At 43.1% G+C, this 251975-nt stretch overlaps 4 protein-coding genes across 8 annotated transcripts; all 4 read right to left on the minus strand.

Moving 5' to 3' along the window:
* Positions 1 to 22019: 22019 nt before the first annotated feature.
* On the minus strand, positions 22020 to 26563 carry LOC129695331 (cocaine- and amphetamine-regulated transcript protein). The gene is made up of 3 exons (XM_055632178.1): positions 26363 to 26563; positions 25140 to 25223; positions 22020 to 22509 (listed from the first exon to the last, which is right to left on the minus strand). The coding sequence occupies exons 1-3, from the start codon at positions 26501 to 26503 to the stop codon at positions 22402 to 22404; spliced, it is 333 nt and encodes a 110-aa protein (XP_055488153.1). The 5' UTR covers positions 26504 to 26563; the 3' UTR covers positions 22020 to 22401.
* Positions 26564 to 46667: 20104 nt separating this feature from the next.
* Positions 46668 to 121375, minus strand: mccc2 (methylcrotonyl-CoA carboxylase subunit 2). The gene is made up of 17 exons (XM_055632179.1): positions 121132 to 121375; positions 115725 to 115791; positions 114138 to 114222; positions 102640 to 102741; positions 86137 to 86264; positions 83578 to 83690; positions 82786 to 82899; positions 80728 to 80792; positions 79506 to 79605; positions 75422 to 75517; positions 73411 to 73483; positions 73095 to 73171; positions 59828 to 59894; positions 58916 to 59072; positions 56835 to 56949; positions 53710 to 53795; positions 46668 to 46843 (listed from the first exon to the last, which is right to left on the minus strand). The coding sequence occupies exons 1-17, from the start codon at positions 121276 to 121278 to the stop codon at positions 46726 to 46728; spliced, it is 1710 nt and encodes a 569-aa protein (XP_055488154.1). The 5' UTR covers positions 121279 to 121375; the 3' UTR covers positions 46668 to 46725.
* A 4417-nt stretch (positions 121376 to 125792) lies between these two features.
* On the minus strand, positions 125793 to 215320 carry LOC129695333 (transcription factor TFIIIB component B'' homolog). 4 transcript variants are annotated; one of them, XM_055632180.1, is made up of 31 exons: positions 215037 to 215320; positions 202882 to 203145; positions 199716 to 200310; positions 196449 to 196558; positions 195672 to 195722; positions 193533 to 193667; positions 192164 to 192297; positions 186135 to 186229; positions 183694 to 183748; positions 182499 to 182642; positions 172706 to 173002; positions 170833 to 170995; positions 167781 to 168858; positions 165741 to 165835; positions 164356 to 164698; positions 162639 to 162811; positions 161273 to 161669; positions 153475 to 153633; positions 152966 to 153002; positions 150266 to 150542; positions 149544 to 149731; positions 148089 to 148704; positions 147724 to 147907; positions 147254 to 147320; positions 144175 to 144361; positions 140414 to 140687; positions 139212 to 139254; positions 137002 to 137151; positions 135068 to 135461; positions 132366 to 132618; positions 125793 to 131390 (listed from the first exon to the last, which is right to left on the minus strand). In XM_055632180.1, exons 2-31 carry the CDS (start codon positions 203142 to 203144, stop codon positions 131235 to 131237), a joined length of 7113 nt encoding a protein of 2370 aa, XP_055488155.1. In that variant the 5' UTR covers position 203145; positions 215037 to 215320; the 3' UTR covers positions 125793 to 131234. The 4 variants fall into 4 exon arrangements, with proteins under 4 accessions (XP_055488155.1, XP_055488156.1, XP_055488157.1 ...); XM_055632181.1 differs by lacking the exon at positions 215037 to 215320 and adding an exon at positions 204211 to 204998; XM_055632182.1 differs by lacking the exon at positions 137002 to 137151.
* A 3927-nt stretch (positions 215321 to 219247) lies between these two features.
* On the minus strand, positions 219248 to 241919 carry smn1 (survival of motor neuron 1, telomeric). 2 transcript variants are annotated; one of them, XM_055632185.1, is made up of 9 exons: positions 241760 to 241919; positions 240154 to 240225; positions 236158 to 236280; positions 233660 to 233854; positions 233411 to 233572; positions 231698 to 231769; positions 231186 to 231299; positions 220610 to 220678; positions 219248 to 219403 (listed from the first exon to the last, which is right to left on the minus strand). In XM_055632185.1, the coding sequence occupies exons 1-8, from the start codon at positions 241811 to 241813 to the stop codon at positions 220625 to 220627; spliced, it is 846 nt and encodes a 281-aa protein (XP_055488160.1). In that variant the 5' UTR covers positions 241814 to 241919; the 3' UTR covers positions 219248 to 219403; positions 220610 to 220624. The 2 variants fall into 2 exon arrangements, with proteins under 2 accessions (XP_055488160.1, XP_055488161.1); XM_055632186.1 differs by lacking the exon at positions 240154 to 240225 and having other exon boundaries at positions 241760 to 241894.
* Between the last annotated feature and the right edge of the window lie 10056 nt (positions 241920 to 251975).

The following is a 251975-nucleotide window of genomic DNA, read 5'->3' on the forward strand; positions in this document are numbered from 1 at the left end:
GAGGAGCCAAGCTTAGGTATTTTGCTTGGTTAGTCTACACCCCAGCAGTATCAACATTGACTTCTCTAATTTTAGATAGACCTTGTCTTCTCCCTCCTCCTCCTCCCCCTCCTCTTCCCAGCCCTCCTTCTAGTCCTACTGTCTCCGCCTCTTCCTTTCTTTTTCCCACCCCTCCCCCACATCAGTCTGAAGATGGGTCTCGACCCGAAACGTCGCCTATTCCTTCTCTCCATAGATGCTGCCTCACCTGCTGTGTTTCTCCAGCATTTTTTGTCTACCTTCAAATTTTCCAGCATCTGCAGTTTTTCTTAAATAGCTCTTGGAGAAGGCTGAACCAGCGGGCAGCGGCATGAACGAGTGAATTACCAATGGTGGCGCCCCCGGTTTCACCCCGGTGGTAGAAGTTTTCTTGTAATAACATTAATATCAACATTAACGTGTTAACATAAAAAACGGTACAACTAGAGAAAATAGCACTACCTTTTTGCAAAATGGCAAAAAATCACTACCCCTTTCATGCCTTCTCCCCATATCCCTCGACTTCACTATCTTTAAGAGCTCTATCTATCTCTTGAAAGCATCCAGAGAATTGGCCTCCATTGCCTTCTGAGGCAGAGAATTCCACAGATTCACAACTTTCTGGGTGAAAAAGTTTTTCCTCAACTCCGTTATAAATGGCTTACCCCTTATTCTTAAACTGTGGCCCCTGGTTCTGGACTCCTCCAACATCAGGAGCATGTTTCCTGCCTCTGGCGTGTCCAATCCCTTAATAATCTTATATGTTTCAATAAGATACCCTCTCATCCTTCTAAATTCCAGTGAAAACAAACCCAGTCGCTACATTCTTTCTACATATGACAGTCCCACCATCCTGGGAATTAACCTCGTGAACCTATGCTGCACTCCCTCAATAGCAAGAATGTCCTTCCTCTAATTTGGAGACCAAAACTGCACACAATACTCCAGGTGTGGTCTCATTAGGGCCCTGTACAACTATAGAAGTACCTCTTTGCTCCTATACTCAACTCCTCTTATTATGAAGGCCAACATGCCATTCGCTTTCTTCACTGCCTGCTGTATCTGCATGTTTACTTTCAGTGACTGCTGAACAAGAACACCCAGATCTCGTTGTACTTTCCCTTTTCCTAACTTGACACCGTTTAGATCTGCCTTCCTGTTCTTGCCACCAAAGTGGATAACCTCACATTTATCCACATTAAAAATTAATTAATATGTTTATCGGCCAAGTACATACTCAGGCTCGAAGGGCCGAATGGCCTACTCCTGCACCTATTGTCTATTGTCATACAAAGAATTTGGCTTGGTGCTCCGCTCGCAAGTAACAACATGACATACAGTAAACGATTAAGAATAAAACGTAAAACATGAAAAAATTAAAAATAAAACATTATAGTTTAAACATGTGAATGAAATAAAATATCAGAGCAAAAGGAGGCTACAGACTTTTGGTTATTGAGTAGAGCAACTGCTTGTGGAAAAAAAGCTGTTTTTATGTCTGGCTGTGGCAGCTTTGACAGTCCGGAGTCGCCTTCCAAAGGGAAGTGATTCAAAGAGTTTGTGGCCAGGGTGAGAGGGGTCAGAGATGATCTTACCCGCTCGCTTCCTGGCCCTTGCAGTGTACAGCTCGTCAATGGAGGGAAAGTTGCAGCCAATAATCTTCTCCTCTGATTGAACGTACTTTACTTTATGATTGAATAGTACTTTACTTTCAGATATACCTAGATACAGTGAAATGCTTTGTTTTCTGCCATCCACTGACATCATACTGCACGTAAGCACAATCATACATGTTAATGATAGTAGTGTAAAATAATCGATTTCTGGAGCAGTACACAGAAAGATGCTGGTTTACTAGCTCTATCTTTGTCATGGCGAATGTTGATAACTCTCTCTGCTGGAGTACCGTGAATCCCGTTTGTCTTGAGATGGATTGTATTTCTATACTTTGTGCTGGCAGCCATTGAAGTATCCAGTAGTGGTGGTAATGAGGCTTGAACCGCAGTCAGAAATGCCTGGGGTCAGGAACCTGGTGACATGTGTACATCCGGAGACAGGCCCCCTGTGCGTGGGTGAGTTATTTGTATAAACAGCAAATGACAGGGTGAAACTTATATAGAAGTTGTTGTCATCATCCATGGACCCCTGTACGTCATGGTGACGTCAGTGTTGTTGCTGGACACAAGGAACTGCAGATGTTGGTTTACAAAAAAATACACAAAGTGCAGGAGTAACTCAGCAGGTCAGGCAGCATCTCTGGAGAACGTGGATAGGTGACCTTTCTTCTGAAGAAGGGTCCCGTCCCGAAACATCATCTATCCATAAGATAGGCACAAAGTGCTGGAGTAAGTCAGACAGCATCTCTGAGAAAAAGGATGGGTGACATTTTGGGTTGAGACCCTTCTTCTGTCCCGAACCAAAACGTCACCCATTCTTATTCTCCATAGATGCTGCCTGGCCCACTGACTTACTCCTGTACTTTGTGTCTATCCTCGGTATAAACCAACATCTGCAGATCATTTCTCAACATCACCTATCCATGTTCTTCAGAGATGCTCTCCGGCCCGCTGAGTTGCTCCAGCACTTTGCGTCATTAATCACTGATATTGTTGAGGATCGGCATGTTTTGTTATCCATGGGAAGTCTGTGCACCTCTCCCTCATGAATAGCGGAGACTTAGTCTGGAAACTGGTCTGTGAAGTGGAGATAGGAATTCTGATCCCTTAATGCCCCTGTATTATCCAAAATAAATGGACATTTGGTTTCCACTTGGATCCTTCTATTTTCGTAGGATCCTTGCTGAGTTTCTTACCCATCATGCTGGAGATGAACTGGGCACCAAACAATTGAATTTCACGGCCACGATGTTATGTTACTGAGTTATAATTGAAGGAAAGATATATATTTGCAACCTTCACGTGGTCCGACCTGTTTCGACGAATGCAATCAACGAAGAAGAAGAAGAAGAAGAAGAAGAAGAAGAAGAAGAAGAAGAAGAAGAAGAAGAAGAAGAAGAAGAAGAAGAAGAAGAAGAAAAAGAAAGATAGATATCATTATCAATGTACTAAATGATTAAGCTTGAAATCGTCTACTCCATGAAGAAGCGGTGTAATTTAATAATAAAGCTTCTATAATAAGCCCACCAAAAGGGATCTGCAAAATCGTAGGCTGCGGAACTGAACGGCAATACATCCCGTCAAAGCATAAAGTTTTAGCATTTTTCCATTCTATCATTAAGCATCGTGGGACAGGTAAAATGCTTAGGGAATTCAAAGGCGGAAATTGCTGTGCGTCTAACACAAGTTCTGACGCAATAGACAATGAAGGAAATAATTTAGTTAAAGATGGTTGTCAATCAAGTGAGAATACAAAATACATCTGGCAATTATTTTTCAGCCCTGATTTCAATATGACAATCACGGCAGTTCAGTGTAGACACCAATCTGCATCTCAAGCACCTTGTATGCGCACTGACAAACCTCTTCTATTATGCATGTATAATGTTGGAAACTATGAAATCATTATTTACTCCATCTGGAAAAAACAGCATTGCATTTGACTATAGCCTTCCTCAGTCCAAGGATATTCCACTTTACAATGAACAAAGTGGTTTTGCAGTGGAGCCTCTGTTTTACTGCAGGGAATGCTCGGTTGTACACAGCAAAGTCAATTAAATAAATAGAGGATAAAGTGAAACAAGATCATCTGCTGAGTGAATGATTAACATGAGGTGGAACTCTATCTTCTTGGAACAGTGGACTCAGATTTTTACAACAGCCTCAGAGCGGCCTTGGGCAGTATCTCGGGCTCTTTGAGCAAAAGACCGAGTGCCAGAGGACAGCAGCTGGTCCAACAGCATTAGCGGAGGGAACAACAGGCGAGGTTTGGGGTCGGGTCCCTTCTTCAGACCTGAAGGGTCGCCCGCCAGCCCATTGCCTCCACAGATGCTGCCTGACCCACTGAGTTTTCCCAGCACTTTGTGCTTTGCTCAAACATCCAGTATCCGCAGTTCCTCGTGTCCCCATCAAGGATTTTATGTTCTTTTCTGTTGTGAATGCTCATCTGGATAAGCCGGGAAGCAATGTGAGAGTCATGTTTTTTGACTTCTCCAGTGCCTTTAACACCAAGCGGCCTGCACTACTAGGGAGCAAACTGAGGAAGATGCGGGTGGATGCTCCATTGGTGTCCTGGATCACCAACTACCTGACTGGACGACCACAATATGTCAGGCTACAGAACTGTGTCTCGGGCATGGTGCTGAGCAACACAGGGGCCACACAGGGGACGGTCCTCTCTCCCTTCCTGTTTACCATCTACACCTCGGACTTCAGGTATAACTCGGACTCCTGCCACCTGCAGACGTTTTCAGATGATGGTCAAAAGTGATTTCCGCTTCTTCCATGTTCCGGCGATTATTTAAAAAAATTCAAAACCGGCCGCGACTAAAAATATGTCATCATTTTAAATATCGGTAATTTTTTAGTCGAAGCCGGTTGCGATGCTAGTTGAAGGTGGTTGCCAGAGGTTGCAGGTGGTTGCCGGAGGTTGCAGGTAGTGGAAGATCTTACAAAAACCTCCGGGATCCGCACGGAAACCTTGGGTGGGACACAAAGTCTCCAGAGGTTTCCGCTCGGGTTTCCTAAGTGGGACAGGGGCATAAGGAGCTGGTGGTCGTCTTCAGGAGGAGAAGACCATCCCTGTCCCCTGCCTCCATCAATGGTGTGGATTTGCAGTTTACCAGGGAGTACAAATACCTTGGAGAGTACCTAGGCAATAAACTGGTCCAGGAAAGTTGTGGCCCTGTGACAAGGCTCTGCTTCTTCAATGTCTGTAGCAAGATGCTGTAGATGTTCTACCAATCGGTGGTAGCCAGTGCCATCTTCTTCGCTACTGTGTGCCGGGACAGCAGGGCCAAGGTCCAATATCTGCTGGACACAGCGATCATCATAGACGTCAGGCAGCATTATACCGAGCAGGCACGGGCTAATTTCACATCACAAACTTCCCCCCCATTTTCAAGTGTTATCCAATTGAGCCCCGCAGTTTGTCATCGTATTTCCCGGACATCTGCTGGAATTCTAATGGAAAATCAAGAGTTCAAGCGTTCAAGAGAACATGACTATTGTCATGTGTCCCTGATAGGACAATGAAATTCTTGCTTGGCTTCAGCACAACATAACATAGTAGGCATTGACTACAAAACACATGAATAAATAAACTGATAAAGTGCAAATAACAGATAATGGGTTATTAATGTTCAGAGTTTTGTCCGAGACAGGATTTAATAGCCTGATGGCTGTGGGGAAGTAGCTATTCCTGAACCTGGTCATTGCAGACTTCAGGCTCCTGTACCTTCTACCTGAAGGTAAGCAGGGAGATGAGTGTGTGGCCAGGATGGTGTGGGTCTTTGATGATACTGCCAGCCTTTTTGAGGCAGCGACTGCAATAAATCCCCTCGATGGAAGGAAGGTCAGAGCCGATGATGGACTGGGCAGTGTTTACTACTTTTTGTAGTCTCTTCCTCTCCAGGGCGCTCAAGTTGCCGAACCAAGCCACGATGCAACTGGTCAGCATGCTCTCGACTGTGCACCTGTAGAAGTTAGAGAGAGTCCTCCTTGACAAACATACTCTCCGTAATCTTCTCAGGAAGTAGAGGCGCTGATGAGCTTTCTTGATGATTGTATCAGTGTTCTCGGACAATCAGCTCCATCCATGCAGAAATTTACCACCAAGTACCACAAACTATAAATAGAGTTAGACATAACATGACAGATAGCTTTCTCTCGTAAATCCTGATTTATTTTCAGGGTTTAGAGAAATCACTTCGGTCTGCCTCATAAAGCCTGCACTTTGGATGCAGATATAATCTGTTTCAGTGATACATAATGCCCCTGTCCCACTTAGGAAACCTGAACGGAAACCTCTGGAGACTTTGCGCCCCACCCAAGGTTTCCGTGCAGTTCCCGGAGGTTGCAGGTTGTTGTCAGAAGTTGCAGGTAGTGGACGTAGGTAGGGAGACTGACAAAAACCTCCGGGAACCGCGCGAAAACATTGGGTGGGGCGCAAAGTCTCCAGAGGTTTCCGTTCAGGTTTCCTAAGTGGTACAGGGGCATAACTTTTAATATTTTCACCCATTTCAAATTTGCAGTTAAAAGCCACCTTGCCTACGTAGGGATTTAGAATCATTCAATTAGACTTCAGCAGTCTCGGTCAAATCACAGGCCAGGTTGCCGAGATTTACCCCCTTTGGAAATGCATAATTCCTAGGCTATTGTTAGAGTTCTGGTCTAGAAACAAAATCAATGCCGCAGTCGAAGCTGAATAACCTAAAAATGCTACAATCAATCGAGTTTCATTCCACTGGTGTCAGATATAAATATAATTGCCTCACTCTTGAATGGTGAAGATATTTTATATCTTTCAAGATGCATAATTATACCATCTTCTGTCTAGCCATCCAGCCTCTGCATTCATAAATAGGAGCGATCGCAATGTCTGGCCATGTTTAACGAGAATGAAATTTACATATGATTGTAGTTAACAAATCCTCATTATATTGCCTTTAGAAAAGACACAAATCTCAATATTTTTGGGAATATGTCTCTGATGCTGCTTTGTTAAATGCGAATAGTGCTGGTAATGCAGAGTTAAAGTAGACGTGAAAGAGGCAGAGACTTAGAGAAACATAGAAACATAGAAATTAGGTGCAGGAGTAGGCCATTCGGCCCTTCGAGCCTGCACCGCCATTCAATATGATCATGGCTGATCATCCAACTCAGTATCCCGTACGTGCCTTCTCTCCATACCCTCTGATCCCTTTAGCCACAAGGGCCACATCTAACTCCCTCTTAAATATAGCCAATGAACTGGCCTCAACTACCCTCTGTGGCAGAAAGATCCAGAGATTCATCACTCTCTGTGTGAAAAAAGTTCTTCTCATCTCGGTTTTAAAGGATTTCCCCCTTATCCTTAAGCTGTGACCCCTTGTCCTGGACTTCCCCAACATCAGGAACAATCTTCCTGCATCTAGCCTGTCCAACCCCTTAAGAATTTTGTAAGTTTCTATAAGATCCCCTCTCAATCTCCTAAATTATAGAGAGTATAAACCAAGTCTATCCAGTCTTTCTTCATAAGACAGTCCTGACATCCCAGGAATCAGTCTGGTGAACCTTCTCTGCACTCCCTCTATGGCAATAATGTCCTTCCTCAGATTTGGAGACCAAAACTGTACGCAATACTCCAGGTGTTGTCTCACCAAGACCCTGTACAACTGCAGTAGAACCTCCCTGCTCCTATACTCAAATCCTTTTGCTTATACTCAAATCCTTATGAAACATATTATCCATGAGAGAGATGTTCTGGAGGGAGAGGGATATTATTCCCAGAGGAAGTTAAGTAAACAGTATAACAGCCCCATTAGCAGTTGGGGGAGGAGGAACAAATCATTCAGGCCCTGAAGCTGGCAATATTAGTTTTCCAGAAGAGTGACCACTTGCTCCGGGGAGGCTGACACTGTGGGTAACTCTGAGAATCAGGGCTGATGAAACACAAGTTCCACCAAGTCATGGAATGTTAAACACGCCGACAGTGATATAAATTGGCATTTTACTGTACTTGATTCCTGCAGTTACAGAACATAGAATAGCACACCACAGGAACAGGCCCTTCAGGACACATAGTTGATAATAGACAATAGACAACAGGTGCAGGAGTAGGCAATTTGGCCCTTTGAGCCAGCACTGCCATTCAATGGGATCATGGCTGATCATCCTCAATCAGTACCCCGTTCCTTCCTGCCTTCTCCCCATATCCCCTGACTCCACTATCTTTAAGAGCCCTATCTAGCTCTCTCTTTAAAGTATCCAGAGAACCGGCCTCCGCCGCCCTCTGAAGCAGAGAATTCCAGTTTGAGTTTGAGTTTAGGTTAGTTTGAGTTGAGTTTATTGTCACGTGTACCGAGGTGCAGTGTAAAGCTTTTGTTTTATGCTAACCAGTCAGCGGAAAGACAATACATGATTACAACCGAGCCATCCACAGTGTACAGGCACATGATAAGTTCAGAGGGATGTGGGCCAAGCGCAGCTAAGTGGGCCAATGTAGATGAACATGTTGGTCGGTGTTGACAAGTTGGAATGAAGGGCCAGTTTCTAGGCTGTGTGACTCTGTGACTGCACCAAAGATTATGTCAAATAAACTTGTAAAGACGAGTCAAAACGCACTATGTCTTCACTACTGTTTTATTGTTAATCACACTACTCATACACATTCCTGCCCTAGCTGTCCGTGGTCTGTCACCGGAGCTAGAGAGCGATCTAGAGGTGGGGAGGTTACAATTATACTGGTGATATGGGGAGTGGTTAGTAGTGGTGAGGTCACTATGTTAAAGGAACATGCACTAGTCTACATCCTTTCCCTTAGAAACAAAGCAGGACGGCAGTGACAGGGCGACCACGACTCATACGCAACAAGCAGTTAACCGCACACACAGTCAGGCAACAGTTAAACAAATTCCCCGTAACGTACAGGCGGCTTGACCAACCGCCCGGAGCGAGTGCGCAACTCGCCCTCCCCCTAACCCTAATGCAGGAACAACAGGAACAGGAGCAGGAGCAGGAGCGGGAGCGGGACTGGGCGAATGGGCCGGAGATCGGGTAGGAGAGGAATAGAGTGGAGCCCGGAGAGGGGAAACCGGGTACCCTCATGGTCGACGAGGTAAGAGCGCGGCGAGCCGGCAGAGCCGACGACTACCGCCAGTCGGTAGTGTCCGGGGGGGGACTGCATCCGGACGACCTGACGCGACGGAAGGGGACGGCAGGACTTGTCGTGGGAGCGTTTCTGTATTTCTTGCTTTTGGGCAATGCGTTCCTGGACGGCAGCAGGGCGGAGGACAGAAGGCACCAAGGACCGCTGGGACACAGGGATAGGTGGGCGCGTGGTGCGGGACATGAGTCGCTGTGCAGACGAGCCCAGGGCAGGGTCTCGGGAAATGTTGCGGAGGTTGAGGAGGGCCAGGTGAAAATCCGACCGGGAAAGTCTGCAGTGCTCCAGCAGTTCCTTGGCACTGCGGACAGCGCGCTCCGCAAGGCCGTTGCTCTGCGGGTACTCGGGGCTGCTGGTGAAGTGACGAAAGTTCCAGGTGGCAGCGAAATTGCGGAACTCTGCACTTGAAAACTGGCTACCGTTGTCCGACTGCAAACTCGCAGGGGAGCCAAAGGTTGCGAAGTGGCGGCGTAGCTTCCCAATGACAGCAGCAGATGTGAGGGAGGTCAGCTGGTCCACCTCGAACCAGCTGGAGTAGGAATCCACAAGGACCAGGAAGTGTTTGCCACGCCACTCGAAGATGTCAGTGGCGACTGCCATCCATGGCAGATCGGGGGCAGGCTGTTGTAGAAGCGGCTGCCATTGCTGGTGGGGAGAGAGACTATTGCAGGTGGAGCAGGCGGAGACCCTCTCCCGGATGACCGGGGACATGCCGGGCCAATAGAACTGGCTCTGTGCCTGGGACAGAGTGGCCTCGGCCCCGGAGTGGCCGCTGTGGGTGGTTTGAAAGTAGTGGTCCCGCAGCGCGGCAGGCACCACAACCTTGTGGCCCTTCACCACCACTCCGTCATGCAGCACAAGCTCATCCCGGACCAGGAAGTAGGGCACGGCACCGGCCGGCAAGGATGAGCGACGGTCAGGACAACCACGCCAGATGACGTCGGCAAGCTGCTGCAAGGCAGGATCTTTGGCAGTGTGTTGGACCAGGGACTGCATCTGCTGTAAAGGCACAATATTAACGTTTAACACCATCAGGTCAGACGATTCGTACGGGTGACGGGTTGTGGACGTCAGCGGTGTGCGGGACAGCGTGTCGGCCATGAACACGTCTTTGCCCTTGCGGTACACGACCCGAAACGTGAAGCGCTGGAGCTGCAGCATCATGCGCTGCAAGCGGGATGAGGCGGCGTGGATCGGTTTGTTCAGGATCGTGACCAGCGGCTGGTGGTCGGTTTCGATAGTGACGGTGTTGCCCAGGATGTAATCCTTAAACTTCGAGCAGGCAAACACCACGGCGAGGAGCTCTTTCTCGATCTGGGCATAACGCTACTCAGCGGGGGTCATGGTGCGAGAAGCGTAGGAGACAGGCAGCTGCAGGCTGTCGTAGAGCTGCAGGCAGGCGGCACCAAACTTCGAGGCATCGCAGGTGAGGACAATAGGACGCTGCAAGTCGAAGAACTTGAGAGTGGGGGTACTAACCAGCCTGGACTTCAGGATGTCAAACACCTTCTGGTGCTTCGGGAACCAAGCCCCGGCAGTGTCCTTTTTGATCAGCTCCCTCAGGGGTGCACTCAGCTCACTGAGGTCGGGAATGAACTTCCCCAGGTAGTTCACCATGCCCAGAAAGCGCTGTAGGCTGGGCACGTCGGTGGGTGCAGACATCCCAGAGACCGCAGCCGTCTTCTGCGGGTCGGGCATCAGCCCCTCAGCTGTGAAGACGTGGCCCACGTACGTGACCTCTGGGACGCGGAAACGGCACTTCTTAGGGTTAAGCTTAAGGTTGATCTCACGAGCCCTTTCCAGGACTTGGCGGAGGTGGAGGTCGTGCTCAGCGACGTCCTTCCGTATACCAGGATGTCGTCGACTATGATAGCACACGGCAGACCAGCAAACAGCTGCTCCATGGTGCGCTGGAAGACCTCACTGGCAGAATTGATCCCGAATGGCATGCGAAGGAAACGGAACCTGCCGAAGGGTGTGCTGAAGGTAGTCAGGTATGAGGAACATTCATCCAACGGTATCTGCCAGAAAGAGCTCTTGGCATCGAGGACCGAGAAGACAGTGGCCAGGCCAACCTGTGCAGCGACGTCCTCCATCGTCCGCATGGGGTAGTGCGGGCGCTTGATGGCAACGTTCAGGTCCTTGGGGTTTATACAAATGCGAAGCTCACTCTTATCCTTCTTTGCAGCAACAACCATGGTGGAGACCCACCGGGTGGGATCACTCACCTCCTTAAGGACGCCCACAGCCACCATGTGGCGCAGAGTCAACTCTACCTTGTCCTTCATAGCATTGCAGTTGGGGCAACGACGCGGGCTTCCCCTCGAGGGGGCAGGGGAACCACGCTGGCGCGGCGGGCCATCGATCCTCCGGTGGCCAGCAACAATGGCAACGTTAAGGTCCTGAGCAGCAGGCGAAACCACGGAGGTGACAGCCGCTGCCATGCGAGAGGCGTGCAGAGCCTCTGTCAAAGTCAGATCGGGCTTCCTTAGAAGTTCAGCCCGCAGTTTCTCGTCCTGGAGGCCGAACACCAGGACAACCTGGGTCATTTGATCGGGGGTCAGCGCGTCCAGGCGGCAACGCCGTGCCAGATGCCGTAGCGCGGCAATGTAGGTGTCAATGTGCTCACCGGGGTTCTGGCGCCTGGTGAAAAACTTAAATCGCTCTAGAATGCAGTTGGTGGGAATGTCGCACAGACCGGTGAACTTAGCCAAAAGACATACCGGGTCCCGAGCATCCTCACCATCAACGTATTCAAACGACTCCGATCGTTCCAGGGCCTCCGGGCCAGCCAAGTTTAGGAGCAGGTGCGACTGCGTTGCAGGGGTGGCATTAGGATGGGCAATAGCAATGTAGTGCTCAAAATCGCGTCGGAAGACAGCCCACTGATGGGCAATGTCGGAGTCGAAGACCAGCATATCAGGCTTGCGACAAGAGTTGGCCATGGTAGGGGCACGGGAGAGAAACACTCAAGGGTAGGGAACTGGGTGAAAAAGAAATAAAAATCCGATAAACAGGAGGCGCAAGGTACTACTATGACACCATGTAAAGACGAGTCAAAACGCACTATGTCTTTACTACTGTTTTATTGCTAATCACACTACTCATACACATTACTGCCCTAGCTGTCCGTGGTCTGTCACCGGAGCTAGAGAGCGATCTAGAGGTGGGGAGGTTACAATTATACTGGTGATATGGGGAGTGGTTAGTAGTGGTGAGGTCACTATGTTAAAGGAACATGCACTAGTCTACAAAACTGATCTCATCTGCCTGCAAATACTCTAAACACCAAGCAAAGTCCTATAAGTGCATAATGAGGTCATGACTCTTATATTTAATGTTCCCACCTATGAAGGCAAACATACCATATGTCTTCTTTAGCAACTATCTACTTGTGTTGCCACTATCAGGAGTTATGGACTTGGACCACAAGAGCCATGTGTACATCAATGCTGCTAAGGGTCATGCCATTAAGTGTATATTTCCTCCTTACGTTCCACCTCCCAAAGTGCCGCACCTCACATTTGCTCGGATTAAACTCTATTTGCCAATTTCTACGCCCATTTCTGTAGCTGATCTACATCCCCCTGTCTTCCTCACAGTCCATGACCCCAGCAATCTTGGTGCCATCTGCAATTGTACTAACCCTTCTACATTTACATCCCAGTTATTTATATGAGATCTCAGCACAGATCCCTGTGGAATTCCACAGGTCATCACAACCCTTGTTTTCAACCATTGAGCAGGTTCTGAACCCATACAACTAAGTCACTGTTAATCTCATGCATCTTAATCCTCTGGATCAATTTACCACAGGTGACTTTATCAAATGTCTTACAAAAACCCATGTAGACAACATCCACCACTCTACTCTCATCGATCACCTTTGGCACATCCTCAAAAGTTAGTAATACATGACCTGCTGCGTACAAAGCTGAGCATATTCGGGGCATAGATTGATACTTTTTTCTGTAATTAAGACGTTTGAAGTATATTAAAAGTTTAGTTTATTGTCGTGTGTACCAAGGTACAGTGAAAAGCTCTTTGTAGCGTGCTATCTAGTCAGCGGAAAGACAATACATGATTATTTCATTGTTAGATCATTGTGGATGGCTCGATTGTAATCATGCATTGTCTTTCCGCTGACTGGTTAGCACGCAACAAAAGCTTTTCACTGTACATAGGTATATGTAGCTAAACTAAACTCAAACTCAAACTCAAACAATCAAGGCATCCACAGTGTACAGGCAAAGTAAGAGAAGCTGCTGTTGGAGTAGAGGTTTAAAAGAGTGCCGCGATTGTAATGTGTGTTTGCAAATCCACTTCTGGGGTCAGCACACAGAGAGTCTCCTGGCTTAGGCTCCATCTTGGTTGTTGAGAATAAAGAGGATTGTTTTCTCTGGGATGTCAGAGGCTGAGGGCAGACCTGATAGATGTATACAAAGTCATGAGAGACATAGACAGGGTGGACAGTCTGTTTCCCAGGGTGGAAACGATAAGGATTAGAGGGCTCAGATTTAAGGTGAGACGGGGAAAGTTTAAAGGAATTCTTTCGAACATTGGAAGTTGAGGGGAGACTTGATAGAAGTACAGGTATATAAAATTACGAGTGGCACAGACAAGGTCAACAGTCATAACCTTATCCCAGGATGGAAATGTCCAACACTAGGGGGGCATAGCTATAAGGTGAGAGGGGGAAATTCAGTGGTGATGTGGGGTTTATGTTTTTTACACACAGAGTGGTGGGGATCTGAAACGCGTTGCCTTGGGTGGGGGCGGAGGCAGGTACGATAGTGGCATTTAATAGGCATTTAGATAGGCACATGGAAGTGTAGGGAACAGAGAGATATGGATCATGTACAGGCAGATGAGATTAGTTTATCTTGGCATCATGTTCGGCACAGGCATCGTGGAACCGAATTGCTGTGTTCCTGTGCTGCATAGTTCTATGTTTTATTTAAGCGATGTGGAGTTAGTGTAAGAAATGCTGGACATGATCTTATCGAACGGTGAAGCAAGCAGCAGGAAGTGAATGACTCACTCTTGCGTCTCTTCATTAAGTTCCCGTGTCCTGCATGCTCAACTCGTTAACACTCTACATTGCTGACACTTGGGTCACTCCAATTAGTAGACTACATTTCTACAGAGGTCCAAGGAACATGCTAATGGAGCAGAGGCCAGGAATTTTTATCTCGTCACTCCTAGCTTTGAAGCTCAATACCCCAGTGAAATAGAATCAGTGCTAGAATGAGAAGATAGTTTTTATCAGCCCCTTTAGAGACAGTGACCGAGGGAACTGTACATGGTCTTGGTGAGACCACACCTGGAGTATTGCGTATAGTTTTGGTCTCCTAATCTGTGAAAAGACATTCTTGCCATAGAGGGAGTACAGAGAAGGTTCACCAGACTGATTCCTGGGATGTCAGGTCTTTCATATGAAGAAAGACTGGATAGACTCGGCTTGTACTCGCTAGAATTTAGAAGATTGAGGGGGGATCTTATAGATACTTACAAAATTCTTAAGGGTTTGGACAGCCTAGATGCAGGAAGATTGTTCCCGATGTTGGGGAAGTCCAGAACAAGGGGTCACAGTTTAAGGATAAGGGGGAAATCTTTTAGGACCGAGATGAGAAAAACATTTTTCACACAGAGAGTGGTGAATCTGTGGAATTCTCTGCCACGGAAGGTAGTTGAAGCCAGTTCATTGGCTATATTTAAGAGGGAGTTGGATGTGGCCCTTGTGGCTAAAGGGATCAGGGGGTATAGAGAGAAGGCAGGTACAGGATACTGAGTTGGATGATCAGCCATGATCATATTGAATGGCGGTGCAGGCTCGAAGGGCCGAATGGCCTACTCCTGCACCTGTTTTCTATGTTTCTATGAAGGTGTGCAGGAGGGAAATGTAGGAGAATGGAAACCCAATGTAAATCACTAACGAGAGTATATCCTAACCATTGCATGTGCTGGAATCTGACCAGCCTACTCTTGATTCCATTGTTCATTTAGCAAATAGATGAAAATGTCCACTAATCTTCACTCCCGATTATTCCAGACAAACTCCACTGGTTGCCTTTGTCAAAGACAGATAATTCCCTTTATCTTGTATCTGTATGCTGTGGACGGCTCGAGTGTAATCATGTATTGTCTTTCTGCTGACTGGATAGCACGCAACAAAAGCTTTTCACTGTACCTCGGTACACGTGACAATAAATTAAACTACACTAAACCACACTTGTGCCAGCACAATCTGATCTATTTTCACAACTCTGTTTCACACCATTTCAACAAAAGAAAACACAGGCCCTGGGACTTGCTGAGGGAAAAAAATAACAGTTTTGAAATATAGAAATGACAAATAGGAAAATCAAAATCATATTTGGAAAGTAATGTCACTATTGCTGCAAAAATGCAAGTCTATTTTTCATGTTTTAACCAACGTGCCGAGATAACTTTTCTCATCTAATTCCAAATGAAAGAAGGAATGAAGAGCACATTTTGCAGAACTGTGCGATGGGGTATGGTAATATATTTTATGCCAAATTTTGCAGACTACTGAAACTGATGGTGTAATGAGCAAGTTACCCTCAATATATAGAATATAAAATAATACCATTGCATTTAAAATCACTTTCATACCTCTACTTTAATTAGTTCTGTCCAGTCAGAAATTACATCTATAAATATTCAATGGCAAAATTTGTATTATTATTGGAATATATTCCGTTACCATGGCAACTCTGAGATCCACACACTCATCAATAAAACTAACCTGTGCAGAATACTCTGTGCTATATAGTGAAAGAGAAGCCATTCGTGTTCTGTGTTTAATATATTTTCTGCATCTTATTTACCGTCAGTGACTTAATATTTTTTTAATATAAATTATTTTCTATTTTGCTTATGGGAAATGGCAAATTCCAATTTAGCCTGAATTTTATATCTGTTTTCCCTTTTGAAATGCCAGACTTATTTAGACTTTAGAGATACAGAGTGGAAACAGGCCCTTCGGACCACTGAGTCCGCACCAACTAGCGATCTCCCCGTACACTAGCATTATTCAACACACTAGGGACAATTTACAATTTGCAGAAGCCAATTAACATACAAGCCTATACCTTTTCGGAGTGTGGGAGGAAACCGGAGCACCCGGAGAAAACCCACACGGCCGCAGGGAGAATGTACAAACTCCGTACAGACAGCACCCGAGTTCAGAATCAAACGTGGGTCTCTGGCGCTTTAAAGCAGCATTTCTACCGCTGCACCACTGTACCACCCACATGAAAGAAAATTGGTCACACCCATCAATATCAATATCAATATCAATTTTATTTGTCACATTGCACATAATGTGCAAGTGAAATGAATTTGCCAGCAACGGTACAATGAAAAAGAACACACAAACACACAATAAAAATTTAACACAAACATCCACCACAGCATTCACTGCGGTGGAAGGCACAAATTTGGCCAGTCCTCCTCCATTTTCCCCCATGGTCGGGACCTCAACCCTCCGCAGCCGCCGCTGCGGGCATCCAGAAGTTCAGACAAGGCAAAGTCCAGATAAAGTCCAGATAAGTCCTGATTCGGTGCTTCCCCACCGGAGACCGCGGCTAAGGTTGGTGTAGGCCGCAGGCCGGCGGTCGAAGATTTAAAGTTCCCGCCGCGCCGCAGCCAGAAGCACCGCATTGAAGGGAGTATTCCATCTCGGTGATTTAAAAAACTGCCTGCCTTCTTTTAAATAAATGTAACCAAAACAGCATAGAAGTCTGGATGCCTTACGTAATTCAGTTATGAGTTCAGTAGAACCTCCTTTACACAGAAACATGCGTGTATAATTACTGAATGTTTTCCATCTATTTATTCATGTTTATGTGTCCTTCTTCAGTAATTGGAATAAAGACGTCTCCTATTTTCCAATTCCCATGCTTTAAAGGAACTTTGGCAGATTCAAGGCTATGATCTGATTTTCTCCAGCCATTTTCGTCCAGCCATATGAACTTCTGTCTTATGAAGTGACACAGTGAATGTCATAGAGTCATAGAGTGATACATCATGGAAATAGGCCCTTCGGCCCAACTTGCCCACCCCGACCAACATGTCCCCACTACACTAGTCCCACCTGCCCACATTTGGTCCATATCCCTCCAAACCTGTCCTATCCATGTACCTGCCTAACTGTTTGTTAAACGTTGGGATAGTCCCAGCCTCAACCACCTCCTCTGGCAGCTTGTTCCATACACCCACCACCCTTTGTGTGAAAAAGTTACCCCTCAGATTCCTATTAAATCTTTTCCCCTTCACCTTAAACCTATGTCCTCTGGTCTGTGATTCACATACTCTGGGCAAGAGACTCTGTGTATCTACCTAATTTATTCTTTTCATGATTTTGTACACCTCTATAAGATCACCCTTCATCCTCATGGGCTCCAAGTAATAGAGTCCCAGCCTTCTCAACCTCTCCCTATAGATCAGATCCTCTAGTCCTGGCAACATAGAAACATAGAAACATAGAAAATAGGTGCAGGAGTAGGCCATTCGGCCTACACCGCCATTCAATATAATCATGGCTGATCATCCAACTCTGTATCCTGTACCTGCTTTCTCTCCATACCCCCTGATCCCTTTAGCCACAAGGGACACATCTAACTCCCTCTTAAATATAGCCAATGAACTGGCCTCAACTACAATCTGTGGCAGAGAATCCCAGAGATTCACCACTGTGTATAAAATGTTTTTCTCATCTCAGTCCTAAAAGATTCCCCCTTTATCCTTAAACTGTGACCCCTTGTTCTGGACTTCCCCAACATCCTCGTAAATCTTCTCAGTACCCTTTCCAGCTTGACAACTTCTTTTCTATTACATGGTGCTTAGAACTGAACACAATACTCTAAATGTGGCCTCACCAACGTCTTATACAACTGCAACATGACCTTCCATCTTCTATACTCAATACTCTGATTGATGAAGGCCAATGTGCCAAAAGCCTTTTTGACCACCTTGTCTACCTGTGACTCGACCTTCAAGGAACTATGCACCTCCACTCCTAGATCCCTCTGCTCTACAACACTCCCCAGAGCCCTACCATTCACTGTGTAGGCACGTAGTAGATGTACATTCACGTTTTATTTCTAGTTGGGGTCTGTATGATTCATGCTTTTCATTCTTTTCTCATGTTTGGGGGAGCGAGAACATAGAACAGTATAGCAAAAGAACATTGTGTCGAACATGATGCCACCACCAACTCCTACTTGCCTGCACATAATGTATATGCCTCCATTCCCAGCAAAGCCACATGCCTATCCAATGGTCCCTTAAACTCCCCAATAGTGTGGTGCAACAGTATCGTAAAAATTAAAGGTTTCAGGTATGGGTGAAAGATGATCAAGAATATAAAAAATCATCTCCTTGCGGCGATTTAATAATCTCCCTCCTGCTTTCTTTTCTTGCTTATTTCTTTTCCTCACTATCTCTTTTTCCTCCTTTTTATTCACACACACTAGACTTTCCTCTATTATTTACTATATCTTTCTTTCTTATTTCTCTCTTTAAAAAAAAATGAAGTTGTACAGAGAATGTATTATGTTAACATAATTTTTGGAACTTGCATAAAGGTACCACTGTATTGTACTTACTTCTAATAAAATAAAAAAATAAATAAAACATTCCACAATAGTACCTGCCTCAACCACCACCCCTGGCATTTCAGGCACTCACCATCCTCCATGTAAACCTGCCCTGCACATCTCCTTTAAACGTTGCCCCTCTCACCTCTTATCTGTGCCCTCTAGTATTTGACATTTCCATCCTGGGAAAAAAGGGTCTGACTGTCTACCCTATCTATGCCTCTCACAATTTTACATACTTCTATCCGGCCTTCCCTCAACCAGAGAAAACAATCCAGGTCTGTCCTACGTCTGCCTGTCGTTAATACTCCTTAATCCTGGCGTAATTCTGGCAAACCTCCTCTGTACCCTTTCCTAAGCCTCCACATCCTTCCAGTAATGTATCTTTCCGGTCGAGGCCAGTGGTATTGCAACCCTGGTTTTGGAGACCAGGGGCTACTCATGAAACATAGAAACATAGAAAATAGGTGCAGGAGGAGGCCATTCTGCCCTTCGAGCCTGCACCACCATTCAATATGACCATGGCTAATCGTCCCCTATCAATAACCCGTGCCTGCCTTCTCCCCTTATCCCTTGATTCCACTAACCCCTAGAGCTCTATCTAACTCTCTCTTAAGTCCATCCAGTGACTTGGCCCCCACTGCCCTCTGTGGCAGTGAATTCCATAAATTCACAACTCTCTGGGTGAAAAAGTTTTTTCTCACCTCCCCTAAATGACCTCCCCTTTATTCTAAGATTTATTGAAGTATAACAACTGAGCCAGACTTCAAAGCCATAAACCGCATCTGTGATTCACGAAGCAACTTCCACTAAGACTCACAGAACGTTTCACTCAATGAAGCTTTCAAATGTTTCCTAATAACTAACAGATTTCTTAATCTTTATTGGAATGAGTTCCAGCTTCATTAGCCTTTCCACAGAAGTAAATCTTCTTTTCTGCTATTAACTCAGCAAATATTTTTTCCACTATCGGATATTTCGACATTTTTCTTAAAGTTTGATGAGGTAATTGCACTGCAGCTTAATTAGTCTGGAAGCTTAAAAGAGAAAATGCCCAGGAGGTTATATATTTGGATTATGAGCATTCATCAAAGCAGAACTTGGCAGTATCATAAATTTATACCAAGATTTCAACAGCAACTGATACTTTCCATTGTGATTTTCTTTCAGGCGAGCAACCCTTCACTTCTTAAAGCCGAGCAAGATAAACTCATTTTGGAATTTAAAAAATGCTAGATATGGTAGGTGAATGAATCTGTGGAATTCATTGCCACAGGCAGCTGTGGAGGCCATGTCTTATGCCCCTGTCCCACTTAGGAAAACTGAACGGAAACCTCTGGAGACTTTGCGCCCCACCCAAGGTTTCCGTGCGGTTCCCGGAAATTCTCGGAAGTTTTTGTCTGTCTCCCTACCTGCTTCCACTACCAGCAAACTCCGACAACCACCTGCAACCTCCGGGAACCGCACGGAAACCTTGGGTGGGGAGTAAATTCTCCAGAGGTTTCCGTTCAGGTTTCCTAAGTGGGACAGGGGCATAAGGATATTTTTAAGGCCAAGATTTATTAATAAGGGTGTCAAGGGTTATGAGGCGAAGGCAGGAGAATGGGGTTAAGAGGGAAAATTAGATCCGCCATGATTGAATGGTGGAGTAGATAGATGGGCCGAATGGCCTAATTCTACTCCTATAACTTATGAACTTATGAAATACCCAGCTAGTCAGCCAGCATCTGTCAGGAAAGAAATAGAGTTGTCTTTTCAGATGGATGACTTTCATCAGGTCATATAAAGTAACCTTCAGTTAAATTTAAACAAATGTACAATCAAAACAAAACCCAATAAAATAAGTGTCTAAAGTTGAAATGCTATTTTATTTTATTCAATATTCCATGAAGGATGAGTGAGATTAGGTCATTAAATATTATTAAAATATTTGGTTGTCTATAGCTGAGGTAAATATGCTGTTTTGAGTAGACATTTTTTGTTCTCTATTAAAAATTAATGTCAAAGCGGCAACAGGATTCTAATATACAGGAGCTGCGGAGCTGCGGACTACTCACCATCGTGGGGCTGGCCGGCCTCGGAGTGTGGGGAGCGGTGGCGACTCGCTGCTGTGACTCGACTCCTGGGGCTTGGAGGCTCCAGCAATGCAGCCGCAGGTCCGGTGGACCGGGACATCGGGAGCTCGCGGGTCCGGGGGGAGAGACCGCTTCCCGGAGCTCCCGCAACGCGACTTCTCCAGCCCGTGTCACGGGGTTGGAACGACCCGGAGCGGGGTCGTACATCGCCCGGCGCGGCTTCATGGCCGTGGGACATTCCAGCACCCGCCGGGGGCTCCAACTTCGAGACTTTTAGACCGGGAGCAGGGTCGTAAATCGCCCCGCGCAGCCTAAAATGGCCGTGGGACTTATCATCGCCCACCTGGGGCTTGGACATCGGGAGAGACATGGAGAACAGGGGAGAGAAAAGACTTTGCCTTCCATCACAGTGGGTCCACTGTGATCGATGTTTGTGTGAATTAAATTGTGTGTATGTCTAGGAATTGTCTTTGTTTGTATGGCTGTGGAAACAGAATTTCGTTTGAGCCTCACTGAGGCTCAGATGACAATAAAGGGTATTGTATTGTATTGTATTGTATCTTCTCTGGATTATGCGAATCCTACTTCACTGAAAAGACACGTAACATGTATTAAGAGTGGATGGAGCCAGAACAATATTTGATACTGGTTAGTTTCATGCGTTCATTGATGATTAATTTCCAATGTAACCTTACAACTGATATTTAGGCCATAGCAATGCAAATGTTCTACTTCAAACTGTGATGTTTACTTTATTACAGCTGAAAGATGAATTTTATCCAAACGTGAAATAATGCATGATTCAACATAGAAATGCGTGATTCAATGTATTTGTTGCTGGATCTTGCCACCATTAGGCCAGGATTGAAAGGCGAGGCAGTATTTACTCCGACCAAAAATGTACTTTATCATTCCGAGTAAATATTTTAGCCATAATATGAACATAAAGCTGTTCACTTTATGAAATACTGTATAACTAGTGTAGAGATACAGCTAGGAAACAGGCCCTTTGACCAATTATTGATCATCTTTTCAAGCTAGTTCTCTGTATCACACTTTTCCATTGACTCTCTATATATTAGAGGCAATTTTACAGAGGTTAAATTATCCTACAAGCTTGCACATTTTAGAATTGGAGAGGAAACCGCAGCATCCAGTGGCCACAGGGATAACGTGCAAAATCCACACAGATAATACCCGAGGTTAGGATCGAACTTGGGTCTCCGGTGCTGTGACCACTATGCCACTCCCATATAGAAAAATGCAATGTAATTATGATTCATTAAAAGGTAATAATTTTTGGGGTACGGATGATTACAAACTGACATTATTACAATTTTTTATCTAGTGTTTCCATTTGGAATTATTATTTATTAAAGAAAAAATAAAAATGGTCTTTACCTTCCCAATGTATTAATCACTTGCATCATTTAGACTCAAACATGTATAAAGAGGTTATGAAAATCAATGAGCTTTCTTTAAGCTTAGATTTTGTATTATACTGAAACAAAAAATATCTGACAGGTCAAACGATGCCTAGAACTGATTTTATTAGTAGGTTTAATGCATTTTAAATACAAAAATACAGTATTATAAATGCGTCACGCCATTCTGTGACTGAAAGTTAAACATTTAGCATTTTGTGAAATATCTGGAACTCATTAACCGGCACAGGCAGAAACAACTTTTTTTAACCATAAGTAAAAAGACACAATTGTACACAACAGTGCCATAGCAACAGTGGAAACATGATTTACTATCCCCCACACTAGATCTACAAGACTGTAGAATTGCATGTCAATGCATTTCACTATTCTTTGTTTTTTGGTAAATAGATTATGTTTTATAGGCCAGATTAATTTCAAGTAATTATATACTGTCGTAACAAGGATGTGTTGCAAATGCGCAGATTTGGCCTTTGCTCTCTACAAACACTTCAAGAGGAATGAGTTGCAGAAGGTTCCTCTGGGACAGTCACAGAGTTTTCCAATTCTGGCCCCTTTCCTCACGGCACATTGTTCCCCAGCATCACACTAATAAAAAAGAAGAAAAAAAACATTAATAACTTTTTTTCCCATTCTGGTATAATAAGAGGCACATTGAAAATGGAATGCAACAAACTAAATTGATACAATTCAATTAAATATCCACGCAAGCAGTATTCAAGTTCCATGCAGTCAATTATAACATTTATCATGTGTAGGAAGGAACCGCAGATGCTGGTTTATACCAAAGATCGACACAAAGTGCTGGAGTAACTCAGGCAGCATCTCTGGAGAAAAAGAATGGGTGATGTTTTGGATCAGAACCCTTCTTCAGACAGGGATAAAACGAATATATCATGTTGATTAGCACAGGCAGAAAAATTATTTAATTCCAGAACAAGGAGTCACAGTTTAAGGATAAGGGGGAAATCTTTTAGGACCGAGATGAGAAAAATATTTTTCACACAGAGAGTGGTGAATCTCTGGAATTCTCTGCCACAGAAGATAGTTGAGGCCAGTTCATTGGTTATATTTAAGAGGGAGTTAAATGTGGCCCTTGTGATTAAAGGTATCAGGGGGTATGGAGATAAGGCAGGCACAGGATACTGAGTTGGATGATCAGCCATGATCATATTGAATGACGATGCAGGCTCGAAGGGCCGAATGGCCTACTCCTGCACCTAATTTGTATGTTTCTATGTTTCTATGTTACAGTATGTTTCTAAAATATTTTGTACAATGCAAGGGGAAAAATATTATTGTTAGCTGTTTTGACTCAATCTTAGGGTTTGTTGTTGAAACAAGTGAATTACACTTTTTGGAGATTTGCCATATCCTATTCTGTTATCTAAATCTGTCTTTGAGAGAAACATTGAAAGCAGTTATCAATGGTGTTCTCTCATCTATATTGTACTGCTCCCTCAAAAAATCACTCACGCTATGTTCCACCTCGCATTTCCAAGGGGCTCCTGGAACAATTGTCATCTTCCTAACACCAATTTGTCTACTCCTCCAGCATCATCAATTAATTGAAGCAGATTGTGGGTGGTCTTTGATAATTGTGTTCTTTCACAGTTTTAAATAGGGCTATATGTAGGAAGGAAATGCAGATGCTGGTTTTGCTTCTGAACTGCTGAAGTAACTCAGCGGCTCAGGCAGCATTTCTGGAGAAAAAGAATAGGTGATGACACAAAATACTGCTACGTACATAGAGTCATAGAGTGATACAGTGTCGAAGCAGGCCCTTCAGCCCATCTTGCCCACACCGGCCAGCGGTCACGGTGGCACAGCGGTAGAGTTGCTGCCTTACAGCAAAATGCAGCGCCAGAGACCCGGGTTCGATCCCAACTATGGGTGCTGTCTGTATGGAGTTTGTACGTTCTCCCCGTGATCTGCGTGGGTTTTCTCCGAGATCTTTGGTTTCCTCCCACATTCCAAAGACGTACAGGTTTGTAGGTTAATTGGCTTGGTAAATGTAAAATTGTCCTAGTTGGTGATATGCAGAGTACTGCCCTGCCAACTACAAAATTCAGAATATTCAGAAGAAGAAAATGTCCCAGCTACACTCATCCCACCAGCCCACGTTTGGTCCATATCCCTACAAACCTGTCCTATCCATGTTGGGACAGTCCTTGCCTCAACCACCTCCTCTGGCTGCTTGTTCCACACACCCACCATCATTTGTGTGAAAAGTTACCCCTCAGATTTCTAATAAAAATTTGGCCCTTCATCTTAAACCTCTGTCCTCTGGTCCTCGATTCACCTACTCTGGGCAAGAGATTGGGCATCTACCCGATACATCAATGCATACAATACTACAACATACACGTTAAGTGGAGCTACATCTCTCCCCCTAGGTGTTTCAAGCACTTAGCTGGAACTCCTTAGTTGAACATTGACAATATTTCAAGAATATCAACTTGTTCTGCAATTGACGTTCCTAATTTCACCTGCTATTAACAACTTTGTTAATTTACATGCTACAATCTGCAATTTTGCGATTTAAACCAAAAATATTGATTACTTTGCTTCAAACTAACTGGGTAATATATTTCATATACGTGTAAGACTTATTTCCATCCTGTAATTTGTGCCTTTTAACTGGATATTTAGTTGAAAGAGACATTGTCTTGAGACAGTGCGCGCTAATTACACAGCCAATGAATTTGCTATGGATATCGTCCATTCAGTATTGGTTATCCGATAACATTATAGTGCTGTGTGTAGGAAGGAACTGCAGATGCTGGTTTAAACCGAAGATAGACACAAAAAGCTGGAGTAACTCAGCGGGACAGGCAGCATCTCTGGAGAGAAGGAATGGGTGACGTTTCGGGTCGAGACGTGTGAAGAAGGGTCTCGACCCGAAACGTCACCCATTCCCTCTCTCCAGAGACGCTGCCTGTCCCGCTGAGTTACTCCAGCTTTTTGTGTCTATCTTCTGTTACACCGGGCAGATTGTCGAATATATTTACCTGTTACACCGGAACACGAGATTGTTGCCGATACAGTGTATGTGTGTAAGTGAGTGGGTGTTCGCGGTGTGTGTGTGTGTGTTTGTGGAGTTAGGGTGATGGGGAGGGGGCAGCATCAGTGATTCTTAAAGGCAGAAGACAGAGCAACGCTTTGGCGTAAACAAGGAGGAGGAATCTTCTCAATTACACTTGCACTGAAATTCTTACCATCGGGACCATTCCGAACTTTTTCTCGTAGGTTGGCATCCGTTTGCTCTTCAATTTTTCCAGGACTTCCTGCAAGGCTTCAATCTGCACACAAGCAAAGATTTTTATCACGTTGTGACATGTATAGGGGAAGAGCGGGCGGAATGGTAAAGTATCCTTGCAGAGAATGGCTTGAGCGGCTTTTAACTGACAATACATCCCACTCGCTCTTCTCTCCATACCTGCCACCTTCCTTTTCAACTCTAGTCTTTGTCACCCGCATCATCCAGCTCGCAATAGAAACCCCCTTCACCTGTATCCACCCATCACTTGCCAGCCTGCGTCCCGCCCCCACCTCTCTTTCCCATGTTTCACCCCCTCCTCGATTAGTCTGAAGAAGGGTCCCAACCCGAACTCTTGCCTGTCATTTCCTTCCACAGACGGTGCCTGGCCCGCTGAGTTCCTCCAACATTAAATGTCTTGCTCCAGATTTCATCATCTCTTGAGCCTTCTCTTGTGCAATAAACCAGAGAGACCGTTAGAAAATGTGATTTTCAACTTACAACATATATCTGTTGATCCTTACCTCTTTCCGTCTCTCCGTTCTCAAGCTAATCTATGACTGACACTTTGAACAATTCGGTTTAGTTTGGAGATACAGCGCGGAAACAGACCCCCTTTAGCCCCACGCAGGTCACTGGGCGAACGTACAAACTCCGTACAGACAGTGCCCATGGTCAGGGTCAAACCCGGGTCTCTGGCGCTGTAAGGAAGCAACTCTACCGCTGTGCTGCCTCACTGATACCCATGCAACTAGCATGTCATCGGAAATAAAGGAATCCTGTGCTAAGTTGAATGTTTTGGCGTAAAATCAAATGGCTTAGAGTCATGGAAAGGACTCCAATAGAACCATAGCAAGGAAACAGGTCCTTCAGAGCAACTAGTCCACACAGGCCAAGTTGAATTTCTGACCTAATCAAATTGCCTGTATTTGACCCATATCTTTCAGACCTCTCCAACACCACCCAAGCCTCTATCACCACCATCATCCTCACAAATAAATAGTCAATAGGCCCTTCGTCCCAACTTGCCCATGGCGACCAACATGCCCCATCTACGCTGATTCCACTAGCCCGCGTTTGGCCCATATACCTCTAAACCTTTCCTATCCATGTACCTGTCCAAGCGTCTTTTAAATTTAAAAACAGTTTTGTTTAGGTAGATAAAGTATCACGATACCATACCAGTTCCTTTTCTTGAGAGGAGTCGTCTTTACCCGAGTAGTGGTCCAGGGACCTGGCTTGCAGCTCGGATTCTTGGCAGTTGGAAGAGATGAGCAGAGCGGCGCTCATGAGAGTGAGAAGACAGAGCCGGCTACTCTCCATGGTGCTGAAGCTGTGGCCGCCTCCAAGAAGTATCCAGGCTTGAACTCTGCCGCCCTTTTTATAGCGAAATGAACTTTTGAGATAAAGTAAACAACCCCACCTTTAAAAAAAATCAATCGGCTGCTTGCAACATTGACGTCAGAATCAACGCAAATCCGAGCGATGTAGAAGTGCGAAAGAGAGCGGTCCTTTTGTTTAAAAAAAAAGTCATGGATCATTCTTCATTGAAGAAAGCAACCCTCCTGGGAGAGCAGGCGAAACGACTGTTGACTTATTACTGTTCAATATCAGGGCAATTTATCGCCCGCGTATGCAAGGCCAGATAAAAGTGACAAATGCAAAGTGGGGGTGAGAGAAATTAGGGTTTTGTTTTTTGCAAGGACTATTAATGATGGTGAAAAGTGTTTGCATATTAAATGCAACAAGGTATGTGATATACTTTTGAAAACAAGACGCTTGCGAAAATACAGGAACGGTATGAAGTCTGCTTGTTGCAATCTTAGGTTCGAGGTTCGTTCGCGTATACATCGCATGATTCTTATACGTTTGAGCAGAAAATAATCTAACCCACCAATAATTAAACACAACTCTCTATTTCATGTAACAGTGTTGTTCTTTTTTTTTAATTCGATACGATGTGAGAATTATATTCATGCCAAGGACTGTTATAGGTGCAAGAATGAAATAATTACATGTAATATTGCAATCAAAAGAATATTCTCTAAATCGATTAACCAGATGCTCGCACTTCACTGAAATGCTTGGTGTCTTTTCGACTCGAGCGGTAAGTTATATAGAACGCAGCGTAATACCTAGCTATCGGAGTTTAATAATGCTTAAAAATAGAAGGTAGACAGAACACAACGGTACCTTAAAGACCAATTCATCTTTTTTATAACAGATACTGAACCGAACAAATGTCTCTGCTTTATTGACCCTAAAATGTGGCCTCGACTACATCGGTAAATTTGGTTATTTAAATGTAATCATTGGTGGGTTATTGAGCCTCAGGTCTGCTTCCACCGAACCATCACCTTCCCCGCAAAATCTAGAAACCTCCGCGCGTTTATATGCAGCCAAATGTTCACGGAATTCACGTCGAATAAAATGTAAAAGCTCGAATTATTTCACACAATCAGCCCGCACAAAACTGGCGTCTCGGGTAGAATCTGCAGAGAAGGGGGTCTCTGAGAATTCTTTCCAACTGGTATTAATATCGTGAGTACAGATACTGAACAGCAGAGTCCACGCCTGCTAAAAACGTCTGATGGACAATAAATCGTTGAAGGGAGAAGCTCGCATTTACACCCAGTTTTGGTCAGTTTATTTCACTTGGCGGTTCACATTTAATAGGTTTTGACTAATTCCGAAGAGAAAGGCTTATGTTTGCCAAACCCCAATAACAATCTGAAGAAGGGTCTCGGCCAGAAACACCACCCATTCCTTCTCTCCAGAGATGCTGACTGACCCGCTGAGTTACTCCAGCATCTTGTATCCATCTCCCAATAATAGACTCGTTTTCCTTTTCGATATTTGAAGAGTTAAGTTAGAATGGGTAGCTGGCCGAAGTTTGATGCGGTTTTCAATTCAAACAACGCTGGAGTAAACATTGTATTTCCGCATCATCCCCCCCTTGGTGCAGACGCAGTTTTCAAGAATATATATTGTGTCCCGGGAAAGTTTCAACTAAAGCACTTCCAGGCGCCTTGGTGCATATTTATTTGATGTCTACATCCCACGCCAATGGATGTACCTCAATGAACCGATGCAAAGCAAGTTCATAGTGAACCATGCACATTGCCAATATCTAATGGGGTAATCAGAAGGGATAGTCATAGAGTGATACAGTGTGGAAACAGGCCCTTCGGCCCAACTTGCCCACACCGGCCAACATGTCCCAGCTACACTAGTCCCACCTGCCCCCGTTTGGTCCATATCCCTCCAAACCGGTCTTATACACTGGATTCAGTGGATATATTCACTGGAATGTAGATGAGAGGGTATCTCATAGAAACATATAAAATTCTTAAGGGATTGGACAGGCTAGATGCAGGAAAAATATTCAAGATGTTAGAGAAGTCCAGAACCAGAGGTCACCGTTTCAGAATAAGGGGCAGGCCATTTATCACTGAGATGAGGAAAAGCTTTTCACCCAGAGAGTTGTGAATCTGTTGGAATTCTCTGCCACAGAAGGCAGTGGAGGCCAATTCACTGGATGTATTTAAGAGAGAGTTGGATATAGCTCTTAGGGCTAACTGACTCAAGGGATATGGGGAGAAAGCAGGAACGGGGTAATGATTCTGGATGATCAGTCATGATCATATTGAATGTCTGTGCTGGCTCAAACGGCCGAATGGCCTACTCCTGCACCTATTTTCTATGTCTCGATGTTGAATTGAATTGAATCCTTTATTTGTCATTCAGACCTTTCGGTCTGAGCGAAATGTCGTTGCCTGCATCCATACATGTAATAATAAACAACACACAATAAACACAAATTAACATCCACCACAGTGAGTTCACCAAGCACCTCCTCACTGTGATGGAGGCAAAAGTCTTAGGGTTGCTGTCTCTTCCCTCCTCTTCTCCCTCTGCGCTGAGGCGATACCCCACCGGGCGATGGTAAGTCAGTCCCGCGGTTCAAGCTCCGCGGCCCGGGGGTGGTCGAAGCTGCCGCCCTCCAGTCCAGTGGACGCAGTTATTGCCACGGGAGCTCCGGAAAACAAGCATCAACCTGTGACCCGCGATCTCCTGAAGATATCATCCACTGGACCGCGGCCGAGCCCCGGATTCAGGTCGCCGCCGCCTCAGCCACCGGAGCACCATCTCCACCCCGCACCGGGCCGCCCTCACGGGAGCGCCTCAGCCCCGCACTGGGCCGTCCTCACGGGAGCACCTTCCAGCCGGGAGCCAGGCCGCCCACCGGGACGGGAGCGCCTTCGAGCCCCGCAGCGGGCCACACACACGGGAGCGCCTTCCAGTCCCGCACCGGGCCGCCCACACGGGAGCGCCGTCCCAGCCTTCGAGTCGTTCCGCTGCCACTGGAGCGTTTCAGCCCACCCTCACCGGAGCGCCGAGTCGTGCCGCTGCCCAAACGCCGCCGCAGCTCGAAGACGGCCAGCCTCACGTTGGTAAGTCCTGGCTGGCTCTACCTCCGGATCCTCGAGGTCGGTCGCAGGTTGGAGGCCGCCAGCTCCGCCATTAGGCCTCAGCTCAGACGGGGGAAGAGAAGGGGGATACGACAAGAAAGTCACATAGATAGATAGATATAGATATGCCATTTATTGTCACTATACATGTACAATGAAATTAAAAGCTGCTCGTACTCAGTGCATACATATAATTTAGTACAAAAAACAAGAAACAGAAAACAAAAACAGAAGGGAGAAGGGGGGGGGGGGGGGGATAGGTACACAATTCTGCGGCGCTATATACATATATACAGATGGAAGTCCGGGTGTTGGGCTGTGAAGTCAGTGCATGTGTGAATTTGAATTAAGAGTAGTTATAATTTTCGGAAAACAACTGTTCCTGAGTCTATTTGTCCTGCATTTGATGCACCTATAGCGCCTTCCAGAGGGCAGCAGGTCGAACATTCCCCTGAAGGGAGAGGCAGAAAGCTCTGTTTCACCCCCCCCCCCCCACACACACACACTTATAACACAACCTAATAACCAAAAGTTTAACTGAACAAGACAAAAAAAACAACACAAAAAAGTAAAAACAGACAGACTGCAGGCGAGCCGCAGCCGTTTCACAGCGCCGCCACTTCGGGATGTCTATGTCTCTATCCATGTACCTGTCTAACTGTTTCTTAAACGTTGGGATAGTCCCAGCCTCAACTACCTCCACTGGCAGCTTGTTCCACACACCCACCACCCTTTGTGTGAAAAAGTTACCCCTCGGATACTTATTACATTTTATTAAATTAGATGCTAACCATTTGTCAGCCATTTCATGGATTCTATTATGGCACCAAACATAATCGAATTTAAAGAAACTCTCCCTGCCACATTTGCAAAAATAAGTTTACATAGCAACCTTTTATCTGATATTTTAGTACAGATGTTGGCCTAATTAAATCTGTGTGAATTTTGTCCATCTGATAAAAGCTTAAGTGAGCACCTTGTTTTTCTCAAGTAAGATTAGCCTGGTCACATTGAAGATGTGACCTTAAATCACTAACCATTTATGAACAATGAATAAGGGTAAACCAATCCATGTACCAAAAACTCTTAATTTTTATTTACTTCAGTGAGATCCATTGATACTTCATTATCCCATGTGACATGTCACAGTGAAATGGATTTACATACCATACACAAGATATGCAAAGAGTCGCCACGTATAGGACATTGACAACGTTATAAATATTCAATGTAGTCCCCAACATTCCCTCGTTGTTCTCAGCAAAATAATGCATCTCTTAACATATGGTTTCTCCTCCCATGTATATGGATGTATGTAATGTTGAACATTAATGTACAACTGCGCTTACACACTGAGCAACATGTCATCCGTGATCGTCTGTGAATAAGGATTATAATCTTTTTGGACACAGATTGCTGTCTAGTCATGTGATCAAGGGTGTGCCCAAACAGTATATCCTGTTCAGTTTGTCATTGTGGAGAAGCTTGTGTGTGTCTACCATCCTGTGAGCTAAACCATCTGAGACTATTGTGTGGCAGGCAGATGAAGAGAGAGGATCCTGACACACACAGAACACACACAGGAAGACCTCAATGGTGAAACTGACAAGGGATAGTAGTTGGCCTGCCATGGATTTTCACAATGACTAAGAAGTCAGAAGCAGGGGGACACGTCCAACCGTCAAGGAGTCCATGCCGTCAAGCCGGGGTTTGTCTCAATCAAGGATGGTGCGGTGGATGTCTGTGCAACAGTCGCCCCACGTTAAAAGGCGTTACCCGCAGGTGCCCACATGGACGGATGTACCATCTGCACATCCCACACTACAACTAAATCCATGGCTCAAGGATTGGCCTCTTCAGCCATCTCCAGCCCCACAGAAGGGACCACTGAGAGGACAATCATATTCAACTTTGAGTAATGATGGCCCAAAAAATCTGATAAAAAATAACCAAAGTATCTGTCTGAGTTGCATATATGGTCGATTTGCAATAATTGGATTTTAAAAGGCGCATAGTTAAATCAAGGACGCAATTCTCAAGGGAACAAAGGGGGGAGGTCTAGGGGCTGGGGGAAGGGGTCTGACTAGATTAGCCTTTTGACACCAGCAATCTCATTACCTTTCATGTGTTCTCTCAAGATACCTATTTAACTGCTCCTGTGTCTCTAGCTGTACCAAATATAAATTAGTATTAACCTAACTTAAAGTCGTCATAAGTTCATATGTTCTAGGAGCAGAATTAGGCCGTTTGGCCCATCACGTTTACTCCACCATTCAACCATGCTGATCTATCTTTCCCTCTCAATTCCATTATTCTCCCCATAACCCCTGACACCCGTACTAATCAATAATCTGTCAATCTCTTTAAATTTCCATTGACGGTCTCGGCAGCCTTCTGTGGCAAAGAATTCCACAGAATCACTATCCTCTGACTAAAGAAATTCCTTCTTTCTAAATTTCACGAATAAGAAGTCACATTTATTGTCAAACGCACAAGTATTGTGAGGTATAATGAATATCTGAGAAACAAGGAACTGCAAATGCTGGTTTACCATAAGAGACACAAAGTCTTTTTTCCCATTGGCTTAGGTCTGAACAGTGTCCCAACCAGAAATGTCACCATCCATGTTCTCCAGAGATGCTGCCTGACCCGCTGACTTACTCTGGCACTCTGTCTTTGTGCGATGAAAATATTGCTTGCAACATCATGACAGGCACATCGACTCAGACAAACACACAAAACATATATTATAGAGACATTATTAATGTTAAAATTGTACAAGGCATTGGTGAGGCCAATTCTGGAGTATAGTGTACAATTTTGGTCGCCAAATTATAGGAAAGATGTCAACAAAATAGAGAGAATACAGAGGAGATTTACTAGAATGTTGCCTGGGTTTCAGCAACGAAGTTACAGAGAAAGGTTGAACAAGTTAGGTCTTTATTCTTTGGAGTGCAGAAGGTTAAGGGGGGATTTGATAGAGGTCTTTAAAATGATGAGAGGGATAGATAGAGTTGACGTGGATAAGCTTTTCCCATTGAGAGTAGGGAAGATTCAAGCAAGAGGACATGATATGAGAATTAAGGGACAAGTTTAGGGGCAACATGAGGGGGAACTTCTTTACTCAGAGAGTGGTAGCTGTGTGGAATGAGCTTCCAGTGGAAGTGGTGGAGGCAGGTTCGATTTTATCATTTAAAAATAAATTGGACAGGTATATGGACGGGAAAGGAATGGAGGGTTATGGTCTGACTGCAGGTAGATGGGACTAGGGGAAAATAAGTGTTTGGCACGGACTAGAAGGGCCGAGATGGCCTGTTTCCGTGCTGTAATTGTTATATGGTTATTATATATAAGTTATACAGGGGTGTGAAAATTAATGAGACTGTGCATTAGACATTAATGCAAAACACAACTTGCTGTATAAGGTAGTGCAAGAGAAGGTTCCTGGTATTGAAAGAGATGGTGTGCAGAGTTCCATTGCAGAGGTAGCATTAGCATTATGCAGATTAGTTCAAGAACCTGATGGTTGCAAGAAAGAAGCTGTCCCTGACCCTGCAGGTGTGCGACTTCAGGCTTCTGTAGCTCCTGCCCAATTGTAGCAGCAGAAAGAGGGCATGACCTGGATGGTGGGGATCCTTGCTGATAAATAACCTTCTCTATGTACTGGGCCCAGCACAGGTCATCCAAGATGTTAACTCCCAGCAATTTGAAGGCCCACCACCAATGAAAATGACCAAGTTGTCTGCAGCTTTCACCTTTCTGAAGCGGGCAGCACAGTACCGCAGCGGTAGAATTGTTGCCTTACAACACCAGAGACTATGGGTGTTGTCTGTACGGAGTTTGCACGTTCTCCCTGTGACCTTGTTGGTTTTCTCTGGGTGCTCCGATTTCCTCCCACATTCCAAAGACAAGCAGGTCTGCAGGTTAATTAGCCTCTGTAAATTGTCCCTAAAGTGTCGGATAATGCTAGTGTACGGGATGATCGCTGGTCGGCATGGACTCGGTATACCAACGGGTCTGTTTCCATGCTGTATCTCTAAAATATCTAAAGCAGTGGATTGAGAATAACTGCATTGCTCTTACAGAATAAGTATGAAAGTGCACTCCACCAGACTCAGGAACAGCTTCATCCCTTCTGTAATGATGCATCTGAGCAGTCCTTCCGTAAGCTAGGCTACTGTATGATTCACCTCTACCCATTGAAGACATGTGGAACCACAAGTGCAGAGACCTGTATTCTGCCCCCTGTATCTTCTCCTTTGATCAATCTATTGTACCCGAGTTTGACGGAATTATATTATTGAATGGAGTATCTGATCTGCTTGGATAACATGCACAACCAAGCTTTTCACTGTACAGGTCAAATGGCTGTAAGAATATCTGAGGAGATTTATGTCAGAGTGGCTCTGTGTATGTCAGTAATCTCACATCTGGTTTCATGTGCAATGCAGCTCAGAACATAAGTGCACTGTTACCTTTCCCTCTTCCAAGGAGGGGTGGTTAGATCTGCCAAAACTGTAAGTTAAATTCCTTCTTCTCAGTGAAATTGCAATGTTTGGTGGTTTATAACCAATGCCACAACCCCGTGAATTATTTCTCCAATACTTTCTGAAACAGACAAAATTATGTTTTAGGGCGGGAAAGAGTACATATTGTGACAGTTTTATTATTTAATATTTCAGAACTAATTGCTAACTGTCCACCATAACAATGCGGTGGACAATGCAGAAGGCCCAGCTATAAAAGGGAGATAGCTCTAGATTGCATTTCTCTGCTCCATCAAGTTCTTTAAACGCCTCCTTCCTACTTCCACAATTCTCATTTCAAATAAGGGGGAGAAGCTCATGGGTTTTAAAAGTACAGAAATGAATATCATCTATTCAGTTAACTGTCTTCCAGATACAACCCCCTCCTGACCACCCTCCTACCGACACAGTGCACATATTATCTCGCAAGCATAATGCTTATCCCTGACTTAATCCCAAATACTCTTCAATTTGCAGTCTCATCTCATAGAAACATAGAAATTAGGTGCAGGAGTAGGCCATTCGGCCCTTCGAGCCTGCACCGCCATTCAATATGACCATGGCTGATCATCCAAACTCAGTATCCCGTACCTGCCTTCTCTCCATACCCCCTGATCACCTTAGCCACAAGGGCCACATCTAACTCCCTCTTAAATATAGCCAATTAACTGGCCTCAACTACCCTCTGTGGCAGAGAGTTCCAGAGATTCACCACTCTCTGTGTGAAAAAAGTTCTTCTCATCTCGGTTTTAAAGGATTTCCCCCTTATCCTTAAGCTGTGACCCCTTGTCCTGGACTTCCCTAACATCGGGAACAATCTTCCTGCATCTAGCCTGTCCAACCCCTTAAGAATTTTGTAAGTTTCTATAAGATCCCCTCTCAATCTCCTAAATTCTAGAGAGTATAAACCAAGTCTATCCAGTCTTTCTTCATAAGACAGTCCTGACATCCCAGGAATCAGTCTGGTGAACCGTCTCTGCACTCCCTCTATGGCAATAATGTCCTTCCTCAGATTTGGAGACCAAAACTGTACGCAATACTTCAGGTGTGGTCTCACCAAGACCCTGTACAACTGCAGTAGAACCTCCCTGCTCCTATACTCAAATCCTTTTGCAATGAAAGCTAACATACCATTCGCTTTCTTTACTGCCTGCTGCACCTGCATGGCTACCTTCAATGACTGGTGTACCATGACACCCAGGTCTCGCTGCATCTCACCCTTTCCCAATCAGCCACCATTTAGATAATAGTCTGCTTTCCCGTTTTTGCCCACCAAAATGGATAACCTCACATTTATCCACATTATACTGCATCTGCCAAACATTTGCCCACTCACCCAGCCTATCCAAGTCACCTTGCAGTCTCCTAGCATCCTCCTCACAGCTAACACTGCCCCCCAGCTTAGTGTCATCCGCAAACTTGGAGATATTGCCTTCAATTCCCTCATCCAGATCATTAATATATATTGTAAATAGCTGGGGTCCCAGCACTGAGCCTTGCGGTACCCCACTAGTCACTGCCTGCCATTGTGAAAAGGACCCGTTTACTCCTACTGTTTGTTTCCTGTTTGCCAGCCAGTTCTCTATCCACATCAATACTGAACCCCCAATGCCTTGTGCTTTAAGTTTGTATACTAATCTCCATTTCCATCACTTCCACTCTCACCTATCCGTCTCCCACAAAATTGCTGACCATTAATGTCCTGTACCATGTGTTAGCGAGTGCATGCACACATAGGTTTGGCATATTATTGTCAAGGGTTCATTCTACCAATAACAATTCTCAGCCTCGCTGTTCCTTTCAAAGTGCCATGTCATTTGCAAACTTCCTTTCCTCTTGAGAATGTATTTTCCACAACCCAGTGGTTAAATCCTTCCTAAAATGTTCCCAATCAAAGTTCTGTGACTGTGACCATGTTTTATTTACCCCGTAGATCCTTCTATCGCCTCTTGACTTGGCCTACCACACTGGACTCTTCTACCTCTTCTCCACAAATCACCTGTGGATTCACCCCTCCCTGCTTCCACCATTGTCCATCGAATTGGAGGCCTTCTCCTATGGCCATCGCCTTGTTATCAATAGCATCCCACAAAAATCTATCCTTGTTCTTCTGTGCATATGCCATGTCTTAGCGATTTCAGGTAGTACCAGGTTTTACATCAGCATAGAGGCACCAACTCTTTCCATTTCACCTTTCACATGTTAGAATCCTAATCTTTGACTTTGAGCTAAACCTCATCCTACACAGTCCACCTCCATTATAATTACCTTCATCAATTGATTGCTTCTTCTTCATTCGTGTCCATCTTCCATGTTTCAAATGTTGACATCGCTGTCATCGTCCGTCCGGAAAAGGACGCTAGCTTCCGGCGACAATCAGTGGGAGCCATCACTTGTTGCAATAGATGATGGTGGTGGCAGAATTAGCTTGGGATACTTCCAGTTTCCAGCCCCGTGACGGGGACGCTTCTGCTATGGGGCAAATTTATAGCTGAAAATATAATGTAAGCATAGAGTATTATTGCTGTAACTGAGTATTATCCTGACATTCATCTGTCAGAGACAAAAACAGCCGCACCAATGGGGTTTTCTGATCAGCAGGAAAGTTTAATGTCCTATCCTTGCAGATACAATAGAATTAGCATTACAATATTTACTTGATAATAATAATAATAATAATAATAATTACTTTATTGATCCCCTCATGGAAATTCAGATGTCCAGAAGCCCCCAAACAACAAACCCACACATTCAAAACAAATGCAGACAGAAAACACATAAAATACAATGTGGACACTACCTGAGAGCAATAAATACATAAAAAGTCCAATAATTAACAATTAAAAATTAAAAAATGCAAAGCATCCCCATACAGCCAGTATTATAAAATCTAATGGCTGCAGGGGTGAAGGATCTCCTGAACCGCGCAGGGAGTGGAGCCGGTTGTTGTTCCAAGTGCTCTTTTGACCCTCCAGAATTTCATGGAGGGGATGCCCAGAGTTGTCGAGGATGACCTGCACCTTGCGCCTCATACGCCTCTCAAGTACATCCATCCCAGAGTCCACTCTCCCCTCCAGCACTGAGCTAGCTCGTTTAACCAGTTTGTCCAACTTCTTGCTGTTTTTTGCACTGATGTTGTTGCCCCAGCAGACAACAGCGTAGAAAATGACACTTGCGACCACAGTGCTGTAAAACATGTACAGCATATCACTACGCACATTGAAGGATTTGAGCCTTCTGAGGAAAAAGAGTCTGCTCTGGCCTTTTTTGTAGAGGACATCGGTGTTGACTGACCAGTCCAGTTTGTTATCCAGGTGCACTCCAAGGTATTTATATGTCTGCACCACCTCAATGTCCACCCCTGCATCGTTGCCCGGCTGAAGGGGGAGCTTGGAGCTGCCAAAGTTAACAACCATCTCTTTGGTCTTGGTCGTATTCAGGATGAGACAATTCTCTTTACTCCAGACACAGAAAGCACACTGGCCAAGTCCCTGTATTCCTCCTCATGCCCGTGCCTTATACATGCCACAATCGCTGTGTCATCTGAATATTTCTGTACGTGGCATGTGCCAAACCTATATTTGAAGTCTGTAGTATACAGGGTGAAGAGGAACGGGGCCAGAACTGTTCCCTGTGGGGCTCCAACATTGCACCCCACTGTGCCAGAGACACAGTCCCCCAGCTTAACAAACTGTGGTCGACCCGTCTGGTAGTTGTATATCCAGGAGATAAAGGTGGAATCCACCCCCATCTTCTCAAGCTTGATACTAACTATAAACCATTCAACATAAGACAAGAGAGGAGCAATAAACATTGGCACTTTGGGATCCAGATGGCTCCAAAAAGAACTATCTGGAGCTACTGTATGGAACCAAGTTAACTCCCTGCCTGATAACTGAACCAGGCAAGTTCATAATCCTCCAGGGCATTGCTTCTTCTTCTTGCGTATGGCGTGCACAGCCTAAAGTTGCAGGTCAACTTGTTCTATTTGATCTATTTGTTTGTGCACGTCGGGTTGATTGCATTAGTCGAAACAAGGTGGACCACGTGAAGGTTGTAATCTCCCACCCCAGGGCATTGCTAATATCCAGATAGCCTCAGTAATGTGATACAGACATATTACATCAATCTGTAATCAGCTGCCGCCAGAATACTACAGTAGCTTTGCTCAAACACCACTTTGTATGATATTGCACAGATGCAAGCTGCCACAGCAGTGCAGCAGTTAGTACTGCTGCCACATAGCTCCAGGGATCTGAGTTCACTCTTGGCCTTGATGCTGTCTGTAGGGGTTTTTTTTGACTGCGTAGGTTTTCTTCAGGTGTTTTGGTTTTCTCCAACATCACACTCATAGGTCACTTGGCTTCAGTAAATGAGTGCATCATACAGGTTCATGTACAATATTGTACCACTAATGTCAAGTGGAAACAGCTGGCTACGAGTGAAAGAGAATAAGTTGCAAATGTCCCCAACAACTCTCACCAACTTCTACAGATGCACCATAGAAAGCATTTCATCAGGATGAATTACAGCTTGGTTTGGAATCCTCTCCAACCAAGACCGCAAGAAATTGCAGCGAATTGTGTATGAAGCCCTGACCAACCTCCCATCCATTGACTCCATTTATACCTCACGCTGCCTCGGCAAGGCCAGCAGCAGAATCAAGAACGAGTCGCACACTCCTCCTCTCTCGGGCAAAAGGTATAGAAGTGCGAAAACGCACACCTCCAGATTCAGCGAGTTTCATCCCGTCATCAGGCAACTGAACCATCCTAGAAAGCAATGCTGGTAGATAATAATCTACACATACCTCAATCTACCTCATTGGTGACCCTCAGACTATCTTTGATCGGACTTTGCTGGCTTCATCTTGCACGTTATTCCCTTATCATGTATCTGTACACTGTGAATGGCTCAATTGTAATCATGTATTGTCCTTCCATTGACTGGTTAGCACGCAACAAAAGCCTTTCACTGTACCTCCTTACACATGACAATAAACCAACTTGAATTAATAAACTGAAATAAGGAAAAGGGGAATGGGATCAATAGGATTGTTTTCTGGAAGCCAGTGTTGCTAAAATGACCAGAATGGCTTCCTTCTCTCGCTTTATAATGAATGAGATGTCACTTCAAAAAAGGTTTTGCTGGGATTTCGAACTGATTAATTGCAGAATTAGAACAAAGCCACCAATGGAAAGTGTAAGACAGGATGGATAAAATAAAATGTGCCCTTCGAAAAATCTGGCAATTCGTGACACATGGTACAACCATTTCTTCAATAATATTGACCAAGTAATTTGTCGTCTGTGACTCAGTGATATAATTCTTGACTGAAAATCAGGTGGTTCACATTTCAACCCAGACACAAGCACAGAATTTAGGCTGACAATTTGATGTTATATTTAAGGAGTGGTGTGTTGAGAGAAAGCATCTTTTGAATGAAACATTAAACACATCCCATGTTCTCTTCTCATAAATTCATTATTTCTAGCAGCAGGAGTAGGCCATTCCGTCCATCAAAAGTCTACTCCACCGTTCAATCATAGCTGATATATCTTTCCCTCTAAAGCCCATTCTCCTGCCTTCTCCCCATAATCCCTGACACCTATAGTAATCACCTTCTCAGGTGAATGCAAAACATCCCTTGGCAATTTTTTGTTGAGCGGTGTTCTTTCGCTACCAAATTGATATTTGTGAGATGTTCCTGTACATGTATGATTCTTGTTGGAATCTGATTTCTAACCAAACTCAAATTGTATTGATTACTTAAATTGTCATAATGCCAAGTTGCACATACATTTTGATAACCCTAACTGCACTATGTTAGTTTAAAAACATTGCCACTAATAAGTACAAGACACTAATAAATAAACTGAACTCTAATTTATGTAGCCGGTTTCACAACAAATGTTAAAGTTAGAAACATAGAAAATAGGTGCAGGAGGCCATTCGGCCCTTTGAGCCAGCACCGCCATTCATTGTGATCATGGCTGATCGTCCCCTGTCAATAACCCGTGTCTGCCTTCTCCCCATATCCCTTGACTCCAAGGGATATGACAATGTTCTGACAAAGGGTGCTGTAACATTCTGGCCCCTAAACTAGTGACTAGACCTCAGAAGAAATGTTGTGATGAATGTTCAAAGGTCGTAAACAGTGTTATATGAATGCAGGTTTCTAATTGAACGTCATAATATTATTTCATAAATCCCTTGGGGTTTTTTTAAATAGATTTCATCTCACAATCAATTTCTTGGTTTATTCCAATTCAGCTTTCAAATATATGTAACAGAATTATCTTTAAACAAATGTCTTTTGCAAAAAAATCCTGCAAAATAAAACTATTCTAAACAGCCACCAAAGTATTATCAAAACACATTCAAGTAGAATCTAAGAAATGAAAGAAGTGGTGCATTCATTTTATTATGAACTCATCGAGTAGCATTAGTAACAAAGGATTTCTTAAACATCAATAAATACAATAAAAATGTGGTTTTAAGAAACATTTATGATTTATTTACATCCAAACTTTCTCAAATTGGCAAAGCAGAATATGCATAATATCTGAATATCAAAGTAAACGTGAAGGCATCTAAACCATCTGCCATTCATGGATGAAGAATTGCACGAATTGTAAAAATAGTTTATTTCATATATAAGTTAATTTGTTTCAATTGTTTGCAGAAAGGCCAGCTAGGTCCTAACCTTATCATCATCAGACATTTCTTGACAAAAGAATAGGGAATCTCTGCTCGCGAAAACATTCGGAAGAAGATGACCAAACATATGAAAACTTACATGCTTTGTTTGATTTTATTCAAGTGCTGTAATCATTAACAACTATTTTGATTAGTTATACAATTATTTAACAGCTTTTATCCGGGTTTTAGTGCTGCTTTTCTAAAACTAGGACTGTTAAGAATCGGAGACATTCACAAACCTTCCTTCACTGATAGTTTTGAAAGTTAGCAGGCCTGGAGCTTTGGTTTCAGGACATAGTCCAGACCATCACATAACCCAACCTCCCTTCCATCGACTCCATCTACATTTCACATCAACTGAAGATATGTGGAAGATCAATTGCTCTTGCCTAATTTCCTAAGGAAAATCCATTGTTAACTTTGAGCACATTTAAAAAAAATCAGTGGCAAGTTTACCTGAACAATATCAGTATTTATACGGAAAATTTGCTATCATTTTATTTTTCATTTTATCCATTTTGTTCCCACAAAATATGCTGCCTATAACTTTGTAGATTTATAATTTCTTCTATAACCTGTCAAATATGCAAGCGTTTTTGGAGCAGGTCCCTCATTATGCATTTTTACTTCTGGAAAGGAACAGTCATTTGAACCCTGAAAAAATGCCTTTATAAATATTGTTATGTGTATGTTCACATAGAAACATGTCGAAAAAATTAACATAACTTCACAACGTTTTCCTCTTTCACCCAAATGTCAACAGGTTTTATCCTTGCAACGTGGACTGTAAGATGACATCATTTAGAGTGCGGTGGAATCATGATTCAATATTTTTGATGGCAAATATATTTCTAATGAGGAGTTTTTAATTCAGTTATCTGAAGTGAGATGCAATTCATCATCTGCTAGAATTTCCTTTTAAATGTGGTTAACCGTTGAGTACAAAAATGGTACGTGTTGGTGAAATACAAGAATTACCAGCAGCTTTACTGAAGAGAAGCCATTGTCAGAACATTGTCATATCCCTTGGAGTCAAGGGATACGGGGAGAAGGCAGGCACGGGTTATTGATAGGGGACGATCAGCCATGATCACAATGAATGGCGGTGCTGGCTCGAAGGGCCGAATGGCCTCCTCCTGCACCTATTTTCTATGTTTCTAACTTTGACATTTGTTGTGAAAACGGCTACATAAATTAGAGTTCAGTTTATTTATTAGTGTCTTGTACTTATTAGTGGCAATGTTTTTAAACCAACATAGTTCAGTTAGGGTTATTAAAATATATGTGCAACTTGGCATTATGACAATTTTGGTAATCAATTCAATTTGAGTTTGGTTGGAAATCAGATTCTTACCAAAACTGGTCAGAAAATACACTCTGTAAATTACCTCAGCTCAACATTGCAATAGCAAACATAGAAAATAGGTGCAGGAGGAGGCCATTCGGCCCTTCGAGCCAGCACCGCCATTCATTGCGATCATGGCTGATCATCCTCAATCAATAACCTGTGCCTGCCTTCTCCCCATATCCCTTGACTCCACTAGCCCCTAGAGCTCTATCTCTCTCTCTGAAATCCATCCAGTGATTTGCCCTCCACTGCCCTCTGTGGCAGGGAATTCCACAAATTCAAAACTCTCTGGGTGAAAATGTTTTTTCTCACCTCAGTCTTAAATGGCCTCCTCTTTATTCTAAGACTGTGGCACCTGGTTCTGGACTCGCCCAACATTGGGGAAATTTTCCTGCATCTAGCTTGTATGGTCCTTTTATAATTTGATATGTTTCTATAAAAAATCCCCCTCATCCTTCTAAGCTCCAGTGAATACAAGCCTAGTCTTTTCAACCTTTCCTCATATGACAGACCCGCCATCCCAGGGATCAATCTCGTGAACCTACGCTGCACTGCCTCAATCACAAGGATGTCCTTCCTCAAATTAGGAGACCAAAACTGTATGCAATACTCCAGATGTGGTCTCACCAGAGCCCTATATAACTGCAGAAGAACCTCTTTACTCCTATACTGAAATCGTCTTGTTATGAAGGCCAACATTCCATTAGCTTTCTTCACTGCCTGCTGTACACTTTCAGTGACGTTCATACAATGCACATATGTTGGAAGTTAGTCTTTAATGGAAAGGGAAACATTTACGTAGTGGAAGGAAAATATTTAGGCTGGAGATTTGTGACCAGTGGAGTTTTAGTGTTAGCTTTGGTTCAGAGATACAGCATGGAAACAGGTCTATCGCCCAACTGACACCGCGCCGACCAGCGATCACCCTGTACACTAGATCTATCCTACACACCAAGGACAATTTAAAGAAGTAAATTAACCTAAAAACCTGCACTTCGTTGGAATGTGGGAGGAAGCCAGAGCAGCCGGCGAAAACCCATGTGGTCACGAGGAGAATGCACAAACACCAGACAGGTAGCCCCCGTAGTCACAATCGAACCTGGGTCTCTGGCACGGCAAGGCAGCAATTCTACTGTTGTGGCACTGTGCTGCCCAGTTTCACTTGAATATGTGCCGGGACTGCTGCTGTCTGTGATGTACACTGTGTGGGATGGAGAAAGAGGGAAAGGGAGGGGAATACACTTTCAATTTTACACTTCAAATAGCCCTTGCTTTTCCTCTCTCTCCATCCCCTCCCCCTTACAAATTCTCCCACTAGTCTAAAGGGGCTGTCCCACTGCGGCAAACTAATCCGCGAGTTCAGAAGAGTGTCTTCGACCTTGAAGCTCGAGGAGACTCACCTGGAAAACCTCGAGCTGGATCGACCGTCAGCGATGAAACCGCGAGCTGGATCGACCGACCGCACACACGCACATCGCAAAGGCGGAGGCCAGGGAAAGCGGGGGAGCACTGTCTGAAATTCACACCCGCGATGGAGGAAGGTAAACGACGGATTCCACAGTGTACGGTAAGTCCTTTAGAGAGCGGGGGAGGGGGGGGAGATGAGAGAAGCGGAGAGAGAAGCGGAGAGGGGGGGGGGGATGGGGGGGGGGGGGGGGGGGGAGAAGGAGCGGAGATACTTTTAAGAAGCCAGACAACTTATAATAAAGTTTAGCGGGCATTTTACCCACCGGTCGGGTTTCCTTGGTCCTGAAAACTCCAATGAGCCAATTAAAATGCCCGGTCAGTGAAGGAAATTGCCTACGGCTGCCCTCGACTGCCTGTAACTACATAGCGACCCCACTCCACTGCACTGAGTTAAAAAAAATCATGCCGACCAATTTTAACTTGCAGGAATTTTTTTAACATGCTGAAAATGTCCCACGACCTAGCTGAGGCGGCGAGTATGTGGGAACTTCTATCGAGCATGAAGGAGAGTTCCAGTGACCTCATAGGACCTCCTAGGACCAAATGTCAACCATGCTGTGAGTTTGAGTCAAGGGCAAACTCTTCTAAACTCGCAGATTTCGCCGCAGTGGGACAGGCCCTTTACTGTCTCCGACTACATTCTATCTCTGTCCCGCCCACTCCCCTGACATTAGATTGAAGAAGAATCTCGACCCGAAACGTCACCCATTCCTTCTCTCCAGAGATGCTGCCTGTCCCGCTGAGTTACTCCAGCATTTTGTGTCTACCTTCTATACCTTATATATATATATATATATATATATATATATGACCTCGATGTAAATGTAGATGGGCTGGTTAGTATGTTTGCAGATGACACAATGATTGCTGGGGTCGTGGAGTGTGAGGATGGCTATCAAAGTTAACAGCAGAATGTAGATTAGATGCTTAGTTTCATAGGTCAGGGCTTTGAGAGTAAAGGGCCTGTCCCACTTGGGCGCCATTTGCGCGTCATTTACGTGACAGGCCGGTAGTGACTGACTCGCGACTGTCGCGGGGAAAATCGTCTAGCAGTACGGCAGTCGTGCCCCAAGTGCTCTTGAGGGCCCTACTTCTTATGGGAGCCATTTGCGATGTCGTTCGTACTTAGTCCTATCTCCGTGGCAAGGATTTTCCCAGTGTAAATCAAAGATACTATGGTGAAAAATGTTCAAAACTGCGCGTGCTTTATACACGGGTGGTCATGTGGTGCGGCGTTCAATGTCGCGTAAATGGTGCGCCGACACGTATGGGCGGTGCATGGTTACGGACGTTGACGCACGGTGACGGATAATAAATTAGCATAGGCAAAGTTCATGTGTCACCGTGCGTAACCATGCGTCACCACACGCTACACCTATGCCATCAGTACGTAAGCGTGCACAAGGATAAGTCACGCGGGTTCTGTTCAATTAGGCAACTTATTAAAGTGAAACTGCATGGTTCTCATCAGGAAAAGATAATATTGAGATATTAAGATAGTAAATCCTATACAAAACAGCATTTAAAATATTTTTTCAGACTCACTTAGGTTTCCATGTGATTTTACCTGCAACAGCGATGGTGTTCAAATAGCTTTTGTTTGCAGGGGAACAGTATGTATTTTAATCTTTGTCCCACCCCCTCTCCTGAACATTCTAGCTTTGTCCCGCCCCCTCCCCTGAACATTCTAGCTTTGTCCCTTCCCCTGAACATTCTAGCTTTGTCCCTCCCCTCCCCTGAACATTCCAGCTTTGTCCCGCCCCCTCCCCTGAACATTCTAGCTTTGTCCTGTCCCTTCCCCTGAACCCCTTTGTCCCGCCCCCTCCCGTGAACATTCTAGCTTTGTCCCTCCCCTCCCCTGAACATTCTAGCTATGTCCCGCCCCCTCCCCTGAACATTCTAGTTTTGTCCCGCCCCCTCCGAACATCAGTCTGAAGAAGGGTCTCGACCCGAAACGTCACCCATTCCTTCCCTCCAGAGATGCTGCCTATCCCGCTGAGTTACTCCAGCATTTTGTGTCTACCTTTGATTTAAACCAACATCTGCAGTTCTTTCTTACACAGTATGGATTTTAATCTAGCCTGTGATAAAGAGATACAGTCTCCATTGAACTTTTTGTAATGTGAACATGATAATCATTAAAAATTCTTCCTATAATCAAATTGCTATTATGTTGTAAAATCAGCAAAGGCCAAAATCACACAGGTTGACAGCCCAAATATTACTCAGTGGGAGTGGGCGATTAATAAACTACACTGATCATGCCAATCTCATAAATCATGAGGACAGATAAACTGAGTAGTTAGGAGTTAGTGCGTGCTTATTTTCTTGCCATTAGCTGATTGACAAACGTATAGTAGATATCATAAATCAGATGAATAAACTTTTATAAATGGCAGTTAAATGTCAGAATACCACAGACTCCATCTAGACTGAGATCGATGAGTACATAGATGCCTATCATTGTTATGTCCATATCTGAATGATCTTAGCTTGGCATAGTTATTGGCCAAAATAATACACCACATATTACATAGAAGCATAGAAAATAGGTGCAGGAGTAGGCCATTCGGCCCTTCGAGCCTGCACCGCCATTCAATATGATCATAGCTGATCATCCAACTCAGTATCCTGTACCTGCCTTCACTCCATACCCCCTGATCCCTTTAGCCACAAGGGCCACATCTGACTCCCTCTTAAATATAGCCAATGAACTGGCCTCGACTACCTTCTGTGGCAGAGAATTCCAGAGATTTACCACTCTCTGTGTGAAAAATGTTTTTCTCATCTCGGTCCTAAAGGATTTCCCCTTTATCCTTAAACTGTGACCCTTTGTCCTGGACTTCCCCAACATCAGGAACAATCCTCATATTGATGCATTTAAAAGCAATTCTCAAGTTCTAAACAAGTCAAACAATATTGGAAGTGTAACTTTTATTACGCAAAAAGTGACAGCATTTTTTTATTGTTACTACTCCTGCCACGGTTGAAATTTGGGTAATGTTCTATCTCATAAATAAATGCCAGTCTTCACATCCTGAAGATTCCAAACTTTGTTTGCTTTGTGGGTGCATTGAGGGCAGCACTAAGGCTTAGACCCAACACCATCCTTGTGTCAGCAGGGTCAATTATGCCGTCGTCCCACAGTCTAAAACACAAATAACATAATTTCAGTCGGTAAGAATTAAAGTACAATTAAATAGTAAATTAAATACAATTAAATAAAGTACAGTTACAAGTCTGAAGAAAGGTCTCGACACGAAACGTCACCCATTCCTTCTTTCTGCAGATGCTGCCTGTCCTGCTGAGTGTGGCCAGAGTGGTGTATGTCTCGATTATAACCTACCCATCACTGCCTCCAGTACATCGTCCAGATCAATGGAACTGCTGTACCTCGATTCATTTATTTACGCAGCCATAGTCTGAGAAGCTCCAAAAATGGCGGTTCTCACCTAGCTGTTTGCTTGGTGAGAACGGGAACTTGGGTGGGGGAGGGATGGAGAGGGAGTGCAGGGGTTACTTGAATTTAGAGAAATCAATATTCATACCAAAGATAGACACAAAATGCTCGAGTAACTCAGCGGGACAGGCAGCATCTCTGGAGAGAAGGAATGGGTGACATTTCAGGTCAAGATACCCAAGCTGCCCAAGCGAAATATGCGATGTTGTTCCTCCAATTTGCAATTAGCCCCACTTGTCAATGGAAGAGGCATAGTTCAGAAAGGACAGTGTGGGAATGGGATGGGGAATTAAAGTGCTTGCCAACCGGGAGATCAGGTAAGTCCAGGCGGACTGAACGAAGGTGATCAGCGAAATGTTCGACCATTCCACCCTCGTTAGACCTCATTTGGACTACGCAGTTGCAGCATGGGACCCATACACAAATAAGAACATTTCTTCCATCGAACGTGTCCAAAGACAGGCAGCTCGATTTGTTACTAACATCTATGAGAGAGAAGCGACTGTCACCAAACTTCTGAATTCTCTGGGGTGGAACCCACTCCAAGACAGACGTGAAGCTCACCATTTGACCTGTTTTTACAAAATGTTAAATGGTCAGCTCGACATAGATTACAAGACCTACACCAAACCCAAACCAATTAGGAGCAGACGAGGGCATTCGATCCAATTTGTGATCCCAGCTACAAAGACAGATGTATACAGCAATTTGTTCTTCCCCCGCACAATTAAAGCATGGAATAATCTCCACCCAACTATAGTTACCCAACCAGATGCAACTACATTTAAAGTAGCTCTTTCTTCCCAATAACCCTTTCAGGCTTAAGTCCTCCCTCCACCAGCTCCAGTTTAAATTCCATTTGGAATATTTTGCAGGACCAAGAAACCAAGAAACCAAAAAATGGATACAGTAGATGCGATTGGAGAAGGAGCGTGTGAACCTCTGTCTAACTTGAAAGGACTAGAGTCGAGGGAGGAGGTACAGGGACAAATATTTAGAACCTCAAGCCAATCTGTAGATGCTATCACCAAGCTGTGTAAAGCTATCAAAGAGAGGGGCAAGGAAAGATTACTCCAGCACATTGGGCCATTTATTTGTAAACCAGCATCTGCAGTTCCTAGTTTCTACGTTAATTTAGATAAGTAGCATTGAGCATGACCCATACTGGCCCATTTTACAAATGCACACATTCCATTATTACTCCATATAGCCTTTACAGCTGCCAAATATATCAAAATCCATCATGAATAGAGTTAACACCACTATTGCGTAAGTAATGAGTCACACAAATGTCATTTGAAAATCTATTCCCAATTGTAACTAAGTAAATGACCGCAGGTGGTGAAAATAAATTAGTCTGGCATTTTGCAAAATAATTAAGGGGAAAACTGCACAAATACACAAAGTAATGTTTTAAGGATTAAATAATGATTCAATACAAATCATATACTATGAAAGCAACTGGATCCTGAAACTCTGCTAGATTTCTATCCACTCTCTTTAAATGCAGGAACCCTCGTATTATGACCAATCTGACACAGAAATTCACCTTTACGGAATTCACATATCACTACCCAAAAATTTGCTTTACAGAATAGTTTATGTGAATGAAGTAAATAATTAAACACAACTTTTTTTTCCCAGATTGCAGTTCTGGACTCGTGCGCATTTAAAACAGCATCAGATTATGGAAAATCACGACACTTATCATTTTTTACCTTCACTGTTTTTACATAGCAATATAAAAATGTCAGAAATAAATGGTCATTAACATCACTTGATTCATGTATTCTTTCCAAGGCATATTACATTGTAGTTAAAAGTGTGTTTAGACAATAGACCATAGACAATAGGTGCAGGGGTAGGCCATTCAGCACTTTGAGCCAGCACCGCCATTCACTGCGATCATGGCTGATCATCCTTTCTTCCTCTTCGCATTCTCTATCATTGGGTATATTTAATGCGGAGGTTGATAGGTTCTTGATTAGTAAGGACAGCAAAGGTTATGGGGAGAAGACAGGAGAATGGGGCTGAGAGGGAAAAATAGATCAAATGGCGGAGCAGACTCGATGGGCTGAATAGCCTAATTTTGCTCCGACATCTTATGAATTTTGTAACCTCAAGTAACCTCAGCTGCTCCTTGAGGTACCAAGTTCTAAGCGGAAGCTCAGAGGGGATAGAGCCTTTTCTGTTGCTGCCCCGGCACTCTGGAACACCTTGCCGCTGCAGTTCAGACAGGCCCCTTCACTGTCCATCTTTAAATCCTCCCTAAAAACTCACTTTTATTCACTGGCTTTCGACACTGGCTGAGACATTGTTCCTGTTTTTAGTGCTTTTAATGTCTTTTAATTTTTACTGTTTTTATAGTCCTGTCGTCTTAATGGTTTTAGTAGTTTGTAATAACTTTTTGTTGACTTCCCATGTACAGCACTTTGTGGTAACTGATGTTGTCTAAAAGCGCTTTATAAATAAAGTTATTATTATTATTATTATTATTATTAAGAGATATTTTGACGTATCTCTGCCCTCAGAGCCAGTGTGGCTGCAGACTTCCTCTAGTTCTGCATCTGCTTATCGTCACCATTCCTATTCTTCCTATTCCTCCGGTTCCTATTCCTCTGCATTCATGCAGCAATGTATTTCTTCATCTGAACCTTCCCGTTACCCAAACCACACTCCAATACAATGAACATAGAATATAGAACCCTGCTGTTGCTCCAACTAATTGTTTCAATTCCTCTACTTCATAATCCGCACATTTCATTTTGACAGGCAAACATTTATTGGCTATCCTAAAGGGTACAGTTTAATTTAGTTTAGAGATACAACACAGAAACAGGGCCTTAGGCCCAGCAAGCGACCCCCACACATTAACACTATCCTACACACAATGGGGACAATTACACCAAGCCAATGAACCTACAAACCTGTATGTCTTTGGAGTGTGGGTGGAAACCGAAGATCTCAGAGAAAATCCACGCAGTCAAGGGGAAACCATACAAACTTCGTACAGACAGCACCCATAGTCGGGATCAAACCCAGGTCTTCGGTGCTGCAAGCGCTGTAAGGCAGCAACTCTACCACTGCGCCACCGTGCCGCCCCATTGGGTTCGCCAAGCCATTTCAGAGGGTATGCATTGCTGTCGATCTGGAGTCTCATCCAGACCAAGATTATATCTTAATCTTGGTCTGAAGAAGGGTCTCGACCCAAAACTTCACCCTTTCCTTCTAACCAGAGATGAGTCAAGAGTGTTTTATTGTCATATGTCCCAGATAGGACAATGAAATTCTTGTTTGGGGGCTACAGCACAACAGAATATGTAAACATAGTACATAACGGAAGAAAAAAGCTGCCTGTCCCGCTGAGTTACTCCCGCTGAAATTAAATTCACGTCAGGAGTTATAGTAATAGTAAAGTAAATATTTAAACTGCAAACTGGATGTAATGTAATATGATATTACATGGAAACTATTTCCAATCTGACTCAGTTCCGTCACAGAGATGTTTCAGGATAAACATCGAGGGTTGATAGACCATTGAAAGAAGGAAATACATCAGTGACCCTTGAGTACTCGGTTGGAGAAAAATGCAATAATAATTAATGGCAACTTTGGGTTTTAGAAGCCTAAACATTATGGATGAAGGGAAACCTCTTAGAAGTAAGATGCAGCAATTTTTCTGAGGTTCGAAATTTATAATAGAATAATTCAATTTTAAGTGTGATAAATTAAATAATTTGTAAAATTTGACCTATTATATTATTAATTGTGCACTGCATGTTTAAAAATCCTCTTTTATTCTTGTTCTTCCCATCACATATTCAACTTGAATCCCACCAAAGATAGAAGAGGGTCCCAACCCGAAACATCACCTAACTACGTTCTCCCGAGTTGTTTGTTTGACCTGCACAGTGATTTGATTATTTTTCCATGTTAGGAAGGATAAATGGTAGGATAAATAAAAGGATAAAGAGAGGGTGGGGACATCCGGGGGGAGAGGGGGAAGAAAGTGGGGGGGGGAGAGAGGGGGAGGGGCAGAGCAGAGAGGAGGGGGGGGCAGAGAGAGAGAAGGCGGACTTGAACTTGTCGAGCGGGGCGGACTCTGAGCGAGCGGGGCGGACGGCGAACGGGCTGGGCGGATGGCAGGCGGGTGGCGACCAAAGGATTGCGAGTTGGGGGGGGGGGTAACGTCACTCGCAGCGAGTGAAACACAGCGCAGGCCGCGTGCAGCAGACCCATTGTGACGCATCAGCGAGACCATCTCGTTTAGATTCAAAGTTATTTCAGATTTGTGAACATTTTGATTAATAACTCGAGAACAAATGCATGAAATTTTCAGAAAAGATGAGTCCACGAGATAAATCTCTACTGCATTGTGCAAAAATTTAGATTTGTCCTATGAGGCAAATCAGACCAATTCTTAAGGATTTGATCTCCCTTTATCGACTTACAAGCATATGGTGCAACATAACCTTTGAAACTAACTGTCAGAACCGGGTGAGGGGTGGGTAAAGATACATAGAAACAGAAAATAGGTGCAGGAGTAGGCCATTCAGCCCTTCGAGCCTGCTCCGCCATTCGATATGATCATGGCTGATCATATGAAGCAGGTATATTCCTTTCAATCTCTTTTATTTATTTTTTTCTTCTCTTCTTTTTCTTCTCTATTCTTTTCTTTGCTTACTTCATTTCACCTTCTTGCTTTCTTGTTTCCTCTCTCGGGCGTTACAGCTCTTTCTTTCAGGGTTCTTTCTTTTTTCACTATTTCACGAAATAACAAATCAATACTTCATATGATAGTCTCTCTCTCTCTCTGGCTTTTCTCACTTTTTATTTACTATTTAAATTTAAAATAAGAAGTTGTACATGAAATGTAATATGTTATTCATGTATTGTATTATCGTACTTTAATTTTAAAAAAAGGAATGTGTAAAAACGGTACCGTTAACGCGTCGTTTTTTTGAGATGTGATTATACACACACACACACACACACACACACACACACACACACACACACACACACACACACACACACACACACACACACACACACACACATCCAAGATCAGAGTTTTATAATTATAGAGATATGGATAATGTTAAATGGTACGAGAGCTAGGAATTCCACGCTATCTATTAGCAAGTCAAAGGACATGTACAAAATCTAACATTGTTATCTGTAGATTATTGTACAAAAGGAAAGGGACGCAGAAGGAGCATATTGGAAAGTATAGCTGAAGTATGCATGAGCAAGACTTAGTAAGAAATGGGTTTTATAGAGTCAGTCATTTTAGGACAATCACTTTTTAATTGAAGTTTCCAAATAAATTGGTGAACAGAACAATGTTTATTGTGCGAGGTTTTGTTTTCATGCAGACCTGTCTCACTGCAGATTTAATTAAAAACACCATTAGTGCCAGGAGTATAGAACTCCGGATCAATTACTCACAGTGGTATATTGGGTAACTGTCAACTAAAATCAAATTCCTCCTACAGGAAATAAACCTTTAGCAATAACTTTGGACAGAATGAATTATTCAGTCTAAATCGTGGGGATGTAACAAATTATTTTCTTTGCAGAAAAGAAACTGTCAAAGCACTTTGGTCTGCTGTCACTGTTACATGGGATCCTATCCTTTTTCTTATTTACATGTTACGCCTTAGCAACGTCATCCTGAAACATATTGTCAATTTGTACAAATACACTGTGCAGGGATCGCTAGTCGGTGCGGACTCGGTAAGCCAAAGGGCCTATTTCCTCACTGTATCTCTAAACTAAACACAAATTCTGGCTGACCAACATCTTCTTCCACAAATCTAGTGTCCAAATGCTATTTTAACATCCATGAGTATTAATTAATTGTAACTAAATACTGAAAAGAACAAAGCTATTGCCTGCAAACCCTGCCACTGCTGTGTTCCTTGGTCACCTACACCACATGTGTGAGGTTTAACCAGAGTGTAAAAAAATATATAGAATACTGCAAGTGTCATCTTTCGGTTTGGGCCAAATGATGCAAAACTTCACATTTGTCCAAAGGCTTACTGTTGTGTACTAAGAATTATTGTTCCCTAATCAATCAAACATAATTGAAACATGGGCCCTTATGGTTGTGTCATCATTTAATAATATCAAGACCTCTCCTGTATCTCATCCATTTTCCTGCCCAGTCCTCAAATCCCTCAGTTCCTGTCATGCCAAAAAATTGAATCAATCTCAATCTTGTACATACCCAAAGATGAAGCATTCACAGTGCTGTGTTGTAGAAAATACTAAAGATTTACAAACTTTGCAGTAGAGTAATTTCTCCAACCTCTGCTCCAGATAGTCTTCACCTTACACCCTTTGCTGGGAGCCATAAGATCAGTTTTATACAGAGCCCTCATGTGAGAGTAATTAGACATCAATGACAATTCTGATGTATAGTAACTATCAACCGCAAGAAGAAGAAATAACAGCAGATTATCATGAGGAATAGTTGATGGGGAGCTCTCATTTTATCAGGTACCTTTAAAGCGCAGAATCCTGGAACTCATTTATTTTTATTTTACCTGGCACTGGAGTAGTAAGGGTTGCCTTCTTCTTCAAACCTCCTAATGATTGGTTCCTTTAGAGCTGCCTCGTCTTCTGCAGAGAACTACAAAAACAATACATATTGAAACAACCTGCATTTTATGAGATTTCCGACCTTTGCAAATTTTTGATTTACATTTTATGCAGTAACGTTTCTGCCTCGATGAAACAATATGGACAGAACTGGCAATGCCAGCATTTTTGCCCAGTTCAGTGTAGTTTATTATTGTCACGTGTACTGAGGTACAGTGAAAAGCTTTTGTTGCATGCTATCCAGTCAGCGGAAAGACAATACACGATTACAATCTAACCATTCACAGTGTACTGATACATGATAAGGGAATAACATTTAGTGCAAGATAAAGCAAGTAAAGTCCGATGAAAGATAGTCCGAGGGTCGCCAATAAGGTAGATAGTTTTTCAGGACTGCTCTCTGGTTGTGGTAGTTGCCTGATAACAGCTGAGAAGAAACGGTCTCTGAATCTGGAGGTGTGCATTTTCACACTTCTATACCTATTGCCCGATGGGAGAGGGGAGAAGAGCAAGTGGCCAGGGTGCGACTCGTCCTTGATTATGCTGCTGCCCTTGCTGAGGCAGCGTGAGGTATAAATGGAGTCAATAGAAGGGAGGTTGGTTTGTGTGATGATCTGGGCTGTGTCCACAATTCGCTACAATTTATTGCCGTCTTGGATGGAGGTCTTCCCAAACCAAGCTGCGATGCATCCTGTTAAAATGTTTTCTACCCATGCCTAACTGGGGTACTAATAGACTGCTGACAGTTTTCCTTGCCCTTGAAGGGATGAAGTCCCAGCATCAATGAAAAAATGGCGTGTCTGAAGAAGGGTCCCGACCCGAAACGACTCCCACACTATTTCTCCAGAGATGCTGCTTAATTCGCTGAGTTACTCCAACACTTATGTCTATCAATGAAAAAATGGCAATGTATTTCCAAATGTGAATAATTTGCATTTTGGTGGCAGAAGTAATAGTTTGGGAAACATTGACAGAGTAGCCTACACATGTAACTTTGTTTGTGGTAGACATTTCAAATATACTGCATCAGAGTTTACTTTAGTTTAGGAATACAGTGCAGAAACAGGGCCTCAGCGCAGAAACTGGCCCTTCAGCCCACTGAGTCCATGCCTACCAGCAATTCCCACACACCAACGCAATCCTACACACACTAAGGACAATTTACAGTTGTACCAAGCCAGTTAACCTAAAAATCTGTACGTCTTTGGAGTGTAGGAGGAAACCAGAGAAAACCCATGCAGGTCAAGGGGAGAACGTACAAACTTCGTACAGACAAGCATCCGTAGTCAGGGTCGAGCCCGGGTCTCTGGCGCTGTAAGGCAGCAACTCTACCACTGCGCCATGGTGACGCCCCAGTTGGAAGAAAAAAAATCTATAGTAAGTTTGATCAGGTGCCAATCAACTAGGTTGCTTAGTAAAAATGAGTGCTGAGTGGCACACACCCAGGCAGCGTTCAATCACAATCCTGACTTGTGTCTCGCAGAGGTTGGAAAGGCTTTGGGGTGTCACCAGGTGAATCACTTATGGCCTTAGAATCATATAGCACAGAAACAGGCCTTTTGGCTCAACTCCTCCATGCTGATCAAGATGCCCCATTCAAGCTAGTACCATTTGCCCGCTCTTGGCCCATATCCTTTAAAAATTTCCTTGCTGCAAAGATGCCGAGTCTATGATTTGATCTCATAGCCACGTTATTAATGTAGATAGTGCGGGTAAACTTTGGTCAATGATAATCCCCAAGGCTTTGATAACCGAAACTTGGCTACGCTAATCCCACTGAATGTCAAGACGAGGGGAATTGAAAGGTCGTGTTCTGATGTTCTGCAAGAATTAAGGTCATTGATGAAGCAGTGGAAGTGTTAAGGACTAGAAGCTCCAGGGAATTCCTGCAATCATGTTCTGTGGTTAAGAGGACACAACTTCCTTCCTTTAAACAATATAGGACTTTTATAGGACAAAAAAAATACTAGGTCAATAAGATTGGGGATTTTAATTGGTCAAGAGTCATCAAGAGTATTTCATTGTCATATGTCCCGAAACAGAACAATTAAATTCTTAAATGAAGCAGTACACCAGCTATATAAACATACTCTGTAAACACAAGCAAGCTCTGTCAACTCTGAAAAAAAAATCAGTGTATATACGGATACAGTATATTCATATATACACACCTGCACACACATATTTGTGTGTGTGTGCGCGCATTATATATTAAAAAAACAGACATTATTAATGCAGAGACAAAAAATAGTACTCCCAAGTTTATGTAATTCACAGCTTATTTGGAGGCTATAATGTTTCATAGCCTGGTGGTTGTAGGGAAGAAGCTGCTCTTGAACCTGGACATTAGTTTTCAGGCACCTAAACCTTCTTCCTGATGGCAGGAGTGAAATATAGGGCAGTCAGGGTGATGTGGTTGTCTGATGATGCTTGCTGCCTTTTTTGAGGCAGCAACTCTTGTAGATCCCTTTGATGGTGGGGAGGTCAGTACCTGTGATGGACTGGGCAGTGTTCACCACTTTTCGCAATATTCTTTGTTCCTGTGTGCTTGAGTTGCCGAACCAGTCCGTGATGTTTAAGAAGCAATTAGATGGGTACATGGGTAGAACAGGTTTAGAGGGATATATGGGCCAAACACAGGCAGGTCGGACTAGTAAAAATGAGGCATGTTGTTAGGTGTGGGCAAGTTGGGCATAAGGGCCTGTTTCCACGCTGTATGACTCAATGATATGGGAAAAGAGCAACTGGTTACAAACTATATTAAAATCCGATAACTATAGATTTTTCATTTTGGGCAAAATATGCAAACAACTTTGGAGAAATTACAGCCAATTAATATGTAAAACCAGACACATATCTAGAAACCAGCATATCTCTGTATGCAATGATTTTTTACAATTGCAGGTTTGGTTACCTAATATAATATTCTGTTGTTGTTGTGGATACAGTGTGGATTCGCCACATGTAAAAGTACAGCAAAGGATATGATGTTTTCTAGATCCATTACATGACATTTATGCCTCAACTATCCCAGTCGAATTATGTAAAATTATACCATATTCATACCCACCTCTTTTCCATCCCTTGCTTTTTGGTCTTTTGTAATTGTAGCTAAAACAGTAGCTGCTTGCTCACCCCCCATCACGGAGATGCGTGCATTGGGCCACATGTACAGGAACCTTGGGCTGACGGAAAAACAGAAAATTAAGCCATGTTGCCCTTTGAATCTGCCCCGCCATTCAATGTGATCATGGCTTACCATCCACATTCAGTGCCATTTCCAGCTTTCTCCCCATGTCCCTTGACTCCTCTAGCCTTTTCATTTTCAATAAAAGTTGATAAATAAATTCAGAGAAATACAACTTTCTCTCAAAAAGATAACCTCATGTTTCAAAAGGAATGATTCTTCCCAGAAGATATTCCACTGGAAGATGCAGAAATATACCCAAGCTGCCAGAGCTTCATTTGACGGGAGAAGGAATGAGTGACGTTTCGGGTCGAGACCTTCTTTGTCTCGGCCCGAAACGTCACTCATTCCTTCTCTCCAGAGATGCTGCCTGTCCCGTTGAGTTACTCCAGCATTTTGTGTCTACCTTCGATTTAAACCAGATTCTGCAGTTCTTTCCTACACAGACCTTCATTTGAGTTGGTTTAACTTGATCTTAGAAACTTAAAATATTTAAGACAAGCAAATATCAAATGGCCTTGTGTGCCCATTGACTACGACAGCCTAGTTTTTATTGATTTCATACATTGAATTCTAAAACGGACTTTTAAACTCTGAAACTGATAATTAGTTGCGTCATTTAGAATTTTGCATTTTCTTCTGAAACAGTGCCTGAGGAGGATGTATTTCCTCTTCAGTCTTGTGGATTCTGAGGTTAACTTAACCGCTGAAAGAAGAAAATCTCTTTTTGGTTACCATGCAGAATCCAATCACAGCTAAGTCTTAAATCTTTCCCCCCATCCTCCCCCCAAGTATTCTATTCATTGTTAGTCAATACTAACTGGAGGCTGGACCAATTTAATCCTTATGTAAAATGAAATAAATCTGCAGTTTTTGTGGTCAGTGTAACGTTTTGGATTTTATTGACGTGTTTTTTTAGGATCTCCAATATAACATTTCATAGCTATATCAATAAATACAATTTACTGATATGGCTAACCATGATTTAATTTACTTTTTAAGTTATCATAACAGTTCTAAGATTCTGCAATAAATGAATGAGATTACCATGAAGTCCCTAATGATAGATAAACCATTTAAAAAATATATTCAGCTTATCCTGAAACAGCCACCCATATTACTATCACTAAGTCCTATCACCGGTATTACTACACTAGCAATAACCTACACACTAGGGACAAGTAACAATTTTCACAAGTTCACAAGTTATAGGAGTAGAATTAGGCCATTCGGCCTATCGGGTTTACTCCGCCATTTAATCATGGTTGATATCTGCCTCCTAATCCCAGCTTTCTGCCTTTTCCTTTGACACCCACTCTAATCAAGAATTTGTCCATCTCTGCCTTAAAAAATATTCACTGACTTGGCCTCCACAGCCCTCTGTGGCAATGAGTTTCATAGATTAACTACCCTCTTCACCTCCTTTCTAATAGAGCGCCCTTTAATTCTGAGGTTATGACCTCTGGTCCTAGACTCTCCCACCATTTATTTTCTTTCATTGTTTCATTATTCTGCAAGTTTCTATGAGGTTCCCCCTCAACCTTCTAAACTCGAGCGAGTAGAGGCCAATGCTAACCCATTCATTCCTGGACACATAATGGTTCATCCGTGTGATAGCCACTCAAGGCATAAAACTTTCCCTCACAACCTCTCTCTTCATAACTTGATTTGTTCAGTCACGCTATATTTTTCACCATCTCCCTTTCTCACTTGCCCAATCCCCTTTCATTGTTGTTTTCATGGAGTTCATTGGTGTGTTTTAATATTCCTTTGATGGCCTTAATAGAGAGAGTAAACCTTTCAGACAATGTATAATAATTTGCCATTATATCTACAGTGGGTGCGGGCAAAACCTCCCCAGAAAGACCTACCTTGTCTTCCTTTGCCCGTCTTAACGTTCAACTAAAACAAACAGAATTCCACCCGGCAAATATGTTAGAGGTTCATGTAGTCCAACTACTTGCCTATATGCTCGACCACACATTCCGTAGTTTCCCGCCCCGTAGGAACCGCCGACAATGACAGTGATTTTGGGAACATTTGCACATGCGACGGCAGTCACCATTTTAGCCCCATCTTTAGCTATTCCGCCAGCTTCGTATTCTCTCCCGACCATGAAACCTTAAAAGACGAACAGCAATGATCAATTACATCACACTTAAGCTTCTACTTTCAGCCAATCTAACACACATTCTAAAGTAATCAAAGGAGAGAGTTACATAGGACAAAGGGCAGGTAATAAGATGTCTGCCAATACAATTCCTGGCCAGCATCTAATTATTTTGTTTTGCAGTCTGTCCTCTATAGTTTTCTTCACTTAAAAAGGTTCGTTCATTGAGCCTCAGTCAACGTGCATTTTATTTCACAGTGAGTGGAATCCAATTAAACCATGAAAAGGAAGCAAAAATATTTTTTGACCTATTGTGCGGGTACATAGTGCAAGCAATTAACGTTTCGTTTAGGTTAGATACAGTGCGGAAACAGGGCCTTCAGCCCACTGAGTCCACACCGGCCAGCTATCCCCGCACATTAACACTATCCAACACACAAGGGACAATTTTACATTTATGCTAAGTCAATTAGCCTACAAACCTGTACGTTTTTGGAGTGTGGGAGGAATCCAAAGATGTCGGAGAAAACCCACACAGATCACGGGGAGAACGTACAAAACAAGCACCCGGATCGAACCTGGTTCTCTGGTGCTGTAAGGCAGTAGCTCTACCCGTTTTTGTTAGTGTTGCACAGCTTTGCAATGTTGATGGGTGCTACCAACGTATCCAAAAGATGACAAATGAAAAGAATTTGGAGACATTTTCAATATATAGCTAAGCAATGAAAGAACGGATTAAATATGGACCTGTCCTTATTTTTCTCACCTGTAATGTTCTGTAGAAAAATGAGGGGGATATTCCTCTGACAGCAAAGTTCAATAAAATGGGTTCCCTGCAATTAAAAAGAACTTTGGCTCAGAATGTTATGTGCAAGATATTGTTTTTTTTATATTATAGGTCGTTTAAAAAAAATACAGATTGCAATAAATCAATCCTGATATCAGTCAACTTCCCATTTTATGTTATAATTGCTTGGGCAAAATAGCCTACAAAATCCTATTAGAGCAGAGGTTCAGTCTAACTAATTGATCCTCTCCAGTACTCTCAACGCAGGGCTTATAACCATATAACCATACAACAATTACAGCACAGAAACAGGCCATCTCGGTCCTTCCTAGGCTTGTTGCAACTCTGAAATCATACTAAAAACTACAAGTTTATTAAGCTGTTATTTCTCCCTGACATTTATCACTTTATTAAAGGCAAATAATAGACCATTGTCATATAGCTTCATATCACAAGGTACATTTTTCTAAGCTGTGGAGAACAATTGCAGAAAGTCAAAATATTGGTATTTGTGTCATAGCAGTAATTTTTTTATCCTACAGCTGGTTTTATGCTTCACAGAAGCTGCCTCACTCTCCTTCATCCCACCCTATTAAAATATAGTGCCATCTCTCTCTCCCTATGGTGGTTCTCTAATAACTCTTTGAATTAGTCTGTGGTACCAGCCTCTACTACTCCCTGGGATACAAATTTCTAACCTTGTAAAAAAGTTTCTTCTGAGTTCCAATCTGAATTTATTAGTGACAATTTTATAGGGCGTCTAGTTCGGGTATTCTTGCATGTGTAAATATAGTCTCTCTATCTGTCCATTCAACTCCTTTTGGCATTCAGTCAAGTTACACGTCAGTCTTCTCTTATTGGACCCTTCAATCTCCCCTGACTGATGTAGTTACTTGATTCTGAAAACATTTTCTGGACCTTCTCCATTACCATCATAACACTCACAAAATCCTTTGTGGAGGAAACTATTTCAAGATTTAATGAATCAAAGGTCTGTTGTAACATAGAATTAGTGTGAAGTAGTAGATTACTAATATAATTACTGTCTATAACATAGAAGAGATGAAACCAGGGTCCAGAACCAGGGGCCACAGTTTAAGAATAAGGAGTAAGCCATTTAGAACGGAGACGAGGAAACACTTTTTCTCACAGAGAGTGGTCAGTCTGTGGAATTCTCTGCCTCAGAGGGCGGCGGAGGCAGGTTCTCTGGATGCTTTCAAGAGAGAGCTAGATAGGGCTCTTAAAAATAACAGTCAGGGGATATGGGGAGAAGGCAGGAACAGGGTACTGATTGGGGATGATAAGCCATGATCACATTGAATGGCGGCGTTGGCTCGAAGGGCCGAATGTCTATTGTCTATTGAAACATTTTTTGTAAACCAGCTTCTGCAGTTCCTTGTTTCCACTCTGAATGGAAGATAATTCTTTACACACTAAACTGTTAATTCTATCTTGTATATTTTATTATTATTGCGGTTCCTTCAACCTCAAGGCACAAAAGATTGCAGATGCAACAATCTGGAGGAAAATCCAAACTGCTGGAGGAACTCAGAGTACCAGGCACTATCTGCGGGGCACAGGGGTGGTCGACCATTCATCAGGGTCTCAACCCTGCAGCGAATTGTGGACGCAGCCCAGATCATCACACAAACCAACCTCCCTTCTATTGACTCCATTTATACCTCACGCTGCCTCAGAAAGGCCAGCAGCAAAATCAAGGACGAGTCGCACCCTGGCCACTCCTTCTTCTCCCCTCTCCCATCAGGCAAAAGGTATAGAAGTGTGAAAACGCACACCACCAGACTCAAGGACAAGCTCTTCCCAGCTTCTTAAGCAACTGAATCATCCTACTACAACCAGAGAGCAGTTCTGAACTACTATCTATCTCTTTGATGACCCTCGGACTATCCTTGATCAGACTTTGGGTTCAAGAAGGAACTGCAGATGCTGGAAAATCGAAGGTACACAAAAATGATGGAGAAACTCGGGTTTTGGTTTTCGGCTCGAAACGTCACCTATTTCCTTCGCTCCATAAATGCTGCTGCACCCGCTGAGTTTCTCCAGCATTTTGGTGTACCTTGATCAGACTTTGTTGGCTTACCCTTGCACTAAACATTATTTCCTTGTCACGTATCTATACACTATAAATGGATCGATTGTAATCATGCATTGTCTTTCTGCTGACCGGATAGCACGCAACAAAAGCTTTTCACTGTACCTCGGTACACGTGACAATAAACTAAACTCCGGGTATCGACCATGGCTCTGTCTCCAGGGATGCTGCCTGGTCCGCTGAGTTTTTCCAGCAGATTCTCGTTTGTTCTTTCAAGTTATTCCGTTTAAAAAAAAAACTTTCAATGAAATGCCACGATTATGTGAACCAATGACGCCTGGTGACTAATACAGAATAAACGACAAAAGATGTATTGTAGCTGTTGAGTTTGTGAGCACTTACAGGCATAAGTAGCAAAAGGCTTTTATGAAAAATGAAGTTAGTTTACGTTGAATTGCTTCATGTCTGGCTCTATATTCCCTTGAGGTTGTCAACAATCCTGTCTCTTCAATATCTTCCCAAAAAGGCAATTCAAAGATGAACGAGTGAACGTTTGAAAGTGACTGTTGCCGTTTTAATACATTATAACCTCCTCTGCCTTGCTGAGCAGGAGAGATTTAATCCATTGTTTGTTTCAACAATATGGGAGAATAATAACATCGACATTTCCTAAACTCTTCATGGAGGCAGATTCTAAAGTAATTTCCAAGAAGAACTGAAAAAAAAAACTTGAATGGAAACGTGTAGGAAGGAACTGCACATGCTGTAGACATAAAATGCTGGAGTCACTCAGCAGCGCAGTCTGAAGAAGGGTCTCGGCCCAAAACGTCACCCATTCCTTCTCTCCTGAGATGCTGCCTGTCCCGCTGAGTTACTCCAGCTTTTTGTGTCTATCTTGAATGGAAAGATCTTCTGGACTTGGAAACAAAAACAGAATGCAGGTATGAAATGTCAGAAACATTCATTTATAATGCACAAATATTTATAGAGTAGATAGATCTAAATTGGAAACATTTCTTGTTACTTTCTTTGGGAAGTGGAAAGTACAATGCACAAGATACATTTTGGTCCAGTTTTTGTGGAATCATGCAGTAGGAGCTTCATCAGAATGTTCTGCATAAGCATCATCAATGTCTGGTCTCCTGCATTTTTAATTGAATTGAAAGATATAACATGGGAACAAGTCCTTTGGCCCACCGAGTCCACGGCAACCATCAATCACTCATTCACTCATTCTATGTTATTCCCTGGACATTATGCCCTTGTACCACTTAGGAAACCTGAACGGAAACCTCTGGAGACTTTGCTCCCCACCCAAAGTTTCCGTGCGGTTCCCGGAGGTTTTTGTCAGTCTCCCTACCTGCTTCCACTACCTACAACCTCCGGCAACCACCTGCAACCTCTGGGAACCGCACGGAAACCTTGGGTGGGGCGCAAAGTCTCCAGAGGTTTCCGTTCAGGTTTCCTGTGTGGGACAGGCCAATTATCCTGCAAACCCACACATTTCTGGGATGTGAAAGGAAACAAGAGCACCCGGAGAAAACCCACGCAGTTCCTGGATGAATACGCAGGCCCCACACAGACAGCACCCGAGGTCAGGATTGAGCCTGGATCTCTGGCTCTGTGAGGCAGCAGCTCTACCAGCTGCACCACCGTGCCACAGCTTGTTTTCCCAACTGTGCTCCAATATTGGATTCCACATGGAACTTGCAGTGGAGCGAGTAAGTGCTGCAGATCCTCAGCAATTTTTATACTGGACAATCTGCCTGAACAACATACGCTAGATTTGGTCTGATACAGGAACAACATATCCATGAACATGAACGTAGAAGAATGAGTGCAAAGGACTAAGACAAGTTCAAATGTTAATAATTTTTATTTAATAGGTAGATTTTAGTTTAGTTTAGAGATACAGCATGGAAACAGGCCCTTCAGTCCACGCCGACCAGCGATCACCCGTTCACACTCATTCTTTCTTACACACTAGAGACAATTCACAGAACCCAATTAACCCGCACGTCTTTGAATGTGGGCGGAAACCAGAGCAACCTGAGAAAACCCACACGGTCACAGGGAGAATGTACAAATTCCATACAGACAGTGCTCATAATCAGGATTGAACCTGGGTCTCTGGCACTGTCAGGCAGCAACTCTACTGCTGCGCCACCGTGACACCAAAATTTCTTGTTAACTGTTTTAGGGTATTTCTTAATATTGGAACATTTTGACAGCCTACTAAGCTGGAAGTCGAGGATTTGCAGCTGCCAAATCTTTTTCAACACCCATTATCATTGTTTATCCTGATGTCTCCACCTGCCACATCATGGGGAATTGTGCCATTGAACATGAATCCAGTGCTGATCAGAATGTTGGGCTTTGGAGATAGACACCAAATGCTGAAGTAACTCAGCAGGACAGGACAAGAAGAAATGGGTGATGTTTCAGGTCGAAACCCTTCTTCAGCCGTTGGAGATCAGCACCACATACGCATTGAGATTATTTTGGTAGCTTAGTGATCACAGGCAGCTCAGTGATGTCCAGGTAATTAGCTCTTGCTGAGAAATAACAAACACTGATTAATGTTAAATTCATCAGAGAAGATGTGGAATTGTCTGCCACACAAGGCAGTGGAGGCCAATTCACTGGATGTTTTCAAGAGGGAGTTAGATTTAGCTCTTAGGGCTAACGGAATCAAGGGGTATGGGGAGAAAGCAGGAAGGGCCTAGATTATCAGCCATGATCACATTGAATGGCGGTGCTTGCTCGAAAGGCCAAATGGCCTACACCTGCACCTATTTTTCTATGTTTCTAAATTGTCAAGATATAAAAGTAATTGATACATCACTTCTACAACACCAAAGTTGTAGACCAAGTCTGGATTTAAAAATGAGAATTAAAAACAAATGTATACTCACTTAATAGCTGCCATTGATATAACTAGGACATCGGACATCTATCAATACAATTTGATAGAGGAATAATTTTATCACGTGTAAAAAATAGATAATATTCAATTAAAAGCCCTCCCATAAATATCAATTCAATAATATTCCAGACTAATTTAAAGTGTTATGACTCCAATTCTTTGGGGAAATAATGCAGTAAATAGATCATGTACATACTCTAAAAATAAAAGATGTCTTGTAAGTACAGAAAAGGCCAACCGTATAAATTTTAAACAGGTGGCCATATATTTCCACTCTTCTACCGTCTGACAGACAAGGTTGAATGTTAATTGCTCTCTGGTGTGGTGAACCAAACTGCTATCTTGAGGCTGTTAAAAATGTGGCTCTCTGGCAACTTTCCACAATTGCTCAATTAGGGATGAGCAATAAATGATAGTCTTGTAATGCACATCCTATTAATGAGTAAATAAAGAGAACTGTTCAATGAGAGATCAAAAGCTTTCTGGCTCAGTGATTTAAATATTCCAAAGTGATTCAGCAGGAATTCACATTGGGATATTTGTCTAATGTGATATTATGCTTTATATACAAATTAAATTTGTATACGCTGATTAACTTTATGGGTGGCACAGCTTACAGCGCCAGATACCAGTTTTCGATCCCAACTACGGGGGTTGTCTGTACGGAGTTTGTACGATCCCCCCTGTGACTGCGTGTGTTTTGTCCGAGATCTTCGGTTTTCTCCCATACTCCAAAGACGTACAGGTTTGTAGGTTGAGTTGTAGGTTAAATTTGGCTTGGTATAAGTGTAAATCGTGTGTGTAGGATGGTGTTAGTGTGCGGTTATCGCTGGTTGGTGAAGACTTAGTGGGCCAAAGGGTCTGTTCCGTGCTGTATCTCTAAGCTAAACTAAACGTATGAAAGAATGCAGTGGACGAAAACCCGATTTTATCTATCGTTTTGGGAAACTAACAAACATCTTCCCATCCTAGGTCAGAAAGGGAGATGTTGAAATAGGAAAAAATATCTTCAATTGCTTTCTCAAAACTCTCTTGAAAAATGGAGACATGTAGACATAGAAATCATAATCAATTGAAATGTTTCTCGCATATGAATATTAAACAGTTGTAGAAGTTGGAAATCTGAAATGTAAAAAAAAAATACTAGAAAGACTCAGTAAGTTAGGCAACACCTGTGGAAAGAATTACCATTTCAGCTCAGAAATTTCTCCCTATCTGAAACATGAATTTTAATGAGGCATTCAATAAAGTCCCCCATGGCAGGCTGATCCAAAAGATTAAGATGTACAGATCATGTGATAGGAGTAAAATAGGCTATTTGGCCCATCAAGTCTACTCTGCCATTCAATTGTAGCTGATCTATCTCTCCCTCCTAACCACATTCTCCTGCCTTCTCCCCATAACCTCTGACACTACAGGATGAACAAGACTTGGTCGATTGATTCAGAACTGTTTTACCGATAGAAGACCGAGGGTTTTGGTGGAAGGGCAATATTTAGTTTAGAGATCAGTGACCAGTGGAGTTCCGCAGGGATCTGTGCTGGGACCTCTGCTGTTTTGTGATATATACAAATGGCCTGGACGTAAACGCAGATGGGTTGGTTAGTACGGTGATAGATGTCACCAAGGTTGCCACAGTTATAGAAACATAGAAAATAGGTGCAGGAGTAGGCTATTCGGCCCTTCAAGCCTGCACCGCCATTCAATATGATCATGGCTCATCATCCAACTCAGTATCCTGTACCTGCCTTCGCTCCATACCCCCTGATCCCTTTAGCCACAAGGGCCACATCTAACTCCCTCTTAAATATAGCTAATGAACTAGCCTCAACTACCTTCAGTGGCAGAGAATTCCACAGATTCACCATTCTCTGTGTGAAAAATGTTTTTCTCATCTCGGTCCTAAAAGACTTCCCCCTTATCCTTAAACTGTGACCCCTTGTTCTGGACTTCCCCAACATCGGGAACAATATTCCTGCATCTAGCCTGTCCAACCCCTTAAGAATTTTGTAAGTTTCTATAAGATCCCCCCTCAATCTTCTAAATTCTAGCGAGTACAAGCCGAGTCTATCCACTTCCTTCATATGAAAGTCCTGCCATCCCAGAAATCAGTCTGGTGAACCTTATCTGTACTCCCTCTATGGCAAGAATGTCTTTCCTCAGATTAGGAGTCCAAAACTGTACACAATAATCCAGGTGTGGTCTCACCAAGGCCCTGTACAACTGCAGTAGAACCTCCCTGCTCCTATACTCAAATCCTTTTGCTATGAATGCCAACATACCATTCGCTTTCTTCACTGCCTGCTGCACCTGCATGCCTACTTTCAATGACTGGTGTACCATGACACCCAGGTCTCGTTGCATCTCCCCTTTTCCTAATCGGCCACCATTCAGATAATAGTCTACTTTCCTGTTCTTGACACCAAAATGGTGGTCGTGAAGAAGGCTATATACCGCGGTACGTAGAACAGCTACTGAAGTAGTCAGAGAAATGACAGGTGGAGTTTAATACGAACAAGTGTGAGGTGCTGCATTTTCGGTGGTCAAATGCAAGGGGAAAATTTACAATTAAATAATGACATGACTCTTAACAGCATTAATGCACACAAAAGGATCTTGGGATTCAAGTTCATAACTCCCTGAAAGTGGCAACAAAATTAGATAGAGTGGTAAAGAAAACATGTGGTGCACTTGCTTTCCTAGGTCCAGGCATTAAGTACAAGTGTCAGGAAATTGTGGCAACTTTATAGGACCTTGGTTAGGCCGCATTCGAATATTGAGTACAGTTCTGGTCGCCCATTAGAAGAAGGATGTGGGGACTTTGGACAAGGTGCAGAGGAGGTTTATCAGAATGACTCCTGAGTTAGAGAGTATTAGCTACAGGGAGAGTTCGGACAGGCTTGGATTGTTCCCCCTGGAACCCTAAGAGGTTACGGAGAGACCTGGTAGAAGTATATAAAATTATGGCAGGTATAGATAAGGTATTCAGTACCTTTAACCCAGGATTATAACAAAATAAATACTAGAGGGCCTAACTTAAAGACGAGAGGGGCAAAGTTTAAAGGAGGTGTGCTGAACAAGTTTTTTTTTTATACACAGAGGGTGGTGAGTGCCTGGAACGTGCTACCTCAACCACCGTCCCTGATAGATACGAGAGTAGCATTTAAGAAACTTATGGATAGATATATTGGCATGCAGGGAATGGAGAGATATGGATTATGTGGAGGCAGAAAAGAGCTGGTCTTGGCATCATGTTTGGCATGAACATTGTGGACTGAATGGCCTGTTCTTGTGTTGCTAACCCATCCATGTAAGCACAATAAGGATAAATGTAATGAAGGCATCTATCAGAAGCAGCAGAAGTCCTTAAACTGATGTAATTATTCGAAGGATGAATTATATTGACTTTGTGGCTTGATCGAATCGTCTCATCAGAGACAGCTAATGTCACATGTTGAATCAGCGATGATACTTGCAGTCACTGAGCATTTTGACATTTCAATTTGAGGTGGACTAGTACAAGTAAACATTTCAGAAAGCTGCTAGTTTGCATTTTGTCTTGAAATAGCTCAAGTACACTTTGAACAATTAAAATTTGCTGCAAATAATTTTACAATTGTACAGTTGGTTAAAAAGGAAGGACTAATCAAAGATGTGTCTGTTTTTAATCTTCAGTCTTCGAATGGGATGTTGTGCCAAAACGAGAGCACTGCTGTTGTCATTTCACTATGTGGAAATGCAATCGTCTCAGTCAAATGTAAAACGTCAAAAAGGAACAGCTATAATGCAAATAGATTAATAATTTCACCTCTTCCTGTTGTCAAATGCTTAAATGGATCCTCTTTATGGTTGTGTATATTTATCTTTCGGCTGGCATTATGAGGATTTCATATCAGTGATCCTTACATTTATTTTTATAAACTGACTGCCAACTGAAATGTTCTGATTTTCAGATATTTGTAGAATGGTAAAAATGGATCTATCTCAGTACTGCAATCAATTGGCAAAATTACACCACGCAAGTTACTGAGTCACTGCCTTTAGAGTCATTGAGCCTTAAAGTCGTACTTACAACATCGTACAAACAGGTCCTTTGGCCCGACTCGTCTGTCCCAACCAAGTTTTCTAATTGAGCAAGTCCCATTTGTTTGCAATTGACCTACGTTCTTCTAAACATTTCCTATCCATGTATCTCTTTAAATGTCTTTCTGTGGCCAGCAATTTATTCCCCAACTTCCCATAATGTCTGAGGATACACTTGCTCGGGGGGATTTATTCACCTTATCATTGAAACATATAAGATGGTTAAGGGCTTGGACACACTAGAGGCAGGAAACATGTTCCCGATGTAGGGGGAGTCCAGAACCAGGGGCCACAGTTTAAGAATAAGGAGTAAGCCATTTATAACAGAGACGAGGAAACACTTTTTCTCACAGAGAGTGGTGAGTCTGTGAATTCTCTGCCTCAGAGGGCAATGGAGGCAGGTTCTCTGGATGCTTTCAAGAGATAGCTAGATAGGGCTCTTAAAAATAGCGGACTCAGGGGATATGGGGAGAAGGCAGGAATGGGGTACTGATTGGGGATGATCAGCCATTATCACAATGAATGGTGGTGCTGGCTCGTAGGGTTAAATGGCCTACTCCTGCACCTATTGTCTATTGTCTATTTTGTCTTAATATTCTTTAACACTTTTGTAATTTGGATTTGATCCAACACACAACACAACTCAATGCCCAAACCTTCTTTGCTTTCATTACCTTCTCCAATGTCTTGAAACTAATGGGACCCGATACATGGCTTCAGTTTTCCATCTAACAGATGGGGAGTTTGACTGAGATTGCAGCTGGGCAGTTTACGTGTGGGTTGTGGGCCCAGAAGCGGCACGGTCAAAAGAAGAATGGTGACCCAGATAAGGCAGCATTTAGTTCCACCATTATAATGATTTAATGTACATTATATTCAATTAATAATGACTACGATAGATGCAATCGAAGGGATGATTGAATTATTGAATTTCTGTCGGGTTACTATTGTAGCTTTAATGGTGGAAACCAGGATAGAGTTAAAAGAAAAAAACATCCGATATTCCAGCGTCTGACTTGAAGTTCAGCGATTTGTAATGAAAAGGAAGTTTGCACAAGGCCACAATTGTACAATTAGCCTTCACTGTAATGGTACTCCCAAAGGTTAAACAATATCAACATCACTATCCCACAGCAAATGTTTACATTTAGTAAAGTTTGTAGATGCTCGACGATGGTATTCACAAATAAATGAAGTTAAATAAATACAAGTGTAGGAATTAATTACCCTTGCCTCCTACAAGGAATATTAATCTGTCACTGCACAGCCCTCAAAGACCATTTGGTTTAGTTTTGAGATACGGCGTGGAAACAGCCTCTTTGGCCCACCGAGTCCTCGACGACCAGCGATCCCCGCACAGTAACACTAGCCTACACACACACGGGACAATTTACAATTATACCCGGCTAAAATAACCCACAAACCTGTAGGTCTTCAGAATGTGGGAGGGGCTCCCAGAGAAAACCTACGCAGGCCATGGGGAGAACGTACAAACTCCATCCAGACGGGCACCCGTAGTCAGGATTGAACCTGGGTCTCTGGCGCTGTAAGGCAGCAACTATACCCCTGTGCCATCTTATAAGTGGTGGCCATGGGCCTGCCACTTTTCAAATTTAGCAACTGATCAAACCAGGGTCTCTGTTGCTGTGAAGCAGCAGTTTTGCCGTGGTGCCGCCCCAATACACAACAGCAGCTATACAAGGGGAAGGGGAGGGGAAATGATGTGTAAGCTGGTGATGATAAATGGATTCAGGCAGGGTTAAGGTCTTGGGAAGAAGGAACTGGGAGGTGGTGGGGGGGACAGAAGCTGGTAGGTTTTTGGTGGAACCAGATGGGGAGGGGGAAATTGGCAGATTAGAGGAGGTGGGGAATAGGACAGGTGAACGAAGGATGAAGAAAATTAGGACAGGTGAGTGTGCCTGTGGGAAATAACCAGGAATTGAAATTGCAAAGTGTAATGTTCATACCATTAGGTTGAAGCTATGCAAGCAGAACATTGGATGTTGTTCTTCCAATCTGCGCTTGGCCTCTCCATAGCAAAGTGTGGGAAGGAGACTTAATATGATGTGCAACTGGAATTTCTGAGTATAGAAGTTGGGATGTAATGTTAAATTGTACAAGGCATTGCTGAGGCCAATTCTGGAGTATGGTGTACAATTTTGGCCGCCTAATTATAGGAAGGATGTCAACAAAATAGAGAGAGTACAGAGGAGATTTACTAGAATGTTGCCTGGGTTTCAGCAACTAAGTTACAGAGAAAGGTTGAACAAGTTAGGTCTTTATTCTTTGGAGCGCAGAAGGTTAAGGGGGGACTTGATAGAGGTCTTTAAAACGATGAGAGGGATAGACAGAGATGACGTGGATAAGCTTTTCCCACTGAGAGTAGGGACGATTCACACAAGAGGACATGACTTAAGAATTAAGGGACAGAAATTTAGGGGTAACATGAGGGGGAACTTCTTTACTCAGAGTGGTAGCTGAGTGGAATGAGCTTCCAGTGGAAGTGGTGGAGGCAGGTTCGATTTTATCATTTAAAAATAAATTGGATAGGTATATGGACGGGAAAGGAATGGAGGGTTATGGTCTGAATGCAGGTAGATGAGACTAGGGGAGAATAAGTGTTCGGCACGGACTTGGAGGGCCGAGATGGCCTGTTTTCCGTGCTGTAATTGTTATATGGTTATAATTTCAAGATGGCCAATTTAAACAGAGCACAGGTGCTCCAAAAACCAGTCGCCTAGTCTACACTTAGTTTCACTAACATGAGCACCAGTACACTAGGTTGGAAGAGATGCAGATGCAGTGCTAGAAACAATGTTGTCCTCCTTATTTAAGGAAAGAAACAGCTGCCCTGAAGCCAGTACAGCAATGATTCATTGGGTGTGGAAAATCCAAATATTGCAGTTGCCAAAAACCTAAAATAAAAACAGGAAATGTTGGCAACACTCCATAGATTCTGGTAAAAGATTTTTTTGTCCTGTAACAAAAATTCTGTTTCTCCTCCACAGCCAATTTCAAGATCAAGATCCATCTAATTGCCACATGTGCCAGTTGGCACAGTGAAATGTGTGTTCACCCATACAGCCATACAATTAAAATAAAGTATACAACACACGATAGAGTCCAACATAAAACATCCCCACACAGCAGAATCAAAGTTTCCCACTGTGAGGGAAGGCACCAAAGTCAGTCATCTTCCTCTGTTGTTCTTAATGTTCACCCGTTGTCGGGGCCTCCCGAGCCCTCCGCAGTCGCCGCTACTGGCGGCCCGATACTCAGGCCCGCTCGTCGAGATGGAACTCCGACGTCGGACCGGGAGAACAACCTCCGCGACTTGGACCTCCGAATCGGCCGCTTCCTACCAGAGTCCGTGGCTCCCGGAGTCCACAGGCCACGCCGGGTGGTGACACACGCTGGCAGCCCTCGGCAAAGGGTCTCATGGACTCCGCGATGTTGAGGTCAGCGCTGCCCGCGTTGGGAACTTTTCAAACCTCAGCTCCACGATGTTGGAACAGCGGGCCCAGCACTCCGGAGCTTCAAACGGCGATCCAGGTAGGCATCGCTCCGCTCCGCGGTGAATCCAACGCTGCGACTCCGCTGCTGAAGCTTTGGTTTGGGTCCACGGCAGGAAAGGCTGCTCCAATCCAGTTGGTATGCCACGAAGAGGGGGGCGAGGACGCTACTCGGATAATAGTCGCGTCCTCACCAGGAAGCGACTGAGAAGCGGTTTACCCCTTACCCTACCCCGCTCCCCCACATAAAAAAAGTAAAGAAACTTCAAACATTCACTTTTAAGACAAATTAAAATAAAAAAGATAGAAAAAAACGGACAGACTGTTGGCAGAGGCTGCCTTCAATGCGGCGCCCCTAGTGGTAACAATTTGTAAATTGTTTGCAGAATTTAGTGTTCTTATTTTGTTAAACGAGGTAAATATCTTTTGAGGACAGACTGCTAAGAGTGGGCCTTTGATCATGTTCTGCATGAGTCTGAAGGGGGTTGGCAGAATAGATGATGTGAGGAAGTGTCACCTGTTGAGGGAGTTTAGAATCAGGTAAACGGATCACTACTTAAGGCTAAGGTCAGTTACAATTTCTTCTCTCAGAGGATTAATAGTGATTTGCTGTTTGTCTCATAAAGAATGGAGTTTATTGTAATTGTTGTGACACAGGTGCTGTGAACCAACCTTCTTGGCAGATTCTGAGAAAAGAACTCCATTGTTTCCAATAATGCCAACTGGATATCCGAAGATTCTTGCAAATCCTAAAATATGCCAGAGGAGAAAGAAACAAAAGGTTATTTATTTTTAACAACACTGGAATGTTTTGTTGCTTTAAAGTGCTCTAAAGACTCTTAAATAAAGATATTTTTGTTTATAAGTTGCATGTGAATTATATTTGCAATAGAACAATAATTTACACTTTAATCAAACTTTGAAAGAAAAAGGTATGTTTAACAATTACATCAAAAAATGGCAGTTGTGTATAATTATAAAATTATACCTGTAACTAAGGTGTCCCCATAAAAGGCTTTGAATTCATTAAATCTGCTTCCGTCCACTATTCTGGCAATAACCTGGAAATATAATAATGTTATAACATTTAAGGTTTGCTCAGATATATTAAAACCTGATCCAATCCAGACCCATACACAGCCAATCTAAGCCCAGGGTCTCTATTTTTTTTTTTTACTCAACCCCAACCCGACACCCGAGGTCAGATCTCATCGCACTTGGGTCGAGAGCCACACGATGGTGCAGCTATACAATATAAACAGAAACTAACTTCCTTTGGCATCTTACGTTCCAGCTATTAGCTGGTAGTCAGCCCTCTCACGTCCACAGAACCGAGTCCGATTTTATTAGTTCGTAAAGTGCCAACCTAAACTACACTGACCCGAGCCGCGCCATAGAGGGAGTACAGAGAAGGTTCACCAGACTGATTCCTGGGATGTCAGAACTTTCATATGAAGAAAAACTGGATAGATTCAGCTTGTACTCGCTAGAACTTAGAAGATTGATGGGGGATCTTATAGAAACTTACAAAATTCTTAAGGGGTTGGACAGGCTAGATGCAGGAAGATTGTTTCCGATGTTGGGGGAGTCCAGAACAAAGGGTCACAGTTTAAGAATAAAGGGGAAATCCTTTAGGACCGAGATGATAAAAACATTTTTCACACAGAGAGTGGTGAATCTCTGGAATTCTCTGCCACTGAAGGTAGTTGAGGCCAGTTCATTGGCTATATTTAAGAGGGAGTTAGATGTGGCCCTTGTGGCTAAAGGGATCAGGGGGTATGGAGAGAAGGCAGGTACAGGATACTGAGTTGGATGATCAGCCATGATCATATTGAATGGCGGTGTAGGCTCGAAGGGCCGAATGGCCTACTCCTGCACCTATTTTCTATGTTTCTAAGTTCTAGTTTTGTGACAATTGATCCTTCCCATATGTAGTTGTGTCCCAATGGGCTTATATGATACGATAGAACTTTATTTATCCCAGGAGGGAAATTGATCTGCCGACAGTGATAAAAACAAGATACATGAAACATGAAATTAAAGTGACATGGAAAGGATCGGGGATGTGCAATTGGCGGGGAGGGGGTGAATCAGTCTACCCCATGACAGAAGGGGGAGGAGTTGTACAGTTTGATAGCCACAGGGAAGAAGGATCTCCTGTGGCGTTCTGTATTGCATCTTGGTGGAACCCGTCTGTTGCTGAAGGTACTCCTCAGGTTGACCAGTGTGTCATGGAGGGGATGAGCTGTATTGTCCAGGATGGTCAACAGTTTGAGGAGCATCCTCCCCTCCAAGACCACCTCCCATGGATCCAACTCCATTGCCAGGATAGAGCCAGCCTTCCTGATGAGTTTGTTATGTCAATAGCCAGACATTAATTTACCAGCCATCTAGCTCAATCACTATTTTTAGATCTTTGTGATGTTTTATTTCAGATCCATCCATTTTGCAATCATAAATTTAAACATTTTAGATCGTAAATATTTGAACAACAACCCTAAAATCCTCAAACTCTTCCTGGTGTATTTAGCGGCTTTGTTAGTATCCACTGCAGTTTAGTTTATTTACCAGCACAAAAACGCACACATTAATGGTGCGCACGATGGCGTAGCGGTAGTTGTTGCCTTACAGAGCCAGGGACCCGGGTTCCATCCTGACTATGGGTGCTTGTGTGTACGGAGTTTGTACGTTCTCCCCGCAACCTGTGTGGGTTTTCTCCGGGTCCGGTTTCAGCCCACACTCCAAAGACGTACAGGTTTGTTGGTTAATTAGTTTCATAAAATTGTAAATTGTCCTTAGTGTAAATTGTAAATTGTCCTTAATAATGGCCTAACTCCTCATTTACTGTTGGCCCTCCCCTAACTCCCGGGTCTCTGTCGCTGTAAGGCAGCAACTCTAGCACTGTGCCACCGTGCCACCCTAAAGGTTGGACAGTTGAATTGAAAAGTGGCTTGGTCATGGAAGACAGAGTGTAATGGTGGAGAGGAAGTCTTCCATACCTCATTGACATCAACACTTTTTTTTAGATTATCACCAACTATTCCATATAACTCCTCTGCAGGGAAAAGTGGTTCTTCTGGGGATTCTATTGTTACCTAAAAAGGAAAAAAACGTATTATTTATTGTCTTTCAAAGGAGAATTTGGAACTATTTTGTTAATTAATTAAATTAACGTAAATTAATAACTGAACGTATGAAATACATATTGCAACACTAAAATATCAAAAATGCCTAAGAGCACGAATCATTAAGCTATGTGAATTTTTTTCCAATAATGGAAGATACTGAAAATAACAAGAAATTGCTTGAATATATTTCATACAACATTGCCCGAAGACAATTAAAATAAATGTGGATACTACTTTGTCTACCAAGTCTGTTCCTGCCATCAATTCATAAAGTTACACTTGTATAAACCACCATTTATAAACATCATTTCATTCCTAAATTTCAAGTTAATTCTGATAGTCATTAAACTTCTGGTATATGAATTTAAAATTATAATGAACATTATTCAAAATATCTCGTTATATTGCCAGACATGCATTACGTGGAATGTTAAATGGAGTTAATGGAATATATCCATCTTTGTGCAAATTCTCAAATTAAATTATCACCTTCAAGTTCACATACAACTGTATCAATCAAGAAATTTGAAAGCATTAAGACAGCCACAAGCAATTTTTAAGATTAATAGCTGTGCAATTGTGAGCTTTGTTAAATTGATGTCGCAAAAGTGCATGCAGGGCCAATCAAGAAGAAATGCTGCCCTTACATTTGATCAACATTATAATTTTAGAATCCTGAATATAACTTGACTACAGGTGTCAGGATATAAAAGATGAATTGTGAATCACAGACTCAAATACATATTATTCAGATGAGTATGAGTATTAGTACCACTGAAGTTTACCGCCTAGCAGGTTGTCTAATCAATTGTTTATTAGAGTAGTCCACAACTATTACCAAACCATATATCTCTCTTAGCTAAATATTTGTTTTACTTCGACTTTGTCCAATTTACCCGAAAAGTAAAAACCAAGCCTTTCAGGATTACCATGGCAAATCTGTAGTTCAACTGTGCCACCTTTTCTAATTTTGTTATCAGTTCAGTTCTCTGCACAGCCATGTTTCAGTTCTTCCTACTACAGAATCCACTCTGGCAATTTTTTCATCCACTGTGTTACGAATACAATGTTCATATGTATTTATTAATATTCTTTCATTTCCTTTGTGCTTCACCAATCACTACCCACTTGTCATCCTTATTATTTATTTGTGTTTGTCTTTAATGAAAGAATGAAAAAATGTTTGTTTCCAATAGTACCCATTACCCTGTTCCCCTCCATGTTATTTTAATATTTTGAATACTTATTGCCTATTCTTTTGGGTTTGAGACCTAGAATTGGTTTAGTATCAGCCCATCCTGACTGAACATACATGTGTCGTAAGGAACTGCAGATGCAGGTTTACACTGAAGAGAGGCACAAAATCACCCCATACACTGGCACTATCCTACACACTTTACAATGAAAGGAGACTTTGAAGGTATGAGACGGGACTTTGAAGGTATGATACTATAGACTGGCAAATTAAAGGGTTGACGGTGGAGATGCAATGGCAAAGATGCATTGGCAAAGATTTAAAGACCGCATGGATGAACTCCAAAAATTGGTCATCCCTGTCTGGCGAAAAAATAAAACGGGAAGGCGGCTCAACCGTGGCTAACGAGGGAAATCAAGGATAGTGTTAAATCCAATGAAAAGGCATATGAATTGAGGAAGCAGGAGGGAGAAATTTAGAACTGAGGAGGATAAAGGGGTTAATTAAGAGGGGTTAAAAAGAGCATGAAAGAAAGCTTGTGGGGAATATAAAAACTGACTCTTAAAGCTTCTTTAGATACATAAAAAGGAAAAGATTAGTGAAGACAAATGTAGACAGGTAAATTTACAATCAGGGTCCGGTGAATTATAATGGGAAACAAAGAAATGGCAGAACAGTTAAATGAGTAATTTGGTTCTGTCTTCACGAAGGAAGAGACAAACAAACTCCCAGAAATACTAGGCGACCGAGGATCTGTGGGAGGGTGGGACTGAAAGAAATCCACATTAGCCAGGAAATGGTGTTAGGTAAACTGTCGGGACTGAAGGCAGATAAATTCCCATGGCCTGATGGTCTGCATCCCAGAGTACTCAAGGAGTTGGCCCGAGAAATCATGCATGCATTGGTGATCATTTTCCAATGTTCTCTTGACTCTGGATCAGTTCCTGTGAACTGGAGGGTAGCCAATGTAACACCACTTTTTAAGAAAAGAGGGAGAGAGAAAACAGGGAATTATAGACCAGCTAGCCTTACATCGGTAGAGGGGAATATGCTTGAGTCGATTGCTAAATCAGTGTAGTTGGAAAGCAGTGACAGGATCGGTCAAAGTCAGCATGGATTTATGAAGGAGAAATCATGATTGACTAATTTTCTGAAATGTTTTGAGCATGTAACAAGTAGAATGGATAAGGGAGAGCCAGTGGATGTGGTGTATCTGGTATTGACATGGTTAGAGAACTGGTTGGCAGACAGGAAGCAAAGACTAGAAATTAACAGGTCATTTTCAGGATGGCAGGCAGTAACTAGTGGGGTGCCGCAAGGCTCGGTGCTGGGATCCCAGTTATTTACAATATATATTAACTATTTAGATGGGGAAATTAAATGTTACATCTCCAAGTTTGAGGATGACACCAAGCTGGGTGCCAGTGTGAGCTGTGATGAGAATGCTATAAGGCTGTAGGGTAACTTGGATAGATTGGGTGAGTGGACAGCTGCATGGCAAAAGCAGTATAATGTGGATAAATGTGAGGTTGTCCATTTTGGTGGCAGATTATTATCTGAATGGTAGACACAAAATGCTGGAGTAACTCAGCGGAACAGGCAGCATCTCTGGAGAGAAGGAATGGGTGACGTTTCAGGTCGAGACCCTTCTACAGACATTATCTGAATGGTGTCGGATTAGGAAATTGGGAGGTGCAACGAGATCTGGGTGTGCTTGTACATCAGTCACTGAAAGTAAGCATGCAGGTACAGCAGGCAATAAAGAAAGCTAACAGCATGTTGGCCTTCATTGAGAGAGGATTTGAGTTTAGGAGCAAGGAGGTCCTACTGCAGTTGTACAGGGCCCTGGTGAGACCGCACCTGGAGTATTGTGTGTAATTTTGGTCTCCTAATTTGGGGAAGGACATTCATGCTATTGAGGGAGTGCAGAGTAGGTGCACAAGGTTAATTCCAGATATGGCGGGACAGTCATATGATGAAAGAATGGAACGACCGGGGTTGTATTCACTGGAATTTAGAAGGCTGAGAGGGTCTCATATAGAAACATATACAATTGTCCAGATCCAGGGGTCACAGTTTAAGAATAAGTGGTAGGCTATTTAGAACAGAAATGAGGAAAAACCTTTTCACCCAGAGTTGTGAATTTGTGGAATTCTCTCCCTCAGAAGGCAGTGGAGGCCGATTCACTGGATGCATTCAAAATGGAGTTAGATAGAGCTCTTTGGGCTAGCGGAGTCAAGGGATATGGGGAGAAGGCAGGATGGGGTACTGACTGTGGATGATCAGCCATGATCACATTGAATGGCAGTGCTGGCTCGGAGGGCCGAATGGCCTACTCTTGCGCCTATTTTCTATGTATCTATGTATGAAGGCCAAGTCAATAGATATTTTTAAGGCAGAGATAGATATATTCGTGATTAGTACAGGTGTCAGGGAGATGGCAGGGGAATGAGGTTAGGAGGGAGAGATAGATCAGCCATGATTGAATGGCGGAATAAACTTGATGCCTAATGGTTTAATTCTGCTAACACTTCTGATCTATGACTGTGCCATTTTACTGTATATGATTATGAGAATTCTACAAACTTCCTGTCACATGCAAATGAAGATGAAGGAGTCATATTCCGTTGCTTTGTACCAAGATGTGAGCCCTAAATAACCTCTGAAACAACAAATTTTATGTGAAAAATGTTGTATCATAAGTGTAGTGTCATACAAGCTCAGTCTAAAATTCTGCTGGTTTGGTGGTTACGTACTTACATCAAGTTTCTTCTGATAGTTGAGACTTCGTACCACCTTTCGTGCCAAGTGAAGTGCATGAGAATCATCCAAAGCATAGTGATCGGTGACACCAGACTTTCTGCAGAATACACATGCAAATTGTTAACTTCAAGTTGCAGTAAATCTTATGTTCAATTGCACTAATATCTTTATGCTTTATGAGTTTTTAATAATGCCAAAAATAACAATTGCTTCTTTGGCGAGCTAGTTGTATTCCTGAGAAATCAGTGCTTCTTTCTTTACTGGTGACGAAATGAGGCTAAGATCTGCCTATAAATAATACCTTTCTTAAAATGAACGGCATCTAATATTCAACGAAACACTACACATTGACACATTTTTTTAAATGGTTAATATGGACTAAACCAAATTCGGCATTGGTAATCATAACTTTTTCATAGCTTTTCACTTTGGTATCTGAAAAGAGTATCAGTTCTCTAATATATTCACGAAACACTACAAATTTATAATTAGAAAAAAAATGTTTAACATGGACTAAATTAAATGCAGCATTGGTTTCATAGCAGAAGATCTGATAACACACATATATGATGCGCGGAATGCTTTTGTTTTATCCTTATTAAACCACATAAGCCTATATATTGAAAGCATACTTTCTAAAGGGCCTGTCCCACTTAGGCGTTACTTGCGCATCATTTACGCGACATCATTTACGCGTCACAATGCACAATTTACGCATGGCGCGTGGTGAGACGTGGTGGCGTAGGCAGTGACGCGCGGTAGCGCGCAGTGGCCCCAGGATTTTGGGATTCTCAAAATCCTCGTGCGCCACCTGCGTGACGCGCAAATGACGCCCAAGTGGGACAGGCCCTTAACAGTTCAGCTACAAATCACTCAACAGTCCAATCTGTCAGTAATATATTCAAATTATCTGTCCACCATTGCTCCCACCACCCCACAATGGACAAATAATATACTAATCCACATTTATGTTAGGAAGTTAAAATAAAACAATAAAACTATTGTCATTCTTCAGTGAAATGTGCACTTTTCACAGATGACATATCAGCAATTGCACTGCGGCTCTTAAATAAAAAATGTGACAAGGCTAGAAACCAAACAGGTTTAATGGTCTTTTAAAAAGTACATTTTGAAGCCTGATGCGATTATAAACACATTTTGTTCCATTAAATACAACAAAAGGAAAGATTTTCAACAAATGTTATTTGAGATAGTGTACCTGCAGTGGAGATCAGCACCTCCAAGGTCTTCAGCTGAAACCTCCTCACCTGTTGCAGCTTTCACCTGTGGAAGTGCAACAATCAGCCAATGTCACAAATATTTCTGTTTAACAACATGAAAGGAGGCAATATATGTTCTTTGCAGGATTCTGATGAAGGATTATTTCCTTCAATGCTCTCTATGCTTTGCTTTCAAATCACTATCACCTTTTCCAGTATCCACTATGTAAATTTCAACTTTATGAGTCTACTTTTCTGTTTCTAATAATATGAATGCATCCTGCATTAAGGAAATAACTTGCATATTAAATATTACCAGTATTAATCTATATTTATAATTTTAGATGATTAACTGGGAAATTAAAGTTATAGCCATTTCTGAACATATGGGAGAATTTTTGAGATCTTAATAATGGCAATAACGATTTTCAGTCTCATTATAAATGAAGTGTCCTAACAACCAGATGCACAACTCACTGGATTACTCAACGACAGAAGATAGCAAAATGACTGTTAGGACATGAACACGGCTTATCATTACGTGTCCACACAAGTGAATTGCCATGCCAAAGTGCGTCAAGAAAACAACTACTGTGAGTATTCGAATAGTTATATGCAATCTGGGAGATATGGCTGTTGCTATTTACTGCTGCCCAAAAGCAGATAAAACCCATTAAAACTCATGCTTGAGAATCAGTAGGACGGTACGTTTCCCTAATTCAGTGGTGTTGTTAAGTATCCATGATCAGAGATTATAATTAAATTAAGTTACTTAGAGAAATTATTTCTGAAATTTATAATTAGCAGATTCAGAATCGTTAGCTATCTGATATTTTCCAAGGCGAAATTAAGGGCAAATTAAGGACAAGATCTTAAAATAAATGTCAAGATTTTGTTAATTTCAGAAGATGGAAATCTCTGGGAAGCATTGATTGTCCTTCCCTAATCACCCTTGAAAAGGTGGTAAATCATCTTTCTCAATCTGTAATCCTTTTAGTTAAGATATTCCCAACACTGAATTTGGATAAAGTTCTAGAGGCACAGCAAAGATGAAGGAACAGTAATACAGTTCCCATTCATAACAGTGGGCATCCTGGAGAGAAACATGCAGTGACGTTCCTGCCCTCCTTGCTAATAGGGGTTGCAGTTCTGAGAGATGCAGCTACTGAGTTACTGAGGTCCATTTTGTACATGGTACTTGTTACGGCACAATGAGCCAGCGGTGAAGGGAATGAAGGTTTCGGCTGGAAACTCAGTTGCAAACAAGTGGACTGCTTTGTTCTGGATGATATGGAGCTTCTTGAACGTCAAGTCTTCTCTCCAGAGATGCTGCCTGTCCCTGCTGAGTTACTCCAGCATTTTGTGTCTATTCTTGAATGCTGTTGGTACTGCAGTTACCAAGACGTGGAGGGTATCCCATTGCATTCCTGATATACCATGTGGATGTGGAAAAGTTTCAGGTGTCTAGAAATGAATCACTAGTTGCAGGAAAGTTAGCTTCTTACCTGCTTTTTTAATCAAATGTGTGTGTGTGTGTGTGGCTGGTCCAGTTGAGTTTCACAAGTTCACAAGTTATAGGAGTAGCATTAGGCCATTTGCCCATCGAGTTTACTCCGCCATTTAAACATGGCTGATTTCTGCCTCCTAATCCCATTTTCCTTCCTTCTCCCCATAACCTCGGTTCTAATCAAGAATTTGTCTATCTCTGCCTTAAAAATATCCACTGACTTTCTAGTTCGTGGTGATTCCCTCACATTAACCCCTCCCCAACCTCGACCCCTGTCAAGTACAGATTGACTCTCCTTTTTAATCAGGATGCTGGTAAATATTGCCTTTTTAAATTTTGTTTTTGCGTAGTTGTCGAGAATATTAGAAATACAATCAGAAACTATGATACACAGGAGCATAAGCTACACCGGAGCATAAGCTGCACAAGACTGATCCTGGAACATGACAAGGCTATGGCATTCATAAGAAACTGTTATGAAATGTGGAACTTCATCGAATTTTTCAGCCAACACCACACACAATTCTTAACATTTAGATGTTATACATACCAGAGGCGGGCCTCCTAAGAAAATTGTTCCTTGATTCTTCACAATAATACTTTCATCAGCCATGGCAGGTACATATGCACCTCCTGCCGTACATGAACCCATGACCACAGCAATCTAGAAACAGAAATAATCATATAATTTCTAACCTCTTAATATTTATAACTGTTTTATGACATTATTAACTATTCTCATCCAATATTATCACTTATCTCTAATGCGTTTTATTGGCTCCAAAAATGTTATAATTTGGTTGGCATTTTCCATTTCCAATTTTCCTCATTCATATGAAAATAGATTAATATTTTAATGCAAGGACACCAGCTGACAACCTAGATAACTGTGATTCAAGCTCACAAACTTTGTTGTAACAGAAGGCTATTTCTATTTGTTTTATTCCCCTTTTTACACTGAAGGAGATTCTGGCTACTTAGCATATTTCAATCCTTCAACATTAGTTAATAGTGCACATGAAAATGTATTGACCTCATCCAATTAAAATATCATGTAACCAAACAATAAATTATCATAGAATTATTATTAGTGGAATAAACAAATCTCCCTCATAAAGCTAGTGATTTTTTTTTTCTTATTTCAAAATGTTTAAATTCTTGTCAAGAGGTTTTAGATACTAAGGAATTCAAGGGATGTGCAGTTAGTACAGGAAAGGTGAACTGAAGTAGGAAATCAATCACAATCTTGAGTGGCTATAATGTGACAAATGGCCTATTTCGTACGTCAGGTAGTTTAAGATACCAACTAAATAGAAACAACATTTTATATTATTCATTTTACCTGAGCAATTCCCATTGAAGACATAATGGCCTGATTATAAAAGATACGTCCAAAATGTTCCCGATCTGGAAATACATCTGCTTGTCGCGGGAGGTTTGCACCACCAGAGTCAACTGAATTGAAGCCATATAAATAGACAAAAGATTTTAAACAACTCTGAACATAGTACATTCCTCCCCTATTATACTCAGCTTTAAATACATTTACTGTAATGCAGAATATTCGACTATGTAATGAAAGGTTCATTATCAGTTACAATTTTTACAAATGCATCAGATATTTGGCAGAAATAATAGTCATAGTCATACAGCATGGAAACAGGCCCTTCGGCCCAACTTGCCCACACCGGCCAACATGTCCCATCTACACTAGTCCCACGTGCCTGCGTTTGGGCCATATCCCTCCAAACCAGTCCTAGCCATGTACCTGTTCAAATGACTTTAGATTGATAAAGACAGAGTAGAAGTTGAAAATAATTTTTCAACAAATGTACATATAATCTGCATAAATTAAGAAACAACTATGTATGTTTGACAAAGGACCTTGGACACAAAATATTACCTCATTTTTTTCTTTCCACGTATGCTGCCAGACCTGTTGAATGTTTCAAGCACATTTTTATTTCAAATTTGCAGCATCTGGACTAATTTTGCTTTTCATTTAATGTAAGACGATAAATGTGGCCAGTAATTTCAAAGATTATATAGGATTAATAAAGGATTTACAGCGCATAGGTTATATTTGTAGTTCCTCAAATTCCTTCCCATGTTTCTCTCATTTAAATCTATCTGCAGAGCCTCTTATTGCTCATAGGGTTGTCCTGGATCTCTCCAAATGTATCTCCACTCTCCACCATTTTTTTAGAAGGGGCATGTTGGTCGGCATGTTTCCATGCTGTATGACTCTATTACTCTATAAAGAAAGTTCTTCTGAATTCCACCTTGGATTTTGTATTGATCCTTCGAGTTTAATGGCTGCAATGGGATCTTCCCTGCAAATGGAAACATTTTCTCTGCAACTACTCTGTCAAAACATTTCAAACGTTTAAAGACCTCTAATAATAGGTCACCCCTCAGCTTCAAGAGAAGAATCACCCTCGTTCATCCATAAATCATCAAATCTATGGCATCATCCCGTGATCCTCTGTCATTATAATTTGGCAACTAAAATTGTATCTCACATCTTCAGCGTTGCCTGACCAAAGTTTAATTCAAGCTTTGTATGATATTTTCAGTCTTCAGTTCCTCCATTTAAGAACTAAACCCATGTGTTTGTTTTAGAAGAGCTTTGCTGACCTGCAGTACAATATTTAGCGGTTGGTCTATTTATACTACAAAGTGTTAAGATTCCTCAGCACTTCCCTCATAATTTCTAAGTAATTGTGAGCTTCCTGATCTTCCTATCAAAGTGGACAGGACCCGGGTATCTGGCACTGTGAAGCAGCCACTCTACCGTCCAAAATCATGAAGATAACTGGTGAACAGCAGTGATCCCAACACTGACCCTACTGGAACACCATCACTCATTTCCTTCCATTGCAAATGGTTCCATTACACTCTATGCTTTCTGTCCTCAGGCCACTTCGCAATCCATTCATTTATTTTAGCCTAGACTCTGTATTCTCTGATATTATTCTTTACTCTACTATGCGATCATAAGGTCGTAAGGAATAAGGGTAGAATTAGGCCATTCGGCCCATCAAGTCTACTCCGTCATTCAATCGCAGTTGATCTATCTCTCACTCCTAATCCCATTCTCCTGCCTTCTCCCCATAACCTCTGACACCCGCACTAATCAAATAATCTATCTATCTCTGCCTTAAAAATATCCACTGATGGCCTACACAGCCTTCTGTGACAAAGAATTACACAGATTCACCACCCTCTGACTAATTAAATTTATCCTCATCTCCTTCATTAAAGAACATCATTTAATTCTGAGGCTGTGGCCTCTAATTCTAGACTCTCCCACTAATGGAAATATCCTCTCCACATCCACTCTAGCCAAGCTTTTCATTATTCTGTATGTTTCCATGGAGTACCCCTCGTTCTTCTAAACTCCAGTGAGTACAGGCCCAGTGCTGACAAATGCTCATCATAGGTTACTCATTACTGGGATCATTCTTCTAAACCTCCTCTGGACCCTCTCCAGAGCCAGCACATCCTTCCTCAGATGTGGTGCCCAAAATTGCTCACAATATTCCAAATGCGGCCTGACCAGCGCCTTATTGAGATTCAACATTATATCACTGTTTTTTGTATACAAGTCCTCTTGAAATAAATGCTAGCTTTGAGTTTGCTTTCTTTACTACCGATTCGACTTACAGATTAACTTTTTGGGAATCTTTTGGGCCTCTCTTAATGAAGGCACTTTGAAAATTAAAATTACATCTGTTGCATTCCCATTATCTACTCTCTTTGTTATGTCCTCAGTGTATTGTTGATCACACAAAATTTCATCTCTCAAATGTAAAATTATAAAATATTCAAATTGATATTAACCATGCAACATGTAGTTCAAAATAAATAATAAATAAATGTATATGGACTGAAATGTTACCTAAGTAAATACAGGGTAGATGATTCTGTTTTGCAATCTCTTGTGCTCGAACGTGTTTCTTCACTGTGATCGGATAATATGATCCCCCTTTCACTGTTGCATCATTGGCAACAATCAAACATTCAACCCTATAAAAACAATGTGACCGTATAAGTGGTTCAGAATCAAGAATTAAAAACTGCACAAAGATGAATTAAGTACAATCTATTCAATCAACGGTAAAAAAAGAACATGAACTTCTCTTGACAAAGCTGGGCAAGAATGATTGAACAACATTGAGAAACAATAGAAAAAACAATTATTTGTATTAAAAAAAAACTTGAATCTCCTTTCGAAGATAGACACAGGAAGCTGGAGTTTGAGTCTGAAGAAGAGTCTCGACCCGAAATGTCACCTAGTCCGTTTCTCCTGAGACACTGCCTGTCCCGCTGAGTTACTCCTACTTTTTGTGTCTATCTTCGGTTTAAACCAGCATGTGCAGTTCCTTCCTACACATAAAAGTTCCTTTCAATGGCTGCTGGATAAAAGGGTATATGCCAGTCACATCCCTGTTATGGAAGATTACAACATCATGCTTTTGTTGGACATTACACATGGGCATGAATTCCTTTCCCTTCACTGACTTTCCCACATTGCTAAGCAATTCACCATATGCCCCAGACAACCTAATGTTCCTAACAGTACAAATCCTCTCACTAAATCATCCCCAATTCTCTCATATTTTCTCCCCTTTCATTCCACTTGTATCTTCTTGACAATATCTATTCTTTAAATAAGTCTAGTGTCTTAAGCAGAATAAGATGTCCCACTATGCTTCCTGTCTCTGCAAGCCACATCTCAAGTTGCTTACTGAGATCTGCATTCTCACCTCACGCCCTAAATGACTCCCACATGACTCCTTATTCTTATTGGTCATCTTCAATCTTCATCAGGGTTCTAATTACTTCCTCAATTCTCATTTGGCTGTACTCATCATTCCGAAACATGGCCAACTATATAAACTCACTCACCACACTTAGTAAAATTTCCTTGACCAAGCCTTCTGTGGCCTCCAACTTCCCAGTCCCTCAACGTCTTCTCCATTCATTTCTCCCTATTTTCCCACAGTCACCTCAGTCCACTAACCAAACCTCTGAAACATTCCTCTCTTGCACTTGACTGCCAAAAACAACTCTCCTCTGAGGCATCCATCATTATTTAGCTCTGTAGCTCCATCTTCACTGGCTTCTTTCCTATATCTCCAAACCTCCACTCACATTTTATCCATGGGCTCAACCTCCTATTCCTTCGATCCTATCCAACCAAACTACTCCCCAACCTCCATTCTTACAGTATCGTGACTTTCTAAGTGTTTCAAAAAGTAAAAACATACAGCTGCTGTAAACTTGATATAAAAACATCAAAATACAAAAAGCACTGGCGCTGTACATGGCAGCCGTGCCAACAGCCTGTCTCGTCTTTTTTTCTTCTTCTGCTGTTTTGATCTGTCTTTACTTGTATGTTTTTAGTGTACCTTTAGTTTTCGTATTATGTGGGAGTGGGGGGGATTTGGGGGAAACCTTTTTTATCACTTTCCTCGACGGAGATGCGACTTTTTAATCGTATCTCCGTCTTTAACATCGTGGGGCTGGTGGTCCCTTTGTTAGGGATCGACCACGGGAGCCCCAACCGCAGGACCTTCGACCGCCCCGATCGCAGGAGTTTCGATCACCAACTGCGGCAGCTTCGATTGCCGACCGCGGGAGCTTCAATCGCCCCGACTGCAGGAGCTTCGATCGCCCCGACTGTAGAAGTTTTAATTGCCCCGACCACGGGAGTAAAGGAGGAAAGAAGGTATATGTTATTTGCCTTCCATCACAGTGGGGAGTGTGAAGTTGCCGAAAAAACAAGACGGACATGCTGCCTGCACTGGTGTGGACTCGGAGGGAGTGCCATGAGTACAGTGATCTCGGTGTTTGCGGGTACACGACTCCATGAGGACATCCTGGAGTCTAGTGCAAGTGTGGATGGCTTTCTAACTGTTCGGGTAGACAAGGACTGCAGAGAGAGTGTCAGCGAATCGGTACAACTCTGGTCACATCACGGTGAAGGAGCGTGTGTATGGCCCGGACATTGAACTGATGGCTGTGGGTCTCCGCTTATGCTGTGTGCCCTGGGGATTCTCACACATAGCTGCGGTGACTGTTTAAGTCTCCCCGTGACCTGCATGGGTTTTCTTCGAGATCATCGGTTTCCTCCCACACTCCAAAGACATAGAGGTTTGTAGGTTAATTGGCTTGGTATAAATATAAATTGCCCCTAGTGTGTTAGTGTGCGGGGATACCTGGTTGGTTCAAACTCGGTGGGCGGAAGGCCCTATTTCCACGCTGTATCTCTAAACTAAACAAAAAAGTTAATTACCATTTTCCGCTATTATTTCAAATAGCTGCTTTAGCTAAAATTGGTAGTGATGTAAATCTGAAGCAAAAACTGGTAATATTGCAAACGCAATAGGTCAGTCATCAGCTGTGGACATTGCTAAGTAACCCCTCATCAGTTCTGGTGAAGTGTTTGCACTGTAAATTGTTAACTTCTCTTGCTTTGTGCTGTCTTTACAAAAGCTGAGTGCTTTCACCATTCTCCATTTTTGTTTTTTTCCCCCATTAAAGAAACAATGATCCATGCCAAAATTACAAATGTGTGTGGAACTAAATATAGACAGATGACACTTGAATGTTCCAGTGATAAAAGACCTGGTAGTCTGTACGCCAGTAGACTACTTAGAAACATAGAAACATAGTAATTAGGTGCAGGATTAGGCCATTCGGCCCTTCGAGCCTGCACCGCCATTCAATATGATCATGGCTGATCATCCAACTCAGTATCCCGTACCTGCCTTCTCTCCATACCCCCTGATCCCCTTAGCCACAAGGGCCACATCTAACTCCCTCTTAAATATAGCCAATGAACTGGCCTCAACTACCCTCTGTTGCAGAGAGTTCCAGAGATTCACCACTCTTTGTGTGAAAAAAGTTCTTCTCATCTCGGTTTTAAAGGATTTCCCCCTTATCCTTAAGCTGTGACCCCTTGTCCTGGACTTCCCCAACATCGGGAACAATCTTCCTGCATCTAGCCTGTCCAACCCCTTAAGAATTTTGTAAGTTTCTATAAGATCCCCTCTCAATCTTCTAAATTCTAGAGAGTATAAACCAAGTCTATCCAGTCTTTCTTCATAAGACAGTCCTGACATCCCAGGAATCAGTCTGGTGAACCGTCTCTGCACTCCCTCTATGGCAATAATGTCCTTCCTCAGATTTGGAGACCAAAACTGTACGCAATACTCCAGGTGTGGTCTCACCAAGACCCTGTACAACTGCAGTAGAACCTCCCTGCTCCTATACTTAAAATGATAGTCTCACATTTGGTCTTGACTAGCGTTCAAATCTGCCAACTGTCAATGGACATTTTTAGCAAGTTGTCAAAGAGGATGAAAGGGTACTATTCAGCAGAGATGCTGTTTTTATGGATATAATTTTATGGATATAAAAACTGTCAGAACTGTAGCTTGGGAAAAGATAACAGTCTTTTAGCTCTTCAAAATCCAATGAGACTATTCAATTTTTAGTATCGGTTGGGTGATTGATTGTTATTGTCAGGCTTTGCAGATTTGCAGGCTTATGTACAGCAATGGAGTCTAAGCTTGCCCTTACGCAAGCACATACTCCTGAGCATAATTTATCAAATTGTCACAAAAAGCATCTTTTACGTCAGTTCAGCGGCTGATGACAGCTAAAGTGCACAGATCTCAGCCCCGTTGAGAGGATACGTGACAATGGAAGTTGTTCAACAACGACAAATCAAATCTTTAACAGGGGAGTTATCAAATATCTTGACTAAGTCAAGAGAGAAAATTAGAAATTCTGGAGAATAAAAACAATCAAACTAATGAAAGTGCTAAGACATAAACTGTGACCCCTTGTTTTGGACCTGTTCCCGATGTTGGGGAAGTCCAGAACAAGGGGTCACAGTTTAAGGATAAGGGGGAAGTATTTTAGGACCGAGATGAGAAAAACATTTTTCACAATGAGAGTGGTGAATCTCTGGAATTCTCTGCCACAGAAAGTAGTTGAGGCCAGTTCATTGGCTATATTTAAGATGGAGTTAGATGTGGCCCTTGTGGCTAAGGGGATCAGGGGGTATGGAGAGAAGGCAGATACGGGATACTGAGTTGGATGATCAGCCATGATCATATTGAATGGCGGTGCAGGCTCGAAGGGCCGATTGGCCTACTTCTGCACCTATTTTCTATTTTTCTATGTGTATGTTTCTGTATATCAAATGATAATAATAGAGCAGGACAAAGTGCGAGTGGAAATATGGAGTTCAGCTAGATGGATGCTCGACTTCACAAAATATTAATACCTCTGACAAGGCAAGTTCGGTGAGGATGGATTGGGGCCCTGCATAATTAACTCAATCGGGCTGGTCCTCCTGACAGATGATGCTAGAAGCATTGTCCATTCATAATCATCAATCTGCTTTGTCAGAAAGGAGACTCCCAATCAAGACACTGCTCTGATCATTATCGCAGTAAGAGATCACTATACCAACAGAGGAAAGGAATCAAGAGTGTTCCCAAAACCTCAAAATGAATAAAAGGGAACTCCTGGTCCACGGTCATTCTACTGACTACCTTGAGAAACATGCATTGTGGGCACACAGAAGCCCAATATAAAAGGCAGAACTAGCAGAGCATCTCACAAACCAGTCAACCATCACACACTCCTGACCCGTCTATGGTAGGGTCTGCGGACCCCACATCAGCCTCAGCAATCATCTCCCAACATATCTTTCTTGACCATTGAGCTTGTCTAAGAGAACGATAATGATACACATTCAGTGACAAATCTGGAGAATAAAATAATCAAACTATTGAAAGAGCCAAGGTATATACAAATGCTAATAATAGAGTAGGACAAAGTGTGAGTGGAATTCTTTGCCACAGATGGCTGTGGAGGCCGTCAGTGGATATATTTAAGGCAGAGATAGATTCTTGATTAGTACGGGTGTCAGAGGTTATGGGGAGAAGGCATGAGAATGCGGTTAGGAGGGAGAGATAGATCAGCCATGATTGATTGAAAGAGTGGACTTGATGGGCTCAATTACTAATTCTGATCCTATCACATGATCTTATGAGTAAAAATTGTTCAGCCAAATTGACCATAGAATATTGACACCTACTTATGCAATTGGTACAAATGAAACAGAGTAGGAGTGAACCATTTAATCTCTTGAGTTTACTCTGCCATTAAATAAAATCAGTTATCCTTTTACCTTAGCATCACTTTCCTGCTGCACTAACTTCATTTCTCTTTTTAACTCTCTGACCAAAAACCACTTCATCCGAGTTTGGCTTTTGAAGAGCCTGTTAGACGTAAAGCACTGAGCATAACACAATCAATGAAATCTACCCACCAATAGTTAGATGTTCTACCTATTCCCACTTTCAGCTGTTCTGTGTAGCCACAGAAAACAAAGAAATATCAGACCAAAGGCAATGGCTGTCAGATCTGCCCAATGAGCATTGGCAAAAATGATTACTGTCCCCTCCAAGGTAAATATCAAGTCAGAAGGGATTGCAGGCACTAGGACCCCGGCATGTCATAAAAGAGCATGGAAAATATACCTGGTGACCTGGTGTTCTTAGAATAAAGGGAAGGTCATTTAAGACTGAGGTGAGGAAAAACTTTTTTACCCAGAGAGTTGTGAATTTATGGAATTCCCTGCCACAGAGGGCAGTGGAGGCCAAGTCACTGGATGGATTTAAGAGAGAGTTAGATAGAGCTCTAGGAGCTAGTGGAGTCAAGGGATATGGGGAGAAGGCAGGCACAGGTTATTGATAGGGGACGATCAGCCATGATCACAATGAATGGTGGTGCTGGCTCGAAGGGCAGAATGGCCTCCTCCTGCACCTATTTTCTATGTTTCTATGTCCCAGATGCAAAACTACCAGCATTTCCAAATGGTCAGATAATAGACTACTAGTACATATTTAGTACAAAATGGACCTATCAGAACACCCAGATACAGAAACTATGGTTTCGGCCCGAAACGTTGCCTATTTCCTTCGCTCCATAGATGCTGCTGCACCCACTGAGTTTCTCCAGCTTTTTTGTGTACCTTCGATTTTCCAGCATCTGCAGTTCCTTCTTAAACAAATACAGAAACTATGTGTAGTTTTTAATGATGTGTAGCCATAACTATGTAAATTTTGTCTTTAAAACAATTTTTGAGTCCCACTCCATTTTGCAAAATGGTCAGGTATGCATGCAGAGTGTCAGTTACCTTCATTCATAAACATACTTACAGGATGCCCAGACTGTCACATAAACCAACCTCCACGCCATTGATTTCATCTACACTTCACACTGCCTTGGCAAGGCCACCAGCACAATCAACGACCAGTCTCTCCTCTCTCCCACCAGGCAAGAGGTACAGACGTTTCAAAACTCATACCTCCAAATTCAGGGACAGTTTCTTCCCAGCTGTCATTAAGCAACTGAAAAGTCTTCTCATCAGCTAGACTGCAGTCCTGACCTTCTAGCTACCCCAATGAACTACCTTTGATCAGACTTTACTTTGCACTAAATGTTATACCCTTTATCCTTTATCTGTACACTATGGACAGCTTGATTGTAATCATGTATAGTCTTCTTTGACTGGATAGCACGCAAATGTTTTTCACTGCCGCGGTATACATGATAATAATAAAGTAAACTAAACAGTAAATCTATTCCAACACTTCTTTGTTTTAACCAGGGGTGGAAATCCCGGGGGGGGGGGGGGGGGGGGCAGGTGGGACACGTACCCCCTTGATTTGAGAGTTGGGGGACAGTCCCCCTCATGATTTGAGATTTTAAAACCCGGTGAAATCTCCGCTTTCCTCGAGACAGTGGGGGTGGGACTGCTGATCAAGGGCGCCGATTGGATGAGAGGGACGTCGGTCAGCAAGCAATGCAGGCGGGACATGAGAATTCAGCGCGATGATTGGAGGAGGAAGACGTGCCAAAACACTCTTGGTACAGACCTGCGCCTCATCCGCAGCCAGGATCGATCCCAGTCTCCGGTGCTGTCCTGTCCCCACCCGAGTGCCCCCCCTCACGCCCAGGGGTGGCCAGAGACGTCGGGAGTCACACGGGCGCGGTGCCCCCAGCCAGCGCAGAGAAGCAGCGCAAAACCCAGCTCAACTCTGCCTGTCCCGCCGGATTAACTTGCAGCCCTGCCTGGATTTAAGGGAAATATGGCCCAGGTTTACAGCAAGCGGGAAGAAACAGCGCTGGTGTCCCGTCAGTCCAGGCAGGGCTGTAGATTAACCCGGCGAGACAGGCAGAGTTGAGCTGCATTTAGCGCTGGATTGAGCCTCCGAAGCAAAGATACTACCTCGCGTGTGTGTGTGTGTGTGTGTGCGCATGCTTGCGCGGCCGCCAAGAAATTGTGTCCCCCCTGTCTCCCGGTCCCCTCCATATTTTGATAGTGATTTCCATGCCTGGTTTAACGTTTACTATAGAACAAAAGATAGAGAGAAAATATATCTTAATGATGTCTCTTTCTCTGCATGTCATTTGATTTGAAAATGCAAGATCCACGAAACAGATTAAACATTTAGTCTTATTAGTTACTGTACTGTAAACAAAGCTTGCAGAAGGCCAAAAACAATATGCATTGAAATCATCCAACAATTCTGCCTAAGCTAAACATACAATCAACATATTATTAAACCACATATAATAGATCAAATGTGTGTCATACCATATGAATGGAAGCAGGTTGACTTCAATGGGTCGACTGGGCTTATATAAAGGGTCGACTGGGCAAATTCACTGGAATTTAGAAGGATGATAGGATATCTTATAGAAACATATAAAGTACTTAAGGGGTCTGACAGGCTAGATGTAGGAAAAATGTTCCCCATGTTGGGAGAATCCAGAACCAGAGGTCACAGTTTAAGAATAAGGGGTAGGCCATTTAGGACTGATATGAGGAAAAAACTTTTCAGCCAGAAATTGAAAGGCAATGCTGCCCAAAGGGGCGAATGGCTACTCCTGCACCTATTTTCTATGTTTCTATAAAATGTAGCTGATGCAGAGATGTTGTCACTCCAGAATTTGTACAGTCCTCTGAGATCAGATAGCGTTCCCTGAGAAAGTAATGGTCAGGGGACCAGGTTGTATTATTTCCTTACAATTAATGCAAATGGAAAATCAAATCTGTTTCATTGCAAAAACACTTGTCTGCGAATTATGTGGAGTATCTGCTGCCATACTAACAACTCTTTGCTACGGTAATCATTGCTAGGAAATCAGCTACCAAATAGCAATTGAGCATTGCACTGGTGCCCTCTGGTGGGACCTACATGTCAAGTTCTACTAATGTTAAAATCCAGCAGCAAATGGTGTTGAATTTAAAAACTGAGAAATTTAAGCTGTTCCTAAACTTTATATTCAAGGAGTAGCTGTTGCCATTTACGTAACAACAGCCAGGTTCAATGAAACATATTTTATCAAAAATAAAACAATAAAAAAATCGTAGATGCCGAGATATCTGCCTGTTTTATGTTTTCATGTTTTTATTTTTTGTTTCAAATGAGCATATGCACACAATGCTTTAGAAACATAGATAGGTGGGGTAGCGTTACTGATTTGAGAGGGGATTAATGCAATGGAAAGGAAGGACATTAGTTTGGAGGATGTGGAATCGGTATGGGTAGAGCTGCAAAACACTAAGGGGCAGAAAACGCTGGTGGGTGTTGTGTACAGGCCACCTAACAGTAGTAGTGAAGATGGAGATGGTATCAAACAGGAAATTAGAAATGCGTGCGACAAAGGCAAAACGGTTATAATGGGTGACTTCAATCTACATATAGATTGGGTGAATCAATAGAATAGAATAACCTTTAATAATCCTTTACAGGAAATTACAGTGCCACAACAGCTTCAAGACAGACATAACACCACACATTTCAACAGATATCTTCAATACATAATAAGTTAAAATTTTTGTGCATTATAAAACCTTATAGCAGCTGGTATACAAGACTTCCTATGTCTCTCCGTTTTGCACATTGGTGCAATCAGTCTCTGACTGAAGATGCTGCACTTGATCACCTTCAGGGCGTGGAGTGGGTGAGTGGGGTTGGTCATTATTGAGCCTAGTTTTTTCAGAGTTCTGGCCTCTGCCACCTGCTTGACCGTTAGTTGCTCTGCCCCAACCACTGAGCCGGCCTTCCTGATCAGCTTATCCAGTCTGTTTTTGTCCGCTATTCGGGCGCCTTCTCCCCAACAGGCCACAGCAAAAAACAGAGCACTGGCCACCACTGAATGGTAGACACTGCACAGTAGGGGTTGACAGATATTAAATGACTTTAGCCTCCTTAAAAAATACAGTCTACTTTGTCCCTTCCTGTACACCGCCTCCATATGACTCTTCCAGTCCAGCTCACTGTCAAGCTGCACACCAAGGTACCTGTGGTTGGCGACCACCTCCACCTCAGTGCCCCTGATGGTGATTGGTGTTGGTTGAATCCTCCTCCTCCCCCTCCTGAAATCCACAACTATCTCCTTCGTTTTTTTGGTGTTGAGATGGAGATTATTGTGTGCACTCCACTCCACAAAGTTGTTAATTGTGTCTCTATACTCCTCCTCATTGCCCCCTTTGATGAGGCCTACAACAGCTGTGTCATCTGAAAATTTCTGCAAAAAGCAGCTGTTGGTGTTATATTGACAATCCGCTGTGTAGATGGTAAACAGGAATGGAGCCAGCACAGTTCCTTGTGGAGCCCCTGTGCTGCTCATGATGGTGCTTGAGACATTGTTCTGTAGGCGCACATACTGTGGTCTGAGGAAAAGGTAATCCAAACACCACAGTACCATTAATGGATCCACCTTCATCTTCTCCATCTTCTCCCCTAGCAGTCGAGGCTGAATTGTGTTAAAAGCGCTAGAGAAGTCAAAGAATGTAATTCTTACAGATGCATCAGGGATGTCCAGATGTGTGTACGCCCTCTGCAGCATGTAAATAAGGGCATCATCGACACTGATGTTGGGCTGATATGCAAACTGTAAAGGATCCATTTGAGTTGACACACTAGTCCTGAGGTAGGAGAGGACAAGTCTCTCAAATGTCTTCATAATATGTGAAGTGAGCGCTACTGGTCTGTAGTCATTGTGGTGAGTGGGATAGGTCTTCTTTGGGACAGGTACCAGGCAAGATGTTTTCCACAGCCTTGGGACCTTCTGTAGACGCAAGCTCAGGTTGAACAGGTGTGTTAGGATACCACACAGCTCTGAGGAGCAAGTCTTCAGTAGCCTTGGGCTGATGTCATCGGGCCCCACTGCTTTCCCTGGCTTCAGTCTGTCCAGCATCATCTTGACCTGCGCAGTATGAAGAGTCATAGGTAGGGCTGGTGGTGTAGTAGTAGGTGGGAAGGGGGGACCAATCAAATTGGCAGGGGTGCTGAGGAAGAGGATTTCTTGGAATGTATGCGGGATAGTTATCTAAATCAACATGTAGAGGAACCAACGAGAGAGCAGGCTATTTTAGACTGGGTATTGAGTAATGAGGAAGGGTTAGTTAGCAATCTTGTTGTACGTGCCCCCTTGGGCAAGAGTGACCATAATATGGTTGAGTTCTTCATTAGGATGGAGAGTGACATTGTTAATTCAGAAACAATGGTTCTGAACTTAAAGAAAGGTAACTTTGAGGGTATGAGACGTGAATTGGCCAAGATTGACTGGCAATTAATTCTAAAAGGGTTGACGGTGGATATGCAATGGAAGACATTTAAAGACTGCATGGATGAACTACAAAAATTGTTCATCCCAGTTTGGCAAAAGAATAAATCAGGGAAGGTAGTACATCCATGGATAACAAGGGAAATCAGGGATAGTATCAAAGCGAAGGATGATGCGTACAAATTAGCCAGAAAAAGCAGCATACCGGAGGACTGGGAGAAATTCAAAGACCAGCAGAGGAGGACAAAGGGCTTAATTAGGAAAGGAAAAATAGATTATGAAAGAAAACTGGCAGGGAACATAAAAACTGACTGCAAAGGTTTTTATAGATATGTGAAAAGAAAGAGATTAGTTAAAACAAATGTAGGTCCCTTGCAGTCAGAAACAGGGGAGTTGATCATGGGGAACAAGGATATGGCGGACCAATTGAATAACTACTTTGGTTCCGTCTTCACTAAGGAAGACATAAATAATTTGCCGGAAATAGCAGGGGACCGCGGGTCAAAGGAGTTGGAGGAATTGAGTGAAATCCAGGTTAGCCGGGAAGTGGTGTTGGGTAAATTGAATGGATTAAAGGCCGATAAATCCCCAGGGCCAGATAGGCTGCATCCCAGAGTACTTAAGGAAGTAGCTCCAGAAATAGTGGATGCATTAGTAATAATCTTTCAAAACTCTTTAGATTCTGGAGTAGTTCCTGAAGATTGGCGGGTAGAAAACGTAACCCCACTTTTTAAGAAGGGAGGGAGAGAGAAAATGGGGAATTACAGACCAGTTAGTCTAACATCGGTAGTGGGGAAACTGCTAGAGTCAGTTATTAAAGATGGGGATAGCAGCACATTTGGAAAGTGGTGAAATCATTGGACAAAGTCAGCATGGATTTACGAAAGGTAAATCATGTCTGACGAATCTTATAGAATTTTTCGAGGATGTAACTAGTAGCGTGGATAGGGGAGAACCAGTGGATGTGGTGTATCTGGACTTCCAGAAGGCTTTCGACAAGGTCCCACATAAGAAATTAGTATACAAACTTAAAGCACAAGGCATTGGGGGTTCAGTATTGATGTGGATAGAGAACTGGCTGGCAAACAGGAAGCAAAGAGTAGGAGTAAACGGGTCCTTTTCACAATGGCAGGCAGTGACTAGTGGGGTACCCCAAGGCTCAGTATTGGGACCCCAGCTATTTACAATATATATTAATGATCTGGATGAGGGAATTGAAGGCAATATCTCCAAGTTTGCGGATGACACTAAGCTGGGGGGCAGTGTTAGCTGTGAGGAGGATGCTAGGAGACTGCAGGGTGACTTGGATAGGCTGGGTGAGTGGGCAAATGTTTGGCAGATGCAGTATAATGTGGATAAATGTGAGGTTATCCATTTTGGTGGCAAAAACAGGAAAGCAGACTATTATCTAAATGATGGCCGATTGGGAAAGGGGGAGATGCAGCGAGACCTGGGTGTCATGGTACACCAGTCATTGAAGGTAGGCATGCAGGTGCAGCAGGCAGTAAAGAAAGCGAATGGTATGTTAGCTTTCATTGCAAAAGGATTTGAGTATAGGAGCAGAGAGGTTCTACTGCAGTTGTACAGGGTCTTGGTGAGACCACACCTGGAGTATTGCGTACAGTTTTGGTCTCCAAATCTGAGGAAGGACATTATTGCCATAGAGGGAGTGCAGAGACGGTTCACCAGACTGATTCCTGGGATGTCAGGACTGTCTTATGAAGAAAGACTGGATAGACTTGGTTTATACTCTCTAGAATTTAGAAGATTGAGAGGGGATCTTATAGAAACTTACAAAATTCTTAAGGGGTTGGACAGGCTAGATGCAGGAAGATTGTTCCCGATGTTAGGGAAGTCCAGGACAAGGGGTCACAGCTTAAGGATAAAGGGGAAATCCTTTAAAACCGAGATGAGAAGAACTTTTTTCACCCAGAGAGTGGTGAATCTCTGGAACTCTCTGCCACAGAGGGTAGTTGAGGCCAGTTCATTGGCTATATTTAAGAGGGAGTTAGATGTGGCCCTTGTGGCTAAGGGGATCAGGGGGTATGGAGAGAAGGCAGGTACGGGATACTGAGTTGGATGATCAGCCATGATCATATTGAATGGCGGTGCAGGCTCGAAGGGCCGAATGGCCTACTCCTGCACCTAATTTCTATGTTTCTATGTTTCTATAATAGGTGCAGGAGTAGGCCATTCAGCCCAATATGATCCTGGCTGATCATCCAAAATTTATTCCCCGTTCCTATTTTCTGCCCAGATCCCTTGATTCCGTTAGCCCTAAGAGCTATATCTAACTCTCTTGAATACATCAAATCTCGTAAAGTTATATTTTTGAATTTATTAGCCACCAAAAATAAATCCACAAGTCTTTTTCCCTTCATCTCACGTATAGTAGCCTATTATCATATATTTATTACTGGTTTGACAGGCTGGCACATAATTCCTTAAAGCACAGGAGACTAAGGGGTGACCTTGTAGAAGAGTACAAAATCATGAGTGGCATGGATGAGGTAAATGCGCAGAGTCTTTTTCACAGAGTTGGGTGATCAAGAACTAGAAGGTATAGGTTTAAGGTGAGAGGCGAAAGATTTAGTAGGATGGAACCTGTTAGGAAGGCTAACGGAATCAAGGGATATGGGGAGAAAGCAGGAACGGGGTACTGATTCGAGATGATCAGCCATGATCATATTGAATGGTGGTGCTGGCTCGAATGGCCTACTATTGCACCTATTTTTTATGTTTCTATGCTAACCTGAGGGGCAACTTTTCTGCACAGAAGGTGGGGGTATATGGAATAAGCTGCCAGAGAAAGTAATTGAGGCAGGTATAATAACAATATTTAAAAGCCATTTTCACAATTCACAATAATACTTTATTAGCCAAGTATGTTTTGCAACATACGAGGAATTTCATTTGCCAAGTCAGTTATACAAATAAAAAGCAACGGAACGCACAAAATAATTTTAACATAAACATCCACCACAGTAACTCCTCAACATTCCTCACTGTGATGGAAGGCGAAAAAAAGTTCAGATCTCTTCCCTTCCTTGCTCTCCTGCCGTCGGGGGCCGCGAGCTCTCCGTTGACCGGACAATCTTTACTCCCTTAACGGGCGGCATTTGGGCCCTCCGCATTGGGGCGATCAGCTCCTGCATCTGGGTGATATCAGTTCCCCCGCGCCGGCAATCGAACCCCGCGTCGGGGCTCATCGAGCCTCTGCGTCATTGGAGCTCCCGACTAGCCTCTCCCGACTGCGAGCTCTTGATGGTAAAGTCCGCAGGCCGCGGTTGGAGCGATCTCAGACAGGGGATTGACGCCAATGTTAAGTCCACGTCCCGCGGTGGGGCTCAAAGTCAATCTGAGGAGGCCTCCAGCTCCATCGATGCAATCTGAAAAAAAATCGCATCTCTGGCAAGCTAAATGGATAGGAAAAATTGAGAGAGATACAAGCTAAATGTTGGCAAATGGGACTGGCTTCGATTGGGCATGTTGGTTAGCATGGATTAATTTGGCTGAAAAACCTGTTTGTCGTACTGTATGGCGATAGGACACTGGAGGAAACACGGCCCATTGACTTCATGTCAGCTCTCCGTAACAGTCCAGTCAAACCTGCCATCCCAGGAATCAATCTGGTGAACCTTCAATGCTTTCCTTCTGCAAGTATGCTCCATTTATCACTTTTATAGTCAATTACTCTATTTATGAATGCTAAACACCAAATGTGTGTGTAAAATTGCAGCAAGTAAGAATTTAATTGCTCTAGCTCATGTCCGATGCATATGATAAATAAACACTTTCAACTATTCTCTAAACCTATTCCATCAGTTTCAGAAATGTTATCCAGCAAGTCCCTATGTTTCTCCATGCTCTTTAGACCTGCATCATTAAACTTGATATCATCTAAAAACATGTTCCTTTGCATTCCATCATCCATGTCAATTATATAAACTAAGAAAACTAGTGATCCCAGCATTGACCCTTGCTGTACACTACTGGTATCCCGTGGCAGTCTGTAAAAACATTTACCATTAGTTCTGCTATAACATGTGTTTCCACAATGCTAATTGCATATAACATAATCAACGGATACGAAAACACTGCCAAATTGGTTATAATGGGATTTTTTTCGGGAACTAGGGAATCACTGCCAAGTTACTTAGGCAATTGATCAGCAGAAATATGTAGTAGAAACATAGAAACATAGAAAGTAGGTGCGAGAGCAGACCACCAGGTCCATCGAGCCCGCACCGCCATTCGCTCATGGCTGAACACTAAACAGACACACTTACCCACAAACAGTAGACACAAGACACAGAACACAAGACACTACCCTCCCCTTTATACCGCTATCACCCCTCTCCACCCCAAGAACCTCGTGATCTCCTGGGGGAGGCAAAAAACCGGATAAAAACCCAGGTCCAATTCGGGAAAAAAATCCGGGAAATTCCTCTCCGACCCCAATCTAGGCGATCGACACTTGTCCAGGAGATCACTCAGGTCTTACTATACTAACCATACCTAGGTCCATATCCCTGCCCTCTCCCCGTAGCCCCTTATCCCCTTGGCAGCTAAAAAACCATCTATTTTAGTCTTAAATATATATTTTTTTATAAACTTTAAAACAGTTTAAGGAAATAAAGCTGTTTCAAAGTAACCTCCCCACAGTAATCAGACACCTAAGAATACCGTTCAGAGGTGGCCGATGAAATTGACAAGCAATCACACTTGGAGCAATGATTACTCCATTAAACAATGTAACATACAGCCTTTAGTTTTTGTTAGCTTGCAGTAACAAGAATAACCTTATAGCTATTAAAAAAATCTCTTGTTTGGAAAAATCTGCGAGAAAAATAACTTTGGTATTGCAAGGGTGAAACCACTCTTGCCTGAACCCCCATTTCCCCATCTAACGCAATAATAAATACAGTTTTCTATAATTTGAGTTTTTATAGGAACGTAATTATCCGTTTTAGCAGAATTACCCGTATTGTCCAACCAGCTTTTAACGTGGTATTTTGTCTTACAATCCATATGGATTAGACAACATCCGCCTTGAATTCCTAATCATTTTATGCAGTTACTATATCTAAATACCATGGATCCTGATTTTGTTGGATTTTCATTTGGCTGGATCTGTCTTCACCAGAAGAGGGCATACAAAGGTAAACTACTTATAAATAAAGGCCAGACGTTATTGAAACTCAATTTCCTGCAACAGTTTTGACTGCATTTGGACAGCATACTGCTTCCAGAGCTCCTGCTTAAGTTAATTTAAAATTACAAAAATAAGAAAAATATTTTTTGCAAAGTTTTCATGGCATTTTACATTTAGTAAGATAGAACATGCGTGTAGAAATTAAGCATTTCAACAGGCCAGGATAATGAAAGGAAAGACATAATTTCCTCACCTCTTCTCGAAGTATAAACATTTCTCGACATTCTTCCCTAATTTGTCTCTTCTTATTTTTTGCAAGATTCTACAACTTTCCCTTTTGAGCTTCTGGTACACGTGACGTTAAACTAAACTCAATAAATAACAAGAGAATCCCTCTGAATCTAAGTCAGGAATTAGCTTATATTTGCAGTCAATGGGATTCATTAGGATCGTGGCTCAATTCCCCATCTTCCACCCCATTTATTAAAAATGACACCATCTTGAATGCCCTTCCATAATATCATGTAATGGAAAAAGCTGAGAAAGGGAAGGCTTTTTACACTTTAATTGAATGCTCACCCTGATACACATCCGATGCCTGTGATGATACCTCCTGCTGGTACTTCCTCCTCACCATACAGTTGATAACCCGCAAACTGCGAAAATTCTAAGAATGGAGATCTGTCAAATAAAACATTTTTTACAAATTAAATAAAAACAACTCCAAGGTACTTAAAATACCATTTTCATTGATAACATGCTGCCCGGATAACAGGTTCCTTAAAACATCCTGCTGTAGATGGTTATCAGCAAAATGACAGCAACCATCCTCTACAGTAAATCGTTGATGGAGAATTACTTAGGCTTCCTGGGGACAATAAAGGTATAATAGCAATTAAAGCATACACATCCTTTCCCAACAGATATTTCCCATAAAATGAAAAATATTAGTATTTAATAGTTTTAAATGTTACTGTCTGTGCTCTATTTCTTCCCCATTGTTCCCAAGTTCGATGATTGTATTTATGTATAGTATATCTGATCTGTTCGGATAATAGGAAAAAAACCTTTTAACTATACCTCAATAGACAAAAGGTGCAAAAGTAGGCCATTCGGCCCTTCGAGCCAGCACCACATTCAATGTGATCATGGCTGATCATCCACAATCAGTACCCCAGTATGCATCGGTACGCCTGACAAAAATAAGCCTTTTTGTAAAAGGCAGATTAAATAATTTTTTCACTTACATAAAATGAGGTGCAAAAAAGGTGCAAAAAAAGCAAAAAAAAATTTAAATGCTAGAAATCTGAAACGGCAACAAAAATCTGACAATGCAACAGAAAATAGCTGAATGTGTAGGAACGAACTGCAGAAGCTGGTTTAAATCAAAGATATTCACAAAATGCTGGAGTAACTCAGCGGGTCAGACAGCATCTCTGGAGAGAAGGAATAGGTGACGTTTCGGGGTTGAGACCCTTCTTCAGACTGAGAGTCAGGGGAAAGGGAAGCAAGAGATATAGACGGTGATGTAGAGAGATATACAACAAATGAATGAAAGATTTCAAAAAAGTGACGTTGATAAAGGAAACAGGCCATTCACCTGTGGCCTAGGTGAACACAAGTGTAGACAATGAGACTCAACAAGACTTTGAAGCTGGTACAACCTGGGTGGGGGAGGGATGGAGGGGGGGGGGGGGGGATGCAAGTCTACTTGTGGTTAGATAAGTCAATTTTTATACCACTGGGTTGTAAGCTGCCCAAGCAAAATATGAGATGCTGTTCCTCTAATTTGCATTTGGCCTCACGAAATTGCTGGAGATACGTAACATGTCAGCCAACATGTATGGGGAGAAGAAAACACCTGATCATCTGAAATGGCAAAAGTTTAGGATGCAAAAGGATATTGATCACAAATTCTGCCAGAAATCCCTCCCAAAACCGGGCAGAGACTCTGTGAGAGAGAAGGGGGGGGGGGGGGGGGGGGGGGGGGAGGATGGAGAATCAATACAGTTTCAATAGAAATAAGTTCTTTAAATAATGCTTTTAAGAATTAGGTATGTTTAGAAATAGTATTTGGGTATATTGCTTATTAAGTAGGACCCATTGGGACCCATGTTCACACAGGAGGGTTGGTTCCCCAATGCAATATTCCACCTCTCCACCAATTCCAATATTAGTGGCCAGTGAGGGGGGAGCTTTCTGGAGCACTAGTATGGGTGTTGTGGGCCGAAGGGACTGGTTTTCAGAGCGCTAGTATGGACATTGTGGGCCAAATGGATTCTTGGGCTGGCAGCTCAGTCACTCAGGCCCGGTGGGCTGGCAGCTCAGTCACTCAGGCCTGGTGGGCTGACAGCTCAGAAACTGCCCAAAATCCAGCCCAAAACAGGTGAGAGACTGTGAGAGAGAGGGGGGAAGGATGGAGAATCAATTTTAGACATTTTTCATCTTTTTCTGAAGATCACAGCAATGAAGGAGGAAAGTCTATCCTGGCCTGGATCTCACAGGCAGCCAATAAAGGGAGGGAGAAAAATAATGGGGCGAGGTTTAATACTTGCAGGGGGGAATACTTACTGATGGGCCAAAGGGACTCCTCCTGGGCTAGTACAGGCCTGATGGGCTGAAGGTGCTCTTTTAAAACAAAATCTGAGTGAAATCTCAGTGAAAGGCACTTATTCTGGACTTTTCCCGGCCTGGCATGGGCCTTTTGGGCCAAAATGCTCCTCCTGGGCTCGTACGGGCATTTTCGGCAAAAGGGACTGGTTTCTCGGCTAATAGGGGCCTTGTGGGCCAAAATTAATGGTTTCAGGCAGGCCAAACAATTCATTTCATTTCATTTCCATTTCAATTTCAAGCACAGGGCAGGTCAAACAACTCATTTCATTTCATTTCCATTTCAATTTCAAGCACAGGGCAGGCCAAACAACTCATTTCATTTCCATTTCCATTTCAAGCACAGGGCAGGCCAAACAGCTCATTGCATTTACATTTAATTTCCATTTCCATTGCAGTTTCAAGCACATGGCAAGTCAAACAGCTCATTGCATTTTCATTTCATTTCAATTTCCATTGCAGTTTCAAGCACAGGGCAGGCCAAGCAGCTCATTGCATTTTCATTTCATTTACATTTCCATTGCAGTTTCAAGCACAGGGCAGGCCAAACATTGCATTTTCATTGACGGCTAACAAATCATTTATTGCAAGTACATTGCAGACTCACAGTTCAGTTGATTCACAGCTTAGAATCACAGTTGTGGCCTCTCCCTCGAGATCTTCCAGAGTGACGGACTCACGTCCTGGCATCCGGGGTTTTATAGTCCTGCCATCCCCCCTTCCCCGGCCCCCGGAAGTGGCGTTACCTTCATCATGAAGGTTACTGTTGCAACACATCCATGAGTTGATTGGACATGGAGGAAGACGTTTCATGCTGTCAAAGCTTTGAACTGTTATGTTTTGGACTATATACTGGGTATCATGCCGGATTTTTAGGGTTTGGTGCACACAGTATGACTTTGAACTAAAACCAGTATTTTAATAAGATTAACAACCTAGTTATGCTTGCTTCTAGAAGGCGAAAGTGAAGATGGAAGAGACGATGAAGAATTCCGATTGCGGATATATAGTGCATGCTATTTTTTCCTCGTTAGTATAGTGGTTAGTATCCCCGCCTGTCACGTGGTAGACCGGGGTTCAATTTCCCGACTAGGAGCCACCGGGGTTCTATTCCCTGACCTTTTGCTTTTGATATATGTAAACCTTCATGGCTACATTTTAAATGTTTATTAGTAATTGCCTCGTTATATACTCGGAACAACTAGGGGCCGGTATGTAGCGGCCATTTGGCTTGTTCTGCATGTCATTGATGATGACATGTGCCTTTAAATTTTAGACTGCCCGTTATATTGTGGGTGGGATTTATGACGTGTTTTAGAGCGTGCTTTGGGCTATCTATCTTGCGCAGAAGCTTAGGAGTTAGTGTAGTTTGGAGCCACCATGGAGAAGGTTAACCCTTCGACCATGCAAGGTCTAAAGGAGATCATGCGAAGTGTTATGGAGACACGAGGAGCTGGCATTCGATGAAGATAATAGTAACGAGTCGGAAGAAATTTGGATGTATCTCACTGTTTTCTATCAACAATAAAGCATTTATTCATCAAAAGACTGTGTTTGAAGACTTATCTGTGAAAAGGCTCTGAAGGTCTCTGTGGGTGAGCTTGCATGCGTTTCGAAGAAATTCCCCTTATTCGTGCTCATCCAAAAAACGGCTAGAGGTTTAATTTTTCGAACTATGTGACAATCTGCCACTACAATAGGCAGGTTCCAAACACCTGATTTATGGACAACATTACACACAAACAAGCTCCTGGAATCTCATTAAATTCAAAAGTCTAATATATGTACATACAGTCAATCTTGTTGTCTAGTTTTGTTTTTCTCTTCAATTATTGCACCAGTATTTTCTCAAGGGAAAACAAGAGGAGAGGGAGATAGAGATATGGAAGGGTAAAGCGTGCAAACACAGATCAAAGGGGAAGATGCTCAAGGAAATGTAGAATGGTATATTGTTAGCTGAGGAGAAGGGCACAATGAGGCATACAATTAGTAATATTTAATCAGAAGGACAATGAAACTACTCGGAGAACTAGAATGCGGGAGGGATCGAATGAGGGAAAGCATGGGGTATGAAGTTGGAGAAATCAATATTCATAATGCTGGGTTGTAAGCTGCCAAGCAAAATATGAGATGCTGCTCCTAAAATTTGCATTGCCTCACTCTGACAATGGAAGTGGCTCAGGACAGAAAGGTCAGTATGGGAATGGGAGTGGGAGTTAAAGTGTTTAGTCTATGTTTGTAATTGAGGGGTTCATTAGGTCACCACTAAATTTACCAAAGAGTACTAGTTACACGGAAGCATGTCCAATAAGGAGGATGAGTGAGAAAGGGTTGGCTCCTTTCCTCGAAAAACATTAAGGAAGCTTTATTTTTTTCCATGATTATCCAGAAGTGTTCATATTCATGTTACAGGTGCACAACCTTTTATCCGGAGTTCCAGAAACCGAAAAGCTCCGAAAACCGGCCATTTTTTCCAGATGTCGTCTGCGCACCAAAGCTCGCGTTTGGCGCCAAACTTGACCCAAAACGACCCACGGTCAACCCAGGTCTGTACTACTGTAGCGGCTGCCTCCTCCCTGGAGACCGGGAGACGCTTAAACATCTGTAAATCATTGCTTAAATGTTAGTCAGTTAGTTTGGAGGGCTTTTATGTGAAGGGGGGTGAAGGGGTAAACTTTAATTCTTAGTCCCCTACCTGGTCGGAGAGGCGGGGAGCAGTCAATGCCTTACCGGGTCGCCGTGCAGTAAGCTCCACAGCGCTGTGGCCGGTGGGGCCGCGGGCGGCGCCGGTTGTAGCTCCGACCCCGGCAACTCTACCCCTGGCTGCGAGGCGCTCCAAATCCAGCGCGGCCCGCGGCCGGACGCCCCAGCTCCGCGAATGTCGGGAGTCGGCGGCGTCGCAGCGCTGGGATACCAGCGGGGTGCGGGCAATGCCTTACCGGGTCGCCGTGCGGCAAGCTCCGGAGCGCTGTGGCCGCCGACACACAACATCGCGGAGCGTCGCTGGATTTGGAGCCGCGCAGCCAGGGGTAGAGTTGCCGGGGTCGGAGCTCCAACCGGCGCCGCCCGCGGCCGGACGGAGCCCCCAGCTCCGCGGCTCCAAATCCAGCGACGCTCCGCGAATGTTGGAAGAAGGCGGCCACAGCGCTCCGGAGCTTGCCGCACGGCGACCCGGTAAGGCATTGCCCGCTCCCCGCTGGTATCCCAGCGCTGCGACGCCGCCGACTCCCAACATTCTCGGAGCTGGGACGTCCGGCCGCGGGCCGCGCTGGATTTGGAGCCGCGCAGCCAGGGGTAGAGTTGCCGGGGTCGGAGCTACAACCGGCGCCGCCCGCGGCCGGACGGAGCCCCCAGCTCCGCGAGGTTGGGAGTCGCCGACCAGGTAGGTAGGGGACTAAGAATTAAAGTTTCCCCCTTCACCCCTACACCACCACCACCACATAAAATCCCTCCAAACTAACTGACTAACATTTATGCAATGATTCTCCCGGTCTCCGGGGAGGAGGCAGCTGCTCCAGACTTTTCAAGCCGCCCGCGCTACCTACCTAATCTACGCTAAAAATCTTCCATTCTGAAATCCGAAAATGTCCGAAATCCGACAAGTGTCTGGTCCCAAGGCTTTCGGATAAAAGGTTGTGCACCTGTACTGGCAAATAACTGACAGATTTTTCATTTCAGTTATTAACTTGAGACAGCAATTTTGAACTCACATTTTCTATTCTAGTCACATATTCAAAAGTGTGCTACTTAAAGAAAAGTACCAATTCATGAGAAGAATTTTAATTTTGCAGAAATTTTAATCATAAACCGATTACCCGACAAGCAACAGCATTCATCTCAGGTGCATTTTAATATACAAATGTATCTTTGATTCCCCCATAGCAATCTCTACACCGCCAACAGTGCCATTCACTTAATTAATTAATACACAACTGTCATGTCAATTAAAAATGTAATGCATAGCAATATGTTGCAAGGAATTGTAACTTGTATACACATGGGTGTTGGTTTAAAAACTGACCATTTAGATTTTAAATCCACAAAAACCGAAGTAAAAGAGAACAGAAAATCATTATTATATTTTCTGCAAAATAATCTATTTATTAATCCATAGATATTTAAATCTACAAATATTTGGTTTATATACAGGGCATCCAAAAATCTAAAATATATTTGGAAGCCGTGATCTTTGGATGCCTTGTCTCAAGAACACGGGACCTTCAACAATGTTTCACAATCAGTGCTCAGTCAGAACAATACATTTTAATTTGAAAGAAGATTGCTTCTGTTTTAATTGCTAAGGACTTAAAAAAGGAAATGTCTAATTACAGATGACAGTCTTACAAATTTCATTGAGATTTTCAAGAGGTGATAAAAGAGGAAAGCTGAGGGTAGGACTGCGGAGGTTGGCAGCATCGACTTTAACAAGGGCTTTGGCAAGGTCCCACACGGGAGGCCAGTCTGGAAAATTAGATCACATGAAATCAGAGCCAACTAGCCAATGAATACAGACGACGATGGTAGTAGACAATTGCTTTTCTGATTGGAGGCCTATGACCAGAGTGCTGCAGGGTTCATTGCTGGGTCCTCGACAACTCTCACCAACTTCTACAGATGCGCCGTAGAAAGCATTTTATCAAGATGCATCACTGCATGGTTTGGAATCAGCTCCATCCAAGACCGCAAGAAAATGTAGAGTATTGTGGACGCAGCTCACAATATCACACACAGATCACACAATGTCATCACACAAACCAAACTCATGCTATCTCTGCAAGGCCACTAACATAATCAAGGACCCTCTCCCATCAGGCAAAAGGTATAGAAGTATGAAAACATACTCTCCAGATTCAGGGAAGTTTCTACCCAGCTGTTATCGGGCAACTGCAGGTAAATCATCTTACCAGATGCAGTCTTGAACTACTATCTACTTCATTGGAGACCCTTGGACGATCTTTGATCGGACTTTGCTGACTTTATCTTGCACTAATGTTATTCACGTTATTCCCTTCATCACATATCTGAACACTGTGGATAGCTCTATTGTAATCATGTATTGTCTTTCTGCTGACTGGTTAGCTCACAACAAAAGCTTTTCGCTGTACCTTGGTACACGTTGCAATGAACTAAACTAACTAAACTTTTGTTTTCTTCATCTATATTAATGATTTGATGACAATGTTGCTAATGTAGTTAATATATTTGCAAATGACACCCAAAATGGTGGTACAGTGGACAGTGAAGAGGGTTATCTTGGACTAGAGCAGGATCAGGTTCACTTAGGGAAGTGGGCCAAAGAATGGCAGATGGAATTTAATTCTGACAGTGCGGCAAGGTGTTGCATTTTGATAAGTTAATAGTGTTTGGTTTTGTGCTGCAATTTTCCACCATTCTGCAACTTTGCAATTGACAATTATTTAATTTGATTATCATTTATGTAAACATGCTGTTTCCTCTGTGAGCAAGAAATTTCATTGCATCCTGGTGTATATGACTATAAAGTAAACTGAATTTAAATCAGGCCAGGACATGCACGGTGTATGGTAGGGTGTTGGAGAGTGTTGTAGAACCGAGAGACCGGGAGCACAAATACATCATTCCCTGAAAGCAGAGACTCATGTAGACAGAATGGACCACAATTGGAATATCACGTGCAGTTCTGGTTGCTCACCTATAGGAAGAATTCATGTTCATATGTCATAGGAGCAGTAGTAGACCATTCAGCCCATGGTCTACCCCGCCATTCAATCATGGCTGATCTATCTTTCCCTCTCAATGCCATTCTCCTGCCTTCTCCACATAATTACTACTGGGTGGCTCCAGCAATGGCTGCCTCGCCTACAGTCTGTCTGTCCCTTTCTTCTTCTTTGTTTTTTTAGTATGTGTTAAATGTATGTTTTTAGTGTCCTTTGGCTTGTTTTATGTGGGGGGGTGAGGGAGGGAGTTGGGGGAAACTTTTTCTAATCTCTTACCTCGACGGATATGCAATTTCCTTCCATATTGTATCTCCGTCCGCATTGCGGCCTAACATCGAAGAGTTGGCAGCCTTTGCTGCAGACCGACTTCGAGAGCTCCACAGCGGGGTGCCTACGGAGCCCGCAATCCCTTTGCCAGGGATCGGCCTCTGAGCTCTACCGCGGGGAGCCTGCGGAGTTTAACATCGTGGAGCTCGCGGTCTCTGGTCAGAGACCGACTTTGGGAGCTTCAAGCCACGGGAGCTTCGATCACCCAACGGATGGTTCGACTCCGGGAGAAAAATTAGGGAAGAAGATTGGACTTTGTTGCCTTCCATCACAGTGAGGAATGCGGGGAATCTGCTAGGGTGGATTTTTACGTTAACCTTTATGTGGTTGTGTGTCTTGTTGCTTTTTTAGAATGGCTGTATGGTAATTCGCATATCACTGTACCTTAATTGGTACACGTGACAATCAAAGACCTTTGAAAATTTTAACCCGTGATATCTTTACCAATCAAGTATCTATCAATCTCTGAAAATCCAATCAAGACCTCCATCCCTGCGATCGATCCAGGCCGAAGATACCGCTCTCCAGTCCCGCGGACCTCCGTCCTTGGTGATGTCGTCGCTGACGCCGAAATACCGGAACGCCGTCTCCGCTCCTGAGACGGCCCGCCACAGCATCAGCTCAATAAACACAAATTAAACGCCGCCCCCACCAAGCTCCAGGCCACCGCCCCTTCCCTCCTTGTTCTCCGGGAGGCGATCGATCCAGCAAGATCTCCCAGTCCAGCGGACCTCCGGGCCGCCGCCGCCGGAACGCCGTCTCCGCTCCGGGTCCCCACAGTCGCCGCTCCAGGCCGCCGCCCCAGCTCCGCAGTCTCCGCTCCGGGCCGCCGCCCCAGCTCCAGGCCGCCGCCCCAGCTCCAGGTCCCGCAGTCTCCGCTCCGGGCCGCCGCCCCAGCTCCGGGTCCTGCAGTCTCCGCTCCGGGCCGTCGCCCCAGCTCCAGGACGCTGCCCCAGCTCCGGGTCCCGCAGTCTCAGCTCCGAGCCCCGATAGCCAGAACGCCGCACCAGCAAGTCGGGCCACCGCTGCCTTAGCCCGAAGATGGCCAGCCTCTCGTTGGTAAGTCCTGGCTGGCTCTGCCTCCGGAGCCTCGGTGTTGGTCTCAGGTTGGAGGCCGCCAGCTCCACCATTAGGCCTCAGCGCAGACGGAGGCAGAGAAGGGGGATACGACACGAAAAAGTCGCATTCCCCCGAAGGAAGAGACAGAGAACATGTTTCACCTCCTCTAACACAACCCAACAAAAACTAAAACTTAACCAACAAGACAAAAAAACAACAGAAAAAAGTAAAGACAGACGGACTGCAGGCGAGCCGCAGCTGTTAACAGCACCGCCACTTCCGGATGGGGATGAGTCAGAGTATAGAAGCGAGATCGAGCAACTGTCCATATGGTGCCAGCGCAATAACCTGGCCCTCAACACCAGCAAAACCAAGGAACTGATTGTGGACTTTGGAAGGAGTAGGAAGGGGATCCACAGCCCCATTTATATCAACGGGTCGATGGTTGAAAGGGTCAAGAGCTTCAAATTCCTGGGCATGCACATCACTGAAGATCTTTCCTGGTCCGAGAACACTAATGCAATTATCACGAAAGCTCATCAGTGCCTGTACTTCCTGAGATGATTATGGAGTGTCGGTTTGTCAAGGAGGACTCTCTCTAACTTCTACAGGTGCACAGTAGAGAGCATGCTGACCGGTTGCATTGTGGCTTGGTTCAGCAATTTGAGCGCCCTGGAGAGGAAAAGACTACAAAAAGTAGTAAACACTGCCTAGTCCATCATCAGCTCTGACTTTCCTTCCATCGAGGGGATTTATCGCAATCGCTGCCTCAAAAAGGCTGGCAGTATCATCAAAGACCTACACCATCCTGGCCACACACTCATCTCCCTGCTACCTTCGGGTAGAAGGTACAGGAGCCTGAAGACTGCAACAACCAGGTTCAGGAATAGCTACTTCCCCACAGCCATCAGGCTATTAAACCTGGCTTGGACAATACTCTGATTATTAATAACCCATTATCTGTTATTTGCACTTTACCAGTCTATTTATTCATGTGTGTATATATTTATATTATGGTATATGGACACACTTATCTGTTTTGTAGTAAATGCCTCCTATTTTCTGTGTGCTGAAGCAAAGCAAGAATTTCATTGTCCTATACAGGGACACATGACAATAAACTCACTTAAACTTGAACTTGAGCTTACTGCTGATTGAACTTGCAGATTAACCTTTTGGGAATCCTACACCATCACTCTCAAGTCCTTTTGCACCTCTGATTTCTGAATCCCCTCCCCCAGTTGGAAAATAGTTTATGCCAGGGGTGTGGAACATGCGGCCTTCTAGGCCATTAAGTGCGGCGTTTTGAATGAATCCAAATTTTGTAGAACAAATCCTTTTATTTTTATTTAAGAAGGAACTGCAGATGCTGAAAAATCGAAGGTAGACAAAAAAGACCTGAAGAAGGATCTCGACCCGAAACATCGCCTATTTCCTTCGCTCCATAGATGCTGCCTCACCCGCTGAGTATCTCCAGCATTTTTGTCTACCTTTTATTTTTAGTAATATGTTTTTGATTGTCTTTTATTATTTTTATTTTAATCTTAAAATGAACGTATTTTAAATACCAAAGTGTAAAAGAAGATTCAATGAAATAATCCTCCCCAATTGACAGCTGCAATTAAAACATTAGTAAGTCACGAGGGCTATTTTAACAAAATAATGTACATTTTGAAGTATATTTAATTGAAGTTTCTTGGATGTGGCCTTATTAGATTACAGCTAACTTAATGCGGCATTCCAACATGAAAAGGTTCCCCACCTCAGGTTTATGCTTTTATTTCTTCTACCAAAATGCATAACTACACGCTTTGCTACACTGTATTCCATCTGCCACTTCTTTGTCCACTCTGCCAACCTGTCGTAGTCCTTCTGCAGAGTCCCTGCTTTCTCTACTCCATCAGCCTCTCCACTTATCCATTGTAATTAGGCTGGAAAGAGTGCAGAAAAAAATCACCAGACTCGACCAGAGGGCTTCAGAAATATAAAAATCGTAAGGGGCATAAATAAGGTCAGTCTTTTTCTCAGAACAGAATAATCTAACAATACAGGGCTTAGGTTTGAGGTGATTGGAGAAAAATGTAAAAGGAAACTTTCACAGAGGATGGTGGGATTACGATAAGAGCTGCCAGAGGAAGCTGTGGGGCCGTTCACAAAAATCACAACACTTAAAAGCCATTTAGTCAGGTACATGCGAAGGAAAGGTTTAAAGAGATATGGAAAAATGCAAGCAAATGGGACTAGCTCCGGTAGACAACTTGGTCAGCATGAGCAAGTTGGGACGAATAACCTGTTTCTGTGCTGTGTAACTCTAACACTTGACTTCATTGTTGTCTGAAAAAGTAAATATCAATAGGTCCTCTGGGGTAGCATGAGATCACTCACCCCGGATCTAACAATTGATCAATACGTTCCCTAGGAAGCAACTTTCCTCGGGATGTGTGGCGCTGTCGAGCTTTCTCTCCTCCCCCTGAGGATTATAAAGAAAATGTTACTGGCATGAATGTAATAAAGTTATATTTTATACAATATAAAGTAAATATTTCCATAACCACCCTGCCCTTATATTTTATGTCTTGCTTAATGAAGGCTGATATTCACATGACTTCTTCACCATCGTATCTACTTGAGATGTCACTTACAGGGATCTCAGACTTGTATCCCAAGGTCCCTCTGTTCCTCAGTACTGACTAGGATTTACCAAGCATTGTGTAAATCCTGCCCTTATTAGTCCTTCCAAAGTACATCATTTCATATTTCATGGGATTAAATTCCATCTGCCTTTACTCTGTCCATTTTACTAACTGATCAATTGCATCCTGCAATCTCAAGTCAAGTCAAGTCAACTTTATTTCATAGAAACATAGAAAATAGATGCCAGAGTGGGCAATTCGGCCATTTGAGCCAGCACCATTCAATATGATCGTGGCTGATCATCCAAAATCAGTACCCCGTACCTGCTTTCCCTTGACTCCATTGGCCAGAAGAGCTAAATCCAACTCTCTCTTGAATACATCGTCCATTCATCCTCATCAACATCACTCATTTTCATGTCACCCGTAAGCTTACTAATCATACCTCCAGATCCAAAGCTTCATGCATTTCACAAACATTAGCAGTATGCAAATTACATTGTGCTGGATCTAGGAAACGAGCTTAGTTAAGGTTAGCTTATTGTCACGTGCACTGAGATACAGTGAAAAGCTTTTGTTGCGTGTTAATCGGTCAGCAGAAAGACAATACATAATCAACTCTCTGCGTGCTGATGCAAGAGTATCCACGCTCATCCGTTACAATTGTTCCACTCTTTTAAATCTCCAATTTGTCTAACATTAAGTTCCCAGCACCGACCCTTGGGGTGCACCTCAGATCACAGGCTTTCACTCATAAAAATAACCTTCCACCATCATACTCTGCCCTTATAATCAAGCCATATTTGGAATCTTTGTTAATTTTCCTTTGATCTATATGGAATCTTCAATCTTGAAATCTATTTGACCACATTTTATTACATCAACTGCTTTGGCCTTATTAATACATTTTGTTACTTCTCTAAGAATTCAATCAAATTGGATTGGAAGGGAAAAACATAGTCTACATCTTTGAATAAATACTGTGCGACTCAGAAACTCCTTCTAAAACAATTGTAGCATCATTGCAGTATAGAAGGCAGCCAAACAGTTCTTAAGATTATGCCAGCTCGGAGCAGAACACTATGCTCTGTCACATTCCCGCTTTTCCCAGATACTGGCAAATTATTGTCCCTATCCAATTCTTGAAAGTACTAATTCTGTTCCACCACCCTTGTAACCACCAAGTTCCAAAGCACAATATCGCCTGCCAATAATCAATCCAGAAACCAGTAGAAAATGTTACGAAGGACTCACTTCCTATGCATTTCTAATATTTCCAAATATGCGGAAAATCAAATCAACATTAAGAGAGTTTAACATTGAGTTTTTCAAAACTTACCCAATCGAATTTTCTCTGCACGCTCATTCAATTCTGTCACTAATATCTTCATTCGTTCATGATTTTCCTTGAAAGTAAACAAAGATTTCAGACATTGAATTCTCCCAATTTTGTTAACCTTTGCTGTCTCCTCCCCTTCTTCAGTCCTCGGGCTGTCTCCTCCCCACCCTCAGTCCTTGGGCTCCTCTTCCTCCTTTTTCCTTTCTTCTCCCCGCCCTCTCCCCTTCTCCTCTCGCCCTCATCAGTCTGAAGAAGGGTTTTGGCCCGAAACGTTGCCTATTTCCTTCACTTCATAGATGCTGCTGCACCCGCTGAGTTTCTCCAGAATTTTTGTGTACCAAAGATTTCAGACTGCTCTTTGTAATTTTACTTTTCCCTCAATATCTTTTACAATAATTCAAATCTAGAAAGTATATTTTTGGCTAAATACAGTAAATAAACAAACAATTACAGGTCCACCACTGATTTTCCGGCAACTGGTGGTCCGGCATTTCCTTTAATATGGACAAGTTATGAGAGTGCACTTGAAATCTCCCCCAGAAGTCTCCCTGAAATATGTAGCGCCTAGGCCGGGGGAGGCAGCCGATCTTGACCTCATGGAGACTTCTGCACCAATCGGGCAGGCCGAATTTCCTCCCTGAGGTCGAGGCTCTGAAACTCTGGCCCAGCCGTTCCCGTAGCCAACTTCCGAAGCCAGCTTTTTTGGGCCCTTAGATCAGCTCTTCGGCTACCTAGGTGGACTGTTACGGTACCGTTTAACAGCTCTGGCCATGAGTTCTGATGGTATGGCAAAACAGATAGTTCAGAAAGTCTCAGGAACCAAGGGTACTGTGAAATCAATGATGGGCCACAGTATACATTGCCAATGCAAACAAATTGTTTTGTTTTTTTAAATCACCACAGAATAATTTAGTTCCTTTCAGTTCCGAGCAAGAATACCAAACACAAAATGAAGATTTTTTTTCTGTGTTACTGCCTGGCCTGCACTCGACGATCCTAGATTTTATGTTTTATGTTTCAGATTTCTCCATTGACAAAACTTCACTTATTTTTATGAGTGGGCAAAGCAGGAACACTCAACAATATACAAATTAGTTTACATCTTTTTCATGCAGAATATAAATAAATCAGAAATACACTTGAGAAACGCATCCAACAATAACCTGGTGACTCGGAAAATGCTGCCTCATCTGCCTATTCATTTTTTGATAAGATGTCATCCCAAATAAATTATTGAAAATAAATAAGCCTCACATCTACTTGTACAGGTACTAGTTTAAAAATAGCTATAAATAAGGGCAGAAGTCAACCAGGAATCTTGGTAGGATTGACATACAATATAGGATTGACATACAGTCCATCCAAGCTCTATCAATCGAACATTGAAATACATAGCAAAAAATATATGGGAGCAGGTTCAATAAAATGCCTGGAGGCAACAAATGGATGGAACGCATACTAAGGCCCAACACTAGAGTACACTTAAATTTCACTGTACCTTAGTTGGTCAAGTGACAATAAACGCAAACTTGAACTTGGACTTGATATTAACAGAGTTAAGAGATTCATATGACATAGCTGGTAGAGTTGTTGCCTCACAGCGCCAGAGACCCGGGTTCAATCCTGATGTCAGATGCTGTCTGTGTGGAGTTTGCACATTCTCCCAGCTACCTATCACACTTTCCAAAGTCTCCCAACCTTTCCTATAATGCAGCAAACCATTCCTATCAAGCAGACCACACGCTATTCCGAATATGGCCTGCCCAAAGTTTTGTACAGCTGCAACATAATTTCCTGACTTTCACACTCAAAATCTTAACCGATGAAGGCACGCATGTCCTATGCCTTCTTCACCATCCTATCTACCTTTGTTGCCACTTTCAGGTAGCTGCAACACGCTTGCACTGGTAGATCTCTTCAGACATCAATGTGTCAAGGGTCTTGCACATTTATTGTATACTTTCCTCTTATATTTAACCTCCCTATGTAAAACATCCCACACTTGTCCAAACTACACCGACTGACTTGGTCAACCGACTGTCCATATGGTGCCAGCACAATAACCTGGCCCTCAACACCAGCAAAACCAAGGAGCTGATTGTGGACTTTGGAAGGGGTTTGGATGGGGACCCACAGTACCGCTTATATCAACGGGTCGATGGTGGAAAGGGTCAAGAGCTTCAAATTCCTGGGCGTGCACATCTCTGAAGATCTCTCCTGGTCCGAGAACACTGATGCTATCATATAGAAAGCACATCAGCGCCTCTACTTCCTGAGAAGATTACGGAGAGTCGGTATGTCAGTATCTCTAACTTCTATAGGTGCACAGTAGAGAGCATGCTGACCGGTTGCATCGTGGCTTGGTTCGTCAACTTGCGTGCCCAAGAGTGAAAAAGACAACAAAAAGTAGTAAACACTGCCCAGTCCATCATCTGCTCTGACCTCCCTACCATCGAGGGGATCTATCGCAGTCGCTGCCTCAAAAAGGATGGCAGCATCATCAAGAACCCACACCATCCTGGCCACACACTCATCTCCCCGCTACCTTCAGGTAGAAGGTACAGGAGCCTGAAGATTGCAACATCCAGGTTCAGAAACAGCTTCTTCCCCACAGTCATCACGCTATTAGACACATAGAAACATAGAAATTAGGTGCAGGAGTAGGCCATTCGGCCATTCAATATGATCATGGCTGATCATCCAACTCAGTATCCCGTACCTGCCTTCTCTCCATACCCCCTGATCCCCTTAGCCACAAGGGCCACATCTAACTCCCTCTTAAATATAGCCAATGAACTGGCCTCAACTACCCTCTGTGGCAGAGTTCCAGAGATTCACCACTCTCTGTGTGAAAAAAAGTTCTTCTCATCTCGGTTTTTAAAGGATTTCCCCTTTATCCTTAAACTGTGACCCCTTGTCCTGGACTTCCCCAACATCGGGAACAAATCTTCCTGCATCTAGCCTGTCCAACCCCTTAAGAATTTTGTAAGTTTCTATAAGATCCCCTCTCAATCTCCTAAATTCTAGAGAGTATAAACCCAAGTCTATCCAGTCTTTCTTCATAAGACAGTCCTGACATCCCAGGAATCAGTCTGGTGAACCGTCTCTGCACTCCCTCTATGGCAATAATGTCCTTCCTCAGATTTGGGGACCAAAACTGTACGCAATACTCCAGGTGTGGTCTCACCAAGACCCTGTACAACTGCAGCAGAACCTTCTCTGCTCCTATACTCAAATCCTTTTGCAATGAAAGATAACATGCCATTCGCTTTCTTTACTGCCTGCTGCACCTGCATGCCTACCTTCAATGACTGGTGTACCATGACACCCAGGTCTCGCTGCATCTCCCCCTTTCCCAATCGGCCACCATTTAGATAATAGTCTGCTTTCCTGTTTTTGCCACCAAAATGGATAACCTCACATTTATCCACATTATACTCCATCTGCCAAACATTTGCCCACTCACCCAGCCTATCCAAGTCACCCTGCAGTCTCCTAGCATCCTCCTCACAGCTAACACTGCCCCCCAGCTTAGTGTCATCCGCAAACTTGGAGATATTGCCTTCAATTCCCTCATCCAGATCATTAATATATATTGTAAATAGCTGGGGTCCCAGTACTGAGCCTTGGGGTACCCCACTAGTCACTGCCTGCCATTGTGAAAAGGACCCGTTTACTCCTACTCTTTGCTTCCTGTTTGCCAGCCAGTTCTCTATCCACATCAATACTGAACCCCCAAATGCCTTGTGCTTTAAGTTTGTATACTAATCTCTTATGTGGGACCTTGTCGAAAGCCTTCTGGAAGTCCAGATACACCACATCCACTGGTTCACCCCTATCCACGCTACTAGTTACATCCTCGAAAAATTCTATAAGATTCGTCAGACATGATTTACCTTTCGTAAATCCATGCTGACTTTGGCCAATGATTTCACCACTTTCCAAATGTGCTGCTATCCCATCTTTAATAACTGACTCTAGCAGTTTCCCCACTACCGATGTTAGACTAACTGGTCTGTAATTCCCCATTTTCTCTCTCCCTACCTTCTTAAAAAGTGGGGTTACGTTTGCTACCCGCCAATCTTCAGGAACTACTCCAGAATCTAAAGAGTTTTGAAACTCTTGTATTGTATTGAACTCAACTCAAACAAAACTCTGAACATTAATAGCCCATTATCGGTTTATTTGCACTTTATCTGTTTTATTTATTCATGTGTGTATATATTTATACAATGCTATATGGACACACTGATCTGTTCTGTTTTCATGCCTACTATGTTCTGTTGTGCTGAAGCAAAGTAAGAATTTCATTGTCCTATCTTCTCTGTCCCGCCTGCAACTGGTCCAAAACACCGCAGCGAGACTCCTGATGGGCACCCGAAAAAGGGACCACATCACCCCGATCCTGGCCTCTCTCCGCTGGCTCCCTGTGCGGTTCCATATACATTTCAAGACCCTCCTCTATGTCTACAAAGCCCTCAATGGGCTTGCCCCCTCCCACATCAAGTCTTCTCACCCACCACTCCACCTCCAGGTCCCTCAGATCGGCCGACTTGGGGCTGCTGAATATCCCGCGGTCTAGGCATAAGCTTAGGGGCGACCGCGCCTTTGCGGTTGCAGCTCCTAGACTGTGGAACAGCATCCCCCTTCCCATCAGAACTGCCTCCTCCATCGACTCCTTTAAGTCAAGACTAAAAACTTATCTATACTCCCAAGCCTTTCCTGACGTCCACTGAGCGAGGGTTATATGTATATATGTATGTAGTTTGTTTGTTTATACTATTCTTATAACAAATGTAAAGCACTTTGGCCAACGAGAGTAGTTTTTTAAATGTGCTATATAAATAAATGTGACTTGACGTTTCGGGTCTCGATCCTTCTTCAGAAGTAGTTGAGGCAGGGACTGTCCCAACATTTAAGAAACAGATGCATGGATGGGACAGGTTTGTAGGGATATGGACTAGACGCAGGCAGGTGGGACTAGTGTAGCTGGGACATATTGGCCGGAATGGGCAAGTCGGGCCGAAGGGCCTGTTTCCACACTGTATCACTCTGTATCCATATGCCCTCCATTCCCTGCATTTCAGTGTGCCATCCATCCTTTGCTCCTGGTGTTGGAGTAACTCATCGGGACAGTGTTGGTGTTGTGATGGGTAAAAGATTCAGACAGAAACTTGGCACTTAGTCAGATAGTCAGTTCAAGGGCTTCATTAAAGGGTCACCGGCATAAATGACCTTCTCTTCAACATAATACGCGTTTTGCACAGGAACCCTAATCTAACAATACTATGTAGATGTTTGCATGTAGTTTCTGCTAATGTTGTAGTCTCTCCCTCCCTCTCCCCGCACGCCGTGCACCTGTCCGGGGTTGTGGCCGAGGCGAGCCCGGGGCTGCGGCGCGGCCTACCTGGAATAGGGCTGCTCCGGCCTCGGGCTCCGTGCCCACGGTCGCCACTCTGTCGCCATGGTAGCCGCGGGCCCGCGGGAGCGCCCAGACACGGGCTCTGGACAGCCATAGCCAGAGCCGCAGCCTCGCCGCCTGCTGCTGCAGCATCCCACAACAGGGAGGGAGGCTTCTGCTTCTGCTTCTGCAACCACTTGGCCGCTTGCTGCTACTCCAGTCAGTGGCTGCCTGCAACTTGCAGCTCCGCCTCAATCACTGGAGAATCGAGGCACTGGCATCCGTACACTCCTCCCACCTTCACAACAACCACACTTTCTCCTCCTCGGCCCAATTCATTGCAAGATTTCGCTTGGGCAGCTTACAACCCAGCGGTATGAGTATTAATTTCTCTCATTTCAAGTAACTTCTGCAATCCCCCCCCTCTCTCCATTCCTGCCCCATTCTAGTTCTGATCTGTCGTTTTCATAATCATCTGCTTTGATCTGTCGTTTTCACACCTTACCCTTCCATGTCAATTAGGAAAAGGGGAGATACAACGAGACCTGGGTGTCATGGTACACCAGTCATTGAAAGTAGGCAGGAGGTACACAAAAATGCTGGAGAAACTCAGCGGGTGCAGCAGCATCTATGGAGCGAAGGAAACAGGCGACGTTTCGGGCCGAAACCCTTCTTCAGACTGAAAGTAGGCATGCAGGTGCAGCAGGCAGTGAAGAAAGCAAATGGTATGTTAGCATTCATAGCAAAAGGATTTGAATATAGGAGCAGGGAGGTTCTACTGCAGTTGTACAGGGTCTTGGTGAGACCACATCTGGAGTATTGCATACAGTTTTGGTCTCCTAATCTGAGAAAATACATTCTTGCCATAGAGGGAGTACAGAGAAGGTTCACCAGACTGGATTCCTGGGATGTCATGACTTTCATATAAAGAAAGACTGGATAGACTCGGCTTGTACTCGCTAGAATTTAGAAGACTGAGGGGGGATCTTATAGAAACTTACAAAATTCTTAAGGGGTTGGACAGGCTAGATGCAGGAAGATTGTTCCCGATGTTGGGTAAGCCCAGAACAAGGGATCAGTTTAAGGATAAGGGGGAAATCTTTTAGGACCGAGATGAGAAAAACATTTTTCACACAGAGAGTGGTGAATCTGTGGCATTCTCTGCCGCAGAAGGTAGTTGAGGCCAGTTCATTGGCTATATTTAAGAGGGAGTTAGACATGGCCCTTGTGGCTAAAGGGATCAGGGGGCATGGAGAGAAGGCAGGTACAGGATACTGAGCCATGATTATATTGAATGGCGGTGCAGGCTCGAAGGGCCGAATGGCCTACCCCTGCACCTAATTTCTATGTTTCTATGTCTAGGTTCCCTCTCCCCAGACTCTGAAGAAGGATCTCCATACGAAACGTCACCCATTCCTTCTCTCCAGAAATGCTGTCTGGCCCACTCAGTTACTCCAGCATTTTGTGTCTATCTTCAGAGTAAACCAGCATCTGCAGTTCCTTCCTACACATACTAGTTTCACTGTCGTTCTGCCTTATTTCACTGTCGTCCTACATAGTTTCACTGTTTGTATCCCCTTCATTATCACATTTTCCACAGCGAGCAATGGACCATTATGGGTTCCACCTTTCCTTGATTGTTGGTGCTGGCTTTGATTTATTCTTTTCGGGCCTTTCATTCATTGTTCTTTGTACTTTTTTGTATCTCTAGTTTCCGTCTCCCCTGACTGTCAGTCTGATGAAGGGTCTTGACCCGAAATATCACCTATTCCTTTTCTCCAGAGATGCTGGCTGATCCGCTGAGTTACTCCAGCATTTTGTGTATCTCTAGTTTCCGTCTCCCCTGACAGAGCCATCTCCATCATCAAAGACCCCTACTACCCATCGCATCACATATTCTCCATCCTGCCATCTGGGAAGAGGTACAGGAGCATTAGCTGCAAAACCAGCAGGATGCTCCTCAGCTTCTTCCCGCAGGCTAATAGACTGCTAAATGGACTTTGCCCCCTGCCAAAGTATTGCGCACCAACCACCAACCTGGACACACTGCAGCAGAGCCACTGTCGTGCCGCTGCCGATCGGAACGCCTGTTGAATGTTTAGTAGAGTGTTAAATTTATTCATGATATATGTATTTTTATTTCTATTTATTTTTAATGCACACTGAATGGACACTGGGTGAGCAACGTTTTTTTGTTTCCTCTGGGTATGTGAATACTCAGGAAATGACAATAAAGATATACAATACAATACAATATATCTTCATTGCAAGTACCATTTGTGCCGTATAAATGGTCATCATTTAGCTTCCACAGCCATCAATGGACTATTGTGGGCTCCACTTTTCCTTGATCATCGGTGTAAAGGCAGGTGCTAACATTTCTACATATGACACTAACAATGTTGAATGTTTAGGCACTAACAATGTATTAGGAGTTTTGACAGAGTCTTTGTATTGTATATTTATTTTATTGCGAATAAAATTTACATTTGAAATGTTTTTTTGTTTAATTTCTGTTTCTGCCATGGTTTTAATGTCTTGGGATCCAAGTGTATAGCTCTCTGAAAGTGACAACACAAGTAGACAAAGTGGTAAAATTAAAAAAGCATATAGTATATTTGCCTTCATCAGTCAGAGCATTGAGTATAAATGTTAAGAAAGGCCACAAAGTGCTGGAGTAACTTAGCAGGTCAGGTTGCATCTTTAGACATAGTGTGGAGTCAGCGATCACCCAGTACACTAGCACTATCCTACACACTAGGGACAATTCACAGAAGTAATTAACCTACAAACCTGTACCGCTTTGTTGTGTGGGAAGAAACTGGTGCACCCAGCGGTAACAGGGAGAATGTACAAACTCCATACAGACCACATCCATAATCAGGATCAAATCAGGGTCTCTGGCACTGTAAGGCAGCAACTCCTCTATTGAAATGTTTAGAGAGATATGGGCCAAACATGGGCAGATGGGACTAGCTTAGGTGGGGCAAGTTGGGCCGAAGGGTACGACTTTATGACTTCCCTAAATAAATACCCTGCAGTTATCTGCATTAAACTGTATTAGCCTTTCCTTAGCCCACCTGCCCAGCTGATCAAGATCCTGCTGTCATTTTTGATAAGCATCTTAAATAGGATTCTTTATCTTGAAACTGTGTGCCCTATTTCCATTTTCACCAACTTATATATATTTCCTGACATTTATCTTGTCATGCCTCCTAAGGATCTTGACTGTCTCAGTAAAATCAGGTCTTGACCCTAAGGAATGCGGTCCAACCTTGCAGAGCCAACACGGATATATGAACAAAAGTAACATTTGACTAATCTATTGGAAATCTTTACAGCTGTGATCTACAGAATAAAACATGGAACTGCGGGGGCTGGAGAGCGGGATAGAAAGAGTAGGGAGGGAAGCAATGGTTCTGCCATTTTTTTTAAATTTTCAACAAGTTTTCAATAAGATCCCATGCAGTAGGAAAATAAACTGGAATAGCATGCGAGCATGGTTTGTCATTTGGTTAACAGCAGAAGGCAAAGAATAAGAATAAGTGTGTCTTCCTCAGGTTGGCAGACTGACTGGTGGGGTAACTACAGGGATCAGTGCTTGGGCCTCGAGCTATTCACCATTATCAAGTTTGGCTGAGGGAACCGAATATCGTGTTCCCACGTTTGCAGATGATAGCAAACCAGGTATGAATGAGCAGGGAGGATGATGTAAAGGTGATTTCAAAGCGGATATGGATAGGGTAAGTGGCTGGTATCACCAGGACCACTCCACTCTCATTACGGTCCAAAGATGCGCCAAAGAGCAGCTTTCACTTACCTGGATGAGTACAGCTTTAACACTTCTCAGGTAGCTAGAGCTGAGACACAGCAGCCCACTGGACAGGCATCCCATCCTCAACCAATCACTCACTTCACTACCAGTGTACAGTAGAAAGCAGTTTGTACCTTCTCCACTATGTACTGTAACAACTCACCAAGATGTCTTAGACAGCACCGTCTGAAGCTTAGAAGCTAGAAAGGCAAGAGCTGCAAGGCCTGCAAAAGCATGGGAACACTCCCACCACCTTGAAATTACCCTCAAAGCCACACACCATCATGATTTGGGAATATATTGCTGCACCTTCACTGTCTCTGGATTAAAATCTGTGAATTCTCACCCTGGCACCACTGTGGTTATACCCACATCTCAAGGACTGAAGAAGGCAGTTCCCACCACCAAATGTTGGCTCAGCCTGCAAAGTACTTGTCCCTTGAATGAATATTTCTTTAGCAATTGGTGAGAATGACTGGTTTTGACGTTGAGGCACCATGTGACATTGTGCGGCATCAAGGTGCCTTGGTGAAACTGAATTCAATGGCTATCAAGGGAGGAAACTATTCCAGCAACTGGAGTCTAAGGAAAATGGTTTTGGGTGTTAATAGTCAATTAAACTTAGCAAGATATATTAGGAAGATGTAAATGTGATTTCAAAGACGATACAGACACTCCGAGGATGGTATCTGTGGAGGGAAATGGACAGGCCACATTTTGGGACAGATTCCAGCATGTGTAGTCTCCAGTGTCTCCATGTTCACAGCCTTCAATAGTTTGTAACATAAAAGTAGCAAACGTTAGAAAATTAAAAGTCTCAATGATATTAAATTGCTGTAAACAAAAATTATAGATGATTTTTTTTATTTACAGAATTTACAAGCAGCCCACAGATGAATCTGTGCAGTAATACTGTAAAATTCCTTTCAAACAAGGAAGATGTTGAAATGACATTTGAGTAAGTCATTTTCCAAATGACGACATACATATTTACAACTAAGAGAAGACAAAAACACAACAGTAAATTACACGTGGATTATGGGCTTGTGCAACTGACCCAGCTGTTTATTCAAGGGCAAGGCAAATGTAAAGGATCTTTTTAGTGTATGTGCATACTATACATTTTACATAATTACATTTATTTACTGTTTATGAAGTTTCATTGCAATACTTTCTCTCTGCTATCAGTAAGACCTGTCCAATTAACAGTCATAATTCACTTGAGAACTTCAGTGCTTCAGATACCAAATTTGTTCAGAGATTGATGACAAAACTTGCAAGATAAACCGATCAAGGTTCAGAAACTACCTCACCGCAGCAGGATAAAACCAGCAATTTATTCATTTACCTAAAACTAGAATTGGAATCTTGGGTTATGACCCAAGTTGGTGGATAACGTGTTTCTTAACAGTTATTCCCTTAATTGTCCTATTTCAGGTGGTTGTATCTTCATAGACTTATGAATGTCCTCCTTTGCAGAAAATCTAAAAGTTCATCTACAGACAACAGAACAGCTTCTAAATGAACTTGAGGTGAGATTGGATAAAGAATATTCAAAATCTTTGGCTGAAAATAAGGAGTTTGGGGTGACTGTTGCAAACACAGATACAGAGATAAAAATGTATTGGTGTACAATCTTTTTCCAATTTGTTTAAAGTTATCCTGTGCCATTCACTGATCCCTTTGACTACTGTGTAAGATGGCTCCACATAAAGCTTAGCTAAATTTAGTTGACTTGTATCCAAACTTTAAAGTGCAGCGTGGTTGTGTTTTCTCTTTCAAACTTCTGTACATATCTCTTCTGATCAGTCTTATTTGAAAATGTTTAGCTTTGGGTGATATTGTTGGTGGCTTTATGCAGTCCAATAAATGCAGCAGGAGTTGACCATTCAGTTATGGTGATACACAAAACAGCTTAACTTTAATTGTAACATTTGCAGCCACGATTAGTTTTGAGATGCAGTTATGAATAGCAAAATGGTTACTCCATCAGGCAGCTGACATTGAGTTTTCTTGATGGTAGATATGACTGTTTGTATTCTGCTTGAATTAATTGCTATATTTAGGACCCTTTGATGTTAAAGAGTAAGGTGTCAAATGGTGTGCAATGGAAAGGTTAATTGTTATTTTCTAAGTTAAACCACACAGTATTTCTCAAATATGGGGGGGAGAAAGGTTGTATTTAGAACAACTGCAATTGTTATCAGCAACAACTTGCATTGGAAAAATTATGAAATTTGAGTCAGTTATTTTTGACAAAATTCTGGATTTTTTTTTAAACAGTTAAATACTCTTAATTATTGTAGATGATTCTGCTCAGTAGAGTTCAATGACCTTTGATCATATTGAATGGCGGTGCAGGCTCAAAGGGCCGAATGGCCTACTCCTGCACCTATTTTCTATGTTTCTATGACCTCCATACAGTTCACATTGCTGGTTAGGAGCCTAAGTGGATATTTCTCTTGGTTGCTCCACAGCTTGTTTTATAGAAGACGTAGGCTTTTCAATTGAAACTCTCACTTTTGAATTTTGAGGGAGACTATCAAAGATTAAACATTTGCTTTCAAGTTCATGATGGAGTGAGCTATATCTGCTGCTGTTTTCTAATCAGGAATATCTATGCACCACAGCACAGCCTATTCTGAATGAATTCTGCTTCTCTGCAGTTTGTAACGGGTATGATAAAACTGCACATTTACAATTGATACGGATATACAAGGATTCTAATTTAAAAATAATGTTCATCACATTACTGTAAAATCTGTAGAATTTGTTCCTTTTTTAAAATTGACTTTGCACCATTAATGCAGAGATTAAAAAAAACTTGTTGGCATTTATCTCATCAACCCTAGTGTCTGATATCTCTCTAGACAATCAAGTAACTGGCCTTGTCAATTAAATCCTCAAGCTTAATATTTGCTCTTAATTTTAGTACAAACTAATGTGCTGGAAAAATATACCAAAATCCATGGGATATGAGGCTATCCATCCCACTGTGTGAGCTAACATCCTTGTGTATCAATCACAATAATACTTTATTAGCCAAGTATGTTTTGCAACATGCAAGGAATTTCATTTGCCAAGTCAGTCATACAAATAAAAAGCAACGGAACACAAAATACATTTTAACATAAACATCCACCAGTGACTCCTCATTCCTCACTGTGATGGAAGGCGGGAAAAAAAGTTCAAATCTTTTCCCTCACCTCTCCCGCGGTCTGGGGCCTCGAGCCCTCCGTTGACGGGACAATCTTGACCCGCAGTCGCCGGTGTTTTGGCCCTCCACATCAGGATGATCAGCTCCTGCATCGGTGGATGTCAGCTCCCCCGCACCGGCGATCGGCCCCCGGGTCGGGGCTGGTCGAGCCTCTTTGTTGTTGAACAATGCAATGTATACCGTTATATAATTCACAGTGGTTATGCAATACACTTTTGGTTATATAGTATGCACTGATAAAAAAAATTCCCCCTTCAGAGTGGTTGAGGCGGGTGCCGAGTTGAAGCTACTTGTGCTTTCCTTTTAAAGAAAAAGGGAGCGACGCCAAAGCACAGTGTATTTCTGCCTGGGCTCATCTTAATAATAAGTAAAGAACAGAAAGTAATCCCTCCCTCCACTACAAACACATTCATTTCAGTGACCTAGACTACTGTGGAACAGTAAAGCCAGTTCCATCTCCATCAGACCGGCTGCCCTTTTTGCAATTGCAAGAAATACAGCACTGGCCATTTACCACTTCTGCCCCTGCTCCAAGACCCCATTAATGTCAAGAGCCTAGTTAATGGTGTTTCATTGTCATATATCTGACATATGACTGGGCTTGGATCTTGTAATGACAATGGAACAATTTATTAATTGCGTACAGCAGCGTAAACGGCAAGTAAATACATCACTCGTAGATAACATAATTAACCAAAATATCAAACTTGAAGGTTTTGGTGCAGCCACGATGGTTCATAGCCATATTTGAACCGGGAAGTCACTGGGACACCGAGAGGCAGGAGTGAAATGAGAGCGTGGCCAGGATGGTGTGGAATCTTGATTATGTTGTCTGCCTTTTAGAAGCAGTGTCTCCTCTAGATCTTTAAGGAGGTGGGCAGGTCAGTACCTGTGGTGGACTAGGCAATTTCTACTACTTTTGTAATCTCCTTTGTTCCTGGGCGATTGAGTTGCTGAACCAGACAGTGATACGACCTGTCGATGTGCTGATCACCCTCTGAACATTTTGATAATATCTGCAAGTAGTCTCTTCCAAATATTAACATACCACAACATAGACCACCGCTGCAAAAAAAGACACAAAGGGCTGGAATAACTCAAGCAGCAACTGTGGAGAATATGGATAGGTGACGTTTAGAGTCGGGACCCTTCTCCTGTCTCATAAAGGGTCTCGACCCAAAATGCGAGTCTGAAGGGTTCCGATCCGAAACATCACCTATCCATTTTCTCCACAGATGCTGTCTGACCTACTATGTTACTCCAGCACTTTGTCATTTTTCTTGTGAACCAGCATCTGCAGTTCGTCGTTTTTACATAGACCACAGCCAAGTCAGTTAACAACATAACAAGTTCACATTTTAATTCATTCGAAATCTCTCCTCTCTCTCAATTTTTTTCCAATGTTTGTCATCAAAAATATCAAAGTCTCCTGAGTAGAATAATATTAAATAATATTCCAAATACAAAAAAATGAGGTAAATTATCTGCAAATGTGATTATGTCCCATATTGAAAGACAGTCTGATTAACAGCATATCACATTTCCATAATGTTAACTAAAGGAACATAGTTAATAGCTTGTTTTAAAACACATCTTGGGAAGGAGCTTAAAAAGGTCAATTTGCCCAAAACTAAAATTTGTTCTGAAATATGCAAATATATTCAAGATCAAAAACACAAGTGCAGGTAATTTTACAAAAAATAATTTTGTCTCTCATTATTGACATGTATGACATGCAAACAAATCTCAGTCCATCGCAACTTTAAACTTAAATCAATCATAGTAAATGTTGATATTAGCCCGACAGGCTCACATCCAAACTTGCAAATATTTACTTTTGATTAGTTATTTAAAAGGAATGTCACCATCAGCCCCATGAGTGTGTGAGATGAATAAGGCACATTCTTCAAAGAACAAATGAGTGATAAAAACAGTCCTCAGTATCAGAGAAACTCATCAAATTTGTGCGATCCTCACGATTACAACAAAGTTGTAAATGGAGACAGACTTACGAATTCATCACAAGGCATTGTTCTGACATGCATCCAAATTGTTGAAAACAAACCATAACAGTCAACTACTTTTGTAATAATTTGTGCACAAATGTAACTAGTTCCTATTCCACTTCTCTCAATAATATCTGCATTCAAAATCCAAAAACATACTATGCCCTTTTATCTTACAACTTAGATGTCAATGAATTATTTCAATAATACAATTTGACCTTTTCAATTAGACTCTGTGCATTCATTGCTTTTCTCTGTATCATGTTTTTTGGTTTGGTTCCACTATTTATTGCTTTAATATGATGATTTTCCATTTACTATAACCAAGAAATACTACATTTAAATCATTTTTCTCAGGTGAGTAACTGCATTGGCAAATATATATAACTCATACATTCATGGATTCTAGATTCCCTAATTTAAAGTGATCCTGATTAATTACTTGGATGTTAAAGTGCAATACATTGACGTCATACACGTTTTGTTCATTGAAAGTCAATATCAGAATGAGTTCATACAATAAACAGAAATATGAGTAAGCACACCTCTTGTATGCCCTTTTCTGTAATAACATTTACATCACTTTAAAGGTAAATCAAGTTGCCATTGTTCAAGTGTGTATTTCGACTGGTCAAGCTTATATGTTACAAAAAAGGCATTATTCACATTCAGAGAATGCAAGATCCTTAAATATCATACACAACTGCAGAATAAAAATATCATTCTACTGGATGAATTTATAATATATTGAAAGAATAGTAAATAGCAGTTATTTTTCATGTATAACAAAACCGTTGTTACAATAAATCACCCTGCAAAATCTTGATATATCCTTTCAAGAAAGGCTACTTTTCTGACTTTAGTGAAGAAGTCGGCCAAAATTTTGAATCCCCATTGCAATCACAACTGAAGTACATTAATAGGAGATCGTAGTGCAAGTAAAAGCAAATAAGGTCTGTTCAGATTCATACATCACATGACCCCAATGCAGTGATTAGGTCAAGAACCTAATCACATTATTCTGGGATGTACCCATACCGATTACATTTGTAGCTTCACATACATCCCTTCTTCATTCTTGTTCCTCCACTTCTGTGAAAATGTCACTGAAGAAATATTCTGCAACTCTCGTTGGTGGCATCTGTTCTGTGTCCTGTTCTGCTGCACAACAGGCCTCCTCCGTATAAGATTCAGACTGCCAACTCTGTAACGATGAGTTACCCGTCACCTGCAAAGTCATGGATATAAGTAATAACGTGCTATTATCTAAAATACTCACACCTGGACATGCCAATAGATAAGTGGGACTCTTGTTTCGCAAACAAATCTTATTCAGATTGGAAATTTTATTAAAAAAACCCAAGAGGTTTTTCAGACCAAGGGAAAACTTTCAAATCAATCAACCCTAATATATAAAATGAAGAGAGGCATAGATAGGGTAGACTGTCAGAATCTTTTTCCCAGGATGGGAAAATCAAATACTAGAGGCACAGCTTTAAGGTGAGAGGGGCAAAGTTTAAAGGAGATGTGCAAGCAAGTTTTCTTTTATACACAGAGGGCAGTGACTGCCAGAAATACGCAGCCTGGGGTGTTGGTTGAAGCAGATACATTAGTGGCCTTGAAAATGCTTTTGGATATATTAGGGTTGATTGATTTAAGAGAATTAGATAGAGCTCTAGGGGCTAGTGGAATCAAGGGATATGGGGAGAAGGTAGGCACGGGTTATTGATTGGGGACGATCAGCCATGATCACAATGCATGGCGGTGCTGGCTCGAAGGGCCGAATGGCCTCCTCCTGCACCTATTTTCTATGTTTCCATGTTCTGTGGATAAGCGTTATGGATATGCAGGGAATGGGATATGGGTTATGTGCAGGTATTGGTCTTGGCATCATGTTTGGCACAGGCATCATGGGTTGAGGCATATTTTGTGCTGTATTGTTCTATGTTCTTTGCCAATTACTTTTGATGATTATAGGGGGCACGTTGTGGGGAGGGGACAGGAAAGTTTAAAGTGCGTAGATAAAACACAATACTTCCCTTTCAATAGTATGTTTTAACTCCATCCAAATTGGCTTATAATAAAGCTAACAAAGTGAAGAAATATAAAGAAATTCACTTACTTATCTTTATTTGCTATATCTCAGTATACCATCAACTTTATCTAAACACTCTAGGGTGCACAAAAACAAATGGTAACTTACTTTAGTTGGGGGACTTGTGGTGTTGGGTTGACTCCCATCTTCCTTTTCACAAGACTGCCTTTTTGCAGGTGGAGAACCACTTGGTTTCATTTCTTCAGAATCTGCTGCAGTTGGGATTGGCCTTTTCCCAGAAAACTGGGGGAGATTTATACATGGTTTCTGAAATTTCGTCCTTTTGGATTTCACCTCACTTTCACCTTCAGAGGACTTTTTTGATATGAAGGATAAAAAGCCTCGAGGTTTGCGAACTGGTCTGTTAAAAAATTAAATAAAATGACAGTTAAATTATAAGATTTCTTTAATAGCATGGTGAAAAATCAGCAGTAAAATGTGTTTGTTTTGATGCTAATTAAAATATTATTACACCAGATATATAACATTCATTGAATAAGCATAATCAGATTCATTCTGGTTCAGTTGCGTTACAGTAGGCAACTTATATCCCTTCCTATTACTGCATACAATACTCTAAATACGGCCTAACCAAAGTCCTATAATGCTGCATCATAGCTTCCTGACTCTTATACTCAATGCCCTGACCTATAAAAGCAAGCATACCATGTACATTTTTTTAATCACTCTATCTATTTGTGTTGCCACTTTCAGGGAGATATGAACCTGGATCCCAAAATCCCTCAGTACATCAACACTATTAAGGGTCATGCCATTAATTGTATATTTCCCCCTCACATTTGACCTCCCAAAGTGTAACATGTCGCACTTGTTCAAAATAAACCCCATTTGCCCATTTCTGTAGCTGAAATATATCTCACTGTATATTTTGACAGCCTTCCTCACAGTCTGCGATTGGAGAGGAAATGTGGGAATGTTTCTTTCATTCAGAGGATGGTAGGGGTCTTGAATTCGCTGTCTGGAAGAGTAATAGAAACTTTAAAAAAAGCAAAGATCCTAGAGCAAGATAAACCACTCCTCCGAAATCCAATGGGCTGACGTATAGTACGTAACGGAACGTCACGGCCGCCATTTGTTTATGCCAAACGCGACATCTTTGGTAGCGGGGACGGACTCCACAGTTATACAATCTGCTCTTACATCAGGTCGCAGGGAAGAGCAAAGATACTAGAGGCTCCTCTTGTATCTTTGGGGGAAGAGGACGTTTCCTCCACTCCTGAGTTGATCCAGGTCTGATTCTCGGTCCCCCCCGATACAAGATGAAGGCGGCCGGCGGGAGAGCCTCAAGCCTGAGGCAGCGGGCAATGCTCCTGTAGCATCTTTGGTGTAATCCGTTCCAAAGATTGATCCGCTCTATCATCTTTGGTGTAATCAGTGTTGTAGGGAACAGTGTTTTATAGAGCATCGATCACTTCACATATTTAGTTAATATTATTGTAAATTATATTATTATTGTAAATTGCAGCCCAATAAAATGTCGTCAACAATCACCCATGTCATACTACGTTTTTTTCGCAGAGTGGCGCATCTTGCGCTGCTCTATAATCTTTGAAAAAAGTACTTGGGTGTATTTTTGAAGAGCCATGATCTGCTGGGCTATGGACCTAGCCTGGAAAGTGGGATCAGGATGGGTAGACCTTTTGTTTGACAGAGACACGATGGGCCAAATAGATTCTCTCTGTGTCAAAAATATCCAAGGGTGGCCCATTCCTGCTGGGAAGTTCTTTCATTTTTTTAACCTGGAGAGTGACAAAGGCATGAAAACTACCATGGGGAATAATGGAGGCAATCAGCATGAATGCATTAACAAGGATCAAACAAAAATGTTACGTGCCAAAGCACAAATTATAAATCCACTTCCACTTTCTGGGGGAATTAATGAAGATGTGCAAAATCAAAACATGTATTTGAGACAACAGTCCAAAGCTCTCTTTGTACAAGTCAACAATTTGTCATTAGTTTTAGTCATTAGTTTATTGCCACATGTACAGGTGCACAACTTTTTATCCGGTGTTCCGGAAACCGAAAAACTCCGAAAACCGGCCATTTTTTCCAGGATGTCGTCTGCACACCAAAGCTCGCGTTTGGCGCCAAACTTGACCCGAAACAACCCACGGTCAACCCAGGTCTGTACTACTGTAGCGGCTGCCTCCTCCCCGGAGACACTTAAACATCTGTAAATCATTGCTTAAATGTTAGTCAGTTAGTTTGGAGGGCTTTTATGTGAAGGGGGGGTGAAGGGGTAAACTTTAATTCTTAATCCCCTACCTGGTCGGAGAGACGGGGAGCGGTCAATGCCTTACCGGGTCGCCGTGCGGTAAGCTCCGCAGCGCTGTGGCCGCCAACTCCCAGCTGGGGCTGCGGGCGGCGCCGGTGGTAGCTCCGACCCCAGCAACTCTACCCCTGGCTGCGAGGCGCTCCAAATCCAGCGCCGCCCATGGCCAGACGCCCCCCACCCCAGCTCCGCAAATGTTGGGAGTCGGCGGCATCGCAGCGCTGGGATACCAGCGGGAGCGGGCAATGCCTTACCGGGTCGCTGTGCGGTAAGCTCCAGGGCGCTGAGGCCGCCTTCTCCCAACGTTCGCGGAGCTGGGGCTGCGGGCGTCCAACCGCGGGCGGCGCTGAAATCCGACAAGTGTCTGGTCCCAAGGCTTTCGGATAAAAGGTTGTGCACCTGTACCGAGGTTACCTGGTTAGCACGTAACCTCGGTACATGTGACAATAAACTAATGACTAAAACTAGCGGAGGACGCAACATGATTACAAGTACGAATGCAGAGCATATTTACCTTTTTAGCGTTGTACTAGAGGTAGAACCTGTACTTTGTGTAATTGTGTCTGATTGCCCTGTTAGAATGCCCTCATCAATAACTGCCGTTGAAATCTCTGGAGAGTAACAAGCCAATACTGCGGCAGTTGCCGTTGCCGTCTCTGCAGCATCTTGAGCTTCATTTTCACATTTGTAATCGTCATCAGCACCCAGCTCCTGTTGCATGGAATCCACATCTACTGATGCATTACATCTTGCGTCAGTTTGTACACTTTCTTCAGGAGGCAGAAGTGACGGTGCATTTTTTGTTGCGTCTGAAATGTTCAGAGTATTATAATTTATATCTGAAAGATCAGTCTCAGAAGTGCTTGCAGCTCTCCTTGTTGAAATGTTGGGTTCCACAGCGAGTTTACCTAGTATGCACAATGCCACACATCAGAATGCAATAGGAATGAATCCCACTAATAAACAGATTGGAAGCATTTGTAGTGTATAATCACAATGATGTAAAACATCACATATAAATACAATACTAATCACAGAGGCTAATGCATTCAAAAGGGTAAGGAAATCAGCAATACATCAGCACAATAAGTACAGTATTCCACAGTATCAGAAACCATCGGGAAAAAAAATAGTGTCTAGGTATGTTGCAAAGCCTACCTGAAGCGTCGCTGAAAATCTGTCGCTGTGGGTGTGCGCGATTTTGGCGCCGTTTAGAGGGGGGCGGGTTTAAAACGCGATTTTCCCTAGGCTGTTCCAATCGAAGATGTTCAGCCTAGTTAATTATTAACGAAAAATCGCTGGAAGACCCCGTCACAAAAGCTATTATTTGTTTTAAAGGCCTTGTATAATAGTTATAGTAGTTTAAAAATCAATCTCTAAACCCGCGACCACCGGCAGCCGTCAGGGTCGCATAGAGCAGATAACAGAAGGTAAGCTGTTTATTTTTACATTAAAAAGGGCTTCTTAAGAACCCTTTATACAAAGTTTAATGTTGCGAGTAGCTCATTTTGGGCCCATTATATCCCGCAGTATTTTTCTGGGCATTTGAGGGCACAAATCCACCGCAATGTGAACATTCTAAACCAGCGCGTTCACAGGATCCCACTAGAAAGCTGATTTAAATTTAACTTTAATTTACAGCAATTGAACACTAAATTCCTTCCATTTGGCCTATAAATTAATGTAAATGAGATTTAAAAATCATGTTTTATCGTGAATTATTTGTGAATAATATTTGGACACTTAGGCTATTTAAAAATGTTAATCATTTATTAAGAAATGGATAGATGTTTAGATCTAGTAATTGAAGTTTGAAATTAGCTATACTTGGGTAACTAACTAATTATATGCTTTAATTTCGGGTCATCCAAGTAAGATTATTTTATATTTGTTTCAGAATGGTTCAATCTACAATAACTGAAAATTTCATTCAGTTCTCTTAATTTTTAAGAAGGTTATGGGCTTTTGACTGCACACAATCACAGCTTTTTTGTTATGTCCATAGAAAATCAATAGGGAACAAGATGCTAATTTCCGAGTATGAAAATGGGCATAACTTTTTAAATACTTGAGATATGAAAGTGAATTAGATGTCAAATTAAACTTCTTTTTATGCTTTATCTGATGAGATAAATTACAGACTTGATTTTTTAAATCTCAAAATTTTGTAACATTGCTACAGTGTCTAAGTAGTCACATCTACACCAGCTGGGTACCAAAAACTTGACATTAACAGTACATCTTATTATCATTGTTAAGAAAAGGAAAAGTTTATCAAAAATTGATATATATTGCAGCTCTCCAAATAGTTAACATAATCTAGAAGAAATAGCCAAGATAAAGACTTGTATTTGATTTCATTTATCTTTAACTACAGCAAATCAATCCCATGTAAGTGTTTGCTAAGCAGCTACTTATGGAAGCTACTTATTTAAATTAGTCATGTACCTCTCCTTATCTGTGAAGATTTCCTCACTTCTTCAGGTTCAGAAGGGGTCTGAGCTGATCTTTCAACATGAGCCAGATTGAGCACTTCTTCCAAAGGAGCGGATGAAAAATCATCAGCAGATTGTGGTGGAACACCCATTTGAGTAATATCTAAAACAAATCAGAACACTTTAATAGTAAGCCTTCATTACCCCATGTCTCAAAGAGCTCTTGTCAATGAAGTACTTGTGTTGCACTGCCAATGTTACAATGTGGGAACCCAGGCAGACAGACAGTGCACAACGACCTTCAACATATAGTATACAGACATAGAACAGCACAGTACTGTACACGTCGGCCCACAGTGTTTATGCCAAACATGAAGCCAGAAACTGATCTAATCTGCCTGTACCCGATCCACATACCTCTATTCACGTTCACAAGTTATAGGAGTAGAATTAAGTCATTCGGCCCATCGAGTCTACTCCGCCATTCAATCATAGCTGATCTCTGCCTCCTAATCCCATTTTCCTGCCTTCTCCCCATAACCCTTGACACCCGTTCCCAAGCAAGAATTTGTCCATCTCTACCTTAAAAATATCCACTGACTTGGCCTCCACAGCCCTCTGTGTCAATGAGTAAGTGCAGATTAACTACCCTCTGACTAAAGAAGTTCCTCCTCACCTCCTTTCTAAAAGAGCGCCCTTTAATTCTGAGGCTATGACCTCTGATCCTAGACTCTCCCACCAGTGGAAACATTCTTTCCACACCCTCTCTATCTATACCTTTCATTATACTGTAAGTTTCAATAAGATCCCCCACCTTATTCTTCTAAACTCCAGCAAGTAGAGACCCAGTGCTGTCATACCCTCATCATATGCTAACCCACGCATTCCTTGCACCTATCTAAAACAACATTATCTATCCACCACCACCCCTGACAATGTGTTGTCACACACACACTACTCGCTGCATAAAAACATTTGTCCTACACATCTCCATTAAACATTCCCCCTCTCACCTTATAGCTACGCCCTCTTGTGGTGGACAATTCCAAGCTGGTAAAAAGGTTCTGTCTGTCAACCCAATCCATGCTGCTCATAATTTTATACATCTCTATCAGGTCTCCCCTGAAACCTCCAACTTTCCTGTACGACAATGTAACAGCAAGTTGATTTGCTTTGAAATTTTGATTGAATGCAGAAGTTTTAACGTAGACTATTATGCTCAAGCCCTGTGACAGAATTTAAAACTCTTTTGAGATGAGAGTATTATCTGAGCCACCGCTGACTCAATTCAGCATGACTTGTTAAGCAGAAATATCAGCTGAGGCAAAAATTAAAGAACAAACGCCTGCAGTTTGAATGTTAGCCCTTCAAAACGACCATGGTAACATCTTTTGGAGTAAAACTTGGCTACAATCAAAAATCATGGGGTAAATCTGCTCTCCATTGATTTCTCAGTGATGGTGAAAGTTTCTGGCAAAATTAATTTATTACAGAACCATTCATTACTTTGTGTTAAAACTCATCTATTTAATAGATGTTTGAATAGATCAATAAATGTAATTGAGATAAATGAAAATCGGCTTTTACAACAAAATGCACATTTTAATAATAATGTATATCTAAGCACTGGATTTAAAACACTGTAAATGCACAATTCACCCATTACTTTTGATGTATACTGCCCACTTACTTAGGAATTTAAATATTCAAAATTTGCAAAGCCATAACCTGATTTGTAGTTGCTTGCTCACCAAATTGAACAAGCTCATTTTCAAGAGTTTTGACAAACTGCTGCAAACAATCAAAACCCTTGCTCATCTTTTGTTTCTAAGGACACATTCAGATTTGTGGGCAGGGAGGAAATTCAGCAAAATGTTTTTACAAAAATGTAAAACATGGGGTAGATTAGACAATAGACAATAGGTGCAGGAGTAGGCCATTCGGCCCTTTGAGCCAGCACCGTCATTCAACGTGATCATGGCTGATCATTCACAATCAGTACCCCGTTCCTGCCTTCTGCTCTATCTTTAATAGCCCTATCTAGCTCTCCCTTGAAAGTATCCAGAGAGCCGGCCTCCACCGCCCTCTGAGGCAGAGAATTCCACAGAATCACAACTCTCTGAATTACTGCCTGAATGCAAGTGATCTGCAATTGTGAAGCCTCAGTTGGGCACAATGACGTATCATAAATACTGCCAATTCTTGCAACAACAAGAAACTTACCATCACCACTTAATGTGTTTGTTGCTGACGGTTCTGGGCAAACCTATGCAAGAGACAACACAGAAGAGTTATAATATTCAATCAGGGGGATTGTTTGGCAAAAAGATTTCTATAGGTGACATGTGGTTCAGGTTTCAGCAATTGGAATTAGCTTACTGCTTTGAGTGAGAACACAAATAGTATTGTGGTTTAAATTACTCATCACGCCCAGTAGAAGATTGTATTCATTCATTCTTTATTGCTGAAAACATTAACGACGCAGCAGTGCTGATTTCCAACAGGAACGGTGACAGATGCGCCACACATCTCTGTCGTCCCGTTCCTGCGGACTTCCGCCACTGGAAGTATAGGATTTAGGTGTGTGTGCTTTATCATCATTCCTTACAATGCTATGTACGACAGCAATCGCAACTTCTACTGAAGTGTGGATGGCCGTTGGCTCGCTAGCAGCTTATCCGCCATTTGGCAGGTCTTGTTTTTGGTCCTGCTGGGGATCCACAGCCCTCTCCTCGCCTGGCAAACCAGGTGGGGGAGACGGTTTAGTCTCCGACTATCCGACCATGGAGCAGGTAGCACGGGATTACATGGTATCCGTGGCAGGAGGCAACTCCCCCCGACCTGACCTGTATATACTGATTATTAACTAATCTCTAACTTTTCAATTGCATAATATTTTTCCTCTACCCCTTCTATGAAACAGTTTTCACAGAAAACAGTTTGTATCTACTTCGGTTCGTACGGCCTAAGCTAAAATTGCCGAGATATTACAGAATGATACTGCATAAGGAAACGTTAACAGTTAAAGATTCAAAGAATGGACACGAAAACTCCCACACTACTCTATTCTCCACTGAGATTCCCCTACATGCCACAAGTATATCTTACCGAGAATTTATTTTAAAATATCAGTGATGGGAAAGGGCATACAAATGGCAAGTAATTTAATTTGGCCGATAACTCTTAGAAACGTAAAACACGTAAAAGATGAGGTAAATCGCGCCGTCTCAAGACAGTAACGTTAGAAGTCTGGCTGGACTGAAGGAAGAAGCTAACTAACCAATGGAAATCATCCAGGATTAATTTCGCCCGACATTTCACTATGCCAGAAGCTCTACTTTTTTTCTTTTTATAAAGGAATCATATTGCAAATCAAGTCCATTATGCAAATTTCAAATCAAAATATGTCAATTAAAAAAGCCTACCTTAGGTGATGAAAAGTTCGCCAAATGTGATTGAATTATTTTTTCAGTCTGTGGAACATTTTCATTGGGGTCCTCATAACTTGATGTAATCTCTGGGCTCTTTGTGACAGAATCATTTTGATCATCACTTAAATTGTCAGCTTTCCTTTTTCTATTCATTTGTCCCATGTTCAAGCTTAGCATATTTGAACTCCATTGTTGGACGTTACTGTCTAGAATTGACACTGATTCGGGCATACTGGATACAGTCGGTGCCTCTACTGATAGATCAGGGCTGCAAGCAGAAATATAGTAATTAATAAACTTAGAATCTGAATTCCAACACATAATTCTTTGTTTCTTTTACAGCAGGCAATATTAATGCGAATGAATCAGGCAATTCCTACACATTATTAAGGGCGAGCTAGCATGAGTTCACATAGCCGAGGTATAATAGCAATAAGTATAGAGTAATGCTTCACTTATCCAAAACAAAAAGTACCAACATAAGTATTTGATAATTACAACCCTGCTGCCATTGTAATGGATCATCAGATGTAGGATAACAATATGATTTTGAAATCCATTCAAATACAATATAGTGTTTGAACTCTTACGTTCACCAAAATAAATCTTGTGCCTACATTCTTACTCCTTCATCTCCACCTTGTCGATACCCTGGAATACTGAGCTGCCCATCTTGCCCTTTCTCAGTCATATTTCCGTTATTACTGTAATATCCCAGTTCTCTGAGGTTATCCATGCCATGAGTCTGAGGAAGGGTTCCAACCCGAAATGTCGCCTGTCCATGTTCTCCAAGGATGCTATCTGACAGACTGAGTCACTCCAGCACTGTGTCTATTTTTGTAAATCGGCATCTGCAGTTCCTTGTTTCTACATTCCATGTCACATCTACCTTATCTGTTAAGTCTCTAGCATTGAAATAGGCAGAAAAGTAGTAAGAGTGGAGGGCTGTTGTCTTTTTGATCAGGGAGGATATAACTACAGTGATCAAAGAGGATATTCTTGCAAGGTCGTCTATAGGCTACTAAGAAATAGAAAGGGAGCCCATCAGTCTGAAGAAGGGTTTCGGCCCGAAACATTGCCCATTTCCTTCGCTCCATAGATGCTGCCTCATCCACTGAGTTTCTCCAGCACTTTTGTCTACCTTCGATTTTCCAGCATCTGCAGTTCCTTCTTAAACAAATAGAAAGGGATCACTTTTGATCATTCAATGAGTGGTTCATTCAATGAGATGGAACGAGCTGTCAGAGGAGATAGTCGAGTCAAGTTCACATTGAATAGACATTAGGACAGTTACATGGATAGGAAAGGTTTAGAGGGATATGGGCCAAACGCAGGCAGGTGGGACTAGTGTAGATGGACATCCTGTTCGGCATGGGCAGGTTGTGTTGAAGAGCCAGTTTTCCATGCTGTAGGAAAATGATTCACGTTGAATGATCAATGATTATAGGTCCCCCCCCCCAATAGTTATCATGATTTAAAGGAGCAGATGTCCAGTATATCATTATATAGAGGGCTATATTAGAGAGGGTGAAAGGCTAGACCTTCTCTTAGGAAAGATGTAGGGAAGTGACTTAAGAGTCAGTGGGGGCGCCCTTTGGGACCTGTAACCATAATTCTATTTGTTTTAAAGTAGTTTTGGAGGATACAGATATTTTTATAAGCGTAAGAAGGGTTCCGAACTGAAACGTCACCTGTATTTTCTCTCCGTTGATGCTGCTTGGCCCGCTTAGTTACTCCAGCATTTTCTATGAAGAAGGAATTAAGGTCCTAAATTGGGGCCAGACCGATTTTGGAGATATTAGGCAAGAACTTGCAACAGTCAATTGCAAAAGTCTGCTTGCAGGTAAGGGGATACTGGCAAAAGGGAGGCTTTGGAAAGTGAGTTAGCACGAGTACTGGGGCAGCGTGTTCCTAATAGTGTAAAGGGCAAGGCTGGTAAGTTTAGGGAACCCTGATAGATGGGAGATATTGAGGCTTTGGTCAGAAAAATGAGACATACACCAAATTTATCCCGTTAGAACCAAGAGAATCCCTCATCATCATCATCGTTGAAAACATCAACGGGCACGGTGCCTTACAATGCTTTGTACGATAGTGATCGCAAATTCTACTGAAGTGTGGATGGACGTTGGCTCACTCGGAGCTCATCCGCCCTTTGACAGGTCTTGTTTTTGGTTCTGCTGGGGGTCCACAGCCCCGAGTATAAGTGCAGGGATATACATGAGTTTTAAGGCAGCAATCAGGAAGGCAAAAGAAGGAAATGAAATGGAGCTGGCTGGCAGGCAAGAGTAAAGGAAAATCCCAAGAGATTCTACAAGTATTTTTAAACAATAAGAATGGCTCAGGAAAGAATAGGTGCCCTTAAGGGTACTGTAGACAATGAGGAAATGTATCTAGATGAGCTGGAGTCTCTTTAGTCAGAGGTTGGTGAATCTCTTAGAATTCCTTGCCACAGAATACATTGGAGGCCAAGTCAATGGATATTTTAAAGGTGGAGATTGACAGATTCTTGTTTATAAGAGTATCAGGGGTTACAGGAAGAAGGCAGGAGAACGGTGTTGAGAGGAAACGATAGATCAGCCATGATTGAATGGCAGAGTAGACTTGATGGGCCAGATGGCCTAATTCTGCTCCAAATACTTCTGAACATATGAGAGGTGGGCAAAGAAATGACAAATGGAATTTAACTTGGACAAGTGTGAGGTGTGTCAAGCCAGGGCAGGACTTGCACAGTAAATGGTAGAGCCCTAGAATGTTGCAGAACAGAGAAGTCTCAGATGTACGGTTCCCAAAACAGTGGTGAGTCAGGTGGAGAGTGTGATGAAGGAGATTTATTGGGAAGGGTATTGAGTACAAAAGTTGAGATACCATGATGTTGTTGTACACAAGTCGTTGTTGAGACCACACATGGTTCTGGTTGCCTGGCTATAAAAGGATACAATAGACAGTAGGTGCAGGAGTAGGCCATTCAGCCCTTCAAGCCAGCACCACCATTCACTGTGATCATGGCTGATCATCCACAATCAGCACCCCATTGCTGCCTTCTCCCCATATAACATTAAAGGGTAAATAATGTAAATATAATTGTAAATAATGTAACTTTAATAATGTAAAAATAATTGTAAATAATGCAAAAGGGATTTGCCAGGATGTAACCTGGACTTGTAGGTATGAGAGGTTGTATCGACTAAGACCTTTTTAGGTAAGAGTGACCTTATTGATCAGTTCAAGATCATAGGGGGCATGGATCAGGTGAACGCTTGGTCCTTCACCAGGGTAGAAGATTGTAAAATTAGAGGATATAGACTTAAGGTGAGAGGGGACAGATTTAAGAGGGATCTGAGGCAACTATTTCACTCAGAAGATAGACTAAATCTGGAATGATCTGCTTGAGGAAGTTTTAGAAGCAGATACAATTATGACTTTTAAAAGGCATTTGGACAGATAAACAGGAAGGGTTTAGAGGGATATAGGCAAAATACAGTCAAATGGGACTAGCCCAATATGCTAACTTGGTCGGCTTGGACATAGTGGGTGAAGGGCCTGTTTCCGTGCTGTGCAACTCCACCAATGTTAAATATAATGACTAATCTGCTCATTTTCCCACTTAAACAAAAATAGTATAGAAATTATCCTTGAATAATGTGTTGTGTGCTGCTATTTACCACATTTTATTTCCATGCAATTTTCCATTAAACACACTTCTATTTCCAGCTGTGTTTCAAAGTGAACATCTAAAATTAAACAGGATTTACCTCACAGTAAATTTGATGTTTTCTGTTGTTAGAGGTGGACATGGCTCAACATAACTCAAGGTGTTTTCTGAAACCGGGATGTAGGGAGCTAAAGATTCACCATATTCTGTTAAAGAAGAGGCTGGAATCTCAAACAAGGTTAATATGATTGTCTCTTCTTTTGTGTTTTCATCTGTCAATAGGTTCTCTAAAACAAAACACAACCAAAACAAAAAAATATCAATTTAGCACAATTGATGCCATACCATTTAGGAATTACCCTATTTATATTTTTGGAAATGGGATCACAATACGTGCATGTTACAGACTAACCCACAGAAAATAAAATAAAAACTCATAACCTGCCAATCCGAGTTGATTAATGATCAATGTGAACATGACTGAACAAGAGGCTGTCTTTGGACGCCTTTCAAGTACAGATTTTCAAAGAAATGCACACATTAGTACAGGTACTATTACAAGCACCATTATATTACTGCTCATGAGAGGAAAAAGACCAAGTACTCTGAACTGGCAACTGAAGTTGGCCAGAATAGCTGGAAGACCAAGATTTTCTCTGTAGAAGTGGGATGCAGGGGATTTGTTGCTACATCTACGACCAGTCTATTGAAGAAAATGGGGGTAAAGGGTCACTCCCTCCAACAAGCAATCAAGTCATTGTCAAATTCAGCAGAAAAAAGCAGCAATTGGCTTTGGATTAAAAGGAAAGACAACAATTGGACTGCAAGATGAAGACAGGAAGGCATGGAACTGGGGGGGGGGGGTGGGGGGGGGGGGGGGGGGGGGGGGGGGGGGGGGGGGGGGGGGGGGGGGGGGGGGGGGGGGGGAGGGGGGGGGGGGGGGGGGGGGGGGGGGGGGGGGGGGTACTGGGACGCCAGGTATCACTGTTGAGCCCTCTGGAGACGTTGTGGGCATATCAATGAAAGGAGGGTGCCCACCTGATGACCCCAATGACATACCTACCCTACCTTTCACCACTCCAATCCCACTGCCAATATCAAGAGTGCCGACTTATTACAGAGATTGAAACATCAAGTCCTATTAGCTCTACTGCTTATTAGTACACTTCCTATTCATGTTGTAGAAGGCTGGGAATCATCCTGATTTAAAGCTTGATCAGTAACATTTATATATTCTAATGCAGGATGGTTGTATTTTCCAGCTCCCATTTCATTCATTTATAAGGTCAATAGGTGCAAGACATCAAACACTTGCTTTGCCAAGTCTTTTTCCAGATTGCACATCATCCTCACTAAGATCTACACCATTTATTGTTCATTCTTATTAGATTTCTTTACAATGAACTTTTCGAGCACTATCAGCTTGAGCACGAGTCTTGCAGTCACGTAAGACAGTAATAAAATTACATTTGTCTCCATTTAGGAAGTAAATATACCACCACACCTGGTTACGATACAAGTGGGACCTGCCCCACACGAATGCAATGAAAACTTTCTTCTGTAGCCGTCTGGCAGATGTCTCCATTACAACACATCCAGAATGCAGGAACTTTAAACTTTCGAGATACAGTGTGAAAATAGGCCCTTCGGCCCACCGAGTCCGCTCTGACCAGTGGCGGGACTGTCATACGAGGAAAGATTGAAAAGACTAGGCTTGTATTCACTGGAGTTTAGAAGGATGAGGGGGATCTCATAGAAACATATACAATTATAAAAGGACTGGACAAGCTAGATGCAGGAAAAATGTTCCCAATGTTGGGTGAGTCCAGAACCAGGGGACACAGTCTTAGAATAAAGGGGAGGTAATTTAAGACTGAGGTGAGAAAAAACGTTTTCACCCAGAGAGTTGAGAATTTATGGAATTCCCTGCCACAGAGGGCAGCGGAGGCCAAGTCACTGGATGAATTTAAGAGAGAGTTAGATAGAGCTCTAGGGGCTAATGGAGTCAAGGGATATGGGGAGAAAGCAGGCAAGGGTTATTGATAGGGAACGATCAGCCATGATCACAAATGAATGGTGGTGCTGGCTCGAAGGGCCGAATGGCCTCCTCCTGCACCTATTTTTATGTTTCTATGTTTGATCACACCATACACTACCACTATTCCACACAATAGGGACAATTTATAATTTTACCAAAGCAAATTATTCTATAAACTTGTACGTCTTTAGAGCATAGGTGGAAACCAGAGCTCCCGGAGAAAACCCACAAGGGTCACTTACAACATCCGTGTAGATAGCACCCATAGTCAGGATTGAACCTAGGTCGCTGGCGCTGTAAGTCAGTAACTCAACCGCCGCACGTCCATGCCACCCCTTGATGGGCCGAATAGCCTAATTCTGCTCCTATAACTCATGAACTTATGAACTGCTCAACTGACCACAGCCACAAAAGATTTGAGAGATGGTCTGTGTTACTGTAGTCCAAGAGGCATGAATATAAATGGAAAGATGATACACATGAGCATGTGGGAGAAAACCGGAGCACCCAGAGAAAACCCACATGGTCACAGGGAGAAACTCAGTAGAGTACCCATAGTCAAGATCTAAACCAGGTTTCTGGCACTGGAAGATAGTAGCTCTACTGCTACATCACTGTGCCATCCTGAAAAATGAAGAAACCATTGCACCACCTCCTCAGGGCAACTCTATGCAGACAATCAATACAGTCAGCTGTTACACCTGCTGCCTCACAGCACCAGAGACCCAAATGCAATCCTGACTTCAGATACTGTCTGTGTGGAGTTTGTACGTTCTCCATGTGACCATGTGCGTTTCCTCAATGTGCTCTGGTTTCCTCTCGCATCCCAGAGACGTGCAGTTTTGTAGATTAATTGGTCTCTGTAGGAATTGAATCAAAAGTGGGATATCATCAAACTAGTATGAAGGGGTGATCAATGATTGGCGTGGACTCAGTGGCCCAAAGGCCTGCTTCCATGCTACATCTTTCAATCAATAGCAGCCTTGATGGCCATGCCTATATATCTTGTTAATCTATTTCTTTATAGCTCAAATCACCAGTAATTCAATTAACTATCAGTTGTGTATTTCTGCACTAAAAGCAAATTTACGCAGGTGGGAAGGAGAAAAAAATGAGTTTATGAAACTTGCATTAAACATACCAAAGTTTTCTTTGCGTGTTTTCAGCGTTTCCTGGTATTCCACGTTTTGAGATTCTTTGTTACCAATCTACAAATATAAAATGTTAATGCAAGTCGATAAAACAGAATAATTCATTATTGCGCCCTTCTAAGATATGCATTAATCGTAAACAATAAAGATACATATCTTCATTGGGAATTGGTTCAAGCACTATCTTCTCATTGCTGATCCACTTTTAAAACAAGGAACAATCAGGTCAACATTTTTTTTAACTTTTAATTTGCACTGAATTATCACCTGCATCACACAGCAGATTCTTTGTCACTAGAAATAGTTCATGTTTGCCACTAGAACTAGTTCATGCAGTCACAGTGGCGCGCAGTGGTAGAGTTGCTACCTTTTATTGGGATTTTTATGTTGAAAGAAATAGCAAAACTACATAGTTTAATATAGCTCAAAGGCTTACTTGCCAATATGTAATACTGCTCACCTTTGGTGAGTAACTCGAACACTGAGCTTCTGGAATTGTTTCTGTTGCCTCAACAGACAGAATTGGATCAGCAGCTTGACATAAAGTCAATGTAGATTGTGTGAAGTATGTTTCTGTGGAAATTCCTGGTTGAACATCCTGACTTCGAATTGTTGTGTATTGTTGAATATCTGCTGGAGACAACCTGAAGAAAAGTTTAACATTGTGCCTATAACCAAAACTTTGAATACCTTGTTTGCAAATATAATGCATTTTACCTCACACAAAATTCTTTAAATTTCTCTTTTCTTTTTACACACTGGAACAGATGCCAAAACATCACAGCTAGACTTTACAGTAATTGTTAAAAGATTATCCTACTTTACCTTTCACACGGTTGCCCACTGACATCATTTCGATGCTCAGTGGGATTCATTTCCACCTCATCTCCAACACACTCATCTTGTTCATCAGAAGCTTGTAGCTCTTCACTGGGATCATGGACTTTATTGCCCAAATGCTCAGTTTTACTCATTTGTTCGTCGTCTGTCACATGTTTGTCCTTCTTCTCAAATAATAACAAACTTAACTTTTCAGTCAGATGCTCGGATCCACTTTCTGTGTGTTCAGTTCTATTTAGTCTCTCTTTTTCTCCCACACCGTCTTGTTCATCAGATAAGTTCAACTGCTCATTCGAGTGCTCAGATCCACTTTCCAGATGCTCACTTCTATTCATCTTCTGTTCTTCTCCAGCACAGTTGTCTTGTCCATGAGATGTTAAAATCTGTAACCTTTCATCCAGATGCTTGGTCTCAGAGTCCAAATGCCAAGTTTTGCTCACTCCCTCTTCACCCATACATCTGTCTTGATCATCAGGTACCAATATCTTACTATTTGGTTGTCCGGCTGGAATCTGTTTAATGGTTACATTTTCTTCACTGCCTTCTATTGTCACCAATAGAATTGGCAAGGAGTCATCAGGTTTCAGTTCTGCTTTATTACCTATAACCAGATGCATTTATAATTAGTGTTTCCCTGTAACATTTTATCTCAGAAAAAGTGGACCAGCAATGTTGTGTGTTATTCACCTTAAACAAAATTAGGTACTTAAAGTAACGAGTCTAGAATTTCTGCAAGGATTTACCATCAAAAACTACCATCAGGTATGGTGGCGCAGCGGAAGAGTTGTTGCCTTACAGTGCCAGAGACCCTGGTTCGATCCTAACTACAGGTACTATCTGTACGGAGTTTGTACGTTCTCCCCGTGACCTGCGTGGCTTTTCTCCGGGAGACGTAAAGGTCTACAAGGTGTATCAGCTGATTAGCTTGGTAAAATTATAAAATGTCCCTAGCGTGTGTAGGATAGTATTAGTGTGTGGGGATCGCTGGTCAGCGAGGACTCAGTGGGCCGAGCGGCCTGTTTCCGCGCTATATCTCTAAACTAAACGGTATGTCCAATGGTAATAATTTTTTTCAAGATGAATTTGGGATTTTCAAACAAAATCTATATTTAAGCAAATAGATCTTTTATTTGTTTCCAAAATAACTAACATAACACTACCAAGAATTCCCTTTAAGGTATTCCATTTGCCAAAAGATATTACATTTAAAGATAGTTTCTTAATAGTCACCCATTCTGGCAATTATACACAATTTTGAAATTTTTTAAATGAAACTTCACCATGTTCACCCACATGTGTATATGTATTCACAGAAACACTGGTGCTAGAGAGCCAGTGTTGACCTAAATCATCAAATTTACAGCTCACTTCAATGTAAAATAACTTTAAAAAAATTGTGCAAGGAAACGATTTTGATCAGACTCTGTCCATTTTGCGTACCCTGTTTTTCCCCTTCCAACGCCGATCCAGCAGAGCTTTTCATTTCTTCATTCTCTGTGGTATGATAAGGCTTTATTACATGACTTCTGGAAGTGGATTTACCGAGGTTAGGTTTAGGTTTTGGAAATCTGCACCTTCTCCTGGCAATGTTCCTCTCTGCACCATCTGATACCTCAGTGACTGAAGAGCTATTAATGAAATAAAGCAATTAGTTTAAGTATCACAACAGAAATAATGCATTTTCATGGAAATACAATTCAAAAGATCGTCTCAAAGCATTTTTGCAAAACATATTTGCAATTAAATTGAAGTAAAGGGCAAGGCCAAAAGATGGCAGACATGTGATAAAGGATATCTGATGTTTATTTGATATCAAGATCAGCTTCCAAAACCATATGGATTTGAGGAAAGGGAAAATTATTTTTTCATTTTTTAAATTCTTATTAAAGGGGTCCTTTAAAACAAGGCATTGCAGCTAAGATAAATGAGGACCAGGGAGGAAAGGGGACCGTCTCTGGATTTGTAGCTATACAAGGTAAGTTTGTTTTGCATGTTTGAGGTCAAGCGCCAATCCTCAAACAATGATGTGTTATTAATATGGTAACATGATATTCCATTTACATTGTTCATATATGGAGTGGAGTGCATGAAATGTATTTTCAACCAGAGACCAATTTGTTCAGACAATAACATATTTCCTATAGTGATATGACAGGCATTACCTAGAAAGAACTTTGGTAGAATCTTCTTCTGGAAGAGGAGGCTTTTGCAAGTCCAGTTCACTCATCAGATCTTCATCTGGAGGAGCACATGGTCTGCTAGAATCAATACTTGATTCATCGTTCACACTGTGAGTACCGGACGTCACAATCTGCAAGGAAAGAACATCACTACCAAGGACAGATTCTTCTTCAGAAGTCTTCTGATCTACACAGTTTACATCTGTATATGCAGCGTCCCTTAAACCATCGCCAAGCTCGGCCATGCGGTGATCCTCTTCTAAAGGGGCAACAAATGTACAAGTTAACCTCAGAAGACATTGCTCTGCATTTTAAGTGCTGTGGCATAAGAAATATATTCATTTGAATACATTTGTAGATTCACCTCATGCAAGAACTCCAAATACTACTCCCAATGATTGTTTGTGCAGAATGAAAGTTTATTTATGAGACTAAGGTACTTACTTAAACATATTACAAATCTAGAACCCGAAGACAAATAAAATTGTAAAGAAGCGTAAGATATTTTTAAGAAGAAAAGGCATAAGGTAACTCTCCTCCGTCACTTCTCTCTTCCTCTGATACACCAAAGAACACATTTTCTTCTTTTCAACCCCTCAAGCAGATAAAGCTTGTGCAGCAAACAAACTGCTGGAGAAACTCGTCGAGTCGAGCGGCATTGGTGGAGGGAAATAGGCAAAGACCATATTTTAGGCCAGGACCCTTCATCTGGACTGAATGAGTAGAGGGTTAGAAACATAGAAACATAGAAATTAGGTGCAGGAGTAGGCCATTCGGCCCTTCGAGCCTGCACCGCCATTTAATATGATCATGGCTGATCATCCAACTCAGTATCCCGTACCTGCCTTTTCTCCATACCCTCTGATCCCCTTGGCCACAAGGGCCACATCTAACTCCCTCTTAAATATAGCCAATGAACTGGCCTCAACTACCCTCTGTGGCAGAGAGTTCCAGAGATTCACCACTCTCTGTGTGAAAAAAGTCTCCTCATCTCGGTTTTAAAGGATTTCCCCCTTATCCTTAAGCTGTGACCCCTTGTCCTGGACTTCCCCAACATCGGAAACAATCTTCCTGCATCTAGCCTGTCCAACCCCTTATGAATTTTGTAAGTTTCTATAAGAACCCCTCTTAATCTCCTAAACTCTAGAGAGTATAAACCAAGTCTATCCAGTCTTTCTTCATAAGACAGTCCTGACATCCCAGGAATCAGTCTGGTGAACCTTCTCTGCACTCCCTCTATGGCAATAATGTCCTTCCTCAGATTTGGAGACCAAAACTGCACGCAATACTCCAGGTGTGGTCTCACCAAGACCCTATACAACTGCAGTAGAACCTCCCTGCTCCTATACTCAAATCCTCTTGCTATGAAAGCCAACATGCCATTCGCTTTCTTTACTGCCTGCTGCACCTGCATGCCTACCTTCAATGACTGGTGTACCATGACACCCAGGTCTCGCTGCATCTCCCCCTTTCCCAATCGGCCACCGTTTAGATAATAATCTGCTTTCCCGTTTTTGCCACCAAAATGGATAACCTCACATTTATCCACATTAAACTGCATCTGCCAAACATTTGCCCACTCACCCAGCCTATCCAAGTCACCTTGCAGTCTCCTAGCATCCTCCTCCTCACACCTAACAATATAACAATTGTTATCAATATAAACTGCTGAGGAGGAGAGTTGGGAAAGAGCTGGCAATCAATAGTTGGATCTTAATGAGAAGGGATTGATTGGTCGTTGAAGTCAGGTAGGGAGGGAAGAGTGGAGATAGTGACAGAGGCTGGGAGGCAATAGCTGGGGGTGATAAATGGCAGTAAAACATGGCATCTGGTAGAAAGAAAAGCAAGGCATGGATCCAAATAGTAGGTGGGAAGTGTGGGGGGGAAGGAGACGCAGCAGGAGTAGTGTGTTGGTGATGGACAGATGGAGCGGGTGGGGAGGGGGTAAAAACAGGTGTGTGAAAGAGGACTTGGTTAGATCAAGGAGAGAGAGAAAGGACAGAGGGAGAGCAGGTTACTTTAAATTGGAGAATTCCATGTACGTGCCAACGGGTTGTAGATTATCCAGGCATAAGATGCTGGTAAGGCATGATTTAAAGGGAAAAAATATTCAGCACTGGTCATTTGTAAAATGGATGATGAATTCCAGTATCAAATAGGATGAACATACAGTGATTAGAAGTGGGTTTCTACTTTCTGGTTATCTGGTTGTTATAGATTAATTGGAAGGTATTAACACTTTTACTTTAAGTAGGAGTTGGGAGTTAAGGCTTGGGGGAACAGCACCTCATATTTCACTTGGGTGTGAACATTGACTTCTTTAACTTCAGATGGCCCTTGCTTTCTCTCTCCATCCCCTTCCGTTCACCCACTAGTCTTACTTTATCTGCCTACATTCTACCTGCCCCCTCCCCTGACATCAGTCGGAAGAAGGGTCTCTACCAGAAATGGCGCCCATTCCTTCTCTCCAGAGATGCTGTCTCACCTGCTGAGTTACTCCAGCATTTTGCGTCGGGAGTTAAGTATCAGTTTTGCTAACAAGATTTCAACTTTGTATACACTACATGAATCCGGAGCATTGACTGACATCTGAAATGATTGATAGTGAGAGCTCACAAATATTTTGTAGCATTACACACCAAATGCTAACAAAAAAAATCCTTAACATTAATACTTACTCACCTTGAATTGGATCATCTCTTGGAACTTCAATAACTTCCTGCAAAAAGATTAATTTCAAATTCTTGAGTCTGGTAAATAAACTTTAATTTTAAGGCAACAATTCAAAGCAATTATTTCTTCAAGACCCACAAATTAAAATGTTGACAACATGAATGACTGCCTTTCTGCATAATACAAAATGTATAACTATTGTAGTTATACACCACCTATCGACATTTTAAATTATTAAATGGTGATTAGATTTTACCATTTGTAAATTTAAAATCTTTAGTGTTGAAAATGTAACTTCTTGTTTAAAGTTAACAACATTAAAATGTTTATAGATATTTTACAGCTTTTTAAAGAAAACTTTTAACAAGTAATGTGCATTTGTACTTTCGTCTTATTTTTTTTTTATTCGTTATTTTTCATTTGCATTTGCCCTGAATTATTTAGTCAAGTCTAGAGTTGCCAAAGATTGTCTAATATTATTTAACGTTTCATTGAAAACAACAGACTTAACAACTTACAACAAAATGTTCAATCTGCTCAGCAGTTGTTGGGTGGTAATCTTCCTCTGGAATAAAGGTGCATGACTGACTGGGTTCACATTTATCATGTAACTCAAGAAGTGAATGTTCAGCATCACTAGTATAGTTCTTGTCTGGGACATTAATTGCTATTTCAAGCTGTGTGTGATAAATTGGAGTGATATAAGGTATATAAAAATAAGTTTCCAAATAAAACACATTTTAAAGCTGCATTTCCTGCTAAGAGTTGGTTCTAGTTAGCTGCAGTCCATCTATTTTAGTATCATTTTTCTTTGAACATCATCTCCTGTCAAGGAATGCAGGTTTATGGTACAAACAGAAGAAAAATGTATGTATAATTGATCGAATATAAAAAAAGTAAACATGAACAAAACAAAACTGTAAAATTAATAATTCCTTTCATTACTATAGATGGACTAAAAATAACTACTGATAAAGTATAATTGACATTTCTTATGCAACCTAGGTACAAAATAATGCAACACTGGCTATAGCACCTACTGAGGGTTCACAATTTTGGTAGCACCACCAGGATACAGCTTCAAATGAAGGGCAAGTTGCTACCTCAAAGAAAAATGGGAAGGATAAAATGAGGGAATCAAACTTGACAGAAGAGTCAAAAAGAAAGCTTACATATATCATGTTTGTTATACAAATTAAAATGATGAATACATAAAAATAGTTCTTCCCTCTCATAGTCAAATTATAACATAACAATCTCACAAATGTACAAGTGTTGTGTTCAATAATCTGTTGTTTGATCTCTGATAAATTATTCAGAATTAAATATTATTGCATGGGAACTCCATAGTTATGTATTTTACTGTGCTGTAGAAATAGTAATAATGAACCTGACAGGAATAATCTGCAATAATGTTCTATATTGTAGAGGTCATCAAAACCAGTGAGTGAAATTCACTAGGGTGGTCAAGAATAAGGAATGTTAGTGCAATGGCTGAGGTGAAAAGCTAGAACTATTTCCCCTGGAGCGGTGCAATTTAATAGAGAACAATTATTTCCTTAAAGCTGTGCGGTCAATAATTTAATTTGCAGTGATCAAGAGAAATTATTTTATGCAAAGGGAGACCAAGACAAATTTGGTGAGTGACATAGTGGCCATAGAAAAGGTCCACAGAAGTACTTTAGGAATTCGGCATTGAAAAAACTTCACTGGATCAGATAGCCTTAAGTATCAATGCTAAATACTTTAGAACAGTATAGGCAGAAGGATCTGGAAAATTGCCTTTAAAAATGAGGATTGAAAAGGAGACATAATTAGGACTGTATCATTAATGTGCACACAGTCAGCAACATCGAAATGTAAAAATAACTATAAAGTATGATTATTCTAGTTTTTCAACCTGGAGAGGATCTAGGAGATGACATTTGGCAAGCTTACCGTCATCGGTTAGAGTACCAAGTACAGGAATGAGATGTCAGGTTATAGCTATCCTTTTCTTTTTTTTCCACTTACATTTTTATTGATTTTTAAGAGATATATTCAAAACAGTGCAACACCATCACCATAAATAAAATAAAGTAAGAAAAACAGCGATCAAAATTTAAAAAAAAGTAGATCGGGGGGGAGGGGTAAAAGAAGTAAATAAATCAAAAAATTGGAATAAGACCGTGTGGTTCACTTACCAAATTAAAAAAAGAAAAAACATTACATTGATTAGTTATCTGGAGATAATTCAACATTCATACAAACATACCATCTAGTTCTATATAACGCAATCTTCCCATATCTAGCTCGGCATTTATCTAATTGGTGTCATGGCTCAAATAAACATTCCATTTTTCCCAGATCTTCTCAAATGAATTCTCCTTGACTCTCAAGGAATATGTCAATTTCTCCATATTAAAGATGTCTCGCACAATTTCTAACCACTGTTCCTGTTTTGGACTTTTTTCATTAAGCCACTGCCTGGTAATGGCCTTCTTACTTGCTGCAAGCAAAACTTTAATCAAATATGTATCTTCTATTTTTACACTATCTTTAATACGCCCCAGATACATCACAGGGCAGGTATTTGGGATTTTATAACCCAAGATATTATTTACAGCTGCATTAACATTTTCCCAGTATGGCCTTATCTTTACACAGTTCCAGAAAATATGCGAGTGGTCTGCCTCCGTACTCCCACACAGCCTCCAACAGTGTTGTTGGACAGCAAGTTGTCTGCTTTTTATTTTGGGTGTTATAAAAAAGCGAGATAGATTCTTCCAGCAAAATTCTCTCCATACTAGTGAGCTTGTGGATGAACATTGTTTTTCACACATTTGATACCATTCTTCTTCTGTTATTTGAATCTTTAATTCTGCTTCCCATTTTGTTTTTATGTAGAGCGTTGATTCTCCCCCGCTTTCCACCAGAGCTTGGTAGAAAGCAGAGATGACCCGAGACCCCTTCTGTTTACATGCATCCACAATCACCTTGATCACATTATTTGAAGTTTCATCTAGTTCTGGCCTTATCTCTTTTATAAAGTAGTCTCTTAATTGCAAGTATCTAAAAAAATCTTTGTTTTCGCGACCATACTTTGACTAAATCTTGGAAGCTCATAAACTCGCCATTTTCTGAAACTGTATACATTGTCGTTATGCCTTTTTGTGCCCATTCTTTGAATTTTGAATCATACACCCCTTTGACTTTGAGTCATATGCGAACCACTTCAATGCGTGAACCCCTCTTTTTAATTTGTATTTTTCCACTGTAACATTCCATATTTCTAACGTAAATGCTACTATTGGATCCATAGCATGTCTCAAAGCCCCTCTCAGATATTTGTCTCCCACCAAAATCAGGGTCTGGTAACCCTGTATCTCTCTTTCCATCGAGATTCATAATCAGGTTTACACCAACAAGCAAGAGGTCTGAGTTGAGCTGCATAAAAGTATTTCCTCAGATTTGGTAAAGCCATTCCACCCTTGCTTTTCGGCAGTTGAAGTGTTGTTAGTATTATTCTTGGTTTTTCGCTATTCCAAATGAATCTAGAGATCATTTTATCCCAGGCTATGAATTTATCTCGGGGAACATTAATTGGGAGAGATTGGAATAAATATAGTAGTTTAGGTAGGATATTCATTTTTACCGTTTGTATTCTGGCACTGAAGTCTAGAGGAAGGGTCGACCACCTCTCAACATCCTTTTTGATGTTTTCTTCAATTTTGTTATAATTAGTTTCAAACAAGTTGGAAAGTGTTTTGGTTATAGTTACACCAAGATACTGCATCATTTTAGAGTTCCATTTCAGATTATATGCATCTCTGATTTGTTGGGATGGAGAATAATTGAATGAAATAATTTGTGTTTTTGTTATATTCAATTTATACCCTGAGTAGTATCCATATGTTTCAAATAGGTTCATTACATTTGGGAGATATATCTGGTCGTTCAAGAAAAATAATGATATCATCAGCGAAAAGACCAATTATATGTTCTTTCCCCCCTATTTTGACCCCCTGCAGGTCTTCTGTCTGCCTTATTGCTTGTGCTAAGGGTTCAATATACAAAACGAAGAGAGTAGGAGAAAGACAGCATCCTTGCCTTGTGCCCCTCTATAACTGGATCCTTTTTGATATGTTTCCATTTACCTTAATCCTAGCTGTAGGCTCCTGATATATTGTTTTAATACACCGAATTGCATCTTCATTGAAACCAAATCTCCTCAGTAATTCATATAAGAATACCCAACTAACACCATCAAAGGCTTTTTCTGCATCTAAACTGACCAGGACCATATTTGTATCCTTTTTTTGAACATTATCCACAATGTGGAGGGTTCTTCTAATATTATCCTGTGTTTGACGCCCCCGAATAAATCCAGTTTGGTCTTCATTAATCAGATCTGGTACAAAAGTCTCGAGTCTTTTGCAAATGATTGAGGTAAATAGTTTGTAGTCTACATTTAAAATTGAGATTGGCCTGAAATTTTTACATTGCTCTTTGTCTTTGCTTTCCTTGGGTAAAATGGTAATAATTGTTTCCTTCCATGATGGAGGAGCCCTGCCCTCTTTCAGGGTCCAGTTAAAGCAAGACAGGAGCAGAGGTGTTAGCTCTTTCTTAAAGGCCTTGTACCATTCTGGTGGAAACCCATCGCTGCCTGGTGATTTACTAGCCTTGAGTCTACTGATTGCAGCTTCCAGCTGCTTAACCGTAAATTGTGAAGTAATGGTATTATTTTGTGTCTCACCAATGGATGGCAGATCAAGTGAGTTAAGAAAACTTCTCATTGTCCTTTCGTCAGCTGATGGTGGTTTAGAATAGAGTTTCTTATAGTATTCTTCAAATATTCTTTCTATCTCATCTGGCTCATGTGATAATTGATTGGTTTTAGGATCTCTTATTTTATGAATTGTATTAGAGGCCTGCTGTTTACGCAGGCGTCTGGCCAGGAGTCTAGTTGCTTTTGGACCTGCTTCATAATAGGTCTGCTTTACAAATCTTGCCCTTTTTTCCATATCTCCCCTGAGGATCTCATCTATCTCCCCCCTTTTTTCCTTAATCTGTTTTAGTACCAACTGATCCTGTATGTTTTTATGTTTTTTCTCCAATTCTTTCAGTTTTTCTACTTTATGTTCATACGTAGCTAGCCGGGCCTTTTTTTGTGATGATGTCAGGGTGATCAGCTTTCCACGCATAACTGCCTTCCTAGCATCCCACAGTATTACAGGATCCACATCCCCATTATCATTCTCTTCTATGTACCTTTTTATCTCTTCCCTTATTCCACATTTGCCTTATTATTCAAAATACCCACATTGAGCCTCCAAAAAGTATTTCTTTTTCTACTATTCAGGTGTACTGTCAAGCTGATCGCACTGTGATCAGATACATCTGCCACCCCGATTTTACACTCTGTGATCCTGTGACTTTCACCCGTATTCATTAAAAAGTAGTCAATCCTGGAGTAGACTGAGTGAGGTACTGAATAGTGTGTGTAGTCACTTTCTAAAGGGTGAAGTTCTCTCCAAACATCAATTAGGCCCATTTCCTGCACTGATGTGTTAATAAACTTGGTCAGATGCATCTTGGTTTTTTTTAGGCTTGTTGTATCCAAATTATGATTCATGACCACATTGAAGTCCCCTCCACATATCAAAATACCTTCAGTCTCTAAAGCAATAATGTCAAACAGAGTTTTGAAAAAACATTTGGTACTCTCTGGGGGGGGCATATACATTGATCAGTGTCACGACTTTGTTTTCCAACTTTCCTTTAACTAATACATACCTTCTCTCTTTGTCCCGGAGTTCTTTATGGCATTCAAATTGGACTGCATTTGTAATAAGGATAGCCACTCCCCTCTTTTGGCTAGTTTTATAGGAACTATAAAATGCATTTCTAAAGCCAAAGTGTTTTAATTTCTCATGTTCTTGTTAAGGCAGGTGGGTTTCTTGTAAAAATAGTACCTGGGCCTTTTCTTTTTTCAGTTTAGCCAGGACCTTACTCCTTTTAACTGGATTATTCATCCCATTTACATTGAGTGACACCAATTTGATAGTATTACGTGACATTTAATTTACCTCTCCTGTCTTGCATTCATAAATCTCCAGATAACTTGAAACTGTGCAGGTCTGAACATCTGGACAACATGTGCCAAATACAAAAAAGAAAAGAAAAGAAAAAAAAGTTGACTTCCAAGTAAGGGTGATTCCTTTCCACCCTGAGTCCCCGTTGGCAGGTATAGGGGAAAGCCTCCTCCCAGAGGGCCCCTCACTAGAGGTGAAACACTCCATTTCACGCATCCTAGTATCGTCTAACGTCATCCGATAGCACTTATTTTTTAGTCCAAAAGAATTTGTGACACAATAAAAGCTAGTTGGATGGGGTCTGCTCAGACTCCTGTAGTCGCTCTCTTGCTGTCTCACTCTCATCTTCGCTCCTCTTTCCAACTTATCTTGTTTGATTGTCCGTTTGTTTGCCCGGTTTGTATTTGTGCAAAAACGGTACACGATAGGGCCACAATTTTTGGCCCACCTTACTCACCAGTGTCCTGTGATGTATAGTCTCATTCAGATTGATGTTATTGACATTTAAAACTTTAAAAACATAAAACAGCACCCCCACTTGCCCCGCCACGCCCCCACTTGCCGTCTTTACTTGAAAGACGTCACAAAGGACACCACACGGGTCCACAGCGTGGCCGTTCCACAATTTCAGACCGCCATCTTTTTTATCCATCACGTCGGGGACCCGACGGCTCCACGGGTAAGTTTCCTTCTATTTTAATTTCTGACTCCCCCGGGTGCTGGGCTGGGATTGGAGCCAGTGGGATCACGCCCCCCTACCCCGACAGCCCCTGTCTCAAGCCCTCACCCTCACCGGCTCCAGGACGCTCGCCTCCCCCGCCCCCCCACCACCGACTGCCCTCCCCAGGCTCCAGGACGCTCGCTCCCCCCGACAGCCCCCGCCTCAAGCCCTCTCCCGGCTGCAGTACGCTCAACCCTCCCCCCCTCCCGACAGCCCCCGCCTCAAGTACAACTTCATCGCTGCCCTGCTGGAGAAAACGGGGCCGGTGGTGGATTACATCAAGATCCTGGGGAGGTGAAGAGGGAGACTGGGAGGATTGAGGGAGAGGTGAGAGAGAGGGAGGAGAAAGTGGGGGAAAGAGGGAGAGGAGGGGGTTATGGAGGGTGGGAGGGAGTAACTAAGTGTAGGGGAAAGGAGAGGAAGGGAGGGAGGAAAGTAAGTAAGTAAGTTTATTGGCCAAGTATTCACATACAAGGAATTTGCCTTGGTGTTCCACCCACAAGTAACAACATGACATACAGTGACAGTTACGAATGACCCAGAAAACACTAAATATTAATAATAATAAAACATTAATGAGAAAACACCATTGATCCAGCAATGTGAACCAACAAAATACCAGATCAAAGGGAGGCTACAGATTTTTGGCTGTTGAGTAGAGAAACTACTCATGGATAAAAACTATTTTTATGTCTGTCTGGGGGGAGTGGGAGAGGAGGACAGGGCAAAGAAGAGGGAGGGTGACGAGGAGACAGAGGGACAGCTGGGGGATGAGGGAGAATGGAGGAGGATAGGGGTAGGAAGAGGGATGGCCAGGCATAGTTGGGGGACGGTTGTCGTGACGCGTGTCACCACGGGGATCTCTGTCGTCACAATGGGAACCTTTCAGCTGCGCCTGCGCAGTTGGGGGCTCTGGGTGAGTGTTGGAATATTGCGTTGGGGGAACAGGACCCAATGGTCCCACTTGGTCTAGTATATATATATAACATCATAAGGAACATAGAAAAGGCAAAGGGGTAACAATCCTTTTTTTTACCAGGATAGGGAGTCTAAAACTAGAAGACAGATTTAAGCTGAGAGGGGAAAACATTTAAAGAGGACCTAAGAGGCAAGTATTTCACCCCTCTTCGCCCCCCGCCACCGCCATCCCCCTTCCCCCACCTTCACCCCACCCCTCTCCCCAGGTATATGGAACAAGCTGCTGGGGGACAGGGTGGAGACGGGCACAAGCACAAGACGGATATACAGGGAGAAAGGTTTTAGTGTGTTGTAAGCCAAAGATAGCCAAATGGGTCTTGCTCAGGTAGGCAACTTGGTTGGCATAGACAGGTTGGGCAAAAGGGTACTTTTCCAAATTGTAGAATTTACTGAAACTGCAGGAACAACTGATAAATGTGATGGAACATTCACCTTTCATTTAATTCTTATCTACAAAATTGCCAAAACAAAATGCACAAAATTCTCTGCAGGTATGTGTGCAGACGTGTAAAGCAACATATTTTCAAACATGTGGTGCTGTACCTCTTCCATAGTTTCCTCCACTTGGGCTTGAACAGGTTCAGGAGATCGAAGACTAATTGGCACAAACGCTGGAGCTTTGTTGACCTCCTCAGGATTGATGGGGTAGATGTCATCTTCCTCTTCTATATCCGATTCTTCATCATCATCAGCTTCTTGGGATGCCCTCAGGGTCACAAGTGTCATCTTTGGTGTTCCTTGACCTTTCCCGGTATTTTTAGTCTGAGCCTCCTTCTTGCCCAAGACTTTGCTGACTTTGGGTTTAGCTTTGTGAGATCGAACAGGTCTACTTCTGACCTTGCCCTCCTTTTCTCCCTCAGATAATAATGTTGAAATAGCTGGTGGCTGATAATGTGCTGAAGGAGTATAAAATGATGTGGGCTTGGGCTGTCTTCCAGATCTGAAATAAGATACAGATTTACTTCTTGTTTTTATGCAACACTATCCAACTGAGATTTTAACACCAGCTATTTATTGGCAAGTCCAACCAAACTAGATTAAGAAGAAGCTCCATATGATATTTGCATGTACTGATCACATATAAAATTATAAAAGGACTGGACAAGCTCGATGCAGGAAAAATGTTCCCAATGTTGGGCGAGTCCAGAACCAGGGGCCACAGTCTTAGAATAAAGAGGAGGTCAGTTAAGACTGAGGTGGGAAAAAACCTTTTCACTCAGAGAGTTATGAATTTATGGAATTCCCTGCCACAGAGGGCAGTGGAGGCCAAGTCACTGGATGGATTTAAGAGAGAGTTAGATAGAGCTCTAGGGGCTAGTGGAGTCAAGGGATATGGGGAGAAGGCAGGCACGGGTTATTGATAGGGGACGATCAGCCGTGATCACAATGAATGATTATGCTGGTTCGAAGGACCGAATGGCCTCCTCCTGCACCTATTTTTTATGTTTCTGTGATCCACAAACTAGTTTCTCTCAATACATCATCCATGGTATTTGTTGTGTTTTGAACAGTATGCCTGAACATGTGGTTATATCATATTTTTATTAGAACGTGGGCAACTCTAATGAAGGAACATCATCACCGAGCCAGATTTGCCACTAAGTGGTATGCGCACAGAAGATTACATCATATCGATAGTCGCAGAGTGGTCAGTTAAGTGAAAGGCTACTCTGCTGATTTTTTCTTTAGAGAACCAAGGCCACCAGTAAAAGTGTTTCCACCGTCAACAGCATTGTGATAAGATATATCAAGATTACAACCATTCAATAATAATTCATGCTTACTCACTGAGACATTCTTTGGTCAAAAATTAGGTCTGGATGCAAATGATCTAGATTACTCCAAGCCCCAAATCCATCTAGGAATATTCAACTGATAAATGACTAATAAAGCTAGTACACTCAGATACCTAGTTGGTTTGCTCATAATATTTTCCTGAATGGCAGCCAGCGTTATCTCCTCTTCCTCATTCTGTTCGTGGTACTCGGATGTCCTTTCGGGTTGCAGTAGTTTGTTAGAATCCCACGTGCTTCTTCTTGATGGCTCTGCAGCTGAATCCGAGGATGCAGCATCTGGAGATATCTGGAAACAAAAATATTTTACAATTGGACAACAATCTTAATGCACATTTGGAATCATAAGGACAAACAGAACTGCTAACTTGGTCAATATTATCAGTTCTACATTCTGGGAATAGTTCCTCTATAAACTGAAGCATATGCTTTGAGATTAATTCTACTTAATTTGAGCTATTCAATATTCGAGGTGACATAACAATTGGTTTAAGATTCTGAACAGTTATTTTTTGGTTTACAGTGTGGAAACTGTCCCTTCAGCCCACACCAACCAACGATCACTCGTACACTAGTACTATCCTACACATTAGAGAATATTTACACAAGCCAATTCACCTACAAACCTGAACATCTTTGGAATGTGGGAGGAAATCGGAGCACTCGAAAGAAAGCTACGCGGTCACAGGGGAGAACGTACAAACTCCATAGTCAGCATCCGGAGTCAGGATCAAACCAGGTCTCTGGCGTTGTAAGGCAGCAACTCTACCACTGTGCCACTGTGCCACATGTTAAATAGATACATTGATTATGTAAATGTTACCATTAGCTCTTCCCTGTGGGAGATTGCCATTGTGCTGGGTAAGAGATCTTAAGTTTGAATTTACTCGCAAAAAGGTATAATGGTCTACAACAGAAGACAAGAGCTCACCTCAGTGAGACTAGCATTGAGACATCATTGGCATATCATAGCGAGGGTTACACGGTTCTGACTTTCTTCAGATTTGTAAATGGAAGGAAGTGTAGTTTAATGAGGGAAAACATAAAACAGTGCTTCAAGATAAAGCAGATTAGATGCTTTGGAAATACAGTGGTATGGTAGACACATCTGCACGATATACTTCCAGCCAGTTAGCCTTAAAGCTTTCTGAGCTAGCACGAGAACTCAGACCACAATTTCCAGATGAAAGCAAATTGTTAAAGGAAATGAAAGATCAGACAATAGATTAGGAAGTGGAGGTTCAAGGCATGTTATATGAATTGCATTAGAATGCTTAGTTGGTAAGCACTTGGCTGATATTAAATATTTATGAAAATCATTTAACCTCAACAGTGACTGAAGAAGGGTCTCGACCCGAAACGTCACCTATTCCTTTTCTCCAGAGATGTTGCCTGACCTGCTGAGTTACTCTATCTTCGGTATAAACCAGCATCTGCAGTTCCTTCCTACACACTCAGATTCATGTGATGGGAGAGCAAATGGATGCAGGCACAATAAGCATTTTTCTTATAAAGATAAATAGAAATTTGGAAATTTCAGGCGACAAATGCGACATGAATGAAATGCACTGCCATGTTTTAATTTGAGTGAAAGATAAGAAATAAAAGACCAGAGGAAAAATCATAAACAAGAGGAAAAATTATGAATAAGAACAGAAGTATTGATGATAAGAAGAAGAGAATATGATAAATCTGTGAAAGCAATCGATAGAATGGTTTTTGGATAGATTACCGATTTATTTTGAGATGCACTTTTTGGAAAGAACACCAGTGCTAAAAGTGCAAATTCACCAAATAATATGAAGTATAAGAAACTTTAGCCATTAAATGTACCAGAGATGATGAGACTGCTGATGCATTGGTTCCTCCTGATCGATTCTGGACTGCATCTTGCTGCGTTGGAATGTCATCCAAATTTCTTGCACCCATTACAAAACAAGCATTGCTTGCAGAGTGCTGGTGAGCTTCACTTGCTTTATTAATAGAGGTATCTGGACTGAGCCCAACAACGTCTTGAATTGCACTATTATTTTCTGGCGCTGCAGCAACTTTTTTTTCTTGCATTGACACATTTTTCTTTACCATCGCTCTCCCTAAATTTGGCTTGGGCTTCTGGAAACGACTCCTTACAGGTCGACATGGTTTATTTCTGGGTTCCTCTCGTTTCTCTACAGCCCTAAAGCAAAACAAATATTAAAATACAGGCTTGACACCTTTAACCGTAAACTGTATTTCTGAATTCTTCTTACATACTCTTTTCCAATTTGATGATTGGTCACAAAACCATCTCACTAGAAGTTTCTCACTATTTTATCCACCTTTGTAATTGGTCATTCTTAAATTCAATTAGTCAGCACCCAAGAATAGTTTGGTAATTAAGAGTAATGGGCCTGTCCCACTTAGGCGATTTTTTAGTCGACTGCAGGCAACTAGGCTGTCGCCACATGGTCTCTGGGGTGTCGCCTGTATGGCCGTGAGTCGTCCCCTCAGTCGCCCAAAGTGTCGTAGCTTCTTTCTGGTTGCCGCTGGATTTTCAAAACGTTCAAAATTTTTTAGCGACAGTCAACGAGTGGGTTTGATGCCAATGAGCGTAGCTTGGCTTCTCCTGTCATAGGTTGTCGCCAGGTGAAGTAGGTTGTCACCAGTGCTGACTTCGTTGAATTCCATTGGCGACTACCTATGTCAACCAGCGACAGGTACCGGCGTCAAGAGAAGTCAAGTAGCGACAGGCATCGTCTTCAGTTGTCGCCAAATGGGTCGTAGCTTGTCGCGGGTGGACGTAGGTTGACTTCGGTTGTCGCCTGTGTGGCCGTAGGTTGTCGTCAATGTCATTGTAGGTTGTCATAGGTGTGGTTGTAGGTGGACGTCCTAAGTCGCGACTTTGTCGGTAGCTTGCCACAGCTTGACGTCGACCAGGTGGTAGGTTGTTGTAGCTTGTCGCAGACATTGTTGTAGGAGGGTCCAGTCGCCATTTTTTCGGCGACCTGCTACGACTATGACAAGGTATGACAAGCTACGACTATGACAAAAAAATCGTCTAAGTCGGGCAGGCCCTTAAAACCAATTTATAGATGACACTATGGTAAGGATTTTTTTTTAAACCGAGTCGAAATAAAAAAAACGTCACAAACCATTCTCATATATACCTGGACACCTATCATGCAGCAACGTTGAAAACAATGCTTAGACAAACAGAACAATTACAGGAAATACATTACCATGGCTCAGTGTCAGAATCTTGTACTTTGCTTGATGTTATCTCTTCAGCTTTATCAGCTTCTGTTGTTTCAGACATCAATGCACTGCTGACATTCTATACAAAAGTAAACCCAAGGTCATATTGACTTTGGAAACAATAACGACTGGACAAAGTCACCCATAGACAAGTTTGCTGACAGACAAAAAGAGACTGCAACACTCTCACATCAATTGCTACTGTCAAAATAAGTTTGCCCAAATCTGCAAGTGTCACAAATGCAATGAGTTCCATGTGGGCAGTGGTATGATCATATTTTTCTTTTCTTTTTTTAAATATAAAATAAATAATATCATGAAAGGAAAGGGATGGCTGGACTGTCATATGCTGAGAGAATGGAGCAGCAAGGCTTGTACCCTCTGGAGTTTAGAAGGATGAGAGGGGTCCTATTGAGACATATAAGATTATTAAGGGTTTGGACACGCTAGAGGCAGGAAACATGTTCCCGATATTGGGGGAGTCCAGAACCAGGGGCCACAGTTTAAGAATAAGGGGTAGCCATTTAGAACGGAGACGAGGAAACACTTCTTCACACAGAGAGTTGTGAGTCTGTGGAATTCTCTGCCTCAGTGGAGGCCGGTTCTCTGGATACTTTCAAGAGAGAGCTAGATAGGGCATTTAAAGATAGCGGAGTCAGGGGATATGGGGAGAAGGCAGGAACGGGGTAATGATAAGGGATGATCAGCCATGATCACATTGAATGGCAGTGCTGGCTCAAAGGGCCAAATGGCCTACTCCTGCACCTATTGTCTATCGAAAGGTCACAATTGATGTGGGCACGAGGGACAAATCTACATAACTGCCAAGAGTTAAACAAGTGTTTTAAATAATCTAGGAACACAAATACAAATAGCTCAGTGGTTGCAACACTGGTATTATCTACCATATACACAATGAATGCTACTGCCTTAGATTTAGGTAAACGCAATTCTAAAGATTGCTTCAATATCTCACTGTTGCAGGTTTGCGACAAAAGAATTTCTTCCAGTGCGGCTGCAAGTAATTAATGAATTAATGTGCATGGAAATCTCTGAAAATGAACACTTGCAAATAAGGATGTCGGCTAAAAAAAACTTGTAATCCTCCAAATGTCACCCAAAACCCATCATAATACCCTTTTTGTTCTCGAAATTTCCATCAACCTGTTAATTAAGACAGACACAAAATGCTGGAGTAACTCAGCGGGTCAGGCAGCACTTCTGGAGAGAAGGAATGGGTGACGTTTCGAGTCGAAACCAGTCTGAAGAAGGGTCACGACCAAAAGGTCACCCATTCCTTCTCTCCAGAAATACTGCCTGTCCCGCTGAGTTACTCCAGCATTTTGTGTCAATCTTCGGTTTAAACCAGCATCTGCAGTTCCTTCTTACGCAACTTGTTAATTAAAATACGTATCTGAAAAAATGTAATTACACTGCTCCATTGGCAGCAGCATGAAGTAGGAATTTAAACTCCAAACTATAAAGTGAATGAAACTCAAATATTTATGAAAATCAAAAATATTCAAACATTGGAAATCTTAAATGAAAATAAAAAATGCTGGAAATGGTTCAGGCAGAATCTAAGGAAAGAGAAACAGAGAAAATATTAGGCAAAAGACACTGCATCTTCAACCTGAAAAGTTAGATCAGTTTTCCTTTCCATTGCCTAACTTGTTGAGTGCCTCCAAAAAAACCCCAAACATTTGTGGAAGGAAGGGAATCTAGCTATTCGGGAATTGATTGTGAACATTGCTACAAAAGCATTAAATGCATGCAGTGATCAATTTAAAATAAGTGTGCCTATTAAAAGATATGCTCTGGAGGCACAAGGAACTGTAGATGGCAGAATCTTGTGCAAAACACAAAGTGCTGGATTAACTCAATGGGTCAAGCGTGAGTTGCTAAATTACTTCAGCACTGTGTTTTGCAAAATATAAGCTCTGTTGTTGCCAATCACAAAGATAATTTTCATTAAAAACTTGCAAAGGGCGATACATTAATAGTCTCTCTGTTCAGTAAGTTACCTTAATCTCAGATGGTTCTTCCAGACCAGTGTCATGATCCTGCAGCGGTGATCCCTTCTCCTCGACAGCTGCAGATCCCATTGCCTCGAAGTGCCTGGTCTCCTTCTCCTCGATGACCCCGGATACCTTCTCCTCAACAGCCCCATATTCCTTCCCCTCAACGGACCCAGTTGCCATTGCCTCGACAGGCCCGGGTCCCTTCTCCTCAACGGCTAGGGATTCCTTCCCCTCAACAGGCCATGATTCTATCTCCTTGACAGCCCCATATAACTTCCCCTCAATGGGTTGGGATTCCTTCCCCTCGACAGCCTCAGATCCCTTCACCTCGAAGGGCCCGCTTTCTTTCTCCTCAATGACGCCAGATTTCTTTTCCTCGACGGGTCTGAAATCCTTCTTCACAACAGGCCCAGATTCTCTCTCCTCGACAGGTCCTGATCCCATCTCAATGGGTGGGGATTCCTTCCCCTCAATGGCCCCGGATGCCATCTCCTCGACGGGACCAAATTCCATATCTTCAACAGCCCCAGATCCCTTCTCTTCGAAGGGCCCAGTTTCCTTTTCCTCAATGACCTCGGATTCCTTCTCCTCGATGGGCCCAAATCCCTTCTCCTTGATGGGCTCAAATCCCTTCTCCTCGATGGGCTCAAATCCTTTCTCCTCGATGGGCTCAAATCCCTTCTCCTCAATGGGCCGGGAATCCTTCTCCACAATGCGCCCAGGTTCCCTCTCCTCGACACGCCTGGATTTCATCTCCTTGACAGACGCAGATTCCATTTCCTTGATGGACCCAGATTCCTCCTCTTTGATGGGCTGGAATTCCTTTTCCTCGATGGGCCGGGATTCCTTCTCCTCATCCTGCCCGGATTCCTTCTCCTCAACGGCCCCAGATTCCAACCCATTATCGTAAGATGCACTGGGTTTTTCATCAGTTGTTATATCTTGCTTTCCTCCTGCTTTTTTCCTCCCAATCAGTTTTAAGTTGGGCTTAGCTTTCTGGCGCCGAGCAAGCTGAGATTTGTTAGAATTTCCTCTTGTGACTGGGGTTGTTGTTCCTGACAGTGTTTCCTCTTCACATCCACTGAAACAAATATATTGAAAATTACTTAGCAGAAAATTACTTATATTCATAAAAGTGAAGGCAATCTTACCTTTCAAGGTTCTTAACTCAACATTAATATTAATCAATAAAGGTCCACCACTGATTTTCCAGCAACTGGTGGTGGGCACTCCTTTAATCCGGACAAAATTACAAGAGCGCACTTGAAATCCCTCTCAGACCGTGTGAGACGGCCAAACACGACCTCATGGGGTCTTCCGCAGCCGATCGACAGGTCGAATTTGCTCCCTGCAGCCGGGGCTCCGAAACTCAGGCCCGGTCTTAACCGGCAGATCCGTTCTCATAACCGACTTCTGAGGCCGACTTTGTGGGCTGGTATGGCGGCTCTTTGGCAGACGACCGTTCCTGTACCATTGGACTCCTCTCAGAGCCCATGACCTCTGTTGGTTCAGCCAAACGGATAATCCGAGAACGAAGGATGCCAGAAAATCGCTGGTGGATCGCTAGTTAATAAATACAGTATCATTCTAAGAAGTAATCCAATGTGAATTTCTTGATGCAAGTTTCGACTTCTATTATAATTTTTATTTTCTTTTGTGCTCATACAAATTATCATCAATGCTGGGAAAATGTGCTGCCATCTTGTTCACGATGTATCCCAGAATAAGGTCACAATTGATCGAAGCAGAATTAGGCCATTCGGCCCATCAAGTCATTCATTACTCTGTCATTCAATCATGGCTGATCCACCTCTCCCTCCTAACCCCATTCTCCTGCCTTCTCCCCATAACCTCTGACACCTGCACTAATCAAGAATCTGTCTATTTCTGCCTTAAAAATATCCACTGATAGCCTCCACAGCCTTCTGTGGCAAAGAGAAATGTCTCATCTCCTTCCTAAAAGAACTTTAATTCTGAGGCTATGACCTACATTCTCCCACTAGTGCAAACATCCTCTCCACATCCACTCAATCCAAGCCTTTTACTATTCTGTACGTTTCGATGAGGTGCCCCATCATTCTTCTAAACTGCAGTGAGTACAGGCCCAGTGCCGACAAACACTCGTCATATGTTAACCTACTCATTCCTGGAATCATTCTTGTAAACCCCCTCTGGACCCTCTCCAGAACCAGTATTTAGTGGTGTTTGGGCCAAATGAGGACAGGAGGAACTAGTGTAAATGGAGCATCTTGGTCAGCATGGGCAAGTTAAGCTGAAAGGCCTATTTCCGTGCATTATCACTCTCTCTTTCTTTTAGAAAAAGCCTTCCGAAAATACTTAGCGTATTAAGGTGTTCCTCAAATACCACCACCTAAACCAACTATAATATCCCATGTGCACCCAGGGATTGGCATTTAATTGGATTAGCATAAATTATTGCTCTACTTACTGTCAGCTCCAATTTGCAAACCAGCTGCATGTCTCTTACAACTTCTGAACTGAAAGTTACGTGCCATCATTGTGCTTCCTACTTTAATTTTGTCTACTTTTTAACATGATCAGTATAGAAACATACCCACTCCTCTAGCAAAGGAGCCCTAATGTTTGCTTCAACAACAGTTGTTTCTGTAGATTCATGAAGGGGCAAACAGAAACACATGCAAAGTATTGTTTTGAATTGAAGGCAGCTGATAACTGAAACACCAGGGCACAGCACAGAGTTGCTGCCTTACAGCAGCTCCGGAGACCCGGGTTCAATCCAGACTACTGGTGCTGTCTCTACGGCGTTTGTACATTCTCCCTGTGACCACATGGGTTTTCTCAGAGATCTTCGGTTTCCACCCACATTCCAAAGACGTACAAGTATGTATGTTAATTGGCTTGGTAAATGTAAAAATTGTCCCTAGTGTGTGTAGGATAGTGTTAATGTGCGGGGATCGCTGGTCAGTGCAGACCCGGTGGGCGGAAGGGCCTGTTTCTGTGCTGTATCTCTAAACTAAACTAAAACTAACTAACATGAAAACGAACAATATAAATGCAAGTTTATCAATTGTACCTTAATAAATTATCTTCTTCCTTGGGTTTCTCCTTTCTCCTGACATGCGATGACTGTTTGCTTTCAGATGTCTCTAGGTCAGACAATGTTTCACCATTGGTCACATTATTGTCTTCATCTTCATCTTCTATAATTGAAACTGAAACTGAATCTTCCCTGTCTCCTATTTAATATGTTCACGAAAAGAAAATCACAAAACCTTTTAATGTTATATGATAAAGGCAGCCAAAAACAAGAAACATACACATATATAGCACCTTTATAACAAAACTTGCCAAGGCATTTCACAGAAGCAGTTTTAACATTAATAGGCAGCTTTGAGGAATGTCCTACAAGAAGAATAGTCAAATGGGCAGCTTTGAGAAATGTCCTACAAGAAGAAAGAGAAAAGATGAAATCATTTTTGGAGAGAATTTCCAAGCTCAGAACATGAAGGTTGTCAATTTAGGTCAAAGAGAGGGATCATTAGCAGAGAGAGATCAACAATGAATTATTATTATTTTTTTAATTTTAATTCTTTATTTCGAACAGAATAAAAGAATAAAAAGCAAGTGTGAAATAGCATACAAAAAACAAAACAAGAATATTTATAAAGTGTCATAAACAATGTCTATAAATAAATGAAATTGTATGTGTCCGAAAAGGAGCAGGAAGAAGCCAAAGCTTATTAATTCCCACCCCTTATTCAACTGCTTATAATTATCTTATACAAATTTAGCAGCTATATGTACACCATATATATATGAATAAGGAAGATGAGAAGTTTGTGCGAAAAATAAGGGGATGGGTCTATCGCCTGGAATTGTCAGCTACTGTAACTGCATTTATTCCACTCAGATAGCGAGAAACAATTTCAATAGACAACAGATGCCGGAGTAGGCCATTCAGCGCTTCGAACCAGCACCGCCCCCATTCACCGTGATCATGGTTGATCATCCATAATCAGTACCCCGTTCCTTCCTTCTCCCCATACCCCTTGGCTCCACTATCTTTAAAAGCTCTATCTAACTCTCTCTTGAAAGCATCCAGAGAATCGGCCTCCAGTGCCTTCAGTGGCCTTCCACACAAATTGGGCAGAGAGTTGGTAACAGCCTGCTCTTGCACGGTATGGTGCAGAGATGACCTCTCCGGAACAGCTAATAGTGTTTTACGGTAGGTAAAACCTGATCTTCTACCAAAGGTATCATGGACTTTTCAGTTTGCAAAAATCTATTAAAATGTTAAAATTGACTTAAATTTACTTATTAAAAAGTTATTTCAATTAAACGCACAAAATACTAAAAATCATTAAAATAAATATAAATACAACAAAATAAATTTATTTTATCCTGGGAAATGAATGGAGTTTAAGTCCTGTATCAGGTAATACTGGCACAGGGTCTGAGAAGTGACTTCCCAATGACAGGGCAAACTGACAGATTCAGCCTTCTGCGTGTATATTCATGGCAACTGTGTGCAAATCTGGGACTTATTTCTAGTCTTCCAGCTAGCTTCGACTCAATATAAACATAACAGGAAAAAGATGATCAATTTTACTGTGTAGTTTTAGATACAACTGCAATTATTCCAATGTCAGTCTTTAAAATGAAGGATTTAATCTCCATCAACAAGCACAACGGTGCTTATCAAGAGCTATCTTGTCTTATCTTTATTTTGTTCAGCGATGCAAATTTTAAATCCATTGGCTATTTAGCTAAGAAATGGTTTCCAAACAGCAAAATTCATTGAGGAAGCTTCTTCATTCTGTTCTTTCCCTCAGCCTTAGCCACAGTTATATAATGGTCCAGGTTCAGCAACAGTGAAAGGGATGATAACATTGTTCCATCAGCCTTAAATAAAACCAATCCAGATGCCCACACAGTATAACTTTTACCTTTATTGTGCTGATGTACTTTACATTCTGATTTTTCAATGTCATCATCTTTCTCTGGTTGTTCAGTAACAATTTCTTCCTCTGATTGTTCTGCAGCATCTTTCATCTTTCGTTTTCGCTTGTGTTTGATCGAATAGGCTTTTGATATGGAGTCTCCATTCTGTGCACCTTCCAGACTGCAGGATGCTTCAGTTCCTTCTGCTATGCCATTAGACTCATCCTCTGCTAATTCGTGATCAGTATCTTCAACTGAATCAGGGTCATCAGGATCACTTTCGGACTCTTTCAATATCTTGCCTAATGTATGAAAAAGAAAAAACAGAAATGGTAACGTTTTTTTTTTAAAGAACATTCCGAAGTGGGTCACTCCAGTAAAATTGCACGTCAAATATTCATAGCATGCCGAAAAATGGCAATTTGAAAATGGCAATGCCTTACAATTCACCAAAACAATCTATCTCAGTTTGTAAAAACAAGTTTTCTAATGTATAATGTTGTACAGTTTCTTGCTACAAAGGGCTGAAGTTCATTTTTTATATTAATCCTTGTGTAAAAGTGTTTATTGTAAACCTTAGTTCTTTATTTCTGCTGGAAAAGAGAGATCACCAGTCCAGCCTGAAAAAAAAAATGCATTTATTAGCAAAGGTGTAGTGTGTGAGAAAATCCCAGTGTTCATTGTTCATTGCTTATGGAAGTGAACACTGGGGAATAAACAACTTTTCATTCCTAACCGATAAAGGGCTTTAGCCCTGTTTCTTAGCGCATTGACTGACATTTTTTTAAATAATCTGACGACTTTGAGAATTGCACTAAATCTAAACAACAGAAACATAGAATAAGGGTGCAGGAGTAGGCAATTCGGCCCTTCAAGCCATTCAATATGATCATGGCTGATCATCCAAAATCAGTACCCCATTCCTGTTTTTCCCCCATATCCCTTGATTCTGCTAAGAGCTATATCCAACTCTCTCTTGAAAAGATCCAGTGAATTGGCCTCCACTGCCTTCTGTGGCAGAGAATTCCACTGATTCCCAACTCTCTGGGTGAAATAGTTTTTCCTCATCTCAGTCCTAAATGGCTTGCTCCTTATTCTTAAACTATGACCCCTGGTTCTGGACCCTCTCAACATGGGGAACATTTTTCCTGCATCTAGCCTGTCCAAGAACTCATCAGCTGAGTTACTCCAGCATTTTGTGTGTTAAGAATTGTATATGTTTCTTTCAGATATCCTCTCATCCTTCTAAATTCCAGTGAATAAAAGCCCAGTCGACCCATTCTTTCCTCATATGTCAGTCCCGCCATCCCGGGAATTAACCTGGTGAACTGCACTCCTTCTATAGTAAGAATGTCCTTCCTCAAATTAAGAGACCAAAACTGCACACAATACTCTAGGTGTGGTCTCACCAGGGCATTGTACAACTGCAGTAAGACCTCCTTGCTCCTAAACCAAACCTTCTTGCAATGAAGGCCAACATGCCATTAGCTTTCATTACTGCCTGCTGTACCTGCATGCTTACTTTCAGTCTGATGTACAAGCACACCCAGGCCTTGTTGCATCTCCCCTTTTCCTAATCTGACACCATTCAGTTAATAATCTACCTTCCTGTCCTTGCCCCAAAGTGGATAACCTCACATTTATCCACATTATACTGCATCTGTCATGCATCTGCCCACTCACCCAACCAATCCAAGTCACCCTGCAATGTCATGGCATCCTCCTCGCAGCTCACTCTGCCACCCAGATTTGTGTCATCCGCAAACTTTGAGATGTTACATTTAATTCCCTTGTCTAAATCGTTAATATATATTGTAAATAACTAGGATCTCGGCACTGAGACTTGCGACACCCCACTAATCACTGCCTGCCATTCTGAAAAGGACCCGTTAATTCCTACTCTTTGTTTCCTGTCTGCCAACCAGTTCTATTCAATACTCTACCCCCAATACCATGTGCTTTAATCTTGCACACTAATCTCTCGTGTAGGACCTTGTCAAAGGCTTTTAGACAATAGGTGCAGGAGTAGGTCACTCGGTGCTTCGAGCCAGCACCGCCATTCAATGTGATCATGGCTGATCATCCACGATCAGTACTCCTTTTTGAAAGTCCAGATACACTACATCCACTGGCTCTTCCATATCCATTCTACTTGTCACATCCTCAAAAAATTCCAGAAGATTAGTCAATCATGATTCCCCTACAAAAATCCATGCTGACTTTGACTGATCCCGTCACTGCTTTCCAGATGCGCTGCTATTACATCTTTAATAATCAACTCAAGCATCTTCCCCCCTACCGATGTAAGGCTAACTGGTCTATAATTCCTTGTTTTCTCTTTCCCTCCTTTCTTAAGAAGTGGGGTTACATTGCCACAGGAACTGATCCAGAGTCTATAGAACATTGGAAAATTATCTCCAATGCATCCACGATTTCTAGGGCCACCTCCTTGAGTACTCTGGAATGCAGATCATCAGGCCCTGGGGATTTTTCTGCCTTCAGTCTCAATAGTTTAGCTAACACCATTTCCTGACTAATGTGGATTCCCTTCAGTCCGTCCCACCCCACTAGATCCTCGGTCCCCTAGTATTTCTGGGAGATTGTTTGTGTCTTCCTCAGTGAAGGCAGAACCAAAGTACTTGTTTAACTGGTCTGCCATTTCCTTGTTTCTCATTATAAATTCATCTGTTTCTGACTGTAAGGGACCTACATTTGTCTTCACAAATCATTTCCTCTTCATATATCTTAAGAAGCTTTTACAGTCAGTTTTTATAATCCCCGCAAGCTTTCGTTCATGCTCTATTTTCCTTCTTTAATTAACACCTTTGTCCTCCTCTGTTGAATTCTAAATTTCTCCCGATCCTCCAGTTTGCTGCTTCCTCTGGCCAATTTATATGTCTCTTCCTTGGATTTAACACTATTCTTAATTTCCCTCGTTAGTTATGGTTGAGCCGCCTTCCCAGTTTTATTTTTTCGCCTGACAGGGATGAACAATTTTTGTAGTTCATCCATGCAATCCATAAATCTTTGCCATTGCATCTCCACCGTCAACACTTTAAGTACCATGTGCCAGTCTATCCTAGCCCATTCTCATCTCATACCGTCAAAGTCTTCTTTCTTTAAGTTCAGGTCCCTAGTCTGTGAATTAACTGTGTCACTCTCCATCTTAATGCAGAAAGTTAACTTGGTGTGCATATGCCTCCCTATCTTTCTTTTGACAGTAGCACATAGATCTTATATGCAGTGCTGTCATGTTGGGGCGGCACAGTGGCACAGCAGTAGAGTTGCTGCCTTTCAGTGCCAGAAGCCTGGGTTCGATCCTGACCACGATCCTGACCTTCTCCCCGTGATCTACTTGTGTTTCTCCGAGTGCTCTGGTTTCAACAAGTTTGTAGGTTAATTGGCTTTGGTAATTGTCAAACGTGCATGCAGCAGCACTTTGAGTAAATCAGCTGATTGAGGCACAGCTGATTTATATGACTAAGTAGTTTCCATGTTTAATTGCTCATTTGTGCTGCCATCAGCTAAGTCAATAACTAGCCTAAACCTCTTGATTTTAGAAAGAGAACACAGTTCTTGTTGCTGGTGGCTACCAATCCCGCTGCAAATACAACTGCCAGACCAAACACAGGTTTGGTTATATTATTCACGTTGAAATCTCCTGTTGGGATGCAACACCAAAAACAGTCATGGAAGCCAGTGCACAAGATACACACACAAGTATAATGTTATTAGTTTCCCAATGGAGCCAATTTGTGATGAAAAAGATAACCCGTGAAATGATTGCAGACACGGGTAAGATACTTAATGAGTTTCCTGGCAAAAGATGTTACAGTTAACGTGAATGTGAATTACTGGATTGGAATAACCATAATAAAAGGGGAAACGGCTCATCATCTTTGCAAACGGATAAATAACGAGGCTTAGATTAAATATCTCCTGGCTGGTGAAAGAAAAGATTTCCGAATACAATGTTTCTATCCTCTCTGCTACAGGGGTGATGACAGTGGATTGGAGATCTGCTGATGCTGCAACATTATTTATTATAACATATAACATATAACGATTACAGCACGGAAACAGGCCATCTCGGCCCTACAAGTCCGTGCCGAACAACTTTTTTTCCCTTAGTCCCACCTGCCTGCACTCATACCATAACCCTCCATTCCCTTCTCATCCATATGCCTATCCAATTTATTTTTAAATGATACCAACGAACCTGCCTCCACCACTTCCACTGGAAGCTCATTCCACACCGCTACCACTCTCTGAGTAAAGAAGTTCCCCCTCATGTTACCCCTAAACTTCTGTCCCTTAATTCTGAAGTCATGTCCTCTTGTTTGAATCTTCCCTATTCTCAAAGGGAAAAGCTTGTCCACATCAACTCTGTCTATCCCTCTCATCATTTTAAAGACCTCTATCAAGTCCCCCCTTAACCTTCTGCGCTCCAGAGAATAAAGACCTAACTTATTCAACCTATCTCTGTAACTTAGTTGTTGAAACCCAGGCAACATTCTAGTAAATCTCCTCTGTACTCTATTTTGTTGACATCCTTCCTATAATTGGGCGACCAAAATTGTACACCATACTCCAGATTTGGTCTCACCAATGCCTTGTACAATTTTAACATTACATCCCAGCTTCTATACTCAATGCTCTGATTTATAAAGGCTAGCATACCAAAAGCTTTCTTTACCACTCTATCTATATGAGATTCCACCTTCAAGGAACTATGCACGGTTATTCCCAGATCCCTCTGTTCAACTGTATTCTTCAATTCCCTACCATTTACGTCCTATTTTGATTTGTCCTGCCAAGGTGTAGCACCTCACATTTATCAACATTAAACTGCATCTGCCATCTTTCAGCCCATTTTTCCAAATGGCCTAAATCACTCTGTAGACTTTGGAAATCCTCTTCATTATCCACACCACCCCCTATCTTGGTATCATCTGCATACTTACTAATCCAATTTACCACACCTTCATCCAGATCATTGATGTACATGACAAATAACAAAGGACCCAACACAGATCCCTGAGGCACCCCACTAGTCACCTGCCTCCAACCCGATAAACAGCCATCCACCATTACCCTCTGGCTTCTCCCATTCAGCCACTGTTGAATCCATCTTGCTATTCCTGCATTTATACCCAACAGTTGAACCTTCTTAACCAATCTTCCATGAGGAACCTTGTCTTACTAAAGTCCATATAGACAACATCCACTGCTTTACCCTCGTCAATTTCCCTAGTAACCTCTTCAAAAAATTCAAGAAGATTAGTCAAACATGACCTTCCAGGCACAAATCCATGTTGACTGTTCCTAATCAGACCCTGTTTATCCAGATGCTTATATATATTATCTCTAAGTATCTTTTCCATTAATTTGCCCACCACTGAAGTCAAACTAACAGGTCTATAATTGCTAGGTTTACTCTTAGAACCCTTTTTAAACAATGGAACAACATGCGCAGTACGCCAATCCTCGGGGACTATTCCCGTTTCTAATGACATTTGAAATATTTCTGTCATAGCCCCGGCTATTTCTACACTAACTTCCCTCAATGTCCTAGGGAATATCCTGTCAGGACCTGGAGACTTATCCACTTTTATATTTTTCAAAAGTGTCAGTACTTCTTTTACTTTGAACCTCATAGTATCCATAGCTACTCTACTAGTTTCCCTTACCTCACATAATTCAATATCCTTCTCCTTGGTGAATACCGAAGAAAAAAATTTGTTCAATATCTCCCCCATCTCTTTTGGCTCTGCAGATAGCTGTCCACTCTGTCTCTCCAATGGACCAATTTTATCCCTCGTTATCCTTTTGCTATTAATATAGCAGTAGAAACCCTTTGGATTTACTTTCACCTTACTTGCCAAAGCAACCTCATATCTTCTTTTAGCTTTTCTAATTTCTTTCTTAAGATTCTTTTTACATTCCTTACACTCCTCAAGCACCTCATTTACTTCATGCTGCCTATAATTATTGTAGATATCTCTCTTTTTCCGAACAAGATGTCCAATTTCCCTTGAAAACCAGGGCTCTTTCCAATTTTTACTGTTTCCTTTCAACCGAACAGGAACATAAAGATTCTGTACTCTTAAAATTGCCCCTTTAAATGTCCTCCATTTCTCTTCTACATCTTTCCCATAAAACAAAATGTCCCAGTTCACTCCTTTTAAATCATTTCGCATCTCATCAAAGTTAGCCTTTCTCCAATCAAAAATCTCAACCCTAGGTCCAGTTCTGACCCTCTCCATAATTATATTGAAACTAATGGTATTGTGATCACTGGACCCGAAGTGCTCCCCAACGCATACCTCCGCCATCTGTCCCGTCTCATTTCTTAATAGGAGGTCCAGCACTGCCCCTCCTCTAGTAGGTACCTCTATGTATTGCTGCAAAAAACTATCCTGCACACATTTTACAAACTCCAAACCATCCAGCCCATTTACAGAATGTGTTTCCCAGTCTATGTGTGGAAAGTTGAAATCTCCCACAATCACTACCTTGTGCTTACTACTAATATCTGCTATCTCCTTACATATTTGCTCTTCCAATTCTCGTTCCCCATTTGGCGGTCTATAATACACCCCTATAAGTGTTGCTACACCTTTCCCACTTCTCAGTTCCACCCAAATAACCTCCCTAGATGAGCCCTCCAATCTATCCTGCCAAAGCACTGCTGTAATATCTTCCCTGACTAGCAATGCAACACCTCCACCTCTTGCCCCTCCAATTCTATCACACCTGAAGCAACGAAATCCTGGAATATTTAGTTTCCAATCGCAGCCCTCCTGCAACCATGTTTCACTGATCGCCACAACATCATACTTCCAGGTGTCTATCCAGACTCTAAGCTCATCCACCTTTCTTACAATGCTCCTAGCATTAAAATATGCACATTTAAGAAACCCCCCGTCTCTTATTCTCTGTTTATTTCCTTTTTTTTCTTTCTCCTCTTGTGTCCGAGTGCTTCCCTTTTCTGCTTCCTGCCTCCCATTCTGTCTACTAGCTTTCTCTATTTGAGTCCCTCGCCCCAACCATTCTAGTTTATTAGGGATTATTAGGGATAAAGCATACAATGAGACCTTGGTCTGCATCCTTTCAGACATTCTCTCTGCTCTCTCCCCACTTATCCCTCTCTACAACTTAATGGACATTTGTATTCTCCCTTCTCCAATTCTTCTGATGGTCACAAACCTGATACCTTAACTCTGCATCAGTCTCCACAGAATGTTGCTTTAATTCTTGAATATTCCCAGCACTTTCTGTTTCTATTTATGATATTCAGATTTGCTTTTTTTTTTTTACATTGATTATAGTCCAGTATAATCTTAACTTTAGTGCTGGTTGAATTATTGTAATCCATTCCAAGGCACAGTTTAGTTTAGAGATCCAGTGCGGAAACAGGCCCTTCGGCCTAGCGAGTCCTAGTAGGGACAATTTATACATACACCAAGCCAATTAACTGGCAAACCTGTGCATCTTTGGAGCGTGGGACGAAACCGAAGATCTCGGAGAAAACCCACGCGGTCACGGGGAGAACGTACAAACTCCGTACAGACAGCACCCATAGACAATAGACAATAGGTGCAGGAGTAGACCATTTGGCCCTTCGAGCCAGCACCGTCATTCAATGTGATCATGGCTGATCATCCCCAATCAGTACCCCGTTCCTGCCTTCTCCCCATATTCCCTGACTCCGTTATATTTAAGAGCCCTATCTAGCTCTATTTAGAAAACATCCAGAGAACCTCCCTCTGAGGCAGTGAATTCCACAGACGGGTATTGTCGGGATCCATAGTCCATACGACCCATAGTCGGGATCGAACCCGGGTATCCAACACTGCAAGCGCTGTAAGGCAGCAACTCTACCACTGTGCCACCGTGGCCGCCCTTAGAGATGCTGCGCGGAAACAAGCCCTTCGGCCCACCGAGTCCGCACCGACCAACGATCCCCACATATTAACACTATCCTACGCACAATGGGGACAATTTACACTGTGTAATACTTAATTTAGAAAAGCACACTATGTATCATTTGTTGATAGAATGGTGCATCTAGGCAAATGGAGGCAATGAAGTGAATCACCTTAATACAGCCTCCATGGTTTTGATAAGGACATGCATGGCACTCTGATAAAAAAAATGTGGAAGTCCAAAAGAGGACTGCGAATTTAATCCAAAATTGATTCAGTGACTGGAAGCAAAAGGCAATGGTTGATGGGTTTTCTGGGATTGGAAGGCTGTACATGTGTGGTTCTACAGGGCTCAGTGTGTTTAATCCACTGCTTCTTGTAATATTAACGAATTAGGTTTAAATGCAGTGAACACTATAAATAACTTTGCAGATGATGCATAAAAACTGGCTGAGGAGGAATGCTTTAGAGTGCAGGAGGATATCAATGGTCTGGTCAGTTGGGTGGAGAAATGGCAAATGCAATTAAACCTGGAGATGTGCGAGGTCATACCATTTGGGGAGGTGCAAGTGAATATATAAACAAATGAAAGGAAAGTGAGTGAGGGACAGAGAGATATTTGTTCCTTAACAAATACTCCACAGTTCCTGAAAAGTAAAAGATCCAGGTGGTAAAATACAAGAAATGGAAAATTGTGAAAATTGAAAAAAAAGGTTAAATAATATATTTGAAATAATGTAAATGTTTCTGAACATCACTTTAAAGACTTGATTTACTGGAGTGAGTACACGGGAATTTATAAGAGTAGTGTGGGACTGGTAAATGTGAGACTGTGAGGAATAATTGTACAAGCTACGAATAGTTTTCTTGCTACAGAGGAAGATTGGAGGAGACTTAACTGGGCTGTGTAAGATCACAAAAGACTGAGATATGGGAAATAGGAAGGAGCCATTTCCCTTAGCAATGGTGTCAAAACCCAGAGTGCATTGATTTCATATAATGGGTAGAAGAATGAAAGGGGAGATGGGGAAGATGTTTTTTTCAGAACCTGGAGCTCATTGAAAAGGTGGGAGAGACAGAAACCTTCAACACTTTTAAAACAATACTTGGATCTGCACCTGAAGGGCTACAGACAAACTGTTCGAACGTGGGATTAGATGGAACAGATCTTTTTCAATCTGTACAATAGTGCTGTACAGAGCAGTCATGGTGGCGCAGCGGTAGAGTTGCTGCCTTACAGCAAATGCAGCGAGTTCGATCCTGACTACGGGTGTTGTCTGTACGGAGTTTGTACATTCTCCCCGTGACCTGCATGGATTTTCTCTGAGATCTTCGGTTTCCTCCCACACTCCAAAGACGTACAGGTTTGTAGGTTAATTGGCTAGGTAAATGTAAAAAATTGTCTCTAGTGGGCGTAGGATAGTGTTAATGTGCTGGTCTGCGCGGATCCGGTGGGCCGAAGGGCCTGTTTACGCGCCGTATCTCTAAACTAAACTAAAGTGTTTGAAAGACCACCTTCTGTGTTGATTCCATGATTTCCCAAATATAGGAAAATGATTAGGGCCTCTACAACAAATTACCCTCTCATTCCTTATTGAATGTGTACTTACAAACATACTTAATTGGTTAGACTTATTTAAATGTCTGTAATGGTTTTGCTCTGAACTTCAACCTCAATTGAAGAGGAATAACCCAGGAGATTATAATTATAATTAAAAAGAAATATAATTTATGATCTTTAAAGTTGACATTACTATGTTTAAAAAAATCGATGGTGGACAATGAATTGGAATCTGACATTTTTGTCTGGTCAGAGTAAAATAACCTAAGCATGTTAAAAAACTAAATAGATATTTTAAAATCACATTACTTTTCCTGCTCCGTTTGTTAGTTGATTTTCTTGGAGCTTGACTTTTATCTCCTCCATTCCTTTCTCTCTTTCTCTTTGCCTCTGCTTCCAAAACCCGAGATAAAAGCTCTCCAAAAAAACCCAGATCAAGTGGTTTCTTCTCTTCTGTGTGACACACAATAAAGTAAAAACACAGTTGATACAAGTACACAAAGGACACAAAGCAAAAACATTTATAAACATACATCACCTACAATATCTATGACCATGTCAGTCTTTGAATAAGTGGTGTGTCAGTTTTATTTCTAAATTCAGGTATCCAAATTGAGCAAAATGGCCCAATCCTTATATTACAATAGACAATAGGTGCAGGGGTAGGCCATACAGTCCTTCAAGCCAGCACCATCATTCAATGTGATCATGGCTGATCATCCACAATTCCCCGTTCCTGCCTTCTCCTCATATCCCCTATCTTCAAGAGCCCTGTCTAGCTCTGTCTTGAAAGTTTCCAGAGAACCGGCCTCCACCGCCCTCTGAGACAGAGAATTCCACAGACTCACAACTCTCTGTGTGAATAAGTGTTTCCTCATCTCCGTTCTAAATGACTTAACCCTTATTCTTAAACTGTGGCCCCTGGTTCTGGACTCCCCCAACATCGGGAACATGTTTCCTGCCTCTAGCGTGTCCAAACCCTTAATAATCTTTCAATAAGATCCCCTCTCATCCTTCTAAATTCCAGAGTGTACAAGCCCAGTCCCTCCATTCTCTCAGCATATGACAATCCCACCATCCCGGGAATTAACCTTGTGTTACAGTATAAAAGATAAGAAGTTACAAATACCAAGCAATGTAAAAGCTGTGTTTTACCATTGTGTTTACCACTGTGTTTTACCATTGCAAAATACATGCTAGATGCACAGAGCCTCTAGACCATAAATGGAGACCATAACCACCACACACAGAGGCTTATTAATGAATCTTCTCTAGAATTAATAATACTTGATAGCTGATTCTTTGCTTCCCATTTCTCCTAAAGCTTCAGCATTTCAATTCTCGCGATATCGTTTTCAGTGGTATCACTCAGAACGCCAATTGTGCAATTATCATTCATACTACATTATGTTCTTACATTTACAGACATCTGGAACACTACTTTATTGTAAAATCACTTTATTGTAGAGGATCTAACACCCATTTATAAAACTAGCGTACTTACTAAATGCTTTGTCTATCCTCCATGAATTCAATTTTTCTTCCCGTTTAAATTTATTCTGTAAGGGAAAATAAACTGTTAACGAATAAATCCTGTAATAAATGTTAAAAAATTTAAGTTACTGACTTCGGTGGTTGGCAAGATTTTAGAGTCCATTAAAAAGGATGAGGTTACGGAGTACTTAGAGGTTCACTATAAAATAGGCCAAAGTCAGCATGGCTTTGTGAAGGGGAGGTCATGCTTGGCAAATTTGCTGGAATTCTTTGAAGAAGTAAATAGCAGGACAGACAAAGGAATCAGTAGATGTTGTTTACTTAGAATTTCAGAAAGCCTTTGATAAGATGCCACACTTAGGCTGCTTAGGAAGATGAGAGCTCAATATCAAAGGGCAGATATTAGAATGGATAGCAGGCATAGACTATTTTCTAAATGGGGTGAGAATCCAGAAATTAGAGGTACAAAGGGACTTGGGAGTGCTGGTGCAGGATTCCCAAAAAGTTAATCTGCAAGTCGAATCAGTAGTAAAAAAAACAAACTCATTGCTAGCATTTATTTCATGAGGGATTTCAAGAAGGTTCAATTGTTGGGTATTAATGGAGGAGTAGCAGGATGAATTCAACAGTGGCTGATTGGGAGATGCCAGAGAGTAATGGTGGATGGCTGTTTGTCAGGTTGGAGGCCGGTGACTAGTGGGATCTGTGTTGGGTCCCCTGTTGTTTGTCATATACATCAATGATCTGGATGAAGGTGTGGTAAATTGGATTGGTAAGTATGCAGATGATACTAAGATAGGCAGTGTTGTGGATAATGAAGTAGATTTTCAAAGTCTACAGAGAGATTTAGGCCATTTGGAAGAGTGGGCTGAAAGATGGCAGATGGAGTTTAATGCTGATAAGTGTGAGGTGCTACATTTTGGCAGGACAAATCAAAATAGACGTACATGGTAAATGGTAGCGAATTGAGGAATGCAGTTGAACAGAGGGATCAAGGAATAACTGTGCATAGTTCCTTGAAGGTGGAATCTGATGTAGATAGGGTGGTAAAGAAAGCGTTTGGTGTGCTGTCCTTTATAAATCAGAGCATTGAGTATAGAAGTTGGGATGTAATGTTAAAATTGTACAAGGCATTGCTGAGGCCAATTCTGGAGTATGGTGTACAATTTTGGTCGCCAAATTATAGGAAAGATGTCAACAAAATAGAGAGAGTACAGAGGATATTTACTAGAATGTTGCCTGGGTTTCAGCACCTAAGTTACAGAGAAAGGTTGAACAAGTTAGGTCTTTATTCTTTGGCGCGCAGAAGGTTAAGGGGGAACTTGATAGAGGTATTTAAAATGATGAGAGGGATAGACAGAGTTGATATGGATAAGCTTTTTCCATTGAGAGTAGGGAAGATTCAAACAAGAGAACATGATTTGAGAATTAAGGGACAAAAGTTTAGGGGTAACATGAGGGGGAACTTCTTTACTCAGAGAGTGGTAGCTGTGTGGAATGAGCTTTCAGTGGGTGATGGAGGCAGGTTCGATTTTATAATTTAAAAATAAATTGGATAGGTATATGGATGGGAAAGGAATGGAGGGTTATGGTCTGAGTGCAGGTAGATGGGACTAGGTGAGAACAAGTGTTCAGCACGGACTAGAAGGGCCGAGATGGCCTGTTTCCGTGCTGTAATTGTTATATGGTTATATGGTTATGTGGCTTGTACACCAAAACAGAGACATAATGTTGAGGCTCTATAAGGCGCTAGTCAGGCCACATTTGGAATATTGTGAGCAATTTTAGGCACCATATCTGAGGAAGGATGTGTTGGGTCTGGAGAGGGTCGAGGAGGTTTACAAGAATGATCCCAGGAATTACTAGGTTACCCTATGATGAGCGTTTGTCGGCACTGGGCTTGTACTCACTGGCTTTTAGAAGAATTAGAGGAGACCTCATTGAAACATACAGAATAGTGAAAGGCTTGGATAGAGTGGATGTGGAGAGGATGTGTCCACAAGTGGGAGAATCTAGGACTAGAGGTCATAGCCTCAGAATTAAAGAATGGTCTTTTAGGAAGGAGATGAGGAGATATTTCTTTAGTCAGAGGGTGGTGAGTCTGTGGAACAATTTGCCACAGAAGGCTGTGGAGGCCAAGTCAGTGGATATTTTTAAGGCCGAGATAGGTAGATTCATGATTAGTACAGGTGTCTGAGGTTATGGGGGCAGACAGAATGGTGTTAGGAGGGAGATAGATCAGCCATGATTCTATGGTGGGGTAGACTTGATGGGCTGAATGGCCTAATTCTATTCCTTGTGACCTTATAATGCTGATGAAGATTACTGCACTTATTTCCAATCCTCAATAAGGCAACAGCAATTTATTTAAATACAAGACCAACATTCAAAAGTACATATGCAACTGTAAAAATAGGAGACATTTTTCCTCTGAATATTGGTTTAAAATACCTTTATTTCGATCCTTGATCTGTTTGGGAACAACTGACCAATCATAGAGAAATCTGTCCCAACCATACTTATTGCCAGAAAGAACATGTCAGTTTCTGGGGATAAAAAATAGTAACATTTAAAAAATTTCTAAAAGAGCATAATACAAATGAAACTAACAAGAATGATCTCATAACAAAATCTAAACGATGCAAAACAAAACAAGAAGGCCATGTTTTAAATATCTGATTATATATTAAGGGCAGCACAATAGCACAGTCAGTAGCGTCACTGCCTCTTATTTGCCAGAGATTTGGGTTTAATCCTGACTTTGGGTTCAGTTTATGTGGATTTTGCATGTGATCCCTAGTTTCCTCCTAGTCCTCCAATTTTCTCACTCATTTCAAACATTTCAAAGTGGTAGGTCCATTGGCCACTATAAATTGAATCATCAAGCCGTAGTAAGATACAGGCCAAATACTAAAAATAAGATGGGTACCCAATGGTCAGACTGGACATGGTAGACTGAAGGACCAGCTTCTGTACTGCATGACAGCATATGAACCCAAGTTAAAATGTAATCCATCCTTCACACCCACCCATATTTCCTCCATCACAAAGATCAGTCTGAAGAAGGGTCTCGACCCAAAAAATCACCCGTTCCTTCTCTCCAGAGGTGCTGCCTGTCCCGCTGAGTTACTCCAGCATTTTGAGTCTAACAAAGATCACTCATATCCACTTCAGTGACATTTCCATTATCCGGGTCCAAATTCTAGGCAGCCCTCACTAATGATCTTTTTCACACAGAAGGTGGTGGGTATATGGAACTAGCTGCCAGAGGGGATTGTTGAGGCAGGTACTGTAACAACATTCAAATAGACATTTGGACTGGCACGTGGATAGGAAATGTTGACAGGGATATGGGCCGAACGCCGGCCGAGGGAACTGGTGTAGATAAGGCATCTCGTTCGGCATGTGCTAAGCGCCTGTTTCCATGCTGTATGACTCTATGACTCTCGATAGACGAGACGATAAAAGTTTATTCATCCCCGGAGAGAAATTGGTCTGCCGACAGTCACAACACACAAGGTCCAAAAAAACTTGAAATTAAAAGTGAAAGCAAGAAAAAGATAAGCAACTGTTGTCTGGCTGCCATGTGCACTGCGCCATCACCGGAACAAACAAACAAACAAACACTGGTGAATCCCCTAGGCAGAGGATTCTAGACTAGAGGGCCCCCCACCTCCCCCACACCGGGTCCCCCTGTGTTCTCCACCGTCCCTCACGGCAGTCCCCTCACGTGCATCTTTAGTTTTAACGATTCTAATGTTGGTGGATGTCCCATCTTTAAACCTCACCACCGTCTCTGCCCGTATTGCCAGTTTTTAATAACACAAGCGTTGCTTGCCAAACATGAGTTAACAATGCTGGCTCCATCCTAGGGGGCGGAGTTGGATTCTTGGGAGGTGATCTTGGAGGGGAGGATGCTCCTCAAACAGCTGAACAATACAGCTCACACCCACCATGGTTCTGTCCACCAAGGTGCAGGACAGAAAGCCACAGTTCCCCTGTGGCTATCAAACTTTACAACTCCTACGCCTTCTGTCGTCGGGTAGACTGAGACTGGCCCCTCCCCCCTTAATCTTTGCACATCCTCAAAGCCTTACCACTCGTCACTTTAATTTCATGTTTCATGTATTTTGTGTTTTTTATGACTGTTGGCCAATTCATTTCCCTCCTGGGATAGTTAGAAAATAGGTGCAAGAGAAGGCCATGTGGCCCTTTGAGCCAGCATCGCCAATCATTGAGATCATGGCTAATCATCCATTATCTGTAACCCATGCCTGCCTTCTCCCCATATCCCTTGATTCCGCTAGCCACTAGAGCTCTATCTAACTCTCTTTTAAATTCATCCAGTGAATTGGTCTCCACTGCCTTCTGTGGCAGAGAATTCCACAAATTCACAACTCACTGGGTGAAAAGGTTTTTTCTCATCTCGGTTTTAAATGGCCTCCCCTTTATTCTTAGACCCCTGGTTCTGGACTCCCACAACATTGGGAACATTTTTCTTGCATCTAGCTTGTCTAATCCTTTTATAATTGTATACGATTCTATAAGATCACCTCTCATCCTTCTAAATTCCAGTGAATACAAGCCAAGTCTTTCCAATCTTTCCTCATACGATAGTTCCGCCATCCCGGGGATTAACCTCGTGAACCTGAACTGCACTGCTTCAATAGCAAGAATGTCCTTCCTCAAATTAGGAGACCAAAACTGTACACAATATTCCAGATGTGGTCTCACCAAGCCCCTGTACAACTGCAAAAGGACCTCTTTACTCCTGTACTCAAATCCTCTCGTTATGAAGGCCAACATGCCATTAGCTTTCTTCACTGCCTGTTGTACCTGCATGTTTACTTTCAGTGACTGGTGTACAAGGACACCCAGGTCCCGCTGCACTTCCCTTTTTCCTAATCTGACACCATTAATCTGCTTCCTTGTCCTTGCCGCCAAAGTGGATAACCTCACATTTAACGACATTGTACTGCATCTGCCATGCATCTGCCCACTCACTCAACCAGGTCACCCAGTAACCTCCTGGCATCCTCTTCACAGTTCACACCGCCACCCAGCTTTGTGTCATCTGCAAATTTGCTTGTGTTACGGACCCGTTTATTCCTACTCTTTGGTTCGTGTCTGCCAACTAATTCTCTATCCATGTCAATACCCTACCCCAATACCACGTTCTCTAATTTTGCCCACTAACCTCCTGTGTGGGACATTATCAAAGGCTTTCTGAAAGTCCAGGTACACTACATCCACTGGCTCGCCTTCATCCAATTTACTTGTCACATCCTCAAAAAATTACAGGTTTGTCAAGCAGGATTTACCCTTCATAAATCCATGCTGACTTGGGCCAATCCTTTCACTGCTGTCCAAATGCACTGTTATTACTTCTTTAATAATTGACTCCAGCATCTTCCCCACCACCGAAGTCAGGCTAACTGGTCTATAATTCCCTGTTTTCTCTCTCGCTCCTTTCTTGAAAAGTGGGATAACATTAACTACCCTCCAAACCACAGGAACTGATCCTGAATCTATAGAACATTGGAAAATGATCACCAATGTGTCCACAATTTCTAGAACCACATCGAGTACCCTGGGATGTAGACCATCAGGCCCTGGGGATTTAACATTCTTCAGTCCCATCAGTCTACCCAATACTATTTCTCGCCTAATGTAAATTTCTTTCAGTTTCTCTGTCTCCCTCGATCCTCTGCCCTCTAGTACACCTGGGAGATTGGTTCTGTCTTCACTAAGGAAGACACAAAGTACCTGTTCAACTATTCTGTCATTTTTTTGTTCCCCATAATATTCACCTCTTTCTGCCTCCAAGGGACCCATATTTGTCTTTACTAATCTTTTTCTCTTAACATACCTAAAGACGCTTTTACTATCCATCTTTATATTCTTGGCCAGCTTACCCTCATACTTCATCTTTTCACCCCGTATTGCCCGTTTTGTTACCTTTTGTTGTCCTTTGAAAATTTCCCAATCCTCTGGCTTCCCGCTACTTTTTGCAATGTTATACACCTTTTCTTTGAGTTTTATTCCATCCTTCCCTTGTCAGCCACGGTTGCCTCTTACTCCCTTTAGAATCTTTCTTCCTTTTTGGAATGAAATGATCCTGCATTTTTTGGATTATGCCCAGAAATTCCTGCCATTGCTGTTCCACCGTCATTCCTGCCAGGATCCTTTTCCAGTTGACCAGTTGGCCAACTCCTCTCTTATGCCTTTATAGTCCCCTTTGTTCAACTGCAACACTGACACTACTGAATTAACCTTCTCCTTCTCAAATTGCAGATCACTACCTCCTTTCCCTTGAGTTTCCTTATTAAATCACAACACTAAATCCAGAATTGCCTTCTCTCTGGTAGGCTCCAGTACAAGCTGCTCTAAGAAACTATCTTGGAAGCACTCTACAAACTCCCTTTCTTGGGGTCTCGAACCAACCTGATTTTCCCAGTCTACCTGCATATTGAAATCTCCCATAACCACAGTGGCATTAGCTTTGTTACATGCCAACTTTAACTCTTGCTGCAACTTGCACCCTATATCCAGGCTACTGTTTGGGGGCCTGTAGTTCTATCATATTGTATATCCTTATCTGTGCTGCCTCTTGACATCCCTTCTAAACTTCCTATCTTAGACTAATAATCCTCAAATATAAAATTATTGTGCTCTAATACAAATTCCTCCATATTCTAGCCCTTTCAAATTTCTGTAACCCCTTCCAGCCTTATAATAATCCCAAATCAAACTATGCATTCTTCTGTGTGAATTACTGTGCCTCCAGCTACAGGCGTCACATTCTGAACTCAGTCCCTTAACCCTGCCAGCTTCTTTATTACCGTTAACGATTCTTCTTAAACTATGTTACCAGATTATCAAGCATTGTTCTAAAATAACATCTGGTCAAACCACGATTAGTGGACAAATTGAGTGAGAATATAAGCATCGATTGGAAAGATTAATATTAAATATATATACTTCTCTTAAAAGCTATACAACCAACAAGTGCAATATGTATTTTTACATTAACAATGGGCAGCACAGCAGAGTAACTGGTAGAGCTGCTGCATCATAGCACCGGGGACCCAGGTCTTCGCGTGCAGTTTGTGTGGAGTTTGCACGTTCTCCCTATGTAGGTTCCTTCCGGATGCTCCGGTTTCCTCCCTCATCCCAAAGAAGTACAGATTTGTAGGTTAATTGGTCTCTGCAAAAATATTGCCCCTATGTATAGGGAGTGGATGAGAAAGTGAGATAACATAAAAACTAGTATCCATGGGTGATCAATGGTCGGGATAGACTTGGTGAGTCAAAGGGGTTGTTTCCATGTGTAACTAAACTAGCATGAAATAGCTCAACAACACAAGAGTTATAAAAAAAACTGGTAAAATCTTAAGTGCATGATTTTACCTTTCCAAGACTCAGATGGTTAGGACTGAATGTGTAGGAAAGAACTACAAATGCTGGTTTAAATCGAAGGTAGACACAAACTGCTGGAGTAACTCAGCGGGACGGATGAAGGGTCTCGAGCCGAAATGTCGCCCATTCCTTCTCTCCAGAGATGCTTCCTGTCCCGCTGAGTTCCTCTCGAATTTTGTAGCAAAATAAACCATGCTCTAGTAAAAAATATCTTGCGTTGCTGAAATTGCTACACACAATAGAAATGTAAGCACATTGTCAATGGCAATATTAAGATAGGAAGATTGGTATCTCAAACCCTGCGCAATTTAGTGGAATTGGAATGTTGCATACGCGGGATTAGATTATTTTCTGGCTAGATAATATTTTATATTAGCAGGAAAGATAAATTGTACAAGAGTGGAACTTTAAAGAAGGTAGACAAAAGTGCTGGAGAAACTCAGTGGGTGCAGCAGCATATATGGAGTGACGGAAATAGGCAACGTTTCGGGCCGAAACCCTTCTTCAGACTGATGTCGGGTGGGGGGGGGGGGGGGGGGGCTGGGGAGAAGAAAGGAAAAAGGAAGAGGAGGAGCCCGAGGGCTGAGGGAGAGCTGAGAAGCGGAGGAGACAGCAAGGGCTACCGGAGAATTCAATGTTTATGCCGCTAGGGTGCAGACTGCCCAAGGTGCTGCTCCTCCAATTTCCAGTGGTGCTCACTCTGGCCGTGGAGGAGGCTCAGGCCAGAGAGGTTGGATTCGGAATGGGAGGAGGAGTTGAAGTGCTGAGCCACCAGGAGATCAGGTTGGTTAATGCGGACCGAGCGGAGGTGTTCGGCGAAACGATCGCCAATTCTACGCTTGGTCTCACTGATGTAGATCAGCTGACATCTAGAGCAGCGGATGCAATAGATGAGGTTGGAGGACATGCAGGTGAACCTCTGTCGCACCTGGAACGACTGCTTGGGTCCTTGAATGGACCTTTAAAGAACTAAATAGTGGCTTGATTCCTTTTAAATTACAGCTCCAGTGAGCAAAACAAAGGTTTTTTTTTGAGAAGCCATTAAACATCTCCATACTTACCTTTATCAGACCATGACTTTGTATGGGTGCTCTTTCTAAAGCTGGAATAGGTAGTCTGAGAGCCACGTTCAAAAATGGGATCATTTTCTTCAACAATATTAGATTTCTTCATCCTTAAAACCTCGACCGTTAAGCTAATTTTAAGAAAAAGAAAATGCATTTGAATTTAATGGACAATTCTATAAGGTTAATGATAATGCATATGACCCTCCCTCCTCCAAATACCACAGGCAACTTTCAGTTTAGTATAGAGATGTAGGATGGAAACAGGCGCTTTGCCCCAACGAGTCCACGCCAACCATTCATCATCTATTCACACTAGTTCTCTGTTATCCCACTTTCTCATCCATAAGGGGCAATTTACAGAGGCTGATTAACCTACAAACTTGCACGTCTTTGTGATGTGGGAGGAAACCCACGCGGTCATAGGGAGAACATACAAACTCCACACAGACAGCAGCCAAAGACAGTATCGAACCTGGGTCTCCGGCGCTGTGAAGCAGCAGCTCTACCAACTGCGTCATTATGCAGCTCATGTATTGTCCATTCTACTAAATCATCTAATATTTTTGGACTACAGGAGTAAGACTACTGTTAAGCTGCATAGGGTGGTGTTGCAATCTCACAATCTATCACATTAAAGCCCTTGCAATTTAAAAAAAACAAATCTGCACTTTCTCTGTGGGTGTAACACTATATTCTGCACTACCTGTTGTATATGACTTGATTGTACTAATGTATGACATGCATGGATAGCGTGCAAACAAATTATTTCACTGTATGTGACAATAATAAACCAATACCAATTTTGTTCTGAAAAAGACAAAGTGCTGGAGTACTCAGTGGGTCAGGCAGCATCTCCAGAGAACATGTTCTCCTGGGCTGCTTCCTGACACGCTGAGTACTCCAGCACTTTCTGTCTTTTTTTTTTGTCTAAAACGGCATCTGCAGTTCCTTGATATTAATTTTAAGACTTTCAACCCCCAGGAGTAACATTTTTCTCTCAATTGGTGACCTCAAGTTATAGTAGAATTAGGCTATTCGGCCCATCAAGTCCACTCCACCATTCAATCATGGCTGATCTGTGCCTCCTAATCCCACTTTCTCTGCCTTCTCCCGATAACCCTTGACACCCTTTCTAATCAGGAATCACAGCCGAAGCTCCGCGCTCAGCGGGCCGGATGATTATGGGGAAAAAGATCGGCCTGGGTACCGGATGATTTCGGGTTACGGGCCACATCATAGAGAATGTCATTAAAATAAACAACGCTATTCAATAATAAATCAGGCATCTAAAGTAATTAGAACTGATGAACTGTTGACCAATTAAGTGGTTAATCAGTAATGTTTTAATATTTTGGGTCAATACCTTTCTTCATCAATAATAATAGAGCCATCTTCAGCTACTTTGACTCGTGGACCCAGAACAGCATCATCGGATTCTTCATCTTCATCTTCATCTTCATCCTCATTAGCTGGGGCATTGGCACTTCCCACTTCTGGCCTATAATGCAAACGTGAAGGTACATTATAAATGCCAGTCTAAAACCTTAGCTGCTAAAGTGATAAAACTATCAGGGTAACCAACATTTCATTCAGGTTTTACTTGACATAAATATTTTTTATAATATATACAGGTGCACAACCTTTTATCCGAAAGCCTTGGGACCGGACACTTTTCGTAATTCAGAATTTTTCGGCTTTCGGAAAGGAAGATTTTTAGCGTAGATTTTAACGGCTGGCGCAGTGGCAGAGTGCTCGGCTTATATCCGCAAGGTCGCGAGTTTGCGCCTCGATCCCGGCAGTTACTCGATCGCGAGTTTGAGTTCAATGTAGTTTTTTCTTGCAGAATAGGAGAGAATAGGGAGGGTTAGGCTGGGATCATTCTCTGCGAGATGATCTTAGTGCGGGAGACAAGTGTAGGAGAGGTGTACTGACTGTGTGGGTAGAACTTTGGAAGTGATTGCCCACCATTCTCAAAAGCCGCTGTGTCTCCCTGTCCCTCCAACTCCAGAGGAAGCCGCTCCCCGATGGGCCGCTACGGCGACAAGTGGCAGTTCGCCACAGCCCGAGCTGCGCCCCCTCATCCGCAACCCGGGTTCCTCTGGAGTTGGAGCGGGGCTGGGCTAGAGTTGTTGCTGGCTGTGAGTCTCTGGGATCTCCGTGCTTGCAGTGGGCCTGGGGGTCGGTGTCCCGATGAGGGGGCGCAGCTCGGGCTGTGGGCGAACTGCCACTTGTCGCTGTAGCAGCCCATCGGGGAGCGGCTTCTTGTGGTCCTGACGTCTCTCAGCTGCTGTCCAGGGGGATGGCCGGAGACGTCAGGACCAACAAGAACCCGCTCCCCGATGCGCCGCTACAGCGACAAGTCGCAGTTCGCCCACAGCCCGAGCTGCGCCCCCTCATCCGCAACCCGGGTTCCTCTGGAGTTGGAGCGGGGCTGGGCTAGAGTTTCTGCTGGCTGTGAGTCTCTGGGATCTCCGTGCTTGCAGTCGGTGTCCCGTTGGTCCTGACGTCTCCGGTCACCTCCCTGGAATGGAGCTGAGACTGGGAACTTTACCGCCCTTGCCCCCACCCTCTGCGACTGCAAACAACCCCACAGTTCCCAGTCTCAGCTCCTGTACAGGGGGGTGGCCGGAGACGTCACAACCCGAGCTGCGCCCCCTCATCCGCAACCTCAAGACCAAGACGTACCTTGCACACCATCACCATCTGTCCCTCGGGGAGCGTGTTCCTCTGGAATTGGAACGGGGCTGGGCTGCTGCTGGCTGTGGGTCTCTGGGATCTCTGTGCTTGCAGTGGGCCTGGGGGCCGGTGTCCCGTTGGCCCTGACGTCTCCGGCGACTGGCATTGGCTCCGACGTGAAGACAATGCAAAGCCCCCGCGCCGGTTCAATGGGCGGGGAGCTGGAGAGGGGAGGGAAGGGGTCACGCACATGGCCGGGAAGCAGAGGGGTGTAGGTGGGGTGCCTGCCCGCTGAGTTAAAAAGTTCCCACGCAAGACTCACAATACACTGTGTATCGTGAGTCTACCGTGGGAACTTTTTAACTCAGCGGGCAGGCAGCAGCAGATTGTAAATTATTAACCCTCCCGCGCAATATACCCTCACCTTCTCTTTTATGAATGGGGATTTAGTTCCCCTTTCTTCGAGGACCGACCGGAGGTTCCGCTGTCACCTCTGCGGGCCGCCCTCGGTGAACGTCTTCAAGGACCTTTCTTCAAGGACCGAAAAAATGTCTGCTATTCGGAGCTTTTCGTTATTTGGATCGTCGGATAAAAGGTTGTGCACCTGTAATTTGAACGTTTTCCAAGAATGCCCAATATTCTATTTTCTCTTTTCCAATCAGTCTGCGTTTTTTTTTAAATGGCAGCTAACAGATCGCAGAAATGTATTCATTTTTTAACCCTTTATTAAAATTTGTAAAAATGAAAATGTGGTAAAAACCACTGCCACTTCATAAACATGTTATATTTAGGTTTACTTCAATAATCATCAAAAAGAGATACTCACTCTTTATTTAGAACTGGGAAAGATGGTCTTTTTTCTTCTTCGAATGAAGATCTGCAAGGATTAGTATTCAAATAAAAACATCATAAGCTCACACTTAAAGATTACTGTAAAAAAGGTTAATTTCATGTCTTCACCGAGGAATGAGTACCGTTATATTCTGCAGCAACTAAATGACCTGAATAGTAATTCAGAAGCGTGGACTAACAATCAATCGAGTTTAAATCCCACCAATTTTAATTTTAATTTTAAGAGAATTTTAATTCAGTTAATAAACTGGAATTGGAAGAATGAGAACAAGTTTTAGTAATAACTGAACGGCTGGAGTGCTCAGTGGGTCGCACAGCATCTGCGAAGGCAGAGGAATGAGCAGAGAAGTCCCGAGGCAGGGTCTCAACCCAAAATGTTGGCTATCTCTCTACCTGCACAGATATTGCCTGACCCACCGAGTTCCTACGGCAGTTTTCTTTTTGCTCCAGGTTCCAAAATCTGCAGTTTCGCATCTTGAGTTTTACAGATGATTACCATAAAACTGCTAGACTTGCAAAAATCCACCTGCTTCATAAATGTCCTTCTGGGAAAGAAATCTGTTTTCTGTAGTTAGTATGGCTTACACACACCTCCAGACCCACATCACGTAATTGACTTTTTTTTTAATTGCCATACACATTCCTTAATATCCCACTCAGTTGTCACCACATCTTGCAGAATAATTGCTGGTCTTGCCAAGTCTTGCCAAAAAATTGAATGAATAAAATAAAATATTACCAGGTCACTTACAGCATTGGATTAGTGTCAGGCAGATAGTATATGAAGTCTCTCATGGTCATTTTAGTACGTTCTGGTGGGTGATTAGTTTCCCAAAATGGAATCATTTCTTTGTGAGCTTTCTGAAATTGCCCAAAAAAAGACAAATTATTCAACAATGCATCAAACAGTTAAGAATGACAACATCAGCATGTAACAGTTAAAATACATCAGCATGGATGGAAACAGAGACTGTCAGATGGTGATAATACGTCTAAATGCAAAGTGTACATAAAATGCAACCTAAGGGATTTACATTAAATATTGAACATAATGCCATGTGATAGGAGTAGAATTAAGCCATTCGGCCCATCAAGTCTATTCCGCCATTCAATCCTGGCTGATCTATCTCTCCTTCCTAATCCCATTCTCCTGCCTTCTCCCCATAACCTTGGACACATGTACTAATCAAAAATCTATCCATCTCTGCCTTAAAAATATCCACTGACTTGGCCTCTACAACCTTCTGTTGCAAAGAATTCCACAGATTCACCAAAATAAATTTCTGCTAATCTCCTTCCTAAAAGAACGTCCTTTAATTCTGAGGCTATGTCCCCTAGTCCAAGACTCTCCCACCAGTGGAAACATCCTCTCCACATCCACTCTATCCAAGTCTTACACTATTCTGTTTGTTTCAATGAGGTCCCCTGTCATTCTTCTAAACTCCAGCGCCTACTGGCCCAGTGCCGACATACGCTCATCATAGGTTAACCTACTCATTCCTGGCATCATGTATGTAAACCTCCTCTGGACCCTCTCCAGAGACAGCACATCCTTCCTCAGATATTATGCCCAACATAAAATGGTACAGCACAGGAGCAGGTCCGACCTATCGTGGCTGTGCTAACCATGATGTTAATCTAAACGTATTCCATCTGCCTGTACATGGTCTATATCCCTCCATCCAGTTCCTGTTCATGACTAAATGCTTCTTAAATGCCTCTCATCTATGCCTCTCATAATTTTGTATGCTTCACTCAGGTCACCCCTAAGCATCTGATATTCTAGAGAAAACAATCCAAATTTGACAACCTCTGCTTACAACTAATATTCTCTAATACAAACAACATCAGGGTGAGCCTCTTTTGCACTCTCTCCATTCCAACTTCACCCTTCCTGTAATGTAGGTATGTTACAAAACCTACCTGAATCGTCATTAGGAATCTGCCCTCAGCCATGTTGGCGATTTTGGCGCTGTTTGGAGGGGGCGGGTTTTAAACGCGATTTTTACTAGGCTGTACTAATCGCACATGTTCAGCCTAGTAAATCATTAACGAAAAATCGCTGCAAGACCCGGTCGCAAAAGGTATTATTAGTTTTATAGGCCTCGATAATATAGTTCTAATAGTTTTAAAATTACTCTCTGATTCCGCAACCTCTCGCAGCCCCAGGGTTTTATAAAGCAAACTATTAAAGGTATGTACCTTATTTTTACATTAAATGGGGCATATATATAACCCTATATATCAAGTTATCTATCATCCCGCAGTATTTTTCTCTCGGCATTTGAGGGCACTAATCCAGCGCTATGTCAACATTCTAAACCAGCGCATTCCACATGAACCCACTAGAAAGCCGATTTAAATGGGCATTTATTTACAGCAATTGAACACTAAATTCCTTCCATTTGGCCTATAAATTAATGTAAATTAGATATAAAAATCATGTTATATTGTGAATTATTTGTGAATAATCTTTGGACACTTAGGCTATTTAAAAATGTTAATCTTTCCTTAAGAAATGGGCGTTTGACTATCCAAGATCACAGCTTTTTTGTAATGTCCATTGAAAATCAATAGGGAACAAGATGCTAATTTCCGAGTATGAAAATGGTCATAACTTTTTTAATACTTGAGATATGAAAGTGAATTTGGTGTCAAATTAAACTTATTGTTATGCTTTATCTGATGGGATAAATTGCAGACTTGATTTTTTAAATCTCAAAATTTTGTAACATTGCTATGTAATGTAGCTGCCAGACTTGCACACACAACTGTGATTGTCTTGCATAGAAAGTAACAGCAAAACTAAGGATTATTTACCTAAACAGAAGTAAATTAGAGAACATATTCTAGCGATCACATGTTCATAATCAAACTCAGAATTTTGGAAGATGTCAAAAATACCTAAGTGTGTCCTATAATTGCCCTCACGGATTTGGCACTTGATTAAATGTAATGACTGCAAATATACCAATTTCTTCCTTTCCCAACCTTCTTACAAAGATCAACATAAAGGTAGAATTCAAAAAATTATTTCAGGAAGAGGGAAGAGAGAGGGATGTGGAAATGTTTAAAGGGAATTCCAAAGCTCACGGTCAAGAGAATAAGGCATACACACCAATCAGACAGTCTGAAGAAGGGTCTCAACCCAAAACACCACCAAATCCTTTTTTCCAGATATTCATAAGTTCACAGTTTATAGGAGTAGAATTAGACCATTTGGCCCATCGAGTCTACTCCGCCATTCAATCATGGCTGATCTCTGCCACCTAATCCCATTTACCTGCTTTCTCCCCAGAACCCTTAATACCCATTCTAGTTAAGAATTTGCCTTAAAAATATCCACTGACTTGGAGCTGCTGCCTGGCCTGCTGAGATACTCCAGCATTTTGTTTCCATTTTTGGAATAAACCAGCATTTGCAGTTCCTTCCGACATACAATGATGGGATGTTAGTGGCAAAGGTTAGTGGAAGGTTGCAGTGGCTAGGGAGGGTGAAGACTAATATAAAATTTGAAAAGTATGAATTTCTTTTTGAAACACAAGAGACTACAGGTGATGGAATCTGGAGGAAAAAAGAAACTGCTGGAGGAACTCCACAGGTCAAGAAATATTTGTGGACACAAAAGAGATAGTCGATGTTTCATTGGTAGTCAAAAGTGCTGGAGAAACTCAGCGGGTGCAGCAGCATCTATTTTTGCACTTTTGTCTACCTTCGTAGATGCTGCTGCACCCGCTGAGTTTCTCCAGCACTTTTGTCTACCTTCGATTTTCCAGCATCTGCAGTTCCTTCTTAAACACAAGTCGATGTATCGTTAATATTGATTACCATCTATTGCTTACACTCATTTGACTCTTGATTTTCCAGAATGTTTAAATAAAAGCAGACTAGTCGTACTGTTGCTTGCAATTGCTTCGAGCTAAATTGCTCATTTCCAGCTTCCTGGATGATTAATCAAATAATCCAGGCTTTTGCAGATTACTACTGAATCAACCACTTAATATATAATCAAAATTACCTTCTCTTTCTTCATCTCCTCTTTCAACATTTCTCGTAATTTCCGTGCTTTCCTGAGTCTTTCAAGGTCATCTGGGACTTTTGCAGACTTTGGGCGTGCAGGCGAGACACTGGGAGACGTGACGATTCCTTTTGTTGGTGTGCTGCTGGGCGTAATCCTCTCCTTAAGTGGCGAAGACAATGTCTTCCGCGTCACTGGCACTCGGGGAGAACTAGTTCCTACAGCTGAATCTTTGTGCACATGGTTTTTAACAGGGGAGAACTGTGGTACTTGAGGAATTGGAGTTTTCTTTTCTGGCAATTTGATATGTTGGCCTGAAGAGGGTTTTCGTTTCTCTGGAGATTTGGGAAGTGCTTTCTCAGTGGTGGACGGAGCAGAACTATCTTGAATGGATGACACATTGGTGACAGGAGCTAATAGATTTTGTTGTTGAGGAGATTTTGCTGTTAGATTGGCCGACTGCTGTGCAGACAAAGATGTGGCTCTTGGTTTGGCCAAATTCAACATGGTGGAGAAGCGCTTCCTTCTTTGCAAAGGTGGCACGGGTGATTTACCCTGTGTTGCACACACACCAGTCTTATCATTCTTCTCATTCCTTAAATAAAAAATAACAACATTTGTGACTTTTATGAACTTTTCATTGTGTATAATGCGCAGAAAAACATGCTAGAAAAATCCTGTAAACATTCTTTGAAAAATCTTGTCAAATTAAAACAAACCTATATATAACTGGTAGAATAGGTAAGAGAAAACCAGCGGATGCGGCATAATTGAACTGCCAGAATGCTTTTGGTAAGCTCCCACATAAAAGGTCTACCTGTGACACCATATTAGGTGTGTTGGTTTTAGTTTGTTATTCTTAAATCAAGATTTTTTTTAATTGAAAATTACATTTGGATAGCTGTCAAATGTTTCAGAATATTTTTTTTGATTAAGCATCGACATTTAGACAATAGTCAATAGGTGCAGGAGTAGGCCCTTCGGCCCTTCGAGCCAGCATCAGCACCAATGTGATCATGCTGATCGTCCCCAATCAATAACCCGTGCCTGCCTTCTCCCCATATCCCTGGAACTCCGCTATTTTTAAGAGCTCTATCTAGCTCTCTCTTGAAAGCATCCAGAGAACCTGCCTCCACCGCCCTCTGAGGCAGAGAATTCCACAGACTCACCACTCTCTGTGAGGAAAAAGTGTTTCCTCGTCCCCGTTCTAAATGGCTTACTCCTTATTCTTAAACTGTGGCCTCTGGTTCTGGACTCCAACATCGGGAACATGTTTCCTGCCTCTAGCGTGTCCAAGCCCTTTAAAATCTCATGATAGCTTAAACTGCCAGCCCACCTGGGGATACCATTTCTCCTGTGGTTTAAATTCCATCTCCAGTTATTTTGGGTCCTAGGTTCCTTCGCAGAGTCTTCAGGCCTTGCCACCACTGGGCCCTGCTTATTCAATAAACACACCCATAAAAAAAATCTCATAGATCAGAATTGGTCAGATGACACGGGCTGATACAATTCGTCTGACGAAGGATCCTGACCCAAAACATCACATATCCATGCTCTCCAGAGATGCTGCCTGAGCTGCTGAGTTACTCCAGCACTTCAACATTTGTTTTGTTGTGAATTAATTGGCTGTAGTATCCTTTATTTAGTAAATACTGGGTATAGGTGGGTAGAGGTGGTGAGAGCAGATACTGAGGGTAGTTGTTCTAGGACGCCAGAACTAACTGTTGAGCCTTCCTGAGGTGTCGTGGGCCTAACTCAATGAAACACCAGTGAAGGGAGGTGCCCACTTGATAACCCCAATAATATACTTGCATCTACACAATCGGGTTTTTTTTAAATGAGCCTGTTAACATGTAGATAGCTGCTTCTTATATATGGAGTCAGTTATTGTCCTTAGCATAAGTAGGTCTTTTCAGTTTAGTACTTTGGCTTTAGGCTTGGTTTTCTTGGTTGAGTGCTTATCCTGGAGTTATAGCACAAGTAATTTGTGTATTCAGCGAATCTAATATCATACTTATATAACATCATCTTAAACATAGAAATACCCTCAACTGATGGAATTAGAAGAGACTGGGAACAAGAATTAGCTATAAAAATTCCAAAAGAGAGCTGGGATAATCACTTATTACAGGTGCATAAATGTTCGATCAACATACGACATACTCTCATCCAATTCAAAACATTACATAGACTATATTATTCAAAAACTAAAATAAATAAACTCTTCCCTAATGTCTCACCCATCTGTGATAAATGTCTGTGTCAAGAAGCTACCATAGCGCATTCTTTTGTTTTTTGTACAAAAATACAAAAATTCTGGAATGAAATATTTGACATCTTTACAAAATTAATTAAAATAAAACTGGTACCAAAACCAGAATGGATTATTTTTGGAATATCGGAAGGTAACCCTGAACTAAACGCGTTTCAGAAGAATTTACTCAATCACGGGCTAATAATGGGAAAAAAGCTCATACTTAAATTCTGGAAAAATGCGCCTACACCAACAATAAAAATGTGGATATCAAATATGTTTGAAACACTACATCTGGAAGAGATGAGATTCCTCTTAGCAGGCAAACCAGACCACTTCCAAAAGACGTGGTCTACGTTTTTGGAACTATTACAAGCATAAGGTGCAATAGTAATATAATAAATAAATAAATAAATAAAGGGTTCCAGGATCTGGCAACGGGGGGTAAAAAAAACAAAACAGACTTGGTTGGTAGTCCCCTTTCTGCGGAGTTTAATGTTATAATAGAGCGATTGTTTCTGCTCTCTTTTTCCTTCTTTTCTAGGGTCTACTTTCTTTCTTTACTTCCTTCTCTAACTTCTTTTCTAAGGGGCTTTCCTTTCTCAACACTCTCCTGCACCTTCACGACTCTTGCGCACTTTCTTTACTTCTATCTTTTTCTTAAAGCTCAAAAAATAAAGCGGTACAAAAAAGGTATTAAGACAAATGTGTTGTGTATTATTGTAATTTACCGTACTTCTAATAAAAATTAAATAAAAAATTAAAATAAAAAAAGTAATTTGTGTATTAATTGTAATTCCGTTGTGTACCCAGCATCTGCAGTTCCTTGTGTTTACAACCTACTTAATTATTACTAGAACTATTTTTGAAGCACCATTTTTTTAACCTATATTAAATAGATTCAATACTAACTTGTTAAGTGGAACATTTTCCTGCTGTTCATCTGGGTCGTCTCTCTCTTCTTGTGCAACACCTGGATTAGGCAGTGGTGTTGGTGAGAAAGACTCCGAAGCAGCTGGAAGTCCAGAATCATCTTTTTCATTGGAAGATTTTCCTTCTGAATTTAGTTGCTGGTCTGAAGTGCGAGTCTTATCATCCCCCTTCAAGGCTTGTGATGAACTTCTTCCACCAGGCTTCACATTGGGCCTTACACTGAGTCTTGAACGGCGAAACATCCTGAAAGAGAGAGGAAATAATAATCTACAGAATTACACATCATCAATGGCCTTCAAATTAACTGCTCGTTAATCACTTATCAATCAATAACCACTCATAAACCACTCATACATACTTGCCTCATTATTTACCAATTCTGAATTTGAAATTAATTCTTTATTTATTTGCTCTGGGAATTACAAAATATGATCAAATATGATCAAGCAAGCAAGAATGTCATTGTCCCATCTGGGACACATGACAATAAACTCTCTTGACTTCAACAATACCCTCAACAACACCTTTTAACTATTGCAATCTAGGTTTTAACTTTAAAATTATATCACATTAAAAAGATTCCAAGATTTTTATAACTTTTTACTTGTTCCAACAGGTGAATTTTACAGATTTTCTTCTGCATATATAGACTTATTTAACTAAAGTTAACTTTCTCCCAATCTAGTACGTGCGTTTTAATAGATCAGGATGATCTTGATGTCAATACACAAGCCATTACAAATATATGGGTCAGGCAGTGCAAGCTTATTCCTGTGCAAAATGAGCCAAATGCCTTTGCCAACAACATGATTAAATACACAAAGAGTGAAATTGGTGGATCCAGAAAGAGCTGAAATGAATTATATACTCTGGTGAATCACAATCACAGATGATTGAGATGCCAAAATTGATTTTAAAACTGCTTTTATTTCAGAGGGCTTTTGGGCTTGATTTGTTACAAGGGCAAGGGGTCAGACTGCAGATGGCTTTGAAAGCAAAAAAGAGGACTTTTTTTTAAAACGGCTATTGCTTAATTGGGCAGCAGGGTTGATTAGAAACTACAAGCATGACCAGGACATTTTGTGATACTGTAGTGGTTTATAAGACTCAAAGTTTGGATAAGATGACATAGACACGGAGAATTCTTCAAGAAGACGAAAAAACTTTATTTGCACAAATTTGGCTTGGAACATTCAGAGCCACCACACTGGCCATTCTCCAAATGTTCTCCGATTCATAAATTCAAAAATCTTTTTATTACAGCTTCAATCTTTATCTTTCGCTGCTAGGCATGCATGTTTCACTAACCTTAATCTCTCACTGTCCTTGCCCTTTAACTTTAATCTCTGAGTCTACTATGGTGTTCTTAGCTAAAGCAAAATAATAAATAAAAAGCAACTTGTTTGTGTGCCTTGAAGTCTGATCACATAAAAATAGCTGACATTTGCGAGCTTTACTAAATGTTTTAAACATATTGGTAAAATTAAGAAGTAACGTGTTTCTTCTATATACATTCTATATAACCTATAATACTTCACCTCTGTATAACATTCATCAGCTCTGCTAGTAGAGCAAAGGTAGATGGAATTTAAGCCTGATAAGTGTGAATTGATAAGTCTTTGAGAGGACTGATAAGGCTGGGACATACACAGTAAATAATAAGGCCCTAAGGAGCATTGAGCAATACAAGTATCTCCAAAGGTGGTATCATGGGCAGATAAGGTGGCTAATAAAGCTTGTGGGATACTTACCATCATTTATAAAGGCAAGATGACGATACAACCAAAACTGGCTAGGCCACAGCTCAAGTACAGCAAACAGTTTTACTCTGCTCACTGTCGGAAGCATGTGATAGCACTGGAGAGGATGCTAATACCTGGGTGGGAGTCTTTCAGTTATGAGGAGAGGCAGATAGACTGTGAATTTTCCTTGAAGTTGAGAAGGCCAAGGGGATACCTGATTGAGAAACTGATTACAAAATTGAGAATCGTAGATGGGTTGTAAACTGCCCAAGCAAAATGTGAGGTGCTGTTCCTCCAATTTTCCTCATATTTTTGCTTGGGCAGTTTACAACCCAGCAGTATCAATTATGATTTATTAGATATTAGATAGATATGCCATTTATTGTCACTATACATGTACAGTGAAACTGAAAGCTGCTCGTACTCAGTGCATACATACAATTTAGCACAAAAAACAAGAAACAGAAAAAACAAAAAACAGAAGGGAGATGGGGGGGGGGGGGGGGGGAATAGGTGCACAAATTCTGCGGCGCTACATACATATATACATATATACAGATGGAAGTCCGTGTTGGGCGGTGTAGTCAGTGCATGTGTGAATTTGAATTTATAGTAGATATAATTCTCGGAAAGCAACTATTCCTCAGTCTGTTTGTCCTGGATTTGATGCACCTATAGCGCCTTCCAGAGGGCAGCAGGTCGAACAGTCCAAACGCAGGATGGGAGCTGTCTTTGATGATCTTCTTTGCCCTGCTAAGGCAGCGGGAGGTGTAGATGTCCATCAGGGAGGGGAGAGGGCAGCCAATGATCCTCTGCGCTGTCCTGGTTACCCTCTGAAGCCTCTCCCTGTCTGCCATGGTGCAGCTGCCATACCATGCTGTAATGCAGTATGTCAGCAGGCTCTCGATGGACGAGCGGTAGAAGGTCAGCAGCAGGTTAGAGTCCAGGTTGTGCTTCCTGAGGACCCTCAGGAAGTGCAGCCGCTGCTGAGCCTTCTTGATGACCGCTGTCGTGTTGTCCGTCCAGGAGATGTCAGCAGCGATATGGACGCCGAGAAACCGGAAGGTGTTGACCCTCTCCACACACTCGCCGTTGATGTGTAGGGGGGCTAAGTCGGTGCTGTGCCTCCTGAAGTCGACAATGAGCTCTTTTGTTTTCCTGGTGTTCAGAGCCAGATTGTTTTCTGAGCACCAGGTTGTCAACTTCAGGACTTCCTCTCTGTAGGCTGCCTCGTCTCCCTTTGAAATAAGTCCGACCACAGTAGTGTCGTCAGCAAATTTGACGATGCGGTTGTTGTTGTGGGCCGGACTACAGTCGTAGGTGTAGAGACAGTATAAGAGGGGGCTTAGCACACAGCCCTGTGGGGAACCGGTACTCAACCTGCGAGTGGAGGAGAGGTGGGGGCCGAGTCTCACAGTCTGGGGCCGGTTAGTGAGGAAATCCTTTATCCAGGCACATGTGACAGTGGGGAGGCCGAGAGTGACCAGTTTACCAATGAGAATGTCCGGAATGATTGTATTAAAGGCTGAACTAAAATCCACAAAGAGCATCCGGACGTAGCTCTGCCCCTGCTCCAGATGGCTCAGCACAGAGTGGAGAGCTACGGTAATGGCGTCTTCTGTGGATCTGTTTTGGCGATAGGCGAATTGGTGGGGGTCGAAGTCTGGTGGTAGGTAGTCCTTGATGTGCTGGAGGACCAACCTCTCGAAGCACTTCGTGATTACCGGAGTGAGGGCCACAGGACGGTAGTCATTAAGGCTGGTGATGGTAGACTTCTTCGGCACAGGGACGATTGTGGCTGATTTTAGGCAGGACGGAATAACTGCCTGGGCCAGGGAGAGGTTGAAAATTCTGGTGAAGATGGCAGTGAGCTGGTGGGCGCACGCTTTGAGCACCTTACCAGGGACTCCATCTGGGCCGGTAGCCTTCTTGGGGTTCACTGCCAGGAGCACCCGTCTGACATCGTGTTCCCTGACAGTGAGTGGAGTAGTACAGGAGCTAGGTGAGGGTGGAAACAGGGCTGTAGCAGGTGAGTGCTGCTGTTGTGGTGTTTCAAAGCGGGAGAAGAAGCAATGTAGCTTTTCTGCCAGCTTATCTAACTTTAGTAACCCCTGCTCTCCCCGTCCCTCCACCACCCAAGTCATTATATCAGCTCTTGTTGAGTCTCATTGTCTATAACTCGTTTTCACCCAGCCCACGGCTAACAATGGTCTGTTTCATTTATCATCGTTACTTTTTTGCATATCTTTCATTCATTCATTTGTTCCATATCCCTCTATATAACTGTCTATATCTCTCGTTTCCCTTTCCTCTCACTGAACGTCAGAAGAAGGGTTTCGACCCAAAACGTCATTAATTTTCTCCAGAGATGGCTGACCCGCTGAGTTACTCCAGCTTTTTGATCTATCTTCGGTGAAAAACTAATGACTTTAACTAAGTGGGAAAGAAATGCAAGGAGCAGAAACAGTTCCTTCAAGGGCGGCTTAGTGGCAAAGCAATTATCACTGCTGACTCACAGCTCCAGCAACCTGGTTCAATCTGCTGCCTGCATGCAGTTTGCAAGTTCTGCCCTTTCCTCCCCAGGCTTCTAACAAATGTTTACATCCCAAAGAAATGCTGGTAAGGTTATTGGCTATCACAAACTATCCCATAGTGTAGGCTGACAAAAAGGCTGGAGAAAATCAGCGGGTGAGTCAGAATGTATGGAGCGAAGGAAATAGGCAACGTTTTGGGTAGAGACCCTTAGTGTAGGCTGATTTTTAAAAAGTGAAGCAAGAAAATTTGGTGAACATGTGACAGAAAATACCTTGCAGCATTACAGGAAAAAGGAAAGTGAGAATGGAAGTGATAAGATTTCCCAGCTAGGAGCCAGCACAGACCCAATGGGTTGAATGGCTCTGATCTCAATAAAGCAGCAAACAACAAAGACCCACATTATCCTGGCCGTGCTCTCTTCTCACTGCTATCATCAGAAAGAAGAGGCAGCAGCCTGAGAACCATGACCTCGAGGCTCAAGAACAGTTGCTTCCTGTCAACCATCAGGATCGTGAAACACACTGCGCAAAGATCTTTAAGAATTTGGACTTATTATTGGACGAATTTGGTTGCATTATGGTACTTCAGTTTTCAATATAATATAATCCAGTTACCGAGTATTACAGTTAATGTAATGTATTACTGATTATTGTATTTATTTGTTATACAGTTGTATACAGTTTTAATCTGTATTCTTCGATACAGCTGCAGACAAATGTGAGAACAGATGGAGATCGCTGATGATTTTCAGCATTCAATTCCATTCATGACTCATCCACAAATGAACCACACATACCTGCATGCAACAAGGACTAGACAACATCAGGTGCTTGCGGTGCCTGGCACCTCGGCACCTTTTCCATACAGGAAGGATGCCATTAAGCTGGAACATGCACAGAAAATATTTATAAGGATAATACTAGAACTGGAGGGCTTCAGTTATAAGGAGCGGCTGGATGGGCTGGGGCTTTTGTTCCCTGGAGCATTGGGCTGAGAGGATAACCTCTAATAATAATAATAATAATAATAATAATAATATATTTTATTGTCATCGCACAGAGGTGCAACGAGATTTGGTATGCAGCTTCCATCCGATCGTCATAACTTAAACAACGAATAAAATTTAGATACCCCGAGAAACATGATTTATTAAAAAAAGAGAACAGCAAAACAGTCTAAAGTCCAAATATGTCCATGTCAGGTCGATGTGTGTGAATACAGTTCATGGGGGTGGGGGGGGGGGGCACTCAGCAGGGCCGGTTCAGAGCAGCTATAGCTCTGGGGATGAAGCTGTTCCTGAGTCTGGAGGTGCGGGCGTAAAAAGCCCTGTAACGTCTGCCGGAAGTTAGGAGTTCGAACAGACTATTACAAGGGTGTGAGGAGTCTTTGTGGATGCTGACGGCCTTCCTGAGGTACCATATGTGGTAGATGCCCTCCAAGGCTGGTAGCTGTGTCCCAATAATCTTCTGCGCTCTGTGGACGACGCGCTGAAGAGCTCTCCTCTCCGCCTCCGTGCAGCTGAGATACCGCAAAGAGATGCCAGAATCAAATACACAGGATTAGATGTTAAAAGTCCCTTGTGCTTGTTAGTATGCTCTCTGTGGTGCAGCGGTAGAAGGATGACTTGAGAATTAAGGGACAGAAGTTTAGGGGTAACATGAGGGGGAACTTCTTTACTCAGAGAGTGGTAGCTGTGTGGAATGAGCTTCCAGTGAAGGTGGTGGAGGCAGGTTCGATTTTATAATTTAAAAATCAATTGGATAGTTATATGGATGGGAAGGGAATGGAGGGTTATGGTCCGAGTGCAGGTAGATGGGACTAGGGGAGAGTACGTGTTCGGCACGGACTAGAAGGGTCGAGATGGCCTGTTTCCGTGCTGTAATTGTGATATGGTTATATGGTTATAAGGTTGTCAGCAGCTGGTGGGGCAGACCAGTCTTTTTCAATGTTCTTAGGAAGAACAGTCGTTGCTGTGCCTTCTTGACCAGCGCAACAGTGTTAGTGGACCATGTGAGGTCCTCTGAGATGTGTGTGCCCAGAAACCTAAAGCTGGACACTCTCTCCACACTGTCCCCGTTGATGGAGATTGGGGTCTATTCCCCATTATGTGTCCTCCTGAAATCGATAATCAACTCCTTGGTCTTAGAGGTGTTTAGGGACAAGTTGTTACGTGAGCACCAGTCCGCCAGGTTCTGCACCTCCGCTCTGTAGTTTGTTTCATCACCATTGGTGATCTGCCCAATCACCGTTGTGTCGTCTGCAAACTTGACAACGGTGTTGGTATCAAATGCAGGAACACAGATGTGTGTGAAGAGGGAGTAGAGCATGGGGCTCAGTACACAGCCCTGTGGTGTGCTGGTGCTAAGAGTGATAGTGGAGGACAGGTGCGGGCCCAGTCTCACTGCCTGCGGTCGCTCCATCAGGAAATTCAGGATCCAGTCGCATATCGGCAAGTTGAGGCCTGGCTGGTAGAGTTTGGTGGTGAGCTTAGTGGGGTTGACTGTGTTGAAGGCAGAGCTGTAGTCTATGAAGAGCATCCTCACATATGTGCCCTGTCTTTCCAGGTGAGCTGGGACAGTGTGAAGAACCAGAGAGATGGCATCCTCTGTGGATCGATTTGCCCTGTATGCAAATTGATGCGAGTGCAGTGAGGCAGGGATGCTGAATTTGATGTTAGATAGGACCAGCCTTTCAAAGCACTTCATGGGTATTGGAGTTATGGCAACTGGGCGGTAGTCGTTCAGGTTGGTGACTTTTGACTTTTTCGGCACCGGCACTATGGTAGCTGTCTTCAGGCACTTGGGGACCGTTGCCAGAGATAGAGACAGGTTAAAGATCCTCGTGAATACCTCAGCCAGTTGTACAGCACAGTCCTTTAGTACCCTTCCTAAGGAAAGTAGTACCCTACCTCTAAGGAAAGGTACCAAGGAAAGTTACTCTGAGAAGTTGAGGAGCAAGTTCTCAGCTAGTGACTCGTCTTGAGTTTGCAAGAAATCACCAGATACAAGAGGAAAGTCCCCCGCCCCTTGGACAATCGTCAGCTGACCAACAACCTGATTGAGTTCTAATGCAGGTTTGACAAGCAGAAACGTAACCCTGGTACCCCCTCCCCCACCAACTCAGCCAGACCCCAGTCTGCAAAGACTGGACTCTTCTACACCTATTCCTCCTGAATCGCCACTTCACACCTACTTAAAGCAAGACTCCAGTCTGAAAAGACTGGACCCTTTCCCACCCCAACCAACACTTCACACCCACTCATAGGCTGACCGCAGTCTGCAAAGATTGGGCCCTTCTACACCCACTCTTCCCCAATAACCACTTCACACCTACTTAAAGCAAGACTCCAGTCTGAAAAGAACTGGAGCCTTTCCCCTCTCCAATCACCACTTAACACCCAATTACCCACACGCTCCATGCTGCACAACATACACACATGTTCAACCAGTCCCTGCAAACCTGTACTGTCCCTGCCTGCTTCAAAGCCTCCACTATTGTCCCCGTACCAAAATAGGCAAGTATTACTGGTGTTAATGATTACAGGCCTGTCGCACAGAGCAAGAGCAAGATAGGCTACTCCTGCTAAATGCAATGGACTGACGTGTAGTACGCTATGGAGGGGATCATGGGCATTTTCCACGCCCATTTTAGCAACCTGAGCCTACCTAACCCGACCCGACTCGCACTGTAATCAATGTTGCGGGGCAACAGTTTGTGTGGGTCAGATTCATAAATCTGTCAGTTCAAACTTCTTGTCAAGAATAAAATTTGATTCTGGTAATTGTCTTTTTTAATGTTTTTTAAATCATTTCTTTTTAAATGGCTCACAAACAGTGTTTGAGTTGATTTTGTAGTAACCGGAACCGACCCGACTCGCAGGGTGATTGACAGGGGGGGACTTTTTGTGCGTGATTATAGGGTTAGATTCATAATTCTGTTAGTTCATAATTCTGTTGATTCTTGTTAAGGAATAAAATGTTTATAAACACACATACATGAAAATTATATAAATGTATATAACACACACAATTATATTTCTTCTAATCCAATAATGAACTTTATTTCAGACTAGACAAGGGACATTAAATAAGAAACATTGTCTTGGGGCACTCTCTCTCCCCGCTGCCCCGGACCCCGCACTCTCTCTCCCCGCTGCCCCGGACCCCGCACTCCTTCTCCCCGCTGCCCCGGGCCCCGCACTCTCTCTCCCCGCTGCCCCGGGCCCCGCACTCTCTCTCCCCGCTGCCCCAGGCCCCGCATTCTCTCTCCCCGCTGCCCCGCACTCCTTCTCCTCGCTGCCCCGGGCCCCGCACTCTCTCTCCCCGCTGCCCCGGGCCCCGCACTCCTTCTCCTCGCTGCCCCGGGCCCCGCACTCTCTCTCCCCGCTGCCCCGGGCCCCGCACTCCTTCTCCTCGCTGCCCCGGGCCCCGCACTCCCTCTCCCCGCTGCCCCGGCTGCCCCGGGCCCCGCACTCTCTCTCGCTGCCCCGGGCACTCCTCCTCGCTGCCCCGGGCCCCGCACTCTCTCTCCCCGCTGCCCCGGGCCCCGCACTCCTTCTCCCCGCTGCCCCGCACTCTCTCTCCCCGCTGCCCCGGACCCCGCACTCCCTCTCCACCGCTGCCCCGGACTCTCTCTCCCCGCCGCCCCGGGCCCCGCACTCCCTCTCCCCGCTGCCCCGGGCCCCGCACTCCTTCTCCTCGCTGCGGATCCAATCTTTGGCCGGAAGCAAGAAGGCGGGAGCAAGAAAGCGGAGCAAGATGGCGGAACAAGATGGCGGAGTCAGGTTGCTAAAATGTGTCCTATAATCACCCATGAATCCGCCCATGAGCGTACCTCACGTTTGCGTGAGAGTAACCCATCTTGCTCTGCTATAAGATCTTTGGCACAGACCTCTGTAGTCATGAAGACCCTTGAAAGGCTTGTGCTGGCCAAGCTGAAAAAAATCACGAATCCCCTACTGGACCCTCTGCAGTTTGCATTCCGGGCCAATAGATCTGTGGATGACCCAGTCAACCTGGGCGTACACTTCATCCTTCAGCTCTGCATTCAACGCAGTTGGCTGTGCCTGAACCGCTCTGTCGGTGATCATCAGCTTCCTGACAGACTGGGAGAGCTGGGAAACCACATCTCGACCCGCAAACCCTCAGCATAGGAGCACCACAAGCCTGCGTACTCTCCCCTCTCCTTTACTTTCTCTACACCAATGACTGCACCTCCACTGACTCCTCTGTCAAGCTTCTCAAGTTTGCGGACGACACAACCCTGATTGGACTGATCCAGGATGGGGAGGAATGTGCCTAAAGACATCTGTCACAGCTGGCGTCCTGGTGCCATCGCAACAGCCTGGAGCTCAATGCTCTTAAGACAGTGGAATTGATTGTCGACTTTAGGAGATCACCCCCTCCCCTCACCCGAATCACCATCAACAACACCACAGTCACATCTGTGGAGTCTTTTAAGTTCCTAGGACCTTAAATGGGGGGCCACCATCGACTCCACAGTCAAAAAGGCACAACAGAGGATGTACTTCCTACGGCAGCTGAGGAAGCACAATCTACCACAGGTAATGATGGTCCAATTCCATACAGCCATCGTTGAGTCTGTCCTCACCTTCTCCATCGTGGTCTGGTTTGGCTCAGCCACCAAGCACGACACCTGGAGGCTGAAGCGAATCGTCCGATCAGCTGAGAAGGTTGCTGTTTGCTGCAACCTTCCCTCCATTGACGAACTGTACACTGTAAGTGCCAGGAAGTGACCGGGTAAGATCATCTCTGACCCCTCTCACCCTGGCCACAAACTCTTTGAATTACTTGCCTCTGGAAGGCGACTCCAAACTGTCAAAGCTGCCACAGCCAGACATATTTTACACATGACGCGTACCTGAGGTGCAAATAACGGCCAAGTGAGACAGGCCCTTTACTGTCAAGACTGATCATTCAACCTTTCTAAGCCCCTAATGATTTTACAGTGAAAATCAGCAGTTATCAGGCCACTGAACCATCCTATCCACCACTGGAGAGCGGTCCTGAACCACTATCTATCTCACTGGAGTCTGAAGGGTCTCGACCCGAAATGTCACCCATTATTTCTCTCCAGAGATGCTGCCTGTTCCGCTGAATTACTCCAGCTATTTGTGTCTACCTTCAGACTACTTTTAATTGGACCTTGTGCTAAACGTTATTCCCTTTATTATGTATCTAGGCGATGTGGACAGGTTGACAATAATGTCTTTCTGCTGACTGGTTATGATGCAAAAGAAAGCTTTTCACTGTACCTCAGTACACGTGACATAGAAACATAGAAATTAGGTGCAGGAGTAGGCCATTCGGCCCTTCGAGCCTGCACCGCCATTCAATATGATCATGGCTGATCATCCAACTCAGTATCCCGTACCTGCCTTCTCTCCATACCCTCTGATCCCCTTGGCCACAAGGGCCATATCTAACTCCCTCTTAAATATAACCAATGAACTGGCCTCAACTACCCTCTGTGGCAGAGAGTTCCATCTAACTAACAAACTACCAAACCTGTAGAACTGAGTCTTAAATAACTACATGAAATTTTATTCTGATTGTAAGTTGACAGCTATGGAGTGGAACTGTGGAGTGGTGTGGATGTCCCCCACCTTCACCTCTCCTGTATCCTATAACATTCCCACACACCCATCCACTCACCTTGACTCTATTGCCACTTCGCCAAGTTATGGAGGCCAAATAACATGGCAACACATCTTTGGGATGTGGGAAGGGGCTGAGTCGTGAATTTTAATCGACACCGTACGTGTGGGGAGAGGTGCTGCACCCCGTTGCCAGGTAGTATTGTGTCCACCCGCTGTGTGCACTCGCTCAACTCGCCTTCATAAGGCAGCAGTGGAGCTGCTCCCTTACAGCGCCAGAGACGCGGGTTCAATCCCGACTACGGGCGTTGTCTGTGCGGAGTTTGTAAAATTTCCCCATGACCCGTGTGGGTTTTTCCCGGGTGCTCCGGTGTCCTCCCACACTCCGAAGCCGTCCAGGTTTGTAGGTCAATTGGCTTCGGTTAAAATGTGTAAATTGTCCTCTAGAGTGAGTGTGTGTGTGTGTCCCAGTGTGTGTGTGTGTGTCCCAGTGTGTGTGAGTGTGTGTCCCAGTGTGTGTGAGTGTGTGTCCCAGTGTGTGTGAGTGTGTGTCCCAGTGTGTGTGTGTGTCCCAGTGTGTGTGTGTGTGTCCCAGTGTGTGTGTGTGTCCCAGTGTGTCCCAGTGTGTGTGTGTGGCCCAGTGTGTGTGTGTGTGTGTGTGTGTGTGTGTGTGTGTGTGTGCGTGTGTGTGTGTGTGAGTGTGAGTGTGTGTGTGAGTGAGTGTGTGTGTGAGTGAGTGTGAGTGTGTGTGTGTCCCAGTGTGAGTGTGTGTGTGTGAGTGAATGTGTGAGTGTGTGAGTGTGTGTGAGTGAGTGTGAATGTGTGTGAGTGAATGTGTGAGAGTGAGTGTGTGTCCCAGTGTGAGTGTGTATCCCAGTGTGAGTGAGTGAGTGTGTGTGTGTGTCCCAGTGTGAGTGAGTGAGTGTGTGTCCCAGTGTGTGTGTCCCAGTGTGAGTGAGTGTGTGTGTCCCAGTGTGTGTGTGTGTGAGTGTGAGTGAGTGTGTCCCAGTGTGAGTGTGTGTGTGGGGGAGCTAGTGTTAATGTGCGGGGGTCGGCGGGCCGAAGGGCCTGTTTCCGCGCTGTATCTCTAAAGCTAAAACAAACAGTCTCAGTGAGACGTTGAGCTGGGAGCCGCCGGCCCGGCCAGGCCCAGCCCAACCTGAAGCCCCCCCCCCCCCGGCCCGGCCCCCGCCCGTTTCAACTCCCACCCCCGCGGCTTCCCCCGGGCCCGTGGGGCCTACCTGTAATCGGCGCTGCCACGTGTTGTCAGGCGGCATGGGAGCGCCAATCCTCTCCCCCCCCCTGCCCGGACTCCAGGCACCGACACCGACACTGACAGCCTCCTCCTTCACATCTTCCTCCGGCCACGGCCCCGGCAGCCGGACGGACAGCCAGCTGCAGCTGCGCGATCTCTCAATTAGACGGAGTCCACCGGGTCCTCCCGCTCACCCCCTCAGCAGCGCACAGCACCTCCCGCATTGCAAAACATTGCAACAGACAGTGAGTGAGAGTCATTATTGTCACATGGAGCACCTCCCGCATTGCAAAATATTGCAACAGGAGGACACGACTTCAGAATTAAGGGACAGAAGTTTAGGGATAACATGAGGGGGAACTTCTTTACTCAGAGAGTATTAGCTGTGTGGAATGAGCTTCCTGTGGAACTGGTGGAGGCAAGTTCGATTTTATCATTTAAAAATAAATTGGATAGGTATATGGCCGGGAAAGGAATGGAGGGTTATGGCCTGAGTGCAGGTAGATGGGACATGGGGAAAATAAGTGTTCGGCACGGACTTGTAGGGCCGAGATGGCCTGTTTCCGTGCTGTAATTGTTATATGGTTGTATATGGTTAACAGACAGTGAGTGAGAGTCATTATTGTCACATGGAGCATCTCCCGCATTGCAAAACATTGCAGCAGACAGTGGGAGTCAAAAAGAGTCTCGACCCGAAACATCGCCAATTCATTCTCTCCATAAATGCTACCTCACTCGCTGAGTTTCTCCAACATTTTTTGTCTACCTTCCATTTTTTCAGCATGTAGTTCTTTCTTAAACAGTGAGAGTCAAGAGCCATTATTGTCATATAGAACAGTGATTCCTAACCTGGGGCCATATGGCAAATTTCAGGGGGGGCCACAGAAAACTTTGGGGATTTAGGGAGCCACAGGTTCAATGAAGGGGAGCACTTTTTTTCCGCTAATAATGGGGGGGGGGGGGGGGGGGGGGGGGGGGGCACAGAATAATTAAAGAGCCCAAGGGGGTCATGAACTAAAAAATGGTTGGGAACCACTGATATAGAGCATCTCCAGCATTGCAAAACATTGCAGCAGACAGTGAGAGTCAAGAGTTATTATTGTCATATATATTCAAATATTGTCATATTTACTAAAATGGAACAATTAAACTCTTACTTGCATCAGCACAACAGATATGTGAACATTGTCATATATATTACCAAATAATGTCACATATCTCGAAATGGAAAAACTAAACTCTTACTTGCACAGCGGATATGTAAACATTGTATTCTGCAAAACCCATAACACAAGAAAAGTTCAGTATCGAAGATGGACACAAAATGCTGGAGTAACCCAGCGGCACTGGCTTTCTGAGTTTCTCTGGAGAGAAGGAATGGGTGACGTTTCGGGTCAAGACTCAAGTCTGACAAAGTTTCCACCCGAAATGTCACCTATTCCTGTTCTATATAGATGTTGTTTGAACCGCTGAGTTACTCCAGCATTTTGTTTCTATCTTCGATTCAGCATCTGCAGTTCCTTCCTACACAAAGTTCACTATCTACAACACCACAATGTTTGGGACAAAGACCTATAATTTTCTTATTTGCTTTTGTACTCCACAATTGGAGATTTGTAATAGAAAAAAATCACATGTGATTGAAGCGCACATTGTCAGATTTTATTAAAGGATATATTTACACATTTTGGTTTCACCATGTAGAAATTACAGCTGCGTTTATACATAGTCCTCCCCCCTCATTTCAGGGTACCATAATGTTTGGGACACATGACTTCACAGGTATTTGTAATTCCTCAGGTGTTTAAATGCTTCTTAATGGCATGTATGAGCAAAGATACTTATAGAAACATAGAAACTAGGTGCAGGAGTAGGCCATTCGGCCCTTCGAGCCTGCACCGCCATTCAATATGATCATGGCTGATCATCCAACTCAGTATCCCGTACCTGCCTTCTCTCCATACCCCCTGATCCCCCTAGCCACAAGAGCCACATCTAACTCCCTCTTAAATATAGCCAATGAACTGGCCTCGACTACCCTCTGTGGCAGAGAGTTCCAGAGATTCACCACTCTCTGTGTGAAAAAAGTTCTTCTCATCTCAGTTTTAAAGGATTCCCCCCTTATCCTTAAGCTGTGACCCCTTGTCCTGGACTTCCCCAACATCGGGAACAATCTTCCTGCATCTAGCCTGTCCAACCCCTTAAGAATTTTGTAAGTTTCTATAAGATCCCCTCTCAATCTCCTAAATTCTAGAGAGTATAAACCAAGTCTATCCAGTCTTTCTTCATAAGACAGTCCTGACATCCCAGGACTCAGTCTGGTGAACCTTCTCTGCACTCCCTCTATGGCAATAATGTCCTTCTTCAGATTTGGAGACCAAAACTGTACGCAATACTCCAGGTGTGGTCTCACCAAGACCCTGTACAACTGCAGTAGAACCTCCCTGCTCCTATACTCAAATCCTTTTGCAATGAAAGCTAACATACCATTCGCTTTCTTTACTGCCTGCTGCACCTGCATGCCTACCTTCAATGACTGGTGTACCATGACACACAGGTCTCGCTGCATCTCCCCCTTTCCCAATCGGCCACCATTTAGATAATAGATTATATCTTTGGGTATAAGAGCTTTCGGCACCTAGTCTTTCCTCCAGTCTTTCCATCACCGTTGGAAACTTTTATTGCTGTTTATCAAAATGAGGACCAAAGTTGTGCCAATGAAAGTCAAAGAAGCCATTATGAGACTGAGAAAGAAGAATTAAACTGTTAGAGACATCAGCCAAACCTTAGGCTTACCAAAATCAACTGTCTTATCGGTTTAAACCAGCATCTGCAGTTCCTTCCTACACATGACTTACTACTACTCTGGTTGTGAATTCTGGGATGGCTAATGTGGGAATAGTTTCTTCAAGTGAAGAACAGGCAGACGAATGAGTAGCTTGCAAGGTGATCTGCTCCTTCTGGCACTTACAAAGAGCTCTTGAGTCTTCCCGCTGCAGGGCCTTGAAATTCTCCAAACCATCCCGTGTCCCTTCGTCACTTTGAGTGTCATGGGACAGACATTTTCAAGAGTCAGTAGGGATGTTGCATATCTCAAGGAATCTTGGAACATAACCACAAAAATGTTCCTATCTCAGAGCTCCGGTTAAAATGTCAATTTTGGGAGTCGAGATTCAGGCATCAATCTGAAGTTTCATGTATCCATGTCTACCATGTGGACTATCCCAACATTTAAGAAGCAGTTAGACAGGTACATGGATAGGACAGGTTTGGAGGGATATGGACCAAATGCAGGCAGGTGGGACTAGTGTAGCTGGGACATGTTGGGCTGAAGTGCCTGTTTCCACACTGTATCACTGTATGACTCTATGTCCTCCAGAGTTGCTGCCTGACCCACTGAGTTACGCTAGCACTTTTTTTTGTAAACCAGCATCTGCAGTTCCTAGTTTCTCCATGCAAACATGGGCTGCCCAAAGATGTTTTTCGAGTGTAACTAGAGCCTCATTACAGAAATGATTATAAAAAAATATGTTCAGTTACAAACATCCTAGGAAATTGTCCAGAACAGGAATTATGAGATTTTGAAAGTAATGAGTGCAAATTATATGATTTTCAATAATAAGTATTATTTAAATGTATTATATACAATGAAGTATTAACAAGCATGGCTGAGCTTCTGGATTATTTCAATAGCAGGTAACATTTGAGAATGGGGTTAGGAGGTTGAGATAGATCAGCCATGATTGAATGGCGGAGTAGACGTGATTGGCCGAATGGCCTAAATCCGCTCCAATTACTTATGACATGAGAATATTGGCAAAATTACTGGAACGATAGACAGTGCATTAAAAATAGTGCTCACATTTGATCCCAATGCATTGCATGTGTAATACAAATGTCCGGAGGAAATTGGACAAGTTCTAGACTGGGTAATTAGTAAAGATAAAGCTTGCCTCTGCTGCAAGAAATTCTTTAATCACATCCAGGGGATATTTCCCTTCCTCCTACCAGCACTGTCTCTTGCACACTCCATGAAATCTGGAGATAGCTAGAAAATTAAGTCATCCATTTCATGACATTTACTGTGCCATAATAAGTTTGGTCAAAAAGCATGCTGCAATTGCAAAAAGACTTGACATGTCAAGATTTCTTTTCTCCCTGTGTATCAAAAAATGTTCCTTTGTAACAATAAAAAGGTAATTGCAAAAATTGTTTTTATTCATTATTCAATACAAAAGCACACACTAAACCCAAGGGATGATTAAACATGTACTAATGGCATTCATTTCGATACTTTAGGCATAATCCACGGCAAAACTGTTCCACTCCTCTCCCTAGGAGAGAAATATTCACCTGTTGAGGGGAAAAAAAAAGGATGTTAATTATTCCTAAATCAGAAGATAGAAGCACGGTATGATAGATATTTCCAGAATTCAATTCAAAGGCATAAGCCAAAATGATCAGCATGTTTAACATTGGTTTAACACGATATGATAGAACATTATTTATCCCAGGAGGGAAATTGATCACATCTTTAAACACTGCCAAAATAAGATTTTCTTTAGGGAAACCCATATGTGGGTAACCCAGAATCCGTAAACTAGCTGTTGTCCCCTGGGCATTCCTGATCAGTCCAACTATGATACCATACATTATGGAAAGTATGGTGTGTTGAGCAACTCAATGTTTTTGCCACACAAAATTGAATGTTCTGTCATAATTCTGATTCCTACAGCAGCTACATTAAAGGACCAGCATACATAAAGCTCCCAAAAAATATTAACTAGAACTCTATGGGCAGCACGGTGGCGCAGCAATAGTTGCTGCCGTACAGTGCCAGAGACCCAGGTTCGATCCTGATTATGGGTGCTGTCTGTATGGAGTTTGTACGTTCTCCGTGTGAAATTTCTCCGGGTGCTCCGGTTACATCTCACACTCCAAAGGCAGGTTTGTAGGTTGATTGACTTCTCAAAAAATTGTGTAGGATAGTGTTGGTGTGCAGGGATCGCTGGTTGGTGCAGACTCAGTGGGCCGAAGGACCTGTTTCCGCGCTGTATCTCTAAACTAAACTTGAATATCCTTGCCCATAGGACGCATTGTATGCTCTGTATGGTCTTTATCCAAAATGACATCCTCAGCCATAAATCTCAACCCAACACCACAATTGGAACTCGGCTTGGTGAACATAGCAGTTTTGAATTTATGCCTTTAGTCAAGTTGAACCCTTAGTGCAAATAATTGTATAACCAAATTTAGAAAATCTAACAACATTAGAATTGCAGACTTGCTGCAGTAACTAGAAATACAATTAGCTTCAAAACCCCTGGAATAGTTGGATGAAAATTCAGGGTTCTTGCTACTTTTCTTACTACTCAACTCAAAAGCAATGTGCGCTGTAGGTGTTTGAATGGAAGTCGGATCAGATGTGGTTCGATTCCCTCCACATTTAAAAAAACTTAGTGTCATGCACCACTCAGCCTAAATCACCAGCTGGTTAACAAGTACAAAAACTTACAGTTACTTGCAAAATTCTACCTGTGATAAAAACACAAAGCTCACATTTTAACAAACTAACTAAGGTCGAGGACTCTTTCCCATGCCTGCTTCCATTCGCCCTTGCTTGAGGCCCTAAAGAAGAACGAAAGAAAACAGTGAGTGGCAATGATAGGATAGTCTTTTCCCAAATTAAGATTTATGTTTTAAAGTCACATCATACTACAATACAGTGAATTGGTTATATTAAAATCAAATTCATTTTTATGAATCAGGGAAGATTTAGATAATTAATTCCATCACCCTATTAATCTAATAGAATTAATAATTCCAATCTCAATATGGATCCTTGCAGGATAGCACCAGTCACATTTTGCCAATTTGTGTACCTGCTATCTTGCCTATTGCTCAGTTAATTTCCTAATTAAATTTGCCTTTAATTCCACAAAAATCTCATCTCTTTCACAAGTTCAATCCAGTAACTCAGATTCTGCCTCAACTATAAGTTACCACATCAAAACGGGAGAAAGACAAAAATGCTGGAGAAACTCAGCAGGTGAGAGCATCTATGGAGCGAAGGAAATAGGCAACGTTTCGAGTTGAGACCCTTCTTCAGTCTGCTGCCTCACCCACTGAATTTCTCCAGCATTTATGTCTACCTTCGATTTTTCAGCATCTGCAGTTCCTTCTTAAACATCAAAACGGGAGGTCATGTTGCATTTGTATAAGATGTTGGTGAGGACGTATTTAGAGTATTGTATTCAGTTCTGGGCGCCGTGTTACAGGAAAGATGATGTCAAGCCGGAAAGGGTACAGAGAAAGTTTACAAGGATGTTGCCAGGACTTGGGGGTGTGAGCTATGGGGAGAGGTTGAGTAGGCTGGGACTCTATTCCTTGGAGCGCTGGAGGATGAGGGGTGATCTCATAGAAGTATATAAAATCATGAGAGGAATAGATCGGGTAGATGCACAGAGTCTCTTGCCCAGAGTACGTGAATCAAGGACATAGGGTTAAGGGGAAGTGGAAAAGACTTAATCGCCATGTATGGGGTAAGATGGTGGAGATATGGAACAAGCTGCTGGAGGAAGTAGTTGAGGCAGGGACATGTTACAGTTACAAGAAACAGTTAGACAGGTACATGGATAGGACAGGGTTGGAGGGATATGGGCCAAATACGGGCAGCTGGGACATTGTTGGCCAGTGTGGGCAAGTTGTTTCCACAATGTGTCATTCTATGACCCTAAAATAAAAATCCAAGGGTTACACTGGAACAGCAGAGTCACGATTCCAAATGTTAAATGGAGCTATGATTCATTACTGACTACAATCGTAATTATAATCATTAGGAGCATTTGTGACTCTACTGCTTCAGTGTCACTCAGTTTTCATATGGTTGTTTTGGATAAAATCGGCACTTTATTTACAGGATCATTCACAGTATGTGAATTGAGACAGTGTGCATTAGTTATCAATACAAGAGAACATTTACAAATAAGCACCATTAAAAAAAAAACAGGCAATTACAAGGCCAAATTGTTAACTCTTCCAATGAATAAGCTTTAAAAAACAAAAAAGATGACAAAATTAACACTTGGACAATGCACAAAAACCCTACAGTTATGCAAAAAACACAAATGTTTAATTAAACCACCCAAGTTTTTGTTTTATTAAATGGAATAAGAATGTTCATAAAGATGCATAGATTGAAGCTAACGGGGGAAGCTATTGGCAACATGGAAAATGAATTGGAAACAAAGAGATTAGGCAGTGGAATCTGTAGCAAAAAAACAATAGGGTGAAGAAATTTAGCACATCATGCAGATACTGTGGGTGGAAAGGAACAGTTGGTGAAATCAAGAATTATTTAATGGACAGCTACAGGGAACCACTATTTACTGGAGTAGACGACAGCAATTTCCCCAGAGACAATAGGAGATAACAACTTTTCCTTTTCAGTGCACAAATTTGTACTATTGTCCTTACCAAAGAAAGGATTGATGACTTTGGTGGATAGACGCCAGAATATGATTACCCTTCTTGATATATATTATTGATTGGACTTTTATTTAAAAATGTGTAGGGAAACAAAGCTTTGAAGTAGAATGAAGTTACAGAAGTAACATGGCAAAGGAACACAAAATACAACAAAAAAGTATTTTAAACATTGCTGTGCTGTGACCTGCAGCTGGACGCATTGCGTGAAATGACGTGGGAGGCAGATTCAATTGTAGCTTTGTGAATGAATAGGTTTATTGGCCAAGTATTCACATACAAAAAAATTGCCTTGGTGCTACGCCCGCAAGTGACAGCATGAAATATAGTGACAGTTAGGAATGACACATAAAACATTAATAATAACAAATTATTGAGTAAACATATGAATTTTACTTCGGAGTCACGTGAGTGACTACGTGAAGAACCCACCCAGCGCGCAGGCGCGGCATTACGTCAGCAGTGCAACAGCGGCAGCAGCTGGAGCCAGGCTCTCCAGCTGCAGCATAAAGACAAGACCTCAGGTAAGTGCCTTTTTTGTTACAGAGTCGCTCCAGGGAAATAATGGCCTCTAGGAAGCGACCAGCCAGGAGGACTGCCTGCCCAACTCCACCCGAGGAGGGGTCCATAGCTGGGCGGCAGCCTCTCGCAGCGGAGGAGTCGTTTCAACGCTCCCGCTCTCCCGACACCGAGCCGCCCCCAGTGCTGCAGATATCAACGCCCCGCACTGGGAGGAAGGCGACTCATAAGACCGACCGGCCGGTGTCCTCCGATGAATCGGAGGAACGGGAACACTCTCCCCCACCGAAAAGGGGAGACGCTCGGATAAGCTGCATGAGGCAGCTCCTTGAGCGAATGATCAACGAGGAGATGCAGGCTACGCATCTCCCAGGAGGACGGGCTTTGGCCTCCTCCTCTCCACACCCTTCTGTACCCTCTATGTTCGAGGGCAGTAAGGGAGGCCAGGACTGGGCTGGCCTATCTCAAGGGCAGGCGGAGGATACCGTCAGCATGCCGGGCGTGGAAGAAGAGCTACTGGGTGTAGTGGGGCGATATGCAGCGCCCCCAACAACTGGGATGGTGTTGCCACCCAGACTTGCGGCCAGCATAAACAGGCTGTCCAACAACCCGCTGCAGGACAAAGCCGTCCAGCAGGCCCTTGACACATACACAGCGCCAGAAAATTGTGAGGCGCTGAGGGTCAAGACGGTCAATGGGCAGATCTGGAACCACCTGGGGCAGCAGATCAGGGCTCAGGAAGTTAAAATGCAGCGAGTCCTGAAGCTCCATTCAGCAGCCGTCACCGCCTTTGCTCGGTCCGTTGGGGATGAAGACCTGACCATACCCCAACAGGATGCCCTCGCACTGATGTGCAGCACCACCTAAGAGTTAAACAACCTGCGGCGCGACAACATCAGGCCGGCCCTCAACCCAACATATGCGGGCCTCTGCAAGGCTCCAGCGCCCGAACGGGAGGCGCTGCTATTTGGCGCAGACCTGGCCAAAAGGCTGAAGGAGCTGGAAGAGGCGGCTAAACCTGTAGGCCTCATGAGGGCAGGGCCAGGACCGAGCAGGGTGAAGACACCCAGTTGGCAGCACGCCTCGGCAGCCACCAGCAGGTACCGAGCTGGTGAAAGCCTGGTGACCGCCTCCCACTACCCCCAGAGCTCTTTTTTAGAGCGGGGCCCAGGGCGGAGCCGTGGGAAGATGCGCCGCCCCACCGCAGCACCAACACGGACAACCTTGGGCCAAACCCACCGAAAACGACCCCACAAGTAAACATGGAGGTAGGTGGGTCTGGTTCCTGTCAACATACACAGACAAAGGGTGTAATATTAACAGGAGGACGTTTGAGGTTTTTCAAGCAGGTTTGGTGCTCCCTTACTAATAATAAGTTTATACTCAACAGTATTAGTGGATACAAAATTGAGTTCAAACCAGGCGTAGAACCGCCAGTTCAGCACATGCCCCAAAGGGTATTCCTTCCCTCAGCAATTGAGAAGGTAGAAGGACAAGCTGAACTTGATCGGCTCGTGGCTAAAGGCATCATCGAAATGACCACACACGAGCCGCAAGAATTTGTATCAAATATTTTTCTCAAATCCAAAAAAGATGGTGGATGTCGCATTATTATTGATCTGACGTCACTTAATCAGTCTGTTGAGTATCAACATTTCAAAATGGAGACATTTGTCACTGCCAGACAACTGATCTCCAAGGGATACTACATGGCAAGCATAGATATCAAAGATGCTTACTATTTGGTACCCATTCATAAAAATTATTATAAATATCTGAAATTTATCTGGATGGGCCGGCTATGGCAGTACCGAGCCTTGCCCAATGGGTTAACGACAGCTCCCAGACTATTTACGAAAATTCTTAAAGTGGCCATGAGAAAATTGAGAGAACTAAAACATTTAGTCGTGGCCTATCTGGACGATGTTCTCATATTAGGAAGAACAAGGGAACAAGCTGTCGCAGGAGTTTTAGCTACTAAGCAACTCCTTGAAGCTTTGGGATTCATCATTCACCCAGATAAATCAATATTGGAGCCTACTACTAACATGGACTACCTAGGCTTCACTATTGACACTATTCATATGACTGTCACTCTGCCCAGAGACAAAAAAGTTTCACTCATCGAAGCTTGTAACCATTTGATTGCTACACCACAACCTAGGATACGGCATGTAGCCAGAGTTATTGGCTCTATCGTAGCAGCATTCCCGGCTGCCCAACATGGGCCCTTGCATTATCAAAATTTACAAAGAGCAAGGACTCATGCATTACGTCTTAATAGGGGACATTATGACCGCAAAATGGAATTACCCACTGAAGCTAAATCAGAACTTCAGTGGTGGGTTGAAAATATCTGGCACAGTCACAGTCCTATCGCCGTAACCAATCCTAACATAATCATTACAACGGATGCCAGTGCTTTAGGCTGGGGAGCTACTAACTCCATAGACAGCACGGGTGGCAGATGGACTAACTCAGAGGCATCGCTACTACAATCACTGGGCATTAATTTTTTGGAAATGCTCGCGGCCTTTTATGGGCTAAAAGCATATGCATCTGATATGCGGCACGTGCATGTTAGAATTATGATCGACAACACTACGGCGGTATCTTATATCCAGCACATGGGTGGCATAAAATCAGTATCATGCGACAAATTAACTGCTATTATCTGGCAATGGTGTGTCGAGAGACATATTTGGCTATCAGCTGCCTATTTACCAGGCAAGCTAAATTTAGTGGCGGACACCAGGTCACGAAAATTCAATGACAACATCGAATGGATGTTGGACCCAAAATTATTTGCTAAGATTGTCAAGCAATATGGTACGCCAGATATAGATTTGTTTGCATCTAGGTTAAATCACCAACTACCCATGTATGTGGCTTGGGAACCAGACCCAGAGGCAGCAGCGGTAGATGCCTTCACGCTGGATTGGGGAAATTTCTTTTTCTATGCTTTCCCTCCCTTCTGCCTCATCAGTCGGGTACTCCAGAAAATTCAGGTAGGCTCAGCCTCTGGCATTCTGGTCGTACCCGACTGGCCTACCCAACCATGGTTCCCAATGTTCCACGACATGGTGGTAGAGACACCTATGGTTCTTCATAGCCACCCCCAATTATTGACTCACCCGGTAACTGGCATTAGCCATCCATGCCACCAAAAATTGAACCTCCTGGTTTCCAGATTTTGAACAGACCTTACCGGGGATTGGGGTTATCAGAGAGAACAATCACCACCATGTCGGCATCCCTGCGAGTTTCCACCAAAAAGCAGTACCTGACCTACATCAGGAAATGGGAACAGTACTGTCTGGAAGCAGGGACATCCTACATGACGGCTTCGATCTCGGATGTGCTGGAGTTCCTGGCCCACCTGCACCATGACCTCAAGATGAGCTACAGTGCCATCAATACAGCTCGGAGCGCCCTGTCCGCATACCTCATGCCCATAGGACAGCATAGTGTCGGATCCCACCCTCTGGTCATCAAACTCCTTAAGGGGATCTTTAACACCAAACCCCCTACATCTAGATACACCCATATGTGGGATGTGAGTGTAGTTCTTACACACCTTCGAGGTTGGCCTCCGGTGGGATCCCTGAGCCTGGAACAGGCCACTTATAAGACCCTTATGCTAATGGCGCTTGTCTCGGCTCAGAGGGTTCAGTCGCTGCACCAGCTAAATCTGAACTACATGGTGACCACCCCAGATACCATTACTTTCACCATGCCGGGGTTGGTAAAACAAAGTAGACCAGGTACTTTGATCTTCCGGGCATACCCTCCAGAACCCAGGCTGTGTGTGGTGACCCACCTTCATCATTATCTAGACACTACCCAAACACTTAAGAGGGGGAGAGAAAGCCTTATGGGTTAGCCACAAAAAGCCTTTTGGACGGGTTACCAGCCAGACTTTATCCAGATGGTTAAAACAGGTCCTCAACATGGCAGGGATTAACACAGATGTTTTTAAATCCCATTCAACCAGGGCAGCGTCCACCTCAGCGGCGGATAGGATGCAGGTTCCCCTAGACAACATCCTCAGAGCAGCGGGATGGTCAAGGGAATCGACATTCCAAAGATTCTACAGAAAACCGCTGGTGGAATCGGACGTCTTTGCGGAAATCATTTTAGAAACCGCAAAGTTATGATTTAAAGCCCAGGGGAGCTATTTTTTGTTATAGTTAATAAACATTTCTTTTATAACTAAACAAACTTGTTGGTCTTTAGATACCACTTCCTCCCTCGATGATCTTTCGGCAGTGAGTGATATAACTGTTACACGGTTTGAAATCACAGACCTTTGAAGTCTTCACGTAGTCACTCACGTGACTCCGAAGTAAAATAGTAAGATTAAACGAGTACTTACCAGTACGAAGTTTGATCTGTATTTTATGAGGAGTTACGATGAGGGATTACGTGCCCTCCGCTCCCACCCTCATTATATAGATCAAATTCGGACTAATGTCTCGTTGGTCTTTACTATCTTTACTTCAACTAGTGTCTATCTGTGATTCCACACCGCTGCTTGGAAGTATGCCGCGCCTGCGCGCTGGGTGGGTTCTTCACGTAATCCCTCATCGTAACTCCTCATAAAATACAGATCAAACTTCGTACTGGTAAGTACTCGTTTAATCTTACTATTAAATAAAATACCAAAGCAAAAGGAGGCTACAGATGTTTGGTTATTGAACAGAGCTACTAATCGTGGACAAAAGCTGTTTCTATGTCTGGCTGTGGCAGCTTTAACAGTCTGGAGTCGTCTTCCAGAGGGAAGTGATTCAAAGAGTTTGTGGCCAGTGTGAGAGGGGGTCAAAGGTAATCTTACCCGCTCACTTCCTGGCCTTTGCAGTGTATAGTTCGTCAATGGAGGGAAGGTTGCAGCCAATAACCTTCTCAGCTGATCAGACGATTCGCTGCAGCCTCCGGATGTCGTGCTTGGTGGCCGAGTCAAACCAGACCATGATGGAGAAGGTGAGGACAGACTCTACGATGGCCGTATAGAATTGGACCATCATTGTCTGTGGCAGATTGTGCTTCCTCAGTTGCTGCAGGAAGCACAATCTGTCCTCTGTTGTGACTTTTGGACTGGAGTCGATGGTAGCCCCCCATTTAAGGTCCTTGGAGATGATGGTTCCCAGGAACTTAAAAGACTCCACAGATGTGACTGTGGTGTTGTTGATGGTGAGGGTGTGAGGGGAAGGTGAGCTCTCTTAAAGTCTACAATCAATTCCACTGTCTTAAGAGCATTGAGCTCCAGGTTGTTGCGATGGCACCAGGATGCCAGCTGTGTCACTTCCTATCTGTAGGCAGATTCCTCCCCATCCTGGATCAACCCAATCAGGGTTGTGTCGTCCGCCAACTTGAGAAGCTTGACAGAGGTGTTTGTGAAGGTGCAGTCGTTGGTGTAGAGAGTAGAGGAGAAGGGAGAGTACGCAGCCTTGCGGTGCTTCTATGCTGAGGGTCTGCGGGTCCGAGATGTGCTTTCCCAGCCTCACATGCGGCTTCCTGTCTGTTAGGAAGCTGGTGATCCACTGACAGATGGGTTCAGTCACAGTCAACTCGGAAATTTTGGAGTGTAGTACCTCTGGCACAATGGTGTTGAATGCAGAGCTAAAATCAACAAACAAAATCCTCACATAGGTCCCCTGGCGGTCTAGGTGCTGGAGGATGAAGTGCAGACCCAGGTTGACTGTGTCATCCACAGATCCATTGGACCGATATGCAAACTGCAGAGGGTCCAGCGTTAGTGATATTTTTCAGCTTGGCCAGCACGTCTTTCAAGGGTCTTCATAACTACAGAGGTCATTGCGACAGGCCTGTAGTCATTAAGACCAGTAATCCTTGCCTTTTTGGGTACAGGGACAACAGTGGAGACTTTGAAGCAGGCAGGGACAGTGCAGGTTTGCAGGGACTGGTTAAAAATGTGTGTAGACCGGTGCCAGTTGTTCGCCACAGAGCTTGAGAGTAGAGGGGGAAACATTGTCCGGTCCTGGAGATTTACGGCTTTTCTGGCTTCTGAACAGCCTCTCCACCAAAGATACTGGAGGAGCTATCTAGTAACTTTGCTCTCCATTTTCTCTATTTTTATTGTTGATGATGGAGAAGTGGTGTCGAGCGGTCACGGTGGCACAGCGGTAGAGTTGCTGCCCTCCAGCAAAATGCAGGGTTCGATCCCGACTACGGGTGCCGTCTGTATGGAGTTTGTCCGTTCTCCCCGTGGGTTTTCTCCGAGATCTTCGGTTTCTTCCCACACACCAAAGATGTACAAGTTTGTAGGCGAATTGGCTTGATAAAAATGTAAATTTGTCCAAGTTGGCGATATGCAGAGTACTGCCCTGCCAACTACAAAATTCAGAAGGTTGATGTTGTGCAGCATGCAGCGTGTGGGTAATTGGGTGTAAAGTGGTGATTGGAGAGGGGTGGGTTGGAAAGGGTGCAATCCTTTCAGACTGGAGTCTTTCCTTAAGTAGGTGTGAAGTGGTGAATGGGGACGAGTGGGTGTAGAAGGGTCCAGTCTTTGCAGACTGGGGTTAGGCTGCGAGTGGGTGTGAAGTGCTGGTTGGGGTGGGAAAGCGTCCAGTCTTTTCAGACTGGAGGCCTGCTTTAAGTAGGTGTGAAGTGGTGAATGGGGAGGAGTGGGTGTAGAAGAGTCCAGTCTTTGCAGACTGGTGTCTGGCTGTGTTTGTTGAGGGGAGGGGGAGGGGGAGGGGGAGGGGGGGGGGAGGGGGAGGGGGGGGGGGGGGGGGAGGGGGGGGGGGGGGGGGGGGGGGGGGGGGGGGGGGGGGGGGGGGGGGGGGAGGGGGAGGGGGGGGGGGGGGGGGAGGGGGAGGGGAAGGGGGGGGGGGGGGGAGGGGGAGGGGGGGGGGGGGGGGAGGGGAGGGGGGGGGGGGGGAGGGGAAGGGGAGGGGGGAGGAGGGGGGGGGGGGAGGGGAAGGGGAAGGGGAGGGGAAGGGAAGGGGAAGGGGAAGGGGAAGGGGAAGGGGAAGGGGAAGGGGAAGGGGAAGGGACCAGGGTTACGTTTCTGCTTGTCAAACCTGCAGTAGAACTTATTCAGGTCGTTGGTCAGCTGACGATTGTGCAAAGAGCGGGGGGCTTGCCTCTTGTAGTTGGTGATTTCTTGCTAGCCCTTCCAAACTAAGGAAGATTCACTAGCTGAGAACTTGCTCCTCAACTTCTCAGAGTACTTTCCTTGGCAGCTCTGATTCCTCTTCTCAGCTTGTACTTTGCCTGCCTGCATCCCTGCTCCTGTAGGCTTCCACTTTAGACTGTTGGAGCTAAGTTCTGCAGTAAACCAGGACTTGTCGTTGTTGAACCAGGTCCGGCCGGGTCCTAGTTGGAATGCAACTGTCCTCACAAAAGCTGACATATAGTGTCTGTATACTCATCGAGGCTTTTGTGTGTTAGGGATTTGATTCTTAAATAATTTGTCAGTTCACTGTTCAAATTTGTTATGTGATTAGGACAAGAACGTTTTCTCATTTTCATCCTAAATGCCAAAGTAATGGGCCTGTCCCACTTAGACGACTTTTTAGGCAACTGCAGGAGACTATGCGGTAGCCACATGGTCGCCACATGTTTGCGGGTGGTTGCCAGGGAGTCCCCTTAGTCGCGGTGTGTGTGTGTGGATTTTTTTCGTTCCACTCTGACGGTCGCTGTTCCAGTTGCCGGAAAATCACCCCAGTGGGACAGGCCCATAATAAAAAATAATGATGAATGTGCAGCATAGTGCCTCAGCAGTAGAGTTGCTGCTTTACAGCACCAGAGACCCGGGTTTGATCCTGACTATGGGTGCTGTCTGTATGGAGTTTGTACGTTCTACCTGTGACCGCGTGGGATTTCTCCAGGTGCTCCAGTTTCCTCCCACATTGCAAGGAGGTGCAGGTTTGTTGGTTAATTGGCTTCTGCAAATTGTCCCTATGTGTAGGATAGAACGGGTGTACGGGTGATAGCAGTTCGGCGTGGAATCAGTGGGCTAAAGTGTCAGTTTCCATGCTGTTACTAAATTAAACTAAAATGTTAATGAACAATTACTTTCTACGAGAAATTTGGCTTCACAGTTGGTACAATTGGAAACAATAAAAGGCACTTGGAAAAAAGTATCTTTTAACTTACAAATACCTACCAAATAATAGCCAGTGTGATAGCCACTCATGTACCAGGCGATTAACATGCTTCCTAAAGCTTCATCATCCTCATCTGTTGTATCTGGACCCATGGGCGGAGGTGGGGGAATTAGCTATATTTAGGAAGTAGAACATTTCAATTAAAATTTCCACGTTCCCGAAACATTTCCACTTTCAGGATTCAAAACCAAAATTATGTTAGCTCGTATTTTATCTTTTTAAATACACATGAAACAATGTAAATTAATACAGGCAATGTTCTACATCAGTCAGAATTCAAGCTCCAGTTTACAAAGATTAAAACATTTCTCCAGTCAGCATTGATGCATTACGGCTATTGCATTCGGATAACTAACTATGCCCAAAAATAAAAGTACTGCCCAATTATGGATGGATTGAGAGATGTGGATAGGAGAGAAGAAAGTTACCAACATATTGAAGAAATTTCATCACAAATTTAAATTAAGTGGTCTTTAGTCTTTTGGAATTATATAAAGGCAAACTGGCTCACCGGAGGCCCAGCTGGACCTGTGGACAACCATCCAGGTAGAAGAGGTGGTGGACCATGAAACTTCTCACCAGGCTACAGAGAACAAAAAAACAAACAATGTAACATCAAACATGGGACTGGTAGAGAAAATCCTTTAGGTATTTAAGGTAGACAAAAATGCTGGAGAAACTCAGCGGGTGAGGAAGCATCTATGGAGCGAAGGAATAGGTGACATTTCGGGTAGAGACCCTTCTTCAGACTGATGTAGGGGTCTGAAGAACCCCACCAACCCACCAAACCTTTACAAACAAGCAAAGAAGGCTTAAGATCTACAAAGAACGATTTTATATTTGCACTTCCTTTTACTTCATTTCTCTCAAGAAAGATTCAATAAAAGGCCAGTCAGCATGGTTTAAGGTTTTGTTAAGATTTTGCCTGACAAATCTGATGGAGTTCTTTGAGGAAGTAACAAACAGGCCAGGTAAAGGCGAGTCAGTGGATGATGTTTACAGAAGACCTTTGATAAAGTGCCCAGGGAGAGGCTGCTAAACAAGATGGGAGGCTATGGTATTAGAGGCAAAGTACTAACTGGCATGGATAGAAGTATGACTGACTGGCAGAAGGCAAAGACTACATAACATGGTAAATGGTAGGGAATTGAAGAATGTAGGAGAACAGAGGGATCTGGGAATAACTGTGCACAGTTCCCTGAAAGTGGAATCTCATGTAGATAGGGTGGTAAAGAAAGCTTTTGGTGTGCTGGCCTTTATAAATCAGAGCATTGAGTATAGAAGTTGGGATGTAATGTTAAAATTGTACAAGGCATTGGTGAGGCCAATTCTGGAGTATGGTGTACAATTTTGGTCACCTAATTATAGGAAGGATGTCAACAAAATAGAGAGAGTACAGAGGAGATTTACTAGAATGTTGCCTGGGTTTCAGCAACTAAGTTACAGAGAAAGGTTGAACAAGTTAGGGCTTTATTCTTTGGAGCGCAGAAGGTTAAGGGGGACGATAGAGGTTTTTTAAATGATGAGAGGGATAGACAGAGTTGACGTGGAAAAGCTTTTCCCACTGAGAGTAGGGAAGATTCAAACAAGGGGACATGACATGAGAATTAAGGGACTGAAGTTTAGGGGGTACATGAGGGGGAACTTCTTTACTCAGAGAGTGGTAGCTGTGTGGAATGAGCTTGCAGTGAAGGTGGTGGAGGCAGGTTCGTTTTTATCATTTAAAAATAAATTGGATAGTTATATGGATGGGAAGGGAATGGAGGGTTATGGTCTGAGTGCAGGTATATGGGACTAGGGGAGATTATGTGTTCGGCACGGACTAGAAGGGTCGAGATGGCCTGTTTCCGTGCTGTAATTGTTATATGGTTATATGGTTTATATGGTAACTGTAAAAATACTGTCCCACCACAAATTGGAGGAGCAGCACCTCATATTTCGCTTGGGTAGTTTACACCCAAACATTGACTTCTCCATTTTCAGATAGTCCTTGCTTTCTCCCTCCTTCCCCACCCCTTCCCAGCTCTCACACAGCCCACTCTCTCACTCTTCCTTTCTTCTTCTCGCCCCCCGCACCCCCACCCCTACATCAGCCTGAAGAAGGGTCTCTACCCGAAATGTCACCTATTCCTTCGCTCCATAGATGCTTCCTCACCCACTGAGTTTCTCCAGCATTTTTGTCTACCTTAAATACTTAAACAAGGTATATTTATTCATTACTTACAAAGTTAAATCCTGACATTTGTGGTGGTTGAGGAGGAAGACGATGGTTCCAAGAAGACTGATCCATTCTTGATTTTGGTTTGGTTTCATTTGATTGACGTGGTTTATTTTTAGGTGAAACAGCATCACTCTCATCTGTTGACTGTTGGCCGGTTCCATTTTTCTACGTTCAAAAAGAAAGTGTGCCCCTTAAAACATTACTGACAGATCTTAATTAATAGAATGTGCCTCAAAAGCAATTGCCGCTTACCTGTTCAACACTCTCATTCTCTGCTTCAGATACATCAACTGCAACCAGGTCTGATAAATTCTGCTCCTCCTCATTTCCATAACCAGTGTACACTACGACACATGTTCCTTGCTTTTCATCAATAGACTGAATGGTGGCCAAGTACACGCTGCCATCTTCTGACCACACTGCACTACAAGCATCACCAACTTGCCACTGTATGTAAAAACAATATAGAAATTATCCACCTTTAATAATTATTTCTCTGCAACCTTTATTTACACGTTTAAGTTAATGGACACAAGAACACACGGGGGGGGAAACGGAGGAGATGAACGGTGTCTGTGAGCAGGCAGGTTTCCCACCTCCCGCTCCCTCGGGGGCACCCTGGATATTCCAAGGTCAGCTGCGGGAAGCACCCTGGCTGTGTGATGTGAGGAACAGCACATTCATGGGACAACGTGTCCTGGTTGATGCATCGTTGCAGTGGGCTGTCGGAGGCCCTGCAGCAAGCCTGGTGATCAATTGGATGGTGTGGTGCTCCAAGATGTTTAATGTGGCCAGATACAGCTCTTGATGTTTTCTAGAGTTAGAAATAGATCTGAGGGCTCAAGGGATATGGGGAGAAAGCAGAAATGGGATACCGATTTTGGATGATCAGCCATGATCATATTGAATGGCTCGAAGGGACAAATGGCCTACCCTTGCACCCATTTTCTATGTTTCTGTTTCTAAGATGCAAACGCGTGGATCGGACACAGCCTGCGGCGGCACGGAGCGGAGGAAGACATCAACTGCATCGCCCGGCTGACCCTTGCAACTCAAATCCAGTGCTGCCACTAGGACAACGGGCCTTTAGTAAGAACTTTGACACTTGAAGGATGCAAGAAGGCATCGGAAATGTGGGAACCCGTGTGCTGTCTCGTGAGCTGCTTCACATTCTTATATTCAAGTTTGCTTAAGCGTGGCAAGATTTTTACTGAATTGCATGCAAAAACGGAATTTCACTGTAGCTAGGTGCAGGGGCGGAAAACCCAGGGGAGCCAGAGGGGACACGTCCCCCCCCCATGTTTTGAGAGGTGGGCAACATCCCCGCCAGGTTAACCTGCCTGGGCTTGCGGGAAATATGGCCAGCGCGGAGAAGCAGCGCTGGTATCCCGTCAGTCCAGACAAGGCTGTTGGTTAACCCGGTGAGACAGGCACAGTTGAGCTGCATTTAGCGCTGGATGGAGCCTCCGAAGCCTCGCGCGCGTGTGAGTGTGCGCATCCACACGCGGCCGCCAAAAAATTGTGTCCCCCGTCCCCTCCATATTTTGATAGTGAGTTCCGCACTTGGCTAGGTACAATCAACAGTAAAGTACCATTGAAGTACAATACAGAGCAATACAGGGGTGCAGGAGCTCCCCAGGTTATGAAGGACCCAATTTACGCAAATTTGATTTCACACAAATTTTCCAATACATTTTCAAAGCATTTTTCAAGTTAGTAATAAAATGTTTTGTGGTGCTCATCAATGACTGGACACAATAGATTTATTTTTGTTTAGTTTAGAGATACAGTGCGGAAATAGGCCCATCGGCCCACCAGGTCCACGGCTACCAGCGATCCCCGCACATTAACACTATCCTACACCCAATAGGGATATTTTTTACATTTGCCAAGCCAATTAACCAGCAAACCTGTACGTCTTTGGAGTGTGGGAGGAAACTGAAGATCTCGAAGAAAACACTCGCAGGTCACGGGGAGAACGTACAAACTCCGTACAGACAGCACCCGTAGTCGGGATTGAACCCGGATCTTCGAAGTAGCATTCGCTGTAAGGCAGCAACTCTATCGCTGCACCACCATACACTGGGGTACAGTGAAAAAAATTGTTTTGTGTAGTCAGAGAAGACTACACATGAAGATGCCAATGAGTTCGATGGGAGGTCAGGACCACACTCCAGCTGAAGATAGGACGGTTCAGTTGCCTGATAACCACTGGGAAGAAACTGTCCCCAAATCTGGAGGTGTGTGTTTTCATACTTCTGTACCTCTTCCCTGATGGGAGAGGGGAGAAGAGGGAGTGACCGTATGAGAGTGGTCCTTGATTATGGTGTTGGCCTTGCCAAGGCAGCTTCAGGTGTAGATGGAGTGCATGGAAGGGAGGTTGGTTTGCGTGATGGTCTGGGCTATGTCTACAACTCTCTTTAATTATGACCAGTGTTAGAGAGATTATTCAACTAAATAAAATTATAGCAGGTGTGCAAAGACCCGTAGGATATGGGCTACTATAGAAAAAAATATGCCCGACATGAAGAAGTTGGCTTATGGACATTTCTGAGGAACTGAATCTAACTGTCAGTACCATCATCAACTGGAAAGTTGGGGATGATATGGCAAGAGGAAAAGAGTTGCATTTGTAAATGTTAAATTCCAAGTTCTTAAGGAAAATTATATATGCATTCACAACCTATGGATCCAAGATAAATGTGGCCAGTTACTGGCAAAAAGCAACAACAGTTTGAAGATGGACATACTTGTTGATCTGGATGGACATTACTCTTCTTCTTATTTTTGTGTCTCTTGTTTTTTCGTTTTGTTCCAGTTCCACTGCTCTCCTTAGTACAAGGCTGAACGCATTCACCATTTTTCAGGGCATTCTGAAGAAAGAAACAGCCAAACATCAAATCAAATATACACCACTGAGTAGCTGGGACAACTAGAGTCAGGACCTGTTTCTGTTCCCTTTCACCCACCGGCATGCCGACTCATTTACATCAATCTCATTATATTCTCTCTGCATTTCCATCAATTTCTCCCAGTTCCTACCACTCACGTGCAGAGTGATTCCCTTTGGACCTGGCTCCCATGGGAATTTGTTGAAGGTCTTACTGGAGTCCATGTGGACAATGGCATCAGCTGTACATTTTCTCCAGAGATGCAGGCTAACCCACTCAGATACTCCACCATTTTGTATCTATCTTTAGTCAAACAAGATCTCCCCCTAGCTTACTTTTGTCAATTTAATCCTACCACTGCAAATGCAGATTGGAAAAAGTACCGAGAAGGAATTAATTTCCAATCACTAATGTTTGAACCATCTACATGGAATTACCTAGCTTCACTCTTCTTGTATAAAAAGAACCAAAATGTTGCCCACAACCAATCATCAGGCACCTCTATGGCCATAGAACACTTGATAATTTATGTCACAGATCTGAGGTGAAGAATAGTTCATCACAAGGTCTATTCAAAGTAAAGATTGAGATTTTGGCCAGGCCGTGGGTGGAATTGACACAGTAAAGGGACAAGGTACACAAAATTGCTGGAGAAACTCAGCGGGTGCAGAAGCATCCATGGAGCGAAGGAAATAGGCGACGTTTCGGGCCGAAACCCTTCTTCAGATTGAAGAAGGGTTTCTCCAGCAATTTTGTGTACCTTCCATCATCTGCAGTCCCTTCTGTGCCACCTTGCTGTAGCAATCCACAACTCGTCAATAGTCCACTGTTCCTCCTCACCTTATCTGACTTGTGCTGACACACACACACACAGTTCAATCTGCCATGTAGGACATCCATTTGCCACTGATCATTCTCCCAATTTAACACAAATATTTATTTAATTTCTTTTAAAGGACCGGTAACTCTTAGATTTAAAAGGCAGACAAAAAATGCTGGAGAAACTCAGCAGGTGAGGCAGCATCTATGGAGAGAAGGACTTGGTGACGTTTCTGTGATTCCTCCTTCCCTAGCATTGACGCCTGTAATTTTAGATAGCCCTTGCTTTCTCCCTCCTTCCCCTCCCCTTCCCAGTCTCCCACAAGTCCTACTGTCTCTACCTACTGCCTTCCCCCCCCCCCAACCCAACATCAGTCTAAAGATGGGTCTCAACCCAAAACGTCGCCAATTCCTTCTCTCCATAGATGCTACCTCACCCGCTGAGTTTCTCCAGTATTTTTTGTCTACTTTCGATTTTTCCAGCATCTGCAGTTCTTTCTTAAACAACTCTTAGATTTAGTTTGATGCAAATAAACACTTCTCATCCGTTCAATGTTTAAACAGCGACAAAGAAGTAGGTGCCCAGCAGATTTTGAGACAAATGTTTGAATTCTATCCAAAATCGTTCTATTTATAACAATGCTGGTTCCAGAGCAAACATTTTTAAAAACAAAAAGAAAGGCTCGGTAGTGTCTTTTATTTTAAAATCCAGCACTCTGTCTTTTCTGTAAACCAGTATCTGCTGTTCCTGGTCTTCAAAAAGCAACCGTTTTGCTCTATGCCAAGTTCCCTCTAATCCAGAATGTGAACAATTGCAGCTTTTGCCAAAAATTTGAGTTACCAGGTGTCGCAAATTTTCTGTTGGCATTAGCACAGATTCAGATACCGAGAAGTGACACAGAAATAACCATACAGACTCCTTTTCTCTTTGATTAATACAAACCTAAGTGCTTGAAAGGGGTTCTTAGCTTTGAGAAATAAATAGATTCCTTTCTCCTGGAATGTTTTTGTACACTTCATCAAAATTAAGTGCTCCCTGGACAAATACAGCACAGATGGAAACAGGAAATTCCCCCTATTCTGTCTCAATGCAACTGGATTAATATTATATGCTCCATTCCATGCATATCCAACAGTCTTCTAAATGCTACTAGCGTATCTGCCTCCACCACATCTCCCAGCAGCGTGTTCCAACACAACAACTTCTGTGTAAAGGTCTTTGATATAAAGTTTTCCATTTTCTTTGAATAGAGATTTCTTGGAAAATTCATGACGTAGCTGTACATAGTAGGGGCATTACAGAATTTACGCTTACACACATTTTGAATTATTATGAAATAGCATATTAGCTATTATTGCGAAGATATTCAAGTACAAAAATAGTTGATGGGTAGAGGAAAGAGAGGGGATAGTGATGGTGGTAAGAAATTTGTCCTCAGTGGCTCAAGTTAAATATCCACATGTTACAACAGGATTTGGCGAATCACACTTGACATACTGTGCACAGTTTTATTTTCCTTACGGGCACGCCTTAAAGATTTGACTGACCTTGTTCCTTGGAAGATGTTGAGTAGAATGGTCAAAAATATACAATGCAGGTGTAGAATGAAAAATAATCTCTAGAAACAAGACTTACGAGGTTAGATTGAAGGGTGCCAGAAGTATATTTCCCAGAACAAGGAAGAAATCTTTACACAAAGGATTGCAAATCTCTACTTGAGAGTTATAGATGAATAGATTGGTCAATTGGTGAAGAGTATATGAAAAACAAGATATAATCAACTTTATTGACACCAAGGAACCAAGGGACATGGGAATATAGTTGGAAGCTGGAGAAAGGGAAACGATTAGCCAAAAACCTATAACAGATCAGACTCAAAGGGCAACTCTTGCTGCTTTATATTTCTGTGGAAAAGAGGATCCATACAACCCAATTAACTTCCTTCATTATTTTGCTCTGCTGAGTCTGGCAATAACAACACATAGAAACAAGTGCTGGGTTATAAGGTCATGAGATCATAAGTAATAGGAGTAGAATTAGGCCATTTGGCCCATCAAGTCTACTCTGCCATTCAATCGGCATCTCTCCCTCCTAACCCCATTCTACTGCCTTCTCTCCGTAACCTCTGACACCGTACTAATCAACAATTTATCTATCTCTGCCTTAAGAATATCCACTGACATGGCCTCCTCAGCCTTCTGTAGCAAAGTATTCCACAGATTCACCACCAAATGTTCTCAGTGGGTCAGGCAGTTTCTGGAGAACATGGATAGGTGATGTTTTGGGTTCGGACTCTTCTTCAGACTGATTGGGTGGAGAAAGGAGGGGCAGGGCAAAGCCTGCCGAGTGATAGGTGGTTGCAGATGAAGGGGGTTTTGATCGGCGAATGGTTGGACCAAGACCAGAGATGAAAAGACAAAAGATGTGGGATAAGAATAGAAGTGCGAATTGTGAAGAGAAAGTAATATAGGTGGAAGAGGAGTAGAAAGGGTCAAAAAGGGTGCAAGTCCAGGTGGGATACAGGGAAGGGGAAGGAGGGGGATTGTTTGTAAGTTAGTTACTCAAAATTGTAGAATTTAATGCGCATACATTCAACGTTCATCTACCTCACTGCTACATGGGGTCATTAATCATGCAAATCAACTTCCATACTTCCCTTAAACAAAACTAGGTTTCAAAATATTTAATGAGAAACCTATTTGTTCGCTTCTCCGTTTATGTTATCTGATCTGCCAAGTCTATCCAGCACTGTTTTTTCCTATTCTGATTATCAACATCCTCAACAGTTAACAGGTCAGGCAACAGCTGTAAAGAAAACATTAACAGTTTCTCTTTACGATCTGCTGAGTGTTTCCAGCAAGTGCGTTTTAATTTCCAATTTTGAATCTTTCATATAAAATGCCTTCCAATCTTTAATAGCAAAGACTCACAAGAATCATTCGCTGCCCTTTCCTCGCAATGCAATTCTGACTAGAGGTTGCAGTGATGAAACCTTACAACCAAAAGAGCGAGAAGGTGGTTCTCAGCACTCTTACTTTGAACGAGGTCACCGCCTTGTCATAGGCTTTGATCAGCGCTGTGTCATCCCAGATATCTGAGTCGTCGCTCTAAAAGAACAAACCAGACATTGAGGGGAGACCTGATAAAAGTATGTATACTTATGAGAGGTATCGATACAGTAGGCAGTCAAAACCTCCCCCCCCCCCCACACAAGGGTGAATATATCAAAGATTAGAGTGTATAGCTTTAAGGTGAGACGGGCAAAGTTTAAAGGAGGGCAAGTTTTATTTTAACAGAATGATGGGATGCCTGGGATGGTGGTAGAGGCTGGTATCATAGTGGCAATTACACAGGTTTTGGATAGGCACATGGAAATGCAAGGAGTGGAGGGCTATAGATTGTGTGCAGACAAGATAATGTTTGCTCTAATCATTATGATGAGCACAGACATTGTGGCCCAAAAGGCCTGTTCCGGTGCTGTGCTATGTTCTGTGTATATAGGAACTTGAGGAGCTGGGCAGTGCTTGAAATAGGGAGGCAATGGGGGAAAGGTGAAGCGGTGTCTGGCGGGACCCGTGGTTGAGAGGGCAGCAGATGACTGGTAGGGCCGGAGGTTGGGAGTGTGTGAGGGGGATGCTACTGCCGGGCTCACGGCGAGGGTGATGCAATGCTTAAGAAACAGTTAGGCCGGTACATGGATAGGGCAGGTTTGGAGTGATATGGACCAAACGCAGGCAGGTGGGACTAGTGTAGCTGGGACATTGTTCGCTGGTGTGGGCAAGTTGGGACCGAAGGGCCTGTATTCCACGCTGTATCACTATGATTCTGTATGAAGAAACGATTAAGCAGTATTCTTCCATATCGCAGTTATGAAGAATGAAAGGTGATCGTATTGAAATATATGATTTTGAGGGTGCCCAGCAGGCTGGATGCCAACAGGGTGTTTTTTTGCCAGCGGAGGTCTGTACAACAAGGATGGAGGAGCTGGTCCTGGGGACCGGGAGAGGGGGGGATGGTTCCGGGGTTGGGGGATGCAAGGGAGTTGATGTTGCTGTGTCTGTGAGGGCGGGGGGTGAGGTGTGTGTGTGGGGGGGGGGGGGGGGTGAGGGAGCTGATGTGTTGTTGGGTCTGAGTGTGGGGGGTGAGGTGTGTGTGTGTGTGTGTGTGTGGGGGGGGGGTGAGGGAGCTGATGTTGTTGGGGGGGGGGGGTGAGGTGTGAGTGTGGGAGGTGAGGTGTGTGTGTGTGTGTGGGGGGGGGTGAGGTGAGCTGTGAGGTGTGTGTGTGTGTGTGGTGGGGGGGGGGGTGTGGCGTGTCCTGGGTCCCTGGGGAAGAGAGATGAAGGGGGGGCTGAGGTGTGTGTGTGTGTCTGTGTGGGGGGGGGGGGGGGTGAGGGGGGAGGGGGGGGGGTGAGGGGGGGTGAGGGAGCTGATGTTGCTGGGTCTGTGGGAGTGAGTGAGGTGTGTGTGGGGGGTGAGGGAGTTGCTCCTGGGTCCGGGGTTTGAGGAGTTGCCGCCGCTGTCGGGGCTGAACGTGGCTCCCACGACCTCCACCACCACCACCGCCGCGTCGCTTCCTCACACGGCCCGGGCGGGGCGGGGCAGCGTTGTTCCGTTCGGCCCCGCCCGCCCTCAGCTCCCTACCTGTCCGCAACCCCGGCGGAACACCAGGTCCCCGGCCCGGCTCTCGTCGCCCATCTTGGCTCAGCAACGCCGTCCGTCCGTCCCGCCGATGTTGTCATCGACCCGCGACACGCCGCCGCCGCCGCCGCCGATGACGTCAAAAACAGAGCGACATGGCGCGGGCTTTACGTTAAAAGGGAGCGACACGTACTGGTCCTGCGCCATTACGGAGTGACGCGGGTTCTCGAGCTTTGTTCAGCAGCTCCGCGCGCGCGATCTGGATCTGGAGTTACCGCGTGAAGATCACACACAGAGTCAACGCCGTGGAAGGAGCAGAGAGGTAACTTGTCTATCCGCAACCTTTTATTTCTCCCTTTTTAATATAAAATGTATTTTCTCACTTCGGCTAAAGTACTCATTTGTATCCTAACTGATACACTTGGCACTGGTACAGTATATATGGTACAGTATGTACAAAATGTTACAACATTTTGAGATATTAAAAATCAAGTCTGCAATTTATCCCATCAGATAAAGCATAAAAATAAGTTTAATTTGACACCTAATTCACTTTCATATCTCATGTATTTAAAACGTTATGGCCATTTTCATACTCGGAAATTAGCAACTTGTGCATTTAGCAATTAGCATATTGATTTTCTATGGACATAACAAAAAAGCTGTGATCGTGGACAGTCAAAAGCCCATAACATTCTTAAAAATTAAGAGAACTGAATGAAATTTTCAGTTATCATAGATTGAAGCATTCTGAAACAAATATAAAATAATCTTACTTGGATGACCTGAAATTAAAGCATATAGGGTGATTTCAATAAAGGTCACTGGAGCGTAGATCCGCACCCACGTGACCAAACATCACGGGTGGGAAAGTGGAGGACATTCTAGAGTTCCGGTACATGTTAGTGGATGGGAAAACACGCACTTTCCCACCCGTTAAAAACATAGAAAACGGCCAGGTTTTGATCTGCAATTTATTGTGCCAGTCGGGGTGACCGTGAGGCACAGCTACCTAGATTTACAGGGGAAAAAAAATATAGAAACTAAGGTAAATTAAAGAGGGAGGGAGCTGAAGGTGCCAATCCAGCGGAAGTGAACAGCCGACATTTGACGTGGAGATTTAAAGGTCCAAAATATCGGGAATTATCGCGTTTGCTCGCTGAATTTCATAAAAAGTAAGGCATTATTGACATTATTTTGCAACATACCTACAGTATGTATGTATGTATGGACAAACATGCTGGAAAGATTCAGCGGGTGAGGCTGCAGGAGGCGGGGACCCGCGGGGAGTGGAGGCCCGGGGCAGCGAGTAACGGTGAGGGGGCAATAGTTGGAGGTAACGGTGAGGGGGTGATAGTTGGGGTAACGGTGAGGGGGCAAGGGTCAGCGGTCCTCGGTGGGCAGGTGAAGGTCGGCGGCCTCCTCTTGACACACTGTACAGTTTTATTTTCCTTACGTGCACACATTAAAGATTTGACTGACCGCCTATTAGGACCTTATTCCTTGGAAGATGTTGAGTAGAATGGTCAAAAATATACAATGCAGGCGTAGAATGACAAATAATCTCCAGAAACAAGACTTACGAGGTTAGATATAAGGAACTGCAGATGCTGGAAAATCAAAGGTACAGAAAAAAGCTGGAGAAACTCAGCGGGTGCAGCAGCATCATCCTGCTGCACCCGCTGAGTTTCTCCAGCTTTTTTGTGTACCTTGGATATAAGGGTGCTAGAAGAATATTCCCCAGAACAAGGAGCAAATCATTACACAAAGGATTGCAAATCTCTACTTGAGAGTTATAGATGAATAGATTGGTCAATTGGTGAAGAGTATATGGAAAAACAAGATTTAATCGACTTTCCGAGGGAACCAAGGGACATGGGAATGTAGTTGGAAGCTGGAGAAAGGGAAACAATTAGCCACGAACTTATAACGGGTCAGACTCGAAGGGCAACTTGCTTTATATTCCTGTGGAAAAGATGATCCTCTGAGGTCGGTCAGGGAGGCGATGAGTGCTGGAGCTGCTCCTCGTGGCCAAGATGGCGTTGCGGGCCTGGGCCCTGGGGGGGGGGAGGGTGTGTGGTGCTCCTGATCGATCACTGACCGCTGGCCTTGGGGGTACCCAGTGAGGGAATGGAGCGACTGAGTGGGGGGCGGGGGGGGGGGCGACCTCCTCCCACGGTAGGGACATTGTGACATTTGATGTATTAAAATCATGTTTTAGTGCATTGTAGAAGTATGATTTCAATGTTTTTGTTTGAAGTATTTTTAAGATAATGTAGGACCTACGTGAGAGATAGGAGCCGGTGATTATTATTTTTGTTATTGCTCGACCTCCAAAAGCTATGGGGTAATAATACAGGCCATCCCCCAATTCAAAAAGTGGGTGGGGGGGGGGGGGGGGGGGGGTAATGTCCCCCCATCCCCCCGGATCGACGCCAGTGCCTTCCACGGTACAGAAAATGTGACAAAACTTTAAAATATTTTATAATTTCAAGTGCTTTTGTATGTAATTGGAAAAGGGGACAAGAAATAATCATAACACTTCCTGATTTTGCAAAGTCATACAATAATGTTTTGCTCGGGAGGGAGGGTGGGGGGGGGGGGGGGGGGGGGGAGGGAATCAGTATTTTGACGTATTTCATTTTGATTTGAATCTATAATCAAACCACGACATTTATAAAGGGGGTATATGTTTGTGGAAACTTTTTTTAAAGTAAGACTTTCGAGAAATCTAAAATGCATTAGAAATACACATTTCAATACACCGCGTCTCTTGCCCAGAGTAGGTGAATCGAGGACCAGAGGACATGGGTTTAAGGTGAAGGGGAAAAGATTTAATATGAATCTGAGGGGGTAACATTTTCACACAAAGGGTGGTGGGTGTATGGAGCAAGCTGCCAGAGGAGGTAGTTGAAGCAGGGATTATCCCAACATTTAAGAAACAATTAGACTGATACATAGATTGGACAGGTCTGGAGGAATATGGACCAAAAGCAAGTAGTGTAGCTGGGACATGTTGGCGGGCGTTTGCCCGAAGTGCCTGTTTTCACGCTGTACCACTATGACTATATTATACCATGCATGAATGCTTCAAAATCAAGTGGTCGAGATTTATTACAATATACACAAGCATAGAAACATAGAACACGTACAGAAATAGGCCATTCGGCCCTTCGAGCCAGCACTGCCATTCAATATGAGCATGACTATTCGTCTATAATCAGTGCCCCTTTCCTGTTTCTCTCCCCCCCCCCCCCCCCCCCCCACACACATTCCTTGATTTTGCTAGCCCCAAGAGCTAAATGTAACTCCCATGAAAACATCCAGTGAATTGGCCTACACAAAAAAAGCTGAAGAAACTCAGCGGGTGCAGCAGCATCTATGGAGCGAAGGAAATAGGCAACGTTTCGGGCCGAAACCCTTCTTCAGTGAATTGGCCTCTCTGCCTTCTCTGGCAGAGAATTCCACAACTCTGGGTGAAGAAAGTTTGTCCTTATCTCAGTCCTAAATGGCCTACCCCTTATTCTTAAACTGTGACCCCCTGATTCTGGACTTCTCCAACATCAGGAACATTTTTCCTGTAGTTACAGTAAGTGAAGATCTAGCAGGCAAGCAGGATGCTTTCTCCAACCACCCCATTTGAAGGCCACTATCTTCCACTGCTCCTACCCAGTGCTTGGTACCTACTTCCAGCTGTCACAGGGTATCCTTCAGGATGCACCAAGCCACCGCCTGTTCGATGCCAGGGTGAATACGGTGCAGAGATTCTCATGGCCGCGGCGCCTACGACGGCCCGGGACTCTTGCACTGAGGCTGCTCCATGGCCGGAGCTGCAGCGAGCGACTCGCCAGCCCCACAAACACTCGCCAGCCCCGGCTCCCCATCTGCCCCCGCCACTGATTATGCTTCCATTCCTCCCTCTGCCCCGGCTCTCCAACACCCACGATCAGGTTGCTTAGAGCACAGCAGCTCCTCGTCCAAAGCCAGAGACATTGAAACATGTCTCACCAAACAAGGGGGGGGGGGGGCTGCAGCCCATCCCCAGCTCCCCCCGGTTCTGCGCCCCATGTATTCTGTAATCCCACAAAAGGCTAAATGGTGTAGGCTAATAGAATGTGTACTTGTATTTAATTCAAGTAAGAACCGCCATTTAAAACTTCCTCATGCATAATTTAGACACCATTTAAATGATTTAATGGGACTTCAAAAAAAATCAAGATTACGATTTTCTTTTGGTAGACAGAAATTGGTGCATCACATGTTTTAAATGATAATTAGTGGTAGACGCTGAATTATTTACACGTACAGGTGCACAACCTTTTATCCGAAAGCCTTGGGACCAGACACTTTTCGTAATTTGGAATTTTTCGGCTTTCGGAATGGAAGATTTTTAGCGTAGATTTTAACGGCTGGCTCAGCGGTGCTCGGCTCATATCCGCAAGTTTGCGCCTCGATCCTGGCCGTTACTCGATCGCGAGTTTGAGTCTTCAATGTATTTTTTTCTTGCAGAATAGGAAGGGTTAGGCTGGGATCATTCTCTGCGAGATGATCTTAGTGCGGGAGACAAGTGTAGGAGAGGTGTACTGACTGTGTGGGCAGAACTTTGGAAGTGATTGCCCACCATTCTCAAAGGCTGCTGTGTCTCCCTGTCCCTCCAACTCCAGAGGAATCCGCTCCCCGATAGGCCGCTATGGCGACAGGTGGCAGTTCGCCCACAGCCCGAGCTGCGCCACCCCAAGAACAAGACGCACCTTGCACACCATCAGCTTCTGCGGAGCGTGTTCCTCTGGAGTTGGAGCGGGGCTGGGCTGGAGTTGCTGATCTGGGATCTCCGTGCTTGCAGTGGGCCTGGGGGTCGGTGTCCCGATGAGGGGGCGCAGCTCGGGCTGTGGGCGAACTGCCACTTGTCGCCGTAGCAGCCCATCGGGGAGTGGCTTCTGGTGGTCCTGACGTCTCTCAGCTCCTGTCCAGGGGGGTGGCCGGAGACGTCAGGACCAACAAGAACCCGCTCCCCGATGGGCCGCTACAGCGAAAAGTGGCAGTTCGCCCACAGCCCGAGCTGCGCCCCCTCATCCGCAACCCAGGTTCCTCTGGAGTTGGAGCGGGGCTGGGCTAGAGTTGTTGCTGGCTGTGAGTCTCTGGGATCTCCCTGCTTGCAGTCGGTGTCCCGTTGGTCCTGACGTCTCCGGCCACCCCCCTGGACTGGAGCTGAGACTGGGAACTGTACCGCCCTTGCCCCCTCCCTCTGCAACTGCAAACAACCCCACAGTTCCCAGTCTCAGCTCCTGTACAGGGGAGTGGCCGGAGACGTCACAGCCCGAGCTGCGCCCCCTCATCCGCAACCCCTAGAACAAGACGTACCTTGCACACCATCAGCTTCTGTCCCTATGGGGAGCGTGTTCCTCTGGAGTTTGAACGGGGCTGGGCTGTGGGTCTCTGGGATCTCCGTGCTTGCAGTGGGCCTGGGGATCGGTGTCCCGTTGGTCCTGATGTCTCCGTTGACTAGCACTGGCCTGCTGGCATCGCCGACGTGAAGACAGTGCAAAGCCCCCGCGCCAGTGCAATGGGAGGGGAGCTGGAGAGGGGAGGGAAGGGGTCACACACATGGCCAGGAAACAGAGTGGTGTAGGTGGGGTGAAACTGAAGGGAGTGTATCGTGAGTCTACCGTGGGAACTTTTTAACTCAGCGGGCAGGCAGCAGCAGATTGTCTATTATTAACCCTCCCGCGCAATATACCCTCAGCTTCTCTTTTATGAATGGGGATTTAGTTCCCCTTTCTTCGAGGACCGACCGGAGGTTCCGCTGTCACCTCTGCGGGCCGCCCTCGGAGAACGTCTTCAAGGACCTTTCTTCAAGGACCGAAAAAATGTCCGCTATTCGGAGCTTTTCGTTATTTGGAACTTCGGATAAAAGGTTGCACCTGTATATGCTAAATCTATTTCCTTTGTATACTTCTCATTTCCCCCCCCCCCCCCCCCCCCCCATTCTCATGATTTTTTTTTTTCCTTTTCTTGGCAGCGTCACACAACATACAGGCCGAACATTCTTTCTGTTTAGCTGCAGACCAAGTTCACGAGATTGAACCCAGCAGTGTTTCTCCAACTCCTGAACGACTGCGTACTTTCCGCCTCAAAAAAAGAGTAGAACATATTAAACTACCAATGGAAAAGGGGATTAAAAAAAGTAAAATTCACGACTTGATCAGATTAGCTGGTAATTTTCCATTTCGGCCAGAATGGTCTTGCTTTGTTTCACAATTGCTTAATACGTCAGGACGTAGAATTATAGCAGGAAGACGATGGACTTATTCAGACATGGTAGCTGTCTGGTCCCTCTACCACCAGAGTGTCGGTGTATACCAGATCTGCCAGTGCGTTTTCATACTTCCATCAATCGCATCCCTGCGTATGTGGTTGAATAATATCGAAGTGAGGCCTGGGTTTCTCCCTAATGTTTTTGAACTTTTGAAAGGCAAGGTAGCAGGAATGGCAGAGAGGGATAAGTTCTGTGTAGTCTCCTTTGATGAAATGAGTCTACGTGTAGGCCTCTCGTACAATCTTAGTGAAGATTCAGTAGAGGGTTTTGAGGACTTTGGATCCCTAGGGAAGACGTCACGGCTTGCCAACCATGCACTCGTTTTCATGGTTAGAGGCTTAATTGGAGAATGGAAACAACCTCTAGGCTACTTTCTGTTGCGAGACACCACAACGGCTGACAAACTGCAACCATTACTAGAGGAATGCTTACAAAAGGTGAAGGCAATTGGACTACAGCCTAAGGTTGTGGTCTGTGACCAAGACTCAAGCAATGTTCAACTCTACAGCAACTTGGGTGTGACAGAAGATGATCCTTTCTTCGTTCATGGGGGCGTCGAGATTTATTGTATGCATGATCCATCACACTTGTTGTTAAACACTAGGTCAAATTTGGAAAAATATGTATTTGAAGTCAAGGAAGAGGATGGCAGTAAGAAACATATCCGGTGGGCACATATTTGCGACTATTATGAACATATTTCGCAGTTGCAATCATTTTCCTTTGGAAGCCAACAACTGACCAGAGGCCACTTTGAACCAGTTCTAACCGGCTTCTCTAAAATGAAGGTTGACCAGGCAGCGGAGGTGTTCAGCTATTCGGTAGCAGCGGGCATCAGCCTCTATTCAGCTTTAGGAGAGTTGCCTGCGGAGGCTGATTATACGGCGAATTTTGTTGAAATTATTGATGGACTGCTTGATTCATGTAACAGCAGGTATTTAAAGGACACCAAAATGTTGAGGAGGCCTATTTCAGAAAATTCTGCACACAAGTCATTCTTTGACTTGTGCTTGTCTGTACTCCAAAGCTTGACAGTGCTTGGAGCAAAAAATGTGTTGTTTGTCGAAGGATGGCTGCTTGCAATTTCTTGCCTTTCACAGCTGTGGCAGCACATGAAGGACAGCACTGGCACTCGTTTTCTGTTCACAAATCGGCTTAATCAGGATGTTGTTGAGAACTTGTTCTCTACTATTCGGCGTAAGTGCGGATGCCGAGACAATCCATCAGCGAAAGAGTTTCGATGTGCTTTTCGAATGGTTACGATAGCTGAACTGAAAAAGCCAGTCGTGAATGTAAACTTTTCCCGTGGCTCTACCAAATTTATCTCAACACTGCAGAGACTGACAAAGAACAGAGTAAAGAGACCATTTTCGTCTCTCTCCTTTGCCAATAAGACAAGACAAAACCATGCAATCTGCAGCATTTCGCTTGATCTACCTGAAGAGAATAGACTGGCTTGCATCGCAGGTCACATCTGGCGCAGAATCATCACTTCACATGAACTGTCCTCAAAATGTCGTGCATGCAGAGAAGTTCTACTGCGACCTGATGCACCTTTAGTTGATTCTGCCATCGCATTCGTCCATCACAAAGCACATGGCACATCTATGTCTGAATTTGATTGCTTGATGTCGCCTTCTGAATACTTTCTAGCGTTCTGTGAAGTGTGTGAGAAAATGTTTTGCACAGAATTTGATGATGTCAAAATGGCCAGGAACAGCATTTCCCATCTAATAAACACAGCAATACATAATACACGAGAATACAAGGACATGAACTTGTGCAGCGAAAGAATCAAGGCTAGAATTGTCGCAATCTTTGTGAGTGTTCGCATACACATTGAACTCAAATTTAAGAACAGAAAACTGCAGGACTGTTAAAAGGAAGTGTAAGAAAGCTAAAAATGGTAAGTAAAGTATGTAAGTTGCTTAAAATATATATTTAAAGTAATACACTTGTTTAGCTACATAGTGTGAAATTTTAATTTGTTACCCACACAAAATGATGCAAATGACGATTTAATTAGTGTCTATAAGTTGGGCATTTTGGCCTTTGTGGTAAGGAAGGGATGGGGCTATCATTGTTTCAAATATGTTGAATTTTACATAATTGAACATGCTTTTAAATATATATGATACATAGTGGAATACTTGATTAGGTTGTAGCTTGTGTTCCTTCTCAAACAGGCTTTCTCTAGTGGATTGATGTGAGAGAGAGAGAGACAAGCCCAGGCACGTCTCAGGTGGATGTATATTGAGACAATGACTAAGATGCCTTTGAAATGTTTTGTCTTGGAAGTTCCAATTGATAAGAGACCTCACTGGGACCGTCAACGGATGACTGTGTAAGAGGCTATAGAGTGACCGGGATCAGACATGGAGAAATCTGAGCTCTAAGAGCTGAGCCCTTTGAGACCAGTCTCCCGTAAAAGCTCCCAGGAACATCTGTAGTCCTTCATCAGAGGTTGACCTGGTTCCTGCCGAGGTCCGTAATACAGACAAGGGTAGGATCAATTTTGTATATATTTGCTACCAAGAGAGTAGTAGTCGGCGATTGGGCATGGCAAACTAAAAAGGTTTGGTGCCAAAGTGTATTTTACTACTAAAGAAAGTAGTCGGCGATTGGAGAGACCATGTGTTATTTTGCTCGACAGGTTACTACTGTCGCCCCTTGCCTCTGCCAAGGTACTGAATTCTGCACATTGGCCTTTGTTAAAATTCCATGTTAATTCAGTACATGCAGTATTGTGCTAGGTGATTACCTCAGACTGTAGCTTACAAAAGGGAGGTTGAGGGAACTCACTACGGGAGAATAAAAAGTGAAAGATAAAGTAGATTGGAGAGGAGAAACCGATTTGGACAATTGAAGAGAAAAATACGAACTAACCCTGACCTTCCCAGCGCTGGGATTCTCATATTTGACTAAAACTCTACCATTTGTGCTGTGATAATGGAAGAGGGGTACAAAAAGTGGTGATAACAGACCATGAAGACGGAATGAGGCCAGTTGCATGCTGTACAGTGCTAGCTGGGCTGCACTGATGTGCGTAAGCAAGTGACTGGGTGATCCTTCAGTACTTTGTATACTTTGGTGTCCCGCTACTTTGAAGCTATATATAAGGAAAATCCGTAATTCTATCCCATTTCTTTTTCTCTATTGTTAATGAACATAATCCTCATAAATAAAGATTAAACCCTAAATGAATAAAGTTCCCAATGTTCGATGGCAGCGCCCCCTCCTCCGGGAAAACCGCACAATGGTTACGTAAAAATTTGTCAGCATATTTATTTAATGGACCGGTTACTTTTAAATGGTAGATATTAATAATTAAAATATTCATCACCTTTAAATTCCTCTACTCTTGATAAAATTATGAATCTTGCCATTTTTCCCAAAAATGCCCCGATGATTTGGAGTGGTATACCGTCACTCGCCTGTGTTGAGCCACCCCACATGGGTATAAATGGAATGGACGCACACTTCCGCCCTCAAAAGACCACGTAATTAGAAAGTCATCTGCCCTATGAATTTCTTCTAATTCGCAGGACGAAAAGTGTGTGAAAGCTCTGCTTTTTGCTGCATAACAGGTGAGCACCTTTAATCAAGAGCCTTTTCCAAACGATTAAACTCTTAGAACATTAAAAAAAATGTTCTTTTTGGATGTGTGTTGGAGATGTGTTCGTGTCGTGTTCCATTCGTCCAAACGATACGGCCAGACATGGCCTTCCGGCAAGGCCATGCTGGGCCCTTGTGCAGCGTCTGCCTCCGTTCTCTGCTTCCCCCCCCCGGCCCGCCAGCCACCTCTCCCAGTCCACGAGAGTGTCCTTGCTCACCAGGAGTGTCCCAGTCCGTTAGTTGATCCACGGGATAATTGCCAGGACTCGCTGTCCATACACAGACAGT

This window comes from Leucoraja erinacea, chromosome 3, assembly GCF_028641065.1.
Source record: "Leucoraja erinacea ecotype New England chromosome 3, Leri_hhj_1, whole genome shotgun sequence".
Lineage (NCBI taxonomy): Eukaryota > Metazoa > Chordata > Chondrichthyes > Rajiformes > Rajidae > Leucoraja > Leucoraja erinaceus.

Coding starts and splice junctions, on each gene's coding strand:
- LOC129695331 (XM_055632178.1), bottom strand. CDS start 26,503: ATGGAGAGTAGCCGGCTCTGTCTTCTCACTCTCATGAGCGCCGCTCTG. Junction 25,224..26,362: donor CCTCTCAAGAAAAGGAACTG/GTATGGTATCGT, acceptor GCTTGTGTGCAG/ATTGAAGCCTTGCAGGAAGT. Junction 22,510..25,139: donor AGTTCGGAATGGTCCCGATG/GTAAGAATTTCA, acceptor CTTTTTTATTAG/TGTGATGCTGGGGAACAATG.
- mccc2 (XM_055632179.1), bottom strand. CDS start 121,278: ATGCTGCAGCAGCAGGCGGCGAGGCTGCGGCTCTGGCTATGGCTGTCC. Junction 114,223..115,724: donor TGCAGAGAAAATTCGATTGG/GTAAGTTTTGAA, acceptor TATAATCCTCAG/GGGGAGGAGAGAAAGCTCGA. Junction 75,518..79,505: donor ACTATCAGAAGAAACTTGAT/GTAAGTACGTAA, acceptor TTTCCTTTTTAG/GTAACAATAGAATCCCCAGA.
- smn1 (XM_055632185.1), bottom strand. CDS start 241,813: ATGGGCGACGAGAGCCGGGCCGGGGACCTGGTGTTCCGCCGGGGTTGC. Junction 233,573..233,659: donor AGAATGAGAGTGTTGAACAG/GTAAGCGGCAAT, acceptor TTTTGAACGTAG/AAAAATGGAACCGGCCAACA. Junction 231,300..231,697: donor CAGGTCCAGCTGGGCCTCCG/GTGAGCCAGTTT, acceptor TCCTAAATATAG/CTAATTCCCCCACCTCCGCC.
- LOC129695333 (XM_055632180.1), bottom strand. CDS start 203,144: ATGTTTCGCCGTTCAAGACTCAGTGTAAGGCCCAATGTGAAGCCTGGT. Junction 192,298..193,532: donor ATTATTATTGATGAAGAAAG/GTATTGACCCAA, acceptor TCTTAAAATTAG/CTTAACGGTCGAGGTTTTAA. Junction 165,836..167,780: donor AAGAACCATCTGAGATTAAG/GTAACTTACTGA, acceptor ACTTTTGTATAG/AATGTCAGCAGTGCATTGAT.